This window comes from Musca vetustissima, unplaced genomic scaffold, assembly GCF_032173495.1.
Source record: "Musca vetustissima isolate MV318-11 ecotype Yass unplaced genomic scaffold, APGP_CSIRO_Mvet_v1 utg16177, whole genome shotgun sequence".
Taxonomy (NCBI): domain Eukaryota; kingdom Metazoa; phylum Arthropoda; class Insecta; order Diptera; family Muscidae; genus Musca; species Musca vetustissima.
In genome coordinates this window covers 181,808-411,220 of record NW_026882507.1, presented here as the reverse complement: position 1 = coordinate 411,220, position 229,413 = coordinate 181,808, and the positions used below count along the sequence as shown (strand labels likewise).

The 229,413-nt window shown below is 33.8% G+C and overlaps 4 protein-coding genes across 4 annotated transcripts; 3 read left to right on the top strand and 1 right to left on the bottom strand.

Moving 5' to 3' along the window:
• The first annotated feature begins 30 nt into the window (after nucleotides 1–30).
• LOC133328977 (protein zwilch) lies at nucleotides 31–1,015 on the top strand. Its single transcript, XM_061537481.1, has 3 exons — nucleotides 31–105; nucleotides 163–359; nucleotides 415–1,015. Exons 1-3 carry the CDS (start codon nucleotides 58–60, stop codon nucleotides 1,013–1,015), a joined length of 846 nt encoding a protein of 281 aa, XP_061393465.1. The 5' UTR covers nucleotides 31–57.
• A 7,146-nt stretch (nucleotides 1,016–8,161) lies between these two features.
• On the top strand, nucleotides 8,162–34,940 carry LOC133328978 (chaoptin). The gene is made up of 21 exons (XM_061537482.1): nucleotides 8,162–8,227; nucleotides 12,478–12,711; nucleotides 12,822–12,888; nucleotides 12,950–13,596; nucleotides 13,660–13,835; nucleotides 15,781–15,915; nucleotides 15,975–16,203; nucleotides 16,270–16,488; nucleotides 16,552–16,638; nucleotides 16,705–16,839; nucleotides 27,068–27,142; nucleotides 27,206–27,299; nucleotides 27,359–27,489; nucleotides 27,555–27,668; nucleotides 27,741–27,883; nucleotides 32,115–32,256; nucleotides 32,623–32,981; nucleotides 33,044–33,467; nucleotides 33,529–33,770; nucleotides 34,428–34,614; nucleotides 34,676–34,940. Exons 1-21 carry the CDS (start codon nucleotides 8,225–8,227, stop codon nucleotides 34,775–34,777), a joined length of 3,945 nt encoding a protein of 1,314 aa, XP_061393466.1. The 5' UTR covers nucleotides 8,162–8,224; the 3' UTR covers nucleotides 34,778–34,940.
• A 3,949-nt stretch (nucleotides 34,941–38,889) lies between these two features.
• On the bottom strand, nucleotides 38,890–78,429 carry LOC133328976 (probable 2-oxoglutarate dehydrogenase E1 component DHKTD1 homolog, mitochondrial). The gene is made up of 12 exons (XM_061537480.1): nucleotides 78,291–78,429; nucleotides 57,315–57,438; nucleotides 51,380–51,560; nucleotides 49,582–49,810; nucleotides 47,230–47,391; nucleotides 46,993–47,066; nucleotides 46,439–46,932; nucleotides 45,005–45,275; nucleotides 44,363–44,780; nucleotides 41,639–42,154; nucleotides 41,483–41,568; nucleotides 38,890–39,062 (listed from the first exon to the last, which is right to left on the bottom strand). Exons 1-12 carry the CDS (start codon nucleotides 78,427–78,429, stop codon nucleotides 38,958–38,960), a joined length of 2,799 nt encoding a protein of 932 aa, XP_061393464.1. The 3' UTR covers nucleotides 38,890–38,957.
• A 6,493-nt stretch (nucleotides 78,430–84,922) lies between these two features.
• On the top strand, nucleotides 84,923–175,507 carry LOC133328980 (protein mesh). Its single transcript, XM_061537483.1, has 15 exons — nucleotides 84,923–85,075; nucleotides 107,386–107,624; nucleotides 107,706–107,893; nucleotides 128,237–128,414; nucleotides 137,392–137,529; nucleotides 148,543–148,711; nucleotides 149,018–149,275; nucleotides 149,472–149,634; nucleotides 149,717–149,890; nucleotides 163,614–163,736; nucleotides 168,008–168,166; nucleotides 169,622–170,366; nucleotides 170,430–170,848; nucleotides 170,909–171,096; nucleotides 174,534–175,507. The coding sequence occupies exons 1-15, from the start codon at nucleotides 84,985–84,987 to the stop codon at nucleotides 175,505–175,507; spliced, it is 4,206 nt and encodes a 1,401-aa protein (XP_061393467.1). The 5' UTR covers nucleotides 84,923–84,984.
• The last annotated feature ends 53,906 nt before the right edge of the window (nucleotides 175,508–229,413 follow it).

The window sequence follows — 229,413 nt, the reverse complement described above, 5'->3', positions numbered from 1 at the left end:
TTTTTATAGATTTATTTCCCCCTCTTTATAGGATGTTCTTCATATAAAGATTTGAAAATGGCATTCAATATACTATTTCAATGTGCAGCGCGCTGTAATATTGTGGTAAGTAAACTAAATTTTGTCGATGTACTATTTTTTTGTAATTGATTTTTGTTTTAGAATACACCAACAAATAAAAATCGTTTAGCTGAAATTATAACCGAAGTTGCAAATCGTCGTTTGGCCATACCATGCCTATCGGGCTCAGAACCCTTGGAATTGTTATTGGAAATTGGTTTGGAAAAGCTATACAAAGATTATGAATATATATTTGTGGAGAGTAAAATATGCAGTGCCAATGATTTGAAAAATAAGGGGTAAGGGAATAAAAGATTCCTATAATGTTGTTTTTAATTTAATTTTTGCTTTTAGAGTTGCCCAGGAGAACAAGGAAAACTCCTCAACAGTGCCGAATGTACGAAAATCTTTACGTAATGCTGTATTGCAGGACAGTGCTGCTATGCGTAAAACTTTGCTACACAACGATGTCAAGAGTAATGTAAATACCATGAAAAATGATGTGGTCGGCTTTAAGAATAGCAATTTTGATGAACTTGAGACGGCTAAGACTCTATCAAAATTATTACAAATCCATTGTACGTTGGAACATCTTCTTATGATTCATATACATTTGAATATAAGCAGTGTGTACTATGAAGTTTGTGATCAACTTTTACGAAAACCACCACGTATAATAGATTCAATAAACGATTCTTTGGTTGATGAAATGGAAATTCAATTATCAGCGCACTATATACGTGAACATTTAGAGGGTAAAGATCCACATTCACGACGTATTACAATGAAATCGAAAAATAAATTACGTGAAGTCAAGTCAACATTCTATTACAATATGGAGAATATTTTCCCACCGAATATTTCAGAATGTTTTGGTGCCGAGGAAAAGGAGTACAGCAAGGAGAATGTCTATTATAGTTGGTTATATCGTAAAATTACCACAATTAAAATGTAATAGGTGGAGGTTTGGCATTAAGCGTTTTGGTATATTTTTATGTTATAGATTTTTTTAAATATGTTTCTCCTTTTAATTGTATTTATTATGTATAATCAGTAATTTTTGAGAATAAATAAATTTGTTTATAATTTTTTTTACTATATATTACATTTTTAAATGAAATAAATAATAATTTTTGTTATTTGAATTTTTGTGATCATTTTGAAAGTGATTTTAAGTGATTATTTATACTCTTTCGAGTCGAACTTGATGATCTAAATTTTTGCAATGAAAAGGAAAGCCAGGAGAAGAACCTACGTACCCACCATTATGCGACGCGTTTCGCCGTTGGTTAAGCGGCTCATCAGGCATATTGGGCTATGTGGCTTTACAAAGGTCGTACGTTGATAACTTGTATTTATTCCGCCCTGATGCGAAACTTGCATATGCGAATTAAATTCAAATTTGTCAAAGTTCGACATTTGTCTTCATTCTAGGAACAGTCCTTTTCAAAGCAGATTTTTGTTGTAGCGATGGATAATTAATCCACACACCTACAATTGCTCCCATGGTATACACATGTTTTTGCGCAACCGTTTTGGAAGTGTGTTGATGGCTCAGAACGTTGAGAGGTCTTGGCAACATTTGTGTTGCTCCGAGGACCTAGGTTCGAGCCCTAGCCGTGCTCGGCTGAAATTAATTTTTGTTATTTGAATTTTTGTGATCATTTTGAAAGTGATTTTAAGTGATTATTTATACTCTTTCGAGTCGAGCTTGATGATCTAAATTTTTGCAATGAAAAGGAAAGCCAGGAGAAGAACCTACGTACCCACCATTATGCGACGCGTTTCGCCGTTGGTTAAGCGGCTCATCAGGCATATTGGGCTATGTGGCTTTACAAAGGTCGTACGTTGATAACTTGTATTTATTCCGCCCTGATGCGAAACTTGCATATGCGAATTAAATTCAAATTTGTCAAAGTTCGACATTTGTCTTCATTCTAGGAACAGTCCTTTTCAAAGCAGATTTTTGTTGTAGCGATGGATAATTAATCCACACACCTACAATTGCTCCCATGGTATACACATGTTTTTGCGCAACCGTTTTGGAAGTGTGTTGATGGCTCAGAACGTTGAGAGGTCTTGGCAACATTTGTGTTGCTCCGAGGACCTAGGTTCGAGCCCTAGCCGTGCTCGGCTAGGGCTGTGTTGATGGCTCAACGTTCTGAGCCATCAACACACTTCCAAAACGGTTGCGCAAAAACATGTGTATACCATGGGAGCAATTGTAGGTGTGTGGATTAATTATCCATCGCTACAACAAAAATCTGCTTTGAAAAGGACTGTTCCTAGAATGAAGACAAATGTCGAACTTTGACAAATTTGAATTTAATTCGCATATGCAAGTTTCGCATCAGGGCGGAATAAATACAAGTTATCAACGTACGACCTTTGTAAAGCCACATAACCCAATATGCCTGATGAGCCGCTTAACCAACGGCGAAACGCGTCGCATAATGGTGGGTACGTAGGTTCTTCTCCTGGCTTTCCTTTTCATTGCAAAAATTTAGATCATCAAGCTCGACTCGAAAGAGTATAAATAATCACTTGAAATAAATAATATATAAATTAATTAAACAAATATACATAAATTAATTCAAATTTAAATGCCCATCTACATTTGCAATTTATATAGGTATATCTAGGATTAGGAGCTTTTACAAAAGATTAGCAAAAAAGATGATGTTTTTATGTTCTCTTCCTTATGGTAGATGACCTCCATACGTTCTTTGTATGTAAAAGACGCCTAGCATTTTTAGGATGGCTGGTATGAGTAAAATGATGTATAAGATGCCTCTCGAACATCGCACAGTGGGTTAGAGTACCATGTTTTCTTGGACCAAATCAGGGAAGCTACGTTAGAATATTTTTTCTTTATTTTTCAGTTAATACCATTAAAATAAGTTAAAAAAAATGTTTTCTAAGTATATTTGAGTATAATTTTATTAACTAGTGCCAAATATCAGTGTAGGTATATAGTGCAAGGAGTACAATATGATAACTTAAACATTGAATTTTATACATCTTAAAGTTAATCATCCACAGCCGGGGATGGTCCGTATGACGAATTTTCAGGATTTCGACTGTCAAAAAGGTGTAAACGTCGAAAACGACATATACCTGTATAAAATGTAGTAAACGTCATTTATTTCAATATTATCACCATATACAGTCATTTTCAAGAACATATATTATTTTTACTGTATATCTGGCTATTCTTTACTAGAACTGATAAAAAATTCCGAATTTTTTTTAAGAAAAAAATTTTGATATTCGATATGAATTTGAGTAAAGCATACGTTATTTCCAACTCGATAAATGTTAATAGCCATTTTATAAAAAACATAATGGTTTTGAGTGGGTGTATGTCATTTACGTCACTGTTTCTCACAGGCCACCTCTGTCCGCAGCATCACCAACTTCTGATAATTGCTCAATATGTAAAAGGGCATTTGACACAATTTCGGGTCCGTGAATAAAAAACTTGTGCAAAGTGGTAGGCATATTATACAAAGGATACGTTTCAACAAAAAGTCGTCCTGTATTGTGTGCATATATTTGAAAATTTTCATTATTAATCTCATGGCCACTGGATACAGCTATAACCGACACGTGCATTTTTATTAAATTAACATATATTTTTGTTATTTCGGCAGATTTTTTCTAGCGTTTTGGTGCGTGTTTTTGATTTCTTTAGCTAAAAATGTCATCTTGTCATTCATTGTTTGAGCGCTCGAATTCATCATAAGCTTCGACGATTATAAAAAACAACGTTCGAACTTGTACCTATAAAAAATGCTAATAAAGAACGCTTTTACCCGACTACTTGAAACTGCACAACACAATCACTATTTGTCAAAACAATGAATATTATTAAAATAAACAAAAACAAAATATTATTGTAACAAAGAATATCATTAAAAGAAACAAAAATAACAACAATAAAATAATTAGAAAAAAATAACATGAAAAACAAGAAAACACAACACTCAACAACAGCACCAGCCACGAGATCAATGTGACTTTTAGCTAATTTGACTGCTACCAACACTTGTATTAAACAACGCATAGCTTCTAAAAGGCACAAAAGAGCAGCGTAAAATTTTGCAATATAACAGAGATTTATGTCCTCTTTAATATAAACCAAAAATTATGACACGAATGTGGACGAATAATAACTATTTATCCATTTAAAATATAAAAATATTAATTTTTTTGGCATTTTCAATATAAATAACTAAATCTTAAATGTTAACGAAGTATTTGCAAAATAACCTAAACTTCATGGTTCCGTTGAAAAATGTTTAACTTTTACAATACTTTTTAAAATAAATAAAATTTTCTACGTTTTCACTTTTTTCAGCCTTTTTTGGCACAAAAATTTGTATGAAGTTTGACTTTGAAGTTTCACTACAAAAACACCAGTCCACTTTTGTCATTAATTTCAACGACAAATGATGTAGAATTTTTTATACTTTAACCGCGTGCAAAAAATTTTAACGATACTTAAAATTTAATTTTTTAATTAATCCAAGGAAACAGGGTATTCTAACCCATTGTGCGTCGTCAGTTTATAAGATACCTTAATAAAGTTTTCTATGTATAGAGGATCACAATTTATTATGTTAAAATTCTCTATTTTAGTGTTATTGAAATGGACGATTTACGTGAGAATATCAACGAAGTTATGAGTGAAACATCGAAATCGATTCTAACAGTGGAGCCGAAGGTATATTTAAGATATTATACACAGTGCCTATAGTATAATTCTGACTGTCCTCTGCCGATACCGAGACAGCAGAATGTAGACCTGTGTACAGAATGTCGATGTGTATAGGCGGTAGCGACTTATAGATCTTTACACCACTAGGTGTGGAAGATCTTCTAGATGTTGGAGACTTTTTGAAGGTATTGAAGTTGCAAAATACCTTTAGAAGGTTAGGCGTTGAGGACCTTTTAAAAGTATTATAAATCCAGGAAATCTCCAGAAGGTCATTTATGTATAGAAAACCTCTAGAAGGTCAGACTTTTATAAAGGTATTCAATGCCCTTTCTGTATAGAAAATTTTTAGAATGTCTGCTGAGTAAAAGATTATCTGTAAGAGAACTTTTGTGTATAGTTTTTCCACATTTTATCCACTTAGAAGAATACCAAAAGGTCTTTATTGTATTGAAGACCTTCAGAAGGTATTGACAGTATAGAAGGGAGTCCTTCATAAAAAATTATTATAGTATTTCATAGGCTTACAAAATGGTCTCTTTATAACATGGTTCTTTTTTTGAAGACCTTCGACCTTAGAGGAAAAATGTTTCTTTGTGGATGGGCGGAAGTCATTTAGAGCTGGCTACATCCCAAGCACTCGAGGCGCACGTCAAATGGCAAAAAATCGAAAGGGTTTATTTATAAATGGGATGGAAAGTAATTCAAAGATGAGCATAGACGGGCTACGGTGGGTATTTTATAGACATCAAATTCTGTTTTAAAGGTAGAGTGAATTTATAGATATATACAGGGGAATGGTTATAAAAGAGTAGAAAACTACGAAGACCCAAAGGCGAGCAGAATCAGACAATTTTATAGGAGCTGAAGGATAATGACTTCCTAGACGACATGAACTACTAAAACTGTATACGAGCAGAAATATGTTATTCAAAACATTTCAATTGCAATTCGAGAATTTCATTTGTAATTCAAAACTCAATATGCAATTCAAAACATTTTATTTGTAATTCGAGAATGTAATTGGCGATTTAAAACATTTAATAAACTTTTCAACGAAATTAAAAAAAAATCCATTTGAAATTTAAAGAATTTAATTTGTAATTCGTATATTTCCATTTGAAATTCGTAGAGTTTCATTTGAACTGCAAAGACATTAATTTATAATTCAAGGAATTCAATTTGTAATTTCATTGTATTTCAATTGTAATTCGTAACAATTCATTCTAAATTCACACATATACTTTGTGTGTTACCTATAATATTTTTCGAATTTAAAATTAAATTTATTGAATAATAAATAAATTGTTATGTATTTCAAATCAAATGTTACGAATTTCAAATGGTATTCGAAAGGTATTTTATGAATTACAACTGATATGTTATTAATTGCAAATGTAATTCTCGAATTGCAAATTATATGTTGTGGATTACAAATGAAATTATCGAATTAGTTGAATAGTTGATTTTGTTTCAAATAAATTTGAAATAAAATCAACTTCCATATGGCGCCATCTGCTGCAGAATGGAATGAAAACATAAGCTAATAATTCGTTTCGAAGAAAATACTGAAATTTATATTATTGATTTTGAAAATATACTGGCGAAGGAATTTTAATTTATTTATTTCTCACAAAATTCCAATAACGATTTTTTCCTAAACAGTAAAAAAACATTTAACCTTTTATTGGCATTTCTTTGTTATCCTTGTCCATAACCCTCGCTAAGGAACAAACGCAATAGAACCTCAAGTACATTTTTATATTTAAAATGGAAAAAACATAGAAAAAACATATGCTAAACATATACAAATTGTTTTGGCATGAATAATACCCATTTAATACCAAATAAATTCATTATTAATGTTTCTGTTTCTGTTTACGAAGACTTACAATAATGTTTTCAGTTTGTCATGGGTAACCTTTAAGCATAGACTTAAATTTATCGTCTAGACAAACCTATCTATCTATGATATACTATTAAATACGTGTGTGGACATTTCTAAAATATACGTCAACAAAAAAGCTAAATTAATAATAATTGCATTTAATTGAATAAAATAATAATATTTGGAGTAGTTTATAATTTGTTGTTTTTTGAATCGCTTTTGGCTCTTTGGGCTAGATTCTCGTTTATGAAATAAATTGAAATTAAAATGTATTGGATGATAGAGGGACATTAATGTTGCAGTTTTTATTTGTAACTCCTCAATGTATTTATTCCTAATACGATAGGAAGAACAATTTCATATCAGAAACCTATTCTTGGAGGCATGTGAACTGAAAAATTTTAAGAAATTGAAGAGGATGAGTAGTGGAAATATGACTGTGGACAAAATATATGTGAAATATCAGAGTTTGATTTGGAGGAAGTGACAAGAGTTACGATTATATTTTTAAGCATATTTTGCTTTAGAGAATGCTCATCTCTGTTTTATCTACATTTTCGTATATAAAACAGACACTCTCCTTGGAGTGGCAACAAACAATCACTTATTGCCCTGAATAAGTGATTGTTATCATTGGCGGCTGGAGGGCATTTTAGAAGGGTCCTTGTGATTGTGAGAGTGATACTAAAAATTAAAAGCAAAGTTTTTCTTCTTACTAAAATAAAGGAAGTTTGAAATTTTCAACATAAATTTAGAATTTGATAGGTGCACATTAATCCATGGAATACTTCATATTAGGACATCTAATCTTGTCCTATTGAAAATAGATTTGAATATTTTTGAATCTTAAAGATTTCAAAAATGTAAAAATATCTAATTTCAAGTCTAGTTGTGTTTTACCGGCTTTCTCTTTTCAAAACAATGATGTTGGGACATGCGTTTCAAACAATATCGTATAGAACAATTCTCAGGCATGCGCCATTGTTAACCGCTCTCCATGTCTCTAGGCTGTTGCTGCAAAGGTTAGTAAACTTTTTGACGTTAAATCTAAAACGGAAATGGACAAAATTTGAAATGAAAAAATAACACACACAGAGCTATAAATATTTTGAGGAAGAAGAACCTATAGTCTAATTTTGTACACCTAGTTCATTGAAATGTGGTACAATCCAATTAGTAATAACAAGCAAGCAAACACATCTTACATCTTGGTTTATTTGAGTTCAAATGTGTGAAAAATTTTGCACAGAAATACCTTACGTGTGCTAAGGTTCGGACGTGCCTTGGCACATTAGCGGGAAATAAAAAAAATTTGAAAAAAACCGTTGGAAAAGAAGTTAAATAAACATTTGAATAGAAAAGGTTCAATTTGAAAGAATTATATCCTGTAAAGGATATAATAAAGACAATTCAAAGGACTTTTCGAAGGACGAAAAAAAGATAAACGAAAAATAATAATAATACTTTTCCGGTGGATTAAAATAAAAAAAAAAATAAAAACATTTTGATACAGATTTTTTATGTAGTAGATATAAGAGTAATTTAATCCAATTAACGAAATGGTGTGTATATAAAAATAAATCAATGAATTATTGTTTTTATGAAATATAAATAATAATGTGGATTTTCAAAGAAAAAGGATAATAAGTGTTGAATTTTAGAATATATAGAAACATTTATAATGATATAAAATAGTGCATATATTATTCTGAATAATTAATCAATGCGAATTTTCAATGAAATAGGATAATGTGTGTTAAATTTTAAAATATATGGAAACTGTTTAATCAACTACATGTTTAATCAACTAGTAGTGTTCCTTAAAAAAACTTTTGTTAAACAGATTTGAAAAAAAAGAGAAGAATATATGGTTTTAGACCTAAATACTTATATGGTTTCCAACATAATACCACTGCTAATGTGTCCAATATATATTTGCATAGTCCAAATGCATGTGCAAAGCTGCAAAACAGATTAAATTACCATTGTGAAGCCAAAAAGGATTTAGCAAATGAGGATTAAGCCTATTAGCACTGTTATGTGGTGTGTGTGAATGAAATAAAAGAAAGTGCTAGTTGAAAAACATACTTATTAATGTCTAATTTAAAAAAAGTGTATTAAAAAATATAATATGAATTACTGCATGAATCTAAAATAGTTCCTCGACTAATTGTGTAGATTTTAAATAATAAAATTAGTGCAACCTAAAAACAGAAATAAATAAAAATCGATTTTTATAGACTGCGAAAAATAATATCATAGAAAACATAAACCTTTGAAGCACAACATAAATAAATATGACTATAGGATTCTTGAGAGTCCAAAAAGTTTAATAAAAGAATAGCTCAACAAGTTCAAAAATATGCTTAAAAGAAAATATTATCTTAAAAGAGAGGACAGGACATATAATGTGTCTGTGTACTGGTGAAACTTTTAAAATCTAAAAAAGGAAACAGGGCAAATATATTAAAACATTTCAAAATTTGAATCAAATCCTGGAAAATAATACAAACTTTTGAAAATCCCTTTTGACAGATATTCACAATATAATGAGTTTCAACATTATGAAGGAATATCAGGATAGAATAAATACTTTCAAAGATTAAAAAAATAAACAGTAAGAACTAGACCAAAGAAGAACCTAATTTTAATTGTAACCCAAAAAATTTCCTCTCCAATGATTTTAATTGTATTTATATCCTGTCGATCGGACAGATGTAGCATCATTGGTGGATCCTTCTATATATAAATCGACTACAATTAAACCAAACAAAAGTCATTCGGCAATCCATGCAAAATTTCATGTCAATCGTGCTGGTATAGGGACTTCAGTGTATAATTTTTCCAAAAATAGGACAAAATTATATGAAAAATTAAAGAAGGAGAAAATAAATTGACCAAATGGTGTTGTTTTTTGTAACTAAAGAAAATACTGTTTGACGGCGGGCATGATTGCCGGTCACTGAAACATCCGAATCTCAAAATTCCGAAGCAATTAGAAAGAGTAGATATCTATGGCCTGAACTAGGATTATTGACTTCGCTCGAAAATTAGAAAAATTACGGACATAGGAAAATTATTTTTTGGAAAGTCGACTATTTAAAAAAAACTAGGTGGAAAATAAGGAAGATATTGAGCGATTACTAGTTCATACCAAATCTATGTAGGTAGATGCAGAATAACGTGTTAATATTTGGAACCGATTGGATTAATAGTTTTTGTTTTGAGAAAAAAAAACGCGTTTAAAGTATTGAGAATCACTCATGCCGCACTAAGTACACCGGTCAAAAATAAAAAGGAGTTATATAATTTGAATGAAATTTTGCACAAGAGTTTATTATAAGAAAGCAAGTGAAAAAATTGGATAGATCGGACCAAAACTTGGTATACCTCCTATATAATGGAAAATGCACACTTTAGCCCTATAATGAAAATATATATTTAAATGGTCTTGAAATTTGCAATCTTTTGGCATATAATAAGTTTAGTTATAATTAGGCCTATAAGCAATTGACGAAAAAATGGAAAGATCGGACCAAGATTTGGCATACTTCCCATATAATGGGTCATTACAAATTCGCTCTTTTTTGGCCTACAAAAATCAATAATGTTCAGTTAAATTCGATGAAAAATTGCAGTTGCAATTGGTATGAAGACAATACCGAGTGTTAAAATATAGTTCTTGGTCCACGTTTGATATACATTAGTCACTACAGACATTACAGATTTATGATTTATCAGATTTTCAGAACAAACATCAGTATTATATAATATAAAACTCAAATCCAACAAAATTAGGGCGAAACTTTTTTCTACTCCACTATTTTCAAAATGCCGTCGGTTGATGCTGACAAAATCAGCCTTTTCCGGGACATCAATCCACGGTGAATTTGTTCACTCTTCCGTTTAAAGGACTCGCAGCGAATTTTTTCGCATTTCCCTCTTCCCTTATTCTGAATCAAGTTCGAAAGCGAAAAAATCCGCTTTGAGGTAAAATTAGTTATTTTGGATTACAGGGAATGGGAGAATGTGATGACATTTTGTGGGAAAAAATTTTCGCTAATAGATTTAAAGGGAGCTGAATACAAAAATATAAGTATTAAATATTTGTATGCGAAATATCTACACAATATTCTAGGACGATTATCAATATTATAAATGGTTGTATGCATATGTTTTAACTCAAAAACAACAAATAAAATGCCATTGGAAATCCTTGATAACGATGCATGCACAACCAAATATTGCCACGGAATGTATAAAGACAAATAAAGCAAAATGAAGACATTTTGTGCGAGGATCTGTCTCTCCAGAAAAAAAAATATTAAAAATTAACCACATAGCCAAATTTGTCTGATGAGCCGCTCAACAGTGGAATTATGAAAGAACAATAATAAAGCTACAAAAAATATTTGTTTCTTTTTTTTATCGTGTGCATTATTTGAAGGACGAAATAAAAGAGGAGGAGCATATCATAAAAAATTGGCCACTTTAAGAATTTGGAGAGATAAGATATTGAAATTAAATAAAAAGACATACAATTATGAAGTGAAATAATAAACTGTGGATTAATTTATTTCAATCGCAGATTTCTTCCCATTATTCGTTGTGTCTTTGACATGGTTCAATGCGGTTTTTGCCATCATAAAAAATGTTCTGTTATTTGAAATCTGTTGTAGTTGTTCCACCAAATTGCATCAAAACAATAATAAACTGTTTCACATGCCGTTGTATGTTGCCATATTTTCAAACTTTAATTTATTTTCTTTCAATTACAAAGCAGTTTTACAGCGAATTCACATTTATATTGTTATACACTTTAAATAACAATGAATAGTAACACTTTTTTTTAAATCAATAAATAAAATATTTGATTACACCTTCAACTACAATATGGCAAAACGATTCTTTTTTCAACCACCATTTTCGAATCCATATCTCGCATTTTTTGTTTCTTCCTATTCACTCAGAATAAGGCGAGAATGTGAAAGCGAAACTTTTTTTCACAGGCGAGATCTCTCCCTAGTGAATAGTCAGAATAACTCTGAATATATCGGCCATATTTTTATGAGCAGTTGAGATTTTCACTTGAAATTTTAAGGAGACATTCTTGAGAATAGTTCAAATTAAATAAAATCATAAACATCGATTTTTTGAAACCGAGAATGGGGGCAGGGCTTATATTATTATCCAAGTGGATACCTTCTCATGGTCCCTGATAATGACTATGATACCCAGATTAAAATGGTGTGATTTCAGAAATTTTCTAGTCTCTAACAACTTCACAATCTTACCGAATTCGTCATCCTTATGGTATTCATTCTGTTAGCAGCAATTGTTTGTACATTTTACGATGATTGAAGAGTATTATTGTGGAATATTTAGACCTTCCAACTCCTTGGTAATTTCCTTCAACTTTAAACACATTACAACATACCGATAGTTGTATATTTTAATCGTCCTTTTATACTTTACCCTATCCTATCCTATAAATTATGATTAAATGTCGGTTTTGTATGAAATATTTTCAATTCAAAGTTAGTATAACCAATTGATAGATGATTTTTATAATACGATAATCATTATATGCATATCATTAGGAAACAATAAAATTTACTAATTATATGAAAAAAATTATCAATGGATCACGCTCCAGAAGAACTTAAAATCTAATATAATTATGAAATACTTTAAAGTGTCGACCACTAGTTAGTTTAATTAAAAAAATATTAAAAATATTAATCATAAAAATATTCAAAAATTAAAATTGATTTGATTTAAATGTCTAAAAACTTCTCCCATTCGCTTCTAGGAATTCTTTTTTAAATTTGGTTACGTCTTTTTGATTGTAACCCTATTAATAATGATATGGATGTCCCTGGCACGGGGTCTACATTATAATCATCGTGAAATGGAAGATACACGATACCCGCCATGTGCCTATAACGCACTATGTACGTGTTCGAAGTCATCAACAGATTTGGGAATAGTACATTGTAAAAATGTGCCATTTCCTGCACTGCCACGAATGGTGAATCAGTCGAAGGTAAGACAAAAATAGTTTTTCCCTAGAAATATAAAAATATACATATGTATATTTATTTTCTGTAATACTATATAATTTCAATATCCTAATAATTTTGTATTACAACAAAGGTTTTTATGCTGCACATGGAAAATACGGGGTTACGAGAAATCGAACCCTATTTTCTGCAATCAACAGGTGAGGCTTATTCGCAGAATTATTTTTTTACTTGTATATTCCAATTAATCAATTCCCTTAGGCATGTACCGTTTAAAAATATCGGGAAATCATTTAACCGAAGTACCAGATGATGCGTTTACCGGACTGGAACGGTCACTGTGGGAACTAATACTGCCACAAAATGATCTGGTGGAAATACCATCGAAATCATTTCGACATTTACAAAAACTTCGCCATCTAGATTTGAGTCACAATCACATTACACACATACAACACGATTCATTCCGGGGGCTGGAGGATTCATTGCAAACGCTGCTGTTGGGTGACAACTGTATATCGACATTGCAACCGCATAGCTTTTCCGGTCTTTTAATATTGGAAACATTGGATTTGAGTGGCAATAATTTATTTGAAATTGATCCTAATGTCTTTGTGGATGGTATGCCGAGATTAATGAAATTGTTATTAACGGATAATATACTCTCGGAGATACCGTATGATGCCTTGGGTCCGTTGAAAAGTTTACGTACCCTAGACATATCACACAATGTGATATGGTCGTTGAGCGGCAATGAAACGTATGAGATCAAGGCCAACGCAAAGCTTAATTTGGACAATTTACATTTGGAATATAATAATATTAGTATGTTGCCACCAAATTCATTTAAATATTTTGAAATTGTTAATCGAACGTTTTTGGATGGTAATCCAATACACACGATGAAGGTGAGTGGAACTTAGGAAAAATGTTTTTTTTATATTTTTCATTTGTTTTTTTATTAAATTTAGGACGATGCCTTCAAACCCGCCAAAATTCGTGAAATTTATATGCGTTACTGCGGTTTAACGGAAATTTCACCCATGGCATTTGACAGTTTAACGAGCAGCTTACAGATTCTGGATCTTTCGGGAAATAATCTGACACATTTACATCACAAGCTATTCAATAAATTTGATGTCTTGAGGTAAGTATAGAGAATTGAATCCGTAGGAATCTAAGAGGGGCACATTTTGAGTTCTTGGTGCATCATTTACTTAAAATCGGGTAAAAATATATATGAGAGCTATATCCAAATCTGAACCGATTTCAACAAAACTTGGCACATGTTAGGCTTTACTAATTTCAGTACGTTGTGCAAAATTTTGTGTCAATCGGCCTAACTTTGGGTCTTTGGTCCACCATTTACTTAAAATCGGACGGAACTATATATGAGAGCTATATCGAAATCTTAACCGATGTTCCCACACCTTAGCACACATCATTCTACAATGAATTCAGTACGCTATGCCAAATTTCGTTCCAATCGAAGGATATATATGGATTTTTCCCAATTTCAATAAGGTTCGTCCTTGGGCCAAATAAATGAGCTGTACCAAATTTCATCCAATTCGGATGATAAATGCGACCTGTACTTTGTTTACAATTTAACATGGACACACGAACATGCATAAATCGACTCAGAGAGTGATTCTATGCATAGTCTCAAAGGTTACCATGGGTCTATCTCGTTTCCTTTTGCTTGTTACAAATATATGCACATAGACATAATACCCTGTACCACAGAGTTGTGAATCATCAAAATGGTTCCTTCGTATAATTTAATAAATTACATTGTATTCACTAATTACGAAACACTCGACATTTGCCATTTTCAAAAATATCCTATATTCTATAGGTTTTGTTCATAATTCAAATTAAATAAATAGCAGCACTTAAAAGATTATTGAACTGTAGGCGTAGGATTTAAGGGACGGTCACGTTACCATTCATTGTTCTAACATTCGAAATGTACACCCGGTGAAAATCATCGAAATAAGTCTAGAGTGTTTTTCACGTTGTTTGAAATCTGCATGAATGCATTCATGTTTGTGTGTATGTGTAAAATCCAATATTTATTATTTGCAAATTCGTACATTGGCCTGTGAATGTGTCTACTCTATGTGCAGGGTAGGACAGTATTTTTGTTCGTCTATTGTCTTTTTCTTTATAAGCCGATTTCATCACTTAGCCATTTAGAGACATCGAATGTTCTTCGAAGGTGTATGTATTGGCGGAACGTGAAAACGAGCCATTCACTTGAAATATATGTAAATATGTATTAAATAAGAGGTATGTAACTTTTGTATGGGACCGGTATGCTGGCATTGTTGAATGTTGTTTTACCACCACCACCACTTGCCATCACCATTCAATCACGTTTTCTATTTTCCCTCTTTTTTTCTAGCCAACTTATGTATGGCTTCTTGTCGTGGACCTAGAATTGTACATTATTAGCCTTTTTGCGAACAATTGTTAAATTTAATTTTGCCGGTTATTGAGACTAATTTAATGCCTGGGTGGCTAATGAAACTGGGTTGGATTAGTCCAAATACATACTGTTAATGGTAGACTGAGGGATGGATGTGTGTATGGGCTTTGAAACAAAACATATTGGGAACATTGATATAGCCAATGTTTATACCTCTAAAATATTAAAAAATCCTACAAATACCTAAAATATCAGAAATCGATAAAATAAAACCCATTCGGTTGGAAATGTTTTCAATTTACCGGTAGTCCCTTATAACAGTGGGATCCCCTTGGAATTTTTCTTTACAAAAATCCACGCTTATAACTGTGGAATCCCCTTGGAAATTTTCTTTACAATAATCCACGCTTATAACTGTGGAATCCGCTTGGAATTTTTCTTTAAAAATCCACTCTGATAACTGGGGAACCACCTTGGAATTTTTCTTTAAAAAATAAGTCAAGTAGTCTCTTGAAAATATTCTTTAAAAAAATTCACGCCCATAGGTCAACTAGTCTCTTGAACATATTCTTTAAAAAACTGAAAAAATTGCCCACAAAATACATTTCAAAATTTGTATTTTCCCATATTTAAAAAAATATTTTTTTCCATTTCCTTTCAGAGTCATAAGTATGCGTGATAATAAAATCAAAATAGAACAACCAATGGAAACCTTTAATGCCATGCAATATACGTTACTAAAATTGGATTTAAGCGGCGATCAGAATGATCCAACCAATCTACAAACATTACGCAAGTAAGTTCAATATTTCCCCCATGCACTATCAAAAATGTTTTTTATTCATTTGTAAAAAGTATGACCAGAATGAGGAATATGCGCTCACTGTCAATGTCACGGATGAGTGCCACATCAATAGGACCGGATGATTTTAAAGATTTCGGTGTGGAATTAGAAGATTTACAAATAGTACGGGCTAGCTTGAGTAATATACAGGCGCATGCATTCAAGCATGTACGGGGACTGAAACGTTTGGATTTCAGTGAGAATAGTATCCAGAGTATTGAGAATGATGCATTTGATGAGGTTAGTATTAAACAAAATAGATTTAAGATCTTATTGGCTGAATACTTTAATTTCATTTGATTTTAGATTGGCCATTCCCTGATTTCGTTAAAAATTGCCCATGGCTTTTCGGGTACCGCACTGCCGGCTGAACCTTTACGCCATTTGACGTCGCTGCAAGAATTGGATATGAGCAATAATAAAATACAAAGTATGAGTGATACGAGTTTCCATTTTCTGAAAAATCTACGTCTATTGGAATTGCACGACAATCGCATCGAACAGGTTATGAAGGGAACATTTCAGGTAATGGAATTAAATTAATCAAATTAATAATAATACAAAATGTATTTCTGTTTGTATTTCCAGGGTGATATTCATTCTAAACTTGAAGAGATTTCATTTCGTTTCAATCACATGACTCAAATATCCCAGCATACATTCTTCGACTTAGAGGTATGAATTTCCCAAACCCCAAAATTGTTCAAATATGTTATCATGATGTATTTATTTCCATATTAGGCTCTAAGAAAACTACATTTGGACGATAACAAAATCGAGCGGGTTGAGCGTCGCGCCTTTATGAATCTAGACGAACTGGAACATTTAAGTTTGCGTGGAAATAAACTTAATAACCTTGCTGAAGAATCGTTTCAAGTAAGTGGGGGAAATAAAACAAAACAATATTGAGAATATACTTAGTATCTTCAAAATATTAAAAAAAACACGATATGGTTCCCTGAAAATATTATTTTATAAATACACGCGAAATTATTTAGTAAAAATCCAACCCAAAGTCAGTCTCTTAAAAAATTCATAGTATCAGTCAGAAAATCCCTTTAAAATATTCTCTTAAGGGAACCCCACCCATTCTCGATTTTAATTTTTCAAGATTCTCAATGGGCTGGTAAATCAATACCAATGCTTGTTAAGGTTTGTAACTTTGCACATATATATTTGAAGATTTATCCTAGTTCATACGAAAGCTATACACTCACAGAGAAACGTGTAAAAATTTGGAATCGATTAGGTTATTAGTTTTTGAGTTATCGTGCCCGCTGACACAATAAATCGGCTATATCTTCAAGAATTCTTGAGATTTTCACTTGAAATTTTGTAGAGACATTCTTGAATTAGTGTAGAATCGAATTAAACCAAAAAATTTTGACCCCGAGAATGGGGGGGGGTCCCTTAAATATCCAGCCTTATAGGTCAGACAATCTCTTTAAAGTAATCTTTAAAAAATGTAGTCTGTTGAAAATATTATTAAAAAATCCTCGCTTGTAGCTCAGATAACCCCTTGAAAGTATTCTTCTACAAACCAACGCTTATAAGTCAGATAGTCCCTTGAAATTATTCATTATAAAAATCACAATAATATATCAGGTTTAAGTGTAAGATAGTCCCTTAAAATATTATTAAAAAAAACTATGCTTCATGGTTCGATAGTCCCTTGAAATTATTCTTTAAAACTCCACGCTTATAGGTCAGACAATCCCTTAAAGTCCCAAGATAGTCCATTGAAAATATTGTTTAACACTAGAAAGACTGGAATCTTGTATATACCTAAATCGCCTAAAATCGGTCAAAATGACCTCATTCTGAAAGAATTTTTATTGTGTAAAGGAATTTTTTTTAACTTATTTTTTAATATTTTTTACATTATTTACAATCATAAAAACAATCATAAAAGAACGTGGTCAAAATGTTCGAAAAAGAGTAAATGTTTACTCTAATAGTGAACTCGACTAGAAATATAAAATTTATTTTTCCCGATTTGGGTGTTCGTTTGTGTTTCTAGAGTAGGAAACGGTTTTCGATGTTGTTGTACTGATCTGGCCATATTTGATTATTTAATATTTCATAAGAGGTCAAAATGACAGATTTTAGGCACTGTAGGTATAGCACATGTGAATACGGGGAATGAAAGAGGGGAGGAAGCAGTTACTATGATTAATAAACGTAGTTCTATGTGACATAAAAAGTCACCAAATTTTAAAAAGCTGTGACATAATTTACACAATTGTTTTTGTACTTGAAATTGAAAAACGGTCAAAATGACGGCTTTCGGCAATCTAGTGTTAAAAAATACGCGTCTATAGCCAAGATAGTCCATTGAAAATATTGTTTAAAAAATACGCGCCTATACCCAAGATAGTCCATTGAAAATATTGTTTAAAAAATACGCGCCTATAGCCAAGATAGTCCATTGAAAATATTGTTTAAAAAATACGCGCCTATAGCCAATATAGTCCATTTAAAATATTGTTTAAAAAATCCACGCATATAGCCAAGATAGTCCATTGAAAATATTGTTTAAAAAATCCACGCCTATAGCCAAAATAGCCCATTGAAAATATTCTTTAAAAAATCCACGCCTATAGCCAAGATAGTCTCTTGAAACCAGTAAGGAAAGCCCAGTCCGACTTTACTATATGATACCCTTCACCACTTTGGGAATCCATTTTTTCAAAACTTAGCACGCATCATTATGGACCTAATTTAGTACACTATGCCCAATTTCGTACAAATCGAAAGGCATATAGGGACTTTGATATCCCTTTTACCTTAAATCGGACGAAACTCTATACGGAAGCTATATCTAAATCTGAACCGGTTTTCACGAAACTTAACACACATCATTCTGAACGTAATTCAGTAGGCTATGCTAAATTTCCCATTTCCCATTCTTTAAAAATCCACGATAAAGTCCTTTGAAAATATGTCTAAATAATTGAAAATATTCTTTAAAAATCCACTCTTCTAGGTCAGATAGTTCTTTCAAAATACTTTCAAAGAAAAAAATACTTTCCCTTAGAACTATTCTTTAAACAATCTACGCCTTTAACACAGATAGTCTTTTGAAAATATTATTAAAAAATCTATGTAGGTCTTGGTCAGATGGTCCAAAAATGTAATTAAAAAAAATAAATAAAAATATGTCAAGTTCAGACGTGCCGAACTTTTTATACCCTTCACCATGAGGTTGACATTCAAAATATCTAAAATTCCAGGAAAAAAACGTATGTTATGGACCTTGAATATACAGAAAAAGGTGCGAGAAAAATATGTTATAAATTCTCATAATACCGAATAGTGGGTCTATACCAAAACGGGGATCGATGTTAATAATTTAAAAATCGGCGCCCTGTCACTTCATCCCACATAATCAATATGGACGACAGATACTAATAAACGTTAACAAATAGTCTGCGCCCATTTTACTATTCTAGGCAGATTTTAATTTTGTCATCGTGTTTTCATTACAAAAATAATTTCTTCCCATTTTAAATATAATTGCACAAATATATACAGTGAGTGTAATAAGTATTTTGCCTCAATACAAATTTGACAAAATTCCAATGTATACGACTAATACCAGCATAATAAAGATGTAAAATGAATTCTGTATGATGGGATATGTTTGTGGACATATTTAGATCTTATCTCTGCAAGAATCACTGCGAAAGTCCTATTGGTCTCGAAGATATCGGCCATAATCTATACCTACCCAAAAATGTGTATCACAAAAAAGTATTTTGCTTTTTATTATTATTTTAGAAAAAATCATTACATAGCACACGCGTTGTCTTTTTATAGTTACCATTGCGGATAACCACATACTATAAGCAATTTAGCGACGATTTCAATAAACCACGGCATTTTTTCGCGAATATTTTGTCACATTTACGTTCAATACATTCTCCAGCAATATTTCATTTAATATTTGTTAATTTCTCGTTCTAATCGCGGCTTCAAAACATCCCAAATATGTTTAGAATAATAAAAAGGAGGTTTTAGAAAATATAACGCGAGGACAGGACCTTAAAAACTATTAAAACCAAAATCCGACAAACAAATTACTTTAAAAAATATCGCGAAACCTCATTTTTCTGACTTCGAAAACTTTAATGTCAATTAATATTGACCTAGAAACCTATATATGAGATGAAAATAGTAATAATGATGTCAGATTTAAAGATATGAACAGATCTAAAACGTCAGAAATTACAAAACAGTACATGAAGTGGGAGAAAACACCATTCTTGGTCAAATCTTATTGCCTTTTGAAAAACTGTTGTAGTTGGTGACGAATGCGCATTCAATATTTCATATCCGATTAACATCATCAGTTGCGAATAAAATGCAGCAGGGAATAACCTGGTCGATCTATATGTTTTCGAAATAAGATGTATTTCTATTGCCACAAAACCGTTAATATCTTTCAATCTGACCTCCCTTTTGCTATTTTTATCACTTATATTGGTTCATAGATCAGTATTAATGGACCATACAGTTTTCGAAGTCTGAAAAATGGGGTTTCGCGTTATTTTTTTTAAATAATTTGTTTGTCGGATTTTGGTTTTAAAAGTTTTTAAGGTCCTGTCATCGCGTTATATTTTCTAAACCTCCTTTTTATTATTCTAAACATATTTGGGATGTTTTGAAGCCGCGACAACTATATTTAATACTCTCATTTTGAGATTAGGACGAGAAATTAACAAATATTAAATGAAATATTGCTGGAGAATGTATTGGACGTAAATGTGAGAAAATATTTGCGAAAAAATGCCGTGGTTTATTGGAATCGTCGCCAAATCGCTTAAAGTATATGGTTACTCGCAATGGTAACTATAAAAAGACAAAGCGTGTTTTATGTAATGATTTTTTCTAGAATAATAATAAAAAGCAAAATACTTTTTTGTGATACACATTTTTGGGTAGGTATAGATTATGGCCGATATCTTCGAGACCAATAGGACTTTCGCAGTGAATCTTGCAGAAATAAGATCTAAACATGTCCACAAACATATTCCATCACACATAATTCAACTAACATCTTTAGTATGCTGGCTTTTGACGTATATATTGGAATTTTTTTCAAATTCGTATTGAGGCAAAATACTTATTACACTCACTGTATTTTGTTTTTAAAATACACATTTTTTTCGAGATTGACTTAAATAAATAAAATGTATTTACGTATATATTGTTCTTATGTATTCTACGATTTAAATCTCTTTTGGAAAATAAAAAAACTAAAATTTAATTCAAATTTAATCACTTATATTATGAACGAACATAGCATGCATATTATATTCTTTCGATGTGCTAAATGTCTCATGACAAATAAAACATGTCCATTGATTACGGAATTCGGCAGATGCGTTAATATCGTCGTCAATCGGTTCCGATTTAACACTAACTTGTAAAGATTCCAAATCTTCTTTGAGGGTTGGGAATAACAATTCAGAGTCATCGTCATTTTCATAGGAGGACGTTTTCGTGTGTTGACTCATATTTCGCCATGTGGAAGTAGAACTTTTGTTGCTCATCGACGACTCGGTATGTCTTGGTATGTGGTGTCTAGTTTGAATACTGGTTGATGCTGGTCTATTATATGATGGTTTTGACTTTGACGGATACAATGTCTTGTCTTGAGCAATTCTAAATGATATTGGTACCGTTGGTGGTGGTTGTGCTGGCGGTGTATGCTTTTTCATACTATTCGATGATTGCGGAAAATCAGGCAAGATTGATTTTTTATTTGCTTCACGTCTGCTCAGCATTTCCGGTATGTTGTGAATACGCATGTGAGAATTACTGGATCGATAATTTGAAAATACTTTGTGGCATATATTGCATGAGAAACTGCCATCGGGATTTTTTGTTGAACTCTGTTTGAGGAATAAATACATTTTTTAGTATAACTTTTTCCAATAAAATGATATTTTAATTTTTTATATTACCTTACGATCTTTGTAGTAGTATCTCTTCTTTTTACGTGGAGGTGGATTTGTACGCCCGGACATAGAACTGTTGCTATTATTATTATTTGTATATTGCGTTAATTTCCATTGTGATGATGGAGCCTGGGCAAATGATGCAGTTTTTTGTTGTGAGGGCGCAGAACGATTTATATAGAATTGTTTCATAACGGAACGAAAACTAACACCATGTACCGAGGGCAAATGTTCCCTGAGTACTTTCGGTGAATGTGGAAACTCTTTGCCACATATAAAACAATAGTAATAACAATCACTGTTCGACCAATGTTGTAAAATACTTTTATTATCCCTGAAAACTTGCCAACAATTCAGGCAACGAATGTGCTTTTCATTATTTACCGTAATAAGACGTCCACGTCTTGCATTTTTTGGTAGAAGACGTTTTTCAAATAGTTTGCAACTTGATATATTTAAATGCTCCACTTGATGTTCGGCAAGTTGTTTGTGATCGGAAAATGTCAAATCACAATATGGACAAGATATAAGTTCGGGATCGTCATCCATTGATTCAATTGAACAATGGGCGGATCTATTTTCACTTTGTGCCACTTTAATACGTTTGATCGTGCATCCATTTTGTTCCAATTTTGATTGGATATTTTGTACTACCTTATCGTTAGAGGATTTTTCTGATTTTTCCGTTTTTATATTCTCCTCGGCAATTAGGAGATCTTCACTCGAGGGAAATGTTAATACCTTTATGGGAGTATTTTGATTGATGTCAACATTATAGGATGCCTTAATATACACTTTTGTTGACCGCGATGAGTTCTGGAAGAAAAGTAAAAGAAATGGGTTATCATTGAAATGATATCTTTCTATTTGCACGAAATTTTGCATAGGGCAGTGAATTGAGTCTAGAATGATTCGTGTCAATTTTTGAGAAAAACGGTTCAGATTTAGACATAGCTCCCATATATTATCGTCCTATTTAAGGTAAATGGGGCACCAAAATCCCTATATCATTCGATTTGCACGAAATGTTGCATAGTGTACTGAATTAGGTCCAGAATGATGTGTGCTAAGTTCCTTGAAAATCGGTCTAGATTTAGATATAGCTCCCGTATATAGTTTCGTCCGATTTTATGTAAATGGTGCACCAAAGTACCTATATATCTTTCGATTGGACGAAATTTCACATAGCGTACTGAATTAGGTCCAGAATGATGTGTGTCAAGCTTCGAGAAAAACGGTTCATATTTAGATATAGCTCCCGTATATAGTTCCATCCGATTTTATGTAAATGGTGCACCAAAGTTCCTATATATCCTTCGATTTGCACGAAAATTGGCATAGGTTACTGAATTAGGTCCAGAATGACGTGTGTCAAGTTTGGAGAAAATCTATATATAGCTCCCATATATTTAGATATAGTTCGTCCTATTTTATGTAAATGGTGCACAAAAGCTCCTATATATCTTTCGATTTGTACGAAGTTATTCATTGTGTACTGAATTAGGTCCAGAATGACGTGTGTCAAGTTTCGAGAAAATCGGGTCAGATTTAAATATAGCTCCCATATATATTTTCGTCCTATTTTATGTAAATGGATCACAAAAGTCCCTAAATATCTTTCGATTTGCATGAAATTTTGCATAGGGTACTGAAAGGAGTCTAGAAAGACGTGTGTCCAGTTTCGACAAAATCGGTTCAGATTTAGTAAATGATGCAACAAAGTCCCTAAATCTTTCGATTTACACGAATTTTGGCATAGCGTACTGAATTGAGTCTAGAATGATGGGTGCTAAGTTTCGTGAAAATCGGTTCAGATATAGATATATATCCCATGTATATTTTCACCCGATTTTATGTATGCACTTATGATACATAGCTAGGCCGATTGACACAGCGTACTGAAATTAATATAATTTAATCTCTGGCAAGTTTCTTTGAAATCTGTTCAGATATGGATATAGCATAGCTTCCATATATAATTTCGACCAATTAATGTTAATTGTATACCAAGTAATCAATGGATGTCTGATTGATATTACATTTTTAACAGTCAAGCAAAATTTACAAAATTTAGAATATGTTGCAAAATAGCATGTGTTGGGATTGATGTTAGTCGGTTTACTTATAGATAAAGATCACATATTTAGGTTCGTTCAATTTCATGTCAATGTTCCTTGGAAAAGGCGGCGTCTGTTAGGATACACAGTCTGACTTTACTACCTTCCTTACTGGTATTTATTTATTTTCTAAACTTCTTAATATGCATTAAAATCATAACAATATTTCGAAAGGTATATTTTCCATTCTTTCGATACGATATTACGGTCTAATTGGACATTATAGGCAACTATTTCTTATACAGACAAACGTATATAGGTATTTAGTGTTTAATTTCAATATTACCTCAATTTCATTTAATATACGAAAATATTCATGGTGCGGTTCCTCACATCTCAACATATTCAATAGTTTCTTTTGATGTCTCAAGACTTCCTGTATGTCTCGATACAATGCATATACATTGTCAATGCATTTGGGGCATATGTGTTGCGGCAGTGGATCATTTTCGTATATCTATTGAAAAGGGAGAGCAAAAAAGACGAAACATAAATAAATCACAGAATTAATTTAAATTAAGCGCCAAATTAAAAATAACCTACCTCCTCCCCTTCTTCAAAACTTACCACAAATGGATAAACTGTTGATATTTTACTTAGTAAATCATCTATTCCTGGTCTATCCGATTTTGATGACGACGAGGTTGAGGATGACGATGGTGGTGGTGTTTTCTTAGCCGAGAAAATGTCCACATTTTCTTTATTTTCACACCCACAAAAACGGCACATACCACCACCACTATTTATGGAACGATTATTGGCCATTGTGGAGTTATATTTTTTGTTATTCATACTGCCCTGGAAGCAGTATTTTTTCCAAATTTTTATTTTTTCTTCTATGAATTCGTAGTTTGTGTATATTTATAAATACAAATCCTTTGATGTGGTGTTGTTGTACGCAAAAGTATCTTTTTTCTTCTTCTTCTTGAAAAACAACAACAACAACCACAACAAAAATATACCGAATACAATACAAGAATCTGTCAAACATAACAGCTGCTATCAAAACAAAGAGCGAACTTGTGAGGTAAATGTTTCTCTTAGTGGGAATTTTGTTCTCTTTAAATGCTTTAGCTTTTAATTTATACGGCGTTAAGTTGTGTTGGCATGGCTTTGAAAGAAGTCAAGGATGAAAGGCCGTTAAATTTAAGATTCGTTTAATTATATAAAAAATACAATTAAATTAAAATTCTAATAAAATAGTTTGAGAAAATAAAGAAGAAGAAGAGTACATATATGTAGGTATTTTTAAATAAATTTACGCCTGTGGGTCCTTGTAAAAATTATTCTTTATTACAAACCACGCCTGTGGATGCTTGGAAAAATTATTCTTTATTACAAACCACGCCTGTGGTTCCTTGGAAAAATAAATTTTTAATAAATTTACGCCTGTGGTTCCTTGGAAAAATAAATTTTTAATAAATTTACGCCTGTGGGTTCTTGGAAAAAATATACTTTAATAAATTTACGCCTGTGGGTTCTTGGAAAAAATATACTTTAATAAATTTACGCCTGTGGGTCCTTGGAAAAAATATATAGTTTAATAAATTTACGCCTGTGGATGCTTGGAAAATTTATTGTTTATTACAAACCACGCCTGTTGATGCTTGGAAAAATTATTCTGTATTACAAACCACGCCTGTAGATGCTTGGAAAAATTATTCTTTATTACAAACCACGCCTGTGGGCCCTTGAAAAAATCGTCTTTAATAAATCCACGCCTTAGATGGACCCTTGAAAAAATATTGTTTAATAAATCCACGCCTTAGATGGACCCTTGAAAAAATATTGTTTAATAAATCCACGCCTTAAATGGACCCTTGAAAAAATATTGTTTAATATATAGTTAATATATAGTTTAATAAATTTACGCCTGTGGATGCTTGGAAAAATTATTCTGTATTACAAACCACGCCTGTAGATGCTTGGAAAAATTATTCTTTATTACAAACCACGCCTGTGGGCCCTTGAAAAAATCGTCTTTAATAAATCCACGCCTTAGATGGACCCTTGAAAAAATATTGTTTAATAAATCCACGCCTTAGATGGACCCTTGAAAAAATATTGTTTATTAAATCCACGCCTTAGATGGACCCTTGAAAAAATATTGTTTAATAAATCCACGCCTTAGATGGACCCTTGAAAAAATATTGTTTAATAAATCCACGTCTTAGATGGACCCTTGAAAAAATATTGTTTAATAAATCCACGCCTTAAATGGACCCTTGAAAAAATATTGTTTAATATATAGTTAATATATAGTTTAATAAATTTACGCCTGTGGATGCTAGGAAAAATTATTCTGTATTACAAACCACGCCTGTAGATGCTTGGAAAAATTATTCTTTATTACAAACCACGCCTGTGGGCCCTTGAAAAAATCGTCTTTAATAAATCCACGCCTTAGATGGACCCTTGAAAAAATATTGTTTAATAAATCCACGCCTTAGATGGACCCTTGAAAAAATATTGTTTATTAAATCCACGCCTTAGATGGACCCTTGAAAAAATATTGTTTAATAAATCCACGCCTTAGATGGACCCTTGAAAAAATATTGTTTAATAAATCCACGCCTTAGATGGACCCTTGAAAAAATATTCTTTTATAAATCCACGCCTTAGATGGACCCTTGAAAAAATATTCTTTTATAAATCCACGCCTTAGATGGACCCTTGAAAAAATATTCTTTTATAAATCCACGCCTTAGATGGACCCTTGAAAAATATTCTTTAATAAATCCACGCCTTAGATGGACCCTGGAAAAAATATTCTTTAATAAATCCACGCCTTAGATGGACCCTTGAAAAAATATTCTTTAATAAATCCACGCCTTAGATGGACCCTTGAAAAAATATTCTTTAATAAATCCACGCCTTAGATGGACCCTTGAAAAAGTATTCTTTAATAAATCCAGGCCTTAGATGGACCGTTGAAAAAATATTCTTTAATAAAAAAATTCTTTAAAAAAAATATTCTTTAAATATTTTTCTTTACTAAATCCACATCCTTTTATATCTTTACAGAATTTACCAAAATTGGAGATTCTCGATATGGCTTTCAATATGTTGCCAAATTTCAATTTTGACTATTTCGATCAGGTGAGTACAGAAGTCGGAATATATTGGGTACATTTTATTCATTGTAATCTCGTTGTTTAATAGGTTGGAACGTTATCAAATTTAAATGTGAATGTTAGTCATAATCAAATTAAAATGTTAATGCACAATTCATCTTGGGTCGGTAGAGGTGATCATGGTAAGTGAAAAAAATTGTAAAAACTCTATTTATTTTCTAACATTTCATTATATTTTTAGGCTCAATGTATCATTCGAATATCAAAATCTTAGATTTATCACACAATAATATCTCGATAATATATCCGGGATATTTTCGACCCGCCGAAAGTTCATTAACACATTTACATTTGGGTTATAATGCCTTGATGGTGAGTTGTAGCCATAAAATATGATAGATAATAGTTTTTGTTTTTATCATTCCCTCCGATTTCAGAATGTCACACGTGATGTCTTTGGAAATATGCCACACCTGCAATGGCTGGATATATCACATAATTATATACGTGAAATTGATTTTGATGCCTTTAAAAATACCAAAGAATTACAGGTATGACCATTTATCATCCATTTTCATATCATGGACATTACAAATAATCTCTGAACATTTATTCAATTTCAGTTAATCTATTTCCATTACAATCATTTGACTGATATACCTCAAGAAGTTTTTAAACCCATACGAGCATTACGAGTTGTAGATTTTTCTCATAATCATTTACGTGGCTTGCCGGATAATTTATTCTATAATGGTGGTATGGAGAAGTAAGTATTCGGATCCGATAACAGGCCTATTTTATTCTGGGAAAGACTCCAGAGCACCATATTATAGCAATAGATTTTTCTGCAATTGAGTTCTCGGGCGGAGCCAATTTGCTAAAAGAAATTTGGGACTATATAAATAGGTGCACCTATTTATTTAGTCTTCCTTAAAAATGCCATGACAATATGTGTAGGATACAACTTAGTTAGTAGATAGTCCTTGTAAAAATATTATTTAGATAGTCCTTGTAAAGATATTATATAAAAATCCACGCCTATACCATAGATAGTCCATATAAAAATTGTATTAAAAAATCCACGCCTATACCATAGATAGTCCATATAAAAATTGTATTAAAAAATCCACGCCTATAATCTAGATTTCCATTGCAAACATTTTATTTAAAAATCCACGCCTATAATCTAGATTTCCATTGCAAACATTTTATTTACAAATCCACGCCTATAATCTAGATTTCCATAATCTAGATTTCCATTGCAAACATTTTATTTAAAAATCCACGCCTATAATCTAGATTTCCATTGCAAACATTTTATTTACAAATCCACGCCTATAATCTAGATTTCCATTGCAAACATTTTATTTAAAAATCCACGCCTATAATCTAGATTTCCATTGTAAACATTTTATTTAAAAATCCACGCCTATACCCTAGACAGTCCTTGTAAAAATATAATCTTTGAAAATCCACGCCAAATATAGTTCTTGAACGACATAGATAGTCCTTGAAATTATAATCTTTGAAACTTTACGCCAAAGATAGTCCTCGACAATTTAATCCTTTCAAAATCCACGCCTTAGATAGTCCTTGAAAAAATAAAAATTAAAAATGCAAACCTTAGATAGTCCTTGAAAAAATTATTCTTTGAAAATCAACGACTTAAATAGTCCCTAAATAATAATTTAAATCCTTAGTCCTTAGAGAGCCATTGAAAAAATTAAATCCTTAGTCCTTAAAAGCTTTTAAAAAATTATTCTTTGAAAATCCACGCTTAGCTAGCCCTTCAAAAAAAAAATAAATTCTTCGTCCTTGAAATAGTTATTCTTTAAAAATCCACACCTTATATTCCTCGGAAAAAATATATTTTAATTATCCCTATTCTCATTAAGAAGCTTTCCTCTAAGACCCCTTTGACCTTAGATAGCCCTTGAAATTATTTTTTTACAAAACCTTAGTCCTTAGATAGCCCTTGAAAAAATATTTTTTTTTACAAAACCTTAGTCCTTAGATACCCTTGAAAAAAATATTTTTTTTTTTTTACAAATCTTAGTCCATAGATAGACCTTGAAAAAATGTATTTTTTAAAAATCCTTAGTCCATAGAAAGACTTTAAAAAGAGTTATTTTTTAATAAAAATCCCTATAAAAAAATAATCTTTAAAAATCCACGCCTTAAATAGTCCTTGTAAATATATTATTTAAAAAATCCACGCTTTAGTCCTTAAAAAATATTCCTGAATATTTTTATACCCTACACCACACTATGGTACAGGGTATTATGTCTTTGTGCACATGTTTGTAACAGGTAAAAGGAATCGAGATAGACCCATGGTTCCGTCCGTCCATGTATTTTTGTGAACAAAGAACACGTCGCATTTATGATCCGATTTGGATGAAATTTGGCGCAAGGCACTTATTTGGCCCAAGGACGAACTCTATTTCAGAAATTAGCTCCCATATATATTTTCGTCCGATTTAATGTAAACGGAATATCATTCGATTTGCACGAAATTTGGCACAGCGTATATAGCTTTAGAATGATGTGTATTAAGTTTCCCATATATATCTATATTTTCGTCGATTTGTACGTCCCTATAAATTTTGCACAGCGTAATGAATTAGGTCTAGATTGATGTGTGTCAAGTTTCCTGAAAATCGGGTCAAATTTGCATATAGCTCCCATATATATTTTCGTTCGATTTAAGGGGACCCCCCCATTCTCGGGGTCAAAAATTTTGTTGATATAATTCGAATCTACACTAATTAATGTCCGTACAAAAAATTTTTTTGTGAATGGCGGGCACGATAACTCAACAACTAATAACCCAATCGATTTCAAATTTTTACACGTTTCTCTGTGAGTGTATAGCTATCGTATGAAGTAGTATAAAGCCAATCGGTAAAGATCTTCCTTATTATACCCTTCACCACACTGTGGTACAGGGTATTATGTCTTTGTGCATATGTTTGTAACAGGCAAAAGGAAACGAGGTAGACACATGGTTCCTTTTGAGAATATGCATAGAATCACTTTCTGAGTCGATTTATGCATTCCGTCCGTTCGTATCATATTCTCCTTTTGAGAATATGCATAGAATCACTTTCTGAGTCGATTTATGCATGTCCGTCCGTTCGTCCGTCCGTCCGTCTGTCTATCCATGTTAAATTGTAAACAAAGTACAGGTCGCATTTATGATCCGAATTGGATGAAATTTGGCATAGGTCACTTATTCGGCCCAAGGACGAACCCTATTGAAATTGGAAAAAATCGGTTCATATTTAGATATAGCTCCCATATATATATATTTAACCTATTTAATATAAACGGTCCCTATATATCTTTCGATTTGCACGAAATTTGGTACAGCCTAATCATTTAGGCCAAGAGTGATGTCTGCCAAGTTTCGAGAAAATAGGTCCAGATTTAGATATAGCTCCCATATATAGTTTCGTCCGATTTCATGTAAATGGTGCACCAAAGTCCCTATATATCCTTCGACTTGCACGAAATTAGGCATAACGTACTGAATTAAGCCTAGAGTGATGTCTGCCAAGTTTCGAGAAAATCGGTCCAGATTTCTATATAGCTCCCACATATATAGCTCACATATTTTAAGTAATTGACGCACCAAGGAACCAATAGGAACAAAACGTTCTGAAATTAGTATAACCTAACCTGTGACAAGTTTGCTTGAAATCTCTTAATATTTGGATAGAGCTTCCATATATATTATATACTTCAAGTAAATTGGGCATCAAACTCCTCATGTTAGTCAGATTGACATCAAATTTTGCACAACGTACAAAATTGAGCACAGAACTACGTAGTTGCGTTTTCTAGAAGTACGGATATAGCCCAACGTATGACCTATTTATATTTGTTTGAAGTCGATTTACATACTTTATGGATATATCTAGGTAGATTCACATTTAGATAAATATCACATATATTATTTCATCCAATTTCATGTTAATAGTCCTGTTTAATATACCCATAGTGGTGAAGGATATCATATAGTCGGCCCCGTCCGACTTTACTACTTTCCTTACTGGTTTAACTTGGTTTTTGGTAAAAAATCGGCGATTTTCCAAAAATATTTTTTCAAAGTTTCACCCTTTTGTTAATTTTAGAGCGAAGTCAATAATCCTAGTTCATACGAGAGCCAGACATGTACTCTTTCTAACACCGTTGGAATTTTCGGATTCCGATTTTTCGAGTGAGGAGTTATCATGCCCGCCAAAACAATAACAAAAATGTTTTGTAAATTATTTTTCTTCTCTTTTAAATCTTCAATTATATATGTGCAAAGTTACAAACCTTAACAAGCATTGGTATTGATTTACCAGCCCATTGAAAATCTTGAAAAATTAAAATCGGGAATGGGGGGGGGGGTGTTCCCTTAAGGTAAATGGTGTACCATAGTCTCTATATGTAAATAGTGTACCAAAGTCCCTTTATATGCTTAGATCTGCACAAAATTTGGCTTAGCGTACTAAATTGAGTCTAGAATGATGAGTGGAGAGTTTCGAGAAAATCGGTCGAGATTTCGATATAGCTCCCATATATATTTTCGTTCGATTTTATGCAAATAATGCACCAACGTCCCTAGCACGAAATTTTGCACAGAGTATTGAATTAAGTCTAAAACGATGTGTGTTAAATTTCGTGGGACTCGGTTCAGATTTAGATATAGCTCCCACATATAGATAATATTTTTAACAACGCGGCGTACCGAATAGAGTGTATCAGATTTGCTAGAAATCGTTTTCCATAAATTTTCCCCATGTTACGCAGATGGCTCTAAATCTGCTCGAATGTAATGAAAGTTAGGATAGGTTGGAGAAAGAGGGAACATAGACATGCAATTGTTAGGATACATATGTACAATATACCCAAAGTGGTGAAGTGTATCATATAGTCGGCGCCGTCCGACTTTAGAACTTTCCTTACTGGTTTTATTTTTATTTGTTTGTTTTTTTTTTATTTTCCAGGTTGGACGTCTCCCACAATATGTTGCTGAAAATACCCTCATCGTCGTTGTCAAGTTTGGCAGCCCTAACATTATGTGAATTACATTTATCGAATAATTATATATCGACAATACACAGCATGGATCTGTCGAACAAATTCAGAGTGAGTTGGAGACTGTTTCTACAATAAATGATATCTATCTCCTCTTCTACTACTACTACTTGTACTTCTATTACTACTACTACTCTACTATCTCTCTTTTTCATATTCCTTAATAATGTTGAAAAATAAAATATTCAAAAAACCGAAAATACCACCAAAACCAACTAAAACCACCCCACCACCATCATCAAAATCTAAATCAAAAACTTAAATAAAAACCAAAAATTAACTTTCAAATCCTACTTAACCCACAATGTTAGCCGAATAAATATCGGGTACACTACTGCTATTTTTCTTTATTCCTATTTTCATTTTCAAAATTTATGATTTTTGGAATTTCTAATATCTCAAAATTTTATCTTACAGTCCCTGCGCTATTTGGATATTTCGTATAATTATTTACTGCGTATTGATGATGCGGTGTTTGCCACAATGCCCAAATTGGCAGTTTTGGATTTGTCCCACAATCGGGATCTCAAAGTAATGGATAAATCATTTATGGGTTTGGAGACAAGTCTCATAAAATTGGGTTTGGAAAATGTTTCGTTGAGCACCGTGCCCGAGATACGTTTACGTTATTTGCGGGAAATAAGATTGGGTTATAATGAATTGCCTTCAATACCACAGGAGTTGGCCCATAATATGTCCAATTTGAGAATGTTGGATTTATCCAATAATGATTTGACCAATGTTCCATTGATGACACAGTCACTGCCCCATTTAAGGTAACTGCTCTATACATAGATAATCGCATATATTTCTCATTCTCTTCTTCTCATCTTTGTAGAAAGTTGATGCTCTCCGGGAATCCCATCACCTCGCTGAACAACAACAGTTTCGATGGTGTCAATGAAGATCTTGAAATGTTAGACATTTCCAATTTCCGTTTGCATTATTTTGAATACGGTTGCCTGGATGCTCTGCCACATCTGCGTCAATTGAAGCTGACAGCTTACTCGCACCTGGAACATTTCAATATTCCATATTTGTTGCGGAATCATCATAATATACGTGACCTATGGATTGAGGCACCACAACCATTTACACGCATCATTAAAAAGGGTTCGGGATCGAATCAAGAAATGCAAACCGTACAAATGGGTATGCCCACAGATCTGTCACGGGAAATGGAAGGCCATCTGCCAATGAAACTGACGAATATCACATTTAGTGGGCCACAATTTTCCACGCTGAATGAGAATATTTTAAAGGTGAGTGGAGGGTAAATTTATAAATTAAAAAAATTATAATTTATAACAAAATCTATTTCAGGGCATGCAATCGCCATATTTATATATCCAATTGTTCAATACCTCCCTGATGGAGTTACCAAAGAATTTCTTCAAGAATATGGGCAGAGTTCGGAATATTTCATTGGATATTCGCTACAATAATCGGATGTTGAAGAAAATACCAAATCCAAACACGGGAACGGTGCCATATCTACCGAACAGTGTATTCTTGACGGAACTGAAAATGTCGGATACCGATTTGAATTGTGACTGTGATTTGGGGTGAGTTGCCCGAATTTCAAAAGACTACTTTTTCAAGGATTAGGATTCGTGGATTTTTAAAGATTGATTTTTTTCAAGGACTATCTAAGGCGTGGATTTTTAAAGATTGATTTTTTCAAGGACTATCTAAGGCGTGGATTTTTAAAGATTGATTTTTTCAAGGACTATCTAAGGCGTGGATTTTTAAAGATTGATTTTTTCAAGGACTATCTAAGGCGTGGATTTTTAAAGATTGATTTTTTCAAGGACTATCTAAGGCGTGGATTTTTAAAGATTGATTTTTTCAAGGACTATCTAAGGCGTGGATTTTTAAAGATTGATTTTTTCAAGGACTATCTAAGGCGTGGATTTTTAAAGATTGATTTTTTCAAGGACTATCTAAGGCGTGGATTTTTAAAGATTGATTTTTTCAAGGACTATCTAAGGCGTGGATTTTTAAAGATTGATTTTTTCAAGGACTATCTAAGGCGTGGATTTTTAAAGATTGATTTTTTCAAGGACTATCTAAGGCGTGGATTTTTAAAGATTGATTTTTTCAAGGACTATCTAAGGCGTGGATTTTTAAAGATTGATTTTTTCAAGGACTATTAATTTTTTTCATGGATAATAGGTTTGGTTCCTAACACGTTATAATTAATTTGATATTTCCAATTTCAGCTGGGTCGAATTTTGGCAACGTAAACGTCGTCAGTACATTTGTTCTTCACAAACCTGGACCGACACAATATTCCGCACATTTATGAACTCGCCTTGCCAGGTGTACGGTCGATACTCATGTGACGATCACGATGATGATTTGAGAGAGACACGATGTGACAATAAAGGCGGACAACAGCTAATGGAGGTGAATTTATTAATAAATCCTCTTCAATTCTGTTTCTAATACCCAATTTTTTATTCTCCAGTCTCTAAAAGCCGATTTGGAATGTGGCTGGGATGGCACCTCCTGTCGTGAAGCGTTCATTGTGGTGGTGTTCTCTTGCGTATTCTTGGTGTTATTTATGTGACATCTCTATTGTGTGTTCAATATAACCAAACAATTTTATGATGTTTTGGAGCAGGTCTATGGCCACAATAATTTTTAAAGTAAAAAAAAACAAAGAACGAAAGAAAGAAAAACAATACACAAAAAATAGAAAAAGAAACCAGAAAACGAATTCTTTATTGAGAAGAAAAACAAGGAGAAACCGCAGTGACTTAAGAGAACAAAAAGCGTTGTGATTCGTTTTCCCGCCGCCGCCGTCTTCATGTAGTGTTGACCTATTTTTTTGTTTGTAGCTCCTAGACCAACTATTGTAGTTTGCATATTGAACACACCCCATTCCTTAAGCAATGACGACCCAGGAACTCTCTCTATGGACTTAGCGAACATTGAAAATCATTTTTGGAAACTAAAATTTACCCCTAACATTTTGACGAACTTGCACCTATCTTTTGGACTAGAGGAATATCCATTTGGAATATCTAAAATGCGAAATTAAAAATTAATTCATAAGTTAAGATTTAATCTAATTATAACCTAAAATGTGAAAACTTAAAAATTAATTATAAATTTAAGAGAGAAAAAAATTATTTTGTAAATGTTTGAATCAAGTCCGTGTATTAAAGTTATGTTAAACTTAGTGTCATTTTTGTAATAAGCCTACATATATAAATAATTATTTATAATCAATGAAATATTTTATATGATATGACTAACCCACACCCCCACACTTATATCGCCCGCATACTCTTATATTTACAACGCTTTTTAAACGAATTTATAACCACACAAACAATATATTCTCAAATAAAAGTATTCAACAAAAAAATGTAAATAGAATTGAGTTCTTACTTAAAGCAGAACTAGAGGCTTATCTCCAAAAAGCCACAAGATCACCACATGGTATTCAGGTAGCAGACAAGAAGTTAAAATGGATAGTCCTTGAAAAACTCAAACCTTAAAAATACACGCATTAGATTGTCCTTGAAAAACTCAAACTTTAAAAATCTACGCCTTGGATAGTCCTTGGAAAACTCAAACTTTAGAAGGATCAAAGAGGATCCGAAGGGTCAAAGAGGATCCGATGTATTCTCCTTCCCAACATAAGAGCTGAAGGCCTGCTCCTTCTTTATAGAAGAGCTTCTTCTGCAGAGAAGATCGGAAGGTCTAATCTTATCTTTCATATAGGACCCTAATGTCAGATGTCTGACGGTCTTCCCAAAGAAGTTCAGATGTATGATCATAGAAGTCCCCTTTTTCCGAAGACGCGAACCTTTCCACACAGAAAGCGAGGTAGTTATCTTATAGAAGGCCACAAGATCTCAACTTAGGATGTCAAATATATTTTCGAACACCAGAGAAGACCTATTCCTTAAATAATACTAAATAATTTCAGAAGGCCTTGCCATAGATAGGGCCTTCTACCAAAAGGAAGGTATTTTTCATACAATGTTTTCTTCATAGCAGGCCGAAATGTCATCTTCATAGAAAGCCAGAAGGTATTCTTCATAGTCACAGAAGGCCAGGAGGTCTTCTTCACAGACGGCCAGAAGGTATTCTTCATAGACTGTAAAAGGTCTTCCTTATAGAAGGTCAGAATGTTATCTTTAAAGAAGGCCAAAATGTATTCCTCATAGAAGGCCACAAAGTCTTCTTCGTATAAGCCCAAAAAGTGTTCATAGAAGCCAAGAAGGTCTTCTTCACAAGCCAGAAGGTATTCTTCATAGAACGCCAAAAGATCATCTTCATAGAGGCCAGAAGGTCTTTATCACTGAAGGCCAGACGGTCTTCTTTATAGAAGGCCAGAAGGTCTTCTTCAGAGAAAGTCAGAAGGTCTTCTTCTTTTGGAAGGCCAGAAAGTCTTCTTTATAGAAAGCCAGAAGGTCTTATTCAGGGAAGACCAACAGGTTCTCTTCATAGATTGGCTGAATGTCTTCTTCATAGAAGGCCAGAAGGTCTTCTTCATAGAAGGCCAGAATTTCTTCTTAATAGAAGGCCAGAAGGTCTTCCTCATAGAAGGCCAGAAGATCTTCTTCATAGAAGGCCAGTAGGGCTTCTTCATAGAAGGCCAGTAGGGCTTCTTCATAGAAGGCCAGAAGGGCTTCTTCATAGAAGGCCAGAAGGGCTTCTTCATAGAAGGCCAGAAGGGCTTCTTCATAGAAGGCCAGAAGGGCTTCTTCATAGAAGGCCAGAAGGTATTCTGCATAGAAGGAAAGAAGGTATTCTTCATAGAAGGAAAGAAGGTATTCTTCATAGAAGTAAATCTTCTTTATAGAAGGTCGAGAAGTTTTCTTCGTAGAAAGCCGGGAGGATTTCTTCAGAGAAGGGCATTTTAAATACGAGGCCAGGATTTTTCGATTAGAATACCAGAAAGTACTCTAAAGGAAGCTCAATAAATAAAGAAAAAAAAACAATTAAATCTTCTCAAAGAAGAAGGACGAAAAAATCTTCTCAAATAATCATGGAAAATGTGTTTATAGAGGGCCAATAGGTTATATTATAAACCAGCAAGGAAAGTAGTAAAGTCGGGTTGGGCCGACTATATGATACCCTTCACCACTTTGGGGATATTCTACATATGTATCGTTACAGATGTCGTCTTTTCGAAGGAACATTGATTTCATACTTTTTAAATAGACTTTAAGCTAACTTTACGAAACTTAGCACACATCATTCTAGACCCAATTCAGTGCCCAATGCCAAATTTCGTGCAAATCGAAAGATTTTTGGAGACCCATTTACTTTAAAGGAAAAATATATACGTATATATAAAGGCTAACATCTTCTTTATAGAAGGCCAAATTTTCTTCCTTGAAATCGAAAGAGAAAATGGTTTTATATAAATCGGAGAAAATATATACGCTATATCAGGATTTTTTTCGCGATTAGACATACTAAACTTAATTCAAGGTGCCAAATTTCATGCAAAGGAAGCTCAATAAATAAATAAATAAAGAAGAAAAAAAACAATTAAATCTTCTCAAAGAAGAAGGACAAAAAAGTCTTCTCAAATAATCATGGAAGATGTGCTTATAGAGGGCCAATAGGTCATATTATAAAAAATCAGATCGTCTTATTTAGACATTCCATAGTGCTATTCGTATATTAGACAAATAAATGATTTCCTCTATTCGTATAATAGAATAAACGGATTTCGTATAATAAAACCAAAAGTCTCGATCAATATAACCTCAATGTCGTCCCCTTTCAACTCCAAATTCATTCGGCAATAACCAACTGTCAAAGGAGCAAAAGTTCAAAAAACAAGGTCAAACTTTTCCAAATACAAATTAGGTTCGTTATTATTAAAAATTTATTGTGTTTTTAATTATGAACAATTTTCTTAAAATTAAACAACATTGTAATTAAATTAATATCTAAAGAAAAGGATTTTATGGAGCTATACTATTATATTTAAATGTTGGTTTGGGTGTGTGTGTTTGTTACGACCGCAACAGCAAATAACAAAGAGGAATCACTGACAAGCAAACATCTCAATTCCTTTACTGCCATTTTATGGTTACCCGATTGAAGCATAGAATCATTCATAGAAGAAGAAGCTATTAAAAAATTATTATTTTTTTATGGCAGTTTATAAAACAATAACAAAACCCATATTAAATCAGGCAAACTGGATAACCAAATGGATGCTTGGTTAACTGACTGGTTGGCTGGTCGGCAGGCAGCATCCTTATTTTATTTGGCACAATGTCAGGGCTGCATCTGTCCACTCTTATAGAATGAATATTGATAGACATTTATATACAGTTTGTCTTCCTTGTTGGACGGTGGTGGGGTATGGGCCTCCACTGACTGACTTCATATTTATTAAATTTCCTTGTTAAACAAAAGTTGTCCACTGGAAATGATATAGATGTTAAAGGGAAACCACCAACCCGACTTGGTTGGGTGGGATTGTTCATTTGTATGCCTCTATATGTGAATGTATTTAAGTCGCTGGCTGCATGTTTGCTCTCCATGGAATGCTTGTTGATGGCCATCCGCCATCCTGTTGGCTTGTTGCCTTAACGTAAATTTGTTTGTGTTTTTATTTTATTCTGCTTGAAAATGGTAGTTGGTGGTCAGTTCGCTGTTTTTTTTTTTTGGTATTCATATATATAGATCTATGTATATACAACTCGTGTCGTCTTCATCGTTATCGTCAACATCGGCATCGTTAGTGTGGTCGTTAGTCTGGTTGCCCATTACAGCTGAAAGGGTCTCTGTAAAATTTCCTCAACTTCACGTTTGTGCACTTTGCCAATGCCAGTTGCAGATGTTGGCGCCTCAACACGTCCACAGTAGACAAGCTGTTGGAGGATGCAAGAAAAAGGAAAACAAAGAAGAAAAGAAAATGAAAAAAATTAATAATTAAATACACAGAGAGAAAAATATATATTTTATTATATCTAAAAAATCGGAAGAAAAATAGAAAAATTAAATTAAAAAATCCAAAGGCTGAAATCCCTTTAGATCTTCCATAAGAAGGACTTCGAAGGAAAAGTAGGAAAATAAATCTTCAAAGACTGAAACCCTTCGAAGCCTTCCATAATAAGGATTTCTGAATATTCAACAAGAAGACCATCGCACTTTTAAAAAAAACGGACACCTGATCTTTTATAAGAAAATCTTTTGTTTTTCTATGAAAAAATCATTCCATATGATGAAGATCCAGTACTTCCACACCAAGGCACCCATAACATTTAAAAGGATATCTTCTGCTCTTCTGTGAGCAAGGCCAGAAGGTGTTCCCATATTACATCAGGAACTCACAGGAGGACAAAACGTATTCTTCTATATGGTCACAAGATATTCTCATAGAAGGTCAGAAGATCTTCTCATAAAAGTCCAGGAGGTTTTTTTCATAGAGGGCTAGAAAGCTATAACGTATTTTCTTAGAAGTCTATATGCCTACTAGTCTTCTAAAAGAAGACCATAAAAAGAAGACTATAAAAATACCTTCTGGTGGTCTGTGAGAAGACATACTGATTTTCTATAAGAAGATCTTCTCTAGACTTTCGCAAAGAATATCTAGTGCCCTTCGATCGTTTCCACGACAGAGGGGTCTACGATCCGAAACGACCCGAGTATTTCTCGGCCAACGTCTGTCACCTCAGCCCATTGTGTAAAAGCAATAGGGCTGCTACAACAACAACTGTCCTTCAATGAAAATACCTTCTGACCTTCTTTGAAAAAAAATCTTTTACAAGAACCTCTTCTGGAATCCGATGAGAAACTCTTCCGACTTTGTGTAAGAAGATGTTCTGCCCTTCTATGAGAAGTCCTTTGGGCCTCCTTAGAAAAGCAATTTAAAATTTCGATCAAAACTTCTCTTTTATGGTCCTTTGTAAGAAATATCTACTGTCCAGTAACTTCTATGATACGACTTTACTGCCTTCTATGAAAAGACCTTCTGCCATTCTATAAAAATACCTTCCGACCTTATAGCAATGGACCTTTTGGCCTGAGAAACCCTCCTGTCTTTATATGTGGAAAGACCTTCAATACCTCCTGCACTTCTTTGAGAAGACTTTTCGGATTCCTGCCCTCATATAATAAGAACTTTTGAAATCTATGACAACGGCTTCTGGTAGTCTGTAAGAAGTCTTTATTTTTCTTCCTATAAGAAGAACAAGATATTTTACAGAAGGGCTCCTTATAGAAAGACCAATAAAGGCTTCCTATAAAAACCTTCCAACATTCTTGGAGAAGAAGTTCTGACCTTCTAAAGGGGATCCTTCTGGTGTTCCTTCAAAATAAGTTCTAGCCTTTTATAAGACAAACCTCCTGACCTTTTAATAAGGAAGTCCATTGTCTTTTTTATAAGAAAAATATCTGCGTATTCTTTAGAAAAAAATCCGATATATTTCTTAAACCTTTTCCCCTTAATCTCAGTGTACCACAATAGTAAAGCTTAACAGATATGTATAAAAAAATAAATACTTTTGCTATGAATTATTTTCCTCTGTAAGACCAAGATGCAGTTGTTGCACGGAAGCGGTTGTAGGAAATACTTTTCAGTATCGTATGTACGATTCTGGAACATGAGAATGCGTTTACAAGATTTTGAAGTTGAATTCAAACAATTAAGTCGGAAAGTTATTTAAGTTGTAAATGCGATTATGACAAAAGATTAAAAAAAATTGTAACGCTGGCAATAATTGTTCACTTAAGAGTTTTAAGTGTAGATGTGTGTTGGCGAGCGTGTGTATAAATGCTATGCGGTAGCTGCATCAAAAGACAACAATTTTTTGTTGTGAATTGACTTTTAATTGAAACAGTTTATGGAGGGATATGAGAAGTGGAGAAACTGCAATGCAGTTATGGTTGTCAATTTTCGAAAATCAAGAGGATAAAGGATATGGAAAAATTATAAAAACAATATGTGGACCAAGTCATGGAACTGAAATCTGAACTCAATATTAACATAAGTTATAAAATATTAAAAAACATTTAAATAAGTAACCACATTTTATCAGAGGTTATGTTATTTTAAAATATCTATTTATAGGTAAAGGTTGAAAATTGTCTGCACACTTTCTAAAAATGTCTTCTATCGCAAGGAAATTCTCAACGTTCTCCTTGAGGTCTCTAACCAAAGCATGCTATTCAAAAATCCTTTTTATCTACAAAACTCGTTCGAAGTCTTCTAAGATCCTCAAACTATAGAAGAGTTCTCAAAGTCCAACAAAATAATCTCTTCATACAATTAGAAATTAATTTCCTTTACCTTTTGTCCCAGCAAATTTTCAAAACGTGGTTGGACAAATGTCCATGCGCCCATATTGCGATGTTCCTCCTGGGCCCAAATGAAAGCTGAAATAAAAAAAAATCATTCAAAATTAATTCCCAAATAATAATAAAAAAAAAATCAAATCATCCTCACTTTTAGCATTTTTGTATTTCTCCAATTCCTTTTGCAGTTCATAGGTGGGGAAGGGGCACAGTGATTCTAGTCTTATGATGGCAGTATCTTGTAAATTCTTTGCCTGGCGAACTTCGTCAAGAGCGTAATAATGTTTACCCGAACACAAAATGACACGTTTCACGGCATCAGGTCGGACGCTGGTTGTATCACCCAAAACATTTAAAAATTGTGTACCCGGTTCAAAGTCCTTATAGGTGGATGTGGCCGCAGATAAACGTAGCAGAATTTTTGGTGCAACCACAACTAAGGGTTTACGGAAATTACGAACTAATTGTCTGCGTAATACATGGAAATATTGAGCCGGTGTTGTGGGATTGACAATTTGTACATTAACATTATCACTATCCGGAGCAGTCTCTTTGGAATCGCATAGTTGAAGGAAACGTTCAATGCGACAGGAACTGTGCTCGGACGCGGCACCGTCATAGCCGTGGGGTAGGAGTATCACCAAACCGTTGGAGTCCATCCATTTTGCTGTAAAGAAAAAGAATTTGGATTTTCAGATTTAAAAAAACATTCTTTAAAAAATCCACGCCTATGATAGGCCTTGAAAAACATTATTTAAAAAATCCACGCCTATGATAGGCCTTGAAAAACATTATTTAAAAAATCCACGCCTATGATAGGCCTTGAAAAACATTATTTAAAAAATCCACGCCTATGATAGGCCTTGAAAAACATTATTTAAAAAATCCACGCCTATGATAGGCCTTGAAAAACATTATTTAAAAAATCCACGCCTATGATAGGCCTTGAAAAACATTATTTAAAAAATCCACGCCTATGATAGGCCTTGAAAAACATTATTTAAAAAATCCACGCCTATGATAGGCCTTGAAAAACATTATTTAAAAAATCCACGCCTATGATAGGCCTTGAAAAACATTATTTAAAAAATCCACGCCTATGATAGGCCTTGAAAAACATTATTTAAAAAATCCACGCCTATGATAGGCCTTGAAAAACATTATTTAAAAAATCCACGCCTATGATAGGCCTTGAAAAACATTATTTAAAAAATCCACGCCTATGATAGGCCTTGAAAAACATTATTTAAAAAATCCACGCCTATGATAGGCCTTGAAAAACATTATTTAAAAAATCCACGCCTATGATAGGCCTTGAAAAACATTATTTAAAAAATCCACGCCTATGATAGGCCTTGAAAAACATTATTTAAAAAATCCACGCCTATGATAGGCCTTGAAAAACATTATTTAAAAAATCCACGCCTATGATAGGCCTTGAAAAACATTATTTAAAAAATCCACGCCTATGATAGGCCTTGAAAAACATTATTTAAAAAATCCACGCCTATGATAGGCCTTGAAAAACATTATTTAAAAAATCCACGCCTATGATAGGCCTTGAAAAACATTATTTAAAAAATCCACGCCTATGATAGGCCTTGAAAAACATTATTTAAAAAATCCACGCCTATGATAGGCCTTGAAAAACATTATTTAAAAAATCCACGCCTATGATAGGCCTTGAAAAACATTATTTAAAAAATCCACGCCTATGATAGGCCTTGAAAAACATTATTTAAAAAATCCACGCCTATGATAGGCCTTGAAAAACATTCTTTAAAAAATCCACGCCTATGATAGGCCTTGAAAAACATTCTTTAAAAAATCCACGCCTATGATAGGCCTTGAAAAACATTGTTTAAAAAATCCACGCCTATGATAGGCCTTGAAAAACATTGTTTAAAAAATCCACGCCTATGATAGGCCTTGAAAAACATTGTTTAAAAAATCCACGCCTATGATAGGCCTTGAAAAACATTCCCTAAAAAAATCCACGCCTATGATAGGCCTTGAAAAACATTCCCTAAAAAAATCCACGCCTATGATAGACCTTGAAAAACATTCTTTAAAAAATCCACGCCTATGATAGGCCTTGAAAAACATACCCTAAAAAAATCCACGCCTATGATAGACCTTGAAAAACATTCTTTAAAAAATCCACGCCTATGATAGACCTTGAAAAACATTCTTTAAAAATCCACGCTTATTATATACCTTGAAAAACATTCTTTAAAAAATCCACGCCTATGATAGGCCTTGAAAACCATTCTTTAAAAAATCCACGCCTATGATAGGCCTTGAAAAACATTCTTTAAAAAATCCACGCCTATGATAGGCCTTGAAAAGCATTCTTTAAAAAATCAAAGCCTATGATAGGCCTTGAAAAATATTCTTTAAAAAATCCACGACTATGATAGGCCTTGAAAAATATTCTTTAAAAAATCCACGCCTATGATAGGCCTTGAAAAACATTCTTAAAAAATACACGCCTATGATAGGCCTTGAAAAACATTCATTAAAAAATCCACGACTATGATAGGCCTTGAAAAATATTCTTTAAAAAATCCACGCCTATGATAGGCCTTGAAAAACATTCATTAAAAAATCCACGACTATGATAGGCCTTGAAAAATATTCTTTAAAAAATCCACGCCTATGATAGGCCTTGAAAAACATTCTTAAAAAATACACGCCTATGATAGGTCTTGAAAAGCATTTTTTAAAAAATCCACGCCTATGATAGGCCTTGAAACACATTCTTTAAAAAATCCACGCTTATGATAGGCTTTGAAAAGCATTCTTTAAAAAATCCACGCCTTATATGATCCTTGAAAAATATTCTAAAAATGTCCAAAATTCTGCCCATACTCACTTTCACCGGAAATAATAAAATTATCAATGATAATCTGCGCTCCATTTGCAAAGTCGCCAAATTGTGCTTCCCATATAATCAGATTATCGGGATTATCAATTGCCATCCCATATTCATAGGCCAACACCGCTTCTTCGGATAGAATACTGTGTGCTACCTCCAATTTACCCGATTTACCATCGTTTAAGCCATTCAATGGTATGAACATTTCATTGCTCTCCTGATCGACCAACATGACATGACGGTGTGAAAAGGTGCCACGTCCAACATCTTCACCACTTATCCGAACATTGTAGCCCTGGTACATAAGGCTGCCTAAGGCTAAAGCTTCTGCTGTGGCCCAATCGATTTTCTGTCCTTCATTGAGTTTTTTGCGACGACCATCGACATGGGTCTTTTTGAGATGAGGGTGAATTTTCTGCAAAACAAAGCAAGACAAGAATGAAAACAAAACAAATAAATGAATGAATCAAGGAGGGAACAACATGAAAACTTTCAATGGCATCGAAAGAGGTTTTTAAATATCCATTAATCATTGGCATTAATTAATACGCTTTTTGTTGCCGTTGTTGTTGCTGTTATTAGTAACTTTTGTTCCTAATTTGTTATGTCAATTCATTGTTCACTAGAAGTGTCACTTACAAAGCCTTCGGGGTATGCCACACTTTGTTGTCCAATATAATTGAGTAGACCATAGTCGAGGCCGGTGTCCCAATAGGTTATCAAATCATTAGATGCTGTGGTAATGTGTTTCCATTGTTTTTGGAAATAGTTCGGTTCGGGTTTGTAATTTGGCACCAACAACAATTCCTCGTTGAGATAGTCCATGTATTGTTTACGAATGCCAGCAGCTTCCTCGGGGCTTAGTACTGATAGTTGTGCTAATTTTTCAGTATATAAATCAGGAACGGATCTGGTGGGAGGAAAACCATCATTAATAATAAATTTGAAATAAATGACAGTGACTTGATGGTAAATTAAAAAAATAAATAAAAAACTATGCCTGAAAAATATACTTTTAAAAATCCACGCCTTATATGGACCCTTGAATAAATATTTTTTAAAAAAATCCACACCTTTGATGGACCCTTGAAAAAATCTTCTTTAAAAATACCAACCCTTAGATTGACCCTTGAAAAAATCTTCTTTAAAAAATCCACACCTTAGATGGACCCTTGAAAAAATCTTCTTTAAAAAATCCACACCTGAGATTTAACCTAATAATAAATAAACGTCTTAGATGGACCCTTGAAAAAATATTCTTTAAAAAATCTACGCCTTATATGGACCCTTGAAAAAATCTTCTTTAAAAAATCCACGCCTTAGATGGACCCTTGAAAAAATCTTCTTTAAAAAATCCACGCCTTAGATGGACCCTTGAAAAAATCTTCTTTAAAAAATCCACGCCTTAGATGGACCCTTGAAAAAATCTTCTTTAAAAAATCCACGCCTTAGATGGACCCTTGAAAAAATCTTCTTTAAAAAATCCACGCCTTAGATGGACCCTTGAAAAAATCTTCTTTAAAAAATCCACGCCTTAGATGGACCCTTGAAAAAATCTTCTTTAAAAAATCCACGCCTTAGATGGACCCTTGAAAAAATATTCTTTAAAAAATCCACGCCTTAGATAGACCCTTGAAAAAATATTCTTTAAAAAATCCACGCCTTAGATGGACCCTTGAAAAAATCTTCTTTAAAAAATCCACGCCTTAGATGGACCCTTGAAAAAATCTTCTTTAAAAAATCCATGCCTTATATGACCTTTGAACAAATCTTCTTTAAAAAATCCACGCCTTATATGGCCTTTGAAAAAATCTTCTTTAAAAAAATCCACGCCTCATATGGCCTTTGGAAAAATCTTCTTTAAAAAATCCACACCTTATATGGCCTTTGAAAAAATCTTCTTTAAAAAATCTACGCCTGTTGGTCCCTAAACAATTCTTCAAAAAATCCAGACCTTTTATTGACCCTAACCTTAATACTACTGAGGTCCTATATAAATCATGGGACCCTGTGGCGTATTAGTAATGACTAAGAATTAATATGTACCGCCATGTACCTCTGACTTTTACTTACTTGCGATTATTAATAATACTATAAACTTTAGGATTCGTAAATGTCGGGTCATCCAGCTCATTATGACCCCAACGACGGAAGCAGTTCATATCAATAAAAACATCTTTGCGGAATTGCCGTTGATAATCAAAAGCCAATTTGGTTACCAATGCAACCATTTCCGGATCATCACCATTAACATGAAATACTGGTGCCTGTATTGTTTTAGCCAAATCCGAAGAGTAATCGGTCGAACGTCCTCTATCTCCAGGTGTGGTAAATCCAACTTGATTATTGACAATCAAATGAATACTGCCACCAATTTCAAAATGTGGAACATAGGCCATATTCAAGCATTCTTGATTTATACCCTGCCCAGCAAAGGCAGCATCACCATGCAGAATGACATTCAAAGCCGCGGAGGCAAACGGCTTCTCAGCCTCATCACTGAATGCACCATCTTTGAGGGTTTGTTGTTTGGAGCGTGTTTTACCCATTGCCACGGGATTGGCAGCCTAAACAAGGGGATACAAATAATCAATCAAGCTTTGTAGAATATTTTATGGCCAACCTACCTCTAAATGTGACGGGTTCCTTACCATACTGAAATGTATGGTTTTACCATCGACTTGTAAATCTTCGGAGATATCTGTTTAAACATTCAAAACACACACACAATAATATATCATTATTAGCGATGCATATAACATATTTTTCGAAAATATTTTATTTTGGCAATCATAAATCATTTGCCAGAGGCTGGCCTTGCCTGGCTAATAGAATAGAAAAACGTGTTCACCAAAAATACTTACGAAAATGACTTATTACATCTGACATGGCTTGGCAACCATCTGGAAATTCCGATTCACCACTGAGTTTATGGAAAACTTTTACCGGTCTCATTTGCAGCAGTATGGTTTGTAATGCTGTTCGGCCACGATGTGGCATAGCAACCACAATGTGTTCAAGATCATCTGTTATGAAACGTATATAAAAGGGGGAAGAGAGGTTGAGAGGTAGAATTAGTGTATTCTTTAATAACTCCACGCCTCAGTTGGCCCTTGAAAAATATTCTTTAATAACTCCACGCCTCAGTTGGCCCTTGAAAAAATATTCTTTAATAACTCCACGCCTCAGTTGGCCCTTGAAAAATATTCTTTAATAACTCCACGCCTCATGCAGACCTTGAAAAAATATTCTTTAATAACTCCACGCCTCATGCAGACCTTGAAAAAATATTCTTTAATAACTCCACGCCTCAGTTGGCCCTTGAAAAATATTCTTTAATAAATCCACGCCTCAGTTGGCCCTTGAAAAATATTCTTTAATAAATCCACGCCTCAGTTGGCCCTTGAAAAATATTCTTTAATAAATCCACGCCTCAGTTGGCCCTTGAAAAATATTCTTTAATAAATCCACGCCTCAGTGAAAAAATATTCTTTAATAAATCCACGCCTCAGTTGGCCCTTGAAAAATATTCTTTAATAAATCCACGCCTCAGTTGGCCCTTGAAAAATATTCTTTAATAAATCCACGCCTCATTGGCCCTTGAAAAATATTCTTTAATAAATCCACGCCTCAGTTGGCCCTTGAAAAATATTCTTTAATAAATCCACGCCTCAGTTGGCCCTTGAAAAAATATTCTTTAATAAATCCACGCCTCAGTTGGCCCGTGAAAAATATTCTTTAATAAATCCACGCCTCAGTTGGCCCTTGAAAAATATTCTTTAATAAATCCACGCCTCAGTTGGCCCTTGAAAAATATTCTTTAATAAATCCACGCCTCAGTTGGCCCTTGAAAAATATTCTTTAATAAATCCACGCCTCAGTTGGCCCTTGAAAAATATTCTTTAATAAATCCACGCCTCAGTTGGCCCTTGAAAAATATTCTTTAATAAATCCACGCCTCAGTTGGCCCTTGAAAAATATTCTTTAATAAATCCACGCCTCAGTTGGCCCTTGAAAAATATTCTTTAATAACTCCACGCCTCAGTTGGCCCTTGAAAAAATATTCTTTAATAACTCCACGCCTTAGATGGACCCTTGAAAAAATATTCTTTAATAAATCCACGCCTTAGATGGATCCTTGAAAAAAGTTCGGATAGGATATTTTCAGCATCGAACATCCCTTTAATTCTTCTTTTATTCCAAATTGTATGAGACATCCTGATGATATCTCAAATGAGTACAAAATTTTAATTCCTTTGCCATTATCCCTGCCATATAATTTTCATTGCCGAACTTATTTATTGCCGTTGATAGTCTAAAGGCTTAAAAGTAATTTCTTAATTCTAATCGACAATCAAACTTTGCCGAACATATTAATCCATAAAACAGACCTAAGGGCTATACATAAAACGGGCTACCATAAAGTAAACACTTTAAAATTTTGATAGTCCAACAACAACAACATCAACAATTTCCATTGAAATAATTAAAAAACTTTAAATGGGAGCAGGACACGTCAGTGGCGCAGCACCAGCTTCTGATTAAAAGAAAACTCATTTTTATAATTAAGCCACTTTGGTGTTAACAAAAATTATTCAATTACAGATAACAAATAAGCAGAAGTGGCGGAATTCGTAAAAAAGGAACCGAAAAGAAAGAAAAGAAGAAGAAAAAAAAACTACACAAAACGAAATTGCAATGAAATTAAATATTCATGCTCTTTGATAGCAGTCGGAATGAAAAAAGAACCATGTCCTTTCATTGTTTCCCGTCCGTTTGACACAGATACACACACATACAAATGCAAACGGGAAATGGAACATTTGTATGGAGAGCACGTTAAAAGGGCTGCCCAATAAAGGCACAAAAAAGTTCTGTTTCCTGCACACTAGCTGTTTTTTTCTGGGTTATCTTTTACCCAAGGAAAAAAATTTTCGGGTTCTTTTTTCCAACATATATCTTCATTAAATTTGTATAAAGTCAGAAATTATTGGCTGGACAAATAACCAACAGAAAAAATGACAAGGCCTTATGGAGGGCATGGAAAAGGGACAAAACTTGAATCCCATTTTAGTTGTTATCTTTCTAATGGCATCGTTGCCATTGGAAAATGTCGACCAAAAATTACAAAATAAAATACAAATTATGAGGTGCTGCCCATGCTGAGCTGGCAAAAAATGTGTATGAATAAATATGCTAAATAAAAAAAATCATACCTTGTACACTATTCCGCAATAATTGCCAAAAGAATGCCATTAAACTTTCGGCACCCTCACCGCCATAACGTTTAACCGTTGGAAATTTCGTTGCCATAAAATTATCCCATGCCTGCGATTTAATTAATAATTCAGCGATTTGTTTGCGATTGTCATTGCTGAGATATTGTTGGCTCTCCGAACGCAGCCGTTCGAAATGTGTGGCCAACCATTCACGTTCTTCTAGATTCTGAAAAAGAAATTATAGAAATAAAAAAAAATAAATAAATACGACCCTACACTATTATAGGTATATACAAGAGGTGCTCCTAAACGAATCTTAGCACATGTTCCTCTGTGTATGTGTAAAATATCCTGTCGATGGTATTGGAAAAAACATGTTCGTCAAAAAAATATTATTATATTATCATTGAAAAAAATGTTCTTTAAAAAGTCGCCGCCTTATATTATCATTGACAAAATGTTCTTTAAACCAGTAAGGAAAGTAATAAAGTCGGACTGGGCCGACTTGAAAAATATTTTACATATGTATCCTAAAACGACGCGTTTTGTTATAAATCTATATCTGAACCGATTTCAGGGAAACTTGCCAAAAAAAATTTATATAAAATCAGTACGTTGTGTCAATCGGCCTAGCTATGTATCTTTTCACGCAACATCATTCAAGACTTAATTCAGTACCCTATACCAAAATTTGTGCAAATCGAAAGATATATAGGGTCTTTGGTGCACCAATTACCTTAAATCGGATGAAAATGCATATGGGAGCTTTATCTTAATCTGAACCGATTTTCATGAAACTTGGCAGACATTATTCATATTATTCATAACTCTGTGCCAAATTTCGTTTACATCAAAAGATTTCCAGGGACTTTAGTGGACGATTTATCTAAAATTGGGCGAAACTATATATAGGAGCTATATCTAAATCTGAACCGATTTCCACGAAACTTCGCACTCATCATTTTCTACCTAATTCATTACGCTGTGCCAAATTTCGTGCAAATCGAAAGGTATATAAGGACTTTGTTGCACCATTTACCTTAAATAGGACTAGCTATATCTAAATCTGAACCGATTTTCACGAAACTTGGCAAACATCACTCGTTACCTTATTCATTACGCTGTGCTAAATTTCGTGAAAATCGAAAGATATATGGGGACTTTGGTGCACCATTTACCTTAAATCGGACGAAAATATATATGGGAGCTATATCTAAATCTGAACCGATTTTTCTCAATTTCAATAGTTCGTTGGGCCAAACAAATGAGTTGTGCCAAAAAATTCGGATCATAAATGCGACCTGTAACAATTTAACATGGACAGACACGGACGGACGGACGGACATGCATAAATCGACTTAGAAAGTGATTCTATGCATATTCTCAAAAGGAACCATGGGTCTATCTCGATTATTTTTGGCTGTTACAAACATATGCACAAAGACATAATACCCTGTACCACAGTGTGGTGAAGGGTATACAAATCTACGCCACATATTATCATTGAAAAAATGTTCTTTAAAATATCCACGCCTTACATATATATTCGTTGAAAAAATATTCTTAAAAAAACCTTTAGAGAAGCAAAGTTTATATTGGATTGATCGGCAGACGTAGCATGATGGACTAGGTGTGCAAAATGTCTCAAAAATAACTATGAGTCTATTTCCTATGTCATGTTACAAACATATGTGCGAAGACAATACATTGTGTCACAAAGTGGTGTAAAAAATATTAACTATATATATTTTTTTTTTCACACCCATTAAAAAAAAACAATAACTAATGCACTTACCTCCACATAACCAAATTCCGCACTCACTGTTGTACCGCAATAAATTTCTTTCAATAATCTCTCCAATTCTTCCACAGTCGTTGTTTGACTAGCCAATTCTGGTGCATTTAATATACCTTGTGGTTGGACGGATTCTTTGCCTTGGAGGCCATAAAATACAGGATTTAATTCTTCCAAAAAACTGTGGCATAGAAGAAGAGAATGAAACAAATTATATAAAATTGGATAAATATTCGAAAGATTAATTATTTTGTATTTATAAACCCTACACAACTACATTGTAATGGGGTTTTTGAAATACCTCGAAGTTTTTATATATCGATCTTATTTACATAAAACATGTAAAATGTCAAGAGTTTGACATACCAAATACCTAAAGTGAGGATAAGACCAAATGCGATTGAAAAATCCCCAAAATCCCCAAAGTACCGGGGTAGGTATATGTGGTCTATATGGAAACGTCACCGGTACTGAAAATTTTTGATAGGTAGACTTTCTAACCAATGAGGTGAGAGGTTTTTCGATGTGTTGCAACAGAATGACAAATTCAATTTATGGTGGAGGGTATACAAAAGTGAGGATAAGTTTATAGTGCTGAGGGTATATATCTGTCGTCAACGCGAACTGACACTTTTTAATTGTTATGGCTACAGGGTTTGTAATACCACGTAATAGTGGTCCAAGACCTACATCGTCATATACTAGCTGAGTGAAACAAGACTTGTGTGTACGTCTGTCCGTCTGTACATTATGCTTCGTAATGAAAGTACAAACCGCAATTATAAATCAATTGTCAAGAAATTTTGCAAGTACGATCTGTTCTGTCCAATAGTCCTTTAGGTGTTATACCCTCAGTCTTATGGCTAATGAGAGTATTTAATACACTTTGATACGGCAAAAATGTGAATAATCGTTTCAGACAATTTGGAGTCGATTTGCAAATGTCCGTCCGTCTGTCAGATAAATCTCGAGGGAAGAAACCGATTTTATCCAAACATCGTATATTGACCTACTACTTTTGGAAGTACGCAACCGGTTCCAGTTCTATGTACCAGATTGGCTCGAAGAAACCAATTTTCGACCAAAGGCTGTCAACCTAGCAAATACTAGGTAAAGGCCAGAGGGACATGGTTCTGGTCGAGGAAATAGATAGCTAAAAATTTGAACGGTGATTGAGGACATACCCAGCGGTATAAGGGGTCTCCAGGTCTGAGGAATGATGTGGCTTGGCAACCTGTCATTTTATTATCATATACATCAACTTCATAATGAGCGTGATGAGCTAACTTCTAAAATAGAAGTAAACGCCTTCGAGCATAAGCGGAAAATTGGATAATTTTCCTTGGACGTCAGATTCATTTTACAGCGTTGAGGTGACAAATAGGTGATGTGACAATTTCACTCTCTTCAAGTGGATCGTATTCTTTAATAACTCCACGCCTCATGCAGACCTTGAAAAAATATTCTTTAAACTGTTTGGAGTCACTGTCCGTCCGTGTCGTATATTGACCTACTACTTTTGGAAGTACGCAACCGGTTCCAGTTCTATGTACCAGATTGACTCGAAGAAACCAATTTTCGACCAAAGGCTGTCAACCTAGCAAATACTAGGTAAAGGCCAGAGGGACATGATTCTGGTCGAGGAAATAGATAGCTACAAATTTGAACGGTGATTGAGGACATACCCACCGGGATAAGGGGGCTCCAGGTCTGAGGAATGATGTGGCTTGGCAACCTGTAATTTTATTATCATATACATCAACTACATAATGAGCGTGATGAGCTCGTCATACTAACCCCAGAATCAAAGAACTGACAATAGAAGTAAACAGGCTAGTCTTCGAGCATAAGCGGAAAATTGGATAAGTCGTTCTCGAACGCAGAAGGATAATTGGACGTCAGATTCATTTTACAGCGTTGAGGTGACAAATCCGAAGAGGTGAGGGAGTGTGACAGGGCGAAGATAAGCATATTTCGCAGTATACGATCTCTTCAAGTGGAGGAGGTACCACCACAATTTACGTTGGAGGCTGTTGCAAGTGGTATCAAAAGTGCCAAATCATCCAAGGAGCTTGGTCCGGATGGAATATCTATGATGATGATGAAGCAGCTTAATGAGCCAGTAATAGATTAACTAATCAAAGTCCTCTATTTTACTTAAGGCATTGCTATTCCCTAGTATTTGTGAATGCTACTCAGTTGCTGAAAATCAACACGTATTGCCGAAGCGCCACATTAATTGATGGCAAAATGGACAATATCTGCCCGGCATCTCTTCATCTCTCCAGCCAAACCCACTTATCTAATCCCATCTTCTCTTCGAACAAAACTGGTACTGGTCATAGCTTTTTTATCTGAAGTTCGAAGCAGAGCCAGATTAAAGAGAAAATATACAGCAGTATAAGCTGCTACAACAAAAACAATTTTGAAGACGGACTTTGAGACTTCTCAACAATAATATTTGAATTTTCCGATTCTCTGAGGAGACAATTTAGCTTCTTGCTTTCAACTCCGAAGTGGAAATGGACCTGGAACTCGGGATAATTTTCATGAATTTCGAGGACCCATTCAGAGATTGTTAGTGGTCGTCCGCTTCTATTTTTGTGTTATCTGGACTTTGTAAACCTTTTTTAATCATTTGAAGTCGTTGATGTAGTTTGTATCGTACAATTGTTATACCCTAAATCTGATTCGTTTCAGATTTAGATATAGCTTCCATATATAGTTTCGTCCGATTTTACGTGAATGATGCACCAAACTCCCAATATTTGTCCGATTGAGAACATTTTGTCCAGAGTACTGAATTAGGTCCGGGTTGGTGTGTGCGAAGATTCGTTGCAACGGTTGCTCAATTAGGTCCATGATTACATATAGTTCCCATTCACAATTTTGCTCCATTACATACAATGGTACACCAAAGAATCCAAGTCTGTCCGTTTGACATGAAATATTGATTTCAGAATGGTATGTGTATGGGATTTTTATACCCTTCACCACACTGTGGTACAGGGTATTATGTCTTTGTACATATGTTTGTAACAGGCAAAAGGAAACGAGATAGACACATGGTTCTTTTTGAGAATATGCATAGAATCACTTTCTGAGTCGATTTATGTATGTCCGTCCGTCTCTGTCCGTCTATAGATGTTAAATTGTAAACAAAGTACAGGTCGCATGTGTGTATGATCCGATTTGGATGAATATATTGGCACAAGTCATATATCTTATTTGGCACGAAATTTTGCACAGAGTACTGAATTAGGTCCTATGTGTGCAAATTGGGAAAAATCGGTTCAGATTTAGATATAGCTCCCATATATATTTTCGTCCGATTTTACGTAAATGGTGCACCAAAAGTCCCTATATATCCTTCGAATTGCACGAAATTTGACATAGCGTACTTAATTAAGTCTAAAACGATGTGTGTAAAATTTCGTGGAAATCGGTTCAGATCTAGATATAGCTCCCATATATATTTTCGTCCGATTTAAGGTAAATGGGGCACCAAAGTCCGTATATATCATTCGATTTGCACGAAATTTTGCACAGAGTACTGAATTAGGTCCAGAATGATGTGTGCAAAGTTTCGGGAAAATTGGTTCCGATTTAGATATAGCTCCCATATATAGTTTCGTCCGATTTAAGGAAAATGGTGCACCAAAGTCCCTATATATCATTTGATTGCCACGAAATTTAAAATACAGTACTGAATTAAGTCTAGAACGATGTGTGTAAAATTTCGAGAAAATCGGTTCAGATATAGATATAGCTCCCATATATAGTTTCGTCCGATTTAAGGTAAATGGTTCACCAAAGTCCCTATATATCATTCGATTTGCACGAAATTTTGCACAGAGTACTGAATTAGGTCCAGAATGATGTGTGCTATGTTTCGTGAAAATCGGTTCAGATTTAGATATAGCTCCAATATATATTTTCGTACGATTTAATGTAAATTGTGCACTCAATACCCGAAGATTGGCCGACCCGCACACAATTTTGTACAATGTATACTTTCGTCCGATTTTAAGTAAATGGTGTACTAAAGACCCATAGCTAGGCCGATTGGCAAAACGTACTGAAATTGATACAAATTAATCTCGGGCAAGTTTCCTTAAAATCGGTTCAGATTTAGATATAGCTCCCATATATATTTTCGTCCGATTTTATGTAAATGGTGCGCCAAAGTCCCTATATATCTTTCGATTTGCACGAAATGTGGCATAGAGTAATGAAGTGAGTCTAGAATCATTCTAGAATTGAGTCTAGAATGATGTTTCGGGAAAATCGGTTCAGATTTCGATATGGGTCCAACATATGGATATGTATTCCTCCGATTTTACATAAATGGTGCACCAAACTCCTAATGTTTGTTCGATTAACACGAAATTTTGCACAATGTATCAAATTGAGACTTGAATGACGTTATTGCGCATCGTTGAAATTGGTGCAGATGCAGCCATAGCTTCCATATGTATTTCGAACGGGTGTCTGATTGAAATTAAATTTTTAACATTGCGGCGTACTGAATAGCGTGTATCAATTTTGCTATAAATCGTTTTCCATAAATTTGTCCCATGGTACGCAAACTACTCTAAATCTGCCCGAATGAAATTAAATTTATCAGTGGTTGCCGAAGGGACATGAGCATGTTCCTTCGAGTAACAGTGACATGCAATTGTGAGGATTCATATGTACAACATACCCAAAGTGGTGAAGGGTAACATATAGTCGACCCGGTCCGACTTTACTACTTTCCTTACTGGTTTGTGTTTTGCCCTGTGATAAATGTCGACAATTAAGTTCTGTATTTATCGTCCTTGTTTTTAATTGGTTCAAATATCTATGTTCTATCTATAGGATATTGTACATATTTGCATCTCTTGTATATATTCAAAGTGGTGAAGGGTATCATAAAGTCGGCTCCGTCCGGCTCTTTTCGAAATAGTCAGTTAGTATTGCTAAAAATAGTCAGTTAATAAAGACCGGTGGTGTATACCCTCAGTAGGTATTATTGAAAAATTGTACCCCACAGAGCCGTTGTTCTCGTGTCGACTTCGATACATTTTGCGCCCATTACTGCATCTTGACATTTTATGAGATTTGTTCACTCGTTTTACGGTACTCTGAAGGTTTTAACTAAAGATTTCTGCAGAAGTGGCTGTAATTTGACAATCCGGGTTTTCGGAGGCAGGCATATATCTATGCAGAAAATGATAATTCTAGGACCATGTTTTAAATAGGCCCCATATAAAAGATTCCGCGCCCACTTTCGACATTTGTACGGTTTCTGCCACCGATCAAAGGAGCTGAATTCCGGATTTTCGAAAGGTGATAAATATATGTGATGAAAATGATCAACATAGGTTCACATTTTGGCATTGCCCCCATATACAAAATCTTCAATATTTCTGTGAAAAAAAAATTAGGATAGAAATATAAAAATTCTATCTAATAAGGACAAACATGAATTTCCTTATAACCTTTTTTCAAACACAAAATAGTGAATATCTGCACAACCTTCCTAACAACGATGAAAAACTGCACAAAGGAAAACAAATCTTTGTTGGTATTAAACAATTTTCATTTGTTCAAATGTAAATGTGTGCAAACAAAAAAGAACCGAGGACAACGAACAGGTTGTAAGGAAATAAAGGCAAACAAGAAAATAGTCCTGTTGTTAGAAAATAATAAATGGTTGAACGACTAGTGGCTTATTTTGGCGAATTGTTGGGTGGTTGCTTGGCCCATTGTTGTATTTTTGGTACGGTTAGGTTTGGTTATATGTTCAGCGTGTTTTCTAAACTTTTTGGGTATTTTTTTGCCACATTTATTTACCTTTTCTTTCATTCTTTATTTAGTTTTTGTATTATGTTTTTTATTCTATTCGTTTTTTGTTGTTGTCGTTGTTATTGTTGTTGTTTTGCTTTATTACCTTTGTTGACTTTTAATGCTGATGGGATTTACGGCTGCCAATTTGTGGCCATATTTGCGATAAGCTTCCACCCAACGGTAGACATTACCTTGGGCATTTCTAGACTGTACCACTTCCTCCGGAACTGTAGCGATGTGCACACATTCATACATACATATTTGATTTTAAGCCAGTCATCAACAACATCATCGTCATCCGTAGTTCATTGTTGGTTATGTGGAATTTATGCAAAAAATGGGAAAAGAAAAACATGAAAAGAGAAGAAAACCCGAAAAATATAAGTTTGTAATCGTAAATTGTTTTAATACTAGACTATTAATTCTTAGGCTAAATGCTTATAAATATGCTGCTTAGGTTGACTTGTATGTGCTTAGGATTTTCGTGGGTATCGGTGTGGTGGAATATGTAATTTATAAATAATATATGATTTTTTTTGGTAGGGAAATTCAGTGAGATTTCAGCAATAACAAGGTAGACTATTTCCTACTGCGGATTGGAAGTCCATGGCAGGTGTGTTAGGAAACAACAAGGACAGATTTGGCAACTGTTAAACGATTTTATGATGTCAACTGGATTTTGTTTTTTTTTTTGATGTCGGGAAGTCATAAATAAATTCTATTAAAAGTAAAACTCAAAATGTTGAAACCTAAATTAAGTGTAGCTCACCATGAAATAGCTCATTTAAGAAATTTGTAATTTCGTTTGATCAAAATAGTTGACCTCACGATAGAGTTCATAATATTTAATTTAGAGCTTTGAAATTTTTTACATATGTTGCCAATGTTCCTAGGATGTTTGGTATTGTGATTTAACGGGCTTATTTTTCAATTTAATTTCCGATTATCATTGGGTTTTATATCTCCCACCAACAATTATCAATAATGGACCAAGTTTCAGGGCAAATCCTTTTATTCGTGACTTTGGACACGTTTTTAACCGAATTGCCTTAAATTTGTATGTAATTTGATATTTTGGATTTTCATTGGATGGAAAAGGTTCCTACAAAAATATCAACACTGATGCCATTTTGAGGGTAGGCCCATCCAAATGTACCCTCAAAATTGTTGGCATTTAGGGAAGTTTCGACACTCCTTTCAAGTGAATGGGCTGTAATTTAATATTTTAGTTTCTAATATGTAATAAAAACGTCCTCCCAAAATTGATCAGTATTTGTCCACTTTTTAGGGAAAGCACCTCATAAATTTCGTTATTTCGGGGAATTTTCAACCAGAATTTTGGATTTTCATTCGGTAGAAGATATCCTTACCGTAATATAAATATATACGCTCATCCTATGGTTTGCGGAGGTCTACAAAATAAAAACCAGCAAGAAAAGTAGTAAAATCGGACTGGGTCGACTATATGATATCCTTCACCACTTTGGGTATATTCTACACTTGTATCCTAACAGACGTCGCCTTTTCGAAGGGAAATTTACATGAAATTGAACGGACTTTAATATGTGATCTTTATCTATAAGTGAACCCTAGTAGCAGCAATCCATATACATGCCTTTCTGCAACCTATTTATGTAAATCGATTTAAAGCAAACTTGATACACGCAATTCGGTATGCCGCACTGTTCAAAATTTAAGCCCAATCAGAAACCCGTTCTAAATATATACAGTGGTGGTCACAGAATTAAAACATCCACTGTGGTAAACATTTTTTGATCAGCCCTCGATTCGTTTGAAGTATTTTTGAAATTTTTTTAATTCAGAACACTTCGATATACTGCACTTAAGAGATTTAGTGTGAAAATAGAAAATTATTGCATGCAATTTTTCCATAAATAACGGTTTTTATGAAAATACATCGACTTTGAAGTGGCCATATAATTAAAACATTGTGTGGGATTTTTTACTTTACTGCATTTTTTGAAAATATTTTTAGAAAAACTCTTCAATTTAGTTGAATTATGTAAACTAAGCACCGATAAAATCATTTACAGATAAACATTTTTGAAAAAATCTGTAAAATCTATCAAAATTGCCAAAAATTTGTACAGTACACCTTACATTCAGATAATCACCAATATTATAGAAAATAAAGGTCCGAATGCACCAGAAATTGCTAGAATTAGTAGAAAACAATAAATAATTCTCAAAATAAATAAATATTTGAAATAAAAACTCAAAAAATGGGAATTAACCTAAAGGAATGATTCAATTTCAGTAGCCTTTACTGAAGAAGGCCGGAATATTTTTGCAGTATGTGAGAAAAAATCGATTGATATTGGTATTTATTATATGAAATCGACTGTTCGAGTAGTACAGAATATATTTTATCAAAAAATATATCTGTAAAAAAAGAACGAACAGAGATCAACGCCTAGGTTGACGAGTAAAAGTTTCTGGCACACAGCAGCATTTTTGATGTTAAACGCAAGACTTCAAATTTTTGTCAAACTGTAAAATTTTTACTTCCTTGATACTAAAATAGATTAAGTGGAAGTTATTCGATTCAAAAAATATTATTTTGGAAAAATATTGTCATGTTCAATAGATTTTAAGTGTCATGAGTTGAACATCAAACATGCTGCTGTGTGCCAGAAACTTTTACTCGTCAACCTAGGCGTTGATCTCTGTTCGTTCTTTTTTTACAGATATATTTTTTGATAAAATATATTCTGTACTACTCGAACAGTCGATTTGATATAATAAATACCAATATCAATCGATTTTTTCTCACATACTGCAAAAATATTCCGGCCTTCTTCAGTAAAGGCTACTGAAATTGAATCATTCCTTTAGGTTAATTCCCATTTTTTGAGTTTTTATTACAAATATTTATTTTGAGAATTATTTATTGTTTTCTACTAATTCTAGCAATTTCTGGTGCATTCGGACCTTTATTTTCTATAATATGGGTGATTATCTGAATGTAAGGTGTACTGTACAAAATTTTGGCAATTTTGATAGATTTTACAGATTTTTTCAAAAATTTTTATCTGTAAATGATTTTATCGGTGCTTAGTTTACATAATTCAACTAAATTGAAGAGTTTTTCTAAAAATATTTTCAAAAAATGCAGTAAAGTAAAAAATCCCACACAATGTTTTAATTATATGGCCACTTCAAAGTCGATGTATTTTCATAAAAACCGTTATTTATGGAAAAATTGCATGCAATAATTTTCTATTTTCACACTAAATCTCTTAAGTGCAGTATATCGAAGTGTTCTGAATTAAAAAATTTTCAAAAATACTTCAAACGAATCGAGGGCTGATCAAAAAATGTTTACCACAGTGAATGTTTTAATAACTTCATTCTCAATTTGATACGTTACGCAAAATTGGGTGTCAATCGAACTAACATTAAGAGTTTTGTGCTCGATTTACTTAAAATCGGAAACTTAAAACACAAATATCGATAAAATCGGAGAAATGATCGAGTTGACCGGCATATTAGCAGGCGTAACATCGCTCAGGCGCTAAAATCGACCATAAAACTGTTTTAAGGGGACCCCCCCATTCCCGGGGTCAAAATTTTTGTTGACTTAATTCTAATCTACACTAATTCAAGAATGTCCCTGCAAAATTTCAAGTAAAAATATCAAGAACTCTTGAAGATATAGCCGATTTATTGTGTCAGCATCAAGTGACGGCTGAAGGGCTTCTCAAACTTTAAACGCGTTTTTCTCTAAACATTTTTTTGCGAATGGCGGGCACGATAACTCAAAAACTAATAATCCAATCGGTTCCAAATTTTGCAACGTTTCTCTGGGAGCGTATAGCTCCCGTATGAACTAGGATAAAGCCAATCGGTGAAGATCTTCCTTATTTTTTAACTTGGTTTTTGGTAAAAAATCGGCGATTTTTCAAAAATATTTTTTCAAAGGTCCGCCATTTTGTTAATTTTAGAGCGAAGTCAATAATCCTAGTTTATACGAGAGCCAGACATGTACTCTTTCTAACACCGTTGGAATTTTCGGATTCCGATGTTCCAGTGAGGAGTTATCATGCCCGCCATCAAAAATAAGGACTTTTCTTTAATTACAAAAAACAACAACAAAACAATAACAAAATTTTTTTGTAAATTATTTTTCTTCTCTTTTAAATCTTCAATTATATATGTGCAAAGTTACAAACCTTAACAAGCATTGGTATTGATTTACCAGGCCATTGAAAATCTTGAAAAATTTAAATCGAGAATGGGGGGGGGGGGGGTTCCCTTAAACCATTTATAAAAAGCAGACTTCAAAAAGATGCACGATGTTTGAGTACCACACCAATTAACAGAAACAAGTGAAAAAGCGTTAAGTTCGGCGGGGCCGAACTTTGGATACCCTCCACCATAGTTATACTGACAGATATATGTAATGAAAATATAGGGAACATACCAAAAAGTGGGTATATACCTATAATTCTACAAACCGATTTATGTAAACCATTATGTACACCAAATACAAACTTCAGCAATTTTTAATGGGGATTTTCCTAAAATCTGCAAGATCCAAAAAGTGGACTGATACGGATAACGCATGGTAGGAAATCCTCAAACTACTGTAATTTAGATTACAAAGTTATATGAGTCTATGCCTAAAGGGGGACTAATATTGATTACATAGTGTAGGAAAATGGTGAATATTTTGGGATATTATTATATGAGGGCTATGCCTAATTAATGACCGGTATATGCCAATATTGAACCCATTATTTTAATTGTTTATCTCAATCCTTTCCTTCAGGAGGTATCACTATATTGAGGAGATGCCTAAATGTCTGCCGATATATTTCATTATCGTCATGTTTGAGGTTTCTTTTATCACAATACCTTTAGAAGGCGGAATGCTTGAAACAGATGGCTAAAAAGTCTTTGTAGGGTAAAAATTGACTATTCCCCGTAACGACTACCCAACCGCAACACACGGAACAAATCATATAACTATTTTTATATATAAAAAGGGGTTTATATGGGGACTACCCCTAAAAAGGGGTGAATATTAATAATTTTTGGTGGGGAGATTTGTTACCATATACGACTACAAAATACCAAATTTCAGCGAATTCGGTTAAAAAAAAACGCGCTCAAGAACCTCAAAATATCGAAAACTGCAGGTACCCTTATATGGGGACTACCCGAAAAAATTGACCTCTATTTATAATTTTCTGTGGAGAGATTTGCAACCCAATAATAACTGAAATTACTAAATTAAAGCCAATTCTGTGAAAAAATCCGGTCAAAACCCCCCAAAAACTGGAAATTTGGAGGTACACTTATATGGGGGCTACCAGAAAAAGTGGACCTATATTTATAATTTTTAGTGGGGAAATTTGGTACCCAATAAGAACCCAATGTACCAAATTTCAGCGAATTCGGTTGAAACCCGCGCTCAAGAACCCTAAAATACCGAAAATTGGGGGGTACCCTTATATGGGACTACCCGAAAAAAGTGACCTATATTTATAATTTCTAGTATAGAGATTTGCTACCCAATAAGAACTCAAAGTACCGAATTTCAGCGAATTCGGTTGAAAACCGCGCTCAAGAACCCTTAAATACCGCAAAATTGGGGGTACCCTTATATGGGGGCTATCCGAAAATATGGACCCATATTTATAATTTTTAGTGGGGAAATTTGGTACCCAATGAGAACCCAATGTACCGAATTTCAGCGAATTCGGTTGAAAAACGCGCTCAAGAACCTCAAAATACCGAAAATTGGGGGGTACCCTTATATGGGAGCTATGCATAAACTTGGTCCGATAAAGCCCATCTTCGAACTTGACCTGCCTGCAGACAAAGGACGACTCTATGCAAAATTTTGGCGATCTATCTCAATTAGTTTAGACGCTAGAGTGATTACAACAGACAGACGGACAGACAGACGGACATGGCTATATCGTCATAGAATTTTACGCTGATCAAGAATATATACTTTATAGGGTCGGAAATGATTATTTCGATGTGTTACAAAAATTAATATACCCTCCATACTATGGTGAAGGGTATAAAAATATGATGGATCGAATTTTCATCTGCGAAGGCTGGCCAAACGGAATGAATATACCCATTTCTTAAAGGGATGGTGATTGCAGATGAGAAATGGATCACATAGGATAACCCTGTGCGGTGAAGCACCTCAAACGGTGGCCAAACCAGGACTAACGGCCGGGAAGGTTCTGCTATGAATTTGGTAGGGCTGGAAGGGGATTATTTATTATGAGTTGCTTTCAAATGGCCAAACGCTAAATTATGACCTATACTGTCAACAACTGGACCGTTTGAAGATAGCAATTGGCCAACAGGAGAGGCGTCGTGTTCCATCAGGACAACGCTAGGCCGCACACACCTACAGTGACTCGCCAGAAACTTCGGGAGCTTGGTTGGAAAGTTTTAATACATCCGCCAAACAGTCCGGATTTGGCACCAAGCGATTATCATATTTTTCTTGCATTGCAAAATTTGTTTAACGATAAAAATTTGTATCTAGGGAGGATTGTGAAAATCGACTACGAGTGTTTTTTGCAAATAGAGTGCAGGACTTCTATGAGAGAGGCATTATGAAGTTACCTTTAAAATGGCAACAAATCATACAACAAAACAGTGCATATTTTACCAATTAGGACATTCCGAAGCATGATAAATAAAGTCTTATAGTTCATATAAAAATAATGGATTTCTTTTTCCCCAAACTATGGGAGTTATATCTAAATCCGAACAGTTTTTTCCCAATTTCAATAGGGTTCGTTCTTGTGCCAAACAAATGAGCTGTGTCAAATTTCATCTAACTCGGATTATAAATGCGACGGGCAGAAGGACGGGCGGACGGACATGCATAAATAGACTCAGAAAGTGATTCTATACATATTCTCAAAAGGAACCATGTGTCTATCTCGTTTCCTTTTGTATGTTACAAATATATGTCACCATCTTTGGGGAGGTAATAGAAGAGGTTGCCCTATAGTCCCATCTAAGGATTTAATGTAGGTTTGGATAATATTACGATTAGCAAAGTTTGGGTCAAATCAGTCATACCATAGTCTTGATATTGGTCTAACGTTTCCCATATTGAAGTCTGAGTCAATGAAAGGTTATCATGAAATTGGATATTCCGTTCGCTCCACTGTGGGGTACGTGCCAGGAAGAGTGAACCGGTGGGTCCAATCTTAGGATTAGATCTAGGCTAGGTAAAACTATTACAATTTGCAAAGTTTGGATGAAATTGAATATTTCGTTTCGTTCCGTCTGTCCGTCCATGTATTTTTGTTAACAAAGTACAGGTCGCATTTATGATCCGATTTGGATGAAATTTAGCACAGGTCACTTAATTGGCCCAAGGACGAACCCTATTGAAATTGGAGAAAATCGGTCTAAGTTTAGGCATAGCTCCCATGTAAGGGTACCCCCATTTTCGGTATTTTGAGGTTCTTGAGCGCGTTTTTTAACTGAATTCGCTGAAATTTTGTACTTTGAGATCTTATTGGGTAGCAAATCTCGCTACTAAAAATTATAAATATAGGTCCATTTTTTCGGATAGTCCCCATATAAGTGTACCCCCAATTTTCGGTATTTTGGGGTTCTTGAGCTCGTTTTATAACTGAATTCTCTGAATTTTTGTACATTGGGTTCTTATTGGGTACCAAATTACTCCACTAAAAATTATAAATATAGGTCCAGTTTTTCTGGTAGTCCCCTTATAAAGGTCCCCCCAAATTTTCGGTATTTTGGGGGTTCTGATCGTATTTTTCGACCGAATTTACTGTAATTTAGTACGTCGAGTTCTTATTAGGTACCAAATCTCTCCACTACAAATTATAAATATAGGTAAATTTTTTCAGGTAGCCTCCATATAACCCCCCCAATTTTCGGTATTTTAGGGTTCTTGAGCGCGTTTTTCAACCAAATTCTTTTTAATTTGGTTTTTTTGTAGTCATATATGGTAACAAACCTACCTCCCAAAAATTATTAATATTCGCCCCCTTTAAGGGGTAGTCCTTATATAACCCCCTTTTTATACCCTTCAACACACTGTGGTACAGGGTATTGTGTCTTTGTGCATATGTTTGTAACAAGCAAAAAATCGAGATAGACCGATGGTTCCTTTTGAGAATATGCTCAAGGTCGAACCCTATTGAAATTGGAGAAAATCGGTTCAGATTTAGATATAGCTCCCATATATAGTTTCGTCCGATTTAACATAAATTTTGCTCCAAACTCCCAATATTGTTTCGATTGAAGCAAAATTTTGCACAGAGTACTGAATTCGGTCCCAGCTGATGTATACGGGATTTCTATATCTACAGGATATTGTAGATATTAACATGTCTTGCATGTACCCATAGTGGTGAAGGGTATCATATAGTCGGTCCCGTTCGACTTTTGAACTTTCCCTACTGGCTTTCGGTATGTTGAAGTTCTTAACCCAGTTTTTCAATGTGGTATTTAAACTTGTAGCAATACCAAAATTAAATTACACCCATGACATAAAACCCACGTAAAGGACTATTTAAAAACTAAATAGAATGAACACCAAATGTTCCAAGGTTCGGCCAAGGTTTTCCAAATAGCGGCGTTATTTAAAGATTTTTTATAATCGAACTTGAATAATATAAACTAAAGAACGTTTTTTTTTTTCAAGCCATCGAGGACTTAGGACAGCCACATTGACATTTGACTATGATCGTTGTGGTCTTTTTGGTTTAAATTCTATCTACAGACCGTCCTTATTATTGTGAAATAAACATCCCATCATTTGTCCCTAAAATAACACATCCGGTCAGAAAATCCTGAATAATAGATCCAAAAAATAATACAGTTTTTTGGTAAAATGTCCTCACAGATTAATTGTCATTAAGTATCTAAATGCTGTACTAAATCTGTATGTATGCCATTAATGTAACCCCCAAATGACCACCTTGCCGAACAAATGTTGTAGTTTATCTCTCTCTACACAGACACACTCACACACACAAAGATTACAAATTAATGGAACATATATTGGTGTTTAACTTCAATAAGAATGCTTGGCGTTCAATAAACAATGTTTTGGATTAATCAAAAACTATCGAACACCACAATTGTTATGTCAAGTGTGTCATGGAGATTGCTTCGAACAAATATGTACGTATATAACAAGTATGTATGTGTTTTTGTATACTAACAGATTGCATAATACAAATATACAATGTTTAGTAGGATATTTCAGCATTCATTAGGGTGAATTATAATCGGTGAGACAGATATTTGAAAGAAAATTTAAAGGAGAATGCGTGATGAAGCAAAACTAAGCGAAAAATGTGTTAAATTTAGCTGGACCGAAAGTTTTATACCCTTCATAGAGGTACACTGACAGTTACGTTATGTACAGTTTCCAAACCCACATAGAGGAGTGAATAGAATAGAAACATGTTTCGTAATCCACAGGGCACGAGAAATCTCCAGCCACTATTGATGGTCATTACCATTCAAAATTCGTACTCTCCAATTTATTGGTATGCAATTTTGATATCCAGTGATAATTCAAAAATATTAAATTACAGCCAGTTTTGCTAAAAAGCGTGTCCAAAATATCAACAATGGGGGTAATGTTACAAAAGGGATATATATATATATATTAAAAGGTATCGATGTTTGTGGTATGAAGATTTCTCACCAATTAAGATACCAAATGTCATTTTGTTGAAAAACGAGTCCAAATTGTTTTTTTGTCGGCTATGCTTTGAAGTGAGCTGATATTGATAATTTTTGGCAGGATGATTTCCTACATAATGATAATCTGATTCAATACAGTTAAAAAATATGCCCCACATCTAAATACCGGCACAATACAAGTTTCCCTTTAAATATTTTAATGTCTTAGTCGAAATTACGGGGTTAATTTTGGCATCGATCTCCTAATCACATTTGCCAACCAAACTGGCTGCAATTTAGCATTTCAATGTATCAGATAATACTATACCTCTTTGAAATATAAATATAGATATGCCTTAATTAAGCGTATTGGCCATTTTATCTATGTTTTGATTTAATTTTTTTTTATCTACATATACCCTAATATACCTTTGCATATATATGCAAATTTATTTTACTTCCTTTAATCTCTTTGTATCCATCCAATGTCTAAACAGAAATGCATAGAAGCAATCGTGTCGACACAGGCATGTCATGGACATGGATGTGGACATTTTCGAACAGTGTTAAAATTTCAGAAATTTGAGAAAAAATCCACAATTAAAAAATATTGTTTGCGTACCTTGTGCGGAGAAAATGTTCGCAAATCAACAATCAATAATAGGCATGGAATTGACTATTTCAAGGACTTCTATATCTAGAATAAGTTTTCGACAGAAGACATCTAAGATAACCTTACATAGAAGACCACCAGGTCTTCTATACATAGAAGACCACCAGGTCTTCTATACATAGAAGACCACCAGGTCTACTATATAATTTATTAACAATATAATTTATAATTTTAGTTATACTATTTAAGCGTCTTTTTCTCCATTTTTAATTTGGAAACCCCATATTTTTGACCTGGGACCTGTGGTACCTAGAGTACTTCAATAAGGATTTTTATAATTCTACCTTCGAAAAACTATCAACGTGAGCGTGAGCAAATCGAGATGTACAGGAGTGAAGTGCAAAAATTCTACCAACAGGCAAAACACCAAAACGAAGGCTTTGGTTCAGGTACATCCTCCTGTAGAGATAATGAAGGAAACCTGGTGACAGATACAGACAGCGTGTTGAGGATCTGGAAGGAGCATTTTGAGAAACTTCTGGTATCAAATTGTAGCAGTGAAGTGGACACCCCAGAACCAATAATAGATGACGGTATAGAGTGTATACCACCTAGCCAAGATGAAGTCAGAATAGCAATCAATCGGCTGAAGAATAATAAAGCGATGGGTTACAAGCCGAACTATTCAAGACTGGTGATCAGATGCAGGTAAGGAGCATGCAACAGCTGTTTAGTACAATTTGTCTAGAAGAATGCATGCCCAATGATTGGAACTTCAGCATCCTGTGCCCTATGCACAAAAAAGCAGACAAGACGATATGTGCCAACTATAGAGGAATAAGTCTCCTTCCCATCGAATATAAAGTCCTATCCAGCGTACTGCGTGAAAGACTGAAGCCAATGGTCAATGACATTATTGGACCATACCAATGTGGCTTCAAACCTGGCAAATCCACCATTGACCAGATTTTCACTCCGCACCAAATCCTGAAAAAACCTACGAAAAACACATCGACACATTCCACCTATTCGTCGACTATAAAGCCGCATTCCACAGCCCTATCCGTTCAAAGGTATATAAAGCCAAGCGGTAACAGCCACCTTTGAACAAATTGAGAAAGAGTCTGCCAAAGTGGGTCTGACAGTAAACGGCGGGAATACCAAGCTGATGGTATCAACTCGCAAGACGTCCAGTAGACTCGGACCAACTGTGGAACTTGAGAACTACAGCTTCGAGGTAGTCAAAGATACCTTGGTAACGCCATAAACAAAACGAATGACATCAGTTTTGAAATTCGGAGAAGGATAGTAATGGCCAACCGATGGTACTATGGTCTGAGCAAACAACTCAAAAGCAAGGCCACCTCCTGCCAGACCAAACTCACACTTTACAAGACGCTGATACTACCCGTGCTGTTATACGGATCTTACGGTACTTACGCAAGCAGATGAGGCAGCTCTTGGAGTGTTTGAGAGAAAAATTCTCCGAAAGATCTATGGGCCAATCTGCGTTGACGGTGAATATCGCCGTCGAATTGAGCTACAGCGACTACGTTGGCTAGGTCATGTTGTGAGAATGGATGTAGATACCCCAGCCCAGAAGGCATATAAAAGTGAATCAACTGATGGTTCGTCCAGAAGGGGAAGGCCAAGGTTGGAGTCGAAGACAATAGCCAAAAATTGTCTTTCAAATTGGAAAAACTGCGCAAAAGACCGACGCGCCTGGAAATCTTTTCTAAGCTCGGCTTATGGAACTTAAGTTTTGTCACAAGCCAGCTAAGTAAGTAAATACCTTCGGAAAATCACTTCCATATTTAATATTAAGATATATATACCCGAAGTTGCTAGAACTACTGGAAATAAATAAATATTCCTTAAAGCATATAAATATTTGAAATAAATAGGACAAATTTGTATATGATTGTTATTTACATGCGTGCTATGCAAAATTTCATGTCAATGGGACAAACGTTAGGTATTTGTTATACCATTTAGTTCAGTATTTTTATGTCAAGTTGTTTTATGTTTTTTCTAGCTTATCAAAACCCAATGTCCAGATTTTTGCGAATCGGGATCTGGCAACCATGCGAATCTTCTATATATAGAAGGAAGATCTCCAGCTCTTATATACAAAAAACACCTCTATTTTTTAGATAGAAAACCTCCAGTTCTTCTGTATATGGAAGCATCCAACTATTTTATACATGGAAGGTCTCTAGCTCTTTTATGCATAGAAGGCCTCCAGATTTTCCCTACATAGAAGAGATGGATTTCTATACATAGAAGGCCTACAGCTCTTCGATCTATAAAAAACCTCCAGATCTTATATACGTAGAAGGTCTCGAGCTCTTTTATACATAGAAGACCTTCAGTTCTTCTATTTATAAAAATCTTAAAAACCATATAGAAGAGCTATACATTAAAGATGTCCAGCTCTTCTATACACTGTGTTGCAATATCCATATATACATGCATACATAGATATCTTTATATCTCTTTGTTAGCTACACTGGATATGTAAACAAATGGAATGTTGAAGTATGTCAATGGAAAATATCTTCAATTGTAGATTTAAGTCCGACTAGTAGACCAGCATAAGATAAGTGGTTCTGTAGATACGAATATTTCAAAAGTCGAGGTTAAACAGTTATGCATGCATTTGAATTTACCCAAACACACACACATTCTAGTATACACAATCTATTGATATTTCACTTAAAGTATTTGAGAGTTCAGGTTTTTGTGTGTATGCGTTCACAACCCCTTAAGGATAATGGTATTTACAGTGTGGGTGTGTATGAATACCCGCTTTTAAGTATTAAACATAACATTATCGGTTTGTCATGCCAATCACAACACACAAACAAGCAAACAATAAACATTTCAATATATTTTTGTGGAAAATAATCTGCATTGATTTCTTTTTCTAAGGCTGATGATGCAATGAAAATATTGTTGTCAATTAGAAAGTTGAATATTAAAAATGTTAAATTTTGGCAAAGTGGAGACCATATTATGCGGACAATTTTTCGGATTGTTTTATGTATGTTGTAAGAGTACCAAGCATTGATTTTTGCTAATAACATTTCTGTCCGCTGAGAACTCAAAAACCTGACTGTATGTGATGGAACTCGGAATGTAGTGAAAATGGGTTCAATTTCTACCTCTAACCTTGATCAAGGTACCAGAAGGATTGGAGCGATAGTCTACATCTTGGAAATTGATTTAAGTTTGGAAGGAATATAGCGATGAGTAATGTTTGAAAATTAGAATTAGAACTATGCCAAAACATGGACCTACATTTACATTTTCCTACATAGATGTATGCCGACCTTCAAAACCCTGGTGTGGCAAATTGCAGTATTTTTGGTTGAGCCAGATGGGATAGACCGATAGGTTAAGTCTTCAAAATCGGGTCAAATTCGATTCATAATTAGTTGCAGATAAGATTTAAACAAATTTAAGGCAGTGAGCGGAGCTGTATTGTCGGACGCGGACGACTTGTTTCTGCGAATCTATATTCCTAGCCTGGACAATATTTCGCGATATTTGCATCCTCTTGACCTATAGCTTATCTTGTTTCCCGGAGTAACTTCAAATTAATTTTCGCACTCTTGTGTTATAATAAACAAAATAATATTTGGTAGACCTCTGTAAATATTTACGTATAACTTCCACATCCAAGTACATATATCATTATAATGGGTATCAATTTAAGGGCCAGCCTCTCCTAAATATTTACCGATTTCTATGCCACGGGTAATGTTTATTCCATGGTCAGATGCCCATCTCCGTCCAATTTCGTAATGTTTTTTTTTCTATCTCTAGAGAAACACCTTCAAAAATTCAAGAGATGTTCATGTGTACAATATCTTTTAGATAGAATGGAATCCGACGAAATTAACTGCGTGAAGTACATAGATAATTGAAGAAAATTAAAACAACCCATACACATACCAGTCGGAAATTTATGAAAAATTGAATGTCAATCATCGAGAAAAATATGTACAAGATCTACAGGGTGAGATGAAAAAACTGCAACCAACTTCAGACTGCTGTCATTTCTATACATTATATTGTTTACAAGCGTACAAAAGCATTTTGGTGAGAATTTTCCAGAAAAAAGTTATTCGTGATGGAATTCAAGCGTGGTAATGCGATTTCTCGTACCATCGCTCGTGGCCGTGATACTGGTATCGTAGCCCGACGTCAAGGAAGTGGACGGAAGAAAACAGCAACATCAGCAGAAAAGGTTCGAAAAGTAAAGAAGCGACTTGATCGAAACCGTGACGCGGCCGAAAAATGGCTCGTGAACTGAACATATCGCAATATTCCATTCAGCAAATATTGAGAAATGAGCTCAGGGTAAAACCATTGAAATTCCAAAAAGAAATCCCGCCCTAGAAAGAAAATAGACTAAAACCAGTAAGGAAAGTAGTAAAATCGGACTGGGACCGACTATATGATACCCTTCACCACTTTGAGTATATTCTACATATGTATCCTAATGTATCCTATATTTGATCCGATTTCAGGGAATCTTGCCAGAGACTAATTTATATTACTTCAGTACGTTGTGTCAATCGGCCTAGCTATGGATCTTTTCACGAAGCTTAGCAACATCATTCTAGACTTAATCCAGTACGCTATGCCAAAAATTTTGGAAATGAAAAGATTTCCAGGGACTTTGGTGCACCAGTTACCCAAAATCGGGCGAAACTATATATGGGAGCTATATCTGAATCTGAACCGATTTTCATTAAAACTTAGCACACATTATTATAGACGTACTTCAGTACGCTATGCCCAATTTCGTGCAAATCGAAAGATATATAGGGAATTTGGTGCACCATTCACCTTAAATCGGATGAAAATATATATGGAAGCTATATCTAAATCTGAACCGATTGTCACGAAGCTTTGCACACATAATTCTAGACTTAAGTCAGTACGCTATGTCCAAATTCGTTCAAATCAAAAGATATATAGGGACTTTAATGGACTATTTACCTAAAATCGGGTGAAGCTATATATGGGAGCTATATCTGAATCTGAACCGATTTTTATAAATGCGACCTGCACTTTGTTTACAATTTAACACGGACGGATATGCATAAATCGAGTCAGAAAGTGATTATATGCATATTCTCAAAAGGAACCATGGGTCTACCATGGTATTAATCGACCATGGCATCAGAATAAATGTCGAATATTATATTATTATACATTTTGATCGCAGACCTTGCACATTACAATAGGAATCAGCACCATCGCACTCAGCACGCGCCATCCAAGAATGGTTACGAAATGAGGTTCCTCGCTTCATTCCAGGGCACAATGTTCACCAAAATCTCCGGATACCAATCCGTTGGGCTATTGTGTCTGGATTATTCTGAAAGGCAAGGTTGGCTCTAAAAAATCCAAAGTGTGGATCACATCAAGCAAGTGCTTCGCTGGGAATGGTCCAAAATACCGCAGAGCAACATTCTGGCAGCGTGTGACAGTTTCATTGACCGTTTTAAGGTCAAAATTCGTGCCAATTCCAATTCGAACCAAACTAAACTTATTCTAAAATTTGATGCTTCCGACACTTTTTGCCTTTATTCAATAAAATTTAAAAATTGTATTGAATAAATCGTCTCAGAAAGTGATTCTACGCATATTCTCAAAAGGAACCATGTGTCTATCTAGTTTCCTTTTGCCTGTTACAAACATATGCACAAAGACATAATACCCAGTACCACAGTGTGGTGAAGGGTATAAATACACATTCCATAATTTTATTTTCTCTGTTCACAACGTTAAAAGTCGAAAAACGATTTTGATCAGGGTCGACTTTTGCCTTTGACAAAAATCTAAAAGTCGACTTTTACGCTCGACTACGTATACCTATACTGTTCTCGGTCCAGGACCAATGCCCTTACAACATAGTTATGTAGGGTATAGAAATTGACCGTTTGAGGAGGTGTAGTGAACCGATGGACCATCTTCTGACATGATATAGATTTGGCAACGAATTTTACGTTCTTCAGGAAAATGTTGACCCTGTTGTAGAAGAGGTAAACAGCAGAGTTAAACATGTGGGTAAACATTTTACAAAACCTGTTAATTTAGTCTAAAATAATCCATACCGACTAATTTGTAATCCAACAAAAGATGGAATTTTGAAACCTACCAAACTTTGTTCTTTTTTATCTAACTGTAAAAATTTAATAACACTCATGTTTCTTTCAACACAATTTCTTTATTGTTTTACAAACTTCTGTTGTTTTCAACATTCAGTAGGGGCGAGTGGGTGTGTGTGTGTGTGTGCGCTCGTTTGAGCAGAGTAGAGATAAGTTTTTGTTTTGTGTTTTCAAAATTGAAATTTCAGCTTGGATGTTTTATTTAGTTGAAAGAGTTTTTCTTGATCCTTGCATTGTTAGTTAGTGATGTGCTGATGTGCAGGTTTTGTTGTTGTTGTTGTGTGACTTCTGGCTATTTTGTTTACAGAGAAAATAAAACAAAACAACAAAAACCATAAGAACGGTACGAATACGAGTAGTAAGAGAAATTTCGAGTGGACAAAGGGATAAATATTTTTTGTTTGTATTCATCAATAAAGGATATGGATTTCAGTCATTCATTGTGATGGTGTTCCGAAATATACGTATATATATACAATTTTACTTTGGAATTATTTGTTACTTCTTTGACGTTTTATTCACCAACAAATACCCTGCTCTGTGGTCACTTCAAAAGGTGGTGAAGAATTTATCCTTCAGGCATAGTTGGTGGACTTTTATTGTTTCCCTTTGCCTTTGGCTGGGATATTACTTGATGCTGGGTTCTCCATACTAATGGCATTGAACAGAGTGCCACAGGAATAGTTTTGCAATATTTATTTAAATCCGAGTTTCCGGTGTTCGTTGTTTTGTTTTTTTTTTCTGCTATTGTTATTTGCCGCCACTCCATTTTTATGCAGCAGCTTTTTTGTTGTACTTGTTGTTGTTGTTGTTGTATTGAAATATCCTTGAAATGGTTTGTCGTTATAGTTTGTTTTTAGCTCAATCTATTTGGTTATTCACTGTTCTTTACAGGATATTCAATTTGTTTTATGTGTTTTTGTGTTGTGTTTTCGGATTATTTTACTTCTGGTGGGGTATTTGGTGAAGTGGTGGTATGGGATTTATTTTTAGTGATTTTTGTGTTCAATAAGTCAGGGATTATGGTTGGCGAACTTTGAACTTTAATAGAATATAAGAAATATTTAAAATCTGTTAGATGTGCTTTTAACATCTGTATACAAAATTCATAGGAAATGGGATCAGACAATAGGACAAAAATTTTGACATTTTTCAATAAACATCGAAGACATGTTAATAGTTGTATATTTCGGAACATATTATAATCTCTTTTCTACATCGCCCAATCTCAAATGCCAAAATGTTTGTATTTTTATTATTTTCATAATTCTCCTTCTTAAGCCAGTGCAATTATATCACTTTCATTTGCAAGCAATTGCAGCACTATTAAATATTTTTTTGCAAATAGATAACAACATAGTCCCCATATTCATAAACAGCCATAAGTAGAATTGTTTTGTTATTTTTTCTTCTAATCATTTGTCACAACAATTGATAAGATTTAATTTTCTTAGATTTGAATGATTTCTATATGTAGATCATGAACGCGTTTTGGCCACTTACCCCCTATGGAATATATAAAAAATAATATAAATTTTTTTTAACATTTTCAGTGTCAAATTAAAATTAGCGCAAAATATGGAAAAATGTCACAGAAAGATGAATGTTTTCAAAGACAACCAGTAAGGAAAGATCAAAAGTCGGACGGTCCCATATAGTCGAAACTTTACACTTTACCACTTTGGGTACAAACAAAAAATTATAAGGTGTACAATATCCTGTTGATAGAAGAGACATACCATCTTTGGGTGACCATTGACATGGAATCGGGTAAAAAACAAATGTGATCTACATAGATATTTGAGCCAATAAAAACCATACGCATGACATTCTGAAATCTATTAGAAAATTGCATATCAATAGCATAAATATTGGAAGTTTGATGCACCATTTACGTAAAATCTCAATATGGACCGATTTCGAGGAAAACTTCATAGATGTCAAACTGCCCCATCTGCTTGCACCCATGTTTTAGATCCATATAACAGCACGGGTAGTATCAGCGTCTTGTAAAGTGTGAGTTTGGTCTGGCGGGAGGTGGCCTTGTTTGTGAACTGCTTACTTAGAGCATAGTAGTATCTGCTCTTCTCCGAATTTCAAAACTGATGTTATTCGTTTTATTTATGGCGGTACCAATGTATTCGAGTGATATTTCCTTTAAATCAATTTCCCCCCATTGTCGGGGTCAAAATTTTTTTTATATAATTCGAATCTACACGAATTCTAGAATGTCCCTACAAACTTTCAAGTGAAAATCTCAAGAACTTTTGAAGGTATAGCCGATTTATTGTGTCAGCATCAAGTGACGGCTAAAGGGCTTCTCAAACTTTAAACGCGTTTTTCTCTTTTGCGAATGGCGGGCACGATAACTCAAAAACTAATAACCCAATCGATTCCAAATTTTTTTACGTTTCTCTATGAGTGTATAGCTATCGTATGAACTAGGATAAAGCCAATCGGTGAGGATCTTCCTTATTTTTATACCCTCCACCATATTATGGAGGGTGTATTAGTTTTGTTTTTCCGTTTGTAACGCATCGAAATAATCATTTCCGACCCTATAAAGTATATATATTCTTGATCAGCGTAAAATTCTATAACGATCTAAGCTTGTCCGTCTGCCCGTCTGTCTGTTATAATCACTCTAGCGTCTAAATGAATTTAGATAGAACCCCAAAAGAGTCGTCTTTTGTCTGCAGGCAAGTCAAGTTCGAAGATTGGCTATATCGGTCCACGTTTGGGCATACCTGCTATATAATGGCACCCCCAAATTTTCAGTATTTTGGGGTTCTTAAGCGCGTTTTTCAACCAAATTCGCTGAAATTTGGTTAATAGGCTCTTATTGGATACCAAATTTTTCAATTAAAAATTATAACTTTAGGTCCACTTTTTCTGGTAGCCCCCATACAACGGTCCCTCCCAATTTTCAGTTTTGGAGATGTTTTGACCGCATTTTTTCACCGAATTGGCTGTAATTTAGTAATTTGAGTTTTTATTGGGTATCAAATCTCTCCACAAAAAATTATAAATATAGGTCCATTTTTTTCGGGTAGCCCTCATATAAGGGTACCCCAATTTTCGGTATTTTGGGGTTCTTGAGCGCGTTTTTCAATCGAATTTGCTGCAGTTTGGTATTTTGTAGTCATATATGGTAACAAATCTCCCTACCAACAATTTTTAATATTCGCCCCCCTTTTTGGGGTAGTCCCCATATAACCCCCTTTTTATATTAAAATAGTTATCTGATTTGTTCCGCATTTTGAGTTTGGTTCTAAGACTCTCCTGCGGAGGATAGCGAGATAACAAATTAGAACGTAAGGTTCGATAGTCTCTGTGTGGAGGTTCCAGAAGGATTGGACCGATTTTCCCCATCTTCGAATTTGAACTAAGTTTGGAGAAATAATAATATGGGCAAAGTTTGGATGATATCTAAATTTTCTGAAACGGTTTTGGTCCAAAGAAACATGGGGCGTAGAACGACATTGAGGCACATTTTCACCGTGTTAAAGTGTATACACCCTCATTAGCCATAATGCTGAGGGTATAATTATCCATTATAAATAAATTTCTGAAATTTGTATTAAGATTTACATAATCCGTTTTAGAAATGTTTGTATAGGTCCACTTTTTGGTATGTTCCCTATATATTCATTTCTAGTACCTGTCAGTATATCTATGGTGGAGGGTATCCAAAGTTCGGCATTTAACAAACGAATGACATGTTTATGGATTGATTTATGTCGGTTCACAAGTTGTATTACGATGTTTGATACACAAAGATACTTACAGTCTAAAACCAGTATGATAAGGCTGAGAATAAACAAATACACACGTTGTTGGTTCGTGAAAAAATTGTTGTTAAAAATATGGGGCATTGAACTAGCAACTATTACGCCTAGATTATGTACTATTGACAGTCCAAACTATTATGTCTCGACTGTAGACTTTCTACCTATGTTTATTCCTAAGTGACTCTCAAACAAATATAACAATAATCTCAATAAGATATCAATAGTTATTTTGTAGCCGGCAACAGTTATTAACATGAAACCGAGCAGTAACAACAACGTCATAAACTATCCATAGAAACCCATATGTTCGTATTTCTTTACTAATCGCGTACAACGGACTTGATCAATTAGATTATCAATGAAGTACTCCACGAATGGCTGTGACAGAAGGAGAGTCACGCTACGTCCATATATTTTTTGTTTATTTGTTTGTTTGCATCTACTTGAGCATTCACTGATCCCTTGTTGCTTGTTTTTGTTTTGAGTACCCCACCTCACTTACCCAGTACCCCACATAAACATTGTTGTTGATTTGCGTACAACACGAGAGATTATGAGAGAAATAAATATAATAATAAAATAAAAAAACGACAGCTTATCTTTGATTAGTTCTTATTTCTGTTTCTGTGCTGTGTTTTGTGGAGTGTTAAACAATTGATGTTATCTTCCTACGGAGATGTTTTTATAGAGGTTCTGATTATTATTTCTGTTTTTTTTAAACACATATATTAGGTGCATAAATCTTAGTTTAAATACAGGGGATACAAATTAAAATTCTTATTTATTCATTGTTTAAATCCATGGAATATTACCTTTAAATTCTCTGGCCTTTCTTGGTCTATAGCCAAAGATACCCTTTTCACTGTGATAGCAGCAACGTTGCTGCCACTGCTGCAACAGGAGAGCCGATACGCGACCGGTTGATGGTTTGTTTTTCAAGTGACGTAGCATGTTTTATATTTATTCGATATATATTTGTTTCTATTTTATGTTCTCTTTGACAGAAATTTTTTGCACAATTTGAGAATTGATAAAATTTAATTAATGTGTTGTGTTGTTTTGTCGTCGTTATTTATTTGAATATGCAGATCTATACAGCTGATCTGTTTTGTCACACCACACTTCGATGTCCCCCAAACTGAGTGTGCGTTATAACACTTTCACTATCGTCTCGCTAAACCGAACCACACCAAAGTCAAACGCATACTGACTGGACTGTGATGTTGTCTGGCGGGCGATTGTCCCCCCCATGTAGTCGCCGTAGTTTATTTAGCTTTGTTGCTTGTTGCTGATAAGAAGGGGACCACAGCACTTGACAATTGTAAAGAGAAATGCGTTCCAAAACAAACTGGAAGAGTTTAATCGGATTTTATGTTGATCGATTGTTTAAGAGAATAATGTTACTCTGCGTGTTTACTCTTATCAGTAATAATTATAGGTTACAGTGTTGCCATTCTAAAATTAAAAATATGAGGGAATTATACCTTCATAAATCCAGTGGATAATATTTATCGTACACACTGTGGAATTGACATTTGAGATCGAATGGGGTTCGTAAATCTAAATGTATTTTTATACCCTTCACCACTCTGTGGTACAGGGTATTATGTCTTTGTAATATGCAGAAGGAAACGAGCTACACCAATGGTTCCTTTTGAGAATATGCATAGAATCACTTTCGGAGATGATTTATGCATGTTCTTCCTTTCGTTTGTTTGTGCAAAATTGTAAACAAATTACAAGTCTAATTTATGATCGAATTTGGATGAGATGTTCATATTTAGATATAGCTTCCATATATATTTTCTTCCGATTTTTTATGAATGGGGCACTAGATTTTAAATTGTAAACAAAGTACAGATCGCATTTATGATCCGATCTGGATGAAATTTGGAACAAGTCTCTTATTTGGCTCAAGGACTTATCCTATTGAAATTTGTGAAAACCGGTTCATATTTATTAGTTCCCATATATATTTTCGTCCGATATAGGCAACAAAGTCCCTATATATATTTAAATTTGCACGAAATTTGACATAAGGTACTGAAATATGTCCAGAATGATGTGTGCTAAGTTTCGTTAAAGTTGGTTCAGACATAGATATAGCTTCCATATATATTTTCGTTCGATATTATGGTGCACCAAAGTCCCTATATATCTTTCGATTTGCACTAAATTTGGCATTTCGCACTGAATTAAGCCTAGAATAATATGTGTTAAGTTTCGGGTAAATCGGGTTAGATTTAAATATAGCTCCGATTTATATTTTCGTCCGATTTAATGTAAATGGTGTACCAAAGCCCCTATTTATCTTTCGATTTTCACGAAATTTGGCATGGCGTACTAAATTAAGTCTAGAATGATGACGAAACTGAAAATCGGTTCATATTTTTATATAGCTGACGTATATATTTTCGTCCGATTTAATGTATATGTTGCACCAATATTCCTATATATCTTTCGATTGCCACCAAAACTGGCATAGCGTACTGTATTAAGTCTAGAATGAGGTGTGTTAAGTTTCGTGAATATCGGTTCAGATTTAGATACAGGTCCCATATATATATATATATATATATATGTCCGATTTTAGGTAAATGGTACACCAAACTCCTAATGTTTGTCCGATTGACACGTACCATATATATGTTGAACGGGTGTCTGATTGAGACTATATTTTTAACAGTGCGACATACTGCGTGTATTACGTTTGCTATAAATCGATTTCCATAATTTTGTCCCATTGTACGCTAGCGATTCTAATCTGCCCGATTGAAATTAAATTTAGCATAGGTTGCAGAAAGGTGTATGTTCCTTCGAGGGAACAATACAATATACATAAAGTGGTGAAGGGTAACATATAGTTGGCCCGGTCCGACTCTACTACTTTCCTTACTGGTTTTAGTAGGGAGATTGGCTATACCTTGACAATCCAAAATTTCAAATTACAGCCAATTCGGATGAAAATCATGCCAAACAACCCCAGAATATTGGGGGTACGATAATTTTTGGTAAGTTACATCCAATTTAGTTGGAAAATGTCTCTGAAATTCTTAAAGTATCTCAAATTTAAGGGTACTGTTAGAGTCTATACCGAAACGTGGACCGATATATCCCAATATCGAACTATAGCCCATTACTCAAATACCCATCGAAATGAGTATTTCGATGAGTTACAGAGGCAATGACAATCGATTTGTGTATAAATTTAAATTTTCCATACATATGTTAATCTTGCACATTGTATATTTTTAGAGGGGCAGAAAATTATAAATATAGGTTAATATTTTGCCATATCCTCTACATAAAATACCGCACCATTTTTAGTATTTTTCTATGGGGGTAATGTCGTAACATGGCCCGACATTTATAGTTTTTGGTAGAAACATTTGCCGATTTTATTGGGGGAAAAGTAAATTTCACATAGAGGGGGAAAACGTTATATATTTAAATTTTGAGGACTTTGAGCTTTACACCAGTTAATTTGTATATGAGTGATATTAATTTTATGATATTTTGATATTTAACTCAGCTAAGAAATTAAATATTTAATTGTTTTTTTTTTGTGTTTAATTCGTCATTTTTGATTCATTTCATTTTCAAAATCAGATTTCTGATTTAGAGCTACGGTCACTGATTGACAGCATCTTACTTACTTCCTTAGCTGGCTTGTTACAGTCGGGCGGGACCGACTATATGATACCCTTCACCACTTTGGGTATATTCAACAGATGAATGCTAACAGACGTCGAATTCTGCAACCTATGCTAAATTTTTGCATTTATTCAGATATAGGGTTGCTTTTTACAATGGGACAAAATTACCTAAAATCGGGAGAAAATATATATAGAAGCTCTATCCAAATCTGAACCGATTTCAAAACTTTCCGCATTTCAAAACTTTAGTACGTTGTGTTACGTTACACACATCACTCCAGACTCATTTCAGTACACTATGCCAAATTTTGTGCAAATCGAAATATGTATAGGGACTTTGGTACACCATTTACATTAAATCGGACGAAAATATATATAGGAGCTATATGTAAATCCAAACCGATTTTCAGGAAACTTAACGTGCACTATTCTAGACTTAATTAATTACGCTATGCCAAATTTCGTTCAAATCGAAAGATATGTAGGGACTTTGGTACATCATTTACCTTAAATCGGACGAATATATATATATATATATATATATAGGAGCTATATCTAAATCTGAATCGATTTTCAGGAAACTTAACACACATCATATTATACCTAATTCATTACGCTATGCCAAATTTCGTGCAAATCGAAAGATATATAGGTACTTTGGTACACTATTAACCTTACAGCGAACGGATATATATATGGGAGCTATATCTAAATCTGAACCGATTTTCAGGAAACTTAACACACATAATTCTAGACCCTATTCATTACGCTGTGTCAAGTTTCGTGCAAATAGAAAGATATATACGGTCTTTGGTACACCATTTACCTTAAATCGAACGAAAATATATATGGGAGCTATATATAAATCTGAACCGATTTTTCCCAATTTCAATAGGGTTCGTCCTTGGGCCAATTAAGTGACTTGTGCCAAATTTCATCAAATCGGATCATAAATGCGACCTGTACTTTGTTAACAAAAATACATGGACGGACGGACATGCATTAGTCGACTCAGGAAGTGATAATACCCTGTACCACAGTGTGGTGAAGGGTATAAAAAGATTTCCAAGTGCCTCTGTCTTGTGCGCATCTCCTCCAATTTTAAAGACCACGTTCCAAGATGTTGTCTTCTACTTGGCCTTTCCATCGTGGCCTTCCCCTTCTACGGGAACCATCAGTAGGCTCGCTTTTATATGCCTTTTGAGCTGGGCATTCTCATTCATTCGCACAACATGGCCTAGCCTAACCGTAGTCGCTGCAGCTTAATACGACTGACAATGTCAATGTCCACATATAAATTGTAAAGCTCGTGGTTCGTTCGATGCTGATATTCCGTATGCCGTAGATCTTTCGGAGAATTTTTCTCTCAAACAACCCAAGAGCTGCCTCATCTGCTTGCGCAAGTACTCATGCTTCAGATCCATATAACAGCACGGGTAGTATCAGCATCTTGCAAAGTGTGAGTTTGGTCTGGCGGGAGGTGGATTTGTTTCTAAACTGCTTACTAAGAGCGTAGTATCATCTGTTGGTTATCACAATCCTTCTCGGAATTTCAAAATGAGGTCATTCGTTTTATTTATGGCGCTGCCAAGGTATATAAAATCTTTAACTACCTCGAAGCTGTAGGTCACAAGTTCCACAATTGGTCCGAGTCAACTGGACGTCTTGTGAGTTGATACCATTAGTTTGGTCTTTTCGCATCTAGGAATCATAAATTTTGTTGGGAGCATTTGCTAAACAATTAAATCTCGAAAATTCCGATAACTTGATAAACTTATAACTTCAAAAAGTCGGATCCTATGATCGTATATTTTTATTCTCTATGTCCTCTGTCCATGAAAATATCATGGCCCTACTTTAAGCCGTTCGGTATGAATCACTTGTAGTTTTTATAAATATAAATCGGCAAATTATTATACCCTATACAACTATGTTGTCAGGGTATTATAGCTTTGTGCAGCCCCAAGAGTTTGTAACGCCGCGAAATAGTGGTCCTAGACCACCTTTAAGTATACCGATCGTTATATCTCGACTAGCTGAGTCGATCTAGACATGTGTGTCCGTCCGTCTGTCCATTATAATTTGAAAACACGATACAGGTCACAGTTATGGACCAACCTTCACGAAATTTTGCATGTAGAATGAGTTCTGGCCAATGAAGACCCCTATTTTTTGGTAAAGATCAGTTAATATTTAGGGGATGAAATCGACCAATAACTTTATTTTTGTCGGTTTTTCTGGTCGCTCCAGAGGCCGCAATTGTAGCCCGAACATCGCGAAATTTCACATGGAGAAGGGGGTCGGGCCAAGGAACAAGCATACCTGTTTTGATAAAGATTGGGCAATATTTAGCGGGTCAAATGGACTCAGAGTTTTGTGTGAAAAATTACAAAATTTGATCAGATAATAATTTTGGGATGAATTGGACCGAAAACTTAATTTGTTTTTGTTTTTTTTCGAGGCGATTGAAAGCCGAACATCACAACACAACCCATGGGGAAGGGAATCTGGACAAGTAATAAAAAGGGGTGAACTGAATATTAGTAACTTCTTGTTAACCTCAAGTCGGTCAAGAGGATGCAAATACCGCGAAATATTGCCCAAGCTCAGAATATAGAACCACACAAAGTTAGATTTTCGGCCCCGTCCGACTATACTGCTCCGCTCACTGTTTTTTTCTTAGATATTGTATTAAATATTTTATTTACTTTCTCGCATTTCTATAAATAATGTTCAAATTTTATGAATGAAATCTAACAATGCGAAATTCATTCATATCTGCTACTACTATTAAAATGTATGATTCATACACCTACTATTTCAACAGGTTCAAAATCCCCCTTATATCAAACAGCCGGAAATAAATGCAGTGATAAAGAAAGCAGCAACAATTCCGAAAAATACTGGGAATAGTTCGAAAGTCAATACAAAGAAATGCGTACTGGAATTACGACTACTGCTATCGTACCCTCATACCATAGATAAGATATGAAATGAGAAATTATATTTTTCGAAATTACAGGTGGACTTGGAGGCTTCTAGCAGTAGAGGCGACAACGCCCCGACTTTAGTCTGATTTGAACGTTGGAACTGTGTTAACGTGTTTTTCGAACGAAACGGTAAAGTGTGAACAAATAGAAACTTCAAAACAACAAAAACAACTCTGATTATATTTTGTGTTCTTTGATAATAAAGATATTTTCCCCCAAAAGCCATTTAAGGCACTGATAACAAATTAGTATTGGAGCCCCGAAAAAAATAAAAAAGACCTGATAAGACAGATATCGAAACGTTAACGAATAGAAAAAATATGGCTTATTTTCTACATTGATGTGTTACGAAAAGAAAGAAACGGAATAAAAGAATATTGAAAATAAAAAAAATAGAAATGATGTCATAAATTACAAATTTTGAAATTTCAAATTAATGTAAAAAAAGGTTTAATAATAATTCTGTTTTTTTTTTATTACAGTGAAAAAAGTTAACACCAGTTTAAAACAAAAAACGAAAAAATAACTTTTTTATAAACGAAAAACGAAAATACAAACGAATTATTAATTTTTAAGTGAAACCCGCTAGAATGCGTTTTAAACTCTTTTTGGCCAGTTTACTGGCATGCGGCTTTATAGCCTTTGTAATTGCCAATGAAAACATCTCACAAACCGAAACTGAAAGTGTTACTCTCAACAAAGATAAGAAAATCGAGGGAAGTACAGTGCTGGACAAAAATGAGGCCGTGGAATTAATTGAAATTTTACCGCCACAGCCACAGCCCCAGCCGAAACAACAACAAAAACACCAACATACAGCGCCCAAAGTAGCTTCGACAGCGGGATCGATTGCCGCCAATATGTCGCAACGTTCTGGCGCTTTACAAATGGCTGACTTCTATTTGGGCGAATTGGGTTATGATATTGTCAATGATAATGGTTACAATTGGGGTAAGTTTTGATTTCATTTTTTACTTTTTTATGGATATTTTCTATAAAGGGATTTATGATTTTAACGTAAATACTGAGCATATAACAAATAAAAATCTAAAGAACGGACACCCAGGTTGGAAACTGGGCAATACCGAGAATGACGCATAGCGCACTTATATTGGAAATATTCTGTAAAGAATTTGTTTATTCTCCAAGTTAGATAATTCGTCTAGGATCCACTACACATATATAAATTTTCTGAACCTTTATATGGGGGCTACAACCAAAGATCCGCCAATATTGATTGTTTTCGTAGCAATATTTGCAACCCAATGAGGACCCAAAATATCAAATTTTAGCCAATGAAACATCAATACACTGAAAATTGAGGGTAAAATTATATGGGGGCTTTACTGAAACTACAACCAATATGGAAAATTTTAATGGAATGATTTTCTACCCATTGAGAACTCCAAACGCCTAATTACAGCCAATACTGCTGAAACTCCCAAAATACCGAAAATTTTTAGTTGCCGATATGTGGAGACTGCTCTCCAATTTTGAGCCAATATAGACTATTTTGGTAGGGATATTCTTTACCTTAATTTGGAATCCAAAATATAAAATTAAAACCAAAAAAAAAAAAATACAAAAAATTAAGTTTCGGTCCTCTTAATCCCCAAAAATTATTATCTGACCATCGCCGAAAATTATAGGCGTTGTCTTTGACCATAACTGGAACATCATTGAGAACCAAAAAATATTTTTTCTCTCGTTATCCTATACCATCATTAGCTATTGAATAGTTCTACGACTTTTAAGGATTTATAAAGAAATTCGTTCACAAATTGAGAGCTTTTCCGTTTTCATACTATTTTCTATAAACTTCATGATAACAACCATTGCAAATAAATGTGATGAATAAATAAAAAATGAGTGATTTAATTCTTAAACGTCATAGAATTTGAACGACCAGGATTAAAAAATCACATCATCATATTGTTTTACTATGCATACACTTATTTTCAAATTTCACTTTATTAACGTGTTAAAAAATGTCCAATAACCCTGAACATACTGTAAATTTAAGGATGTCCGTAATATAGGGGCCGCACTGAAACGAGGATCCATGTTAATATTTTTTTGGTAAATAAATGTTGGTAAACCCAAAATATCAAAGTACATCCGAATCGGTTAAAAAATGTTTTAACAATACTCAAAATACGAGGTACTGTTACATGAGAGCTACAGTATAAAGTGGACCAATATTGACCATTTTTTGTAAGGAGATTCTCCGCCCATTAAAATCCCAAAAAAATTACAACATACTGAAATTTTTATTGTATCGTTTTTTGGGGGCTACACTGAAAAGTGGTTCAATATTGATAATTTTTGATACAGACATTTAATACCTAATGAGAATCCAAAATATCAAATAACAGCCAAATTTGATATTTTGGATTCTCATTAGGTATTAAATGTCTGTATCAAAAATTATCAATATTGAACCACTTTTCAGTGTAGCCCCCAAAAAACGATACAATAAAAATTTCAGTATGTTGGAAAATTTCAGTATGTTGTAATTTTTTTGGGATTTTAATGGGCGGAGAATCTCCTTACAATCATTAGGTATTAAATGTCTGTATCAAAAAGTGTTCAAAATATAGAACATTTGGAGGTACCGTTATATGGGGGATATGCCTACACGTCGACTGATATAGCTCTGGCACTTCTGTGCAAATTTTTGGACAGCTAGCTCAGTTTATGCAGATGCTATAGTGATAACAACATACTGGACATGGACATGGCTAGATCATGGGGTCAGAAACGATTATTTTGAAAAAACCAACATACAACGATGGAGGGTGTAAAAATGGGTAAAAATATGCTGAAGCCAACAATTTTTTTGTCTTTTGCTAATTTATGACTAAAATACACCATTTACAGACTTGTACTCAAAGACTGAATTGAAGTACACCATATTGGCAATATAGTTCTAATGTATGATTTTTCGATATTTCCACCGCATTCAACTAAGCCTGTTTTGAAGCCAAAATTTCCCTGTTTTCGGACGAGCTAATTGAGATTTAAAAGTTTTCGAAATATTGACCCTTTGTAGGGGAGATACTAGAAGGAGTGGACTGGAATGAGTCCCATTTTCTAACATTATACAGTTCAAATCGGATAGTCAGTTCGCATTATATTATAAAACTAGCATATACCCGCTACTTCGTCAGCGAATGTGGAAAGTATTTAAAACCCAATAGCAACCAATATTAACACTTTTAGAACCGTTTAGTACCAATGTTCTGTTATAGTACTTAACCCTACACAAAAATTTTCTGACCGCAAAAGAAATCAAGCTCTACACAAAATTTCGTGTAATTTTTTACCCTTTGTACTCTTGTTAAATTTCCAAATTTTAAATATAGCTTCACCCAAATCCAAATTAAGTACCAGTTAGTAAACATAAATTGCCATAACTTCCTACATTAACATACGAATTTCCAACACTTCCCACATACCCCAATCTTAATTTCAAATTTCAGGATTCTATCGGTTCACCTAAATCCAATTTATTTCAAAATTTAGTGTCATTTAATACACATAGGTACAAATTTCCATTACTACCTACATCATGCAATCCAATGATCCTAACTTCAAATTTCAAGATTCTAGCTCTATCGGTTTACTCAAATCCACATTTGGTACTATTTTGAAACTGTAACCCAAACTGTAACCCTAACTCCAAATTTCAGGATTCCAGCTGTATTGGTTCACCAAAAAATTAAATTGTACAAAATTTAGTACACATTTGTACGAATTTTTAAATACCCCAATCCTACACCCCACAATGATCCTAAATCCAAGTTTCATGATACCAATTCTATCGGTTCGCCCACAATTCAAACACATACCCCGATCCTACACCCCCATAGTGATGCTAAATCCATGTTTTAAGATTCAAACTCAATCAGTTCACTCACAATTCAAATTGTACCAAATTTAGTACACAGTAGTACTAATTCCCAAACATCTTGCATACCCCAATCCTACCCCCACACTTATCCTAAATCCAAGTTTCAGGATTCCAACTCTATCGGTTCACCCACAATTTAAATTGTACCAAATTTAGTACACATTAGTACAAAATTTTTAAACTCCCTACATATCTCAATCTTACACCCAACAATGATCCTGACTACAAATTTCATGATTCTAGCTCAATTGGTTCACCTAAAATTCAAATTGTACCAAATTTAGTACCAGTTAGTACGAATTTCAAAAACTTCCAACTTAACCCAAACCAACACCCCCACAGTGCTCCAAAATCTAAATTTCATGATTCCAAATCTATCGGTTCGCCCACAATTCAAATTGTACCAAATTTAGTACACAGTGGTACAAATTTCCAAAACTTCCTACTTAACTCAAACCAACACCGCCACAGTGATCCTAAATCCAAGTTTCAGGATTCCAATTCCATCGGTTCACCCACAATTTAAATTGTTCTAAATTTTATTGTTCACGCTCTATCGGTTCACCCAAATCCAAATTGTACCAATTATAGTACGATTTAGTACTTTTCGTACACATAAGTAACAAATTTCCAAAACTACGTACATATCCCAATCCTATACTCCGACGGTAATGTTAATATCAATTTTCAGAATTCCAGCTCGATTTGTACCTCTAAATTAAATTTGTACCAAATATAGTACCATATAGTACTTTTCGTACACATGAGTACAAGGTTTCAAAACCATCTCCTCATATCGACCCTACTTCCCAACCCTAATTCGCATTTCAAATTCCAAGCTTTTAACTCTATCCGTTCACAGGCTACAGAATTGTACCAAATTTAGTACATTTACGTACTTTTCGGATAGTTATAGTTCGAATTTCCAAAAGCCCTTTGGTACATCTATCCTACACTCCATCATCGACCACCAAACCAAATTTCAGAGTTCTAGCTCCACCGGTTCGCCAAGTACAAATGACATCACATTTAGTACGTTTTAGTACTTTTCGTACCGTTCTAGTACGAATTTCCAAAAACCCAGCCTTATCTGTCACATTTGGACCAAGAATGACCCTCAACCAAAATTTCAAGATTCTAGCTTCAGCCGCTTCGTCTGGGCGTTGATGAATCGTTAAATCAGTCAGTCAGTCAATCACTTTACTCTTTTATTAGTATAGATTAATAGATTAATTTTCATCAAAATGTTTGAAGGAAATCGGTAACTCCCTTCGAGAGCCATTTTGTACATCAGCCAGCCTGATATTTGTAAATGAGTCCAAATTGTCTGAAACGGATTTGGTCCAAAGAACCATGGAGTAAAAAACCAATATTTCGATGAGGCACATTTTTGCCGTAGCAAAGTATATATACCTTCATTAGCGGTAAGGCGGAGGTTATAATAAAAACATTTTTTCTTAATCTATGCATCAAAAATTATACAAAGTCTAGTACTTAAGGGAACCCTCCCCCCATTCTCGGGGTCAAAATTTTTTTTGATTTAATTCGAATCTACACTAATTCAAGAATGTCCCTACAAAATTTCAAGTGAAAATCTCAAGAACTCTTGAAGATATAGCCGATTTATTGTGTCCACATCAAGTGACGGCTAAAGGGCTTCTCAAACTTTAAACGCGTTTTTCTCTTTTGCGAATGGCGGGCACGATAACTCAAAAACTAATAACCCAATCGATTTCAAATTTGTACACGTTTCTCTGTGAGTGTACTGCTATCGTATGAACTAGGATAAAGCCAATCGGTGAAGATCTTCCTTATTTTTTAACTTGGTTTTTGGTCAAAAATCGGCGATTTTTCAAAAATATTTTTTCAAAGATCCGCCATTTTGTTAATTTTAGAGCGAAGTCAATAATCCTAGTTAATACGAGAGCCAGACATGTACTCTTTCTAACGCCGTTGAAATTTTCGGAATTTCCAGTGAGGAGATATCATGCCCGCCATCAAAAATAAGGACTTCTCTTTAATTACAAAAAACAACAACAACAATTTTTTGTAAATTATTTTTCTTCTTTTTTAAATCTTCAAATATATGTGCAAAGTTACAAACCTTAAGAAGCATTGGTATGGATTTACCAGCCCATTGAAAATCTTGAAAAAATAAAATCGAGAATGGGTGGGTTCCCTTAAATATATTTCGAAATTCAATTCCTGTTGCACTAAACAAATTAGTAATTTTGCAAAAATGTATGTAATTTGTTCTTAATGATATAATGACACGAAAAATCTAATATCTGTATAAAAATTAAAAAATCAATCCTCATTTTGGGGATCTTTGGCCCGATCCCCTTCTCCATATAAAATTTTGCGATATTAAGGCCTCTAGGACGACCAGAAAAACAGACAAAACTTAAATTTTTGGTCCTTTTCATACCCTAAATATTAACCGATCTTAATATACGGGTCTTCATTGGCCAGATTCCATCCTGCATGCAAAATTTCGTGAAGATTGGTCTATAACTGTGGTCCGTATCGTGTTTCCAAATTATAATTGACAGAGGGACGGACACACATAGTCGGATGGGTCTAGGACCACCTAGAATCTTGAATACCACATACGACTATTCTATATTTCATTTCTATCACCTGTTGTAATTTTATGATTTTCTAATATTGCGCCAAAATGGAGGCAGTACCTATCTCAATTTTTCACATTTTTTTTATATCCAAATTGGATTTTTAGATTCCGATATAAATATTTTAGATTTTCGGTTATTTTAGCAACTATACTATGCCTATGCAATCACACACCATACAGCTGTCTATTTCATATAATAAACGGCTTTTGATATTTACACATGAACACATTCAATAAAAGTAATAAATAGTACAATATAACGGAAATTTTTGCAACCAATTTTGCTGATTAAAATTTGTGCCATCATTTTGGCATTCACAAACTGCATTTAATTTTAAATTAATTTATTCATTTAATATTTAATTTAAATAAATTTATTAAACAAATATAAAAACTTTATGGTTGATTATTGTCCTCTGATACTTTATTTTAAAAATTAGTACCAAAAACATGTAATAAATTTGTATTAGTTAAACATTTTTACAGTTTTGTAAAAAAAGTAAAATTCTTATACATTGCCGAAGGTGCCCCAATTATACTTATATATATTTTTTGGAAAAAAAAATATAATAATTTCTTTGTTCTTCGATGTTACAAATCATGACCCAATTTCCAATAAGAAACCCCTCATTTACAAAAGAATTTAAGAAAAAAAGAGATAAAACCAACATAAAATCTGAAGTACACATAAGTAAACACACACAAACATGCATTTTGGAGGGAGGATTGCTTTACACATAAATACCGCCTCAAAGTTAACGGGAACAGCAAAAAAAGAGTCATCGTTCTTATCTTATCATTAGCTTCACCTGTTGATATTCGGTTTAGAAGTACACCTCCACACAAACAAACATACATACTTACATATGGACAACAAATGATTATTGCCCCGCCAAAATGGATGAAATGTATGCATGACTGGGTTAGCTCACACATTACATTGCACGAATGTAAACATACACATCTCTACACACATAGCGAACACATATTTAATTTTCGAAGTCGATTCTCTATGTTGTGACATTTCGATGTTGGGTCGTGTATGTTCTCTGCTGTAATCAGTTCTTTTTTCTGTGTTTTTGGTCATTAACAATAATCGTTGGTATCTCACCCAATCACTATCTTATCATAAATAGTCTGTGATAAATAACGGAGTGATTAAATTCCGTTTTTTTGTTCACTTTAGTGGTCAGTCAGTAGTAGTTGTGTGTATGTATACAATATGTATGTATGATATTAGTAATTCAATTGTGTAGAAACAATTGAATTTTTTGTTTTTGTACAATTGCAATATTTTGAAATTGAGGTATGAGTAACGTTTTCATTTTATTTTTGTTTTATATTGTATTTGATTAAAGTGAATCATTCACATGGAGAAAAAACAACAAAATGTAATGGCACAGGTGAATTATTATATTTTCGTGCTCAATATTTATGAGGGGATATTATATATAAAACCCTATAGTAAAATGTAAGAAAATTGTAAAATTAAAAAAAAAAAATTGTGAGTCAGTAATGTAATCGTGAAACACCTGCCATTTGAGTCTTAAAGGTCTTCTATTTATAGAAGTTATATATGAAGTCTTCAATCTGTATAACATCCATAGAAGGTGTTCTACTTTTAGTAGTTATTTCTTCTATCGTATATAGGTATTTTATTTATAAAATATTTGTGTACTCTCAACCTTCCAATAAAATATGAGACTATTTTAGACCAAATCTGCTACAGATAATTTGGAGCAGATTTAGAAATGTCCGTCCGTCTGTCGTTTTTTCTAGCTGTAGTACATATGTCACGAAGGTAGTACCCGATTCGATTCACATTTTTCACAATATACAATAATTCTTCCTATTTCGATCAATCTTGAAGATCAATCAAGAGACAATCAACCTGCAACTTCCCCTACCAATTGGTCGTAATTTGGAGGACAAATTCATTTAAAATAACATGCGAATGGAGTACCACATTTGGTCCAAAATTCAGCACGACCCATAATTTTAACCAAATATATATATTTTCCGAAGATGTGTAACTCATTCAATTGGTTCTACACATATTGTAATATTTTTGCTAATCCTAGATCAAGTCTTAAAATGCTACCCTCTATCTAGTTTAAAATTTGTAAGTGTTGTGTGAAACGAACGAAGCATTCGAGTTGATCTAAAATTTATATATAGTAATATTTTTACCTTTTCGAAGAGGGAATCGTTCCGCTTCTTTTAGTACCACTCTCACAAAAAGCTGTTAAAACTTCTAAAATTACATATAAATGAAATAGATCGGATACTCCATGGTCTGCATTAGGTTCGAAGATACGTCCACTCTTTTTAGTATTTATCGGAATGGCCCTTAAAAATTCTCGTATTTGGAGAAATCCACGCCTATAGTGCGGGTTATGGCCTTTATCAGAAATTTACTTAAAAATCCCGCAATTAGAGCTTTAAAAATTAACGCCTATAGAGCTCGATACGGCTCTCAAAACCCCAAGTCTATAGATGACAGTTTGGTCTTTTAAAATACAAGCCCATGGAACTTGACATGGTCTTGGATATTGCCATTAAATTCTTATTTAAAAAATCCAAGCTTCTTGTGCTCGATGTGGCTCTTAAAAATTTCCTTGAAAATCTAGACCTCTATAGACTGAGATGAAACCAGTGATAGATGACAGTTTGGCCTTTTAAAATTCAAGCCCATGGGGTTTGACATGGTCTTGGTTATTCCCATTAAATTCTTATTTAAAAAACACGTTTCTTGTGCTCGATGTGGCTCTTAAAAATTTCCTTGAAAATCTAGGCCTAATATTTTGCGATTTTTTACACCCTTTTGACCGCCTAGAGGTCAACAAATATTACTAATATTCAGTAAAGCTTTTCTAATTACTTGTCCAGATTTCCTTCAACGTGGTTGTGTTGTGATGTTGGGCTTTTAATTGTGGCCTATAGATCGACTCGAAAAAACACAACAAATTAAGTTTTCGGTCCACTTCATCCAAAAATTACTATCTGATAAACATCGAAAATTATAGGCATTCTTCTTGATCATACTTGGATCCTCATGGAAATTTTCAAAGCGATCAGCACTATATTTCCGCCCTATAGTGTGGTAATGGGTTACTAAATAATATATGAATATGTAAGCATCTGTAAATATTTATGTGTTACTCCCACATTCGAGTACATACGACAATAAAATTGGTATCAATTTAATGGTCAACCCCTCCTCTTGGATATAATATTAACCAATCCTTCAGGACTAAATATATATGCCATAGAATACAAATGTTGTCATTTTCACACAAAAGTCAGGGTCCATTTGACCCACTAAATATTGACCGATGTTTATCAAAACATGTATGCTTTTTCTTTGGCCCAATCCCCTTCTCCTTGTAAAAATTCGCGATATTTGGGCCATAAATGCGACCTCTTGAGCGACCAGAAAATCAGACAAAAATAAAGTTTTTGGTCCATTTCATCCCCTAAATATTAATCGATCTTTACCAAAAACAATAGGGTTCTTCATTGACCAGAACCCATCGGTCCATCTTTAGTAAAATATGAGTCTTTCCAAACATAAATAAAAAATTATTATAGACTCCCGTATGAAAATCCACGACCAAACACTGTACCCCTGTTGGTTCAGAATGAGTAAAAGAAAAGTTCAATCCTAGAAATGCCTATGGAACACCAGGTGGAAAATGGAGTCCTAGCTTCTCTACCCTACCTACTCTACCCTACCATGGTCTCTAGAACATGCAAAATTTCGTGAAGATTGGTCCATAACTGTCTTACAAATTCTTGGGGCTGCACAAAGCTGTAATACCCTGACAACATAGTTGTGTAGAGTATAAATAGTTTTTCAAATACCAAATACCAACATAGCCTGTATTTATAAAAAAAAATATTTTTTCCAATACCCAAGCGTAGATATGGAAGCATAGAAGCAAGCATATTTTTAAAAAAAACCATTCCTTCAAATACCAAGCAAGCGTAAATTTATTAAAAAATATTTTTTCAAATTCCAAGAATGAGAAGTGGACCTATAACTCATATTTCCCCTTAGTCTTAACTATGATTTCCCCTACCACAATTTCCCCTCACATTATTTCATTCATTTTACAATATTATTCGATTTCGTAATACTGTGCAAGCAAACTAATTAACACGGTGACATGTTGTAACATGTCTGCATTACACAAAAATCGCACTGAATAACCTAAACCGTGAAATTTTCGGTAATGGTAACAGTTTGTCTAGAAACTAAATGGAGATAAGTATATTTGTGTAATTTATCCTGCACCGCCATTGTTGTTGTTGTTGCTATTTCTAGTCTCTAAACCCATCATCATCATCGCAATGCCATAGAACATTGTGGTGGCCAACTAACTACCTGATGGGCAATGCGAAAGTAACATAACCACGTTAACAGACGCAGACACACACCGAAAAGGAGAGGGGTTTTATGGTCTCTACTTAAGTGTCACCTACAATTCAGGCAATTATGCAGGACAATCGCTGGCACTCAGCCACACCCATACACCCACGCGATCATAAAACACGGGTGGCAGGCAGCAAAGTTTTAAATGAGATTTGTGTTACATGATAAATGTGACAAAAAAGGATTAGCGAATACTCCCAATTTGCCATTGTTGTGCGCGTGTAAGCATGTGTTAGCGTACACACACACACACACACACACATTCCACACGTACATCCAGAGATCCTTCTGCGTCTTTTTTGATTCATAAAAAGATTAGCGAACGCTTAACATTATGAGCGGATATTTCGACATTGAATTATTGTCAAGTAAGGATGTCTTGTGTGGGTGGCGCATACCTACCGCACACACACACACACTCACACAGACAATAAATAACACCAACAACAACTACAATTATGGTTTTAGCGGCAGCGGTGGTAACACCATGAAACGACAGCAGCTGCAATTTGAAAACTTTTCAAATCCATCGGATTAACGTTTTAAGTAAAAAACAAAAACTCAGCGGCAACAGCAACAACAACAAAAAGTAAAACATGGAATCAACACCGCATAACTGCCAGCAAAAAGGCAACCCAACACGATTATGAAAGTGGATTTAATTTTTGCAACAAAATCACTTTTTTGTCTTTCTTTCGAGAAAAACTGTAACGGCTGTACAATTCGCAGAATTGGCCCGATTTAAGGCGAAAACGAAAATCAATGGGAAAATCCGCTAACAAATTTTCAAGGATTCTCATTTGTCATAATTTTATTTTTGTTTTTTATTTGAAATTTTTTGTTTGTCCTCGTTTTTTGTCACATAATTTGTATTTAATTATGGAAGAGATTTTTTTTCGTACGAAATCTGGGACAGATGGAAATAAATGAGAATTTTGTATTATAAATAATTGCAATGGAAAATTTATTTGTGGTCTTCGTGGATTTTAATAGCAATTTTATTCTAATATCCATAGAAATTTATTTAGTGTCTTCTATCCAGAGACGATATAAAATATAAAAAGACATTATATAGGTATTCTATAAGCAATATATCTTTCGAAGGGTTTCCGTAGACTGATAGTAGATAGTTGCAATTTTATATAAAACTTTTACGGTTTTATACGTTAAGATATATATATTTTTTCCGACTTCTCCTTTCGGATGCTATAATGGGATATACAAGAGTTATTAGATATATGAATATATAGCTTGACATATTCCGAGGTTCCATACTTTTTGAAGAAAAGAAAATTCTTTGGCAATTATTTTCTGAAGATCAGATGTCCCATCCGTTGAAAGTTACATTGATGATTTCGAACCTAACATTTTCGTTTTGTATCGCAATACTAATTATTAATAATTAAATCGGCAGGTATTTTATATAGGGTCTAGGGCCGATATAGGTTATTCTCCAAACGGACGTTATAGATTTTTATTTCGATATCCTCCGAAGGCAGAATGATAACAACAAATGACTAAATTGACTAAATCGTCTTAGAATTCCATACTTTGTAGTGTATAAAATGATAATTTAGAGTGCAGAATATCCGAATTCGGTCGAAAAAACGCGGAATGACAAAATTAATATACCCTCCATACTATGGTGGAGGGTATAAAAAATATTTCGGTAGGCCAGAGTAGAACTTTTTTGTCTTTTTGTCTTGAGGGGTGATTTAAAAATATTAAAAAATCGGGATCATTAAAAATTTGCCTATTATTAAGTTTTTACAGACACTCAAGTTTCAAAACCCGCACCAAAAATTAAGCGGGGTTGTTAAAAATCATCGACCTACATTGAAACTTTTCTGGCAATATATCTTTTATTTGCCATGTACTGGACTGGTGGGTAATGCAGCATATAAGGCGGGTAATTCTTTTTGTGGCGGCTATGTCAAAATATAAATCCACATCCAACAACTTCTTCAAAGGTGTTTTCAGCCCTACGAGTAATCAGAATTCCACATTATAACAATATATGCTCAATTTTTCAGAATACCGAAATGGGGTTGGGGATCTTGATATTGGGATCTATAGTCTATATCGAAATATTTGTGTAAAAATATTTTCCACCCTCTTGGATAACAAATTATAGTTACTTTAGAGGGGGATATTTAGATAAAATCTTAAGAAGTCCGAATATTGGGCGGAACCGATAATTTATTTTTTTTTTTTGCAAATAATACAAATACTTTAACAATGCAGAAAACGAAACTGAACCATGATAACATAGACCTATATCAAACATTTCCGTGTCAAATGGCATGTGTATTTCGGTGAGATAAGCGGAAACTTCCTTTTATTTATGTGAACCTATATCTAAAATATTCTACAAAGATATGTCCACACTTCGTTGGGAACTTCTGCTAGATTCATGACCAGTAAGGAAAGTAATTTATTTTGGGTATTTTTATATTTGTTTTTGTTATATATCTATATCTGAACCGATTTCGGGGAAACTTGCCAGAGACTAATTTATATTACATCAGTACGTTGTGTCAATCGGCCTTCACGAAGCTTAGCAACAACATTTTAGACTTAATTCAGTACCCTATACAAAAATTCATGCAAATCGAAAGGTATATAGGGACTTTGGTGCACCAGTTACATAAAATCGGACGAAAATATATATACATATATATATATATATATATCTAAATCTGAACCGATCTTCACGAAACTTTGCACACATCACTCTAGACTAAATTCAGTACGCTATGTCAAAATTCGTGCAAATTAAAAAATTTCCAGGGACGTTGGTGCACCAATTACCTAAAATCGGGCGAAACTATATATAGGAGCTATATCTAAATCGGAACCGATATTCACGAAACTTTGCACACATCATTCTAGACTTAATTTAGTACTCTGTGACAATTTTCGTGCAAATCGAAAGATATATAGGGACTTTGGTAAACAATTTACCTTAAATCGGACGAAGATATATATGGGAGCTATATCTAAATCTGAACCGATTTTCACTAAACTTGGCAGACGTCATTCTAGACCTTATTCATTACGCTGTGCCAAATTGCGTGCAAATCAAAAGATTTCCAGGGACTTTCGTGGACTAAAATCGGGCGAAGCTATACATGGGAGATATATCCAAATCTGAACCGATTTGCACAAAACTTTGCACACATCATTCTAGACCTTATTTATTTCTCTGTGCCAAATTTCGTGCAAATCGAAAGATATATAGGGACTTTGGTACACCATTTACCTTAAATCGGACGAAAATATATATGGGAGCTATATCTAAATCTGAACCGATTTTTTCCCAATTTCAATAGGGCCAAACAAGTGAGCTGTGCCAAATTTCATCCTTATACCCTACACAGTATTATAGATTTGTGTGACCCAATAGTTTGTAACGCCCCAAAATATTGGTCCTAGACCCATCTTTTAGTATACCCTTAGTTATTACCCTTTTTGGTAATGATCCAATAGTTTTTAGGGGATGAAACGGACCAAAAACTGTATATATGTCTGATTTTCTGGTCATAATTATGACCTTAACATCACTCTTTTCACGATAATCGTGACTCTTTTCACGATAATCGATAAATATTTAGCGAATCAAATTGGCCCAGACTTTTGTGTGAAAATGTCAAAATTTGCATGCTATGCCATATATAAATACTCCTAAAGGACATTGACCGGAGAAGTTGGCAGTATAACCAAGTTTTTGACCTTTAAATTGATACCAATTAGAGTGATGTATGTACTTGGATGTGGGAGTTATTCGTAAATATTTACTGTGATGTGGTTTAGTCATAGGATCACTGCACCGATCACTATGAAATTTTATATAGAATTCGGGTTATGGACAATGATGAGGAGGTGTTAATATTATATTTGGGAGATGAAATTGAGGGAAAGTTTTATTTCTTATTCTTGTAATATTGCGTGAGTCGTGTCATAATTCGAAATTGTCGAAATTGTGATCCCCTATGTTCTAAACGATCATTATCAAAAATATGGGTGTCGATTTTGATATATACGAATTAAAAGTCCGAGTCGACTGTGGAGTCGGAGGCAAGTAAAATAATGTTATTGGATTCTAGTAAAAAATAACTCTGCTCTGCAGCTCTGATTAGAAGATATCTATAGGCCATCAGGTGGAATCGAATTCACAGCCCTGCACAACATTATTAAAATTTCCTCACACCTCAAAACCCATGGCTAACGAGTTGATGACTTTTGGACAAATAAAAATATGTCCTCCCACGAATGACCGTAATTCTGTTTTATTATTATATATTGTATAAATATAATTACAGGTAATCCCTATATAAGTACTGAATGGTTTCTCATTCATGATTGATTCTTGTTCGGTAGATTTAAAAACTAATTCAATATAATATCCTTTCTGTACAAACAAAAAGTCCGATAAGTTTTTAACTATAAATACTTATAAGTTCGTATTGCGATCAACAAACTTAATTTGTAGTAGTCCCTAAAAATGAATTAAAATTTGCCCAGTTTGTTTTTTATTCCTGGCGAATCTTCTTTAAATGTAAATTTTTTTCAAACTCCAGAACTTATTTTCAGTTTTCTAGGTGTATCTGTGGTCAAATCTTTTTTCCTGAGAATATGTCACTATTTTCTATTTTTTAATCCTATTTTTCTTGCATTTGAAACCCAAATCATCTGCATATTAAATCCCTCCTAAGTAAGGGGAATTTCTAATTAAACAATTTGCCAATCTGCGTTTCTCCAGACTGCAGATATCCTCTAACATGACACATTCTAAAACAATCGAATTACAACGATGATCAATGTTTATTAAATATTTAGCATAAAGCCAACAATTGTGATAAATGATAAACTGTGCCGACCAGCTGTCCTGATTTTATGAACGCATTGTTGTTAATCATATTAACAATTTTAGGGATTGTAATTAACCAAAAAGGCTTTAAGGGCCGTGTATTTAGGGGTCAACAAATCATTGAGTAGTGGTTTTGTTTAATGCCAAAGTGAGCCTGTATATGTGTGGTATTTTTTACGGTCTGTTTGTATGGGTAACAGGTATGCAAATTTTTAATAAGAACGAAGCGAACGAAACAAAAAATCTCCAAGGCAAAACAACAACAAAAAAGTGTGTCATGCAAGGATTAAACAGGACTTAAAAAAAGGTGTATTCATTGTTGGGCTGGAATATTTCTGGATCAACTATGAGAAGGACGAGGGAGAGTGAAAGGGAGAGAGAGGTAGAGAGAATGAGAGATCAACCATAACAGGTAGTCACGGGGATTATTGAGGCTTCGGTGTTGTAGGGGGTATAAATAAACATGACAGCCCTGACAAACTCATTAAACACATTTCAACCCAGCAAACGTGACAACCTTCCAAAGGAAAAGAAGTATTTTTCAAATTTTTGTAAATTTTTCGGTGCTGTTCAGTTCATCATTAAAACGAAGGACACCAACTAGAATCTCGAAAAAAATGAGTCTGAGTGCTTACACTTTTCAATTCTATTCATACAATATGCCCTCGTATCGACCGGGAGCCATCATCCATCCGGACAGCATGGATGTTGATGACATTGATTTGTCACATCCACCGCCGAAACCACCGAGAATGGCAGCTCTACAAAATCAATTGGCAAATAATAACAGTAATGGCAACGGTAGCAGCAGCATCGATAACCACCAACCATTGGCCATGACTTCTACACCAAAATCTGTGGAGACTGCTGTAGAAATAGCAACAACAACGACGGCAGCCGGCCCCCTGAACTACTTCAGAGATGTTAATGAAACCCCAAAATCAATTTACTCAAGTGGTTTGGCTGCCGGGACATTACCACCTGTAACTGGTGAAATGCAATTACAAACACGTCAACATGTCGGCCCAAAACGTAGCTGGGCTCATGAGCTACGCGCCAAGGCATTGGAAATGTCAAAACACAGTTCAGGCAGTGCGTCTGATAACTCAAATTCAAGTGACAGTGAGACGGAGCAGGGGGAACACATGGGGAAACCACAAGCCACGGTTGGCCACAAAAGTTGGTCATGCCAAATCAAGGAAAAGGCATTGGAAATGTCCAAAAGGAATTCAGTTCGATTTGAGGTGCCCAGTGACCCGGAGGAGGAGAAGCAACAGCAGGAGAATGTTGTGCCAAATAATTATCAACTAAATTCAACTGCAGCGGAAATTACTTCAAACCATCTAGGCAATGTGACCTTTGGCAATACTTCCATCAACAGTACCTTCAGCTCAATTGGCAATATTAGCCTGAACAGCAGCAGCAACAACAATACCAACTTCAGCAGCAGCAACAGTAATGAGAATCTGTCACAGGGTACCTTAAGATCTGTCAAGGAGCGCATCAGCTATTTTAATACCCTGACAACGGTGGGCAATAATACATTTATTAATCTGTTGAAAAATTCCAAAACCCAGGCCAGAGCCACACTGAACAACACCAGCACGCATAGCCTGAATGCCCATCAGTTTGCAACACCAGCAAAACCCAAACGATGGTCCACCCACATAAATTTGCACCTTGAGCAGCCAACACCAGTGCTGGAGGCGCTGACTGACAAGTCTTCAAAATGGCAGGCGAATGCTTCATCATCATTGTCGGCATCAACATCCAACTCCTTTTCCTTGTTCTGCCCCCAGACACCAACATCATCATCGGCAGCAGTCGCTGGCAGCCAACAATTGTCGGTTGCATCAGCTGCTGCCACATTTTCATTTCAGGATACAACCTCGACGTCATCCTTTGCCTCCTTCAGTGACTTGGCCGGCAATTGCATTTCTGCCGCATCCCCGCTAACCACATCGACACCCGTCTACAACAACACCTCCACAATACAGCGTAAAAATTCACTGCGTCGTAAACCCTCCATTGAGAAATCACGAAGACCCATTCAGCGGCAAAATTCAACGGCTGGGTCGAATGGTGGCACCAAACCGCAAATGCATGCCGTTATGGAAGATTTAAGTTTGGTAATGCCCGTTAAATTACGTGTAGCTGAATACGAGCGACGAATTATGATGGAAAGCTAAGAATGGGAACACAACAAAGGAAGTACAATTTTGGGTATCTCCAAGTAAAGGAACGGATGTGTAACCATACCAGCAGCTATCATCAATGTCTTCCACTTGTGTCTCAGCTAAGCCACTAAACTTGGGAAGAAAATCCCATTCCGCAAAAAAAGAAAAACAAAAACTAAGCATTTAGCCTAAAGTAGTTTTCGGATTTTCCTAACTGGCGGAGGAGCAAACAAAGTGGCCACGAAAAATCCCAGAGCATTTCGCCAAAAAACAAAAACTACAAGAACAACAAATATTGGAGCCTTTTGCATTGGGTTTTTGTGGTTTCACTTTCAGTTCTAACCACCCCTTCCATTTCCCTCCCCTCACCCATTACCTCTTCCCCTGCAAATCTCTTATTACCTTGAGGATAGTGTACATTTATATAAGTTTGAAACTTTTTTGCCGTTTGTCTTTCCTCTTTATTCGCCCCTCCCCCTTCTTCTGCTCCCCCCTAACACCCCTTGTCTTCTACTAAAGACTTTATTATCGCCCTTAACTTTGCTTTATTTAGTATTTAGTTTAACTTTAGTCTCTAGCATTTAGGTACACATACTTAGTTGTATGTATGTAAGTGTGTGTGTTTTAGTTTTATAAGTATATAATATAAAATATAGCCATGTGTACTTAGTACATAAATAGTTTTATAAAAACTTTTAAAGTATGACTTTAACAATATCAATAAAGAAAATTATGTTTTTTTGAAATGAAAAGTGAAAATATTTTATAGTTGTTTTTGTTTTTTTTTTTAATTTTTCTTTCCTTTTGCTGAACTTTGAAATTTTTGATTTTTATGAGAAAAGTTTCGGGGTGTTTGTGTGTGATTTAAAATGGTTTTTCTTTATTGTGTGGGAAATGAAAAAAATGGGAAAATTATTATTTCAAAGTGGCATTAATCATTGATTGGTGGTGGAAAATAAAAACAATACTGGGATTATATGTGATAGGTTTACATTCATATGTTAGCCAAGAATTTTTGGATTGTTTTCAAAATATATTTGTTTTAGAAAATTTTAAAATGTGTAATGTTGTGTTGTTTACAGTGCCCGGAAAAATCAATTTGCCAACATAATGACATTGTGCCCTCAATATAAAAAGAAGTTGTTGGACTGGATCGACTACATAAACGTACTCATTACATTTTGACGTACAGTCATGTGCTGTGTTGTTTAGAGTATCTTGACTTAATGTAGGCCATTATTTAGCATAAACGTATTCAGTGCATTTTGACGTACTGTCATGTGCTGTGCTGTTTAGAATAACTTGAAATATGAATCGAAATAATATAGAATTATTTCGTAAACATTTTCGAACCGGCCGAACTTTTTATAACCTCCAGCATGAGGTGGACATTTATAATGCCAGTAATCCTTTGGGGTCTTCATTAATGGCGGTCTATACCAATGTTAAATTTTGGTAGGCCAATTTGACACCTAATGAGAAACAAATTAAAGCCAATTCGGTTTTGAAACGTGCCCAAAATACCGAATAATGGGGATACCTCAAAAGTGGATCGATAGGGAATACCTATCGGTCCTATATCGATAATTTTTGATAGGGGCTATTGTTATCCAATGGGAACTCAAAGTATTAAATTACAACAAATTCGATTAAAAAACGTACTAAAGATTGAGAGTACATGGTATGTACAAAAGTTCAAAGCTCTATTTTAAATATCCTCGGACTGACAGACGAAGATGTAATATACTGTATACTTTGTAGGGTCTCCGGTGAATGTTTCGAGGGAATGATAAATTTAATGTACGCTCCACCTTGATAGTTTCAGGGATAGTTTATCGAAAGAAACACTTTGAATCAAATGATCGTATGTTTCTTTTGTATGGACCTTCAATTGGCCTTCATTGCTCCACAATTTGTCTGACTTTGAAAAACGACGTATCATTGTGGGCCATAACAATGCGATCTATCACACAATTATTCTTTAAAAAATCTCCGCCGAAGGTTTCTCAAATTGTATTCATTAAAAACCTATATGATACTACTTTTAATATATATCCCTAAGACTACTTGAAAAATTTACGCCTAAGACTTGTTGCAAGAATAATTAAAACCAGTGAGCGGAGCAGTACCACGGAAATCAAACCTTCTGCGGATGTTTATTCCGAGCGTGGGCAATATTTCGTAATACTTGCACCCTCTTGCCCGATTAGAGGTAAACAGCACATCTTCCTTTCACTGACATATTTTCCGAATATTATGAGTATTCAGTACAGCATTTGTGGCCAAAAAATTAAGTTTTCGGTCCACTTCATTCCAAAATTATTATCTGATCATCACCGAAAATTATATGCGTTGTCCTTGACCATAACTGGAACCACATGGAACATTTCAAAGCGATCAGCGCTATATTTCCGCTCTCTAGAGTAATAATGGGTTACTAAATAATATACAAATAAAAAGATACCTGTAAACTCCCACATCCGAGCACATACAACAATATAATTGGTATTAATTTAAAGGTCAACCACTCCTCTTGGATAAAACATAAACTTTTCGGGGCTATGTCCTTCATGGGTAAATATATACGATATAGAACACAAATTTTGTCATTTTTCACACAAAAGTCAGGATCCATTTGACCCGCTAAATATTGACCGATCTTTATCAAAACAGGCATGCTTATTCTTTGGCCCTATCCCCTTCTCCATGCAAAAATTCGCGATGTTTGGGCCATAATTGCGGACTCTAGACCGACCAGAAAAACCGACAAAAATTAAGTATTTGGTCCATTTCATCCCCTAAATATTAACCGATCATTCCCAAAAACAATAGGGGTCTTCATTGGCCAGAACCCAACCTACATGCAATATTTCGTAAAGATTGGTCCATAACTGTGGCCTGTATCGTGTTTACAAATTATAATGGACAGACGGACGGACGACGGACACACATGTCTAGATCGACTCAGCTTGTCGAGATATGACCATCGGTATACTTAAAGGTGGGTCTAGGACCAATATTTCGCGGCGTTACAAACTCTTGTGGCTGCACAAAGCTATAATACCCTGACAACATAGTTGTGTAGGGTATAAAAACCATATAATACCCTACACTACTATCACGGAACTCTAACCTTCTCGCTGAATAGTGACATATCATTACAAAAGCCCTTCAAAGTAGTTGGCCAGATTACTTTCCCAGTGTAATATTCAGCTTATAATTGTGGACTATAGAGAACTTGCAAAAAACGCAAAACATTTTCGGTCCATTTCATCTCAAAATTATAATCCGATCATGACTAGTGTCCTATGGGTTACTATTTAATATCAGAATACGTATTTAAGTATAACTCCCACATCCGAGTACATACAGCAACATAATTGGTATCAATTTAGAGGTCAACCACTCATCTTGGATATAATCAATTTCTCGGGTGTATATGCTTCAGGAGTAAATATATAGGCCATAGAATACAAATTTTGTAATTTTTCACACAAAAGTCTGGATAGATTTGACCCGCTAAATATTTCTTCGAAATAGTCACGTTTATTCCTTCTCTTTGTGTAAAATTTCGTTATGTTCGGGTCACAATTGTGGCCTCTAGAGCGGCCAGAAAAACAGACAAAAATAAAGCTTTGGTCCTTTACTTCACCTAAATATTAACGGATCCTTACCAAAAACAATAGGGCCAGAACCCAATGCTAAATGCTAATTTAGGATTGGGCCATAATTGTGGCCTGTATCGTGTTTACAAATTATAATGGACAGATATGGCCGTATACTTAAAGGTTGGTCTATGGCCAATATTTCGCGGCATTACAAACCCTTGGGGTTGCACTAAGCTATAATATCCTGACAACATAGTATAACTACATTGGAAATTCCAAGAAAAAATATTCTTTAAAAAACATTCTAAGACTTTTGAAAGACTTTTTGAAAAAAATATTCAAAAATCTATGCCTAAGGTTCCATTTATAAAAAAAATCTTTGAAAAGATTCACCTGATGCTTCTTAAAACATATTCATTAGAAGGCTACGCCTAAGGTTTTTTTTAAATATTCTTTATAAGACTACGTCTAAGGCTTCTTGAAAAAATATTTTGTACAAATCTACACATTTGGATTAATTTTTTTAATATACGCCTGAAGCTTCTTGAATATTTTTTCCATAAGTGACTGTAATTTGGTATTTCGAAAGCTTTGAGGGTGGCTTACATCTATACAGAAAATTATCAATAGAGGGCTATATTTGCAGATGGTTCCCTCATTATGGACCTGCCTTATTTTCGGCATTTTTTCCGGTTAAGCCAACATTTGATGCATTCTGGGTTCTTGGAAGTTGGAAAAAAAATCCATCCAGAAAACTGTAGATCTAGGTTTTATCTAAATTTTACCATCGAAGTGGTTGCAATTCGGTATTCCCGGGTGGTCGAAGGCTGAAATACGTCAATACATAAAATGGTCAATGTAGGCTCATGTTTTGACATAGTCCCTATACAAATGCCCCACCTCATATTTTGCGCATTTTCGAAGTGGTTGTAATTTCGCATTCGGTTTTATTGGAGGCTTACATCTTTACAGAAGAATATAAGTCCATGGCAAGTTCTGTAGCGCTATTCAGAATTTTATAAGTTTTAGCCGAATTTTGGACATTTTCATTGTTTTAGGTCTATTTACAGCCACCATAGGTGGTTTTAGCGGAATATCGATAAATTTTGTTTAATTTTGCATTGCAAATTGTCTGCTAGTAGGTTGTCTATGTTCGGCAAAAATTAAATACTTCAATACGCACATTCTGGGCTAGGAACTTCAAATTACCGAAAATTAATAGGGGTCATTTTATGGGGCTATTAAGAAGACATTTATTGACCATATTCTTATTTATTCTTCTGGAATTTGGAATACATAAATGAAGACACTTCGGTGACTAAGACCCCTAAAATACAGAATTTGTGTGGGTCATTTTATATGGGGGCTATGTCAGAACATGGACCTACTTTGAATAGCTGGAATGTCAAATTACAGCTACAGCGGCTAAAAACAAAATAAGCTTGTCCTTTAAACTTTGCGGAATACCTACAATTTGTCTTTAATTTTGCATATTGGTCCCAAGATGTACAAATCTATCGACAATTTTTTTCTTTATGCCCTTAACCTATTAATACTTTTTTTCACTTATTAATTGTACTAATAATATAAATCATAAACTAATAATTATCTTTAATTTTATTACAGATCCCAATAATCGCATGGCCCCACCAACAATGCCATCGCATGCATTGACCGGTGGCTATGTCATTACACCACAACGTTTGGCCGAAATACGTTCGTATTTCATGTATTGGTATTTCGATCAGGATATGTACGGAGGACGTGGTGACTATCAATTCGATATTCATGCATCGACAACACAGATTCATAAAAATTTAAATTTCCAATTGCCATTCTACGGCTTCCGTTTCAATTATACGAGGGTAAGTTGGCGGCCAAGGGGACCAATTATTCAATTCAATGTAACAAACAATTAAAATATTTATTCAATTTTTTTGTTATAGGTTTCCCTCAATGGCTATTTGGAATTCTCCGATCCTCCAGAGTATTTCACCTATCCATTGGTATTCCCAGTGAAAGATTGGCCCAAGAAGAATGATCCCTCATTCATTGGTATATTCTTTTCGAAGTGTCGTGTTGGCCGTATATATCCCACAGATATTGATCAACGTACACCAGGTGTCTATTTCCGGTGAGTGTTTTTTTTTGCAATTACACATTTTCAATTTTCCAATCATCCCCAGTGTAATCTCGTTTTAATTGGGTTTGGGAGTGATTGTGCATGTGTGTGTTTAGTGATTCACAATGCTGGTGTGTCATGATGGCCGACAAACACACACACACTCAACCACACCACCTGCATATATTTATTACATTGCATTTATTTGTATGTGTGTGTTTTGTATTTATTTGTTCATGTATTCGATTTTTAAGTAAATAATTGCAATTACATTGGACAATAATACCACAAACATTGTGACAATTTGTTTGTTATTAAATGGATTATTCATGGCAAAGCTGAACGTGTGTTTGTGTCTGTGTGTGTCTGTACGTGCAATTGTAGATTTGAATTCGATATCAATAATGAATTTCATTGTTAGACAAATATTGTTTTTCACTGAATTTCAAATGACAGTCCACACAGAGGCAGAAGGATAATAACATTTAATGTTGTGATTTAATTTTATAGATTAAAAATTATTAAATATTTCAGAGAAAAAAACGAGACATAATAACTTATTGGATTATAATGTTAAAGTTCATTTTGATTTTAATGAAGTGCGAGATTTTTGAAAATTATGTTAATGTTTATCATTTGTCGTGTTCATTTGTTTGATATTCTGGTTTTATGATTTTATAGGTATTATTAGGTAGAACAGTGAAACATGTAAAAAATTTTGCTAAGTTCATGTCTTGTCTTTGCAAATGGTTTATGTTTAGAGAAAATTATATACCAAATTAAAGATAGTACTATAGTATGGGACTAGACCTTCATTAAGATTTTGTCGGGAAAGATATGTTTGTTCTCCAGAAATTTGGAATACCAATTACAGCACTTCGGTGGGAAAATGCTGCTAAAACCGTAAAAATGCATATGTGTCGGGTCGATGCGAAAACATACATTGTTTTTTTTTTTGCCAGAAAATGTTATGAAAAACTGGCCAGACCTTTATTAGTCATAACGTTGACCGATATAAACAACTCGGCAAGAATTTAACTCAACAAAAACGCTGAATGCGAAATTACAGCAATTTTGGGATTTTACATGGAATTATATAGAATAATGGACCCATACCGAAAATCTTCTGCAAATATTTTATTCGCCTTTGCAGGAACTTGGAATTCCAAATTGTAGTCACTTCGGTTAGAAAATACGAGCTTTTTTTTTAAATATCGTTGAATTGTGAAGGATCCAATTTCGTTTGAGTGATTATTTGCTGAAGCATTTCAAAACTTTACAGTTGGGTACGTTCCGGAATTAGTTCAAAGGAAATATTCCCAAAAGGATTAATTGGTACTGGCTCCGGTTCTTCCTTTCTTTACAGTTGTGTTTGTTGCGAGAGAACTTGGAACTATATTTCGCAAAAGGAACTGTATTTTCGATCATTCCGGTTAATTCCCTATACCTTTAATGTTTAATATTTGCTCTCGTTCACATAGAATGAAATATATCTTCTTGCGGAACGAACGGAAACAGATCGAACTGTAAAAAAACTTTCCAATGAAAAATTCAGATGCTGCTGGGCAAGACGTAGTGTTACTTAGTACAGAAAGTATAAAAAACTTATACAAATCAATTTTTAAAATCGATGCATCATTCCGGACATCGGACTACTAGTGCCGGATTTTTTTTATGAATATAGGTAAACTCTAGATAATATGCATAACATAAATTTTACATTTTATTTGAATAAATGTTTCGACTGAATTGGCATAGTGCAGGAGATATTATGCCAGACTACAAACTAATGTGTATCAGGTACCTAGCGGATGAGGAAATATCTTTCAAGGTGGTTTTCGAACAGTTAGAAAAAGATGCCAACACCCATTTCAAAAAAAAAAAAAAAAAACAGTAAGGAAAGTAGTAAAGTCGGACGGAGCCAACTATATGATAGCCTTTACCACTTTGGCTATATTCAAGAAATACATGCTTAAAGACCTTGAATTTTTGAAGGACCATTGATATGAAATTCGACTAAGTTAAGTATGTTATCTGTGTCTATATATGAACCCACCTAACGACCTATAACCGGGTATATTTGTATAAAGTATACATATTTTCTTGATCAGCGTAAAATTCTATGACGATTTACGCAAGTCCGTCTTTTTGTTGCAATCACTCTAGCGTCTAAACCAATTGAGATAGATCGCCAATATTTTGTATAAAGTTGTCTCTTGTCTGCTGGTCCGAAGATGAGCTTTATCGGTCCACGTACCAAATGTAACCCCAATATAACGGTTAACCCAGACCCATTTCGATATGTTGCGTGTAATGCTGTGCCAATCGGACACACTTTAAATCTTTGGTGCACCATTTGCGAAAAATCGGACGGACATATATATGGGAGCTATATCTAAATCTGAACCGATTTCAATAAAACTTGGCACACTTTGGTCTATCCTAACTTCAGTGCGTTGTTCAAAATTTCGTCCGTCTCCATTTCGTCTTTGGTGCACCATTTGCTAAAAATTGGACGAAAAAATATATGGGAGCTATATCAAAACCTGAACCGATTTTCCCCAATTTCAATAAGGTTCGTCCCTGGACCAAATAAATGATCTGTGCCAAATTTCATCACATTCGGATAATAAATGCGACCTGCACTTTGTTTACAACTTAACATGGACAGACGGAGAGACGGAGCATCGACTCAGAAAGTGATTCTATGCATATTTTCAAAAGGAACCATGGGTCTATCTCGTTTCTTTTTGCCTGTTACAAAAATAAGACATAATACCCTATACTACAGTGTGGTAAAGGGTATACAAAATACATTCAAAGCCCTTCGGCATTTATATAACCAGTCACTGTATCAATACATATGGATAGCACAAAACAGGAATGGCGCCATCCAACGGAAAATGGCAACATTAAAGAAGCAAAGACCCCGACCCAGCTCCATCACCTAAGAGAGACAACAACAGATCAAGTGGTTGGGCTTATGGGGAATAAAAAACTGTGATTAACGAAAGTAACACAATACTTCAGTTGCAGAACCTAAAGGTATCTACTTATTTTACAAGTTTTGCAACATTGTACTCGAAAACCGTTCCCCAACCCACAAAACTGGTAAAACTTTGAATCAAATTTAAAAGAGCATAAAAAAATGGCGTTCTCTTTGTAAACTTTTAACTCGAAAATGTTGCCCAAGAAAAAATGGTAAACAGGTATGCCAACTTCTTATTGGCTGTTATGTTGATTCTGAAGTATTGCCACCTATGTTTTTTATACTCTAAAAGCGATTTTAAAATTCGGCAGCGACACATGAGGATAATACCACAATCTGAATTGTAGGAGACAGCGCCACCCAGAGGAAAATGTCAACAGTAAATAAGCAAACTCACCAACCACTGTACACCACATAGTCAGGTGTTGTTTCTATGCAATTGTAGATAGCAGAACAGCAGATTAGATTCTTGGTCTTATATGGAATAAATTTTTTTTCAATGTTAAAATTGGGTGACACTATTTTCTTTCTTTTCTTTCGGTGTATGTTCTTGCACTTTTTGGAATTTCAATGGCTTTACCCGAGCTCATTTTTCAATATTTGCCGAATGAATTTTTACGATGTTCAGCTCACGAGCCATTTTTCGGCTTCTGCGACGCGGGTTTCGACCAAGTCGCTTCTTTACTTTTCGAAACATTTCTGCCGATGTTGCTCTTTTCTTCCGTCCACTTTCTTGGTACAGCGATGGTATTCACATTTAAATGCTGGAGTGCTCTAACGATAGCCACTTGTGGGTTTTCAGCCAAAAATAAAGAAATCACACTATGGCGCTTGAATTCCATCACGAATAATTTTTTTTCTGTCAAAGTGGCATTCGAATATTTAACCAATAGGCTTGGATCTCCCTCGAGCTGAAATGTATACAAATGTCAATTTCATTATAATAACAAACTTCTACAACAACACCTGAGGATAATACAAAATAGCGCCACCCAGAGCAAAATTGAAATACTAAAATAAGCAAGGACCCCAACCACAGCATAAAACTCAATGATGCATTATTTCTAGGCAACAATAGGTGACATCCTCGTCAGATAGGACAGGCTACAATAGACTAGTCATATACTTAGCTGGAATAAATAGAATATTTCACTGTTCGACAAATTTAAATTTTTTCGATAATTACCGGGAAATTCCTACAGATTATGAAAGAGGGGCTAAAAAGAAGACACGTGTATCAGTGTTTTGAAAGTTTACGTCGGGAGGTAACCTATAATGGCGGGGCAATATCCCCCCTTTTTGAGAATTTTGATCATTTTCGGCAATATTACTGATAAAATATCGAGGAATATTTTGGTATACAATTTTAACCTTCAACCGACTCACTGAAGGGGTCATTTCGGTACCCTTTTCCAGGAGTGATTGAAAACTCATTCAAAACGGGGTTAAAGCTGCTCAGAATATCCAACAGAAATGTACACCATAAAGTTTTACTATAAGTCTCAGAATAGCCTAGAATTCAAAAATCAGCCTAAACGACAAAAATCTTCCCACAAGATGACGTTTTAGAAGGATGGGACAAGGGACAAAAATATTCTCCTTCAAGTTTTAGCATAAGTCATTAAACAAGAGAAATCTGTATATGTAATGTATATACTGAATATATAGTCATACATTTTGAACCAAAAATTCAAAATGTTCTTGTTTTTTTTTTCCAAAGACATTTCCCAGTATTTTTTTCGACTATTTTAGGTATATTATGTCAAAGAATAATGAAGACCCCTATTGTTTTCAGGAAAGATCGGTTAATATTTAAGGGATGAAATGGACCAAATACTAAATTTTTGTAGGTTTTTTTGTTCGCTCCAGAGGCCGCAATAATGACCCGAACATCGTGAAATTTTGCATGGAGAAGGGGATCGGGCCAAAGAATAAGCATGCCTGTTTTGATACAGATCATTCAATATTTAACGGGTCAAATGGACCCTGACTTTCGTGTGAAAAATGACAACATTTGTATTCTATAGCGTATATATTTACCCCTGAAGGACATATACCCGAGAAGTTGATATTATATCCAAGAGGAGTGATTTACCTTTAAATTAATACCAATTATATTGTTGTATGTGATCGGATGTGGGACTTACACCTAAATATTTACAGGTATCTCCGTATTCGTATATTATTTAGTAACCCATTATTACTCTAGAGATCGGAACTACAGCGCTGATCGCTTTGAAATTATCCATGTGGTTCCAGTTATGGTCAAGGACAACGCCTATAATTTTCGGTGATGATCAGATAATAGTTTTGGAATGAAGTGGACCGAAAACTTAATTTTTTGTGTTATTTTCGAGTCAATCTGTAGACCACAAATGAAGGCCGAACATCACAACACTACCCACGGTGAAGGGAATCTGGACAATAGGTGTAGTATGAAGAAGAGTTGCTGTTTACCTCTAATCGGGCAAGAGGATGCAAATATCACGAAATATTGCCCAGGCTCGGAATAAACATCCACAGAAAATTTGAGTTCCGTGGTAGTTGTGTAGGGTATCGTATGGTCGGCCCCGTCCGACTATACTGCTCCGCTCACTGGTTTTATACTGTAAATTTCTTAAAAACTATTGAATATAAATATATAGTTTGTTTTAATCCGCATGGAATTGTTGAACAGATGTGAAATATCACTTTCTTCACCAATTAATTCATAAGAGCTCACATTTAATGACCTATAATAACAAATACACCGATAATAATATCTAGAGTATCATTTCCTCTCCCATTTATCACATTATTATTTGGCGATAATCATAATTCAATACGAACACTATTGAATAATTTTCCCATTTGTTGCATTCGAAACAACATCATTTAGTTTTCAATAGAATACATTCCGACTGGACCCATCAGCCATAATGGTTAAGCTCTTTATATGCAAAACAGCAGTAGAAAAACACATTTTCATATTAAGTCATTTGTGTATGAGTGGTTGGGTGGATATTAGTGTGTACTCCTCCACTTCCAATTCAAAACACATTCATTATAGTTCAATGCAGAAAAAATCGACCCCTCTTTAAAACCACCACCACATACATACAATAGACATGAACATATTGCAAATGCATTATCCATAAATGCAATGTGTATAGACAAACACATACAGATATAAATTTCTACATACATATGGACATTCATAACAACATCTATTTTATGGGTTTATTATCACATGGGGTCAGAGTGGGAAAAATAGGAGGTTCCCAAATTTTATTTAAATTTTAAGTGGAAAATGTTAATGGACAAATAAAACCCCTTTTTATGGACGAATAAAAACCGTTTTAGAGAGAAATGCTATGACACAATTTGAGAACACCCTTCACTATATCCATGCTTTTAATGATTTTTAATACGAATTCCCCTGTCCCCTGGCCTTTGCTGTGTATATTTCATTTTAATTCCCATATCCTTTAGATTATTACATTTGTCATGGATTTGCCTTTCAGATGATTTTCTTTTTTTATTTTAATTTTGAATTCGTTATGAATTTATGTTTTTTGCATAAATAATTTCTATTTAAATTTCATTATATTGATGTTATTCAAATCTACACGTACACATACACACATTCACAGCAATATTTGATGCTTTATGATTAGTTTATTGATATAGCTTGTCATAGGGAAAAAATGAACTGGTCTGTGAAGGTTTTATTATGCAATAAAAAGTCATTTGTTTTGCACATTTTAACTGATTAAATTAAAATTCAAATAAAATATTTATTATATTGAATTATTTAGGGTGTTTTTTTCGTGAAGTGTAATGGATTGATTTTGCGAAATTTTATTGAATTTGGAGGGTTAGAAAATGTGATTAATATTACTATATAAAATTGGCTTACCAAAAATAAGTATAATAGGATTTTAAAATATTTTTAATACCTATGTGAGGCCAGGATTTTTTTTTGCATTTAAGGAATATATTGCCATTGATTATCTGATTTCACTTTTTATATCCTACATAGCTATGTTGTCAGGGTATTAAAGCTTTGTGCAGCCCCAAGAGTTTGTAACGCCACGAAATATTGGTCCTAGACCCACCTTTAAGATCTATCTAGACATGTGTGTCCGTCCGTCTGTCCATTATAATTTGCAATCACGATACAGGCCACAGTTACAGACCAATCTTTACGGAATTTTGCATGTAGGATGGGTTCTGGCCAATGAAGGCCCTATTATTTTTGGTAAAGATCGGTTAATATTTAGGGGAGGAAATTGACCAAAAATTTATTTTTGTCCGGTTTTATGGTCACTCCAGAGGCCACCCAATTTTTACATGGAGAAGGGGATCGGGCAAAAGAGTAAACATGTCTGTTTTGATAAAGATCGGTCAATATTTAGCTGGTCAAATGGACCTTGAACTTTGTGTGAAAAATAACAAAATTTGTCCCTGAATGACATATTTGTCCCTGAAGGGCATAGACCCGAGATGTTGATAGTATATCCAAGAGGAGAGTTTAACCTTTATTACTCGGATATGGGAGTTACACTTTAATATTTACAGGTGCTTACGTATTAATATATTATTTAGTAACCCATTAACATTATAGGGAGGAAATATAGCGCTGATCGCTTTGACATTTTCCATGAGGATCCAGGTATGGTCAAGGATAACGCCAATAATTATCGTTGTTGATCAGATAATAATTAAACCCTACACAACTATGTTATCAGGGTATTATAGCTTTGCGTAGCCCCAAGAGTTTGTAACGCCGCGAAATATTGGTCCTACACCCACCTTTAAGTATACCGATCGTCATATCTCGACTAGCTGAGTCGATATAGACATGTGTGCCCGTTCGTCTGTCCATTATATTTTGTAAACACGATACAGGTCACAGTTATGGACCAATCTTAACGAAATTTTGCATGTACAACCGGTTCTGGCTAATAAAGACCCCTATTGTTTTTGGTAAAGATAGGTTAATATTTAGGGGATGAAATGGACCAAAAACTTAATTTTTGTCAGTTTTTCTAGTCGCTCCAAAGGCCGCAATTATGGCCCAAACTTTGCGAATTTTACTTGGAGAAGGGGATCGGGCCAAAGATTAAGCATGCCTGTTATGATAAAGGTCGGTCAATATTTAGCGGGTCAAATGGACCCTGACTTGTGTGTGACAAAATTTGTATTCTATAGCGTATATATTTTCCCCTGAAGGATATAGATCCAAGAAGTATATCCAAGAGGAGTGGTTGACCTTTAAATTGATACCAATTATATTGTCGTATATACTCGGATGTGGGAGTTAAACCTAAATATTTACAGGTGCTTACGTATTCAGATATTATTTAGTAACCCATTACCACATTAGAGGGCGAAAATATAGCGCGGATCGCTTTGAATATCTGTATGAGGATCCAGGTATGGTCAAGGACAAAGCCTATAATTTTTGGTGATGATCAGATAATAATATTGGGACCGAAAACTTTCTTTGTGGTTTTTCGAGTCGATCGCAAGGTCGCAATTGAAAACCGAACATTACATCACAGCCACGGTGAAGGGAATTTGAACAAGTAATTAGAAGGGCTGTACTAAATATTAGTAATATTTGTTGACCTCTAGTCGGTCAAGAGGGTGCAACTATCACAAAATATTGCCCAGGCTCGGAATAAAAATTCGCAGAAAGTTAGAGTTCCGCAGAAAGTTAGTTTTCAAACATATTTTTTCCATCGTCTCTTTTTTAAATAGTCTATTTTCGGCGCGGGTTTTTCAAATATTTTTTCCATCGTATCTGAAGTGTATATTTTTTAAAAAATATTCTTCCATAGTCTATCTGAGGTGGGATTTGTTAAACAAATATTTTGTTCTTCGTCTGTCAGAGGCTTGGATTTTTTAAAAAAATATGTTTTTTTCAAAAACCAATCGATTGCGTGGATTTAAAGAGGCGACGATTTTTTAAAATATATTTTTTCAAAGACTAAAAGAGGCGTGGATTTTTATACCCTTCACCACACTGTGGTACAGGGTATTATGTCTTTGTGCATATGTTTGTAACAGGGAAAAGGAAACGAGATAGACACATGGTTCCTTTTGAGAATATGCATAGAATCACTTTCTAAGTCGATTTATGCATGTCCGTCCGTTCGTCTGTCCGTCTGTCCATATTAAATTGTAAACAAAGTGCAGGTCGCATTTATGATTCGAATTGGATGAAATTTGGCACATCTCATTTATTTGGCCCAAGGACGAACCCTATTGAAATTGGGAAAAATCGGTTCAGATTTAGATATTGTTCCCGTATATATTTTCGTCCGATTTAATGTAAATGGTGCACCAAAGTCCCTATATATCTTTCGATTTGCACGAAATTTAGCACAGCCTAATGTTTTAGATCTAGAATGATTTGTTTTCAGTTTCGAGAAAATCGGTTCAGATTTAGATATAGCTCCCATATATATATTCGTCCGATTTAAGGTAAATGGTGCACCAAAGTCCCTAAATATCTTTCGATTTGCACGAAATTTGGCATAGCGAAATTAAATTGGTCTACAATGATGTTTGTAAAATTCGGTTCAGATTTCGATATAGTTCCCATATATATTCGTCCGATTTAATGGAAATGGTGCATCAAAGTCCCTATTTATCTTTCGATTTGCACGAAATTTGGTACAGCGTACTAAATTACTAAATTATATATATATATATATATATTCGTCCGAGTTAATATAAATGGTACACCAAAGTCCCTATTTATCTAGAAGTTAGATATAAATGCTGCACCAAACTTCCCTGGTGGGTCCGATTGCCAAAAAAATTTGCACAACGTACCGAAGTTAATATAAAATAACGAGTGGTAAGTTTTGTTGAAATCGGTTCAGATTTAGATATAGCTCCTATATATAGTATTTTCCGATTTTAAGTAAAAGGTGTACCAAAGACTCAAAGTTAGGCCGTTTGCTACAAAATTTTACACAATTTTCTGGAATTAGTATAGCCTAACATGTGCAATGTTTTGTAGGAATCGGTACAGATTCAGATATAGCTCCCATATATACATTCGTCCGATTTTATGTAAGTTGTGCACCAAAGACCCAAAGTTAGGCATATTGACACAAAATTTTGCACAACGTTAATATAACCTTGGGCGTGGAAAGTTTTGTTGAAATCCGTTTAGATTTGGATAGATCTCCCATATATATTTTCTCCCGATTTTAAGTGTAAATGATGCACCAAGAAATTGCCAAGAACTGAAATTAGTATAACCTAACCTGTGACAAGTTTCGATGAAATCGGTTTATACTTCGATTATATACATATTTTATACTTCGATTATCTGACATGTGGATTTTTTTTTAAATATTTTTTCAATGACTAACATAGATATTGAACACATATTTGTTTACACATTTTCAGGGGATTTTTTTAATAGTATTTTTTACATCGATTACCTGAGGCGTGGATTATATCGATTATCTGTGACGTGGATTTTTGCCTGACTTTGGCCCTTAGTGGTGTTTTCATTAATTTTCAAATCATTGATTGTCATGTGAAATATATTCAAAATTGAATTCAAGATAACAACACATTGTTTTTTTTTTCAATTTTCCCAATGCAAATAACGAACGAATTGAAAACTCAATCACCTATTTGTTGCAATTCTTTTTCGTCCACCCCCTCTCTCTCGGTGTATATTTGTGTGACCTTTTCAGTGTTGTTGTTTTCATTGACACCGGAATATGATATCTGCAGTAAACACAAACACCAGAGCTGTTACAAAAAATAAACATAATGGAAATTCAAAAGGGCAAAAATGACGGGATGCTGCACAGGAAATGACGCATTGAAAGGGAAAAAAGAAACATTTTTATTCGTGTCCTTTGTCCCTCGATTTTTAAATATTCATGAATGATAAATTAAAATGTTTTATTAAATGATCCAGGGTAGATATATTTCATTGTAATGACCCTTTTGTGGGGGGCAATAAGTTAAATTGACACATTTAATTCGGGTGGAGGGTATTGGGAAAATATTAAAAAAGGAAAACGGAGTTTCTGTGTAGTATTTGTGGGTTTCCAATTTTTAGGCGTGACTGGGGGTAGCCTTCTCACTATCTGTGGTGTAAGCTGGAAATATGCGAATATTATATTTTTCATATTTGGGTTTTGGAACCTAAATGCTCTTTGGAAATAATGCTATTTATTAAAGATCCACCTCTTGTTTGTATTTGGTATAATAAAATTGGTTTAAGATTATACGAATGTTTTTACTTAATAAAATATAGTCCAGCTATAAAAACTTGTTTATCCTTTTCATTGAATTTATTCCGTTTTCATTGAATATCCTTTTTTACCTTGAAATACTGATAATTTTTTCAGTTTTTATTCGAATTTACAATACTATTGCTTTCACTTGCAGCTGGGATTTTTTTCTCATATTCACACCAATTTGTTGCCGTTGTTGCTCTTGTTTTTAATGTCACCTCGTTTGATATGTTCCCAAAATTTTTGCTAGCCTTTATTTCACTTTTCTCACGAACAGCATACATACATAGATTATGTGCGGGTGTGAGTGGATTAAGTATTGTTGACAAGTGACAAACGATATTCTATGGCCTTTTTGGCACAGATCACTTTATTTTTCGTCCGTTTTCGTCCTTGTCACCACCTCACCACTGTCTTGGTATTTGGTACATTTTTTTTTTGGAAAACACATACATTATAATATTTCGGAAGTTGATATTTGTATGGGCAAGTTCAAACTATTTTGGGACATATTTAATTTTAGATTTCAGAACGGCTCAATAAAATGTAAGATTTTCGAGGTGGAGGCTTTTACTTGTTTGCCTAGTGGAAATAGTGGAAATATATTTTGTCATTATACAAACTTTTGGGCCAAAACCCAAAAATAGCGTATGGATTATCTGAAGGTATAATATTTCTTACCCGAATAGCTCATGTATATCGTGTATACAAACTAGTATTGCTTTAAATGTGCATTGCATTGAAAACAGTTCTTAAGCTGCAACTTTTTTTTTTGGTATCTGCCACCCCCTCTTTACATACTTCCATTTGCAAAGAAGTTCGGACTATATTTTTTGTCATACTGCAGCAGCATCGGTAGCCCACATAATTCTATGGAGACGGTTAAGTTCTATCGTTCTTATTATCATATTGTAAGTATGTGTCAGTGGGGTAGTAAGTGTGTGTGTGTGTGCCGGGGTGTAAGTGAGGCGATGTGTCACTGAAATGAAAAGAAAACAAGCTGTTCTCTGCAATTTATGTTTTGGACATGAAGCATGTTTGGCAAGTCCTTTGCATATGAATGGAGAATGAGAAGACGTCCACGATAATGCTCATGATGATGAAAAGAAGAAGGATGTAGAAGGTTAACAATGGGTTGTGTATAGAATGTGGTTAACTGTTTAACCCTTTAAGATACAAGATATTGTATGCTTGAATTTTTTAAAGAATATATTTTCAAGGTCCATATAGGCGTGGATTTTTAAAAAATATGTTTAAAGGTTTATATGAAGCTATCTGAGGCGTGGATTTTTTAAAGAATATTTTTTCAAGGTTTATATGAGGCGTGGATTTTTTAAAGAATATTTTTTCATGGTTTATATGAGGCGTGGATTTTTTAAAGAATATTTTTTCATGGTTTATATGAGGCGTCGATTTTTTAAAGAATATTTTTTCAAGGTCTATACAAGGCGTGGATTTATTAAAGCATATTTTTCAGGGTCTATATGAGGCGTGGATTTATTAAAGAATATTTTTTCAAGGTTTATACAAGGCGTGGATTTATTAAAGAATATTTTTTCAAGGTCTATACAGGCGTGGATTTATTAAAGAATATTTTTTCAAGGTTTATATGAGGCGTGGATTTATTAAAGAATATTTTTTCAAGTTTATATGAGGCGTGGATTTATTAAAGAATATTTTTTCAAGGTTTATATGAGGCGTGGATTTATTAAAGAATATTTTTTCAAAGTTTATATGAGGCGTGGATTTATTAAAGAATATTTTTTCAAGCTTTATATGAGGCGTGGATTTATTAAAGAATATTTTTTCAAGCTTTATATGAGGCGTGGATTTATTAAAGAATATTTTTTCAAGCTTTATATGAGGCGTGGATTTATTAAAGAATATTTTTTCAAGCTTTATATGAGGCGTGGATTTATTAAAGAATATTTTTTCAAGCTTTAAATGAGGCGTGGATTTATTAAAGAATATTTTTTCAGGACCTACACAAGGTGTGAATTTATTGAAGAATATTTTTTCACGGCCAAACAAGGCGTGGATTTATTAAAGAATATATTTTCAGGGTCTATATGAGGCGTGAATTTATTAAAGAATATTTTTCAAGGTCTATACAAGGCGTGGATTTATTAAAGAATATTTTTTCAAGGTCTATACAAGGCGTGGATTTATTAAAGCATATTTTTCAGGGTCTATATGAGGCGTGGATTTATTAAAGCATATTTTTCAGGGTCTATATGAGGCGTGGATTTATTAAAGCATATTTTTCAGGGTCTATATGAGGCGTGGATTTATTAAAGCATATTTTTCAGGGTCTATATGAGGCGTGGATTTATTAAAGCATATTTTTCAGGGTCTATATGAGGCGTGGATTTATTAAAGCATATTTTTCAGGGTCTATATGAGGCGTGGATTTATTAAAGCATATTTTTCAGGGTCTATAGGAGGCGTGGATTTATAAAAGCATATTTTTCAGGGTCTATAGGAGGCGTGGATTTATAAAAGCATATTTTTCAGGGTCTATATGAGGCGTGGATTTATTAAAGCATATTTATCAGGGTCTATAGGAGGCGTGGATTTATAAAAGCATATTTTTCAGGGTCTATATGAGGCGTGGATTTATTAAAGAATATTTTTTCAAGGTTTATATGAGGCGTGGATTTCTTTCAGGTGTGCAAGTTGATTAATGTGGCTGCTTCAAGGGTTAATGAACAAGAAAAATCTTTTGTAAAATGTAACTAAACGATTTGCCATAGAGACATTAATTAAAGTGATACGTTTTGAGTATGACTGACGGTATGAATGAACGAACGAATTAACTAGAATGCCTGCCTGGCTATCTGTTTAGGATTTGCCTGAAATGGCCTTGCTCGGAGAATGTTTGAAAATCTTGGCTACCGAAATAAACACAAATTTAAATATTAAATTGTATAACATTAATTTTTCAACAGAGAAACAGATACAGAGTTATAGAAGGAAAATCAAATTGAATCATTTCCTTTCTATAAATTTTGCCTTTTTCAAATGTTGGAAGTGAATCAGAATTTATGTTTGCAATTTGGCAGCAACAAAAAAATACATCATTTCATTTCACTTGTAATGATTTCAATTTAAATAACAAATGTGGGTATTTATTTTGTTAAATTGCATGATGTATGTGTATGTATGTGCGTTAGTGTGGGTGTATTTGTATAAGGACATTGCTTCGCATCAGATGCTAGCAACAGTTAATCTTTATAAATAGCCAGACCTTAAATGTCTCGTCTTGCAGGCTTCCAGCCAATTATTGGGTTTACCACACAACAGCACCATTTTTGGTGATGTCTAGTGGTTGGATTTGTTCCCTTCGTTTTTTTTCTTTTCTGAGGCTAAAATCTGAATTCTTAATAAATAGTTTTGCGGTTTAAAAATGTTTTTTATATACAAATTTGGGGACGACAAGTGGTTCTGTGTTTTTCTGGTTAATTTAATATGAAGATATGATGTCTTATTTAGACCAAGAACCTTGGGCATAGTAATTTTTTGTTCAAAATGCCTAGTTTTATTAGCCAATTTATAATGAAAAGAAAAGGTTTATGGCTATGTAGTTTTGGGCGTAATGTGTCTAGGAAAATAAATTACATTAAACTAGTTTCGAATTAAGGTAGTATATATGTATGTACGCTTCGCTAAAAAGGTTAATGAAAGGATAATTAACATATTTTCAAAAGTCAGGCAATCATATTTAATGATATGAAATCCGCAAGGTCATTCATGGGACATGTATGTATAAATATTACATAAAATTTAAGGATATTTTACAAATATTAAAAATATTTAACGAATATTTTTTCAAGGTTCATATATGGCGTGGATTTCTTAAAGAATATTTTGTCAAGGGTCATATAAGGCGTGGATTTCTTAAAGAATATTTTTTTTTGGATTTCTTAAAGAATATTTTTTTTTCAAGGGCCATATAAGGCGTGGATTTCTTAAAGAATATTTTTTTTCAAGGGCCATATAAGGCGTGGATTTCTTAAAGAATATTTTTTCAACGACCATATAAGGCGTGGATTTCTTAAAGAATATTTTTTCAACGACCATATAAGGCGTGGATTTCTTAAAGAATATTTTTTCAACGACCATATAAGGCGTGGATTTCTTAAAGAATATTTTTTCAACGACCATATAAGGCGTGGATTTCTTAAAGAATATTTTTTCAACGACCATATAAGTCGTGGATTTCTTAAAGAATATTTTTTCAACGACCATATAAGGCGTGGATTTCTTAAAGAATATTTTTTCAACGACCATATAAGGCTTGGATTTCTTAAAGAATATTTTTTCAACGACCATATAAGGCGTGGATTTTTCATCTGAATTAATAATTCGTTCAACTGTGGCAAACACATATAATTATTAATTGAGATCACAAATTGAAAACATTTATCATTTTGGGAGACATTTATTTTTGCTATGATGCCCTACAGTTTTCAAAACAAAAAGAGAAACTAATAACAACAACAATGTCATTACAAGAAAATATTTCATGGTTCACCGCATGACATATGTGTTGGTTCTCTACCTTTTCCATACTACTATCATTTATTTCTTGCTTCAGTTTTTTTCTGTTTCTGTATTTTTTGTTATTTATTGTTACAAGGGTCATTATGTCACCCATAAGTATGTTGAACAACACACTACTGCCACTACCTGTGTGTGGTATGGGAATATATCTGTGTTTCTATGTGTATCTGCATGAATGTGCAAATACATCATTTAGAATCTCAATTCACAAACAACAATTGAAGAGTATAATTCACTTTGTGCCATATTTCATTGCTGTGACATAATAAATTACTTTTCATACATCTGGTGTGGTGGGTTCTAGTTTAGTTTGAGTTTTTTCTTTCATTCTTCCTTTGAATCTCCAGGTTCCTTTTCATGCTTAGGTGTTTGTTTTTTTTTGCTTATGACGCACAAACTTGCATACACACACACTTTATTGAGCTTCATTTTCTTCTTCGGCTGTAAATCAATTGAAACTGTAACAACCAAGATGTGTGTAAGGTGTAATGAAAGAGCAAACTTCATATAGAGGATGACAGAATTTATTGCTAACATGTGGTCTTTAATAAACCAAACGAGAAAATGTAAATGAAATGGTAAATAAATTTGAAACATGGATTTAATAGAAGTTTATACAATTTCAATAAAATATCAGATAACAAATTGAATAAATAGAAATACGATTATATATATTTTTTTAATTTAGATAAATTTTATTGATATTTGGTTATTGTATGATTTATGAATATATATACGAAACATTTCATAGTAAGCAATTATTTACGAGTCTAAAATACCTACGAAGAATTCACAATTCATATGACAATGAAATATAGTAGATATTTTTAAATTTAATCACAAAATATGTTAAAACCAGTTACACGATCGAAGAAGCAATGAAAAGGAAAGCCACATAGATAAACGTTTCACCGTTGGTTAAGCTGCTCATCAGGCATATTAGAAAATGTAGTTTACAAATACATTATTTGATATTTTTGCAATTATATCTAAGTCATTTTTAAATTGTATGTACGAATTAAATTCTACCGTAACAAAGTTCAGCATTTATTATCACATCAGAACATCCATTCTTAAAGTAGTTGGTAGGTATACATCTTAATAATTTTTAATAATAAAATGTACATAAGAAGTTTACAAAGAATTTGTTGCCAATGATAAATAAATACGAGGGACAAATATGACAGAAATTGGTTAAGATATCGGTGTAATTTTTATGGGTTATAATATCCATCTAGTCTAATTATTAGAGGTCATTCCACCATAAAATAACTTTTTTTTCATCTCTGTCATACTCTCCACGATTTTGAGATGACCTTGTGTAATAAAAATTAAAATATGTTGAGAGTTCTTAAAGGGATTGTGATCTGTGGTGTTAGAATTATTTTATGTTAGCAATATGGAGCTAAGTGGAGTCGCACAGGCAAATTAGATTATATCGTATACGTTTTTTGTCGCTATCAGCCCACGATCGGGATGTACCCACATCAATGATACGCTAGCTGACCTTATGCTGAGAATTTGTCTGCTAGGATCGAATGGATTTGATTCACCTTTCTAATATTTATATTATTAAAAACCAGTAAGGAAACACCCTTCACCACTTGGGGTATATTCTACATATGTCTCCCAACAGACGACGGCTGTTCGAAGGAACATTGACGTGAAATTTAACGAACTTAAATATGTGATCTTTATCCATATTTAAACCGACTAACATCCATCGATTTAGACCAAACTTGACACATCCTATTTGGTGTCCTGCACTGTTTAAAATGCAATTTCCATAAGGTATGCATTGATTATTTAGTGTACAATTAACATGAATAGGTCGAAATTATATATGGAAGCTAGGTTATATCTATATCTGAACCGATTTCAAGGAAACTTGTCCGAGATTAATTTGTATTAACTTCAGTACGTTGAGTCATCGGCCTAGCTATGGATCTTTAGTGGGAGCTATGGATCTTTAGTGCACCATTAACTTAAAATCAGACGAAAATATATATGAGAGCTAAATCTAAATCTGAACCGATTTTTAGGAAACTTAACACACATTATTCTAGACTTAATTCAGTACGCTATGCTAAATTTCGTGCAAATCGAAAGATATATATATAGTGACTTTGGGACACCATTTTCAATAAATCGGAGAAAAATATATATGGAGCTATACCTAAATCTGAAGTGATTTTCGAAAACTTTACACATATCATTCTAGACTCAATTCAGTACGCTATAATAAATTTCGTGCAAATCGAAAGATATATACATGTCTTTGTTGCACAATTTACATTACATCGGACAAAAATATATATGAGAGTTGTATAAAAATCTGAACCAAAATTCGTGCAAATCGAAGGATGTGCATAGATATTGGTGCAATATTTTCACCAATTTTAATAGGGTTCGTCCTTGGGCCAAATAAGGGACTTATTATAAATACTACCTGAACATTGTTTACAATTTAACATCAACAGACGGACGGACATGTATAAATTTACTCAGAAAGTGACACAATACCCTTTACCACAGTGTGGCGATAGGTATAACAAGTTAAAAAATGTCAGCCGATGTTGCCGACAGATATATACCCTCAGCCTATGGTTTGCGTAGGCATACGAAATTACACATAGTTTTTATAATTTATATTGGATGTTATCAATGAAAGTGGAACGGTTGTTCTCATCTTCGATACAAGAATTACAAGCTGCAGATTGCAGATGAAATCGGACAATCGATTCGCTTGACATTGGATTAACAAATTAAAAAAAAATTGACACTGGTTGGCGAGGTACCAGAAGATAATCTTAGTAAGATAAAATATGACGTTGTGCTATGACGATGAATTAGAATATTAGATTCGCTTCAAGAAGGCGCTTCAGGAGATGTATAAATTTTCAAAATGTTGACTCTTTGTGAGGGAGATCCAAAAAGGACTGGGCCCATAAGTCTCATCTTTGAACAGTACACAGTCATGGTTATAATATTTTGTTGTGCAAAGTTCAAATCGATCGGTTCAAATGATGTTATATAACAAATTGTTGATCATTCTGTGGGGGATGTACAAGAAGGAGTGAACCGACGGGTTCCATTCCATTACGATGTGAAGAGTTTCGATGTCATTCCATTCGCTTCTTATGAGCTGTACAAGTTTCCATGCTCTGGATCCTTTGTGGGGGAGGTAGTAGACGGAGTGATCGACAATTCCCATCTTTATATACCATCATTTGCCATAAGGCTAATCCTTTTAACGAGTTCAACATATTTATGGTAAATATACCAAATTTATGGTCATGTTATACGCCCTTTTATATACAGTGGAGGCCAAAAAATATATTTTGTATACAGTCCAAGTTATTTCAATAACTTTGTATTCAGATAGTACGATTTTTTTTGGGGATCCAAGGTTTAGTATTAGTTAGTAGCCAATGACTTTCATTCCCATAAGGAATTTTCCATCCCCAAATAATTATCTATAACGTAGTAAATTCATTCTTCCTAGCTAAAACGTCCTGCATTAGTTCTTGTCTTATATACATTATATCTTATTAACCTAATATATTAGGAAACTTTTTCGTTTGATACATATTCTCGGCATACTAAATTTTAGTAATACTACGAAACTTTTCGACACCACAAAATATCATGTGTCAAATTTTAATCTTGAAAATTTTTGTTATACACCTACATACACCCATATGATGCAAAATATGGATGTTTCTATGGAAGCTCAATACAAATAACGTATACGTAACACTGCAACACATTAGCATCACATCAAGTATACGCACGGTGTGTAGGTAACACAATCGTTATCGATTATACGTCACATGATACTTCAGTGACAGTGTGGAAAGTTTTGAATACAATACCATCGACGTTATTTTAATTTTGCGAAAAAACGTCAACATCATTGAAAGCCATATGCACATCTCGTCGTTTTTCTCGTTAGAAAAATATTTCACGCTTCAATGAATCATAATCATTTATCTTCATTTTTAATAATACTGTCAAAAGTTGAACGCATAAAATAGATATGCATGCACGCACGCAAATACGCGCGCATTTATCGATTCAATGCATATACATATATAACATTTGTGATATATGTAAAATACAAAAAAGAAGAGGAAAAAACTTATTTCACATAAAAGTGGAAGAAGAGCAAAATATGGAACCACTTGGGCGGCGTCCTGTTGTTATATCCTCTTATCACAAGACCACATCCACTTGGAGGTGTTAGATACCAAACAACAACAGAAATCCTTACGCAGCATGTAAAACAGCATTCTTCTTAGCATGTCGACAGAAAAAAAAAAACTGTGTAATTTATCCTAAGCACTTTTTTGGTTTTCGGTGCTGTGTGTATGGTGTATTACCTTATATGATGGATTCTCTGTTTTTTGCTGAATATTAGTATCGTGTAACGAAATACTTCTTGTTGTTGTAGTTGTGTGTGTGTTTGTTATTTTTTGTTATATTGTTATTTATTTGATCCTTGTTTAATATTTCGTTTTTCTGTTTTTTTTTTTTTCTTTTTAGTATGGAACGTGATTTGATGACTCGTACCGACAGATTTGGTGTTGAAGTTCGTGAACGCACCATGTGGGATATTCGTGATGGTGTTGTGGGCGCTGAAACATTTGTTCCGAAACACGTTGTTATTACTACCTGGAAAAATGTTTCCTTCGCTGGTGGTATTGATAATTCCTTGTTTACGGTAAGTGGTATATGAGGTTATGTTCTTGATTATGGTGTAAGTATAAGGAAATATTTGATGTTTGCTAAAATGATTAAAGTCGGGTGGGTCGACTGTAATATACCATGCAACATTTTGTGGTATATAAATATCTATTTTTTACAAATCCCCAAATTACACAAAGCGTATTTTTGCAATGTTGGTCACAAATTACCTTACGTCCATCTTTGTTAAATTTTTTGCACATCAGAATATATTTTTCAAACATAGATCTTCTTGGGGATGACGAAGTTCTCTCAAAATAATCAAAATTTCGAAAAAGAACAAGATCGATCGAAACATTTCAATGGGGTCTATCACATAGTAAATTGCTGCGAGTAAAAAACGAAATTGCTGACACTCAGGTGGAAAGTGGAGTTAGAGACTTGAAGAAACCGAAAATGACCCGCGACCTTTATATGGGACCTATTTAGATACATGGGTATATATATGTTCTGTGAAGAAGTTGTGTACCCACTTAGGTCCTGGAATTCCAAATTTACACCATGATGGTTCTGTGTTGCTAATTTTAGTAAGAAATATTTGCAAAATGTCAAGATTTGATTCAAAATTGTATAATTCGTAGTACTTGAACTCAGCCTTGATCAAGGCTGGAGATGAAGCTGGTGGGTCTTTAGCTTTTGATACAATCCTTCCCCCCGTATGAAGTGTATTTTAACTCAGTTTCGATTTAGACCGAGGATGAATCCGGGATAAAAAAATCCGATTTTGTTCAAAAATTCCATAATATAAATCTAGATTGTGTGTTAAAATTATATACAGCTCATTGCTTCTCATCCAAACATAAATTAATTGTGGGTATGGCTAACAAAAATTCCAAGTATTGTGACTTTGATTTTACTTTGGGAAGTAAAATCAAAGTCACAATGGGCTCAGGTTTGGAAATACAATGGCTGCTGTTCATGTTTTTATGGTGGTCACAAGGTGCAGGAATTTTTTACGGTACTTTGGGATGAACTGAAGTTCCACTTACGACTCATTTCCTTAGCAATGGTAGCGTGTCACTCTCTCTGTTCTAAAGTTTTCAATATCGACGAAATTGAACACGAGTCAAAAAGCGCCCAAGCAAAGTGTTTAGAACGTTATTCCGTAACATTTCAAGGAGGTTTATGATACCTGTATATATTCTGCCTATAGCAGACCTTTTGGAGGTCTTAATCTACGGATATTTTTAAAGAACTGTTTCTATTAAAGATTCTTTTATATTTAGTAGCCCATTAGCACACTAGAGGGCGGAAATATAGCGCTAATCGCTTTGTAATTTTCCATGAGATTCCCGTTATGGCCAACGACAACGCCTATAATTTTCGTTGATGATTTTGGGATGAAGTGGACTGAAAACTTATTTTTTTTATTGTGTTTTTGTTTTCGAGTCGATCGACAATTGAAAGCCCAACATCACAACATAACCCACGGTAAATAGAATCTGGACAAGTACACCTCTCGTCTACTGAAATATTTGTTGACATCTTGTCGGTCAAGAGGGTGGAAATATCGCGAAATATTGCCCAAGCTCTGAATATAGAACCATATAAAGTTAGATTTTCGTCGAAGTTGTGTAGGGTATCATATGGTCGGCCCCATCCGACTATACTGCTTCGCTCACTGGTTTATTTTTTTTACTGGTTTATATTAAAATAGTTATCTGATTTGTTCGATGTGTTAGGGTTGTCCCCAATAGGCGTATTCTACCCTAGTATGGGGGATATTCTTTAGTCGGAATTGCCAGTTTTTATCCTACGAAGTATGGCATTTTAAGACGATTTAGTCATCTATTGTAATCATTCCGCCCTCTAAGGATATCATGATAATAAACTCGAACATGACGACGATAAAATATATCGGCCATCATTTACAGATACAAACCTGAAATGGGTTCGGGTTCGAAATTGAGCTATATCGTTCATTACATAATTAGGCATAGCCCCTCATATAATGATAATCCCAAGTGTTGGCTAATTCCTAGCTATGTAATTCAATATTGGTCCACCTTTAAGCGCTGCTTCATATAACTTTGAACTCGAAATTGCAGTAGTTTGAGGATTTTATACACATATTCCACTCTACCATGATGAATATTTACCGGGTCAAATGGACCCTGACTTTTGTGTGAAAAATTACAAAATATTTATTCTGGGACGTATATACTTGCTCCTGAAGGACATATACTCGAGATGTTGATAGTATGTCCAAGATGAGTTGTTGACCTTCAAATTGATACCTATTATATGGCTCTATGTACTCCGATGCGGGAGTTATACGTAATTAAGTGAAGGTGACTATGTGCATATTATTACTATTATTCCATTAGAGGACGGAAATGTCTCGCTGATCGCTTTGAAATTGTACATGAAGTTCCGATTATGGTCAAGGACGACGCCTATAGTTTTCGGTGAAGTTGAGATTTCATTCAGGGGGTGCAATGAACCGAAAACTTTAATTTTGTCAGATTTTCTAGTCGCTTTAGAGGCAATAATTATATACAGAACATCATATATTTTACAAGGTGAAGGGGATCTGACCAAATACTTAGAGCGGCTGTTTAGATGATGATCGGTCAATTTTCCGAGGGTCAAATCAACCAAAACAAAAGTGGCCATGTTTTTATTCTATGGCGTAAAAATTCTCTTAAAAAAAAAAACATTTTGGGAAATATGCAAGTCTTAGAAATAGGAGTTGTTGATCTATAAACTGTAAAAAGGGTGCAAATATCACGAAATATTGACCAGGCACAGAATATAGAACCGCCGAAAGTGTGATTCGTGGTAGTTGTGTAGGGTATCATATGGTCGGGCCCGTCCGACTATACTGCTCCGCTCACTGGTTTTTGAATTGAAGTAGAAGATATACTCACCCATAATTGTCAAAAAATTTACCTCAATTTCCGCATATGCGAATTTTACTGGTGTTGCTCCATGAGCCTAGATAGCAGCTAAATTTTATTGCAATTGAAAATTAATCCTATCTGGAGCCCAATTCTTGTTCTATCTGAGTTATAATAATTTAAAAGCCCAATGATTTAACAACTTAAGCGGTATATACACGTGTGTACATAATTCTTATGGCATTTCTTCCATAAATAATCAAATAGTTTAACCATCGTGCAGCAGAATTCCCAATAAATTATTTATTTTAATTTTTTAAAATGCAAACAAATTGAAGCATTTTCATTGAAATTGTGTAATCGAAAATTCATAAGAAAGAATGAATGGAAAAAAATACCGCAACAAATATTCATTTCATATCCATAAATAATTCGTATTTACGCCATTAAAGGTAGCTGGCCGGCTGCCTGGTCACATCGTACGTGAAGTGTCATTTGCTACATATAGAAATGTACATAATGTGTTTTAAATATACATACACAATGTATCTTTGAATTCACGTTGCCAGTTATACCGTTGTTGTTGTTATTCTTCTTGAATAATAACAACAATTCTTAAGAGTTATTGGCATTTGTCATAAACGTATGGGTGGATATTTATTCTCAAACACTGAATATGATGATGATGATGTTGGAGTGGACAGTTTATTTAAGTAATTGCAGGGGCGTTTGAATATTTACTGACAACAGAAACACGCCCCAAAAACAGACCATTACCGCCTGACACGTTGTCGAAATTTAAGTGGATGAAGAAGAAGCTGTTGATTTTGAAGAAGAAAAGTGACTATGTGGTGCAGGTTACTAATGTTTCCATATTTCCGTAGGTATGTTCTTAAGATACTTTCGAAATTAAATTATACTAAGGATTAAAATCTGAAAATAATTATATTTAAGCGGCAATAAAACCAATTCAAATCTACAACAATTCCGATAATCGTTCAAATCATAATAAGCTCCTATATCTAAAAAGTTCTTAGAAAATTTCGCAAAGTAACTTGCCACCCTGTCACATTTCAATACACTCATACATATATATACCGAAATACATAATTAATAGCATTTACACTGTAAATCAAATAGCGAAATATTCAAATGCAAACTGACTCAGTCATAATTAAAGTGTCCATTATAAATACGATATGCAGCACACACACACACAAAACGCATTTGTAATTACAAAGCATACAACTGTAACTATGCAGGACAAGCACACACACCCAACCATCCTTCGACCCAAGCATACATACACAGATGTATGCATTTATATAAATGTGCATTGTTAGCATTAATGCAGCCAAGCAATAACACCAGTAACTGAACATTGTAACTGAATTCCTTGGTGTCATTTGAATACCTGGCAGACAAGTTCGTTTGTCTGCCACCCTGACAAAACTGGGTCTTATTTAATAATGCCATTATTTACTACAACTACTGGGGAAAATAATGTCATGTCATTTTCTGTGTTTATGCTTTGGCCAGGATAATGACAATTTTCACATTACACAAGTAAATAACAATGAACGTGGCATGAAGGAGTATGAATTGTTTGTACATATATTTCATTGTAATGATTTCGTAAATTGTTCATGATAATATGAAAGAGATGAGGTGTGAGGGACAAGGAGACTCATGAAAAAGGACCACGGAGTTATTTAATACATACCTATAATTTCATGCGTTGTAAGCATTTTCCGGGTTTCCATAATGTCAAAGAAAAGTTGATCAATTTGTGTGTGAATGATTCGGAAGGTGTGTTACCATGGTACAATTATAAAAGGTAACAGCAAATCCCAGCTGATTTGATTCCAACGTAATACTAGTGTCAATATGAATTTGACAAATTATGTTTTTAAAAATCACCCAACGGGAAAATTGGGAACGCATACAATTTGAAATTGTTCTTCTTTAAATATGCTCCCGTATTCAATTTACTCAATCTGCCTGCTGGGAAAGTTTGAGGAACCTAATCTTTCTTCATTGAATAACTCGCAATTCCCTGAATTTTCATATGTGTTACATATATAAGTGGCAATAGCTCAATTATAGGAAGGATGTGGAAGCGACAGAAATATAAATTTGATAGATTTTTATTCATGTTTTTCAAATTTTATTTTGAGGATTCGAAAATATTTAATTTTCAAAATAAATATAATTTATTTGTTTGTTTACATTTATCTGTCAAATGATGTTGACACTAGTAGAACTTACAAAAACAAATTTCCATGTGGTTGTTGTATCGTTTGTTGTACAACAACACTTGCTGTTACCTTCTATTATTATACCATGGTGTGTTACAAATATTGCAAATATTTACAAAGATTTATAAACGAAAAATAATAATAAACCAGTGAGCGGAGCAGTATAGTCGGACGGGGCCGACCATACGATACCCTACACAACACGGAACTCAAATTTTCTGCTGATGTATATTCCGAGCCTGGGCAATATTTCGTGATATTTCTATCCTCTTGCCCGATTAGAGGTAAACAGCACCTCTTCCTCACACTGACATATTTTCCGAATATTACGAGTATTCAGTACAGCTATTGTCCAGATTCCCTTCACCGTGGGTTGTGTTGTGATGTTCGGCTTTCATTTGTGGTATATAGATCGCCTCGAAAATAACAAAAAAAAAAAAAAAAAAAAATTAAGTTTTCGGTCCACTTCATTCCATAATTATTATCTGACCATCACCGAAAATTATAGGCGTTTTCCTTGACCATAACTGGAACCTCATGGAACATTTCAAAGCGATCAGCGATATAGTTCCGCTCTCTAGAGTGATAATGGGTTATCAAATAATATACGAATACCGAGATACCTGTTAATATTTAAGTGTAACTCCCACATCCGAGTCATTGGTATCATTGGTAATAATTTAAAAGTCTACCACTCCTCTAGGATATAATATAAACTTCTCGGTTCTATGTCCTTCAGGGGTAAATATATACGCTACAGAATACAAATTTTGTCATTTTTCACACAAAAGTCAGGGTCCATTTGACCCGCTAAGTATTGACCGATCTTTATGAAAACAGGCATGCTTATTCTTTGGCCTGATCCCCTTCTCCATGGAAAATTTCACGATGTTCGGGCCATTATTGCGGCCTCTGGAGCGACCAGAAAAACCGACAAAAATTAACTATTTGGTCCATTTCATCCTCTAAATATTTATCTGATCTTTACCAAAAACAATAGGGGTCTTCATTGGCCAGAACCCATCCTACATGCAAAATTTCGTGAAGATTGGTCCATAACTGTGGCCTGTATCAAGATCGACTCAGCTAGTCGAGATATGACGATCGGTATACTTAAAGGTGGGTCTAGGACCAATATTTCGCGGCGTTACAATCTTTTGGGGATGCACAAAACTATAATACCCTGACAACATAGTTGTGTAGGGTATAAAACATTTCTTTTTATTTCCTCCTCCAAAAAAATACCTTAAAGAATAGGAAAATAAAATTTCCAAATTTTTATTTTCTTCTTCGTGTCATAAGAAACAGTAAGCGGAGTAGTATAGTCGGACGTGGCCGACTATATGATACCCTACAAAACTACCACTGAGCTCTACGTTTCAGTGTATTTATATTCTGAGCGTGGGTAATATTTCGCGATACTTGCACTCTCTTGACCGAATATAGGTCATCTTTTCCGAATCATGTATTCCTTGCGTAAAAAATAATCTATAAAATTCAAATTTTTTTATATTACATAAAAAAGTGTTTGATCCGCTATATATTGGCCGTTCGAATTATTTGGTCATTCGAATTATTTGGTCAGATCGCCACCACAATGGAAAATTTGTGATGTACGGCTTATAATTGTGGTGTCTAGAGCGACTAGAAATCCAGCCAAAAATAAAGTTTTCGGTCCAGTTCACCCCTGAAATAGCATTTGATCATCATCGAAATTTATAGGCGTCGTTCTTCATCATTATCGGAACATTATTCAAAATTTCCTAACAATAAGCTCTGCACGATTGATCAATAACTGTCACCTGTATCGTGTTTACAAATTATAATGGAAATCTATACAAATATTATAAGAATAAGAATATTTTTATACCCTTCACCACACTGTGGTACAGGGTAGTATGTCTTTGTGCATATGTTTGTAACATGCAAAAATAATCGAGATAGTTCCTATTGAGAATATGCATAGAATCACTTTCTGAGTCGATTTATGCATGTCCGTCCGTCCGTCTGTCCGTCTGTTGGTGTTAAATTGTAAACAAAGTACAGGTCGCATTTATGATCCGAATTGGATGAAATTTGGCACAGCTCACTTGTTTGGCCCAAATTGAAATTGGGAAATATCGGGTCAGATTTAGATATAGCTTCCATATATAGCTTTGTCCGATTTTAGGTAAATAGTCCATGAAAGTCCCTGGAAATCTCCTAATTTGCACGAATTTTGGCACAGCGTAACGAATAAGGTCTAGAATGATGTCTGCCAAGTTTTGTGAAAATCGGTTCAGATTTAGATATATCTCCCATGTATATCTTCGTCCGATTTTATGTATATAGTCCACGAAAGTCCCTGGAAATCTCCTAATTTGCACGAATTTTGGCACAGCGTAACGAAGAAGGTCTAGAATGATGTCTGCCAAGTTTTGTGAAAATCGGTTCAGATTTAGATATATCTCCCATGTATATCTTCGTCCGATTTAAGGTAAATTGTGTACCAAAGTCCCTATATATATTTCGATTTGCACGAAAATTGGCACAGCGTACTAAATTAAGTCTACAATGATGTGTGCAAAGATTCGTGAATATCGGTTCCGATTTAGATATAGCTCTCATATATATTTTCGGCCGATTTTAGGTAATTGGAGCACCAAAGTCCCTGGACTGACTGATGTAATATAAATTAGTCTCTGGCAAGTTTCCCCGAAATCGGTTCAGATATAGATATATAACAAAAACGTGTCGTCTGTTAGGATACATATATAGAATATACCCAAAGTGGTGAAAGGTATCATATAGTCGGCCCAGTCCGACTTTACTACTTTCTTACTGGTTACCCATAGGCCTATGGTTTCAGACCCTATTTGATCCAAACATTGCATACCGCTATATTTTTTATCAAAACTAGATTAAGTCCAAAGATGGAAAACATCGGTCTACAATTCTTGTACGTCTCTCACAAAGAGTCAAAATTTTGTAAAGTTGTAAATCCAATATCCTAACTTTACACATCGTAATAACTTTACCAAAGTAGGGATCAATCGGTCCATCTCTCCTGTTAACCGTGACAACACCACAAACATGGCTAGATTCAGCTGATCGATATATGATGATCGGTACGTTTAATTATGGGTCTGGGACCAAAATTATGTGCTGTTGCAAAATTTAGGGGCCCCATCCAAACATAAAATTCCTTATGGAAAGGACATGCCGAGACATTCGAATATCAAAATTGCCATAGATCAAATTTTTGGGTTATAGTGTCATTTGTTGGCAACTCTAAAGTTCATGCCTATTGCATTTAATTTTTTTCCAAAAAAAAAGTACCTCAAAGTAAGATTTTTTACCTCCATACATTAAAAAAATGTCGCTCATAAGAATTTAGATATGGTCCCAAAGACATGAAATCACTCTTTGTATGTTTTCATCACTTTTTTCCACTTTTAACCGATCTTTGCGCAGGACTCATTAAATAAATTAATTAATTAAATAAATTGTCGATTACGAAGAAATGTCGGATTCGTCTGAAATATTTACCATAAATATATCACATGGTGCTAAACACGATAAATTCGCTTTATAAATTTCGAAGGCCTTCCATTTCCACAATTTTCCGCTCTCCAGACAATGAGCTCAATATAATTTTGGATATTATTTTAATATTTGAATCGAGTGAAAGAAACTGTTATGGCAACCTTGATGAATATGTCATGACATGTTAAACATATAAATGTTTAATTAAAAAAAAAAACAATTTAATTTTTTAATTGAAACAATTTGTTAAAAAGTATATCTGTATTTACGACTTATGAAATATTTATTTAATTTATTTATTTTTTTGTTATTGTTTTTTTTTCCATTGCAGACCAACACATTCCAAATGGTTTTGGCCACGGATGAAGTTTACACCTATGCCATTTTTAATTACGATGTTATTAATTGGTCAGCTCATACTGAGGCCGGCGGTGATACGACACATGGTGAAGGTGGTGTGCCAGCTTTTGTAAGTATTAAAATAATTTTGGTATTATTTTTATTAAGGTGAATCAAAAACATAATGGGATGAAGAGGCGTTCATTGGTTCGCCAGTTACCTCAAATCGTAGGAAAAAGTATATATCGGAGATATATGTACATATGTATATAAATCTGCACCTTTCACATTTCTATAACGATAAGCTTATGGACTTATCCAGAGATTGGTTTTTTAAAGGTCTTAATCGTACAAACATGAGGACTTTGGGAACATAGTTTTGTGATATCGGGTGCGATATCTAAATCTGGATCAATTGTAACCTATTCAATAGGGTTCGTTTCGTATTTTACAGAATGAGGCTGCAAGAATTGGGATAATGCATAACAAGTGTTCTTTTCATATGTGATATGTCAGAAATACTCGCTAGTTAATATTCACGCTTTAAATTCGAATACATTGTCGATTGTAAACAGAACTTTAATAATTTTCCTTAAAACGCAATGTTATGAACTTCCGAACAATTTCTCCATATGTTCAAGTGTTGCGCGTCAGTAAATATTTAAGTATATTTCGTATATTTAATTTCTCTTTTTTTTTTGGTTACTAAACAACAGAACGTGAATAGCATTTGTAGCCACGAATTCGGAAGTAACAACAAAAGAAAAAAACAACACAATTCAAAAAGTCTTCATCACACCAAAAAGAAACCATAGCAGCAACGGCAGTCACATGCACGAGTGAATAAGTAAATATTTTGACATAAGGATATGCTAGAGACACAGATGTAACACGTGTTGTAGTAGCACACACATCCATATGTAAACTCGTATGTGTTTTACTGCATACACGACGTGTCTATAATCACTAACACTCTACAAGAAACAAAAACAAGAAAGTACAACAAAACAACAACCTAAACTATTAAGAAGATTAAAAACATTTATTTTTCTATTTCTTATAGCGTTGGGGTTGGGGCTGGGTGTGTTTTCTTATTTTAAGAAAATTAACTTTTCTTGCCAGCTAAAAATAACTTAACAAGAATATACACTTAATTTTTTAGCGAAAATGTCTTAAGGCCTAGTTTTCTTACACCATGTCAGGTGGTTAATAAAAAAATGAAAGAAAACGAACTTTTGTGAAAATCGGTGTTAATTTGATGGGGCAAAGTGTTAAACAAGTGAAATGTGTGGGTTTTGTGGTAATAATGGGAAATTTTGATGAAAGATTTTTTTTTGAAAAATATTTAAAAGTGAAACCAAAAATATTCACTTAATACATAGTTTTAAATTAAATTTTAAAATGAAGTGGAATTCAAATAATTTATAATTCAAACGTCCAGAAAAAAAATATTTACGAATTTTCAATTTATGCGGATTAAAATTTTCTAAGGATTGTTAGGTTTATAGAATTATCGATTTAAAAAAAATAATAACCGGAAGAATATTTCATTTGGTGTTTCTTTGGAAGACGACATTTTGATTTTTTATAGAAGATGACCATAGAAAATGAGATCATCTATAGAATAATATATTTTATAGGTTTGTTATGATATTTTCAGCTTACTGAAAAATTTCGGTCTTCTACAGAAGCAGATAAGCTTATAGCCTGCACTCTAAGTTGGAGAATCAATGCAATTTGTGATTCTGTTTGACACACCCTTAAAACAGAGTAAAATTCTGATTAAGTATTCTGATCGGACGTGATATATTTAAGACAGAGCATTGTAATTTTACCTATAAATAACTGCTGATTCTATGGTGAATAATTGTAACGCTCCATATTAGATATTTTGAGGACATTCGAGCCAAACCATTTTTGATTCATTCCACATTTTTATACCCTTCACCACACTGTGGTAAAAGGTATTATGTCTTTGTGCATATGTTTGTAACAGGCAAAAGGAAACGAAATAGGCACATGGTTCATTTTGAGAATATGCATAGAATCACTTTCTAAGTAGATTTATGCATGTCCGTTCGTTCGTCTGTCCGTCTGTCCGTCTGTCCATGTTAAATGGTAAACAAAGTACAGGTCGCATTTATGATTAGAATTGGATGAAATTTGGCACAGCTCATTTGTTTGGCCCATGGACGAACCCTATTGAAATTGGGAATAATCGGTTCAGATTTAGATATAGCTCCCATATATATTTTCGTCCGATTCAAGGTAAATGGTGTACCAAAGTCCCTAAATATCTTTCGATTTGCACGAAATTTGGTACAGCGTACTGAATTAACCCTAGAATGATGTGTGCTAAGTTTCAAGAAAATCGGTTCAAATTTAAACATAGCTCCCATATATATTTTCGTCCGATTTAAGGTAAATTGTGTACCAAAGACCCTTAATATCTTTCGATTTGCACGAAATTTGGTACAGCGTACTGAATTAACCCTAGAATGATGTGTGCTATATTTCAAGAAAATCGGTTCAAATTTAAATATAGCTCCCATATATATTATCGTCCGATTTAAGGTAAATGATGCACAAAAGTCCCTAAATATCTTTCGATTTCCACGAAATTTGGTACAGCGTACTGAATTAACTGTAGAATAATGTCAGCTAAGTTTCGTGAAAATTGGCTCAGATTTAGATATAGCTCCCATATATATTTTCGTCCGGTTTAATGTAAATGGTGCCCCAAAGTCCCTGTATATCCTTTGATTTGCTCGAAATTTGGCACAGCGTAATGAATTAGGTACAGAATGATGTGTGTTAAGTTTCCTGAAAATCGGTTCAGATTTAGATATAGTTCCCATATATATTTTCGTCCTATTAAATGTATATGGTGCACTAAAGTCTCTATATACCTTTCGATTTGCACGAAATTTGGCACTGCGTAATGAATTAGGTTTAGAATGATGTGTGTTAGATTTCGTGAAAATCGGTTCAGATCTAGATATAGCTCCCTTAATATCTTTCGTAATGAATTAGGTCTAGAATGATGTGTGTTAAGTTTCCTGAAATCGGTTCAGATTTAGATTTAGCTTTTATATCTGACCAAATGAAAAATTTAGTATCGGTTGCAGAATGATATGTTTATTGTAAAAAACAGTAAAATTTAATTTTACTGTTCCTTTAAAAATGCGACGTCTGATAGGATTCATCTGTTGAATATACCCAAAGTGGTGAAGGGTATAATATAGTCGGCCCCGTCCGACATACTACTTTCCTTACTGGTTTTTATATGAACTATATGACTCTATTTAACATGCTTCGGAATGTCCGTTTTGGGCAAAATATGCACCGCTTGTGGTATGATCTGCTGACATTTTAAAGGTTACTTCATAATGCCTTTCTCATAGATGTCCTGCTATCTATTTGCAAAAAAACTCTAGTAGTCGATTTTCACAATCCACCAATTTTTTATCATTATAGAAATTTTGCAATGCAAGAAAAATATGATAATCGCTTGGTGCCAAGTGCGGACTGTATAGAGGATGCATTAAAACTTCCCAACCAAGCTCCCAAATTTTCTGGACGACAACACGGCAACTATCCTGTTGGTAAATTCTGGTCGTTTCTGGTCAATTGCTTTCTTCAAACGGTCCACTTGTTGACAGTAGAGATCAGAAATTAGCATTTGGCCTATGGAAGCAACTTATAATAAATAATCCCCTTCCAGCCCCTCCAAATGCATAGTAGAATCTTCCTGGTCGTTATTCCGCTTTTTGAATGTCCTTGCCTAATTTTCTAATCGAAGTGTATGTAATTTCGGTTCTCAGATGATAAGAGGCTAGTACAAATTTTGAAATATATGTACAAACTTAGAAGTAGATTCTAGTCACATTTCCCCCATATTTTTCTGTAATTTTGTATTTCGGAGTCTGAAAGTATAAAAATCCTTAACAAATGTCCTTTTTACGGAACTTTTGAATGGATGCCAGAATTTTCTAACCGACAAAAAACACATATCGGGTTGTCAGAGGATAAAACTCCTTTAGGCATTTGCCCTGCCAGAAAATGTTATCTACGTTTAGGTCGTATCTACAATAAAACCTGAAAAAGATATTCCTGTGATTTATGGAAAAACACTCTCTACTCGATCAGGTTTTTATTTCTATGGCGAAAAACTTTCAAAAATTCTTAACACAAGACCATGTGTTTATCGCTGAGCAAACAACTTTCTTTAAAAAAAACTTCAACCTTTCTACAGAAGATTATATTTGAGAAGGATTCTCAAATTCTCAGCATTTGTCTGAGAATTAAAATTTCCCTTTCTAATGCAAAAAGATCTTCTGCTCTTCTTTCATAGAAAAAAAGTTATTCAGTACTTCTCAGGGAAATATATCTTCAACTTTTCTCTAGGAGATATACATTTAAAACTTTAAAAGACTCTTGAATGGTGGTAAGAATACAATTTGTTCTTCTAGGTAAAAGCATTCGAAAATAAGGAAAAAAACATGACTGATTTTGTAAAAAGGAAGACCGTGTATAAATAAATAATGAAGGGTAATACTATAAATAACATCAGATTGTTATCCATAAAAACATCTAGTCTTGAACAAAATCCTTCTATACACTACAACATTCTGTGGTTCTGTGTGAGGAAAACATAAGGCCAGGCGGTATGTAGCAGTTTTTAGATGTAGCATACTTATTGTATATAAAAACAGGAGCACATTCTGATATTCAATTTAAAGTTTTTTTATGTTTTTACAGAATACACATTTTTATATAATAAAAAATCTTTGTTGAAAATCTGCCTTTAAGTTTCTTGTAGCGGAGAACCTTGTAGTCTCACTTATTTTCTAAAGAAACACATTTTTAATGAAAAATGTTTTTAATAACCTTTTTTCAATACAAGAATATTGGTCGAATATTGAAGAAGAAAATATTGCGATCTGGTTTTATTCTTCGTTCTTTTTTCGCTCCGATTATTAATATAATATATTAATATATAACGCATTTCTCATCATTAAAAATTATCGAAATTCAACAGTATTGATAAATATACAAGCAAATGATGCCACATTTTATTGTCTAACCATAAAGTGCTCTCCGTTCATGCATTCATTTATTCCATTCCATATTTCATTTTAGTTCATTTATTTATTTTAATTTTCACTGCAACATGTCGGAAATATTTTTTGATTGGTTTGTTATGCCATATGTCACGTTTGTTTAACCACTTGACATGCACAAGCTTCCGTACATACTCACATATGCGAATCTTTGTTGGTTATATAACAAAAATCCACAAACCATATCATATTTCTCTACCAAAATATTCTTGTTCATTCGGTTCAGTTCAAATAAATTCTGAAATTAAACCAACAACAGCAACTGAACAATCTACGAAATGACAATATTTTGTGGCTTTGATGAAAATGCAATTCATTTTAAAATTAAAAAAACGAGAAGTTTTAGATTAAATTGTTGTGAAAAATTTATTAGAATTGAAGAATAGGCTTTTTATAGAAAATTTTGCACTAGGAGTGTAGGTAGGTATGTGTATAAGGAGTGTTAACATATTGAATATAACGAATAGATGTTTTCAAATGTAACTGAATGAATACTATAAAATTGTATATTAAATGCCAATACATGTCATCATTCTCTCCTGCCCTAAGATTCGTTACTTTGTGCATCCTATCTAGACCTTCGAATATTACTTTCACATTGAAGTTCACCATCATTTTTTTTCTCGTCCAACCTTCGTCAGAGACTCTCTTAGTAACATTTTAATCATTTTAAGTACATCGCGGTTTTTTGTGCGATGCATTTCTTTGAATGTGCCAAACTTCTTAATTTTATTTCGTCGGTTACTACAACGCAACATAATTTCCCGCCAACTCTGCACAAGCTATTCCGGATATAAGTAAATTTTAATTCTTTGTTGAAAATTTTCTTTTTTTCTATGAATTTACGTAAAAAGAAGCATAACGGGTTTCCATACAGATTTTCTTTTCGGTGGAAAACTATAAAATTTAATATCCTTTGAGGATGTGATGTTCTAAATGAGATAACGCAAAGGAAACCGGGAGAAATTTAGTGAATTATTTCGTTAGATAATACATAGTTGAATCTTTGAGAACTAAATACTGTAAGCAAACTAAATATAGTAAAGGACTTTTGCAAAGAACTCTAAACATTTCAATATATGAAATTTTAATATAAATATCTATATCTATTGGTATAAGTTTGTTGTATATTACAGATTTAAATAATATATTTTTTGTGTTTGCTTTGAAATGTTAACACCATAGATGTGTACATCCCTATGTTGTGGCCCTTTACTGATAAAATATTTACACTGATGTGTACATTTTTATTTAAATGTTTTTTAACTTTTTTCTGTTGATGTTGAACACCAGATTTTTATTTCATAAATTCAATTTTTATCTTTACTATAACAGTAACAACAACGAAAAAAATACCAAACAAACTATGTAAATTAGTGGTTTACAACAACGAAGGCTATACAAAACGTGGCGGACAGCAAAAAAATCTATTTACACGTTTTAGGTTTATGACCAAACGAAAAGTAAATAAAAATGTTTGTTTCGGTTTACCACATCAGAATAACAGCACGAGCATGCCGCAATTGTAAATACAGTGGGTGGACGTTATAACAAACATATTGGATACGTTCGAATTAAATAAAAACAAAAAAAACATTTTTTTAAAACCGATAATGGGAGTGAGTTTTAGACTTCCTAATAAGGCTCGCAATATTTTAGATAGAGATTGAAAAATTTGCATATACATTGTTATTACCCCGAGGATGTTTGGTACACCACGTTTTGGTGTAGCCCCCACATAACGGAGCCCATCAATATTCGTTATTTTGGGGATTTTGGACACGTTTTCCGACCGAAATGGCTATAATATGGTATTTTGGGGTTTCATTCTAAATCACACTTCCGCACTAAAAATTCGAAGAAGGCCCCATATAACGGTAACGCCAAATATTCGGTATTTTGGACACGTTATTCAACGGAATTTATTGTAATTTGCTATTTTGGGTTCTCATTGAATATTTTGTTGATTTTTATGCGTTTTTAACCGAATTGGCGGTTATTTGATATTTTAAGTTTCAAATTTTTTCAGCAGAATTGGCTGTAATTTGGCATTTTGAGTTCTGATTGAGTATCTCTTTACCAAAAATTCTCAATATTGGGCCACTTTTTATGATAGCTACCATATAAAGCTAACCCCCCTTTATTCGATATTTAAGGAAGTATGGGTCCGGTTGTCTTATGCGAATTGGCTGTAATTTGATCCCTAGAGTTCTCATTGGATAGTAAATTTCCCTACCAAAAATTGTAAATATCGGTCTACTTTTTAGGATATCCCCTATATAATGGTACATTAAAAGTTCGGTACTTTGGCGAATTCCGACAGGGTTTTTATCCAATTGGATGTAATTATACCCTATGTTGCCAGGGTATTACAGCTTTGTGCAGCCCCAAGAGTTTGTAACGCCGCGAAATATTGGCCCTAAACCCATCTTTAAGTATACCGATCGTCATATCTCGATTAGCTGAGTCGATCTAAACATGTGTGTCCGTCCGTCCCTCTGTCCATTATATTTTGTAAACACGATACAGCTACAATTATCGACCAATCTTCACGAAATTTTGCATGGCCAATGAAGACTCCTATTGTTTTGATAAAGATCGGTTAATATTTAGGGGATGAAATGGACCAAATACTTAACTTTTGTCGGTTTTTCTGGTCGCTCCACAGGTCGCAATTATGGCCCAAACATCTCAATTTTTTTACATGGAGAAGGGGATCGGGTCAAAGAATAAGCATACATTTTTTGATAAATATCGCTTAATATTTAGCGGGTTAAATGGACCCTGACTTTTGTGTGAAAAATTACAAAATTTGTATTCTATAGTGTATAAATTTACCCCTGAAGGACATAGACCCGAAAAATTGATAGTATATCCAAGAGGAGTCGTTGCCCTTTAAATTGGTACCAATTATATTGTCGTATGTACTCGGATGAGGGAGATACACGTAAATATTTACAGGTGTTTACGTATTCATACATTATTTAGTAACCCACTACCACATTAGAGGGCCAAAATATAGCGCGGATCGCTTTGAATTTTTCTAAGAGGATCCAGGTTTGATCAAGGACAACGCCTATAATTTTCGGTGATGTCACATAATAATATTGGGATGAAGTGGACCGAAAACTCATTATTTTGTGTGTGTTTTTTTCGAGTGGATTTATAGGGCACATTTGAAAGCCGAACATTACAAAACAACCCAGGGTGAAACACAACCCTCTCAAAAATTATTAAAATTGTCCCATTTTTTTATAACCTCCATATCATGGTACCCCCTTATCTAACAATCCAGTACTACGGGAACGTTTTTAAATCTAATTCGCTCTAATTGTTTGTCAAATCTTAATACCTAACATTTATCCTGGCATAACCCATCATATATAAAAGTCCCGAACGTTTACAGGACCCTTCAATCAGATAATCTAATGGCATTTTTGGCTCTTACATCGTCTCCATACTAGTCTCTGCTCTCCAACTCGTCAAAATAATACATTTTGGCTTCATCTTTTGTGGTCTGAAGAAGGCTTTTAGTCTTCAGTTCGTATACATGAACATAAAGTTTTAACTATGCATACAAGTTTTATTTTTTAAGAATACTTCTTGATTTTCGGCGCATAAATATTCATTGACCTTCAGGTCTTTTACAATTTCCGAGACTTCAAATTATTTATCTGGCTTTCGGATAGCCTCTAAATATTTCTGGTTTTCGAAGAAACTCTTGGTCTCATAAAAACCCAACTAACCCATCTTTACTCCAGCTCGCTTACATAAAACAATTCTAAATTACTTTCAGAGTTCCTTTATAAAGCATTTTCAGGTCGCCTTTAAAGAAGTATTCAGGTCTTCATCTTCTTTTCATTATTCAGATCGAATACAGGGGATCCGCGACATTCAACTCATCTAAAAAAAAAAACGTTCTTTACTTGGTCTATTAAAATTTGTTGCTTCAGTTCATATGTAAATACTCCTCGTATATGACGACTACCTGTTCTATAAATACTCCTGTCATATCAGCTGGTCTATACAGACTTCTTTCTGGTAGTTTATAAAGATCTTCAAATCGTTAGGTTCATTTCAGTACAGACTACAAAGACTCTCTTCGGCATATCTATATACACTGCCTGATTTATAAAGGATATCTCCTTCTTTCAGACTTTGTCTATAAAGAATAACCTAAAATACTCTATTGTCTATAAAGAATGTCTGCTTAGGTTCGGGGATCCTCCCTCTATAAATAATTCTGTCCTTCAGCTCTTCCATAAAAACACTCTACAAATCGTCTACAAAGACTCCCGACCCTCAGCTGGTCCATTAAGATTCCCTCCAGTTCGTCTACAAACATCCTACAGACCTCGTTTATAGAGACACCCTCTGGCCAGTAAAAATATGCTGCCTTCGTCTATAGATAACTCGTCTATAGATATATAAAGCTCAGCACGTATATAAAGCTCATCTATATGGACTCCTTGTCTAAAGAGACTCTCACCAGCCCATCTAGTATAAAGACCGCATTCAGGTTCGTCTGTAAAGGCTCCTAATCAAAGTGCCTATAATTAGGTATTTGGCTTTCACAGATGTTTGAATATCCACTTCAAATTGGAGGGTATATTTCATTATGGAGCTTTGATATTAGGTTTAAGGAAGGATACTCGCCTTTTTTGAATAATTTCAGCAGTATTATTGATTTTTAGTTCTCGATGCAGGACGAACATTTTAGTTGTTTAACATGGGTCCACTCAATTCCAAGAATATATCGCCGAATATTTCTGTTGAAATTTTATATAGAATATTAAGGGTAGATTGCAAATCTCTTTTTATATTAAGGATCCCAAAAAAATTCAGTTTTTCGACTCGACCGGACATATCCATCATACCCTTCAACGCTCTGTGGTACAGGGTATTATGTCATTGTGCATATGTTTTTAACAGGCAGAGAGAATCGACATAGACCTATGGTTCCGTCCATTCATGTATTCTTGTGAACAGAACAGAAGAAGTTACTTATCTGGCTCGAGGACGAACTCAATTTAAATTGGAAGAAAATCGGTTCAGATTTAGATATAGCTCCCATAAATATTTTTGTCAGATGTCATCTAAATGATGCCCCAATCTCCCAATATTTATAGGATTGAGACAAAATTTTGCACAGCGTACTGAATTATGTGCAGTTTGATGTCTGTGAAGTGATGTTGAAATAGGTCCAGATTTAGATATCGATCCCATATGTATTTTCGTCAGATTTTCCCAAATGGTGTACCAAACTCCCAATATTTGTCGGAATGAGACAAAATTTTGCACAGCGTACAGAATTAAGTCCAGTTTGTTGTCTGTGAAGTTTTGTAGAAATCGGTTCAAATTAATATACAATTCTCATATATAGTTTCGTCTGATTTAATATTTGTCGGATTGAGACAACAAGTATACGAAGTTTTGTTGAAATCAGTTCAGATTTGGATATAGCTTATATATAGTTATGTCAGTTAAGTCCAAATTTATATATAGCTCCACACATAAGTTCGATCGATTTCATACACCTGGTTGACCAAAGAACCCAAGTCTGCCCGACAAGCATATCATTTTTCTTAGGTTTCAGACTGGTAAGTTTTGTGTTATTTTAAATTATTTCAAATGTCTATGTAGATCACACATCTATTTTCGTCCGATTCGATTTCAATGGTCCTCCAAAGATGATATGTTTGTTCTATCTACAGCATTCTATAAACATATCTTATATGTACCCAAAGTGATGAAGGGTAGTTTAGGTATAGTTTTGGTATATATTTAAGACAATGTTATACACCTTAAAATAACCTCCACCATTATTACCTTGCTAACTATATATTTACTTTCGATTTTTTTATGTGCGATAGGGTAATTTATATGTCCCTCCCCTTCATGACACACAAATGATAAAAATGATTTGTAATCTATCTTCTTCTTCGTAATTTTTACAAAACGACTAAATTCGTTTGGCAAATAATTTATAATTGTGTTTATTTATTTTTTTTCTGCTGCAGGTTGGCTTCAATGCTGGTAATGGCACGCGATCCTACGAATACAAACCGTACAGTCAAAATATGGTGATACGTGATTTGACTGGTCGTGGATGGGGTAATGGTTTCCCTGGACGTCACATTTTCCGTTTGGATGAGGAGATTTTAATTGGGTCGTGTAACAAGGATATTGGTAAGCTGTGATGGCATTTTTTGCAGTTTTTTTACATAGATAGTCATTAAGAAAACAAAAAAGAAGAAGCAGCAAAAAAGTGTGACAAAAATGAGGGTAATAAAGCAAAATAGGACAATGCGTTATAATCCCTCATTCACACACTGGCACTCAATCACTCACGGCGCTGGCTTTATTAGTCTTCTTCTTTCTCTGCTTTTTGTTGAGTGTTTGGCTTACGATTTTTCATTCATTGTTCTTCTTGCTGTTGGCCAAGATTAACCTTTATTATTTTCTATTCTTGTTGTTGTTGTACGACTACTATAGATGCTGCCATTCTACCTTTGACCTTTGCCCCCGAATCTGGCAACATGCTGGGCGGCACCGTTGTCAACATTACCGGCCCCTGCTTTGATCCCAATGTACGTGTCATGTGTCACTTTGATACGGAAGATGTACTTGGCCAATATGTGGATAGAAATCGTGTCATCTGCGTACAGCCATACCTGAAGGCCGAGGGCTATATACGCTTTGAAATTTCCGTTGGTAATGAGCGTTTTAAATGGCGTGGTAAATACTTTGTAGGTAAGTGAAAAACTCTGTGAAAGCTAAAACGAAAGAAATGAGGGATATTGGAGGGTGGCATACTAAATCCCGCAAACAAACAACGACGAAAAAACTGATGTTTGTTTTTTTTTATCTGGCTAATTTGTGATACGGAGCTTATTTTCTACTTTTTCTTATTTCCTCTTCCTTTCTCTTCCTCCCCTCACAAAAATAGAAACACCTGCGGCTGCCACTGAGAAAATCTTCTTTGAAACCGATGATGTCCACAAAAAAGCCCCCAAGGAAATTCGCATTAATTGGAATGCCTACAATTTAACCTCAAATGCCAATGCCAATATTATGATATCCCTGTGGGGCTATCGTGAAACCACAATTCAGTAAGTAAATCAATTCACACCACTCATAAACATTAACCACACGTATTTGATTTAATTTTGTTTTCGATTCTCTTCCAAACAGTCCCCAATTGGAATATATTGATGTCATTGAAGCATCGGCCAGTAATACCGGACACTATATTATTTCGCCACAAAACTACATCAACCGCAATAACATTAACAACGATCTGCAATTTGGTTTCATTCAAATCAATTTAACCGATCCACAGCAATATAATAATTTGAAAATCAGTCCGTAAGTATTCAATGGACAGCTAAAATTTGGCCTGGTCATCATGTTGTGTTGTTGTTGTTGGTCATTTATTTCTTGTTTCATATTTAAAATTTCATTTCCATTGCAATTTAATTTTCCTAATGGAATTTCAATTTGTATGCAAGCATTTATCTATTTGCCTCTGTGTGTGTATGTGTGTGAGACTGAGTTTTATATTTTGTAACCACTGCTGTGTGAGATTTTTATATTATGAGGTTTGTGTGTGTGTATATGTTTATGCCCACGCCTCCCTCCTTTTGGCAAATGTGGTTGCAATGAGTGTTGTACTTTTTTTGTTATTACTTCTGGTTTTGAAATCCAATGGCCATCATCTATATTATTGGTAAGCATTTTATTGCAATAAATATCTAAATGGTAGTAATGAAAGCCAAAGCATGTTTTTGAAAATAATATAAACTGAAATATACGAATCGAATAGCATTTTTTATAGATGAATCATAAAATTGTTGTGTCCCACCCACTCCCACTCCTCGAAGACCACAATAAATGCCCTTTTTGTGGCAAATAAAAATTTAAAATAGATATAAAAATTAAGCCTGGACTTTAGGGTATTTTTAGTAAGAAGTGCGTTATAAAAAAAAAATAAACCATATCCGCAGATAACAAGGCAATGTTTTGTAGTATTTTCGAAAAACACAAATATTACATTTAGTGCCTATATCAATCGTTCTTGAAAAAAAGAATGTTAAGAAATTTAGTATCAATATACATTTAGTATCAATATACATATTTTTTTATCATGAATATAAACAAATATAAGAAATTTTATATTGAAAGGACACACGATTGACCCGTCCCTCCTTGTATATGTCTGTCGATGTACTATTATAATAAACATATTTATTGTTTAATCAAGATGGTTTTTAATCGGAAACAGGACTTTCACAAAGCTGGAAACTAGGGAAGATATTCACCGATTGGATTTATTCTAGTTCATATAATATTTATGTAGGTCCAGAATAACGTGTTAAAATTTGGAACAAATCTAATTGGTTCCAAATTAGTTGTTGAGTTATCGCGATTAAAGAAACACGTTTGCCGTCGCTTGATGCGGCCATATCTTCAAGGGTTGTTGAGATTTCCCTTGAAATTTTAATGAGACATTTTTGAGAAATTGTAGATTCATATGAAATTAAAATAAAATAAGTAAAATCGATGTTAAGTTCCTCCACCATGAGGATGACAATCAAAATATCTAAAATTAATGTTATGATAGGACATACCATGGTACAATAATACAAGGTAGGGAAGTTTGTGGTGAATAACAAAAAAGCAACTATGCACGTGTGACTCCTTCTGCCAAAAATAAAATAAATTTACGCAACAAGTGTTTGTGATTATTTGACATTTTTTCAACAAAAAACTAAAAACGTGAAAGATGAATGAAAGGATATGATTTCTTTCCAAAATTCAGTAGGGAATACCATAAAATGTGTGTTTCATCCATAACAAAGTAATTACTTCCAGACGAACGTATTAAAAACATCATTTCAATTAAACTTGAATATATTTCAATTTATTTTGAATTTATTTGACATAGCATTCAAAACAATAAGCACACATACACAAAATATGTATTAGTTCCGTTCCAGAACCTACAAGAATCAACTCATTTTACATGTTTTCCAACTTTTTACTCGAAAACCGTTCCTCAACCCACAAAACTGGTAAAACATTAACTCAAATTTAAGAGAGCACAAAACAAAATGGCGTTCTCTTTGAAAACTTTTTACTCGAGAAATTTGGTCGAGTAAAAATGGTAAACAGGAATGCCTACTTCTGATTGGCTGTTATGTTGAGTTTGAAGTATTGCCATCTAATTTTGGCATATATACTAGATTTGCGTTCCCGAACTTTTTAAATTATTTTTTACTCTGAGAGCAATTTTGAAATGTTTCCCTTTTACTAGATTTACTATTAAAAAAGTACTGGAACAGACCAATTTTGATTCGATTGAACAAGCCACCTTGAGAAAAAATTGTAATCAGTTGGTAGCTGTGCCCTACCTTGTAATTATTATAACATGGGACATACCAAAAAATACGAGAGAAAATATGATTGAAATTCTTAAAATATATTATGTTTTCCGTTATATATTAGGTTGGGAAAAAGAAATTCATTATTTTTATATGAACTATAGGACTTTATTTAACATTCTTCTGAATGTTCGATCCACCGTTTTGTTGTATGATTTGCTGCCAATTTAAAGGTAACTTTATAATGCCTCTCTCATAGAAGTCCTTATCTATATTTGCAAAAAAACTCGTAGTCGTTTTTCACAATTTTTTATCATTAAAGAAATTTTGCAATGCAAGAAAAAGATGATGGTGGATGCCACACACACATCTACTTCACTGTAGATGTGTGTGGACTAGTGTTGTCCTGGTGGAACACGACACCTCTCCCGTTGGCCAATTATGGACGTTTCTGGTCAATTGCTATATTCCAGTTATTGACAGTGGAGATCATAATTTAGCGTTTGGCCATATGGAAGCAGCTCATAATAAATAACCCCCTTCCAGTCCCATTAAATGCATAGCAGAACCTTCCTGGTTGTTAGTCCTGATTTTGGCACAGGGTTATCCGTTTAAGAAATGGATCTATTTCATTTCGTTTGGCCAAGGCTTCGCTGATGGAAATTCGATCAATCCTATTTTTTCTGTTAATTGGTGTGGCACACCAAACATCGAGCTTATTTTTGAATCCAGGTTTATGGAAATGGTTTTATGGTCGATTTTTAGCTCCTGGGCTGGACTGCTGATTTGCCGGTCAACTTCGATCATTTTTCCGATTTTATCGACATTTTCGATGACCGGCCTAATGGATTTCTTTTTCCCCAATATAATATATAATAAAACCGAGAACAATATTGATATTTTTGGTAGTGAGATTTGAAAGCCAATGACAATAGAAAATACGAAATTAAACCAATTAAACGCATCCAAAATTCTCAATTAAACCAATTAAACGTATCCAAAATTCTCAAAATACCGAAAATTAATAATTTTTAATGCGGAGATGCAGTGGTTCCGTTATGAGATCCCAAAATATCAAATTAGAACCAATTTAACCAATTTTGAGGGAGGTACCATTAACGTGGGTCAGTATTAATTTCAAAAGACGTGGTTTCGTGGTTTCTAAAGACGGACAGACAAGGATGCCTAAATCGACATAAAATTTTATTATGATCATGAATATACTTTGTAAGGTCTATAGTGAATTCTTCGAGGTGTTGCAAACAGAATGATTGATTTTTAAAAAGCTCGAAAAGGGGTTTTGGATATGGCGTGAAAACCATGAATCCAATTATTATCTATAAATAAACAAGTGGAGGCAAATTTGGGAACATTTGACTTTCAGCGATAGCACCGCTGGTAACGTAAGTACTTCGATTGTTACATTACATTTGGGTATGAAAGATTTTTTGTAAAAATAAATAGATTCTGGGGAGATTATCCCAACAAAAAACTAAAGGAACTGATGATGATCAGTGGCTAGATCCGAAACTATAGTCTTCGCTGCCTTACACCTCGGCGGATAATGCCCATAAAGTCATTTTTTTAAAACACGTCGCACAGAAAAGTAAATTTCTTAATAAAACTCTTCAGAAGTGCAAAGAAATGGTCGGGACCTTTATAAATTGCAGTTAATAAAGTTTTTACTCTCTGACAAAACAAAATGCCAAATAACTCACTCCTGCTGCACATTTTGTGCTAGGGCCCGAAGAGCATCTTGAAAATTTGAATGACTTGGCTTTATTATATGAGAGACATATACCTGCCCTGAATATTTCCTGTTTCTTACCATCTCAAAAATCCTGTATACCGAATTGTAGCCACATATTGAGTCGATCGACAAATTCGCAGCCACTTTGGCTGAAGAAGACTATCAAAATATTAAGAATCTGTCGAGACCTGCATAGAGACACTTTGGCAAAAAATTACCTATGTATATTGAAAAGTGTATGCAAGAACACTCCAAAAACAATAAATTCCAAACTACTCCCACTTCGGATGAAAATGCGGATAAATACATCAAAATAACGAAAATAAGACGATACTGTTTAATGTGGATGTACTAAATATTGAACATCATTTGCGAAGATGATTTCATCAAATTACAGTAACATCGGTTGGAAAATGCATTTTACACCATCAGAAAGAATACTTGAAATTTGGTTGGACGTATATATGCTGGTTATGTTAAAACATGGACCTACATTGATCATTTTCTGCACAGATATTTGCCACGCCCTTAACTGGCGAAATAGAATTTTAGTATAGGGTATTTGGGTTTATCATATATAGTTATAGCATACATACATGTTGGATCCAGCAATGAAACTGGATCTGTCCGACAATCATGAAATATATAAAAGAGAGGACCTGTTAGATATAACTTCTGTATTGCTACAACTCGACCATGAAAATCATTATCTTCAAAAATTAAAATATATAAATTCGAAATGGGAAAGGTTTTAATTAATAACTATCTTGCCCCTTTTAAAACAATTCCTCTACTTTGCCGGAGTCCAATCTTCGAAGCACTTCTGATTTTAGGTTGAGTGAAAATTTCCTTATGAGGACATAAGCCATTGGCGAGTATTAAGTACCTAGAAGGTAATTCGCCATAGGTCAAGTTTTTGAGTTATGGCTGACTGAATTTTTCACTGGTAACTCTACAGTTAATGAAGAAAAAGATTTACATCTTTGTTTGCGGTTATTTTTGAGTATCTCTTCAATTAAATATAATGAGGACTTTACTTTAGGAAAAAACTATCCTCATTCCATCTCGAGGCATTGTTCGTCTTTTTCATCCTTAACTTTTTGCACCGTAAACTAAATATTACCTCAAAATATTGACCTTTTTGGCTTACACTCGTCAATAGGGTTTTCCATGAGGTCAATTTTGTACCACAGCGTAATAGACTCGTCAAACTCCTCGACGTCCTTAATAAATGTCTATGATATACTTATAATTGCTAAGACAATGTCCTTATTTCTATAGACTTACAAATGGAAGCTTTAGAATAATTATTGAACAACTATTTTTTTTTAATTTTCGAAATCTCTTAATTATTGATATTAATGTACAATTTCTGAGAACAGGGAAAATTTCTATTTTTTTCTACTCTTCTTTAAAATATTGCAGTAAATGTCCCCCACTCGTTGCATTAGTGGATTTTTTTCTGCATGACTTCTATTGAGTTAAGAATAAATAGACCACGAGGAAAAAGGAAAGCATCCAATTAAACTTGTCTTATTATTGTAAATTAATTGTAAGCTTCCCTTCTTGCAATTAACTACTTAAACATTGACTTATTTCTTATAAAAAAAACAACAACTTTCATTTAATATCGCGACACATAGTTGTCACAAACTATTTACCCAAGAACGTCAGTCTAGATTTTTTATTTCTGTTTTCACTTCATTTTCCCATCAATTGATGCATACTTGAATCGTTGAACATTGAATCGGCGGCGATAGCCTTGGAATGTGAAGTGCAGTATCCTTGTGATAATGTTTTTTGCTTCGTTCGAACTTACCCTTATTTACTGATGGCAGAAATCTCCAATGCAGATATGTATGTACGCAGCAGATAGTTAGTCAGTCAGTAGTACTAATAGAACATTTTTAAAACATTTAATTTTACGTATTTTTTTAATGTTCAGCCGGATGTTAAAGGGAATTTCTTCTAACACACACAAAGCGATGATGAAGCTGCTCCTATGATGACGGCGGCGTTGACAACAAACGATAACTAGGAAATAAACGCGTTTTTGTTGTTGCCATTGTAGTAGTAGTTGTTGCTGTTGTTTTTTGTCATCATCAGTAGATTTGCTCTTGTTTGTTATTGCTGTTGCAGTTCATTTACAGCTTACACTAAGTCTGTCATACTTTGTCGCTCTCGCTCGTGATAATGAACTGTAGGATGCTGATGATGATGCCAGGATATTTTCAATGACACTGTTGATGGTGATTTAATTCAATTTCAAATCAATTGTCTGTGAACAAAAAGTTAGTAAAATATATACGAATATAGCCAAGAGCGAACGAAAATCTATCGCCAATTTACAAATAAAATACCGAACAAAATGTCATTCAGTTTCCTAATGACTTAGATATGCAAATAAGTGGAGAGAGATAGAAACCGAACGAGAGTATTTTTATGTGGGTCACAAAACCCAAAAATAGATTTCTCTAAACGACATTTTTCCGTCGTGTGTATGTGACTTTGGGACTGTTGAATTTGTTATTGCAAAATGTTAACACTTTTTTTTGTTGGTTTTTGGGCCAAATTGAAAATTCGTGTAAATTTTAAATGTATTCCAGTGTTTGTGGTTGTTGATAACTTTTTTACTCGGAATTTCAATTCATGTGACAATATATGTTTTAGATATTAATTGCAAAAAAATTGTGATAAAATATTGAATTAGATGTGGTCAAGAGAATGAACAAATATTTAAAAAAATATTTTGTCAAGGGGTTACTAAGGCGTAGATATTATAAAGAAGGCGTGGATTTTTTAAAGAATATTTTTTCAAGGGATTACTAAGGCCTAGATATTATAAAGAAGGCGTGGATTTTTTAAAGAATATTTTTTCAAGGGGTTACTAAGGCGTAGATATTATAAAGAAGGCGTGGATTTTTTAAAGAATATTTTTTCAAGGGGTTACTAAGGCGTAGATATTATAAAGAAGGCGTGGATTTTTTAAAGAATATTTTTTCAAGGGGTTACTAAGGCCTAGATATTATAAAGAAGGCGTGGATTTTTTATTTTTTCAAGAATATTTTTTCAAGGGGTTACGTGGATTTTTTAGGCGTAGATATTATAAAGAAGGCGTGGATTTTTTAAAGAATATTTTTTCAAGGGGTTACTAAGGCCTAGATATTATAAAGAAGGCGTGGATTTTTTAAAGAATATTTTTTCAAGGGGTTAATAAGGCGTAGATATTATAAAGAAGGCGTGGATTTTTTAAAGAATATTTTTTCAAGGGGTTACTAAGTCGTAGATATTATAAAGAAGGCGTGGATTTTTTAAAGAATATTTTTTCAAGGGGGCCTAGATAGATATTATAAAGAAGGCGTGGATTTTTTAAAGAATATTTTTTCAAGGGGTTACTAAGTCGTAGATATTATAAAGAAGGCGTGGATTTTTTAAAGAATATTTTTTCAAGGGGTTACTAAGGCCTAGATATTATAAAGAAGGCGTGGATTTTTTAAAGAATATTTTTCAAGGGGTTACCCTTCACCACACTGTGGTACAGGATATTATGTCTTTGTGCATATGTTTGTAAAAGGCAAAAGGAAAGGAGATAGACACATGGTTCCTTTTGAGAATAGGCATCGATTCATACATGTTCGCATGCAAGATGTAAACAAAGTACAAGTCGCATTTATAATCCGAATTGGATGAAATTTGGCACATGTCACTTATTCGGCCCAAGGACGAACCCGATTTGAGGTAAATAGTGAACCAAAGTCCCTACATATCCTTCGCTTTGCACGAAATTTGGCATAACGTACTGAATTGAGTGTAGTCGGATGAGTGTTAACTTTTGGGAAAATCGGTTTAGATTTGAATATAGCTCCCGAATATATTTTCGTCCGATTGTATGTAAATAGTACACCAAAGTCCCTATATATCTTTCGATGTGCACGAAATGTAGCATAGCGTACTGAATTGAGTCAAGAATGGTGTGTATTAAGTTTCATGAAAATCGTCCGATTTAATGTAAATGGTGCACCAAAGTCCCTACATATATTTTGATTTGCATGAAATTTTGCATGGGGCACTGAATTGAGCCTAGAATGATATGTGCCAAGTTTCGTGAAAATCGGTCCAGATTTGGATATAGTTCCCATATATATTTGACATACCGTAATTAATTAGGTCTAGAATGATATGTGTTAAGTTTCGTGAAAATCGGTTCAGATTTAGATAAAGGTCCCATATATATTTTCGTCCGATTTATAATAGATGGTGTACCAAAGCCCTTTAATTAATTTCGATTTGCACGAAATTTGGCACACCGTAATGAATTAGGTCTAGAATGATGTGTGTTATGTTTCCTGAAAATCGCTTCAGATTTAGATGTAGTTCCCATATTTTTTCGTCCGATTTATTGTAAATGTTGCACCAAAGTCCACATATACCTTTCGATCTGCACGAAGTTCGGCACAGAATAATGAATTAAGTCGATAATGATGTGTGCTAAGTTTCGGTTCAGATTTAGACATATATCCTATATATATTTTTTTCCGATTTTATGTTAATTGTTCACTAAAGACACAAAGTTTGTCCGATTGCGACATCATTTTGTACAATGAACTGAAGTGAAAATAAATTAATCTCTGGCAAGTTTTGTTGAAATCGGTTCAGATTTAGATTCCGATTTTACGCAATATTGACACAAAATTTCCACAAGTTAGTATAACATAGAAGTTAGATATAAATTCTGCACCAAACTCTCCAGGTGGGTCCGATTAGCTCAACATTTTGCAAAACGTACTGAAATTAGTATTGCCTAACGTTTGCCAAGTTTTGTAGGAATCGGTTCCGATTTAGATATAGTTCCCATATATAGTTTTGTCCGATTTTCAGTAAATGGTACACCAAAGACCCAACGTTAGGCCGATTGACATACAATTTTGCACAACGTACTAATGTTAAAATAACCTAGCATGTGGAAAGTTGTATAGAGCTACCATATATATTTCCCCCCGATTTTAAGTAAATGATCCACCAAGAACTCAAAATGTGGCCGATATGCACAAAACATACTGAAATTAGTATAACCTAACCTTTGACAAGTTTCGATGAAATCGGTTTAGATTTCGATATAGCTTTAATATATATATATATATATATATATTTGCTTCCGATTTTAAGTAAATGGTGTACCAAACTCCTCATGTTTATCAGATATTTATCCAAATAATCAACCGATGTCCGATTGATATTTGTTTTAAATTGATTTACATAATTTCGTCCCTTTGTAAGAAGCAACTCTATAGCTGGCCAAATGAAAAATTTAATATTGGTTGCTGAAAGACATGTTTATGGTTCCAGTTTCATTTTACTGCTCCTTCAAAAATCCGACGTCTGTTAGGATTCATCTGTTGAATATACCCAAAGTGGTGAATGGTATCATATAGTCGGCCCGTCCGACTTTACTACATTCCTTACTGGTTTAAGAATATTTTAGGGGTCATTAAGGCGTGGATTTGTTAAAGAATATTTTTCCAGGGTCAATGTAAGGCGTAGCTTTTTTAAGGATTTTTTTTCAATGTCAAACTAAGGCATGGATTTTTATACCCTTCACCACATTGTGGTACAGGGTATTATGTCTTTGTGCATATGTTTGTAACAGGCAAAAATAATCGAGATAGACACATGGTTCCTTTTGAGAATATGCATAGAATCACATTCTAAGTCGATTTATGCATGTCCGTCCGTCTGTCTGTCCATGTTAAATTGTAAACAAAGTACAGGCCGCATTTATTATCCGAATTGGATGAAAATTGGCATATTGAAATTGGGAAAAATCGGCTGAGATTTAGATATAGCTCCCATATATATATTTAACCGATTTAATGTAAACGGTCCCTATATATCTTTCGATTTGCACGAAATTTGGTACAGCCTAATCATTTAGGTCTAGAATGATGTCTGCCAATTGTCGTGAAAATCGATCCAGATTTAGATATAGCTCCCATATATAGTTTCGTCCGATTTCATTTAAATGGTGCACCAAAATCCCTATATATCCTTCGATTTGCACCAAATTTGGCATAACGTACTGAAGTGAGCCTAGAGTGATGTCTGCTTTTTTCGTGAAAATCGGTCTAGATTTACATATAGCTCCCTTTTATTATAGATTGATTTTAAGTAATTGACGCACCAAGGAACCAATAGGCTGATAGGAACAAAACTTTCTGAAATTAGAACAACCTAATCGTGACAAGTTTGTTTCAAATCGCTTAATATTTGGATAGAGCCTCCATATATATTTTCCCCCGGTTTCAAGTAAATTGGTCATCAAACTCCTCATGTTAGTCAGATTGACATCAAGTTTTGCACAACTTACAAAATTTAGCATAGAATTACGTAGTTGCGTTTTCTAGAAGTACAGACATAGCCCAACGGATGACCTATTTATATTTGTATGAAGTCGATTTACATACTTTATGGATATATCTAGGTAGATTCACATTTAAATAAATATCAACTATTTTAGTTCATCCAATTTCATTTTAATGGTCCTGTTGAATACACCCAAAGTGGTGAAGGGTATCATAAAGTCGGCCCCGTCCGACTTTACTACTTTCCTTACTGGTTTAAATGTATTTTTATAAGACCAACACAGGCGTGGTTTTTTAAAGCATTTTTTCAAGGGCTATCTACTTCACGTACTTTTTTTGAAGACTTGTTTTTTTCATATTATAATTTATTTACTATACATATACAACAATATGTTATATCCATGCAACTATCCATCATCCTTCCCCCCAAAAGGATTCAAACTTTTATTTTCCATATTTTGTAAAAAATAAGTTACATCATTTAACAACTCCCGTCCCCACAATTATTTAAATAATTTTGTTAACCCTAAATACACCTTGGACACCTATTCAACACAGAACGATGATAACTAAATTATGTGTTCACTATTTGTTTACAACTAACTGGAGTCCATCATGTCGACAACTTTTGCTAGTTTACCTTTCGAGCTTATTAAAGGTAATTTCCCTTATTATCTATGGCTCCATGGTTAACTGGACTGACTGACTAACTGACTGTCCGACTCACTGTGTTGTGGTAAAGTTATGAAAGCTTTGTAAATATTTCATAAGACCATAACGATGACATTATGTAGATGACAAGTTTTGTACTATTTTCATGTGGTAAGACGAACGAAAATGCTGTCAAAACTTTCCAAACAGCTACCCTCCTGTTGGTCATTGTACGTACGTTGGACGAAAAGGACATGCTTTCCTTTTGCTGGTAAATAACTTGACATTGAAGTGAAAATCTCTTGTAATTCACTTTGTTGTACTTTAAATGAATTTTCAATTGATTTCTTTTCTGCTTCTTGTCCTTCTTGGCTTTACTTATGAATTGCAAATGATATTAAATTCGAGGAAATTGTGTAAAATAAAAAAAAATAAGAAATGTGCTTCTCATATTAAATACTTTCGTACTTCCGTCCAGAAATTTATGCGGAAATCATTACATTACGTGGTCTTCCTGAATTTTGTCAAAGGTCAAAAAATTGTTACTTTCTATTGGTCAAGAAGAAAAAAATGAAAGGAAATGTGGAATGAAATAATTACAAATTTTCGATATTAGCTTCCTTTAGTATTTTTTTTTGTAGAAACCATAAATTTTTTAAAAATATATTTTTAATGACCAACTGAGTCGTTGATTTTTTAAAGAATATTTTTTAAAGGACCAATTGAGGCGTGGATTTTTATACCCTTCACCACACTGTGGTACAGGGTATTATGTCTTTGTACATATGTTTGTAACAGGCAAAAATAATCGAGATAGACCTATAGTTCCCTTTGAGAATATGCATAGAATCACCTTTAAAGTCGATTTCTGCATGTCCGTCCGTACGTCTGTTCATGTTAAATCGTAAATATTTTCGTCCGATTTTAGGTAAATGGCGCATCAAAGTCCCTATATATCATTCGATTTGCACGAAATTTGGCATAGTGTACTGAATTAAGTCTAGAACGATGTGTGTTAAATTTCGTGAAAATCGGTTCATATTTAGATATAGCTGCTATATATATATTATTGTCCGATTTTAGGTAAATGGTGCACCAAAGTCTCCGATTTACACGAAATTTAGCATAGCGTACTGAATTAAGCCTAGAACGATGTGTGTTAAATTTCGTGGAAATTGGTTCAGATTTAGATATAGCTCCCATATATATTTTCGTCCGATTTTATGTAAATGGGGCATCAAAGTCCCTATATATCCTTCTATTTGCATGAAATTTGGCATATGGTACTGAATTAAATTTAGAACGATGTGTGTTAAATTTCGGGAAAATCGGTTCAGATTTAGATATAGCTCCCATATATATTTTCGTCCGATTTTAGGTAAATGGTGCATCATAGTCCCTATAATACCATCGATTTGCACGAAATTTAGCATTGCGTACTGAATTAAGTCTAGAACGATGTGTGTTAAATTTCGTGAAAACCTGTTCAGATTTAGATATAGCTCCCATATATATTTTTGCCCGATTTTAAGTAAATGGGGCACCAAAGTCCCTATATATCCTTCGATTTGCATGAAATTTGGCATAGGGTACTGAATTAAATTTAGAACGATGTGTGTTAAATTTCCTGAAAACCGGTTCAGATTTAGATATAGCTCCCATATATATTTTTGTACGATTTTATTTAAAGGGGGCACCAAAGTCCCTATATATGCTTGGATTCACACGAAATTTGGCATAGCGTACTGAATTGAGTCTAGAATGATGTGCGCTAAGATTCGTGAAAATCGGTTAAGATTTAGGTATAACTCCTATATATTTTTTTGTCCGATTTTATATAAATGGTGCACCATAGATTGCAGAATGGCATGAGTATGTTCGTTACAGGGAATATTGACATGCAATTGTAAGGGTACATATGTACAATATACCCATAGTGGTGAAGGGTATCACATAGTCGGCCCAGTCCGACTTTCCTACTTTCCTTACTGGTTTTTCGATGATCAACTGAGGATTGGATTTTTTTAAAAATATATTTTCAGGGTTATCTGAGGCATGCATTTTTAAAAAAATATTTTTTCAGGGCTATGGATTTTTTAAAGAATATTTTGTCAATGACTTCTTTTTCTTCTTTACAAAAATTCTCAAAATCAATTACAATTTGACAATACAATTTTATTGCAGTTCAATAAAAATAAACCAATTTAAAAATATTGTTGTTGTCTTCTTAGTGACCATAAATAACTTCCAAAGGCAATCGAAGTGATAGCTTTCTGCCATCTAATGTCTTTTGGGACGATGCGTGCCACAATGGAAATCTTTTAAAATTTCCTCTCTAGGCTAAGCGTGCTATTTCGGATTTATACTCTTACAGATGGTGTAAATGTTAATGATACCTTTGGGTGTCATTAGGATTTCGTCGGAAAAAGTAGGCGAATGCAAATGCTGAATGATAGAACCACAATAAAATCGTTGCTACATGACCATGACAGAGTGTGTTTAAAGTAAAAATATTCATTGGATTTTGTAATTTTTTTCTGATGAAGAATTTATCGATTTCGTTTCAGATATTTTTAAAACTAATAAATTTGGGGTAATAAAAGGAAGAATTTTGGGTTCAAAATTTCCTATGGCCAAATTTTCAGCCTACTCACTTTCAAATAATATTTGAAAATTGTTCTAAAATTTTACCAGGTTTATTAGATGTTCAACAATAATATTTCCATTTAATTAAACATGTGTAATGCACAATTACATATCTATCCCCATAGCAATTTATGAATGCTCTATCTCTCTCACACACACAGATTCCCTCTCATCATTATCCTAATTAATATCATACATTATAAACATACTTTCATCCACATTATAAATTATTACACAACATACCCATATATATATATACACATTTTAATATATATTTTCAAACTTCAATTATTTGTTTCCAGTCTACTCTGGTCCCGACCCATCCCTTTGGCATGGTACTTTGGTCCACAATGGGAGCGTAAATATGGTTATAAATGGCCCAGAGCTTTGTGTGATAATTGGATTCGTAACGATAGATTTTTGAGGTAAGTGAAAAATATGTTCTCATCATTTAGTGTTGTTGCTGTTGTTGTTTTAGATTGTTACATATGTTCGAGATTTGAGATGGCTATTAATGGTCTGTTGAACGTTGAACGAATGCCTGACTCAATACCTATGGGCAGGAGTGAAAATTGTGGGAGCAAAAAAAAAAAAAAAACAATATTGTAATATAACATGTGTTATAAACCACAAAAATACAACAGACTATAGGACGAAAACTGAGAAAACGTATACTGGAAGAAATTGCGAAGAGGATATAAAAAGCAACGAACAGGGTTTTTAAAGAATATTTTTTTAACGAACATAAAATGCGTGGATTTTTTAAATATTTTTTCCATAACCAACTGAGGATATGGACATACTCAAGCGTGGATTTTTGGAGAATTATTTTCCAAGGACCAACAGAAAGACGGATTTTTTCCAAGACCAATGCGTAGATTTTTAAAAGAATAATTTTTCAATACCAAGACCAATGCGTAGATTTTTAAAAGAATAATTTTTCAATACCAAGACCAATGCGTAGATTTTTAAAAGAATAATTTTTCAATACCAAGACCAATGCGTAGATTTTTAAAAGAATAATTTTTCAATATCAAGACCAATGCGTAGATTTTTAAAAGAATAATTTTTCAATACCAAGACCAATGCGTAGATTTTTAAAAGAATAATTTTTCAATACCAAGACCAATGCGTAGATTTTTAAAAGAATAATTTTTCAATACCAAGACCAATGCGTAGATTTTTAAAAGAATAATTTTTCAATACCAAGACCAATGCGTAGATTTTTAAAAGAATAATTTTTCAATACCAAGACCAATGCGTAGATTTTTAAAAGAATAATTTTTCAATACCAAGACCAATGCGTAAATTTTTTAAGGGCTATGAAATGCGTAGATTTTTTAAAAACAATTTTTTAAAGCGTAGATTTTTAAAGGCTATGAACTACGTAGATTTTTTAAAAACAATTTTTTAAGGCGTAGATTTTTAAAAGCGTAGATATTTTTAAAACAATTTTTAAGGGCTATGAAAGGCGTAGATATTTTTAAAACAACTTTTAAGGGCTATGAAAGGCGTAGATTTTTTAAAACGATTTTTAAGGCGTCGATTTTTTAAAAACAATTTTTAAGGCGTCGATTTTTTAAAAACCATTTTTAAGGCGTCGATTTTTTTAAAACAATTTTTAAGGCGTAGATTTTTAAGGGCTATGAAATTAGTAGATTTAAGGGAACCCCTCCCATTCTCGATTTAAATTTTTCAAAATTTTCAATGGGCTGATAAATCAATACCAATGCTTATTAAGGTTTGTAACTTTGCACATATATATTTGAAGATTTAAAAAGGAAGAAAAATAATTTACAAAAAATTTTTGTTGTTGTCTTGTTGTTGTTTTTTGTAATTAAAGAAAAGTCCTTATTTTTGATGGCGGGCATGATAACTCCTCACTGGAACATCGGAATCCGAAAATTCCAACGATGTTAGAAAGAGTACATGTCTGGCTCTCGTATGAACTAGGATTATTGACCTCGCTCTAAAATTAACAAAATGGCGGACCTTTGAAAAAATATTTTTGGAAAATCGCCGATTTTTGACCAAAAATCAAGTTAAAAAATAAGGAAGATCTTCACCGATTGGCTTTATCCTAGTTCATACGATAGCTATACACTCACAGAGAAACGTGTAAAAATTTGGAATCGATTGGGTTATTAGCTTTTGAGTTATCGTGCCCGCCATTCGCATAAGAGAAAAACGCGTTTATAGTTTGAGAAGCCCTTTAGCCGTCACTTAATGCTGACACAATAAATCGGCTATATCTTCAAGAGTTCTTGAGATTTTCACTTGAAATTTTGTAGGGACATTCTTGAATTAGTGTAGATTCGAATTAAATCAAAAAAATTTTTGACCCCGAGAATGGGGGGGGGGGGGGGGGTCCCCTTAAAAAAAAATATTTTATGACGTAGATTTTTTAAAAACAATTTTTTAATGCGTAGATTTTTAAGGGCTATGAGAGGCGTAGATTTTAAAGTGCTTCATAAGGGTTATGAAAGGCGTAGATTTTTATACCCTTCACCACACTGTGGTACAGGATATTATGTTTTTGTGCATATGTTTGTAACAAGCAAAAATAATCGAGATAGACACATGGTTCCTTTTGAGAATATGCATAGAATCACTTTCTGAGTCGATTTATGCATGTCAGTCCGTCCGTTCATCTGTCCGTCTTTCCATCTGTAGATGTTAAATTGTAAACAAAGTACAGGTCGCATTTATAATCCGATTTGGATGAGATTTGGCATAGGTCACTTATTTTTACCCAAGGACGAATCCTATTGATATTGGGAAAAATCGGTACAGATTAAGATATAGCTCCCATATATATTTTCGTCCGATTTAAGGTAAATGGGACACCAAAGTCCCTCTATGTCTTTCGATTTGCATGAAATTGACACAGAGTACTGAATTAGGTCCAGAATGATATGTGCCAAGTTTCGAGAAAATCGGTTCAAATTTAGATATAGCTCCTAAATATATTTTCGTCCGATTTAAGGTAAATGGTGCACCAAAGTACCTATATATATTTCGATTTTCACGAAATTTGCACAGCGTACTGAATTAGGTCTATAATGATGTGTGTTAAGTTTTCTGAAAATCAGTCCAGATTTAGATATAGTTCCATATATATTTTTTCGTCCGATTTAAGGTAAATAGTGCACCAAAGTCCCTCATTCGATTTGCACGAAATTTGGTATAGCGTACTGAATAGAGTCTAGAATTATGTGTGGCGAGTTTCGGGAAAATCGGTTCATATTTAAATAAGCTCCCATATATATTTTCGTCGGATTTTATGTAAATGGTGCACCAAAGTCCCTATATATTCTTCGATTTGCATGAAATTTGGCATAGCGTACTGAATTGATTCGTGAAAATCGGTTCAGATTTAGATATAGCTCCCATATATTTTTCGTCCGATTTAATGCAAATGGTGTACCAACGTCCCTATATATCTTTCGATTTGCACGAAATTTGGCATTGGGTACTGAATTAGAATGATATGTGCTAAATTTCGAGAAAATCGGTTCAGATTTAAATATAATTCACATATATAGTTTTGTCCGATTTTATGTAAACGGTGCACCAAAGTCTCTATATATCTTTCGACATGCGTGAAATTTTGCATGGTGTCTAGAATGACGTGTGCTAAATTTCGAGAAAATCGATTCAGATTTTTGTCCGATTTAAGGTAAATGGGACTCCAAAATCCCTATATACCTTTCGATTTAAACGAAATTTGGTATAGACTACTGAAATAGGTCCAGAATGATGTGTGCTAAGTTTCGTGAAAATCAATTCAGATTTAGATTTAGCTCCCATATACATTTTCGTCCGAATTAATGTAAATTGTGCACTAAAGTCCCAAAGTTCTGTACAATATACTGAAGTTACTATAATTGAACGTTTTGTAGAAGTAGAAGTATTTCTAACCACTTCTTTTACAGAAATGTTGTGTTTTTTCTGTATTTGTATTTACACTTAATGTTGTTGTTGTTCTGCATGGGGATAACAAAAGTGGTGAGGGGTGTCATATAGTCGGCCCAGTCCGACTTTATTACTTTCCTTACTGGTTTGTAAGTTTTTTAGTTCCGAATTAATTTTTTCAGTGTATATCAAAACACCCATTGACCGCTCAGTAGTGTGGTTGATGTGTTGGCTTAATTAAAAAGTGTTTGAAGTTAGGTTTCTCTGGCAGAACCTTGTCGGTGTATTCCTACTGTTGGTTTTGTAATTATTGCCATTTTAGCAGTTTTTCCTACCATGAGGTAGTTACAGTTGTTGTTCATAACTATGGTTGCCAGTAGTTAATTATATTGTGGCAGAGGAAAATGTGTGGTTGGTTGAACTCACAAACACAAAACCCAAAAGGAAAAAAATAGATAAAAATATTTTTTTATTATTTTTTTTTTGAAGTTTTATTACAACAAAAATACTGGTTAGATGAAACTCGTGTTATTGCAATAAAAATGGAAAAATTGTTCAATTGTTTGAAGAAAGTTTTTGCCCAACCCACAATTTTTATTGTTTCACTTGCTGGCTGCAAACGGCATTCAAGTGCACAACATGCAACAAATTTGCCATGATTTTGCATTGTGTCCATTGACTTTTTTGGGGGAGCGTATTTAAGTGAGGGTATTTTATGTCTTTATTTTTGCGTTTTTATTTAATTTTCTTTTCTATCATGTTTTAATTGTTTTTTTTTCAGAAATTTCGCTGCTGACTTACCCCTGTGTCCTTGCACTCTGGAACAGGCCGTATATGATAAGGGTCGTTACAGGCCAGACCGTGATTGTGACAAGGACTCAAATCCAACATGTTTGCGTCACAAGGGTGCCATCCATTGTGTGGTCAGTGGAACGCCAACGTAAGTAAAAAAAGTAAAAATTATTAGGGTTTTTTTATAGAATACTTTTTATGGGTCAGGGGAGAGGTAGATTTTTAACGAAGTATTTTTAATGGACCATCCAAGGCGTAGATATTTAAAAGAATTATTTTTGATGAACCCTCCAAAGCTTAGATTTCCTAAAGATTTTTGTTTGTTCAACACACCAAGATTTAAATTGTTTAAAGATTTATTATTATTTTTGGTGGACCCTCGAAGGCTTAGATATTTTTAAGATTTTTTTTGATGGCCATCGATTTTTAAAGAATTATTTTTGAGGGACCCTCCAAAGCGTAGTTTTTTTACAGAATTACTTTTGAATTACTCTGAAGCGTAGATGTTTTAAAAATATTGTTTTGGGACCATATAACCACCCGAATAGTAGAATATTTTTCTGTAACCGTTATTTTTTTTAAAGAATATTTTTTCTGGCCATACAATGTTTAGTTTTTTAAAGAATTATTTTTAATGCACCATCCAAGGCGTAGATTTTTCCAGAATATTTTTACTGGGACCATCCAAGGCCTAGATTTTTAAAGAATATTTTTTCTGGGACCATCTGAAGTGTTGAGTTTCAACACACCAAGATTTAAATTGTTTAAAGATTTATTATTATTTTTGGTGGACCCTCGAAGGCTTAGATATTTTTAAGATTTTTTTTGATGGCCATCGATTTTTAAAGAATTATTTTTGAGGGACCCTCCAAAGCGTAGTTTTTTTACAGAATTACTTTTGAATTACTCTGAAGCGTAGATGTTTTAAAAATATTGTTTTGGGACCATATAACCACCCGAATAGTAGAATATTTTTCTGTAACCGTTTGGAGCGTAGATTTTTAAAGAATATTTTTTCTGGGACCATACAATGTTTAGTTTTTTAAAGAATGATTTTTAATGCACCATCCAAGGCGTAGATTTTTCCAGAATATTTTTACTGGGACCATCCAAGGCCTAGATTTTTAAAGAATATTTTTTCTGGGACCATCTGAAGTGTTGAGTTTTAAAGAATATTTTTTCTGGGACCGTCTGAAGCGTAGATTTTTAAAGAATATTTTTTTCTGGGACCATCCAAGGCCTAGATTTCTAAAGAAAATTTTTTTGTGGGCCCACCTGAAGAATAGATTTTCAAAGATTAACTGTTTTGGGACCATCTGAAGCGTAGATTTTTAAAGAATATTTTTTTCTGGGACCATCCAAGGCCTAGATTTCTAAAGAAAATTTTTTTGTGGGCCCACCTGAAGAATAGATTTTCAAAGATTAACTGTTTTGGGACCATCTGAAGCGTAGATTTTTAAAGAATATTTTTTTCTGGGTCCACCTGAAGAGTAGATTTTGAAAGAATAACTTTTTTGGGACCATCTGAAGGTTTTTAAGAGAATATTTTTCTAGAGAAGATTTTTTACAACAAATCCTTTTAAATTTCTCCCCTTTCCTCTAGTGCTCAAGGTGCCGAACAACAATGCTGTTACGATCGTTATGGATTCCTTATGCTGTCACAGGATCAAGTATGGGGTTCACGGCCACGACGCATTCACAACTTAGGTAAAATGCCCTGGAACGAAGCTAGTAAAGTGCCCACGCTCTCAACATGGTTCCACGATATGCGTCCCTTCTATTCGTGCTGTTATTGGCAAGAAGAACAGGCAGTCGGTTGTGAAACCTATCGTTTTGAACGACGTCCATCCCAAGATTGTGTAGCCTATCAGGCTCCCGGTGTTGCAGGTGTCTTTGGTGATCCTCATTTCATTACATTCGATGGTACTCAATATACCTTTAACGGGCTGGGTGAATTTGTTCTATCGCGTAGTGTTGATGCCGATCAGAGATTTGAAGTACAGGGTCGATTTGAACAAGTACCAAATAATGTATATGGTCCAGTACCTGCTACCCAATTGACTGCTTTGGCTATGCGTGGTAATACAACAACAACAATTGAAGTGCGTATCCGTCCTCAACATGCTCGCTGGCGTTACAAGATGGACGTTTTGGCCGATGGTCGTCGTGTCTACTTTGATCGTGAATCGCTGAAATTCCAACATTTTGATGGTGTCACTGTTTATACCCCTACCTATTTGTTGAATCAGTCCCAGGTTGTGGTTATGTTTGATTCTGGTATTGGTGTGGAGGTAATCGAAAATGAGGGCTTTATGACGGGTCGTGTTTATTTGCCATGGAACTTTATTGTAAGTTTGAAAAAAAAACACATCATTTGAATTTTTAAAAATTTAAAATTTTGTATATTTTAGAACAAAACCGCCGGCTTGTTTGGCAACTGGAGTTTCAATCCCATGGACGATTTCACTTTACCCAATGGCCAGGTGCTGAATATCAATCCCACCGACTTTAAATCGATTCACAATCAATGGGCCATGCATTGGATGTTGGCTGATCGTGATTTGCCTGGCTTGGGAGCTGCTTTGTTCACACGAGAATTTGGTCGTACAGCAAGTTACTTTTCAAATGCCTCCTTTGTGCCGAATTATATACAGGAGCCGGCCAACTTCCTGCCAGCAAATCGATCATATGATATTGAAAAAGCCGAAGATCTGTGTGGAGAATCGTATCAGTGTCGATATGATTATGGCATGACGCTAAATCGAGATTTGGCCCACTTTACGAAAAATTATTACGATAGTTTGATTAATATAAGGACATTGAATTCACAGTAAGTGTAACAACTGACCCATTTTTTATGTATTTTTCCCTAATAAAATGCCTTTCTCAGACGTGTGGTATCCTGCGGTGTCTTGGAAACACCTCGTTTTGGCCGTAAATTGAGTTTCAATTTCATGCCCGGTGCCAAGGTATCATTTGAATGTAACGAAGGTTTCGTTCTAATTGGCGATCAAAGACGTGAATGCTTGTCCAATGGTTTGTGGAATATTCCGGAATACGGTTATACAACTTGTCTACGTAAGTTTCAGAGACTTTTCGTTTTTTCTTTTCTTATTTATTTTACAAGAAGTTATTGGCGGTGTTATAAAGTGAGGAATGATACACTTTTATTTTAAAATTGAAAAGGGTATGTCAACTTTAAAGGTAAAGCGTAAATATTTAAGAGACCTATCATAGATAGATATTTAAAGAATTATTTTTGGTGGACCATTGGAGGCGTACAATAATTAAAGAACTATTTTTTAAATCTACTTTTCCGATAGTGTGAAGTAGATAAAAAATAATAATATTGAGGATCAATCGGGGTCGTAGTTTCTTTTAAAATATTTTTGATGGTACATCGGCGTAGATTCTTTATATAATCATTTTTGAGGGACCATCGGAGGCCAATATAATCATCGTATCATGAATCGTATATTTCTTAAAAACACACACTTTTTTCTGTGATAAACTAAAGAGTAGATTTTTAAGAATATTTTTTCTGAGACCATCGGAGGCGTAGATTTGTATAGAATTATTTTTGATGAACCATCGCAGGCGTAGATTTTTAAATTTTTTTAGTGGACCATTGGAGGCGTAGAATTTTTAAAGAATTATTTTTTTAAGAATAATTCTTCTGAGACCATCGGATGCGTAGATATTTTAAAGAATATTTTTTCTGCGGCCATCGGAATCGTAGATATTTTAACGAGTAATTTTTCCAAGACAATGCTTACATTTATGAAGAATAATTATTTAGGACCAAATAAAGCGTGGATTTTTAAAATAATGTTTTTAGGTCCCATTGATGCTAGAATTTTTTTAAAAAATATATTTTAGGGCCCAGTGAAGAGTGGTTTTAAGGCATATTTTTAGGAACCAAAGAAACGTGGATTTTTTAAAGAATACTTTTTAGGAATTAATGAAGGGTTGATTTTTTTAAAGTATATTTTTTAGGACCCAATGAAGTGTGGATTTTTTAAGAATATTTTAGGACCCAATGAAGCGTTGATTTTTTAAGAATATTTGTAGGACCCAATGAAGCGTGGATTATTTATTTAAGAATTAAAGGCTTGGACAGTTCCTGAAGAAATATTCTTAAAAATTCGCGCCATGGGTAGTGAAATAAAATTTTTAAAAAATATAAATAATATATAAGCCAAAAATCTTATGATCGTTATAGTTCTTGGGTAGTCCCTAATAAATTTAAGCCCAATCAAAATTATGATCTTTATAGTAACTAAATAATAGTCTTTAAGGATCCATGCCTAGGGTAGTCCTTGAAATAAATTTTCTTTAAGGATCCATGCCTTGGGTAGTCCTTGAAAAAATATTCCTTAAGGGGACCCCCCCCCCCCGTTCTCGGTTTCAAAAAATTTAATTTTGTATTTTGATTTAATTCGAACCTACATTAATTCAATTCTCTATAAATTTTCAAGTGAAATAGCCGATTTATTGTGCTAGCATCAAGTGACGGCAAGAGGGCTTCTCAAACTTAAAACGCATTTTTCTCCAAACCGCGTTTTGGCGGGCACGATAACTCTAAAACTAATAATCCGATCGATTCCAAATTTAGGGACATTTTTCTGTGAGTGTATTTTTTAACTTAGTTTGTGGTCAAAAATAGGTGATTTTCCAAAAAAAAAAAAAAAAAAACAGTAAGGAAAGTAGTAAAGTCGGACGGGGCCGACTATATGACACCCTTCACCACGTTGGGTATATCCAACTATTGAATCATAACAGACGTCAAATTTTTAAAGGTCCAGGGACAAAATTATGTAAATCAATTTAAATCTTAACCGATTTCAACTAAACTTGCCACACATTATGTTATAGTAACTTCAGTACGTAGTGCAAAATTTTGTGCCGATTGGACCCACATTGGTGAAGAATTTATATCCAACTTCTAGGTTATTCTAACTCCAGTACGTTGTGCAAAATTTGTGTCAATTTTGTGTAAAATCGGACGACACATTTTACATTAAATCGGACGAAAATATTTTTACGAAACTTAACACACATTATTCTATACCTAATTCATTACGCTATGCCAAATTTCATGAAAATTGAAAGATATATAGGGACTTTGGTACACCATTTGTCTTAAATCGGACGAAAATATATATGGGAGCTATATCTAAATCTGAACCGATTTTTCCCAATTTCAATAGGGTTCGTCCTTGGGCCAAATAAGTGGCTTGTGCCAAATTTCATCTACATCGGATCATAAATGCGACCTGTACTTTGTTTACAATTTAACATCTACAGACGGACGGACGAACAGACATGCATAAATCGACTCAGAAAGTGATTCTATGCATATTCTCAAAAGGAACCATGTGTCTATCTCGTTTCCTTTTGCCTGTTACAAACATATGCACAAAGACATAATACCCTGTACCACAGTGTGGTGAAGGGTATAAAAATTTAAATTATTTCTTGCGCGAAGTCAATAAATCTTATTCATACGAGAGCCAGACATGTACTCTTTCTATCACCGTTGGAATTTTCCCTTAAGGCGTGGACCCGCTTTGGGTAGTCCTTGAAAGAAAAATCCTTAAGAGTCCACGCTTAGGGTAGTCCTTCAAAAAAAATAATCAAGAGGCCACGCTTTGGGTAGTCCTTGAAAAAAATCCTTAAGAGTCCACACCTTGGGTAGTCCTTGAAAAAAAATTCCTTAAGAGTCCACGCCTTGGGTAGTCCTTGAAAAAACATACCTTAAAAATCCACGCCTTGGGTAGTCTTTGAATTACATATTATTTTATAATCCACGCCTTGGGCAGTCTTTGAAAAAAATATTCTTTAAGGATCCACGTCTGGGGTAGTCCTTGAAAAACAATTTCTTTAAGGATCCACGCCTTAGGTAATGCTTCAAAATGTGTTTCTCAAAATTCTACGTCATCGTCAGTCCTTGAAAAAAAGATTTTTAAGAATCAACGCCATAGATAGTCTTTAAAAATCTAAGTTTCAGCCCTTATTAAACTTCTTTGAATAAATAAATCCCCCTTAATTCCACGTTTTTTTAGAACAAGTTCCAAAAAATATTTGTACAAACTAGCTTTAGAACATTAAGAATTCGGCATAAAACTACGAGCATAGTCCATTCTCCTTAAGAATTCCAAATGCCTGTCCTTCAAAAAAGTATTTAAGTAAAATTTGGCTCTTTCAAATTATATAATAGCAAATACGTTAATCCTGCAAATATAGACCTATAAAATACAGTTTAAAAATTAAGCTTATAGTCTTCTAAGAATTCCATTGTAAAAGATTCAAGGGTATTAGCTATCCTCTCAAAAACCTCGCCAAATAACTTCCTTCAATTTTTATTTATTCTTACCATCCTTTTTATAATTTTTCATCAATGCATATCGAATTTTATTTCAAACATCTCTCTCATTAACATATAATTTTTCCTCAATCGAATAAACCCCTTAACTTCGTTCCACGTTAAACAACTACAAACCTCCCCCATACAGGTGAAGTTTTCTATACCCGACGTGTGGCTTTCATAGCAATTGGCATTATCATAGCTGTTATCCTGCCCCTTATGCTGTGCATTGTTTGTGGTGTCTATCGTTTCCGTCAGAAACAATTGAAGGAGGATCCTCAATGGCAAATGACGTTGCCCCGTTCTCGTGCCTCATCGCGTACCAACCTCCGGGCTCTGAATGCAAATGGCGATTATGACAGCGATACGGATGCAACGGGAACTCTTAAGAAAAGTAGGTCATATGATAAAGTTTATCGAACGAATGAACCATTACCGGGCAAACCACGCATTGATTTTCCAGCTAAAAAATGGGATCTGGACGATGGGGATGTGACATCATCAGAAGGTAGTGAAAATAAAGATACAAAATTAGCAAAGGATATTGAATACATTAATAAAACAGGTGAGAAGCCGAAGCAGATGGGTCGTCGTTCGTTGCGTGGCGTATCGGGTACGGATCAGGATCAGTTGCCGGAACATGACGAGCATGATGAGCAGCATCAGGGCGCTGGAGTTGATCACAATGAACATGATGATGATGGTGTGGGTGTGCCACACCCGGCGGGTTATCATCAACCACCCTCACCCGAGGCTGATGAGCATGATGAACATGGATTGCCGTTGCATCAACAACCACACCCGGCCAGTGGCGTCGCTCAGGGCCAGTACAGTCCAACATTTAGTGGTGCCGATAGCAGTTTCAGTGGTGAAAGTTATCATCCCAATAACCCGCCAGCAACACGTTATGGCGGTGTACCCGTATTGCCGAATGCCAATAGTCAGTATTTCAATAGGCCACCATCTAGTTTGCCACTGGCAGGAACAACTACTGCCCCAGCTCCAGTGCGTCCGGCCCCCATTGTGGGTACTCCTCTGACCCAGGATAATGGTTTGCCTTCACCTCCCCATGCAGCATCCCCCACCCCATCTGCCCTTAACCAAAGATCCACTGAAGTCTAACAAACTAATTCATAACAAAAAATAATGACAAGTAAAAAACTAATCCCATAAACGACAATAACAACCCATAACCCATCATAAACCCCGATCCACCAAAAAAAAAAAACCAAATAACAACAACATCAAGAAAATGGTATGACATTCATTTTGGCATTGGAAAAATTTTTCTCTATAATACACTTCGGCAACTCATGGGGTCTTGTCATGCGGTAAACATTTATTCCATCACTACCACTACAATTACAGAACCGATCATTACAAGCTATCAAGTTCAAATTGTAATAATTTTAATTTTTAATGTTTTTTAATATAATTGTTTAAAGGAATTCATATACTATATCTATTTTTTTAATTTTTTATGTAACTAAGAAATCATAAACGCTAATAAAAATAATTAACATTCATGCTAACATTAAACTTAAATGTTGGTTACAGAAAACAAATCGCTTCAAAATATGTTTTTCATTGTAAAATCCATACAATCGCTGGGTATAAAGTCAGTCCATTCCATTAGCATTTTATGACATAGAACATGGATATAAGGACCCTTTTTCTGAATGTCAAATGCATATTAACATTAGAAATATTTTCCTTGAGAATTTTGTCAACAGAAAATATTTTGATTTATAGATTTTTGGTTCTTTAGTAAAATATCAAGATTTGACCTCCAGAAATTGGCTCCGTACATCGATATATGTGTCTGTTTGTATTTATTATATTAAAAAATATCGAAAAACATATAACAACTAAACGCTTTATATAATATTAATTTTACCTTACAGCCGTTTTTAATATTTAATTCATTCTCATTTTTGTTGAATTCTTAATTTTTTGGATTTAAAATTTATTTTATTTTTTATTTGTTAAAATATAAAAAATGTAAATCCTGAATTTTTTTAACGTAAATATATTTCAAAATTTTATTTTGTTTTAACAAAATATTGAATATTTTACTTTAATTATTGTTTTTTAGCAAATATAAGCCTACCAAATATACTCCCGACATATTAAAATCTCTTGGGAGTTTATTTGCGGCACCTCGAAATATTATTTATTGGTGTAAGCTTCTATTCCGATTTAATCATGTGCCTTCCTATTTCCCAATTGAATGGATACAAATTTATCATTCCGTGTTCTTGGAGGACAAAAACGTCTTCGCAGAAAAATTTCAATTTAGGTGACCATACGTATTTAAAATTTAAAAGGGGTAAACTGTTTCTGTAGAGGCTTATAGGACAATGATTTGACATTGTCCCATATAGAAGTTGGGCGCCACTTAAAGTATTTTAAAGGTTCTAGTCACATTTTCCCACCTATATATATATATATATATATATTTGGTATTTCCGTTACTACAAATACTTCCTAGCAGAAATTTGTCAATGACGCGTAAATAAGGGCTCAACTGGTTTACTGTTATTTTAAACCTAACACTTCTCTAGTGTATAAACAGTATAATGAAAACAATTTTGAAAAATTGTCATTAAAATCGCATATGAAGCCCTCCACACCATCTTACATCGAGTTCTATATGTTTACGTTGTAGCATTGTTTTATGGTTAGTATCGTTAGTTGGACATTCCATTGCACAAGTCAAAATATTCACCGAATACCGCATAAAGTATACATATTTCTGATCAGAATTAAATTCCATCTGAATTTAGCCATGCAATGTCCGTCTGTTGATAGCACGTTAGAGGTCGTAATATTTAAGATATCTGCTACAATTTGTACTTCTATGATCCTTCAAAAACTTCTTTAAAAATCTAAGCTTTAGTCCTTCTAAAATTTCTTTAAAAAATCTAAGCTTTAGTCCTTCTAAAACTTCTTTATAAATGTAAGCTTTGGTCCTTCAAAAAATTATTTAAAAAATCTTCCAAAACTTCTTTAAAAATCTAAGCTATGGTCCCTCAAAAACATCTTAAAACCAGTGAGCGGAGCAGTATAGTCGGACGGGGCCGACCATACGATACCCCACTCAACTACCACAGAACTCTATCTTTCTGAGAATTTTTATTCCGGGCCTGGGTAATATTTCGTGCACAATCTTGCCCGATTAAAGGTCAACAGCACCTCTTCCTTACACTGACATATTTTCCGAATATTACCAATATTCAGTACAGCCATTCAAATTATTTGTCCCGTGTTTTTTTTTGTGATGTTTGGCTTATAATTGTAGCCTATATATATCGAATCGAAAAAAAGTTTTCGGTCCACTTCATCCCAAAATTATTATCTGATCATTACCGAAAATTATAGGCGTTGTCCATGCTATATTTACGCCCTCCTATGTAGTAATGGTTTTATTAAATAATATCTGAATACCTAAGTACCTGTAAATATTTACGTGTAACTCCCACATCCGAGTACATGTGACAATATAATTGGTATCAATTTAAAGGTCAAGCACTCCTCTTGTATATACTATCAACTTCAACTATCAACTATAATACCCTGACAACATAGTTGTGTAGGGTATAAAAATCTACAATTTGGTCCTACAAAAACTTCTTTAAAAAATCTACGCTTTAGCCCTTCAAAATATTTTTTAACGGTTTGGTCCTCCAGAAAACTTTTCAAAAATCTACGCTTTGGTCCTTCAAAATATTATAAAAGAATTATGCTTTGTGTCCTTAAAAAAATTAGAAAAAAATAATGATTTTGTCCTTAAAAAAATTCTATAAAAATCTTAGCTTTGGTCCGTAAAAACAAATTTGTAAAAATCTTCGCTTTAAAAATCCACGTTTTGGTCAATATTGGCCCATGTTTTCGGGTATACCCAATATATACGGCATTTTGGGCACGTTTTTCAATGGAATTGGAGTAAAATTATCCTCCATATATCTTTTCCCCAAAATTTTTGATATTTTGATTCCAGATACTTTTTCTTTCGAATAGTTTGTAATTATATATTTTTTGTGTTCATTAGGTGACAAATGTTTCTTATAAAAAAATGATCATGGACCGCTATTGATAATTTTTTACAAGAGACATTTGCCACCTAATGAATAGTATAGTCCCCTAATATAATGGAACCCCATATTTTCTCATTCGATCTCGTTCGATGGCAATTATCCCCACCAATAATTTCGTTTCTACGACAGAGGGGTTCGACCCGATCCGAAACGACCCGAGTCTTACTCGGCCAACGTCTGTCACCTCAGCCCATTGTGTAAAAGCAATAGGGCTGCTACAACAACAACCAATAATTGTACATGTCGATCATTGGTTATAATATCCTTATAAAGGTTCACCCCCTTAATAGGTTTTTGGATGGTATTAGACACATTTCCCAAGAGAAATGATTATATTTTTACATTAGAGATTTATTAGAATTTAAGAATTTTTTCCTGTAGGTTTTTTGAGATTTTTTTATTCGAGGGTGTGAAATTTTAAATCCTAAGGCCTGGATTTATTTGAGAATATATTACAGTCAAATATATAGTCGTGTCTTATTTAAAAAGTGATTTTTCAGAGGAAAATACCTTTGAAAAATAATGTAAATTTCCAACAGACTGTTAATCCATTGTTTAAAATATTATTTTCTTATGTCCTTTTCAATATTTTACAACAATAGACTTCCAATCAGAACCTCTTTTTTCTTTAATTGTATTATTTTCTTTTCGCCTTTGTTAATGTATTGTTGTTTTTTTAATTGCTAAATTTTCAATTAATTCCATTATCCTTTTTATTCACCTATCTAAGGACAACAAACAAACATAAACTGTCATTGCATTTTTGTTTGTATTTCTGTGTGAGTTGGGGCGTGTAATTTTTATTTTTAATTAAACATTTTACTGTTTACTTTGTTTTATTACTACTTTTTGTTGTTTTTTTTTTGCTTCTCATTTAAATTATATATGTATACGTGTGATTGTATTTTTACAGCTCTGATAATGCCAATTGTTACACAAAAAAGCCGTGCAAGTCGTGGTTTTTACACCTACAAATTAATTTGATATAAAAATGTTATTTATGTATACGAAAGAGAGAGTGTGTTTGTGTGAGGTGGCGGCTTCGATATCACCAGCATATTGAATTATTTGTTTTCGATATGGTTTATATTTTGAATTGAATTGCAAAAAAAAAAACGAAAACAACAACAACTGAAAACGAAAACAATTTATAGGGGAAAAATTAAATTGGTTTTTTATTGCAATTTTTGTGTAACAAATTGGCATTACGTTCAATAAAATGTCTCGTTAGGACATTTCATTTTCATTATTTTTTGGGGGCTTCCAAATGAAATTCATTTGGATTTTATTTGTTTTCCTTTTTTTGGTAGGTAGAAACATTTTATTTTTGATTTATGATGATTATAAAATAGGTAAGGTTTTGTATATTGTTTTTTTTTACGACTGGAAAATGTTTTATCCGTTTAGTTTGATTACTTGAATATGACCCATAATAAAAAATGGAGAATATTAAAAATGGTATAATAGTGTAGGCGAAATAAAATGATAAAAAGTATTGCTTCTCACGGATATTTAGGAAATTAAAAATGTTGAAAGAGAAAAATCCATAACCTATTAAAGCAATATTTTCATATATAAACTTTTTCCTTTCCCTAGATAGAACCAGTAAGGAAAGCAGTAAAGTCGGACGGGGCCGACTATATGATACCCTTCACCAGTTTCGGTATATCCAACAGATGAAACCTAAAAGATTTCGAATTTTTAAAGGACCAGGGACAAAATTATGAAAATCTATTATAAGCGTATATATATATATATATCAAAATCTAAACCGATTTGAACTAAACTTGCCACACGTTATGTTATAGTAACTTCAGTACGTAGAGCAAAAGTTTGTGCTTATTGGACTCACAATGGTAAAGCATTTAAAACCAACTTCTAGGTTATTCTAACTCCAGTACATTGTGAAAAGTTTGTGTCAATTTTGTGTAAAATCGGACGACACCATTTACATTAAATCGGACGAATATATATATATATATGGAAACTATATCTAAATCTGGACCGATTTTCGCGAAACTTAGCACACATCATTCTAGACTTAATTCAGTACGCTGTGCCAAATTGCATGCAAATCGAAAGGTATATAGGAACTTTGATGCACTATTTACATAGAATCGGACAAAACTATATATAGCAGCTATATATAAATCTGAACCGATTTTCTCGAAACTTGGCGCACATCATTCGGACCTAATTCCGTACTCTATGAAAAATTTTATGCAAATCGAATGATATGTAGAGACTTTGGTGCACCATTTACCTTAAATCGGATGAAACTATATATAGGAGCTATATGTAAATCTGAACCGATTTTCTCGAAACTTGGCACACATCACTCTGCGCCTAATTCAGTACTCTATGCCAAATTATATGCAAATCGAATTATATATAGGGACTTTGGTGCACCATTACCTTACATCGGACGAAACTATATATGAGAGCTATATCTAAATCTGAACCGATTTTCTCGAAATTTGGCGCACATCATTCTGGACCTAATTCAGTACTCTGTGCCAAATTTAATGCAACTCGAAAGATATAGATCGGTCGAATATATATATGGGAGCTATAACTAAATCTGAACCGATTTTTCTCAATTTCAATAGGGTTCTTCCTTGGGCCAAATAAGTGACTTGTGCCAAATTTCATCCAAATCGGATTATAAATGCGACCTGTACTTTGTTTACAATTTAACATCTACAGACGGACGGACATGCATAAATCGACTCAGAAAGTGATTCTATGCATATTCTCAAAAGGAACCATGTGTCTATCTCGTTTCCTTTTGCCTGTTACAAACATATGCACAAAGACATAACGCTGCTCAAAATTTCGTATCAATCGAGCACACGTAGGTACACAATTTACAGTAAATCGACGAATAAATATATGACAGCTATGTTTTATTCTCGGCCTAGTTTATATTTATATGTAGGTCCAAGTTTTGACATAGCTCCTTATTAAAGTCTCGCCCCCTTTTCGATATTTTGAACGATTTAGTCTAATTTTTCCACAGAAGTAGCTGATATATGGGTGAATTTTGACTTAGCATAAATGTATCGCCCCTTTTCGATATTTTGAAGGATTCAGTCCTGCAGAGTGAAAAGCATATTTACCGAAAATATTCATTACAGGTAAATTTTTGGACATAGTCACAAATAAATGCCCCGTCTAATTTTCTGTATTTTGTATGTTATAGCCGCATTTTCCTACCAAAGGGCATTAATTTGGTATACCATTCTTTTGAAGGATGTGAATTTTTTTCAGAAAATTTTCAATATAAGCCCAGGTTGTGAGTCGATTTAAAAATGTCTGTTTATCGTTTTGATCCTGAGCACGATTTCATCCAAATTTTGCATATCGTAATATTTCTTCTAAATTTAGTTCAAGCTCGAAGATGGAGAATATCGGTCCACTCCTTCTGGTAACTCCCCTTCAAATTTCGCTGAAAACTTATTTAAGATACTATGCGAACAGAGCATCTGATTCAAACCAAACTTTGCACATCCTAATATTTTAACTATGGCTGTATAATGATGGAAGATTGGACTAATCGGTTCACTCCTTCAAACCTCCATCAAAATGGGTAAATATTTGTTAAAATAACATGTAAATCTCCTATATAGCGAACAGAATATTCAATTTCATCGAAAGTTTACACATCACAATATTTTTGCCTTACTTAGCTCATATTTGAAGGTGGAAAGTATCGTTCCTCTCCTTCTGGTACCTTCCCCACAATAGGTCAACATTTTAAAAACTGGCAAATTTAATTTGAAGCTAATCGATTTTAACTATTTTATTCATTGTTTGCACATCGTAATATTTTACCCAACCTAAATTAAATCTGAAGATGGGGTGTACAGGGCAACCTCTTCTGTTACCTCTCCACAAATGGTCAGCTTTTTAATAAAAAATATATACTTTATATAAATCGAACAATAAAACCAGTGTAAAATTCGGTGGATCACCGCAAATCATAGGCTTATATATCTGTCGGCCACTTTTTTCCCAGGACTCCAAATATTATAGGTGTTACTTTTTTTAAGAAAAAAATTCCAAGGAACTCCAATATTACAGGCGTGGATTTATTTAAGAATATTTTTGGAAGGGCCAACTGAGGCGTGGATTTATTAAAGAATATTTTCCAAGAACATCCAGAATTGTAGGCTAGGATATTTTAAGATTTTTTGTGCAAGGTTCTCAAAAATTATAGGCGTGAATTTATTTAAGAATATTTTTGAAAGGACCTCCATTGTTGAAGGCGTTGGTTTATTAAAGAATATTTTCCAAGAACCTCCAAAATTGTAGGCTAGGATTTTTTAAGATTTTTTGTGCAAGGTTCTCAAAAATTATAGGCGTGAATTTATTTAAGAATATTCTTCCAAAGACCACCAAAAGTATAGGGTGGATTATTTAAGAATATTTTTACAAGGACCTCCAAAATTTTAGGCATGGAATTATTTAAGAATATTTGCCAAAGACCTCCAAATGTATAAGCGTGGATTTATTAAACAATATTTGTTCAAATGTCCCCAAAAATTTGTAGGACTTTTTAAGGATCTCAGAAATCATAGGCGTGGATTTATTTAAGACTATTTTCCCAAGGACCTCCAAAATTATAGACGTGGATTTATTTAAGAATATTTTTTCAAAGGCCCTCCAAAAATTAAGGCGTGCATTTATTTAAGAATATTCTTTCAAGGACCTCCAAAATTATATGCGTAGATTTATTTAAGACTATTTTCCCAAGGACCTCCAAAATTATAGGCGTGGATTTATTTAAGAACATTTTTCCATGGACCTCCAAAATTATTAAGGCGTGCATTTATTTAAGAATATTCTTTCAAGGACCTCCAAAATTATATGCGTAGATTTATTTAAGACTATTTTCCCAAGGACCTCCAAAATTATAGGCGTGGATTTATTTAAGAACATTTTTCCATGGACCTCCAAAATTATAGGCGTGGATTTATTTAAGAATACTTTTCCAAGGACCTCCAACGTTATAAGCGTGGATTTATTTAAGAATACTTTTCCAAGGACCTCCAACATTATAGCCGTGGATTTATTTAAGAATACTTTTCCAAGGACCTCCAACATTATAGGCGTGGATTTATTTAGGAATACTTTTCCAAGGACCTCCAACATTATAGGGACCTCCAATATTATGGGATATCTTTCCAAGAAATATAAAGGATATATTTTTGCAATGACTATTGAGGTCATATTGGTGGATTTCTATAAATATTTATAAAAGAACTTTACGTGGATTTTCACGATTATTTTCGTAAAGACATGGGCATAGGCGCTCTTTGAAGAATATTTTTATAAGGACTTCCACAATTATAGAAGTGACATTTTATGATTTTTTTAAGAACTTCAGTAGGGCTTATAAGGAACTCCACAATTATAGGCGAGGATTTTTAAAGTAATATTTATAAGGACCTTGTCAATTTTACGCGTTTTCAAGCAATATTTATAAGAACCTTGCAGTTATAGCGGCGGATTAAAAAAAAAACAATATTTATAAGAACCTCGGTAATTATTGTCGTGGATTTACAAGGATATTTTTGTAAAAACGTGGATTTATTTATTATATGAGGATTTTGAGGATTACCAGAATTATCACCTCCCAATGATGCAAATTCTGAATAAATACCCAATTTCCCTTTAAATGCAAATTCCGCAAAACTCCCTAGGCAATTTCATTGAACATAAATGACAGGTAATAAATACCCTCTTCACAACGCCGTCTACACCATAACACTTTAATTGCCTATTTCGCCAAAGGCTATAACAATAATTGTGGTTTCGCATATCTCCGTTACACGAACCAAACCGAAACTATTTGCAAAACATCAATCATTTCGATTTGGTTTTGTGTTTTTGTACAACAAAAACAACCAAAATTTTTGACATGTCATCAACAATCAAATACCGCTAATTTTGATGGTATCAGAGGTTGGCCATGCGGTTGACCAAAATGAAAATGTCACAGTCATGAATGATATACTAGATAGGCATGAATATTTTAAATTCCCACAATCAGGTCAGGCGGGTAATGTGCAACAGAATCTGGTAACTGTATTTACATTTGAGGAGAGCAAAAGGGGAGCGTGTTGCGTAATTTAATTACGAAATATATTTGATTAACTGACTGGCTGATGATGATGAAGTCAGAGGGTAAAATTTTCTGTGTTAATTATAAGAGAATATTTTTTCCACTTTTTTGTTTTATTTTAAATATTTGCACTTTATTTTCACGTACAATCATTCATTCTCTATCTCACTCTTTGGCTGTCGTTTCATCTCTCTCTTATTCTATATCCGTGACCTTCATGTGTAAAATATATTTACACGGTCACTGGCCACCAAACGTTAATTACATTAATAGGTAATGAGGAACATCATGCCCGCGTTGCCAGTGTGTCGCTGGGTTTGGTTCTGTTGATTTTGATACCCTCGCTGCTGCTGTTGGTCTGCGCTGCCCACTATTGGATACAAGAGAAAATTGCCCAGGAAGAAGCTGCTGCTGCTTTAATACCCAGAGATAATGCCAAGAAGCTGACATAACAGAATTTCCATTTCCATTAGGCTTATTGTCATCATACGAGGGTGAAGGACAAAAACAGACAACAACAATAACCACAGTGTAAATGGACGGATGGGTGGATGAAGAAACAAAAAAAGATGGATAATCGAGACAATGAAGGACCGTTAATGTTGCATGTAAATGGAGTTAGCCCTTGGAATGACATCAGCATAATATGAACCAACAAAACCGGAAATGGATATCCAGAACACAAATATGCTTATTAATCACTTTCTTTTGTATTTTGTTTAACAAACATTTTTTCACAAATAATTTCTCACATATGTATTATTTTTTTCTTGCACTTTTTGTACAAAATCTCACCATTGTTTTGCAATATTATAAATAAATTTTATCGAACATCTCGAATATTTCATTGATAAATAATTTGTATTTCCCATGGAAGGGAAATGGTAAGCATAATAGTATTTTAAGACTTTATACGACTTGTATTTTTACAAAAAAAAAAAAAAAAAAAAAAGCAGTAAGGAAAGTAGTAAAGTCGGACTGAGCCGACGACAGCCTTTACCACCCTTCCCTTGAATAAACATATTCCTGCTTTTCTGCAACCTATGATAAATTGAATATCATTCGGATTTATAGGTAAATTGATACACTCCATTCGGTACTTGGCACTTTTAAAAATTAAGTCTCAATTCGATACGTTGTGCAAAATTTCGTGTTAATCGGACAAACATTAGAAGTTTGGTGCACCATATATATAATATCGGACGAATATATATGTGTATGTGGGAGCTATATAAAAATCCAAACCGATTTTTTCGCTGTGCCAAATTTCGTGCAAGCGACTTTGGTGCACCATTTACATAAAATCGGACGAATATATATATGGGAGCTATATCGAAAACTAAATCGATTTTCCCGAAACTCACCACGCATCATTCTAGACTCAATTCAGCACGCAATGTCAAATTTTGTGCAAGTCGAAGGATATAAAGGGACTTTGGTGCACTATTTATATTAAATCGGACGAAAATATATATGGGAGCTATATCTGAGTCTAAACCGATTTTCACGAATCTTAACACATATCACTCTAGACTCAATTCAGTACGCAATCCCAAATTTCGTGCAAATCGAAAGATATATAGGTACTTTGGTGCACCATTTGCCTTAAATCGGACAAAAATATATATGGGAGCTATATCTAAATCTGAACCTATTTTTCCCAATTTCAATAGGGCTCTTCCTTGAGCCAAATAAATGATCTATACCAAATTTCATCAAATTCGAATCAAAAATGCGACATGTACTTTGTTTACAATTTAACATGGACAGACAGACGGACATGCATAAAGCCGAATAAGTGACTGGTGTCAAATGTCATCCAAATTGGATCACAAATGCAACCTGTACTTTGGTTACAATTTAACATCAACATACGGACGGACATGCATAAATCGAAATAGAAAGTGATTCTATTCCTATTCTCAAAAAAAAAAAAAAAAAAAAACAAGTGAAAAAGCATTAAGTTCGGCCGGGCCGAACTTTGGATACCCTCCACCATAGATATACTGACAGGTACTAGAAATGAAAATATAGGGAACATACCAAAGAATGGACCTATAACGACATTTCTAAAAAGGGATTATGTAAACCTATTACAAAATTCAGACATTTTTAATGGATAATTATCAGGCTTATGGCTAATGAGGGTGTATACAATTTAACACGGTGAAAATGTGCCTCATCGAAATATTGGTTCTAGACCCCATGTTTCTTTGGACCAAATCGGTTGCAGAAAATTTAGATTTCATCCAAACTTTGCCCATCTTATTATTCCAAACTTAGTTCAATTAGCTAATTCAGATATTATAGCTAATTCGGCGGAAAAATAAGATCAAAACCCCCAAAATACTGAAAATTAGGAAGTAACGTTATAGGGGGACTACAAGAAAAAGTGGACCTATATTAATAATTTCTTGTGGAGACATTTAGTACCCAATAAGAACCCAATGTAGAAAAATTTCAGCGTATTCAGCTGAAAAACGCGCCCAAGAACCCCATAATAACGAAAATTGAGGGGTACCGTTATTTGGGGGGTACCAGAAAAAATTGACCCATATTTATAATTTTTAGTAAGGAGATTTGGTACCCAAAAAGAACTCATAGTACCAAATTTTAGTGGGGAGATTTGCTACCCAATAAGAACTCAAATTACTAAATTACAGCCAATTCGGTAAAAAAGTCCGGTCCAAACCCCCCAAAATCTGGAAATTGGGAGGTACCCTTATATGGGGGCTACCAGAAAAAGTGGACCTATGTTTATAATTTTTAGAGGGGAAATTTTGTACCCAATAAGAACCCAATGTACCAAATTTCAGCGAATTCGGTTGAAAACTGCGCTCAAGAATAATTTTTAGAATATAGAGATTTGCTGCCCAAAAAGAACTCAAAGTACCGAATTCAAGCGAAAAATGCGATCAAACCCCCCAAAATACCGCAAAATTGGGGGTACCCTTATATGGGGGCTATCCGCAAATATGGACCCATATTTATAATTTTTAGTGGAGAGATTTGCTGCCCAATAAAAACTCAATGTACCAAATTTCAGCGCATTCAGTTAAAAAACACGCTCAAAAACCTCAAAATACCGAAAATTGGGGGGTACCCTTATATCGGAGCTATGCCTAAAACCGATAAAGCCCATCTTCGAACTTGAACTGCCTGCAGACAAAATTTTGGGACAGACAGGCGGACGGACGGACATGGCTATATTGTCATAGAATTTTACACTAATCAAGAATATATATTCTTTATAGGATCGGAAATGATTATTTCGATGAGTTACAAGCGGAAAAACAAAATTAATATACCCTCCATACTATGGTGGAGGGTATAAGAACCCATGTGTCTATCTCGTTTCCTTTCGCCTGTTACAAACATATGCACAAAGACATAATACCCTGTACCACAATGTGGGTCTAAAAATTATAAATTTTCATCTGTACAACTACTTCGTTAGTGGATTTCGTTTTCACAGTGAACTGCATTTGTCAGAAGAGTTAATCAACATTCACACCAATACTGACCATATTTAAAATATTAGTACCATTTCTTTCCTTTGTTCTCTTATAGTACGTATTTCAAAAATAACCTCCATATCTCAACAATACACAACAATTCTGATCACAACAGCAATCTAGCTCTGTACTTGTTTCGATACCATTTATTACTTTTCGTACTCATTCCAAAACTAATTCCAAATTTAATGATTCGAGCTCTATAAGTTAAGCCAAATCTTAGTTTTACCAAATTTAGTACCACTTAGTACACATAAATATACAACCAATAGAAATCATATTTCCCAATTTCAGGATTTAGTACCATTTAAAACTCATTTGTATGAATATTCAAAACTTCCTATATACCCCAATTCTACACCCCAACAATGATTCTAACTCTAATTTTAGGATTCCAGTTCTATCGGTTCACCCAAGTCCACATTAGTACAATTTAGTGCACATTAGTACAAATATCCGAAACTTCCTACATATCCCAAACCTGTGATCGTAACTCCAAAATCAAGGATTCTAGCTCTATGGGTTCACCCAGAATTTAAATTGTACCAAATTTAGTACACATTAGTTTGAATTGCCAAAGTTTCCAAATTCATATTGTTCCGTTTAGTACCCATAAGTAAGTATCTCCAAAACTACATCCATCCCCAATCCTAAACTCCAATAGTAACCCTATTTCCAAAATTCAAACTCTAGTACGAATTTCCAAAAGTTCCTACATAACCCCAACCCTAGCCCCCAACAATGATCCTTACTACAAATTCATGGATGCCACCTATATCGGTTCACCCAAAATTCAAATTGTACCAAATTTAATACCATTTATTACCCATAAGTATGAATTTCCATAATTACATCCATATCCAATTCTACACTCCAAAAGTAAACTGATTTCCAAATTTCAGTGCTCCAGCTCTATCGGTTTACACTAATCAAAATTGTGCCAATTAACGATTTAGTACTTTTTGTACACAATTCAAGATTTCCAAATTTACCTACATACTCTAATATTACACTCCAACGGTAATGTAATTTCAAAATTCCAGTTCCATCCGTTTCCCCAAATTCAAATTGTACCACATTTAGTACTGTTTAGTACTTTTCGTATACATGAGTACACACTTCCAAAACCACCTCTTTATATCGACCTTACTTCTCAACCTTGATTCTCATTCCAAATTTTTAGCTTTTAGCTCTATCCGTTCACTTGCTACGAGATTGTACCAAATGTACAACTTTTGGGATACATATAGTTCGAATTTCCAAAAACCCTTTGGTACATCTATTCTACACTTTATCAATGACCCGCAATCCAAATTTTAAGCGACCATTTTTATAAACATATTTTATGCGATGTTTTTTAAAAAAAAATATTATTTCTAGGAGTGGATTCTTCTAAAATATTACTTTAGATTTAATTAGTGTCGTTTTTTTTTAATTTTTTTTTAATTTTAAATGCAAATGGAAGCAGTCACCGTTTTTTTAAGAACATTTCTTTAAAAATTACTAGAATAGACATAGTGGATTTTTATAGAGATCCTCCTTTTCGAGGACATCCAAAGCAGTCATGTTTCATGTTTTGAAATCTATTTCCTCATATGAGTCCGAATTTCAATCCTGGTATATGTTAAGGAGCTGAAAGACCGCCATTTGTCAATTAAGTTATTTTTCGATCTACCTGTTCTGGATGCATGCGATGTTTGAGCGATTTCCGAATGAAAATACCCACCCCAAACTTTAAGCCTGACTGCATTCATCATTCTTTCCTGTACACTACTAGTATTGTATTAAATACAATTATTTATATACTTATTTATTTATATACTTATTGAAATAAAACAAATAAAAAGATTTAATAAATAAAACAATCAAAAATACTAAAATTGTTTTCTTATTTATTGACGTCTAAAAATTTGTTAGTGGGGGTCTCGATTTTACTTTCTTAGTAATATTAGCTGTTTAATTTGTAAAACACCGTAACGTAGTAACATGTCTATCCTGGCTCCCAATGAATTAAAACAAAAAAAACCAAAAATTTTGTGCATTTTTGGGCAAATTTCACAAAAATACCAGGCGCCCAGAATAAAATAGCAAGTTGCCCGCCAAAAAAAATAAAACTTTCGAAAATGTTTGATCTGGCCACACCCTGCACGCGAAAAAAATTCGTGCGCCTAAATGTATGCTACAATTTTTTAATATTTTAGTACGGCGTTGCCAGATGCAAATTTTTCCACATTTTTTATTTTTTGGCGGGCTACTTTCTATTTCATTCTGGTCGCCTGGTATTTTTGTCAAATTTTACCAAAAAATGCAAAAACCCCAGTTGAATTAAAAATTGTGACGTCATCACATAAATAGATGTCGCACGTGTAATGGCATATATACTTACCATATTTGGATTCGTAAATAAAAGCAAACAATATTTTTAGGTTATTCGGTTTTGTTTTTATTTTTATTAAATTTCTTTCCAAAAAATATATACATACACTTAAAAAATAAATAAAATATTTATTTTAACGGCTAATTTTCTTAACTTAACCGACTTATTTGGTCTCTATTGTATTGCAACCCATCCTTGGAGAATTTTATTTATAATTTAGAGAACAGGAAAATTCCAAAAGATATAAGAAACGATATATGCCGGGCCTGCCACATTTTCGACTTAATTGTAGATCGATTTCGATTGTCATCATACGGAAATCCGAGAATAAACAATCCAAAACAACCTGTAATGAAAAATAAAAGATAAATGAAAGAAAATATAAGCTAACCATTAAGAAAAGTAGTAAAGTCGGACTGGGACGATTTTATGATACCCTTCACCACTATGGGTATATTCTACATAATATCCTAACAGACGTCGCCATTTCGAAAGAAAACTGACATGAAATTGGACGAAGTATATATAAGAACCTTGGTGCACTATTTCAATTAAATCGGATGAAAATATACATGGAAGCTATATCTAAATCTGAATCGATTTCTGCGAAACTATGCACACATCATTCTGGACAGAATTTAGTACGCCAAGCCAAATTTCATGCAAATCGAAAGGTATTTAGGAACTTTGGCGCACCATTTACCTTAAATCGGACGAAAATATATATGGAAGCTATATCTAAATCTGAACCGATTTTCAAGAAACTTAGCACACATCATTATAGACGCTATTCAGTACGCTATGCGAAATTCCGTGTATATCGAAAGAAATATTTGGCGACTTTGGTGCACCATTTACCTTAAATCAGACGAAAATATATATGGAGGCTATATCTAAATCTGACCCGATTTTCCCGAAACTTACCACTCATCATTCTAGGCTTAATTCATTACGCTATGCAAAATTTCGGGCAAATCGAAGGATATATAATGACTTTCATGCACCATTTACCTTAAATTCAGGGCGACTCGTGGAAGTTAGAAACTACTAATTGTCGCTTATAGATCGACTCGAAAAAAACACAAAAATTAAGATTTCGGTCCACTACATTCCAATATAACCATACCTGGAACCTTATGGAACATTTCAAGGTGATCAGCGCTATATTTCCACTCTCTAGAGTGTTAATGGGTTATTAAATAATATATGAATACGTAGGCACCTGTAAATATTTAAGTGTAACTTCGACATCCGAGTACATACGACAATATAATTGGTATCAATTTAATGGTCAACCACTCATCTTAGATATTCTGTCAACTTCTCGGGCCTATGTCCTTCTGGGGTAAATATATACGCCATAGAATACAAATTTTGTCATTTTTCACACAAAAGTCAGGGTCCATTTGACCGATCTTTATCAAAATCAGACATGCTTATTCTTTGGCCCGATCCCCTTCTCCATGTAAAAATTCATAATGTTTGGGACATAATTGCGGCCTCTGGAGCGGCCAGAAAAGCCGACAAAAATTAAGTATTTGGTCCATTTCATCCCCAAAACATCAACCAATCTTTACCGAAAATAATAGGGGTCTTCATTGGGCAGAACCCATCCTACATGTAAAATTTCATGAAGATTGGTCCATAACTGTGGCCTGTATAGTGTTTACAAATTATAATGGACAGACAGACGGACGGACACGCATGTCTAGATCGACTCAGCTAGTCGAGATATGACGGATCGGTATACTTAAAGGTCGGTCTAGGACCAATATTTAGCGCCGTTACAAACTCTTGGGGCTGCACAAAGCTATAATACCCTGACAACATTGTTGTGTAGGGTATAAAAATAGACCGATATGAAAATGGTTTTCACCTTCTAAGAACCCGAAAGCTCTTCGAAGTGGTACCCGAAAATTTACTTGTTTGAAATATTAGGAATTTTTTGAAAAACTAAAAAAATCGACTAAACTCAGCGCGTTTTTGACTTGCCAAAAAACGTGTAACTAAATGGTCATCAGAATTACAGCCGAAAAAATATATTCTTGGTCTGAATATTATTCTATGTCGATTTAGCCATATTCGTATGTACGTTAAAATTGCGGTAGAGATAGAACATTGCAAAATATGTACATACATACAAAGGTACTGCCCATTTTTAGAATGTTTATGGCTGAATTTCCCCTCTAGTAATTTTCCAACTCGCATTCTAGTACATTATTTTAACAAAACATAATCTATGTTTTGTCCCATATGAAGGTCCCCGATTGATTTGAAATGTTTTTCAGAGCTTAACGACGTTATCTCTTGTTTTTATAGAATTAAAATATGTACATGTTTATACCCTCTACGGCATTATGGGTCCTTATATGGTAGGAAATTTGTTCGTGTAGTTATTTTTTTAATAAACTCCAAATTGTTGGTTTCCCAGATGTATTTCTTCAAAGAAACATTTCAGTATTAGTTCTTGATCTATTAGTTCTTGATCTATTGTTATGGACTAAATTCTAATATTTTACCAAACCTATATGAAGTCCGAAGATGGTATCCATTAGTCCACTCCTTCTGGTATATCGCCCACAAAGAAACAACATTTTGATTAATATTAATATTACTAAACCTAAATTAAATATGAAGATGTATTGACGTTTGTATCATACGTCGGAAATGTATGTAACTTATGTCATCATTTCTGATGGGCCATCTCTGGCAAATCTATGGTAGCTTCGAATATTATTCCGAATATTATTCTTCCTTCTATGTGAAATTATAGTGAACACACAAACAAAAACCTGATTATCCATTCCCCAAAATATATATTCCGCAATCCTATTCATTTGAAACAGCCATTGTTTTCATTTTGAATAATAAGTATTTGTTTGCATTTTATTGAAATTATTTTTCGGTATTTTGTTGTCATACACATTTGTCATATTTTTTATTATAATTTATTTTGTTTGTTTCTCTGTTGTGTTCCACATATAATTTATGTTTGCTTTTTGTTTGTTTGCATAGCGTATTTAGTTTCTTTTATCATATTTTGTTTATTTTCTATACATATACATATTTTTATATAATTTCACTTTTTTGTTAGGGGCTTAGCTTATTTAGTATAATATTGTTTGCTAATTTATTATTTATTTTATTAATTATAATAATTTATTTTCAAATTTCTCTGTTTTCTTGAATCGCTATATTTTTTTAAAAGTATTAAAAATAATATTATAATTAAAGCTAAACAATTTATTTATCTAAAGATTATTTATAGGTTAAGGTTATTTTTTTAATATTCATTCTCTAAAATATTTTGGTTGCCTTAACATAGAAAGAAGAAGAAACAAAAGGAAAAGGTATGAAAACGTTTTATATTTCTATATATGATTGGTTTTTCTTTTTTTATACTTATTTCTTATTGCTTTCAGGGAGGAAGAAAATATGAGTATGATATTAGCCTAAGTAATGGAGTTGTTGGTTTTTTATTTATATTTTATGATGATGTTGTTGTCACACATACTTTGGAAGGTAAATGTACTATGTGATAGTGACTATAACCCATGAAGTGGTTAAATATGGTCAAATGAAAGTTTACTCTTTTAATGTGAGAAGTTTCATTAATGTCATAAAAACTTTTGGTATACTCAGAGCAGGTAATAGTCCCATACCTTGAAAGTTTGTAATAATACTTCATTAAACGAATAATGAAGTTTATGTGTCCTTTGTGTCGTATCATCGACGCAAATGTCGATATTTATCATACACACCTATGTATGCTCTGTGCTCAAGTAAAGTATTTTATATGCCAGACTGTTATAGTCAGATAAGAATTAGAAAAGAATAATGAATTGCCATCACGGTTGACTTTCGGAACCGATAAAAATGTATACCAAAATCACAGAAACATCACCAGAATCAAATTAAACGGATTTAAAAAAAGTAGTGATCAAAAAAATGTCATTGTCTAAAACTGTCAAAATAATTCAAATGTTGACACCACTTTTTTGAACATATCCTTAAAAGTGTTCTTGATCATGTTTTCACACTCGAACGAGTCACTTAAGTTGGAAATAGTGATATTTAATATATCAGCATGAGTGGTATCATCGTATGGGCCTATATCATAAAGTTCAAATTTGAGAGCTCTAAAAGGCAAATTATAGAGCATACAAATTCATAGAGCATTCAATATCAAAATCCAAGAACCCTGAATGCCAATATACAACGAATTTAGTGAGAGTAAATGAGCTTATCACCTTAAAAACACCGAGATTACCCATATTGAAAATTCTCTATATATGTTAGCCTCCAAAAACCCGGAATACCATATTATGGCACATTTTTGTTGGGAAAATGTGGCTATACTTTCCTACCTCCTAGAGACAATTTTTTTAGACCGCATGTTTCTTTGGACCAAATCCGTGTCACACAAATTGGAGTAGATTTCACTTAGTATATGTTCCAATATCGGTCCGATATTGGAACTTATACTAAGACGAGGCATATCGGTCCGCCACTTCCGGTACCTTCCCCACAAAATGGTCAAAATTGTGCTGAAAATGCATTTTGTAATATTATACGAATATAGCATACGATTCAAAACCAAGTTATATTTTAATAATGCCTGAATATCGTTGGGAGATGGAACTTATCGGTCCACTCCTTTTTGTAACTGGCCCACAAAGCGTCAACATTTTGAAAATTTATAAACCTTATATGAAGGAAATGAAATATTTATGTATAAACCAAGCATTGCACGTCGTAATATATTTACCAAGCCTACAACGAATCCAAAAATGGTACTTCCCATACAAATTGATCAAAATTGTGCTGAGATTTAAATTTATATATCGTGCGAACGGACTATATATTTGACCTAAACTTTGCACCTAACCTAATATTTTAACCTAGCCTGTATAATGTTGGAAGTTGGGACTTATTGGCCTATTGCCACTACTACCTCCACCACAAAGGGTCAACATTTTGAAAACTTGTAAATCCCTTCGGAGGGAACGGAATACCCAATTTCACCCAAACTTAACACATTCACCCAAACTTAACACCTTATATAGATCAAGCATGAAAATGGAACCCGTTGGTACATTCCTTTCTCACAAAGTTTTCAAATGTGTTAATCCCATATCTAGGTAATACAATGCCTGATTTTATCCAAACTTTGCAAATCGTGATACTTTTCCAAATCTACATTAAATGTATAGGGTGACCTTTTCTGGTACCTTTCCGAATATGGTCGCCTCTTTGATATACACATATACCTTATATAAAGCGAATAATAAAACTTAGAGATACATCAGTCGGCAATATCGACCTACTCTCCATACCCTTCACAGTGTGGTGAAGTACAGGGTATTACATTTATAATTTTTGTCCGATTTTTTGTATTTTTATACCCTCCACCATAGTATGGAGGGTATATTAGTTTTGTTTTTCCGTTTGTAACTCATCGAAATAATCATTTCCGACCCTATAAAGTATATATATTCTTGATCAGCATAAAATTCTATGACGATTTAAGCATGTCCGTCTGTCCGTCTGTTGTAATCACTCTAGCGTCTAAACGAGTTGAGATAGATCGCCAAAATTTTACACAGAGTCGTCTTTTGTCTGCAGGCAGGTCAAGTTCGAAGATGGAGTATATCGGTCCACGTTTAGGCATAGCTCCCATATAAGGGTACCCCCAAATTTTCGGTATTTTGGGGTTCTTGAGCGCGTTTTTCAACCGAATTCGCTGAAATTTGCTACATTGGGTTTGTATTGGGTACTAAATGTCTCCACAAAAAATTATAAATATAGGTCCATATTTTGGGATAGCCCCCATATAAGGGTACCCCCAATTTTGCGGTAATTTGGGGGGTTTGATCGCATTTTTCGACCGAGTTCGCTGAAATTCGGTACTTTAAGTTCTTATTGGGTAGGAAATCTCTATACAAAAAATTATAAATATAGGTCAATTTTTTGGGGTAGTCCCCATATAAGGGTACTCCCCAATTTTCGGTATTTTAGGTTTCTTGAGCGCGGTTTTCAACCAAATTCGCTGAAATTTGGTACTTTGGGTTCTTATTGGGTACCAAATTTCCCCACTAAAAATTATAAATATAGTTCCACTTATTCCGGTAGCCCCCATATAAGGGTACCCCCAATTTTCGCTATTCTGAAGTTCTTGAGCACGTTTTTCAACCGAATTCCCTGAAATTTGGTATTTTGTAGTCGTATATGGTAACAAATTTCCCTACAAAAAATTATTAATATGCACCCCCTATTTGGGGTAGTCCCCATATGACCCCCTTTTTATATTAAAATAGTTATGCAATTTGTTCCGCGTTTTGGTTTTGGTTCTAAGACTCTGTTGTAATTATATCACCTGCGGAGGATATCGAGATAAAAAACTAGAACGTAAGGTTCGATAATGAACTATATATGAACTATAACCCGTATTTCGACCTAGCCCCTGTGTGGGAGGTACCACAAGGAGTGGACCGATAATTCCCATCTTCAAACTTGAACTAAGTTTGGAAGAAATTATAAGATGACCAAAGTTTGGATGAAATCAAAATTATCTGAAACAAATTTGGTCCAAAGAAACATGGGGTCTAGAACCATTTTAACCGTGTAAAAGTGTATACACCCTCATTATCCATTAAAAATTTCTGAAATTTGTTTTATAGTTTACATTGTGTTTTACATAACTGGTTTGTGGAAATGTCGATATAGGTTCACTTTTTATTTTCCCTATATTTTCATTTTAAGCACCTGTCAGTATATCTATGGTGGAGGGTATCCAAAGTTCGGCCCGGCCGAACTTAACGCTTTTTCACTTGTTGTATATGGAGCCTTTATTTGCTCCATATATACGAAATTTATGGAATTTAGTACAAATATCAATGTAGATCACTCAATTATTTTCATCCGATTCCATTTCAATGGTCATGTAAAGATGATATGTCTGCTATATCTACATGATATTGCACATATGAGCATCTCTTGTGTGTACTCAAAGTGGTGAAGGGTATGATATAGTCGGTCCCGTCTGACATTTGAACTTTCGTTACTACTAATATCAAATGACAAACTTAACAAAATTTGTAAAGACCGACCGGGCTGAAAATACTATACCTCTACCATGAAGTGGGCATTTCAAACATCAGATTGGCAAACTGGTCTAGGACCATAGCGAAATACCGTTATATTACGGCTACCGTGAAAAGTACATTAATAATCATAATTTTTTGTAGAGACAGTTTCTTCCGCCTCACAGTATATGTCAGGTGGTTGACGTCTTTCAACAGACTGAAATCCTCAAAATTCCGAAAGTTGTTTGATACCATCATTTTGAGCTATATGTAAACATGAACCGATATTGATAACACTCCGCATCTTTTTCGTCCTAATTTTCTTGAACAAACTTTAATCCTGATTTTCTGACCTCCATATATTGTACAAAAATGTGGTTCATAAGATTTTCAATAGGGTTTACAAAGAACCGGTTATTTGATATTTCTAACATTTAACTAAATATTGATCGTACGACCCTTCACCTAGTTCTTTCGATGCACGACATAGCGGAAATAAAAGGCAGCTTATGGCAAACTCTTTGATTTGAAAAATGGTTACAGCGTTCAAAGAGACTCAGTTTTTGCTTCGACCCATTTGGACCCATTTTGACCCTCTGGATGTAATCTGAGTAGCCCCAGAATGAGTGTAACATTTTATGCCATTGTCACAATGTTTTTAGTTATGGTATACCAATCGAGTATGAATAAAACCGCGACCATGTAAAACTCATCCCAAAAATGATACATATTGATATTCTCAACGTCATACACTATTTAAACATTTCAGTTCCAGAAGCGAAATTTATTGCCTTATGTGGAATATTAATCGGCCCCTTTTGCATTTGATGTGAATAAAAATAATAATCTCATCGAATCCCAAATGGATTTCCTTTAGAATACCTAAAGGCCGGGATGTAATTTACCGAAAGACAAAGGTATAATGTATCCTTATTTGAAAGATGAAGGTTTGTATTGTTTGGCTTTGAATATAAACCCCATAGAAGACTAAAATTTGTTCTCATAGATGTTCTGATAAAATACCAAAAAGTCTTTTAAAAGAAGAATGTCTTCTTAGAGAAGACCAAATGTTCCCTTTATAAAAGATCAAGTGGACTTCATGTAGAAGATCAGTATATATTCTTCTTATAGAAGGTCAAAATGTCCTGTGACGGAAGACCAAGAGGTCTTCTTATGGAAGGTAATGATATTTTCTGAAATAAGAAAATCAAGAGGACTTGTTTATAGACCATTCAGGCTTGCTATAGAATGCGTAGATACCTTGTTACAGAAGATTGTGTGGTAATCTTATAAGAAACCAAGTGGACTTCGATGGGAATAACAGGAGATAACAACAGGACAATGTTTTTAAGAAGAACTGTAGTCATTGTAGTAGAAGACCAGTGGGACATCTCGTAGAATAGGGTCTTCCAATAATTCTGGGAGCATAAGATTTCCATACTTCGCCAATTTACTTTATTAATCCTTCTGTTAGTTTAAGTAGTTATTGTTTTTTTTCGGCTAAGTAGATGAATGGTTTGCAATAGTTTATCATCGATGATGTGGCTGCCATATATGGATGCCTTGATGTAACGCCTCCTTAAATTTTGTGCAGTATTTGGGGTCCTTGTCCTTAGGGTCCTTGCCATTTTCCTCTGGGTGGCGTTATATTATATATTTTTATACCCTGCACCATAGTATGGAGGGTATATTAATGTTGTCATTCCGTTTGTAACTCATCGAAATATTCATTTCCGACCCTATCAGGGTAAAATTCTAAGACGATCAAGCTATGTCCGTCGGTATGTTGTAATCTTCTGAAGGAATTGAGATAGGGTGCTGAAATTCTGCATAGGTTTGTGTTTTGTCTGCAGGTCAAGATCGAAGCTGGGATATATCGGTCCACGTTTAGGCATAGCTCCCATATAACAGTACCCCCCAATTTTCGGTATTTTGGGGTTCTTGAACGCGTTTTTCAACCGAATACGCTGAAATTTGGTACATTGAGTTCTTATTGGATACTAAGTGTCCCTACAAAATATTATATATATGGGTCCACTTTTTCTGGTAGCCCCCATATAACGGTACCTCCTAATTTTCAGTATTTTGGGGGTTTTGATCGTATTTTTCCACCGAATTGGCTGTAATTTAGTATTTTGAGTTCTTAATAGGTACCAAATCTCTCCACCAAAAATATAAATATAGGTCCATTTTTTCGGATAGCCCCCATATAAGGGTACCCCCAATTTTCGGTATTTTGGGGTACTTGAGCGCGTTTTTAAACCGAATTCCGGTTCTAAGACTCTCATGTAATCATTTCATCTGTGGATGATACGAAAAAAAACTAGAACATAAGGTTCATAATTAACCTTATATATATATATATATATTCATATATATAAACTATATGCCTAGCTCCTGTGTGCGAGGTACCAGAAGGAGTGGACCGATATTCCCCATGTTCGAACTTGAACTAATTTTGGAAGAAATAGTAAGATGGGCAAAGTATGGATGAGATCAAAATTTTTTGAAACAAAATTGGTCCACAGAAACATGGGGTCTAGGACCAATATTTAGAACCATAATCGGTTTGTAGAAATGTCGGTATAGGTACACTTTTTGGTATGTTCCCTATATTTTTATTTCAAGTACCTGTATGGTGGAGGGAGGGTTCGGCCCGGCCGAACTTAACGCTTTTTAACTCGTTCTTACTACCTTCATACCAGTACAATATAGTTGTCGGCGTAGTCAAGAATAACGAAATTAGCATTTTTGTTTATTTATTTATAATCCTGTCTCATGAATATACCAAAAACGAAATAAACATGTTAATATGTATATATAAGTTATTACCCAAATGGAAATTACCACATTTATATTTATGAAGAATTATCCCTAAAGACATGAATAATTGCTGTTGACGGTCCTTTTTAACCATGTATGTATTTGTATGTGTATTTTGTTATTTTTATTTTATTCCAGTTTGTTTTATTATTTATTTCTTGTTCATAATGAAATTGTAGTTTAAGACTTAAAATACTATAAAGCTATTTTCAGTTTCAGTTACATAATGTGTGTATGTATTTGTGAGTGTATATATTTTTATTATTTTATAATTAATTTCCATGTTTACTTGTTTTTGCTTTAATATCTTCTTGTTTTTCAATTAAGATTAAATGGATATTTAGTTTATTTCTATTAATTTTTTTGGTATAGCATAATTTTGTGTTAAGGTTTTTTTAGGTTTCTCTAGAAGTTCAGCAAGATTTCATAGTATTTGAGGGGATTGTTTTCATCGTTTTATTTTTTGTTTTTTGTTACATGTTACAAATATATATATTTTAAGCTAATAACGGTAACCTGTATAAGTAGTATGTATAGGTTTGCTTTTTTATTAATATATTATGTATGTATGTATATATAAATGTGTATATTTTTGTATATATAATTATTTCAAAGAGATTGTTCATTTGGTCTGTGTTAGTTACAAGAGTGGTTGTTTGTTGCTGTTATTATTTATTTGGTTTAAATTTGAAGTGTTGTTATTATTTGTTGTTTTTTATTTCTTTCATACTAAATGACATTTTTTTTTATGTTTTTTTTTTTTTTTTTTTTGGTTATAGAAAATGTGTTGTTGTTTTTATTCTATTTTGACTATTTTATTGGGTTTTTTGTGGTGCTCTCTTCTGCAGTTTATAAATGTGTTAACATATTTACTTTATTATGGTTGTAGCTTCCTCCTTTTTAACACCATGAAGTAATTAAAAACAAAGGATTTTGTTGGTTTTTCATTTATTAATGATATTTATATATTTAATTGTTATAATAATATAATTTATTTAGTAGTTGTTTTTTATGTTGTGCTCTTTTTTGTTCTTATCAGTTAGTAATATTTTTGCTGTTGGTTTTACTGACACTACTATTTTTTATGGTTATTTAGGAGAGTATTACTTCGTAAATTTCTATGAAATTGTGTTATATTGTGGTCCGGAATATTTAGTTAGTTCAAGAGATTTGTTATGCAATTATATTTGAAGGATTTTTAAGAAAATTATAAAAGTAATAAATGCAACATAAAAATTAAAGTTGACTATAAAAAATAAACAGAAAATAATATATTGGTTGAGCTGTTCTTCATTCAGGGAAATCCTGTACGTATAGTATCCCAGGTAATATTTTTAAATGAGTAGATGCCAGAAAATAAACTTTGGACAAAATTTTGTTATTACTTATGACACTGTAGCTGAGTCGAAATCGATGAATTTTACTGGAGTCGGAGTCTGAGTGGAACCAAATTATCCAATCTGGATAATAATTTTGAAATGTCCAACCGAACTTTTGGGGTTTTTTTCTTTTTTGTACAACATAAATATCATCCTATAGAAAATAGGCAACCTGTTCTTATTTTTCCGAAAATATTTTATTGGAAACCTTCTTATAAAAATTCAACATATTTTTATTTTATACCAAACAGGTTTCAGATTTAAAAAACCGGAGGCTCACTGGCCTTCTTATGCAGAATAAAATCTATTATTATAGAAAACCAGTCAGTAATCTATATGTATTTTTAAATAACACCAAATAATAAAAAATTTACCATAAAAGTCTTCAATATTATAAAATACCAACCTTTTTTATATAAGCCTGCTAATCGAAACTGAAATAACTTCTTATAGAAGGTATTTATATTAATGACTAGAGGATCTTATCTTTGAAGAATCGAATGGATATCGGCTGGGTCGAAACTTCACCACACTGTGGTACGGGGTATTATATCTATGTGTATGGTTTCTTTTGAAAATCTACATTGAATCACTTTCAGAGTCTATTTATCCAAACTTGTCCGTCTGTCTGTCCATGTAAAAATATAAAGAAAGTACAGGTCGCTTTATGACTCAAATGAGATGAACTTTGGCAGGGTTTTGTGGCACAAGGACGAATTAAATTAAAATTGGATTAAGATATAACTCCCATATATAGGTTTGTCCGATTCCACAGTAGTTCACCCAAATCACAATGTTCGGCCGAGATAAAGTTCTGTCAAAATAGATTCCGATATATTTTCGTATATTTCGGCGAGTTTCGAACGGCTGCAAATGAGCATACATGTTAAACATTTGTATACATGTATTTGAAGACTTAAAGAAGAAGAAAATAAATTGACAAAATGTTGTTGTTGTCTTATTTTTAGTAAATACAAAAATCTATTCTTTGATGGCGATCACTGGAAAATCTGAATCTCAAAGTTCCATCTGGCTTTGGTATGAACTAGGATTATTGACTTCGCAAAAAATTAGCAAAATGGTGGACCTGGGAAAATTATTTTTTGGGACCAAAACCCTAGCTGGAAAATGGGAAAGATCTTCACTGATTTATGATACTATAAATGTGTAGGCCTAGAATAAGGTGATAATATTTGGAATCGATTGTATTAATAGTTTTTAAGTCATCGTAAAAACTCTTTCGAGAAAAAAAGGTTTAAAGTTTAATAAGCAAACTCGCCGTCGCTTGATAGTGACACAATAACTCAGCTATATTTTTAGAGTTGTTGAGATTTTCATATGAAATTTTAATGAGTTGAAAAGTTGTAGTTGTAGTAAAAGATTGAGTTTTTGAAACCGAGAATGGGCAGATGTCCCCTCAAATGGTGCACCAAACTCCTAAGGTTTTTTTTTTCGATTTACACGAAATTTGGCATAGCGTATTGAATTGAGTACAGAATATCGAGTAAAGAATATCGTGTGTTAAAAGTATGTTCGATTACGATTAAATTATCCACAGCATAGCAAATTGAGTCTACTATGACGCGAATTAAAATTAAACGGGCCCTTTCGGTGGGGTCATTTTAAAACATTGATCTATATGGAATATTTCTGCAAAACTGTTGGGCTGTAAAATTGGGCGGAAGTAACATCGATTGGACAACAACAAACATCTTAAAAACACCAAAATTCAATATATGAACCTGTCCACTTCCAATGTCCAAGCACGCATTGCAGCGGAATTACAGTCACTTAACTTGGACGATGCGGCTAAAATTTTCAAAATTTCAGAAATTGGTAATTTTCGTAAAGGATTTTGTTCGTCCTTCAAAAACTCGAAATGCCGTGGAACATAACGAACATGGAGCAACAATTCTCCATGTATTCCGGATTCCGTATTCCATGTATTCCGGATTACTATGACCTAATAGAGTTCGACCGGGCCATGAGGTGTACATTCACAATACCTACAATTGGCCGAATCTTCTATATGGTTTGTTGTCAGGAGAAAATTAAATATCAAGCTACAGACTTTCAGGTTAGAAAATTGGGCTTGGGCCAATCAGAAATCTTTAGGATAACAAAAATGTAGGGTACCGTTATTTGGTAAGGAGTCTCCTAATAAGAAATTTAGTGCCAATTTGTTTAAAAAACTATGAAAATACCAAATACGGGGTACCTTTAGTGAGGAGGAAATTTTCCACCCAATGGAATCTCAAATATTAATTTAAATCTATTTTGGTTGAAAAATTGCCAAGACACCTCAGAATATGGAAGGCACCGATATATTGGGGCTACCATAAAAAGTACTCCAATTTTATAGGAGACTTACAATCCAATGAAATCCCAAATTATCAAATTTCACTAATAGAGTTCGACCAGGTCATTAGGTGCACGTTCACAGTACCTACAATCGCACAGTGGGTTAGAATACCCTGTTTCCTTGGATTAATTAAAAAATAAAATTTTAAGTATCGTTAAAAATTTTTGCACACGGTTAAAGTATATAAAATTCTACATCACTTGTCGTTGAAATAAATGTCAAAAGTGGACTGGTGTTTTTGTAGTGAAACTTCAAAGTCAAACTTCATAGAAATTTTTGTGCCAAAAAAGGCTGAAAAAGGTGAAAACGTTCCCGTTGAAATTTTTTTTATTTTAAAAAGTATTGTAAAAGTTAGACATTTTTCAATGGAACCATGAAGTTTAGGTTATTTTGCGAATACTTCGTTAACATTTGAGTATGAAATTGTGTTTGGAAGTGATTAAGATTTAGTTATTTATATTGAAAATGCCAAAAAAAATAATATTTTTATATTTTAAATGGATAAATAGTTATTATTCGTCCACATTCGTGTCATAATTTTTGGTTTATATTAAAGAGGACATAAATCTGTGTTATATTGCAAAATTTTACGCTGCCCTTTTGTGCCTTTTAGAAGCTATGCATTGTTTAATACAAGTGTTGCAGCAGTCAAATTAGCTCTAAGTCACATTGATCTCGTGACTGGTGCTGTTGTTGAGTGTTGTGTTTTCTTGTTTTTCATGTTATATTTTCTAATTATTTTATTGTTGCTATTTTTGTTTCTTTTAATAATGTTCTTTGTTACAATAATATTTTGTTTTTGTTTATTTTAATAATATTCATTGTTTTGACAAATAGTGATTGTGTTGTGCAGTTTCAAGTAGTCGGGTAAAAGGGTTCTTTATTAGCATTTTTTTTTATAGATACAAGTTCGAACGTTGTTTTTTATAATCGTCGAAGCTTATGATGAATCGAGCGCTCAAACAATGAATGACAAGATGACATTTTTAGCTAAAGAAATCCAAAAAAGCACCAAAACGCTAAAAAAATCTGCCGAAATATCAAAAATATATGTTAATTTAATAAAAAATGCACGTGTCGGTTATAGCAGTATCCAGTGTCCATGAGATTAATAATGAAAATTTTCAAATATATGACTTTTTGTTGAAACGTATCCTTGGTATAATATGCCTACCACTTTGCACAAGTTTTTTATTCACGGACCCGAAATTGTGTCAAATGCCCTTTTAAATATTGAGCAATTATCAGAAGTTGGTGATGCTGCGGACAGAGATGGCCTGCCAGAAACTGTGACGTAAATGACATACATTTCCGGCGTATAATACATACGTCAGAAACCCACTCAAAACCATTATGTTTTTTATAAAATAGCTATTTACATTTATCGATTTGGAAATAACGTATGCTTTACTCAAATTCATATCGAATATCAAAATTTTTTTCATAAAAAAAATCAGAATTTTTTATCAGTTCTAGTAAAGAATAGCCAGATATACAGTAAAAACAATATGTGTTCTTGAAAATTAATGTATATGGTGATAATATTGAAATAAATGACGTTTACTACATTTTATACAAGTATATGACGTTTTCGACGTTTACACCTTTTTGACAGTCGAAAACCTGAAAATTCGTCATACGGACCATCCCTGGCTGCGGATGATGACGATGTGGATGGTTAACTTTAAGATGTATAAAATTCAATGTTTAAGTTATCATATTGTACTCCTTGCACTATATACCTGCACTGATATTTGGCATTACTTAATAAAATTATACTAAAATATACTTAGAAAACATTTTTTTAACTTATTTTAATGGTATAAACTGAAAAATAAAGAAAAATTATTCTAACATAGCTTTCCTGATTTGATCCAAGAAAACATGGTACTCTAACCCACTGTGAATCGGTCTAATCTTGAAATGTGTTGCCAGGAGAAAATTAAATATCAAGCTACAGACTCTCAGGCTAGAAAATTGGGCTTGGGCCAATCATCTTTATCTTTAAGATACCAAAAATGTAGAGTACAGTTATTTGTGTAAGGAGTCTCCTAATTAGAAATTTAGTGTCAATTCTTAAAAAAACTGTCAAAATACCAAATACGGGGTACTTTTAGTGCGGAGGAAATTTTCTACCCAATGAAATTTCAAATATAAATTGACATCTATTTTGGTTGAAAAATTGCCAAGCCTCACCAGAATATGGAAGGCACCGATATATTGGGGCTACCATAAACAGTACTCCAATTTTATAGGAAACTTACAATCCAATGAGATCCCAAATTATTAAATTTCATTAATTGAAAGCCGTGTCCAAATATTCCAAAATGTCAAATATTGAGACGTACGGTAATTGAGACGTACGGAGGCTCCTAGGAGCAGTATCAATATATATATGCTTATATATTGCGAGCACTATCGTGATTTCAATAGACAGTGTTTTTACAAATGGCGGACTGATTACTCAAAACCAATAAATCCAATCGGTTCCAAATTTTGGTTCTACATAACTATCGTAAAAAATAACCAGTAAGGAAAGCAGTAAAGTCGGACGGGGCCGACTATATGATACCCTTCACCACTTTCGGTATATCAAACAGATGAAACCTAAAAGACGTCGAATTTTTAAAGGACCAGGGACAAAATTATGAAAATCAATTATAAGCGCATATATAAGCTATATCAATCTAATCCGATTTGAACTCAACTTGCCACACGTTATGTTATAGTAACTTCAGTACGTAGAGCAAATTGTTGTGCCTATTGAACTCACAATGGTAAAGCATTTAAAACCAACTTCTAGGTCATTCTAACTCCAGTACGTTGTGAAAAGTTTGTGTCAATTTTGTGTAAAATCGGACGACACCGTTTACATTAAATCGGACGAAACTATATATGGGAGCTATATATAAATCTGAACCGATTTTCTCGAAACTCGGCAAACATCATTCTGGACCTAATTCAGTACTCTGTGCCAAATTTCATTCAAATCGAAATATATAGAGGGACTTCGGTGCCCCATTTACCTTTAATCGGACGAAACTATATATGGGAGCTATATCTAAATCTGAACCGATTTTTTCGAAACTTGGCACACATCAGTTTAGACTTAATTCAATACGCTATACCGAAATTCGTGCAAATCGAATGATTTTCAGGGACTAAAGTCTGTAAATCGGACAAAAATATATATGGGAGCTATATCTAAATCTGAACCGATTTTTCCCAATTTCAATAGAGTTTGTCCTTGGGCCAAATAAATGAGCTGTGCCAAATTTCAGCCAAATCGGATTATAAATGCGACCTGTACTTTGTTTACAATTTAACATCAACAGACGGACGGACAGACGGACGGACATGCATAAATCGACTCAGAAAGTGATTCTATTCATATTCTCAAAAGAAACCATGGTTCTATCTCGATTCCTTTTGCCTGTTACAAACATATGCACAAAGACATAATACCCTGTACCACAGTGTGGTGAAGGGTATAAAAATCCAATCAGTGAATATCTTCCGTATTTTCTAACATGGTTTGTGGCCAATTCCAGTCCATAACTGAGCCAGACATGTACTATTTCGAATGCCATTGCTATTTTTGGAATCGAATGTTCCAGTGATCTGAAATCATGTCCGCCACCGAAAAGAAGAGTTTTTCTTTAATTACAAAAAAAAAAACAACAAGTTCATTTTCTTATCCTTTAAGACCTAAAGTGCTTATATACAAAGCTACTAGTCTTCGAAGTAATGCACGCACATTTGCCAGCCGGTTAAAATTCATGAAAATTTGAAATCGAGCTCCACATTTCAACAGACGACATAGAGTTTATTCTGATCAAGAATATATTGCTGGCTTAACTTATAATGGAAACAAGTCAATTTTTCTAGAAATTGAGGTTTTAATACAGTTAAGTATAGAAAGGCATCTATTTAAAAAAAATAAAAATACAGTTATCTCATTTTTATTGTTCTTTTGTATTGATGAGTAAACACGTTAAGTCCAATTCAACGCACTTTGCTGGATTAAAATCATGCAAAAGCTCCAAGTCCACTTGTTATTTTTAGGACACAATTTTTGGTATTTTAGGTGCTTTTGGTATAGCACACCCTCCAACAAAAAATTATCAATATTGGTCCACTTTTTAGGGCAGCCCTTATATAACGTTATCCTTAATATTCGAAAATTTGGAAGGTTTGGACAGGTTTTTCAAACGAATTGGCTATAATTTTATATTTGGGACTCTCATTGGGTACAAAATCTCCCTACCAAAATTAGCAATATTGGCCCATTTTCGGAGTTGCCCTCATATTACGTTACCCACATTATTCGGTATTTTGGGATTTTTTGTACGTTTATTAATCGAAAAAGACTGAAAATAGGACCAGAAAACATTCTAAGTCCCAACAAAGGCATGTATTTTTTCATTTTGCCTATACGCAAATAAAATAGAAATTAAATACAAAAACAAATTGCATTTACAGATTTAAAATACTTTTATTCAAAAACAAGCCTTTACAAGTCAAGCCAGCGATATTAGCTTAAATAAATCTCCCCCGTGGCGTGTGGCAAACAGAATAATAATTTAACATACTCTCCACCTTATGGCGAGGCAATAAAAAAGAGGCGTATGTGAGGTACAAGCCTTCCTTCGAATTTATAATTAATAACAAACTTCAGTGCAGCGAATCCGTGAATGATGTGTGATTTCAGGGAAATCGGCTTAGCTGTTTTCGAGTCTATAAAAAACATACCAAATACTCTTACAAACACTTAAGTTTATAGATATAAGATTAGTTGCTGTCGACTTAAGAAATTTAAAGGGAGTTCTCTCTGAGTTAAAAACTTATTTTGTAATTATGGATAATTATAAAAAAAATCCAGAATGTGTTTGCTCAGAGGTTTTTAACCAAAACACGAGATACAAAGTGCAAAAAAGCATTTTCCAAAAAAAATATATATATAAATAAATCATACCAATATTTTTGTCAAACTATAAATCATATAAGTATAAAATATTAAATTAAAAACTAACAAAAAAGAAAAAAACCAACCAAAAACTAATTTAATTAATTGATATCCATATTATAGAGGATTTTCTTATAATACATAACCCTCTTAAAAATTTTATAGTTTTTTTCAACATAATTTTGTTTTATTTCTTCCTGCATAAATTTGGATTATTTAAAGATTTTTTTCTTAGGGTTTGTTTGCTATTTACATTTTCTCTTATATATATATAAATTTTTATTATGGATTGTGATTGTGACTTTGCTTGGAAACCTTTACTCACACAAATGTTTGGCAAACAAAATTTAACTATTTTGCAAAGGAGAAAAACATAAATGTTGATGAGACACATTTACATACAAGTCAAGTCAAATAGACTTTAAGACTAACCACAAAAAGGAAATGAAATAAAAATGGAAAACACAATAAAAACAAAGAACTAAACCGAAGTTAGTGATGATTACAGGTTTATGGGTTTTCTGGGTAACTTCCCATTTCCCTACCGTTTTATGTTATTTTTCTGCTTCTTATTTTCCTCCTAGAATCACACATATGCTGTAGATGTATGCATGTCTCTATGTATGTATGCATATCCTTATTATATGTATATGTAGCTCCTTAGTTTATTTAACTTACATAGCTAGCTGTAGAAGATTTGTGTGCTCTTTTTTTTGCCTCTGTGCTGTTAATGTGGATTTGTGGTTTGAAAAAAAGGCAGTTATTTTGTGTTTGTATTCTGTTTTGCAAAAAAATTATTATTATGTATGGTTTTTATTACGTTTTATTCTTATTATAAGCTAAATCTCTTTAATTTACTTCTTTTGCTCATTTTATATGTATGCATGTATGCTTATACCTTGGAATGTCGGTGTGCCTCTGTGTCTGATTATATGAAGTTCCTTTGTGGTTAAGTGCGTTCCGGAATGGTTGTTCTTTTTTTCTAAAATATAGAAAGAGACATAAAGAAGAAATAAATTATTATTTGTTTATTCTTAGCATTAAGAGATATATTCATTTGTGTGATTTATAGCTATGCAATGTGGGAGGAGAAGGAGGCGAAAGTTGGTCACATATGACATGATTGCGGACACGATAGTCCATATACGTTTAAATGTATGAATATGATATTATGTTTACGTATGAATATGTACCTATAGAAAAAATTATAAAAAATATTATTTACAAAATCCACGCTTTATAGAATCCATAAAATATTCTTTACAAAATCCACGCCTTATATGGCCCTTAAAAATAGCATTTACAAAAACAATGCCTTATATAATCCATGCAAACCGTGCACCAGTTACATAAAATCGGACGAAAATATATGTGGGAGCTATATCTAACTCTGAACCGATTTTCACGAAACTAAACACACATCGTTCTAGACTTAATTCAGTACGCAATGCCAAATGATATATAGGAAGCATGTGTAGGGAATTTCGTGCACTATTCACCTCAAATCGGACGAAACTATATATGGGAGCTATAACTAAATCTGAACCGATTTTCTCGAAATTAAACACACATCGTTCTAGACTTATATCAGTACGCTATGCCAAATTTCGTGCAAATCAAAAGATATATAGGGACTTTGGTGCACTATTTACCTCAAATCGGACGAAACTATATATGGGAGCTATATCTAAATCTGAACCGATTGTTACGAAACTTAATAAACACCATTCTAGACTCAAATCAGTACGTTATGCCAAATTTCGTGCAAATCGGAGGATATGTAGGGACTTTGGTGCGCTATTTATCTAAAATCGGACGAAACTATATATGGGAGCTATATCTACATCTGAACCGATTTTCACGAAACTAAACACACATCGCTCTAGACTTAATTCAGTACGCTATGCCAAATTTCGTGAAAATCTAAAGGTATATAGGGACTTTGGTGCACTATTTACCTTAAATCGGACGAAATTATATATGGGAGCTATATCTAAATCTGAACCGATTTTCTCGAAACTTACCAATAATCATTCTAGACTCAATTCAGTACGCTATGCCAAATTTTGTGCAAATCGAAGGATATATAGAGACTTTGGTGCATTATTTACATAAAATCAGACGAAAATATAAATGGGAGCTATATCTAAATCCGATTTTTCCCAAATTCAATAGAAAGGAACCATGAGTCTATCTCGTTTCATTTTGCCTGTTACAAAACATATGCACAAAGACATAATATTTGATTTTATCATTGGTGTATTGATCACTGAAAAAAATATTCTTTTAAAAATCCACGCCTTGTATTGGTCATTGAAAAAATATTCTTTTAAAAATCCACGCCTTGTATTGGTCATTGAAAAAATATTCTTTTAAAAATCCACGCCTTGTATTGGTCATTGAAAAAATATTCTTTTAAAAATCCACGCCTTGTATTGGTCATTGAAAAAATATTCTTTAAAAAATCCACGCCTTGTATTGGTCATTGAAAAAATATTCTTTAAAAAATCCACGCCTTGTATTGGTCATTGAAAAAATATTCTTTAAAAAATCCACGCCTTGTATTGGTCATTGAAAAAATATTCTTTTAAAAATCCACGCCTTGTATTGGTCATTGAAAAAATATTCTTTTAAAAATCCACGCCTTGTATTGGTCATTGAAAAAATATTCTTTTAAAAATCCACGCCTTGTCTTAGTCCTTGAAAAACTATTCTTTTAAAAATCCACGCCTTGTATTGGTCATTGAAAAAATATTCTTTAAAAAATCCACGCCTTGTATTGGTCATTGAAAAAATATTCTTTAAAAAATCCACGCCTTGTATTGGTCATTGAAAAAATATTCTTTAAAAAATCCACGCCTTGTATTGGTCATTGAAAAAATATTCTTTAAAAAATCCACGCCTTGTATTGGTCATTGAAAAAATATTCTTTAAAAAATCCACGCCTTGTATTGGTCATTGAAAAAATATTCTTTAAAAAATCCACGCCTTGTATTGGTCATTGAAAAAATATTCTTTAAAAAATCCACGCCTTGTATTGGTCATTGAAAAAATATTCTTTAAAAAATCCACGCCTTGTATTGGTCATTGAAAAAATATTCTTTAAAAAATCCACGCCTTGTATTGGTCATTGAAAAAATATTCTTTAAAAAATCCACGCCTTGTATTGGTCATTGAAAAAATATTCTTTAAAAAATCCACGCCTTGTATTGGTCATTGAAAAAATATTCTTTAAAAAATCCACGCCTTGTATTGGTCATTGAAAAAATATTCTTTAAAAAATCCACGCCTTGTATTGGTCATTGAAAAAATATTCTTTAAAAAATCCACGCCTTGTATTGGTCATTGAAAAAATATTCTTTAAAAAATCCACGCCTTGTATTGGTCATTGAAAAAATATTCTTTAAAAAATCCACGCCTTGTATTGGTCATTGAAAAAATATTCTTTAAAAAATCCACGCCTTGTATTGGTCATTGAAAAAATATTCTTTAAAAAATCCACGCCTTGTATTGGTCATTGAAAAAATATTCTTTAAAAAATCCACGCCTTGTATTGGTCATTGAAAAAATATTCTTTAAAAAATCCACGCCTTGTATTGGTCATTGAAAAAATATTCTTTAAAAAATCCACGCCTTGTATTGGTCATTGAAAAAATATTCTTTTAAAAATCCACGCCTTGTATTGGTCATTGAAAAAATATTCTTTTAAAAATCCACGCCTTGTATTGGTCATTGAAAAAATATTCTTTTAAAAATCCACGCCTTGTATTGGTCATTGAAAAAATATTCTTTTAAAAATCCACGCCTTGTATTGGTCATTGAAAAAATATTCTTTTAAAAATCCACGCCTTGTATTGGTCATTGAAAAAATATTCTTTTAAAAATCCACGCCTTGTATTGGTCATTGAAAAAATATTCTTTTAAAAATCCACGCCTTGTATTGGTCATTGAAAAAATATTCTTTAAAAAATCCACGCCTTGTATTGGTCATTGAAAAAATATTCTTTAAAAAATCCACGCCTTGTATTGGTCATTGAAAAAATATTCTTTTAAAAATCCACGCCTTGTATTGGTCATTGAAAAAATATTCTTTTAAAAATCCACGCCTTGTATTGGTCATTGAAAAAATATTCTTTTAAAAATCCACGCCTTGTATAGGTCTTTAAAAAAATATTCTTTTAAAAATCCACGCCTTGTATTGGTCATTGAAAAAATATTCTTTTAAAAATCCACGCCTTGTATTGGTCATTGAAAAAATATTCTTTTAAAAATCCACGCCTTGTATTGGTCATTGAAAAAATATTCTTTTAAAAATCCACGCCTTGTATTGGTCATTGAAAAAATATTCTTTTAGAAATCCACGCCTTGTATTGGTCTTTTGAAAAAAATATTTTATTAAAATCCCCGTTTTAATGGTCCTGTCAACATGACATTCCATTGCTTACATTTTATTTAAATTTATGTATTCCAAAATATCATAAAAAGTCACAGAGAAACATTATCCTCTTCAATTTCATTATGCGTATCCTTTTTCCTACGGAGACTTTTACTTTTCGCACACGTATCCCGGATTAAAGGATTAGCCGTGAACGTGAGTATGGGGGTAGATATTTATTATTATTTTTTTTTTTTGTGTAGGAGGTACGGAATAAATTGACTACACTTGGGTTTGCCGTTGCTCAAAAAAAAAAAAGATATTCATTTTATTACTGATGAACACGAGCACCGTAGTTTTGGGCTTAAAAAATATTCTTATTAATAAATTATGATATATTAAAAAATAAACATGAAAACGTGCAATCGAAACGAATTGGCAGAAATAACCACAATTTGCCATAAACTTTGTTAGCTGTTATTCATAAAATTGTTATACAATATTGAGTAGTAATACACATACAAATATGTGGGTTTATGGTATGTGTGTGTGTTGGCATGTTTGGGTGTATGACCATTTGTGGTTGAAATAAAGGTCAGCTTTTACTTTGCCCGCTGTTTTTTTTTGCTATAATTCCATTATGGATTTGGGATTAACTTTTGGCCGTCTGCTGTTAAGTAAATCATAAATATTTAATATAAAATTTACCTATGAGTGATAATATTTTATTTTGTATGTTTATATATATTTATATGTTTATTTATATTTATATACCAAAATTTTAATATTGCTGCAATTATACCCTCCAACGTGCGATCATTTGTTCAAAAATGAAAAAATATGGTTATAACGATTTTTGTCTCCAACTCATATACTTCAAATCCCCTTCCCTTTCCCCATAGTGACCTCCTACAAATCCTTTTCTCCCTTTCTGCACATTTTCACATATTAAAATAAAAAACAAACAACTATTTAATGAATAATATAGTACCGTATTATTTACACAACATTTAACACTTAATTACGGGCTTACGCAACGGAATACCAACGCACATTCATGTATGGTTAAATTATGGTAGACTTCTGACCTGCAAAACAGAATATCTTATATCAGAGCGATGAGCGTATCCTTTCAACAGGATATGTGGGATGTATCTAAAACAATCTAAGCCGTTGGGTGTAATACATTCATTATCTATGTATGTACAAATGTGTGTGTGTGTGTGTGCTATGGTCTTGAATAAATGATAGTTTTAACAGGATAACAGTTTCACAAATAAATACCAAAGAGACATCAAGAGAGAGAAAGAGATTATCCTATATTTGCACAGAAGTTCATTTCATAGCCAGTCCAGCAGTAGCTACTACTGGTTGTTAGTATCGTTTAACTTAAATGTCCATTTAACAAAAAATCAACAACTACAACAATAACAACCAGACTAGAGATAAACTGCAAACAAATTTAACACTCAATTAAAGTTCGAATGGTCAGTAGTAGTAGTTGTTGTAGAAGAAGAAGACCAAGAAAAGTAAGAACAACATGAAAGAAATCGCTTGGACAAATGCTAAAACCAAAAATGTAAATGTCCAGCAAAAACTAAATTTCTTTATCGTTGTGTGATTGTTCGGCCAAAAGTTTTGAAACCGAACATTGCAGAAATAATTGATTGGATTGCCGAAATGGCCAATTGATAACCAATGACATTTACTTCGACAAAAATTCCAAATCAAATTAAGATTTATCGACAGATAACCATAAATATACATATATGGTATAACAGAAAGAGTAACATGGAGGAGGATGACTGATGTTTGAAAGAATATGGATTTTTAATACAATTTTTGCAACGATCATATAAGATGTGGATTTTTAAAAGAAAATTTTTGTCAAGGGCCAACACAGGCGTGGATTTGTAACGAATATTTTTTCAAGGTTTATATGAGGAGTGGAGTTTTTAATGCATTTATTTCGAGGTTCATATGAGGCGTGGATTTTTAATGAATATTTTTTCAACGACCATATAAGGCGATTTTTAAAAGAATATTTTTTTAAAGACCATATAAAGGGAGGACTTTTAAAAGAATAGTTTTTCAAGGACCACATAAGGCGTGGATTTTTAAAAGAATATTTTTTTTCAATGACTAAGACAAATTAACTTTTTAAATAATATTTTTCCAAGGACCAATGCGAGGTGTGGATTTTTAAAAGAATATTTTTTGGTAGTGTTGGCGGTTTATTTGGGATACCATTTGTATTTTGTTTTTGCAAAATAGTCAGGCTGAATCCTAGTTTGTTGTTTTTATAAAAAAAAAACAACTATTTATTAGTGGGGAATGTATGGCATTGTTTGCTAGTTGTTTTTTTTATAAAAACAACAAACTGGGATTCAGCCTGACTATTTTGCAAAAACAAAATACAAGGCGTGGATTTTTAAAAAGAAATTTTTTCAAGGACTAAGACAAGTTGTAGACGTGGATTTTTAAACTGAATGGTTGTTGCTGTACACTAGCAACACCAACAAAGTCGTTGTGTGCATTTGTCGCGATGTGACAACACACAACAGTGGGAAAGGTGTGGTATTTTTTGTAAATGCCTTGTTAACCTCGAAGTGAGGCTCCAGCGAAATTCTCATGCAGTTTATGTCGTTGGTCAGCTAAGTATTTTTGTTACAAGAGACATTTGGGTATGAAAGGTTTTTTGTATAGAAGCAATAGCTTCTTTCCCAACAAAAAACTAAGGGAACTGATGGATTTTTAATCCGAAATTTTCTTCCCTGCCTTATCCCTCGGCAAACAATGAATACATTCCCCACTAATAAATAGTTGTTTTTTTTTTTATAAAAACAACAAACTGGGACAAGCCTGATTTTTGCAAAAAAAAAAAAAAAAAAAAAGAATATTTTTTTTCAAGGACTAAGACAAATTATTTTTTTAAAGAATATTTTTCCAAGGACCAAAGCGAGGCGCGGATTTTTTAAAGAATATTTCTCCAAGGACCAATACGAGGCGTAGATTTTTAAAAGAATATATTTTTTTGAAGGACTAAGACAAGGCATGGATTTTTTAAAGAATATTTTTTCAATGACCAAAACAAGGCGTGGATTTTTTAAAGAATATTTTTTCAAGGACCAAGACAAGGCGTGGATTTTGTAAAGACAAGACAAGGCGTGGATTTTGTAAAGAATATTTTTTCAAGGACCAAGACAAGGCGTGGATTTTGTAAAGACAAGACAAGGCGTGGATTTTGTAAAGAATATTTTTTCAAGGACCAAGACAAGGCGTGGATTTTGTAAAGACAAGACAAGGCGTGGATTTTGTAAAGAATATTTTTTCAAGGACCAAGACAAGGCGTGGATTTTGTAAAGACAAGACAAGGCGTGGATTTTGTAAAGAATATTTTTTCAAGGACCAAGACAAGGCGTGGATTTTGTAAAGACAAGACAAGGCGTGGATTTTGTAAAGAATATTTTTTCAAGGACCAAGACAAGGCGTGGATTTTGTAAAGAATATTTTTTCAAGGACCAAGACAAGGCGTGGATTTTGTAAAGAATATTTTTTCAAGGACCAAGACTAGGCGTGGATTTTGTAAAGAATATTTTTTCAAGGACAAAGAGAAAGCGTGGATTTTGTGAAGAATATTTTTTCAAGGACCAAGACAAGGCGTGGATTTTGTAAAGAATATTTTTTCAAGGACCAAGACTAGGCGTGGATTTTGTAAAGAATATTTTTTTCAAAATTCATATTAGGCATGGATTTTCATACCCTTCACCACACTGTGCTACAGGGTATTATGTCTTTGTGCATATGTTTGTAAGAGGCAAAAGGAAACGAGATAGGCACATGGTTCCTTTTGAGAATATGCATAAATCACTTTCTAAGTAGATTTATGCATTTCCGCCCGCCCGTCTGTCTGTCTGTCCATGTTAAATTGTAAACAAAGTTCAAGTCGCATTTATGATCCGAATTGGATGAAATTTGGCATAGTTCACTTATTTGGCCCAAGGACGAACCCTATTGAAATTGGAAAAAATCGGTTCAGATTTAGATATAGCCCCCATATATATTTTCGTCCGATTTACAAGAAATCTGGTACAGCGCACTGAATTAAGTCTAGACTGATGTGTGCTATGTTTCGTAAAATTCGGCATAGATTTAGATATAGCTCCCATATATATTTTCATCCGATTTAAGGAAAATGGTGCACCAATGTTCCTATATATCTTTCGATTTGCACGAAATTTGGCACAGCGTTGTGAATTATGTCTAGAATGATGTGTGCTAAGTGTCGTAAAAATCGGTTTAGGTTTAGATATAGTTTATAGTTAGGTTATAGTTAGTTATAGTTAGTTAGTTATAGTTATAGTTAGGCTCCCATATATAGTTTCGCCCGATTTTAAGTAAATAGTCCACAAAAGACCCTATATATCTTTCGCTTTGCACGAAATTTGGCACAGCGTAATGAATAAGGTCTAGAATGATGTGTGTTAAGTTTCGTGCAAATCGGTTCAGATTTAGATATAGCTCCCATATATATCTTCGTCCGATTGAAGGTAAATTGTGTACCAAGGTCCCAATATATCTTTCGATTTGCACGAAATTTGGTATCGCCTACTGAATTTAGTTTAGAATGTTGTGTGTTTAGTTTTGTGAAAATCGGTTCAGATTTAGATATAGCTCTCATATATATTTTCGTCCGATTTAATGTAAATGGTGCGCCAAAGTCCTATATATATCTTTCTATTTGCACGAATTTTGCCATAGCGTACTGAATTAAGTTTAGAATGATGTATGTTAAGTTTCGTGAAATTCGGTTCAGACTTAAATATAGCTCCCATATTTATTTTCGTCCGATTAAAGGTAAATGGCTCGCCAAAGTCTCCAAATATCTTTCGATATGCACGAAATTTGGCAGAGCGTATTGAATTCAGTCTGGAATGATGTGTGTTAAGTTTAGTGAAAATGGTTTAGATTTAGATATAGCTCCCATATATATATTTTCGTCCGATTTATGGTAAATAGTGCACGAAATGAGACATAGCGTAATGAATTGCGTCTAGAATGATTTGTGGTAAGTTTCGGAAAAATCGGTTCAGTTTTCGATATAGCTTCGATTTTATCTTTATGGTGCACCAAATTCCTAATGTTTATCCGATTAACGCGAAATTTTGCACAACGTATCAAATTGAGACTTGAAAGACGTTATTGAGTTTTGTCGAATTTGGTATAGATGCAGCCATAGCTTCCATATGTATTTTGAACCGGTGTCTGATTGAAATTTTTTTTCGAGGTTTATATGAGGCTTGGATGTTTAAAAAATTTTTTTTCGAGGTTCATATGAGGCGTGGTTGTTTTAAAGAATTTTTTTCGAGGTTCATATCAGGTGAGGATGTTCTAAGCAATTTTTTTAAATGTACCTTATAAGACGTAGATATGATAAATAATATTTTTTAAATGTCCCGTGTAAGACGTGGATATGTTGAAGAATATTTTTCAAGGGTACCAGTTGACTTGATAAATTAAATAATATGTATTACCCTTTAAATCACAACTTGTATGTTGTTCCAAACATCGTTAAATCACAAACAACCATGCACTATCTTAAACTTCATGGTCTTTTGGCCAAATACTAATAGTTCATGTAGTTCTTGGCTAAGACAAAATTCAATTAAATTTGCAAATACCGGTCTTTGTGAAAAGTTGATTTCTTTCTTTTTAACTAACTTTTCCGAAAAACTTTATCATATTACATTAAGTTACATACGCACAGACACAGGATGACAACAGACGCCTCCAGGGATATTTCAAAGTTAAAGAGAGTAATACAATGTGTTTGCAATGTGTCAACTGAGTGGAACAATGACACGAAGAGAAGGGACGAAATATTGTTCGGCTATAACAAATTCGTGTTTGTCTGTAAAAGGATATACAATCCGATAACTCGAAGCTCTATTAATTTTTAAACTTTTCAATTATTCAAATACGCAATATACGTCCTTACACATTGACTTATACATACATATGTATCTCTGTGTGTATGTATTTATTTAGAGTATTTGTTGTCTTAACCCGGCCAAAAGATAAAGTTTTTCATTGAAATCATTTCAATATAATTTAGAAAGTTTTACATTCCTCGCCGGCTATGGCATTGAATGTTGGCTGGCTTCATTGAATTAGAACAGAAATTTGAATCATTGCTGCTGGAAAATGTAAAAATTACAAATTAAAATTAATTAGTTTGTACAACTTAAGGTCACTCGATGATTGTGTGGTATGTCTGCAGGCAAGAAATCTTTTCTTTTCTTTTGATTTATTTCCATTTGTCAAGGATTATTGAAATCAATTGAGCATTACAATTGAAGCATCTCTGTGAAGACGAAAATTAAATTGTCTTGAATTAACGAAAGATAAGTGGAAAAGTTATTAAAACTTTTTGTATGGCAATAAAGTTATGTGAGTGCGTGCGGTGGATGGTTTGTATGGTGGATTTTTGTGCATTGACCAAAAGTAGATTAGAGAATTTTATGGTCTAGAGACACTCAAAGAAAAAAAAAACCAAAAACATATCGTTGAAATTGATACTTTATGAACTTAAATAAAGCTTATTATTGGTTTATTGTGGGAAGTTAATATCGCTTATATAAGGAGGAGACTCTCACCAACATACACTCAGAAAAAAAAATATTTTTTTTTTTTTTTGAGAAAAACTATGTTATTCGAAGGATATCGGATATACCTCCCGAAGGAGGTCTCTAAAATTTAGGAGGGTTCTTTGGAGGGCTCAAGTGAAATTAATAGCTGAAAATTTGTTTTTCATTTAAACATTACGATTTGCACCCTCACATATTTTGAAATGGGCATCGGAGACACCATAATGTTTATATTTTGCTGTGCAAAAAGATTTTGAGGGGTTGGAAAAATCTTTATGGCGATGTAAGCCCTCGGCGAGTATATTAAGAACACAGAAGAGCAGATTCACCATTGGTTAAGTTTTTGTGTGTGATATGGTGTGATGAATTAGTTGCTGTTAACTCTAAGTTCATGAAGAACAGGTTTTATATCATTAGTTGCTGCTATTACAGGCGATTTTTAAGATGACATGTCCACAGTCAAATCATTTTCGTAAACTAAATACCACAAAAAGAGATTTTTTTTAAACTTTAAATATTCAACGAAATATAATGCTAATAAAATTTTAGATAAGATCCCAGGGACAAAAAATCTTTATTCTTAAGTTTTCATCGCCTTGTTCCACATTTACCCGATCATTGCTCAGAAAACCTAATAAAACAACTAAAAAGTGTCAGTCCCCGACAGATATATCCATGCTTGGGTTCGTAATAAAATAGGTTGTGCAAAGCTTGGTGCAAATCGGTCATTCGTTTCGCTTACTATTGAATTAAAAAATATTGAATAATTAGACCATTTGTGTGGGAGGAACCAGAAGAGTGGACCAATGGGTTCCATCTTCGGACTTGACCTTGGCTTGGTGAAGATTATAAATTTGTTCAAATTCAGGTTCAAATCGGATATTCCTTATATCGAATTTATAAATATTGAAAATGTTAACCATTTGTGGGGGATATACAAAAAGGAGTGGTCCAATGGGTCCTTCTTCGAACCTATCCAAGGCTTAGTAAAAATAATAGGTTGTACAAAGTTATGTTCAAATAGGACAGTCCATTTACAGAATATTACAATTTTTTTTTCACAATTTCGACAATTTTTTGGGGAAGCAGTGGATCGATGTTGAAAAGAAATTCGAATCAAATTGAAACTTTTTTTGGATTCGAATGCCTTTTTTATTTCCGCACATCAGGAAATGGTCCTATATCCATGTACGTTTTGATATAACCCAATATAAAGGATCCGCCCTTTTTCGAAATTTTGATGGTAATGGGATGGTTTTCCAAACGAAGCGACTGTGGTTTGACATGTACATGATGTACGAAAATTTATGGAAAAAGTCCCTCTCCTTTTAAGGCTTCAGCCAATATGCTGTTATTGGCATCCTGGGTTCTTGAATGGCGAAAACCATATTTGCAGAAAGAATTCAATATAGGACCATGCTTTGACATATTTTTAATATAAAAATCCGATGGTATTTTCCGAATTTTTAAGGCTTTAGTAGAAGTTTTCAAGTTGGTATTGTCAATATAGATCGGTCCATGTTTATACCCTTCACCACACTGTGGTACAGGGAATTATGTCCTTGTGCATATGTTTGTAACAGGCAAAAGGAAACGAGATAGACACAGGGTTGCTTTTGAGAATATGCATAGAATCACTTTCTGAGTCGATTTATGCATGTCCATCTGTCCATGTTAAATTGTATCGCATTTATGATCCGATTTGGATGAAATTTGGCAAAGCTCACTAATTTGGCCCAAGGATTGGGAAAAAACGGGTCAGATTTAAATATAGCTCCCGCACATGCGGAAATGGTCCTATATCCATGTAAGTTTTGATATAATCCAATATAAAGGATCCGCCCTTTTTTGAAATTTTGATGGTGATGGGATGGCTTTCCAAACGAAGCGACTGTGATTTGACATTCCATGTCCCCGCAATATTTTAAATATTGGTTTGGCCATTGGCGCATTTTCCAAACGAAGTTGTTCTAATTTACTATTTCGGGTGTATGGTTAGTCCCAAATTTCTTTCCCAATTTTTTAATAAAAGTCAATTTCATTTAAATATCTTGAACGTTTTCAGGGAGAGGAAAAATAGTTCTTGTCGAATTTAACGACATTTTTACTTGTTCTTCTTAAGGTCAACCTCATATTTTTCAATGAATGTCTACCTTCACCTGGTTGCTATCATTTTGGCCACCATCCATGGTTTTAGGTGGCTATTTACCTATAGAAGAGCCATTGGGCGCTCTTGTCATAAATCAATAGACGAACTAAAGCCATATAGTGGGTGCACTGTGTTTGGCCAATTGAAGTCCGGGTAGAGTGTTCATTTGCCTTTCATAGAGATTTGCAAACAATTTATCACTTGGCAAACGTTGTGAAATGCAAAAAACATAAATCAAATAAATGCCCATAGATTATAGTTACATTGCCGTAATATTATTGATGTCATATTTCATTTCGAAAATAGACAACTGTATGAAACAAACATTTTCACTAATGACCAAACAGGAGTCCAGGAGAGATGGACCAACCTAAGAGATAATTTTAGACCTCTCAATATCGTATTGAAAATAAAATCTGTTAAGAACGAGCTGATGTACCTATTACGAAAAGTTCATCATCACAAAGGGAACATCGGCACAAGATTGATGGAAGACCATTACTAACCCATCGACCTTGACATTTAAGCGGTATTTCTGAATGTTTCGTTTTGCATATTGCATCACAACAGCCGAAAGCCCAGAGAAGCATTTATTCAAATGTCGCCTCCACAATTTTTGCTTCTTTTCGTTTAGAGGGAATTCGGAAGAATGTTGAAGACGTCTCATCGGTCGTAAAATTGTTTATATACTGTTTTCCTTCTAACCAAATTAAATTGTCGGTTTTTTACTATATCTGCATGATGAACTATATAAGTTTGCTAGTCTGTATTCGTTGGAATATTAGAGCCATCGTGGTAAGAGAGCCCATTGGCCATTAAATATATTATTCGGTGCAGTTTTCCTACTAATCGAATTAGTTTCCTCATAATTGATATCATCTGACATTTTGCTGACAAATTTGTCAACGACTACCTTTAAAGCATCGGAATAAGAGACACTGGATGCATCAGATGCACTGGGATTCAGAGTGAAGAGACACTGACCGGACTTGTATCAATAGTGGTATTCGGTGTGAATATGTATTCGATATTTTAAGGGGACCCCCCAAATTCTCGGGGTCAAAATTTTTTTTGATTTAATTCGAATCTACACTAATTCAAGGATGTCCCTACAAAATTTCATGTGAAAATCTAAAAAACTCTTGAAGATATAGCCGATTTATTGTGTCAGCATCAAATGAAGGCTAAAAGGGCTTCTCAAACTTTAAACGCGTTTTTCCCTTTTGCGAATGGCGAGCACGATAACTCAAAAACTAATAACCCAATCGATTCCAAATTTTTACACGTTTCTCTGTGAGTGTATAGGTATCGTATGAACTAGGATAAAGCCAATCGGTGAATATCTTCATTATTTTTTTAACTTAGTTTTTGGTCAAAAATCGGCGATTTTCGAAAAATAGTTTTCAAAGGTCCGCCATTTTGTTAATTTTAGAGCGAAGTCAATAATCCTAGTTCATACGAGAGCCATACATGTACTCTTTCTAACACCGTTCGAATTTTCGGATTGCGATGTTCCAGTGAGGAGTTATCATGCCCGCCATCAAAAATAAGGACTTCTTTTTAATTACAAAAAAACAACAACAAAACAATAACAAAAATTGTTTGTAAATTATTTTTCTTCTCTCTTAAATCTTCAAAAATATATGTGCAAAGTTACAAACCTTAACAAGCATTGGTATTGATTTACCAGCCCATCGAAAATCTTGAAAAAATAAAAGGCTATAGTTACCACTATATAAAGGTACCTCCAAAAATTTCTGTATTTTGGGAAGTATGATGTTATCCACCAAAACGAAATGGTTAGTAATTCAATTTGCTACTAATCTCTCTACAAAAAATTATAATTATCGGCCAAATTTTTGGGGTAATCCCCTATATAGAGGTACCCGCTAAATTTCGCTATTTAGGGGTTTTGAGCAAAGTTTTCTCCCAAATTCGTTGCAATTTAGTATATTGGAGTTCTATTTGGTAACAAATCTTCATATAACAAATTATTAATATTCGTTCCCTTATGGATTAACTGATTTGTTTCGCGAGTTGGGATTGACCCTATATAATTGCATTCATCCATAGAATTGGGGATATTCTGAGCTCAAAATTGTCTGATTATAACCTACAAAGTATGGTATTCTAAGACGATTTAACCATTTCCCTCCGACTGTTCATATGTTGGAATCACACAAGGGTATCAGGTTCGAAAATGTGCTACAACGGTCCACATTTAGGCATGGCCCCCATATAAGGGCTCATCCCATTTTTCGGTATTTGAAATGTTAAGCGTGATCAAGGTATGGAAAGGCAAAATGTAAAGATTCGGTTCGAAAATGACTTTTATAGTTTCACATTTAGGAATCGCCCCCAATATAATGATATCTCTCGATTTTTCGGTATTTCTATATTGGTCTCCTTTTTATGATTTTTGTTGCTGAAATTTATATTTCGCGTGCATAGTGATTTACAATATTCGTTTAGAAAAATCGTCATTATAGGTCCATTTTTTGGTATATACCATATATTATAATCACGCTCGTTACCCATCACATTATAAAATAGCTCCTTGTTAGAGATATCATTGCAAATATATGCCAATAATATATAGTGTAAAATTGCTGCAATATTGTATTTCTGGTCTCCAGTAGTATCTGAGATATTAAATAGGTTAATTTAGGTTCAATGTCCGCTACATAAATATCCCACCAATTATTGATTACATCGAAGTTTATAGCTACGTGGGATTGGAACTTTAATGTAACTGTTAGTGTACCTATGGTGGAGGGTGTAGGGCCCGATTTTTATTGTAAGGAACAGTAAATCGGACACTTCACATATTGTAGACTTACCATTAACATTAAATCGGACGAACATATATATGGGAGCCATATCCAAATCTGATCCGAAATCAACAAAAGGTAGCACACATCATTCTAGACTCAATTTAATACGCTATGGGGAATTTTATGTAAATATAAAGAAATATAGGGACTGTGGTCCACTCTTTATATAAAATCGGACGAAAATATATATGGGAGTCATATCTAAATCTGCACTGACATCAACAGAACTTTCCACACGCTAGGTTATATTATCTTCGGTACGTTGTGTCAATGGGTTAAACTACAGGACTTTGATACACCATTTATTTAAATTGAACGAAACTATATATAGGACCTATATTGAAATCTAAACCGATTTTGATGAAACTTTTCGCACGTTAGAATATACTAACTTCAGTATTTTTTTCAACATTTTATTGCGATCAGTCATATTATGGGTCCTTGCAGCTATATCTAAATATTAACCGACTTTCACGAAACTTAACAAACCACATTCTAGACTTATATCATTACGCTATGCCAAATTTTGTGCAAATTTAAAGAAATATAGGGGCTTTGGTACACAATTTACATAGAATCGGACGAAAATATATATGGGAGCTATATCACAATCTCAATTTTCAATAGGGTTCGTCCTTGGGTCAAAAAAATGAGCTGTACCAATTTTCATCCAAATCGGTTAACAAATGCGACATGTACTTTGTTTACAATTTAACATGAACAGACTGACGGACGGACATGCATATATCTTCTAGAAATTTATTTTATGACTATTCTCAAGGGGAACCATCTGTCTACATATGCATAAAGACATGATACTCTGAACCACAGTATGGTGAAGAGTATAAAAATGTTTCGGTCGACGTAAAGCATCTTCTCGGACCGTAGTACAGAAATTTGTCGAAAGCCCTCTGCAATCAATAATAGCTGAGAATAATGTTGCTACAGCCTAAAAAGTTTAAAATATTTAGGTTTAACCATGCCTCGTCGTTGGAATTCTTTGACATTTCACACACGTCATTATACCGTATTATGCGTAAGGAATTGCTTTTAGCGAAGTCGAAAATTCATTTTGACTCCTGAGAATAATTTCCAATTTGACGAAGCATTAATGTTGAAAGCCTTATACTTTGTGCGACAGTTTCGTAAGGTTAAAGGTCGGTCGGGACCTCTGGACCTTATTTTTACAAAAATAAAGTTGGTTCAACCGTTACGGCAATGGGAGCCATTGCTTTATTGATTTTGAAAACGTTTATTTCCAACAAGATGGCGCTCTGTGCCACACTAGCTACGAAACCACTGTTCTTTTAGGGGAAATTTTTCCGAATCGAAAAGATGTCACATTTTGGGCGCTGGTATCTAGATCATCAATAGAAAACGTAAGGCTCTCGAGGACATATGACAACCATTTTGCGATTTGATGAATCAGATTAACCCCTTACAGCCTTCTTAGAAAACTTATCATGGTTTCTAATCCTAAGTTTTCCGAATTATCCCACAATAATATTTGTGAAATTCTTCAGAATCCTTGTTATCTTACTTATTATTATTTCTTACTGTAGAATTCTTAGGTATACTACATTCGTATCCTTACTTGGGGTATCTTACTTTAAAAACCTTCTGCATTTCGGGTATTTATACAGGACTGTTATGTATTTCAAATTACCTAAAATATTTTGATTATTTATCCCGCTTTTTAGTTCCTAATTCTTCAGATTTCGACTAAGGAGCAAGGACACAGTTTCCGCATACAGAGGAATAATTCCATAATTATATAAAGTTATAATAAGCTTTTTGTCGTAAGAGCAATATTATTTATTTAGAATATTAGCCTGTGCTCTTATAATTTTAATTTTTATACCCTACACAACTATGTTGTCAGGGTATTATAGCTTTGTGCAGCCCCAAAAGTTTGTAACGCCGCGAAATATTGGTCCTAGACCCACCTTTAAGTATACCGATCGTCATATCTCGACTAGATGAGTCGATCTAGACATGTGTGTCCGTCCGTCTGTACATTATAATTTGTAAACACGATACAGGCCACAGTTATGGACCAATCTTCACGAAATTTTGCATGTAGGATGGGTTCTGGCCAATGAAGTCCCCTATTGTTTTTGGGAAAGATCGGTTAATATTTAGGGGATGAAATGGACCAAATACTAAATTTTTGTCGGTTTTTCTGGTCGCTCCAGAGGCCGCAATAATGGCTCGAACATCTTGAAATTTTACATGGAGAAGGGGATCGGGCCAAAGAATAAGCATGCATGTTTTGATAAAGATCGGTCAATATTTAGCGGGTCAAATGGACCCTGACTTTTGACAAAATTTGTATTCTATAGCGTATATATTTGTCCCTGATGGACATAGACCCGAGAAGTTGATAGTATATCCACGAGGAGTGGTTGACCTTTAAATTACTACCAATTATATTTTTGTATGTGCTCGGATGTGGGAGTTACACCCAAATATTTACATGTATCTCCGTATACGTATATTATTTAGTAACCCATTACCATACTGGAGGGCGGAAATATAGCGCTGATAGCTTCGAAATGCTCCATGAGGTTCCAGTTATGGTCAAGGACAACGCCTATAATTTTCGGTGATGATCAGATAATAATTTTGGAATGAAGTGGACCGAAAACTTAATTTTTTGTGTTATTTTCGTGTCGATTTATAGACCACAAAATAAAAGCCGAAGGAATCTGGACAATAGCTGTACTGAATACTCGAAATATTTGGAAAATATGTCAGTGTGAGGTGCTGTTTACCTCTAATCGGACAAGAAGGGGAAAATATCACGAAATATTGCCCAGGCTCGGAATAAACATCCGCAAAAAATTTGAGTTCCGTGGTAGTTGTGTAGGGTATCGTATGGTCGGCCCCGTCCGACTATACTGCTCCGCTCACTGGTTTATTATATCCTACTTTGAGTTCAAAATATACATTTTTTATTTTATTTAATCCTTTATGAAAAGAGCCCCCACATTATCAATTTATTCCACAAATTTAAACATTAATATATAAAAAATTCTTCTTTGCAATTTTTTATGTGGCATTCCTCCCATTCGCTGGTGGTTCCATCTCTTTGATGGTTCGTTCGTAATTGGGTTGACTGCTGGTTGCCGCGTTTTTGGTCTTCTTTTTTTTGCATTTCAATTCGATTCAATGCGGGTCTGTTGGCTGTTGCCGGTCATATGTTGTGCTCACAAAGAAAACATTAATTTTAAGTAACTCGTTTCATGTGTCGGTTGTTGCCAAACGAAAAGGTAGTCAAAGAATACGGCAAAAATGCATATGAATGATAAAGAGTGTAATGAATGTATGGAAATTGTGCTTCCTTTACATTTATGGATGTCATTGTTTAAGTCAAATTTTCCATAGAATTAAATGTTTAAAACTGTAATCAATTTTATATATGCAGATAAACTTCATACCATGAAGCTGTCATAGTGCACTTGAACCATTTTCTAAATTGCCCACACACACTGCCATTAGCCATCTCAAGATGCAGAAAATCTTACAAATGACATGCATTCGTAATATGCTGACAACTAACTGCAGTATCATCTATGGCATCCATTATAAATATCCTTAATTCTGCCCTCTGTCGTCTTTTCTCTTTCACACACTCTGTTTATCCCTCTGTCAGTGTAAATCACCCATAGAGACGTGTTAGTTATTAGATCAACATATAAGCTGCTTTTAGACCTCATCTCTCGGATCTTTCTATGAATACTTTACATTATTATTATCAGACAATAGAGAAGAAGGATATGCGGTAGTCTATTTGCATATTTATTCCGGTCGTGCATGACATAGAAGAGTTGACTCTTCGCTTTGACATGCAACATGAAATGGAATTTGCATGAAGGCAACCGAAAAGGAAATCCATACAAATGTGTTGGGGTTTTATGCAGTCAGATAAAGTTGAGGATATGATGAAGGCTAAGTGGGCAATAGACAGTGGGGATATATCATTGTGTATGATGGAAGGACATAGATAAAATGGAAGGACCATGAAAAAATATTATTTAGAAAACCCATGCCTAGGGAGGACTTTAATAAAATAATACTTATAAAATTAACGCTTAGGCAGGAACTTAAAAAATTCACGCTTCGGAAGGACACCTTGTATGACCCTTGACAAAATATTCTAAAATAATTCCACGCTTAAGATAGTCTTTGAAAAAATGAGAATGAGGATTCTCAAACAGAGCGTTCTCTAAAAGTACATAGGCTTGACGTTGTGGATGTTACAAAATTGGGGAAGAAGGGTTTTTTTGTTT

Excerpts from the sequence above, each read along its gene's own strand:
- LOC133328978 (XM_061537482.1), top strand. Across the intron at positions 27,490-27,554 it reads TGGGTTATAATGCCTTGATG|AATGTCACACGTGATGTCTT; the intron begins GTGAGTTGTAGC and ends CTCCGATTTCAG. Across the intron at positions 33,771-34,427 it reads AATTGTGACTGTGATTTGGG|CTGGGTCGAATTTTGGCAAC; the intron begins GTGAGTTGCCCG and ends TTCCAATTTCAG.
- LOC133328977 (XM_061537481.1), top strand. The coding sequence starts at position 58 with ATGGCATTCAATATACTATTTCAATGTGCAGCGCGCTGTAATATTGTG. Across the intron at positions 106-162 it reads CAGCGCGCTGTAATATTGTG|AATACACCAACAAATAAAAA; the intron begins GTAAGTAAACTA and ends TTTTTGTTTTAG. Across the intron at positions 360-414 it reads AATGATTTGAAAAATAAGGG|AGTTGCCCAGGAGAACAAGG; the intron begins GTAAGGGAATAA and ends TTTTGCTTTTAG.
- LOC133328976 (XM_061537480.1), bottom strand. The coding sequence starts at position 78,429 with ATGCTACGTCACTTGAAAAACAAACCATCAACCGGTCGCGTATCGGCT. Across the intron at positions 46,933-46,992 it reads GGAACCCGTCACATTTAGAG|GCTGCCAATCCCGTGGCAAT; the intron begins GTAGGTTGGCCA and ends CCCCTTGTTTAG. Across the intron at positions 42,155-44,362 it reads TTTTATTATTTCCGGTGAAA|CAAAATGGATGGACTCCAAC; the intron begins GTGAGTATGGGC and ends TTTTCTTTACAG.
- LOC133328980 (XM_061537483.1), top strand. The coding sequence starts at position 84,985 with ATGTCGCAACGTTCTGGCGCTTTACAAATGGCTGACTTCTATTTGGGC. Across the intron at positions 128,415-137,391 it reads TTGATAATTCCTTGTTTACG|ACCAACACATTCCAAATGGT; the intron begins GTAAGTGGTATA and ends TTTCCATTGCAG. Across the intron at positions 170,849-170,908 it reads ATAAGGACATTGAATTCACA|ACGTGTGGTATCCTGCGGTG; the intron begins GTAAGTGTAACA and ends TGCCTTTCTCAG.